This window comes from Onychomys torridus, chromosome 5, assembly GCF_903995425.1.
Source record: "Onychomys torridus chromosome 5, mOncTor1.1, whole genome shotgun sequence".
Lineage (NCBI taxonomy): Eukaryota > Metazoa > Chordata > Mammalia > Rodentia > Cricetidae > Onychomys > Onychomys torridus.
The window spans coordinates 22,973,205-23,223,905 of record NC_050447.1 but is presented as its reverse complement, the minus strand read 5'-3'; the positions used below and the strand labels follow the sequence as shown (position 1 = coordinate 23,223,905).

General features: G+C 45.9%; 4 protein-coding genes, 2 long non-coding RNA genes, 2 other non-coding genes and 2 pseudogenes across 27 annotated transcripts; 4 read left to right on the top strand and 6 right to left on the bottom strand.

Moving 5' to 3' along the window:
• Nucleotides 1-7,268: 7,268 nt before the first annotated feature.
• Nucleotides 7,269-8,380, bottom strand: LOC118584536 (annotated as a pseudogene).
• A 19,758-nt stretch (nucleotides 8,381-28,138) lies between these two features.
• Nucleotides 28,139-109,829, top strand: Cnot1 (CCR4-NOT transcription complex subunit 1). Of its 7 annotated transcripts, none has more exons than XM_036188767.1 (49): nucleotides 28,139-28,500; nucleotides 41,790-42,063; nucleotides 55,111-55,218; nucleotides 55,891-55,989; nucleotides 56,621-56,689; nucleotides 56,774-56,828; nucleotides 57,467-57,670; nucleotides 59,159-59,327; nucleotides 60,382-60,508; nucleotides 60,653-60,763; nucleotides 63,639-63,809; nucleotides 64,157-64,284; nucleotides 65,698-65,938; nucleotides 67,532-67,651; nucleotides 68,397-68,519; nucleotides 68,837-68,988; nucleotides 71,645-71,795; nucleotides 72,855-73,056; nucleotides 74,151-74,279; nucleotides 76,020-76,144; nucleotides 76,392-76,678; nucleotides 77,396-77,474; nucleotides 78,652-78,882; nucleotides 79,343-79,483; nucleotides 80,571-80,750; nucleotides 81,994-82,110; nucleotides 82,444-82,554; nucleotides 82,836-82,913; nucleotides 83,096-83,273; nucleotides 84,310-84,440; nucleotides 85,997-86,293; nucleotides 86,957-87,097; nucleotides 87,192-87,296; nucleotides 88,147-88,266; nucleotides 90,043-90,234; nucleotides 90,743-90,885; nucleotides 92,020-92,128; nucleotides 92,219-92,388; nucleotides 93,051-93,303; nucleotides 96,107-96,355; nucleotides 97,732-97,895; nucleotides 98,257-98,374; nucleotides 99,524-99,625; nucleotides 100,833-101,006; nucleotides 103,267-103,416; nucleotides 104,544-104,724; nucleotides 108,166-108,298; nucleotides 109,185-109,319; nucleotides 109,471-109,829. In XM_036188767.1, exons 2-49 carry the CDS (start codon nucleotides 41,962-41,964, stop codon nucleotides 109,547-109,549), a joined length of 7,134 nt encoding a protein of 2,377 aa, XP_036044660.1. In that variant the 5' UTR covers nucleotides 28,139-28,500; nucleotides 41,790-41,961; the 3' UTR covers nucleotides 109,550-109,829. The 7 variants fall into 7 exon arrangements, with proteins under 7 accessions (XP_036044660.1, XP_036044657.1, XP_036044659.1 ...); XM_036188764.1 differs by having other exon boundaries at nucleotides 74,151-74,294; XM_036188766.1 differs by having other exon boundaries at nucleotides 74,148-74,279.
• Nucleotides 72,050-72,184, top strand: LOC118584934. The gene has a single exon (XR_004945101.1). It is a non-coding gene; the product is annotated as a small nucleolar RNA SNORA50 (small nucleolar RNA).
• On the top strand, nucleotides 81,511-81,646 carry LOC118584933. Its single transcript, XR_004945100.1, has one exon. It is a non-coding gene; the product is annotated as a small nucleolar RNA SNORA46 (small nucleolar RNA).
• A 1,008-nt stretch (nucleotides 109,830-110,837) lies between the features above and the next one.
• On the bottom strand, nucleotides 110,838-113,957 carry Setd6 (SET domain containing 6, protein lysine methyltransferase). 4 transcript variants are annotated; one of them, XM_036188771.1, is made up of 7 exons: nucleotides 113,522-113,957; nucleotides 113,302-113,443; nucleotides 112,989-113,183; nucleotides 112,654-112,858; nucleotides 111,771-111,951; nucleotides 111,549-111,691; nucleotides 110,838-111,401 (listed from the first exon to the last, which is right to left on the bottom strand). In XM_036188771.1, the coding sequence occupies exons 1-7, from the start codon at nucleotides 113,895-113,897 to the stop codon at nucleotides 111,099-111,101; spliced, it is 1,545 nt and encodes a 514-aa protein (XP_036044664.1). In that variant the 5' UTR covers nucleotides 113,898-113,957; the 3' UTR covers nucleotides 110,838-111,098. The 4 variants fall into 4 exon arrangements, with proteins under 4 accessions (XP_036044664.1, XP_036044666.1, XP_036044665.1 ...); XM_036188773.1 differs by having other exon boundaries at nucleotides 112,735-112,858; nucleotides 113,522-113,956; XM_036188772.1 differs by having other exon boundaries at nucleotides 112,654-112,855; nucleotides 113,522-113,956.
• Nucleotides 113,958-115,265: 1,308 nt separating this feature from the next.
• On the bottom strand, nucleotides 115,266-151,237 carry Ndrg4 (NDRG family member 4). 7 transcript variants are annotated; one of them, XM_036186772.1, is made up of 17 exons: nucleotides 151,156-151,237; nucleotides 133,846-133,940; nucleotides 131,101-131,145; nucleotides 124,135-124,240; nucleotides 123,796-123,916; nucleotides 123,651-123,713; nucleotides 123,425-123,485; nucleotides 121,461-121,547; nucleotides 121,322-121,378; nucleotides 120,937-121,040; nucleotides 120,545-120,601; nucleotides 120,413-120,464; nucleotides 119,572-119,619; nucleotides 119,382-119,417; nucleotides 119,174-119,225; nucleotides 117,841-117,879; nucleotides 115,266-117,099 (listed from the first exon to the last, which is right to left on the bottom strand). In XM_036186772.1, exons 2-17 carry the CDS (start codon nucleotides 133,915-133,917, stop codon nucleotides 116,945-116,947), a joined length of 1,155 nt encoding a protein of 384 aa, XP_036042665.1. In that variant the 5' UTR covers nucleotides 133,918-133,940; nucleotides 151,156-151,237; the 3' UTR covers nucleotides 115,266-116,944. The 7 variants fall into 7 exon arrangements, with proteins under 7 accessions (XP_036042665.1, XP_036042660.1, XP_036042661.1 ...); XM_036186767.1 differs by lacking the exon at nucleotides 151,156-151,237 and adding an exon at nucleotides 150,668-150,785; XM_036186768.1 differs by lacking the exons at nucleotides 117,841-117,879; nucleotides 151,156-151,237 and adding an exon at nucleotides 150,668-150,786.
• On the top strand, nucleotides 150,594-154,474 carry LOC118583444 (annotated as a pseudogene).
• A 29,868-nt stretch (nucleotides 154,475-184,342) lies between these two features.
• Gins3 (GINS complex subunit 3) lies at nucleotides 184,343-191,718 on the bottom strand. Of its 2 annotated transcripts, XM_036188324.1 has the most exons (5): nucleotides 191,333-191,718; nucleotides 190,831-190,975; nucleotides 190,623-190,720; nucleotides 189,246-189,479; nucleotides 184,343-185,189 (listed from the first exon to the last, which is right to left on the bottom strand). In XM_036188324.1, the coding sequence occupies exons 1-5, from the start codon at nucleotides 191,516-191,518 to the stop codon at nucleotides 184,959-184,961; spliced, it is 894 nt and encodes a 297-aa protein (XP_036044217.1). In that variant the 5' UTR covers nucleotides 191,519-191,718; the 3' UTR covers nucleotides 184,343-184,958. The 2 variants fall into 2 exon arrangements, with proteins under 2 accessions (XP_036044217.1, XP_036044218.1); XM_036188325.1 differs by lacking the exons at nucleotides 190,623-190,720; nucleotides 190,831-190,975.
• Nucleotides 191,719-208,021: 16,303 nt separating this feature from the next.
• Nucleotides 208,022-210,003, bottom strand: LOC118584230. Its single transcript, XR_004945013.1, has 2 exons — nucleotides 209,495-210,003; nucleotides 208,022-208,614 (listed from the first exon to the last, which is right to left on the bottom strand). It is a non-coding gene; the product is annotated as an uncharacterized LOC118584230 (long non-coding RNA).
• Nucleotides 210,004-210,108: 105 nt separating this feature from the next.
• LOC118584231 lies at nucleotides 210,109-211,886 on the bottom strand. Of its 4 annotated transcripts, none has more exons than XR_004945015.1 (4): nucleotides 211,599-211,886; nucleotides 211,339-211,459; nucleotides 210,922-211,253; nucleotides 210,109-210,136 (listed from the first exon to the last, which is right to left on the bottom strand). It is a non-coding gene; the product is annotated as an uncharacterized LOC118584231 (long non-coding RNA). The 4 variants fall into 4 exon arrangements; XR_004945016.1 differs by lacking the exon at nucleotides 210,109-210,136 and adding an exon at nucleotides 210,165-210,192; XR_004945017.1 differs by lacking the exon at nucleotides 210,109-210,136 and having other exon boundaries at nucleotides 210,605-211,253; nucleotides 211,599-211,686; nucleotides 211,766-211,886.
• Between the last annotated feature and the right edge of the window lie 38,815 nt (nucleotides 211,887-250,701).

The window sequence follows — 250,701 nt, the reverse complement described above, 5'->3', positions numbered from 1 at the left end:
TAGCACTCAGGAGGCTGAGACCCGCCTGGATCTCTGCAAGTTCAAAGCCACCCTGGACTACATGAGATTAATCCAGTTTAAAAGAGAAACAGCCAGGCAGTGGTGGCGCACACCTTTAATTCCAGCACTTGGGAGTCACATGCCTTTAATCCTAGCACTAGGAAGGTTGAAACAGGAAGTAATATGGCTGGGCAGAGAAAGGAATATAAGGCTGATGGAGAAAGGAATTAGACTCTTTTGGCTGAGGACTCGGTGGCATTCAGTCTGATGATTGGTGGAGTTGGCGAAGTGAGAAGTGGTTGTGGCTTGTTTCTCTGATCTTTTGGCATTTTCCCCAATATCTGGCTCCAGGTTTTTATTAAGACCATTTAGGATTCATGCAACATTGGGTAGTTGCTTTTTTTCTCTCTTTTTTATTTTTTTTTTGTTTTTTGTTTTTTGTTTTTTGTTTTTCGAGACAGGGTTTCTCTGTGTAGCTTTGCGCCTTTCCTGGAACTCGCTTGGTAGCCCAGGCTGGCCTCAAACTCACAGAGATCCACCTGCCTCTGCCTCCCAAGTGCTGGGATTAAAGGCATGCGCCACCACCGCCCAGCTCTCTTTTTAAATTTTAAAAGTATTTGTTATTGTGTGCCTGGCACATGTGTGGAGGTCAGAAGACAATTCATGGAAATTCTCTCTTTCCATCCCTTGGGCCCTGGAAATCAAACTCTAGTTGACAGGTTTGGCAGCAGGTTTGACCTGCTGACCTGTCTGACCAAGCCAGCTTTGGTCTCTTTTGAATACTGGAAGTTGCATAAAAATTCACTAGTATAAATAGAATATACATATAGGCCAGAGAACATGAGTTGGACAGGTTTGAATCTGAGCCTTTGGTTTTTTCCGTTTCTGGTCTGTGGGATCTTATGTGACTGGCCTTTCCGAAGCACTCACTACACACTTGGCACACACTTTGATGCCTTATCTCAGCTGACTCCTCGGCTCCAAAGGCACTTCGTGAGCTCCAGGAAAAGCATTTTACATCTCGAATCTGAATTTCTACATCTGCAAAGAGGAAAACATCTGACAGGTTTTCTGGGTAAATTAAGAGAACTCAGCATGGGAAAGCCCTGGGCACTAAGTTTGACCCAGGGCATGTGCACAGCATGAGTGGTTGCCAGAGCACATCACCCTACCTACCTGCTAAAGCAAGGCACTCTGGTGTGTAATCCAGCCTCTTGTCTCATCCTTGCTCTCTCACACACACTCTCCTTCTTGCTAGGGATGGAAGTGAGAGTCTGTACTGTCCATGAGTACTTTACCAACATTTCCTTCTCTGTTTATTTTGTTGTGCTGGAGGTTGGAACCAGGGTATAGCACATGTTAGGCAAACTCTGTACCACGGAACTACATCTCCAGCTACCCCTTTCATTTCCTATTTTCTTTTCTTCCTTCCGTGTATGTGTGTGTGTATTTGTGTGTGCACTTGACATATACATATATATAGCACATAACAATATAACATATATATATATTAAAGACAAGGTATCATTTGGTAGCTCTGACTGGCTTGGAGCTTACTATGGAGACCAGGCTGGCCTCCTACTCACTGAGATCCACCTCTGCCTCCCCACTGCTGGGATCAAAGGCATGTGCCACCATGCCTGGCTCCCTTTTCATTTCAAAAGGAATTGACAGTTTGGCTGAGCCTTACTACTTTGTTGATTCCAGGCATAACTGCTGTGAGACTTCAAGAATTCCATCCACCAGCTGTTAAACGTGTGCAATGACCAGGAACAGGAATTTCTCCAGACCAAGCCTGGAGCCGAGTGAACCTTCCTTCTCTGCACTGCTTGCCTGCCCTTAGAAGAGTGCACACGCTCAGGAAACACCCACCCTGATGTCTAAACACGCATTTGCTCTGCAACCTCACGGGTCTCTTTCCTTCTCAGAGCTGAAAGTGTCCTTCCTCCTCTACAGGGGGAGGGTACAGCAGGTGACCACTCAGCTCTGTGGCTCTCACTGAAGTTCTGCACTAACGTCCTGCAGACACTTTAACTCCCACCCGCCGCCATGTAGCTGAAAGCAGGCAAGACTCCAGCTTTCAAGAACTGTAAGGGGCAGTGTAAGTCCTCAGTGAGAACCCCAGAAAACAAAGCCAGACTCCCCTTCAATGCAGGGAAGGTCCAGTCCCACGCAGCTGACCGTTTCCTGACCTCAAGCCCTTGTTCAAAGGTTAAGATTTTTAAAGCTTTGAGGGAAAGGTAGTTGCTGGTCTCTACTTCCCTTTGAATTTACTCATGATTCAAGTAACTCTTACCATGAAGAGGAAGGGAACCTTTGACCTAATACTTGATTTGTGGTCCCTTAATTAGTGCGGAGAATTGCTAAAGACATACATATGATACAGATAAAATAACAGATTTTTAGAAAATTTCTTTAAAAATTCTTAAAACTTTCTAATATAACTTACAAATCTCTTCAGCTGAAGTAATGTATTTATGAATTGAAGTGAACATGACTGTGTGTGTTGGGGGAAAAAAGAAGTCAATAATGTGGTATATGCCTGTCATCCAAGGCACTCAGGATGCTGAGGCAGGAGAATCACAAATATGAGGCCACTACATATCAGGCTCTCAAAAAAGCTTTTAATTAATTAATTAATTAATTAATCAAAAAGGAATTTAAAGGGCTAAGGAAACAGCTCAGCCATTAAGAGCACTTGCTGCCATTTCAGAGAACCTGAGTTCAATACCCAGCATCCACATCTAGCAGCTCACAGTTGCCTGTAATTCTAGCTTCAGGGTATCTGCACCCTCTTCTCCCCTCCATGGACACACATACACACACACACACACACACACACACACACACACACACACACACACACTAAATAATAATAATAATAATAATAATAATAATAATAATAATAATAAATTTTTAGAAAAAACAGCTCTCACCTCCAGGAGAAAAAGAGATAGTTTATTCTGGATCCAAGTATCAATGGTGATGATCCAAGAACACGGACTCAGGTTATCACAAACACCGTGTTCCAATGTGGCAATAATTTCATGAAAACGATACATCAAGACACTTTTCAAATACATTGATGGGAACATCAGACAGGTAGATTTCAGCAAAGCAGGGAAATCTCTGCGATAGGCCTCAGATGTTATCTGATGACATTGTTGGCCTTTGGGCTGATGGAATCTAGAGGTATGTTTGTACATTCCAAAAGGATTTAAGAATAGTCACGTGGGCATTAAGTCACACACGGAGGTGGGAGATAAACAGGTCAAGACAGCCTGAGGTAATTTTGGCTTCTAGTCTATAACATTCTAGCTCTCCACTATCAGTTAATCAGCTTTATAAAATATTTAACATATGTGTGGCTCCCCTCCCCCACCAACCTTCAGTTCCCTGTTAGCCAAGCATCATATTTTGTGCATGCAGAAGCCAAGTATCATTTCATGTCCACAGTGTCAGAAAGGCTCATTCCTGGGATCTAGTATAGATGAGGCTGAGTAAGTTGCCAAGCTGTCTCCAGGAAAGGGGAACAGTTGGTCAAGCCATACAGGAAGAGATTCTTGGATAACAGTGTCAAACATGCTAGCCATCATGGTCCAGGTTTGATTTCTTTTTCCACTCTCTGAATTTGAGATAACATTTACATATGATAGAAGTATTATATATAAGTTAAAATGAACAAGAACACCGTGTGATCTAAAGAAGTAAATGCAGGCCAAGCATGGTGGTACACACCTTTAATCCCAGCACTTGGGAGGCAGAGGCAGGAAGATGTCTGTGAGTTCAAGGCCAGCCTGGTCTACAGAGAAAGTTCCAGGACAGCCAGGGCTACAAAGAGAAAAGCCCTGTCTCGAAAAACAAAAACAACATCAACAAAAAAGATATGTGTGTCAGAGTTACTGGCAATTGTGAGCCATCTGATATGTGGGTGCTGGGAGTTGAACTCAGGTCCTCTGGAAGAGTAGTCAGTGCTCTTTGCCTCTCAGCCATCCCTTTAGTCCATACTTTATTTATTATTATTGTGTGCATTTGATAGGTGGGGAGAGGGTGTGCACATGTCATATTGTGCACATGGAGGTCAGAGGCCAGCTTTTGCAGAGGATTCTCTCCTTCTAGCTTTACATAGGTCCCAGGGGTCAAACTTAGGCCACCAGGCTTGTACAAGAAGTACTTTCTTGCTGAGTGATCTCACAGCACACCGCTCTCTATCTTTTGATTAAATATTTAAGATGGGGGTTGGGGATTTAGTTCAGTGGTAGAGCTCTTGCCTAGCAAGTGCAAAACCCTGGGTTCGGTCCTCAGCCCTGAAAAAAAAAAATATTTAAGATGTCCTATAGAACAGTTAGCTGGTACTTACAAAATTGAACCACATCCACATTTTGCCAATGAAAGTTAAATATGTAATAAACAAAGAGATTCCTACTGGAGTTCATTTCCCTTTCTGATTATTAAATAAAAAATAGGGCAGGTGAGAGGACTTAGTGGGAAAAGGCACTTGTCACCAAGCCTGACAGTCCTGAGTTCGATCCCCAGGTCCCATCTGGTGGAAGAAGAGAAGAGATTGCCACCAAGTTGTCCTCTGACCTCCACATGTGCATCCCTTCCCCACATACACCAAAGAGATAAATACAAATGGAAGATCGTGAAACTGGAAGATCTAACAAAGATTTAATAAGTGTTTAAAATAGTCAGTCATGGGCTGGAGAGATGGCTTAGTGGTTGACTGCTCTTCCAGAGGTCCTGAGTTCAATTCCCAGCAACCACATGGTGGCTCACAACTACCTGTAATGAGATCTGCTGCCCTCCTCTGGCCTGTAGGGACACATGCAGACAGAGCACTATATACATAATAAATAAATAAATAAATCTTTTTTTTTTAAAAGTTAGTAATTGTTACAAGACCCATAGAGTCTCAAATTCTCACAAATTTGATCTATTTCTATTCTTATTCATATTTGACATATGAAAGATGATAATTTTGTAAAGAGGGAATGAAAGGAACACTATATTGCAGTCAACTTTCTTTTATAATATAATTTTCCATTTACTTCTCCAAACTAAAATCTTGTATAATATCAAAGAATAAAACGGATCAAATTATTATCTATAGATGAGCTATATTAATTCAGACATTAAAAAACAGTCTTTCTGCCAGGTGGTGGTGGCACACACCTTTAATCCCAGCACTTGGGAGGCAGAGGCAGGCAGAGCTCTGTGAGTTTGAGGCCAGCCTGGTCTATATAGCAAGATCTAGGACAGGCACCAAAACTACACAGAGAAACCCTGTCTTGAAACACCCCCTCAAAAGAAAACAATCTTTCCTAAAATTAGAAGTAGCTGTTCTTCATGAAGATATAGCTATAGGATCAAACTATTCAGAAAAAATTTTTTAAATGATTAAAAAATTATTTCAAAACTGGCGAGATGGCTCAGAGGTTAAGAGCATTGACTGCTCTTCCAAAGGTCCTAGGTTGGATTCCCAGCAACCCCATGGTGGCTCACAACCATCTATGCTGAGATCTGATGCCCTCTTCTGGTGTGAAGGCAAACATGCAGACAGAATATTGTATACATAATAAATAAATAAATCTTAAAAAAATTTCAAATCCTCCAGACATAAACTAGAACACTTCTTAGAGCACCAGGCATGCACATGGTGCACAGACATACATGCAGGCAAAACATCCTTACACATTACCCACAGGGTTATATATGTACATTTTCGAAGTGCTTAATGTATGGACATTTGCTTTATTCAGTTTGTTAAACAAAAGTTGGTGAAAGTATTGCTTCTACAAAGAAGTCATAGAAACAAGTCACCTGTTTGAAAGAACAATATCATTAGTTACAAAATTTTTTTTAAAAGATTTATTTATTTATTATGTATACAGTGAGTGTTCTGCCTACAGGCCAGAAGAGGGCACCAGATCTCTCAATGTAGATGGTTGTGAGCTACCATGTGGTTGCTGGGAATTGAACTCAGGACCTCTGGAAGAACGGCCAGTGCTCTTAACCTCTGAGCCATCTCTCCAGCCCTAGTTACAAAATTTAATTACAAGAATCAAGCCGTGGTTATTGGTCAAACCAATCTACTTTGATAGTTTCAAAGTGTACAGATGCTAATTTTCAAATGTAGGTGTCAAATATCAGTTCGGTTTTCCTAACTCTGTCCAGGATCTACATGAACCTGCTTCTGTACATAGACCTGGCAGTGGAGTCACCAAGAACCGATCCAAAGGCGTTATTTGCCAAACAACTTTTAGGGACAAATTCTAACTTTTTAAATGTCTGAAACTACACATAACTCAAAGCAATCTATTTTTCCACCTGAGATAAGAACAGATTTCTCTTTTCCAATCTAAACATAATTCTTGATACTGAGGTAAATCTGAATTCACATGATACAGTTTGTCAAACTTGCCCCCCAAATTTTAACCCCTGCTTAAATTGTTTCACCTATATATTTTCATATTTTCCTTTAAAGACTAGTGACACATTGATGAGGCTAATAGGACTATAATGGGACGGTCAGACTACTCATATATGAAATTAAAAGGTATTTTCCATAGTGTTCCTGAGTGAGCAATATGAAATGGGATCCTGGAATCTAGATACCTGCACAAGTCACTATGCTTTCAGAAGTTAAGTTCACTTTAAGCTGGAGAGATGGCTCAGAGGTTAAGAGCACTGAATGTTCTTCCAGAGGTCCTGAGTTCAATTCCCAGCAACCACATGGTGGCTCACAACCATCTCTAATGAGATCTGGTGCCCTCTTCTGATGTGCAGACATACATACAAACAGAACACTGTATACATAGTAAATAAGTAAATAAATCCCAAGTAGTGGCTGTGCATGTATGTGTGCACATGCGTGCACGCATGAGTGCGTGTGTCTGTGTGTGATGAGTTTTTACTGCTCAACCTGAGCTTCATTTCTTGTTCCTCCCTCTCACTCTTTAACCAAACCAACCACCCCCCCAAAAGCTACTTAAACAACGCCTCTTTCACGGCTGTCTGTGGCAATGTTTCCAAATCTCGAATGCAGAAGAAGCTAAGGGAAGCCGATGAAGAGACTGTGTGTGATGTATGGAAGGCAGCCCAAGAGTGTGAACTGAGAGAGCAAGGGCTGTAACGAAGCCTGAACAGGAACCTGCCCTCGAAGGACAGAAAATAAAAAAGTAGGGAGGAGTCTGGTCCTTCTTTCTCAATATCTCCAATTCCAAGGGTGTGGGGCCAAACTTTCAAACTCTGAACAGGTAATGACTTTAGGAAGAGCTAGAGAACTGAGGAACTGATAAAGAAGGATGGCGGCAGCTTGAGGTGTCAATGAGTTTCTTTGTTCCTGTATTGGCGATGTCAACACCATCTTTATTGGTGTCAGCTTTTTCTGTGATCCTCTGCATTTGCTGGCTGTGAGCATCGGCTTCATTGCCCATATCCACGGCTGCTGCCACCTCCGCCACCACCCCTTCTTTTCCTTTCTTTTCTTTCCTCCTTCTCCCCCTCCTCCTCCTCCTCCTCCTCCTCCTCCTCCTCCTCCTGCTTTGTCTCCTCCTCCTCTAAAACTATCTTTTATGTGTATGTCTTCACACAGAGGCTTCAGGTCCTCTGTGACTGGAGTTACAGATAGTAGTAAGCCTCCATGTAGGTGCTAAGAACTGAACCCCAGCGCCCTGGAAGAGCAGCCAGTGCTCTTAACCACTGGGCCATCTCTCCAGCCCCCCAGGGCCATGTTGTTGAGGTTGCCCCGGATACTGCCCACTTGAGTCAGATTCTTTTCCATCTCATCTTCTCTGGCATCATTAGTTATACACTTAATGTCTCCACCACTGGCTTCTGTGCTTTGCTGAAATTGATCATTGTTACCGGCCTGGTTGCTTAGATACCACATTGCTAGGTGAGTTGTCTCCACCATTTCCCCATGTTGCCTCATAGGTCTTTCCAGACTCAAAATTCTTTGTCCTATTACAAGGACAAACTGACATAGAGGCCACAGCATTTGGTGAGTTGTGTTAGAGTCTTCTCTGCCTATTTATTTATTTAGTTTTTTGAGACAGGGTTTCTCTGTATTCTCTGTAGCCTAGGCTGGCCTCGAACTCACAAAGATCCGCCTGCCTCTGCCTCCCGAGTGCTGGGATTAAAGGCGTGTGCCACCACCACCACCGGGCTTCTTCTCTGCCTTTCTTGTGTCTTTATTTGGTCTGTGCCTTCTGTGTGGTTTAGATGTTCCCCTTGTTCATCCAGCATAGTGATGGTGTTGATTCCTGAACCCTGAGACTCGATGGCTAAACCCTGGCTTCTCCTCACATTTTTCCAGACACTAGTCAGTAACCTGGTGAGCCCTTACCTGAATTTCTTCTGATCATAGATTAGCCATGATAAATCAAAATACTACCAGACACAGAAATGCAAATCTGGATACTCAGGCAGTTCAGAGGGCCACAGCTCAGACATTCCTAGATTGGACCCAGACCTGTGCTTGGACTAAATAAAAAATTTTATAGAGAAAGGAACATGGGTTCTTAAATTATAAAACATAAACACCATGGAGGTTGTTATTGGTTGTTTTTGTTTATCTGTTTGTTTTTATAATTTGAATAAGAAGAGTTAATTATCTTTGGTTATTCCTAAAAAGTGTCAATGGAGTTAAAGTTATTTTAATGTAGCTAGAAATCTGAGTATGCTGCACAGTTATGCGTGTGTGTGTGTGTGTGTGTGTGTGTGTGTGTGTGTGTGTATGCACCTGCATACATTCAAGTGGAAGGCAGAGGTCAATGTTCAACATCTTCCTCTGTCACTCCCCACCTTATCATTTTAGACAGGTTTTTCAATGAACCCAAACCTCACTGGTCAGTTAGACTGGCTGCTTAGTAAACTCCAGGATCCTTGGGGACGTTCCTGTTTCCTTCCTTTCCATGCCCCCAGCACTGAGGTTACAGACCCAAGCCATACCTAGCCTTGACGTGAGTGTAGAGAAGGGTCCAAATTGAGGACCTATACGTGTGCAGCAGACACTCCACCTGTTGGGCCCTCTCCCAACCCCTCATGCGTCTTTTTAGTTGTATCTTAGCAATTTTTAATATTAACAGAAACACGGTAATGCAGTAGGTTGGAGTCGGTTTTAATATTTCCCCTTCCCCCATGTGGGAAGAGAAGGGATGGAGCTCTAGGGAAGTGGGGGGCAGCAATCTCAGCACTATACATCACCTGGGACCTGAGGAAGGGCAACCCAGTGGAGATGTAGCCTCCCCTGAGCCGGGCACTCCCACTGTGCTTCAGTCAAAGGTCTTGGCCTGACAGGAAGGGAGGCTTGCAGGCCTTGCTCCAATGTCAGAGAGAACAGTCACTCTGCTAGGAGAGATAGAATGTCCCCAGCTCCTCCATCTGTCATGGACCTCCTCTCTCCCACCCCCAAACTATGCGTATCTGAACACTAATGACCAGGAATCTGTCTGGAAGCTCATTACAAAAGCGATTCCTGGGTTGACAGTGAAGCTCACTTGGCAGAGTGCTTGCCTATCATGCAGGAAGCCCTGGGCTCTGTCTGTACCCAGCATAGCAGAAACCAGGCATGTCTCTATCAACAGACCCCTATGTTCCTGCACTTGAGGCTGACACAGGAGCATCAAAAACTTAAGGTCATCCTCAGCTATATAGCAAAAATGAGACCAGTCCAGATCATTTGAGATCCTGGCTCAGGAAAGAAAAGAGAGAGAGAGAGAGAGAGAGAGAGAGAGAGAGAGAGAGAGAGAGGTGGGATTCCTGCAAAATTCAGCATTATGTGATTAGTTTTGTTTTGTTTTGTTGGTTTTTGTTGTTGTTGTTATTATGTTTGTTTGTCTGTTTCAAGATAGAGTTTCTCTGTGTAGCCCTGGCTGTCCTGGAACTCACTCTGTAGACCAGGTTGGCCTTGGACTCACAGAGATCCTCCTGCCTCTGCATTCTGGGTGCTAGGGTTAAAGGCATGCACCACTACTGCCCGGCAGCAATTAGGTTCGTTTGTATGTGTGTGTATTTGGTTTGGGCAGGTGTTTTGTTATTGTAGGTATTTTTCATATTTTATTTTATGCATATGGGTGTTTTACTTTATGTATTATTGAACCCATTTTGCAAAACCCCCAGAGACCACCAAAGAGCCAGTTTCAGATGCAAGCACATAAGGGTCCTTTTATTCAGGTTCAACCTGGGCCACTGCCCGGCAGATGGAAGGAAATGTGGCAGTGGCCAGGAGCCCAGGTGTAGAGAGTTTTTATAGGGAAAAACCACTGGGTAGAAGGGATATGGGGCAAGGTGATTTTTTGAAACTTTTGGTCTAGACTTCGGGTGTGAAACCACATTTAAAACCGTTGGATTAGATTTTTGCTTTTTTTGTTTTTTGTTTTTTTCGAGACAGGGTTCCTCTGTAGCTTTGGAGGCTGTCCTGGAACTCGCTTTGTAGACCAGGCTGGCCTCGAACTCACAGAGATCCACCTGCCTCTGCCTCTGGAGTGCTGCGATTACAGGTGTGTGCCACCACTGCCCAGCTGGATTAGATTTTTGGCGGGGAACCACAAGCAGCTGGACAGGATTATCTGAACTGCTCAGCAGGATTATCTAGATATCTTCAAGGGCCATAAACCACAGACAGGACGTCTGCAGGAGGATACTGCTCTGTATCCGTTCAAGTTGTCATGGCACATTCCTGAGGTCCTTCCTGCAACTGAGTACAGCAGGTGGTCTGAGATGATGGCCCTACCCTAAGATGGAGTCTGTAAAGTCAAGTCTAGGCCCTCGCAGTATGTCTCTCCATGACTTTCATGCCTGCTCCCCAAAAAGTGGCCAGAAGAGAGTTGGGATCTTTGAAGACAGTTGTAACCCACCATGTGGGTACTGGGAATGGAACCTGGGACCTCTGGGAAGTGATTGCCACTTTGCTACCTCTCCATCCCCATTGTTATTGTTTGTCTGTTTGTTTCTGCTGTTTTGGGGTATCATGTTTTGGTGTGGTCCTGTAAGAAATATTAAACATTAGTTTTTTCTTTCTTTCTTTCTTTCTTTCTTTCTTTCTTTCTTTCTTTCTCTCTCTCTCTCTCTCTCTCTCTCTCTTTCTTTCTTTCTTTAACGATTTATGTATTTTTATTTTATGTGCCTGTATGTCTGTGTGAGTTTGCCAGATCCCCTGAAATGGGAGCTACGGACAGTTGTAAGCTGCCATGTGGGAGCTGGGAATTGAACCCAGGTCCTCTGGAAGAGCAGCCAGTGCTCTTAACTGCTGAACCATCTCTCCAGCCCTTTTTGTTGTTGTTGTTTTGTTTTGTTTTGTTTTGTTTTGTTTTGTTGAGACAGGGTTTCTCTGTGGTGTTTTAGAACCTGTTCTGGATCTCGCTTTGTAGACCAGGCTGGCCTCGAACTCACAAAGATCTGCCTGCCTCTGCCTCCCGAGTGCTGGGATTAAAGGCATGTGCCACCACCGCCTGCTTTCTTTCTTTTTTTTAAAATGTATTAGATTTATTCATTTTATATATGAGTGTTTTGCCTGAATGTATATGTGTGTACCACATGTGATTGGTGTTCAAGGAGGTCAGAAGAGGGTGTTAGGTGCCCTGGAACTGGAGTTACAGATGGTTGTGAACAACCATGTGGGTGCTGGGGATCAAACCTGGGTCCTCTGGAAGAACAAGTGCTCTTAAGCACTAAGCCACCTCTCCAGCCCACACTAGTCTTTTCTATCACAAACGGGTAAAACTTGTGTTTACAACAAATAATTAAAGTCTTCTTATCTCCCTCACCATACAAGACTGCTATGCAATCCTCTTATTGCACCCCACCAGGCTAAATCGTTGATTCCGCAAAAGCCCTGCTGCGTTTCCCCGAACTTTGGTGAAGTAAGTGGCGGACCGCTTCCCGCTTTCCTTCATTTCCTTTGTGCTGATTTTTAAAAACCTGCCGATCGTGACTGATTGTGTAGTTGAGGGTGGGGGCCGAATTGGCAAAAGACACAGTGACCACCTCCACTAGAATGAAAAGTGATTCCTGCCCCGAGTGCTTGTTCCTCTGCTTTTGTGAGCCGCACACCCTCTTGACGAAGAGTAAAGTTTTGCCTTGTCGAGACACTTTCAGCTGGGTGGTGGCCTCTTTCTTATGATGCTGGACTCAGTTGTAGCAGCGCAGGCTGGCCTCTGCCTTGTCTTAGGCCCTCGAATGTTAGGATTACAGTATGCACCACCATGCTTGGCTCTGAGTCAATTTTTATTCATTTATTTTTTGTTTTTCAAGACAAGATTTCCCTGTGTAAAAGTAAAAAAAAAAAAAAAAAGTAAAAACTTCAGGGTGTTTTTCACAAGGAATAGTGACATCTCAAAGGAGCCGGCCGCACAAACATGCAAGCAAGCAGAACAGCACACACATAAAATAAAAACGGGGGGTGGGGGGGATGGGGAGGTGGGGGGGAGATAGAGTGTAGTTGGAGAGCTTCTCTCCAGCCCCGGCCAAGCCCTATTAGTCCACACTACGGAAACCTTCAATAGAGCCCATTAAAACTCCTTCGTGGAGGGAGAGGGGACTCACGTGACCTCTCCTGAGTGTCTTAGTCACTGTTCTATGGCTGTGAAGGGACACCATGACCAAGGCAACTCTTATAAAGCATTTAACTGGGGCCTCACTTACCGTTTTAGAGGTTTAGTCCATTATTATCGTGGCAGGGAGTGTGGTACTGGAGTAGTAACTCAAGCACAAAATCCTGAGCCATAGGGAGAGGGAGAGAGAGGGAGAGAGGGAGAGAGAGAGAGGGAGGGAGAGACACAAGGAGAGAGAGAGACACACACACACACAGGGAGAGAAAGAGAGGGGGGGGGAGAGAGGGAGAGAGAGGGAGAGGGAGAGAGAGAGAGAGAGGGAGAGAGAGGGGGAGAGAGAGGAGAGAGACGAGAGAGGGGAGAGAGAGAGAGGGAGGGAGAGACACAAGGAGAGAGAGAGACACACACACACACAGGGAGAGAAAGAGAGAGGGGGGGGAGAGAGGGAGAGAGAGGGAGAGGGAGAGAGAGAGAGAGGGAAAGGGAGAGAGAGAGGGGGGAGAGAGAGGGAGAGAGAGAGAGGGGAGAGAGACAGAGGGAGAGAAAGAGAGAGAGGGGGAGAGAGCGCCTGGGGCTGGCTTGGGCTTTTGAAACCTCAAAGCTCACCCTCAGAGACATACTTCCTCCAACAATCCTTCTCATCCTTTCAAATCGTACCACAGTTGCTAAGGGTGAGGAACTAACAGGGCCACACCCTTCCCTGAGGATCCATAGGAGCTAATGGTTGCTGGGGGAGGGAAAGACATTTTCTTCAGTGGTATTATTATATATTGTTTATATTATGTTATGTTATGTATTATATACCTATATATGTATTATATGTATATATTTCAGTGGTATAGGCCTGGTAAGTTGCTCAAGCTTCAGTAGCTATCTTTACCTATGCCCTTCCGAGTAACCCTGATTAAACTCACTGGTTAACCACATCACCAAAAGATACAGGCATATGCAAGGACTTTCTGAAAAAGACTCCAAATCTCACCAAATAAGCCTAAGAATTGTTGAATTGGACTGCATGAAATTAAAAGCTTTTTTTTCGTTTGTTGTTTTTTTTGTTTTTTTTTTTGTTTTTTGTTTTTTTCACAGCACAGGAAACAATCAGCAGAATGAACAGACAGCCTACTGAATGGGAGAGAAAGATTTGCCAACTATGTATCTGACGGGAGATTAATATCTAGAATCTATAAAAAAAAAAAAACCTCCAGGAATTAAATGCCAGAATTAAACTATCCGATCAATAAATGGACCAATGAAGGGACAGTTCTCAAAGGAAGAAATCAGATGGCCAACAAATGTTTGTTTGTTTGAGACAGGGTCTTCCTATATCGTCCTGGCTGTCCTGGGACTCACTCTGTAGACCAGGCTGGCCTCAAACTCACAAAGATCCACCTGCCTTTCTGCCTCTTGAGTGCTGGGGTTAAAGGCTTGTGGTCCCATGCCCAGCCTAAGGATTCCATGTCAGAACACCATGGAGATACTTGCATATGCATGTTTATTACTGCACTCTACACAGTCCCCAAGATAAGCACTCAGCCCAGGTACCCATCAACAGATGAGTGACTACAGGATACGTATACATAGTGGGAGTTTTGTGTGTGTACAAGGGAATTTTATTCAGCTGTAAAGAAGAATAAAATTATGACATCCAGAGGGCAATGGGTGAATCTGGGTGGAGATCAGTTTGTTAAGTGAAATGAGGCAAACTCAGAGAGATATTGCATTCTTTCTCTCATGTGTGAAAACTAGATTCAAAAGTGAGTGAGTGTGTGTAACATGAAAGTAGAAAGGAGACCAAGAAGAGCCGGGGAGATGGCTCAGTTAGTAATGTGTCTGTCACACAAGCATGAAGACCCGAGTTGAGATCTCCAACACCCACAGAAAAGCCATAAAAACCAAGACTCTCGTGTGTGCTGTGGTGTGTGCCTATAACCCTGGTGCTGGAGAATGGATGGAGGAGAGGGTAGAAACAAGCATATCTCAAGAGCTAAGCTGCATCTAGTCTAGCTTCTGTGAGCCCTAAGTTCAGTGAGAGACCCTGTCTTTAAAGAAAAAAAAAAGGAGATCAATAGGGGAAGACATCTGATATCAGTTCTCGTTTCTACCTGTACATACGCACAAACATACACATAATCATATTTTACACACATGCAAATAAAAAAAAAATAGTGCTGTGAGAGGGGCTGAGGAGGTCTAAAGGAACAGGGAGGGTGAGTAAGAAAGAGTAATGGGCTATACTCTCCTGAAAGCTGAAGAACTATGCATGGGGAGAAAAGTCCAGCCAAGCACTCGGGAGGCAGAGGCAGGCAGATCTCTGAGTTAGAGGCCAGCTTGGTCTACATAGAGAGTTCCAGGACAGCCAGGGCTACATGAGACACCCCCCCCCTTTTTTCCCCCCAAGACAGGGTTTCTCACGGAGATCCGCCTGGCTCTGCCTCCTGAGTGCTGGGATTAAAGGCATGCGCCAACACCACCCGGCGAGACCCTTTCTTAAAAAACATACAGACAAGCAGGGCAGTGTTAGCTCACGCCTTTGATCCCAGCACTTGGGAGGCAGAGGCAGGTGTATCTCTGTGAGTTCGAGGCCAGCCTGGTCTCCAGAGCCAGTCCCAGGACAGCCAGGGCTGTTCCACAGAGAAACTCTGTCTCAAAAAACCAAAACCAAAACAAACAGACAAAAACAACCATACAGACAAACAGACAAAGGTAGTATAAGGAGACCTCGGTCTCAAATTGAAACCCTGAAATCACCGGGTCCTGGTTCCTCTGCCTGGAACTCTCTGAGTTCAATGTCTGCAAGCCTCCTTTTTCACTTCACTAGGATTTCTTTAGATCCTTAGCCGAGAGAAATCTCACCAAACAAAAAAAGACCTTTTCTCTTCTTTTTGTAACATCTGGTATTTACTTTTCCTTCATTATTTACTGAGTTTTATTTATTCCAGCCCCCAAATTAGCCACAAGATGCATGAATATAGGAACTCTGCTTTTAGCTGCTGAATCTCCAAGGCCCAGCACATCAGAGGCACTTCAAGGTCTATTTGCTGAATGACAGAATGCACGTCTTCCTGTAGGGCAGGCACTGAGTATTTCTCTTTATTCCACTACCTCCAGAGGAGGTTAGGGAGGCATAGTGAGACAAAGTGAAATGCACACTGTTGTTCCCATTCACAGATGATGGAAATGAAGCTCAGAGAGTGGGGACCTAGTATGAAATAACCAGCATAAAGATAGAATGTGACCTTTGGAGTTCTGATTCCAGAGCCCGGGTTCTAGCAACCCAAGGGTCTTTGCTCTGATTCCCCTGGAAAAAAGTTTGGTACCAGCTATGAACTATATTATCGGAGTGTGTTTGGTTTGTGTTTACACTGCCGGGTGTAAGCATTGCAGCTCAGATGTAAAAGTATCTTAGAAGTCGGGAGCCAAGGAATACCACAAAGTCACCGTAAGGGTAGTAGCTTACAGCTCTGCTGTAGGGGTGATTGTGTGTGCCTTACCCATGAAGCACCATCTCTAATAGGCAGCAGGGTAATTGCTAGGTACCTGCTCACCCCCTGGAGGCATGGCTGAGGGGGTCCCCCTTAAGACCTGGGATGCTTATGTGCTCGATGTGGTCTTGGATGCTGGATGCTGGTGCTACAGATCAAGACAGAGTTCTCCAGAAAACCTGGTTGGACCGCCCCCACCCCTCCTGCATTCCACGATCAACTAACTCCCTCATGCTTATTGTGAGTTAACCCAAAACAAATCCTTTTGATTATCAGACAGACTCTGTGGAATTGACTCATTACTCTGCTCCAGGGAAAGGTTTTTCCATTGTAACAACTCTGCCCTGACAAGGGAGGGTTTCACCAGCAAAGTTGTTACAGCTCTGCTCAGGTCCGGGTGAAGTATTACAGCTCTCCTCCGCTTAAGGGAAAGTTTCCCTAGCATAAGTGTTCCAGCTCTGCTTAGGTCCCCCCACCCCACCCCCCGAGTGTAACAGCCCTGCTCTGCAACGGGAAAATTTCCTCTGTGAAAGTATTACAGTTCCGTTCCTCTCGGCTGCAGCAAAAATGGTTACTTCTCTGCTCCTTTCCACTCTGGGGAGTCATCACCCAAATCTCATTCATGAGATTTAATGGGAGGGAAGAATGCAGGAGAATGGCTGCCTCCAGGGTGAGGTGGCAGCCAACTGAACAGGATGTGGAGCTTATATAGGGTTGTGCGGGAAGCAGAGCTTTCCAGGCTGGTTTGGGATTGGTGGGTTTTTTGTGCTCAGGGATTGGTGAGATTTTAATCCCTCAAGTCAGGGTCAGAGTGCTTTTCCTTGGCCCTTTTCACCCTACACTGGAGGTGAAGCCTGGGGCTTCACCCTCAATAGGTGAGCACTCTGCCTACCATTGACCCACACTCCCAGCTACCTGCTAGGTATTTTCTGTGCCAGGGCAACATAGGCCTGGGAACAGCGAGACCTGAGCCCGAAAAGGGTCAAGATGGTGGGGGGCCTAGTGTGGTGGGCATATGAAAGAGGTAATACTTTTCCCTGGTTCAATCCATGAAGGGCATCTCTTGGGATGAGTGACAGAGAGGAAAGTGGTAGAATGGCTGAACTGGTCTGCTCTCGCTACCTTGGTTTGTGGATTGCTTTCCCTGGGGGCACAGTGTAGACCATGAACACGTGGAATTCAGAAGAGTTCCAGAAGGAAAGGGTTTAGAGACATCATGGCCAATTCTCTCTTACAGGAGGGGACATTGAGTGTTAGAGAGGGGGGAAGAGTCGGTCTTCATGAGAAAGATCACAGATTAGGGACATTCGAAATGGAAAGGGAATGTGAGGTTCAACAGCAGCATCTCTATGGGAGTCCCCAAGTTGGGAATGGGGGCAGGGCATAGAATGTTTACATGTAGGGAAGGAATGCCTGTGGTTTTGAACCTCACAACCTCTTACTGCACTCTCTACCTATAGCCTCCTTTTGGCCCCATCCCTGGGTATTGGTGAAATTATTAAGGCCACTCCATGTAGTTAAAAGGGAGGTTTATTTTGTGGGGTAACTTACAAATGAAGGGACAGGTTGCAGGGTCTGGCAAAGGTATAGCACAGTCTCGTGGTGATCTCTGGAGAACTCTGCTCGGTCTACCTCCAGCATCCAGGGTCTCAGAACCAAGAGAGACCTCTCCTCTCGATCCTGGGTCTTCAGCTTCCTCCCTCAGTCCCGCCTTGTGGGCGTGACCATTACCAAAGCCTCAATGGGTGTTGGAACTTCCAGGCCAAAGCTGGAATGGCTACCCACTACATCTCCCCCTTTTGTCTAAATAAGAAGGTTCTAACCTAATACAAGACTATATTCAAAGAAATGGCTATCAAATATTGTCCAGGAGTAATGAGGGATAATGACTTGCCCGGCTAGCTCAGTCGGTAGAGCATGAGACTCTTAATCTCAGGGTCGTGGGTTCGTGCCCCATGTTGGGTGCCAGATAGTGGTGAAATTATTAAGGCCACTCCACGTAGTTAAAAGGGAGGTTTATTTTGTGGGGTAACTTACAAATGAAGTGATAGGTTGTAGGGTCTGGCAAAGGTATAGCACAGTCTGGCGGTGTTCTCTGGAGAACTCTGCTCAGTCTACCTCTAGCATCCAGGGTCTCAGAACCAAGAGAGACCTCTCCTCTCGATCCTGGGTCTTCAGCTTCCTCCCTCAGCCCCGCCTTGTGGGAGTGACATTACTGAAGCCTCAATGGGTGTTGGAACTTCCAGGCCAAAGCTGGGATGGCTACCCACTACACCTGGGGGTCTTGAATATAGGTTTGTCACTTCCAGGCACATATGGTTCAGCCAAAGGATGAGTGGGCAGGCCCTGTCTCTATCAGAATATCCCTCAGTTCAGGTATGGCAGCCAGGTTGCATCTTTCTACAGGGCCAAGGAACTGCCATGGAAGAGATGAAGGGCAGACACAGCAGGTATTGAGATGCAGAATAAAGCAAGGAAGCTTGCTCCTGGTCATGATACCTGCAACTGAACAGCGCCTGAACACAATAAACACTCAAATGTTAAAAGAAATTGAAAACCAGGTCTGTAGTACAGACCTGTAATCCCACCCACTTCAGCAGCTGGGGCAAGACAGTCCAGGTTTGAAGCCTGAGTTCAAAATGAGCCTGGGCAAACCTGATGAGGTACTGTCTCAAAAGAAAAAGTGTGTGGGAAGGGGGCTCAGTGTGTGAAAATTCTTGCCAAACAAGCAAGGCAACATGAGTTTAATCCTTGGAACTCACAAAAAGCTGGATGAAGTGGCTCACATCTGTAATGAAAGACAACAAAGGTAGGAGAATCACCTGGGAACTCCTGGACCAGGTATATATAGCTTGGAGTATGCAGAGTGGCAGAAACAAGAGAGCTCCTCCCTCAACAAGGTGAAGGAGAGGTCCAACTACAGAAAGTTGTCCTCAGACTTTGACGTGCACACATACACACACACACACACACACACAAACACACACACACACACACACACACCCCAAACAAAATTGTAAAATAACCTACAAAGATGAGCCAGGCATGATCACACAAGGTTACATAGGGAGACCTTGTCTCCTGCAAACAGTTCGAGAAGAGAGAGACGCATGCTCAGTTATAGAGAAGATGGAGGGGAGGGTCTTTGGATCCAGGAGAGGGTTGGGCAAACACCTGTGACCTGGGAGTGGGACAGGCTCAACCAACGGGGCGTTTGGGCTGATTTGAAGGCAGGATTAAGAAAGCGACCCCAGGCCGGGTAGTGGTGGCACACACCTGTAATCCCAGCACTCAGGAGGCAGAGGCAGGCAGATCTCTGTGAGTTCGAGGCCAATCTGGACTATAAAGTGAGTTCCAGGACAGCCTCCAAAGCTACAGAGAAACCCTGTCTCGGAAAAAAAACCAAAACAAAACAAAAAGAAAGCGACCCCAGGATGACCAGTTTCCCTGAGTCCACAGTGGATAATACCATCTTCAGATGTGTCTCCTTGCCTTGCCTTGGGCTGGCAGTCCCAGAGGTCCCTTTTGCCAGGAGCTTCTGCAGCATGATCTCTGAGCTCTTGTTTGCAGGAAGATGCTGACCTGGCTTGCAATTTGTTGGAAGAGACAGAGTTTAGATGACCTCTAACCCCTGAGGAGGGGGAAGGTAAGTTCTGGGGAAGTCTTGCTAGGGTGTGAGGATGTCATAATTCCTGCAACTTCTTTTGCTGTGATAAAATGCTCTGACCAAAAGCAACTTAGGAACGGATGGAGCTGGCTGATACTTCTGGATCACGGCCATTGAGGACAGTTAGGATAAGAATTCAAGCAGAAACTTGCAGGTAGGCCTGCTTGCTATTGCACATAGCATTGCCTTTAACCAAGGAACTCCCAGCCAGAGAATTTCAGCAGGAAGCATGGGGGATACAGCTTGATAGCTGCCTCACAAGCTCATGCTTAAGTCGCTTTCTTCCACAGCCCAGGACCGCCCAGGACCACCCAGCCCCGGCAGGGTGCCATGCAGTAGCATGAACCCTCTGCCAACAACCAAGAAAACCTCCCCCATACATGTCTTCAGGTCAATCTGATGTGGGCAATCCCTCAGTTGAGATGCCCTTCTCAGGTGACTCAGGGCTGTGTCAAGTTGACAGTTGCTAATAGGGTGACATGCCACAGCCTTTCATTCTTACAGTGGTGACCAGCTGGAATTCGGCGTGCTCCCAAAGGATACACTCTCCCAAAGTATTCTACACCAGCGAAGACACGTCAGGAAGAGGAGGAGGGCCCCTGAGATGACCAGACAACCATGAGGAATGCATTGTTCCTCCAGCTATCTAGAGGGGAGCTCCTCCCAGGGCTTACAGATGGGTGAGGGGAACTGAACCCAGGACCTCATACAGATCCCCAATCTACAGATAAGGTCTTTCCAAAAGCGCGCAACAACATTTAAGCACATGCAGGTCTCTCTGGGACTCCCCCTTCCCCGAGCTGTTACTAAGTTTCATGGACTTATGTAGCTCTGGCTGGTGGCCTCTTATACCACAGAAACAGCATTCTCCAAGGTCACTGTGCCAGCCCGAAGACCTTGTCCCTTCCGTCCTTCCTTGACTGCTCACGAAGACCACAACCCTCCAAATGCTTGGCTTCCCGACGTTCTAGCCCTTCCCTAAAGCTGGGCTGCTCCCCTTCCAGCTCTAGCCTAGAGTTCAGGCGGAGCTTTTTCCCAGTTCTGGCTTCAGCTCTTTGCCACCTCCCCTAAGGCAGCAGCTCCCTCAGCCGTCAGTAATGCTGTCCCCAGTTTCCAAAATCTTTTGGTGCTTCAGCTCAATGGGGACCATCGGACATCTTTACCTGAGTGAATCATGGGTACCTTCCACTGACAAATAGAACTTAATATCTCTATTAGGGTTCTCTAGAGGAACAGATCAGATGATATATATGTATTTATATACATATATGTGTGTGTATGTGAGAGAGACTGTGTACATATGAATAAATATGTACACATACATACACACATGTGCTAGAATGCCAAAGAAGTAGGCTTTAATGCCAGTGAAGGAGTAGACTTGCCAGCAAGAGTGAGAGCAAGCAGGCAAAGAGAGAAGCTTCCTTCTTCCATGTCCTTTATATAGGCTGCCAATAGGTGTGGCCCAGATTAAAGATGGATCTTCCCACCTCAAAAGATCCAGATTAAAAGTGGACCTTCTCTCTTCAAAGGATTTAATTAAAAAAAACCCTTCATAGGTGTAGCCAGCTGCTTGGGTTTTCGTTAATTCCAGATATAGTCACACTGACAAGCAAGAACACCCATCACACCACGTCAGCCTGTCCCTAGACTCATTGGTGGAAAGGCATCAGTAAGCGCCGTCACTCAGTGCAGCGTGCCGGCATCTGCTGCAAGCCTAGCTCTCAGGAGTCGAGGCAGGAAGATTGCTCACTCAAGGCCAGCTTGGTCTACACAGTGAGCCCCAGGCCAGGGTGGGCTGCATAGAGAGACTCATGCCTTTTTTCTAATCTTTCACTGTCTCTCCATCAGCGGTTGGATTCTGATGATTCTCTTCACCTGTGACTCCAGCTTGCTCTATGTTCTTCCCACAGTGCCTCTGGTAGAATACCAATCCTCCTCACTCCACATCACAGCAGAGTCCTCTGGTAGAGTACCAATCCTCCTCACTCCACATCACAGCAGAGTCCTCTGGTAGAGTACCAATCCTCCTCACTCCACATCACAGCAGAGTCCTCTGGTAGAGTACCAATCCTCCTCACTCCACATCACAGCAGAGTCCTCTGGTAGAGTACCAATCCTCACTCCACATCACAGCAGAGTCCTCAGGTGAGGTACCAATCCTTACTCCACATCACAGCAGAGTCCTCTGGTAGAGTACCAATCCTCCTCACTCCACATCACAGCAGAGTCCTCTGGTAGAGTACCAATCCTCCTCACTCCACATCACAGCAGAGTCCTCTGGTAGAGTACCAATCCTCACTCCACATCACAGCAGAGTCCTCTGGTAGAGTACCAATCCTTACTCCACATCACAGCAGAGTCCTCAGGTGAGGTACCAATCCTTACTCCACATCACAGCAGAGTCCTCAGGTGAGGTACCAATCCTTACTCCACATCACAGCAGAGTCCTCAGGTGAGGTACCAATCCTTACTCCACATCACAGCAGAGTCCTCAGGTGAGGTACCAATCCTTACTCCACATCACAGCAGAGTCCTCAGGTGAGGTACCAATCCTTATTCCACATCGCAGCAGAGTCTAAGAATTTGGATATGAAGTCACCCAGAAGAAGTGCCGAGTGGAAGTTTGTCTGTCTCTGTCTCTGTCTCTGTCTCTCTGTCTCTGTCTCTCTGTCTCTGTCTCTGTCTCTGTCTCTCTGTCTCTGTCTCTGTCTCTGTCTCTCTGTGTGTGTGTGTGTGTGTGTGTGTGTGTGTGTGTGTGTGTGTGTGTTGAGGGTTAAACTCAAACTTCATAAACTAGACAAACTGAGCAAGTGATCCACATGTGGGTTCACACCCCATCCTTCTCAGTTTTTCTAGTTTGGGAACTATCTGCTCAGTTATAGGCCATGGACCTTTGCACATTACAGTTGGTCCCTCAGAGATTACCCAGTCAGCAAGGCTTCCAAACCGTGATGGATTTGCAGCCCAGTGGCAACATCCTTCTGCAAATCTGCAACAAAGCCAAAGCAAGCCTCACAAAACCTGTGTTCCAACACCAAATACGTGACTTCGGACAATAATTTAACCTCTTTACGTTTTACAGTTTACTGCTGGATGTGGTGGCATGCGCCCGTACCTTAGCATCTGGGAAGAAGAGAAAGGAATATCAAGAGTTCATGGCCAGCCTCAGGTACAGAGTAAGGCCACCCTGGGCTACATGAGACTGTATTAAAACAAAACAAAACAAACAGCCGGGAGGTGGTGGGGCACGCCTTTAATCCCAGCACTCGGAAGGCAGAGCCAGGTGGACCTCTGTGAGTTCGAGGCCAGCCTGGGCTACCAAGTGAGTTCCAGGAAAGGCGCAAAACTACACAGGGAAACCCTGTCTCAAAAAACCAACCAACCAAACAAACAAACAGGACCTGGAGAGATGGCTCAGCAGGTAAGAGCTGCTGTTGGAGAGACTTGGGTTCCCAGCATCCACACAGAGTAACTCCAGATCTGGGTGGTGGTACCTGACACCTTCTCCTCATGCTCATAAGAGCCCTCTTCTGTATCTGTGGGCACCATGCATGCTATGGTACACATCCAAACATGCAGGCACAACACCCACAAACATAAATAAAGTTTAAAAAAATATATTTATTTATTAAAATTTTTTTCATTTTACATACCAACCCCAGTTTCCCCTCCCTCCCCTTAAAGAAGTTTTTTAAACATTATTTAAAGAGGCTGGGGCTTTAGCTCAGAGATAGAGCACATGACTAGCAAGTAAGGCCATGGGTTCCAGTCCTCAGCTCAGAAAAAAAAATGTTTTTTAAAAATCAGCAAACAAAAATCAAGTTTGTTTGCTATAGCTTGCATACCAGGCATGAGCTCTACATCAAGCCTCAGTTTTTGTTTTTTTTTTCAAAGCTGAGGATCAAACCCAGGGCCTTGTGCTTGCTAGGCAAGTGCTCTACCATTGAGCTAAATCCCCAACCTCAAGCCTCAGTTTTATAATTAAGAAAATGTGGTGAATAACTCAGCCCCTACCTCACTGGGACCCAAGGTGTGGATGAGATTGCATTGTACCTTTAGAAGAAGTTGTCCAAATTAAGAACAAAAACAGGGCCGAGATGGGCAGTGGTGGCACACGCCTGTAATCCCAGCACTCAGGAGGCAGAGGCAGGTGGATCTCTGTGAATTCCAGGATAGGCTCTAAAACACCACAGAGAAACCCTGTCTTGAAAAAACCAAAACCAAAACCAAAACCAAAACAAACAAACAAACAAAAAACCAGGGCCGATGGTTGAGTGTGGTGATACAGATCTAGGCAAGCAAGCATACCACCCAAACCCAATGTGGTGCTTTGTGCCTGGATTTCCAGCCCTTGGGAAGCTGAGGCAGAAATAAGATACTGAGTTCATCATTGTTTTCATCCTTCTCCCATTTCTCAGGTATTATTATATTCCTTCTCAGGTCTTTGATGAGGTTGAAGACTAGCAGTTATAGTTACAACTTACTATATATGCATATATAATATCTTAGATAGAATATATTAAGTGTTAGACTCAGGTTCTTTAGGATAGGACACCTTTTGGAATGATCTTTGTAACATGCCACCTACCCACGTTCTAGACTTCCCTGGATTTTAGTATGTGTTTTTTGCTTGATATTGTTCACATTGATTGTAGTTCCATCTTATCTAGGTCATTATCCCTCATTACTCCTGGACAATATTTGGTAACCATCTCTTTGTGTATAGTCTTGTATTAGGTTAGAACCTTCTTATTTAGACAAAAGGGGGAGATGAAGTGGGTAGCCATCCCAGCCTTGGCCTGGAAGTTCCAACCCCCATTGAGGCTTCAGTAATGGTCACGCCCACCAGGTGGGGCTGAGAGAGGAACTGAAGACCCAGGATCCAGAGGAGAGGTCTCTCTCTTGGTTCTGGGACCCTGGACGCTGGAGGTAGACCAAGCAGAGTTCTCCAGAAAACACCGCCAGACTGTGCCATACCTTTGCCAGACCCTACAACCTGTCCCTTCATTTGTAAGTTACCCCACAAAATAAACCTCCCTTTTAACTACGTGGAGTGGCCTTAATAATTTCACCAATAATCCTGGGCAACACAGTACAGCTCTGTATGAAGCCAACAAAACGAAACATGAATTAGATCACTTGACTGGCACGTGTGAGGCTCTGTGTTGAATCCCCTTTGGGGAGAGGAAGTAACTCATCCAGTTTAGCACAGGAAGTTAGTGGTATAGTCCAGGTAGGAAGTGGGTTTCTGAATGTCTCAGAGGGCTTTTTTCAAGAAATGCAATATTGCAATTACTTCTCTGAGAATTTCATACACGTATTTAATGTATTTGGATTACATTCACCCCACTTCCTAGCCTCCCTCCCATCTTTAGAGTCTCACTATGTAGCTCTGACTGTCCTGGAACTCACTACATAGACCTGACTAGCCTTGAACTCACAGGAATCTGCCTGTCTCTGCCTAACCCTGAGTCACTGAGCCCAGTGTGATCTGCCCATGTACTCAAGGATGAGGGCCTTCCATTGGGGCATAGTGGACCTACCAGGGTCACACCCTTCTACATGGATGAGGGCCTTCCATTACAGTATAGTGGACCTACCAGGGGCACACCCTTCTACATGGATGAGGACCTTCCATTAGAACATAGTGAACCTACCAGGGTCATACCCTTCTACATGGATGAGGGCCTTCCATTAGAACATAGTGAACCTACCAGGGGCACACCCTTCCACATGGATGAGGGCTTTCCATTACAGTATAGTGAACTTTTCAGGGGCACACCCTTCTACATGGGTGAGGGCCCTCCACTGGGGCACACCATTAAAGAAAACTCTCTCCTCCTCCAGCAGCCATCAATTGGTAAGAGCTCCCCAAGCAGGGGTAGGAGCTTATGAACCCCTCACCCTCTATGCTCTCAGGGGGATTTTGCAGTGTGTTTCTTGGACATCCTTTGGCCCAGTAAGTCAAAGCTTCAGATAGGAAAGAGTCCAGAGGTGGTCAAAACTGCCAGAACTTAAAGTTACTCAATTATATGAAAAAAAAAATGGGACTGAATATGCCATCATAGAGAAACAAGGCCACTGATTTCTGCTCTGCTTTCTTCAAAGTACCTCCACTTATTGGTTTATTTATTTTTTACAGTTTGCACAGATGTAAAAATTCTTTGTCATAGTGTGTTTTGTTCCCCACCCTTTCAATCCCATAAAACAACAAAAGTTTGCTGACACACGTTTTTCTCTTCAGGATTTTAAAAAATAGTTATTTTGTTTTGTTTTGAGACAGGGTTTCTCTGTGTAGCCATGGTTGTCCTGGAACTAGCTCTGTAGAACAGGCTGGCCTTGAACTCACAGAGCTCTGCCTGCCTCTGCTTCCGGAGTGCTGGAATTAATTTTTCTTTTTGTATTTTACTTTTAACATAAAATTTTTCAGTTGTATTTTACTTTATCTCCAGGATAAAGTTTTGCAAAATTCCTCCATAGCCTGGGGTACATAGCAATTGGAGCAGGAAGGATGGGAAGATGGCTGAGAAGAGGCCAGGTGAGTTCATCTGCTGGTTAAGACATCTTAAATACATTTGAAAGCAAGCATTCGTAATTGCTGGGTTAGAAGGCAACACTTAATAGATCCTTTATGAAGTTCTTCTCGGCTTTCTACTAAAGACAGGCGCTACCCAGCTGAGACACAAGGGATTCTGATCTTCAGGGTATTGTGGAAATCTTGGCTCAGTCTCCATGGCTGTCAGATTTTAAGGGAAGAGACAGGCAGTGGGGCTTAACCATCATCTTGGCAAAGGCAGGCCGAGGCAGGGAAAAGCAATTCAGATTTATTTCAGCTTACCTGAAACTAAAACTGGTTGTAGAATTACCAAGTTGACCTTCGGTAGTTACTTTGTATGGCTTCCCCTCTCCCACACACACTCTTCCCTCCACAACAGTCTTTCACTATGTAATTCAGGATGGCCCGGGGCTCTTGACCTTCAGCCTCCCTGTATACTGCTATGTTCATTATTGTCCCTCTTTTTCTTTAACAACAAAAGAAAACAAAACCCACAAAACAAAACAATCCCCAAACTGTTAAATCACACACATAAAACATGGATAAAGAGTTCAAAATGGGGGCTGGAGAGATGGCTCAGTGTTGGAGCACTTGCTGATTTTGCAGAGGAGCAGAGATGGGTTCCTAGCACTCACAAGACATGTTCCAATCTTACAGCTATAGCCCTCATCCCAGTCCCAGGGGATCCAATGCTTTCCTGGGTACCAGGCACACACCCACATGGGGAACATATACATATATGCAGGCAAAAACTCATTTATTTTAATCTAGGGGCTGGAAAGATGGCTCAGAGATTACAAGCATTGACTGCTCTTTCAGAGGACCCAGGTTTGATTGTCAGCACCCAATCAAACTCACAACTGTCTGTAATTCCACTTCCAGAGGATTCGACACCCTCTCTGACCTCTGAGGACATTCTACACACGTGGTGCACAGATTTACAGGCAGGCAAACACCTATACACACAAAATAAAATAAAGTCTTTAACAAATCTCTTTGAAGTTCAAATAGTCCTGGTGTGGGAGGTCATGCCTATTATCATCTCAGTAATTGGGAAGATTGCAAGGAGTTTAAGGTCAAATTATGCTACATTATGTATTCCAGGCCAGTTTGGACTACAGTTGGGCTAACTGAATGAGACCCTTTCTCAAAACCCAAACCCAAACAAACAACAACAAAAAACCCCTTACAAGGTAGGAGGACACATGGATAACACTCTTTTATCAAAGAAGCAAAGGGCATTATCATCCTTGAGCATATCCAGGCACAGGATGAGAATTTCAGTTTCTATATCTCTGTAAAGCATCCCTGCTTCAACACACGGTACGGGAAAACTTTAATAGAAAAGAGCTAGGGCTAGGTGGGCATCTGGGAGACTACATTCTCCAGCATGCATTGCTCCTCCTGGGCGCAGACAGTGATGGACACAAACACGTTGCTTTTGCGACAGGAATGGGCGGGGCGAGCGACTACAAAACCCAGGCTGCAAAGACCCTCAACTTTGGCCCGTGTCTGGTGCTTTCTCTTGGCTGGTGTTCCTTGCTAAAGAGACCCTAGGGTGGACAATGCTCCCTCTGAGAACCCGCGCAGCCTCTCGGACCGTGGCATTTCGAAAGACGAAGGAAAGTAGATGAAGGCTGCATCACCCTATCTTTAAGTTAGAGTAGTTTGTGCTCAGGGTGGCAGCACGTTGCGGGCTTCCTTCCGTATGTATTGTTTCTCGGATGCAGTGACCAGCCAGTCCCCATAGGTCGAACACCTCGAAGGCAGATGTTTGGAGCCCCAAATCGAAGTTCTCTGTGTCTACTCATTGGCCCGCACTTGGTGCGCAGGCGCTCGGGCTCGGACCCGGTCCCTCAGGGCTAGTGAGCGGCAATTGGCCTAAGCCCGCGAAACAGGAGTCTGGATTGGTAGTTGCTAGCAGGAGCCTGGTTTCTTCCTTGACTTCTGCGAGTGATAGCGTGTGATTGGTTTAAATCCGCGGGTACCTGCCAGCGATTGGGCAGCATTTGCGGACGGCCCGCGGCTATTGGCTGGCGCTAGGGCCATCCCTCCATCGGCGGGCAGCGAATGAAGAAATGGGAACGGGGAGGGGAAAGGCCGCGACGTGAGCGCGCGACCTCGGGCGCCATTTTGTCGAGAAACAAGCGGAGTTAACCGAAGAGGGGGGTCGAGGAGAGCCGGAGTCGAGGACCCAGGAGTTTCCTGTGTCCAGCGCTGCCGGAGCCGCCCGAGGTGAGGCGGGCTGGAGTAGGGAGTGGCGGGGGCTGGCAGTGTCAATCCCGGGACGCGGGTGCGGGTGGGAGCGGTGCCGGGGGTGGACCCGGACCATTGGAAGCCTTTCCCGGAGCGTCGGGACCGAGGGCGCAGCCTGGACGGAGCCGTGGGGCGAGGCGGGAGGGGACGGAGTCGGGGCCGCTCGCGGAGGCTTTGCTCCCCGAGGGGAGCCCGGCGTGGCGCTTCCTGGGAGCGGAGCGCCGGGCGCGGGGGAGCCCCGGAGCGGCTCGGCCCCCGGGGCCTGGAGGAGGCTTCGAGGATGGCGGCGGAGGCGGCAGTTCGGGTCCCAGGCCCTCGCCTCTCCCCGCGCGCAGCCCGCGTCCTCCTCGGAGCGCACGAGCCCCTCAACTGCCCCTTTCTCCCGGGCTCCCGGCCGGGGGCGGTGGGCACGGGCGCCCGCGGCCTAGGTCCCCGGCGGGCGGGGACGGCTTTGGAGTTGTTGCCGACTCCGGCGCTTTCCGGGGACTCGGTCCCCTCCTCCGCCCCCAGCACGTTGTCAAGCCCCCCGCTTGCGGACGCCTGGCGGTGGGAGGGGCGGGCGCGAGCGAGCACTTCCGTGTTACTTCTCGCCACAGGTTTTTTTTTTTTTTTTTTTTTTTTGGTTCCACTCGCGCGCCCCGGCGCTCGCACTTTCTCCCGAGTCGGTCCCCACTTGGTCAGTCACCTCGGTACCTGTGGGGTCGGGTAGTGGCGGTTCTGCCTGTCCTGCCCCCCAACCAACCCCTAGCACCCCCCCCCCCCCCGGCAAGTGCCCACTAGTGAGCCGAACACTTGTAGGGCTTGAAGTTGGTGCAGGTCTTGGAGAGATTTGAAACTTCAGGCTGAACAGATATCTTTTGGCCATGCCACCGGCTCTGAGGCTTCACCCACCTGTGCTCACAGACGTTCCTTGCAGGAGTGTGCTTCGTAGGTTTCAAAAGTGCTTTTGAAAGTGCGTATGTAAAATAAGACTCGATGAGAGGTAAACATCCCTCCCTCCGAAAGTCATCCCAGCAAATGTCACACTCCCTCCTTCCTCGAGCATTTAATAATCCAAGCAAGCCCCGTACTACTGAGCTCTAGCCCCGGATGTCTCTTTGGGACTTGAGTAAAAAACCCTTTTTTTTTTTTTTTCCCCTACAAAACTTGAGCAGCAGTACTTGAGTTTCCCTACATGTTTTGTTGCAGTTCGACCCCCGTGATTACAATGGAGACTTTAAAAAAAAAAAAAAAAGTCAATAATTAAGTGAATAAATGTACCCCTCTTAATAAGAAAAATGCCAAGCATTTCCCTCGTGACCTCCTTTGAAAAGGAGTAGGGATGCATGTGTGAAAATGGCGGAGGTACAAATGGTATCCGTTTAAGTGATGCGAGAAGACACTACCTACAGGTCATTAGCTTGTCTGCAGGAAAGTGGACTGATGATGCTGGACTTCAGAGTGATGCTGGACTTCAGAGTGCCTTCTCGTGAATGATAGTGTGTTAGTAAAGGTTCTTTTTGCAGGGAGAATGACTTACTTGGAAATTTGTTTCATTTTCACCTGGTCCTGGATATTTAGTGGAAGTAAGTCTAGAAGTGAGGAAAAAAAAAAATCCTGACCTTTAGTCGGGTGTGGTGGTACTGGCTGCTTGTAATCCCAATAAATACTACAGAGTCAGGCATGAGGAGCTCAGCGATTTCTTTTGTCAACAGCCAAGGCTACGTATCAAAAACCTTTCTCAAACAACAACGGGGGAGAACCAAAGAGAGCGGGCACCTCTAATGAATACCTGAAAGTTTTTGTTTTTGCTTTTAAGCCCAAGATTTAAAAATTATGTACGTGTGTGGGTTTTTTTTTTTTTTTTTTTTTGTTTTTGAGACAGGGTTTCTCTGTAGCTTTGCGCCTTTCCTGGATCTCGCTCTGTAGCCCAGGCTGGCCTCGTACTCACAAAGATCCACCTGCCTCTGCTTCCAGTGCTGGGATTAAAGGCGTGAGTGATTTTTGAATTCTTGCTTTATTTTTCTGTTGTTGATTTTAAAAGTTATTTCAGATTGACTTTTGCATATGTTTTGTTCATATGTATGTGCACCATGTGTTTCTTGGTGTCAGAAGAGGGCGTTGGGTCCCTTGGAACTGGGTTATGTGTGGTTTGAGCCACCATACCAGGACCTCTGCAAGAGCAGCAAGTGTTCTCTTGATTTTCTGAACCATCTCTCCAGCATCTTGTTTGTTTTGAGTCAGAGATTGCTGTTGTAGTTCAGTTCAGAATCCTCCTACTGTTCAGTTATAGGTAATCATAGATTCATGACCATGTAACCTAGTCATGTTGTTTCTTTAGAAAATTATTTATTGTGAGTGTATATTTGTATGAGTGAGTGCATGCCACAGTACTCATAAAGATTGAGGACAATTTTCAAGAGTTGTCTCTCTTTACTGTTGGAGTCCCAGGGATAGAAGGAGTGCAGGTTGTCAGGCATGGTGGCAGGTGCCTTTGTCAACTGATGCGTTACACTTGCCGCCATTTGACACTTTGAGTTAACAAAAATCGTACTTGCCTTTCTGAAATGCTTTGTTTGGTGTCACTCACTGTGTATGTGGTGTTGGGGCTTGGACATAAGACCTTAACATATGCTAGGCAAATGCTCTACCCCTGAGATAGACGACTTGCCCCTTTGCTTTTTTTGTGACGAGGACTCATTATGGAGCACAGGCTAGTCTTGGACTTGTCAACTTCCTGCCCCAGCTTCCCAGATGCTGAAATTAGAGCTGTATGCCATCACTTCTGTTTGGTATATTTTTAATAAAAGAACAAAACTTTAAAACGTTAAGTTTTACATGTATGTAAATGTGCCTTCTTGTCTGTGTGTACACCTTGTGCGCTGGGTATCTGATGAGGCTAGAAAGGGGGCTTGAATCCCCTGGAACTGGAGTTACTAGGAGCAGTTGTGAGTGGTCCCACACGGGTGCTGGGGATTGAACCTGGGTCTTGTGCAAATGCAGTACATGCGCTTAACCACTAAGCCCCAAGAACAGAACTTTTCGTGTATACAAAGAATTAGCTGAAAAGCTGGGCCTGGTGACTCAGGCCTGTACCTGAGGCTCAGACGGGAGGGTCAGGATTTCAAAGCCAGCTTCAACTCATAGTTAGCCTTGGTACATAAGATCCTGTCTCAAGGGGAAATTAGCTGAAACACTTTTCAAATGACCCTGAATAAATTTTGTGTTTCAAAGTGACATCCAGATGAGGTGGTTTTGTTTTATGGTTCTTGTTGTGTTACTTGGGATCTAGCATATACTGGGCAATCATCTGCTGCCCAACTACACTCTCATTGAATTATTAAGATTTTGTATATAGAAAGTCCAATAGTGCTTTTCTGTTGGCTCACAGTTTTTGTTTACATTTATGTATGTGTATATATATGCAGGTTTGGAAGCCAGAAGACAACTTGTAGGAGTTAGTTGTTCTCACCTGGCGGGTTCTGGGGATTGAACTCAGGTTATCAGGCATGATTGAAAGAACATTTTTCCATTGAGCTGTCTCACTGGCCCATGTTCTTTGGCTCACAGTTTTTTTGTTTTTTGCTTTTTGTTGTTGGTTTTTTTGCCAGACCAGATGACCCAGGAGCTTTTGGGGTTCTCCTATCTCCACCAAGATTATGACAGGCACCACAGCTCCTGGTTTTTAATGGGGGTTCTGGAGATTCAAACTCGTCCTCATGTATAGGTGGGATGTATAGGTGGGCAGCACTTTGAACAATTGAACTATCTCATCCCCTGGCCTACTATGTCCATTTTCTTTTTTGGTTTTTCGAGACAGGGTTTCCCTGTGTAGCTTTGCCTTTCCTGGAACTCACTTGGTAGCCCAGGCTGGCCTCGAACTCACAGAGATCTGCCTGGCTCTGCCTCCCGAGTGCTGGGATTAAAGGTGTGCGCCACCACCGCCCAGCTGTCCATTTTCTTTGTTGAAACAGCCTTTCCTTGTATAGCTCTGGCTAACTTGAAATTTGTGATGTGAACCAAGCTGACTTCAAGGTTGCAGTGATCTTCTTATTTTTTGTTTTAAAGATTATATGTGTAGTGTATATGTATGTGTATGACCCAAAGAAGGGTTTGGAGTAGATGAGCTGCTAGATGTGGGTGGGTGTTGGGAACTAATTCAGAGTCCTCTGTTAGAACTGAGTGTGCTCATAACCTTTATCTCCCTCCAGCCAGTCTCATCTTTCCTTCTTCCCCCTTCTTCTTGTTTGAGATAGTCTTGTTGTGATTTAGCTTCTGCTGGCCTGGGCCTGGGGAACTGGAACCTTACTGGGCATATGGCTGCCTGGGCATGTGGGTGCAAGCCTGCACTACCGTGTTTCCCTCCAGTCTGTTGGAGTGGGGAGTGGTTAGAGACTCATGCATCCCTGGCTGGCTTGGAGTTTAAGTAGACCAGGTAGATACCCACCTGCCTTTGCCTTTTGAGTATATGATTAAAAGCATGTTTCACTGCCTAGTTTGCTTCTAGGGTGTTAAGAACTCTTGAGGGTGGGGGTGGGGGCTCCAGAGGAATACCCTTGGATACTTGTTTCTGTTTTTTTTAAAGGATACACACAGAGAATGTATGTGGGCTTGAGCGTGTGTGTGCTTTGGGGAGTTAGCCATAGTCGTCTCAGAACTTACAGGATTGCTGTTGCTGCTGCTGCTTTTTTTGTTTTGTTTTTTCTTTCTTGTTTTTCAAGAAGGATTTCTTCTCTCTCTGTAGCCCTGGCTGTTCTGGAATTTTGTAGATTAGGCTGGCCTCAAACTCAGAGAACCCTTTTGGGATTAAAGGTGTATGCCACCACACCCAGCTGTAGCTAGAAGTTTTTGTGTCTTGCCTGGTCCTCAGCTGCTCAGACCCAAGTAAACACACACAGGCTTATATTAATTAAAACTGCTTGGTCGGGGTTGGGGATTTAGCTCAGTGGTAGAGCGCTTAAGGTCCTGGTTTTGGTTCTCAGCTCCAGGAAAAAAAAAAGAAAAAAAAGGGAAAAAAAAACCAAAAACCAAAAAACAAGAAACCAATCTGCTTGGTCATTAGCTCATGCTCTCTACTGATTAGCTCTTGAACTTAAACTCAGCCCATTTCTGTTAATCTAAATGTTGCCACGTGTTCCATGGCTTTACCTGTGTGCCATTACCTGCTGCTCCCTGGGTAGATGTATGGTGACTCCTGACTCAGCTTTCCTCTTCCCAGAATTCTCCTTGTCTGCTTATCCTGCCTATACTTCCTTCCTTGCTACTGGCCAATCAGCGTTTTATTAAACCAGTATACAAAAGCATTATTCCACAGCATCAGCTGTATAGAATTGCTTCTATGCCAGCAGCCTTGGTGATCTTGAACAGATTGAACATTCTCTTGCTCAGGGGTCTGCATTCACCCATAGTGATGATACTACCTATCTGCATATTCTTAAACAAAAATCTATGTGATATTTATATTTATGTGTATGAGTGTTTTGCCTACATGTGTGTCTGGTACCTTTGGAGGCCAGAAGAGGGCATCAGATCAGTACTGGAGTTAATCAGTTGAGAGGTGCCATGTTGGTGCTGGGAATAAAACTCAAGGTCCTCTGGAAGAGCAGCCAGTGCTCTTAATCACTGAGCTCTCTCCAGGCCCTTATCTGCATATTCTTGAAGCAAGGAGACAGGTGCACAGACTTGTTCTTGTGGCACTTCTTGAATTGTATTTTCAGATGTAGTTGAGGTAGTCCTGGTGGATGACAGTAGTACTCTGCATCTTCATATTGGTCACTATACCCAATGGGCTCGGCCCTCAGGTGGAGGTGTTACCAGTGAAAGGGTATCTTGAAGCTTAGACCAGTATTTTTGTTGTACTGAGGGAGCCACTTTGTCTCAGCAAGGCCCTCTTGTTTTGAAAGTACATGGGCTGCTTTGGGTAAGCACACTTGTTCTGAGTGTCTGCCATCTTCCCAACAGCCTGAGGAAAGTGTGGCATCCTGGGTCTGGAAGGGAGGGAGGGAGAGACAGAGAGTATCTGTCTGTCTGTCTGTCTGAGTGTGTGCGTGTGTGCATGAGTGCACTTGAAAGTATTGTAGGTCAGGGAAGAAAAGTGGGTGTCAGTCCTTCCTTTCACTTCCCTTTGTTCACTGTTACAATATGCCAGGCTAGCTGGCCTTGGAGCTTCAGGGGATTTTCCTGGTCTTGGCCTCCCATCTTGCTGTAGGACCGACCACTGGCTCTACAGATACCTGCTACTGTATCTAGCTTTATAAAGTGGGTTCTGGGGATTTAAACTCAGGTCCTAATGCTTAAGCAGCAAGTATTTTACCCACATAGTCATTTTGCCAGGTCTGTTTTTTTTTTTTTTATAAAGGTGTGTGTGTGTGTGTGTGTGTGTGTGTGTGTGTGTGTGATGTGTTGTGTGTCTGCCTGTCTGTCGAGGCTAGAGGCATTTGATTCCTAGAGCTGGACTTAGAAGTGGTTGTGAGCCACTTGACATGGGAACTGAATTTGGATCCTTTTTGAGATAAACAAGTGCTATTAGCCACTGAGCTATCTTCCCAGCCCTCCTAAAAAGCATTTCTGACATTGGGCATTTCTAATCCCAAGAATAGAATTTTTAAACAGTCAAAAAAAAATTAAATTTATTTTTTGAGGGGACTCTGTGTGCCCCAATGTCCTTGTGGAGATGAGAGTTAGTATGTGGGAATTGGTTCTCTTCACCATTTGGCTCCAAGGAATCAAATTTAGGTCTGCATGATTGGTGGCAAGTACTTACTGAGCCATCTTACAGGTTCAAGAACATAAAATTAAAGTGTGTATGTGTGTGTGTGTGTGTGTGTGTGTGTGTGTATGTGTATGCCCCCGTGTGTGTGCATTTGCCATGGAATGCATGTCAGAGGACCATTTAAGAATAGAGTTTGTTCTCTCATTGCACAGTGTGAGTCCCAGGGATTGAACTCTGGTGGTCAGACTGGGCGGCAAGTGCTTTTACCTGCTGATGCATCTTATCTGACTAGAATACTTAATTTTGGGAGTCAAATGTGATGATAGATGGCTATAATCTTAGCTACTTGAGAGGCTGAGCTGTGTGTAGATTAATGAGCCTGGGATATGTGAATTCAAGGCCAGTGCTGGATCTACTGTCAGAAAAGGCTAACAGCTTTTGGGGTGCATATGGTTCATGCTTTATCAATTTGTATAATTTTGCTTTTTAGCTGGCATAGCAGAGGTACAGATACGGTGCATGTACCCATTGTTATGGTCTAGATATTTCTGAGAATATGCCTTTTTCCTTTACAAGCAGATATACATCACAGTTACTTGAAAGTATTAAGTACTAAAAAATATTGTAGGTATATGCATATTCATGTGGGTATATACATGTGGGTGCTAGTACCTCTGGGGGCCTAGATGTGGTGTTATGTGTTTGATTGATATCCCTGGGAGACCTTCTCTTTTCTGAGGGGAGGTGAAGTGGGGGTGTGGAGTTGGATGAGGCAGCCCAGTAGGAGGAAAAGGGTCCCACAAGTAGGCAAAAGAGTCAGAGACAGCCCTCCACCCTCACTCTCAGTAGGAATTCCACAAGAACACCAAGCTACTCAGCCATAGCGTATATGCAGAGGACCTAGGTCAGACCCCTACAGGCTTCCTGGTCTATAAACACCCATGAGTCTTGGTCAGTTGATTGTGTGGACCCTGTTCTGGTGGTGTCCCCTGACCCCTCTGGTTCCTTCTTCCTCCCCTTCCTCTGCAGGACTCCTCGATCTCTGCCTAATGTTTGGTTTGTATCACCATCTCTCTCTCTCTTTTTTTGAAAAGATTTATTTATTATGCATACAGTGTTCTGCCTGTATGTATGCCTGGAGGCCAGAAGAGGGCACCAGATCTCATTACAGATGGTTGTGAGCCACCACGTGGGTGCTGGAATTGAACTGAGAACCATTGGAAGAGCAGCCAGTGCTCTTAACCACTGAGCCATCTCTCCAGCCCCTTGTATTATCTCTTAATGGACAGAGAAGACAAAACATTTCTCAAACTTGTGACTACATTGTTTTCCTTCCTTAAGATGTATGTATTATATTTGTATGAATGTTTTACTTGCACATATGTATCTGTACCACATGTGTGCCTGGTGCCTTCAGGTCAGAAGAGGATGTCGGGTCCTCTGGAAGTAGAGTTTATGGATGGTTTTGAGGCATGAGGTGTGTGCACACAACACCCCCCACCCCAATCCCCACCCCCGCAGATGCTTGTAGAGATCAGAGGTGTCAGATTCCCCCTGGGACTAAAATTAGAATTGTGAGCTGTCTGATGAGGGTGCTGGGAATTGAAGTAAGGTTCTCCTGAAGAGTTATGCATGTTCTTTTTGTTTTTCGAGACAGGGTTTCTCTGTGTAGCTTTGCGCCTTTCTTGGAACTCACTCTGTAGATGAGACTGGCCTCGAACTCAGAGAGTTCCGCCTGCCTCTGCCTCCTGTGTGCTGGGATTAAAGGCGTGCGCCACCACCGCCAGCTGCTATGCCTGTTCTTAAGGCTTTTTGGTTCTGTTTATTTTTAAAATACTGATGTGTACATAGCCTGTTTGTGGAAGTTAGGACAACAACCTTCAGGAGTTGGTGTTCTCCTACTCTCTGTTCAAGGGAGTGAACTCAGGTTAGCAGCAGCAGGTGCTTTTACCTGCTGAGCCACTTCACCAGCCCAGGCTCTGGTTTTTAAATAAAATTGTTAAAACATTTCAGTCATCTGTGTAGGTGTATTAGATGCTGGGTATAAAACAGAATGATCCTGTCCTAGCAATTACATGAAGTTACTATAGATAATCATTTCGCAGTCTTGATATTTGTTGTTATTTGATAGGGTTTTGTTTTGTAGCCTAGACAGGCTTTGAAATTTTAATCCTGCCTCAACCTCCTGATAGCTGGGAATCATAGGCATGTACCACTATACTGGGCTAAACATTTAGTAATCTTGAAGTAATTTAGGCAGCTCAGTGGTAGGAACAAGAGAATTCAGTGACAAACAGAGCTATATTGGGAGATTCTGTCTAAAAAATAAAAATAAAAAAATAGCACACACATGAACTCAGACTAACTGGCAGGGACAAGACTTGCATGTTCAAACCAGAGAAAATCTCAGCAGGGAAAGGTGAGTGAACACACAGTCCCACCCCTAAACAAGAAGTTATTTGTAGTTGATAACTGCTTGAAAAGGAAATATGTTTTCTCCAACGGAGTATCACTCTATATCAGTCACTTTCTAGGGCAAGTACTGTGCCTAGGAGTAGTTGGCCAACACAAAACCCACTCTCTATTTTTCTTTATGTACTTTTTTAGTTTTGTATTACTAATTTTCTTTTTTTTTAGTTTTCTTTTTGAGAGACTGAGTGAGTAGGGACATGGGGAGGACATTGAAGGAGATGGGAGGATAAAGAATATGATCAAAATATTATGGGAAAATTTTTTAAAGAAAAATCTGCTGAAAAGGGAAAAAAGAGACTATGGTGGGATGAAAATAAGGAGCTCTAGTCACTCAAATTAAAATTTTTTACAGCAGGGCTGGAGAGATGGTTCAGTGATTAAGATTCCAGAGGGCCTGGGTTCAGTTCCCAGCCCTCACGTGGCAACTCAGCAGCCTCCTGTAACTCCAGTCTAGGGGATCTGATACCTTTTGGCTTCCAAGGGCATTGCATACATGTGCTGCCAAGACATACAAGCAGGCAAAACACTCATGCATAAAACAAAGATAAATTTAAAAAAATTACAACAAAGCAACAAAACACCCCAAAACCTCCAAACCAAACACCTGCAGCCTCAAACAAACAAACAAAAAACCCAACCAACCAAACAAACAGAAAAAAAGCCGAAGAAAATGTTTAGTGGAGAGCTTGTTAGCATTGGTTTTGTAGCTTTGTATTACAGTATTTATAGCAGATACAGTCTATAGTAGATATTGTGACCTAAACTATATATACATTTATGGGAAACTTAATTGGAAGGGTCTTACTTAACACGTTAGTGTATGCTATAGAAACTGGTAAGTTAAAAATTACTGTAATTAAAATTCATGGACCAGTGAGATGGCTGAGTTGCTGAAGGTACCTGATACCAAGTCTTGCAACCTGAGTTTGATCCTGAGATCCACCTTGGACCCTTCTACATGATAGAAAGACAGAACTGACTCCCACAGTCTGGACTTGAGCTCACAGAGATCCTCCTACCTCTGTCTCTGAATTCTGGGATTAGCAGTATGTGCCACCACATTTGGTACAGGGTAACATATATTTTTTCGTAGTTGTGTGTTTTCAAGTTTTTTAGGGCTCAGAGGATGACTTAGTGGGTAAGTGCTGCTGTGTAAGCATGATGATCTGAGTGTGGAATCCAAGGTAGGCGTTTGATCTGCAACCCCAGAGTTGAGTGAAAACAGACCTGGGAGGCTTGCTGGCCAGCAAAGTTAGCCGAACTCAAATTCCAGATTCCATGAAAGATTCCCAATCCCCCAAAAGGGGAAGATAGAGGAAGACGTCTTGTCTTCACCCCTGACTTCCATTTACACCCGCACAAAACCTTTCTCGCTGTGTTGATACTAGACGACAGAGAACAAGAGTAGATGGGGTCTGAGAGGTTGGAGGTCTAGCAGAGTAATTCTGGGAGAGACAAATGGTCTTTAGATTAGCAGATTTAATGATGGTCAGAGGAGCATGGGGTAGGAAGTGGGAGGGAGTTTAAGATCGTGGTATGAGTAATGTAAAAGATAATAGTATCAGTTGAGATTGGGAATACTTTGCAAGCATGTAAATAAAACAGTGAGTGAGCCCGGAGGTGGTGCCGCACGCCTTTAATCCCAGCACTCGGGAGGCAGAGCCAGGTGGATCTCTGTGAGTTCAGGCCAGCCTGGGCTACCAAGTGAGTTCCAGGAAAGGCGCAAAGCTACATAGAGAAACCCTGTCTCGAAAAACCAAAAAAAAAAAAAAAAAAAAAAAAAAGGCAAAACATAGAGTGGGAAGATCAGTTTTTTTTTTGTTTTTTTTTTTTTAATATACTGTGTGTTAGCTATCAGGAAATTATCTGGACTCCATAAGAGAGGCTTGAGCTGGTAGTAGAAGTGGACAGTTAATGCTAATGTTATAGATGGTTTTTATAATCATGGACTGAAATGGATAACTAAGAAAGTGAATATAGAGAAGGAAAGGCTGAGGCACATTCTTGCACTAAAGGAGGGCAGCAGCAGAATCCTGAAGCTGTAATTACAGGCAGTAGTGACCTGCCCATTTGTGGGTCTGGGAGTGAGTGAGAAACACTAGTCCTCTGAGAGAGCCAGCCCTCTTAGTTCCTGAGCCTTCCTTCCAGTCCTTCACTTTATTCATTTAATAGCTATCTTATTTGGCTATAATATATAGCGCGCGCACACACACACACACACACACACACACACACACACACACCCTGAGGATTCAACCTAGAGGCCTTCTGTTGTACATGCTAGGCAAGCATTCTCCCACTAAGCTGATTATTTTCTGTTTTTAAAAACCGTTTCTGCTGATAAAATATATTTACATTTTAAAAAAAATTGGGGGGGGGGCGGGAAATGTGCCTGACAAATAGTCTTTTTGCTTTTTTTGTTTTTCGAGACAGGTTTTCTCTGTGTAGTTTTAGTGCTTGTCCTGTAGACCAGGCTGGCCTCGAACTCACAGAGATCCACCTGGCTCTGCTTCCCAAGTGCTGGAATCAAAGGCGTGCACCACCACCACCTGGTTTCTTCTTGAGGTGTTTTTTTTGAGACAAGGTCTCATGTAGGCCACATTGGCCTTGACCTCATATCATATAGCCAAGGATAGTTTTGAACTGATTTCCCTGCTTTAGGGTTTACAGGCATATGCACCACACTTAGTGGGAGTACAGTCTTTATCAGCTTTCAGGGTTCAGGGTTATTAATGTGATAAACATTTCATTACTGTTAAGGAATTTAAAGACAGAGATTTAATCTTCATGAATTTGGGCTTGGAGAGATGGCCCAGTGGTTAAGAGCACTTGCTGCTCTTGTAGAGGACTGGAGTTTGTTTTCCAATGACTAAAAGACTATTTGAACAGTCCATAACTCCAGCTCTAGGGTTCCAGTGACTTTCTGGCCTCCACAGGCATGTATGTAAATAAATCTTGTAGAAAACAAAACCGCCTTAATTTATGCCTTAAAAGTTACACGTTTTTAATTTGCAGTGGAGAAAAGAGTGACTTGTTTTTGTTTCTGTTAGCTGACTAGAGTGGTTGGGGTACACTAATGAACAACCTGCCATTTTAGCTTTACCACAGTTTGGGATTTTCTAAATTATTTTTATTTTGTTTTACTTAACTTTGGTTTTTTGAGACAGGGTTTCTCTGTGTAGTTTTGTGCCTTCCCTGGAACTTGCTTTGGAGACCAGACTGGCCTCGAACTCACAGAGATCCACCTGGCTCTGCCTCCAGAGTGCTGGGGTTAAAGGCGTGCGGCGCCACCACCCGGCTAATGTGTGGTTTAGGCCAAGCTAATGGCTTTTTTTTTTTTTTTTTTTGGTGGAGCAGAGGATCGAACCCAGGGCCTTGTGCTTGCTAGGCAAGTGCTCTACCACTGAGCTAAATCCCCAACCCCTTACTTAACTTTTTGAGACAGAGTCTCACTCACTATTTAGCCTTTGCTGGCCTGGAACTCAATATATAGACCAAGCTGGCCTTGAACTCACAGATCCTCCTGTTCCTGCCTCCTGAGCATCTAAATTGCTCTTGGGAGCTTTTTCAGCTTTGGCTCCTGGGGTTCTTACTTGGCTTTCATTCAGTTAGCCATTTAAATACCGACAATATATACCCACAAGTACAATTTTAAGATCAAACTATCTGATTCTGAAGCAGTAGTGTGGGAATAAAGTGAAGAAATGGAGTCTTGGGAACTGGTGGGTACTGTGGAGAGGGACTGAAAGTGTAAGAGGGGACTTACACTTGCTGAGACCCTAATTTACACCTGATGTCAGCCGAAAGGCTGAATGAGAAGAGTGTCAAACCCAGACTCTAACCAAGTGTGCTTCTGTTGGTTCTGAAGTTGTTAACTGAAATTAATAAAACGGATATCTCAAAAGTCACAGGTTGTTTTATTAAATTTAAACTCTTAGAAGATGTTGTCTTTTAACTTAAAAGCATGCCAATTTTTTTAAGCCATAGTGGTTGAGACATCATAATTTTTTTCCAAAGTGCCTTTAATAACATTTTAAATAATGAGAGAGATAAAAGTTACTTAACCTTCCCCCCAACTGAATTCTGGAATTTTCTTTTTAAACAGGTGCCATGTTTCAGAACAGAGTAAGACACTTGTTAAAGAAGAACTGAAGACATTTACAGATAACAGAGATAGTCTAATTACAAAGAAGCAGTAACCTGCCTCTGAGGTGACTAAAGGGGAATAATGGTGATTTTGCGCCGGGCTCGGCCGCCTGCTTCCGCCCCAACCAGCAATGAATCTTGACTCGCTCTCGCTGGCCTTGTCTCAAATCAGCTACCTGGTGGACAATTTAACCAAGAAAAACTACCGAGCCAGCCAGCAGGAAATACAGCATGTAAGTATTCTGTTCAGAATATAAATACCATTGAAGCAAAAACAAATAGCCAATTGAGAATAAGTTGGCAATCTATGTGAAGATGTGTGAGAGGTTATAACTTTGCTTCTCTGTGTTATTTTGTTTTAGTACAGCACATAAAAGACCTTATACCAATCTATGAGTATTTTCTTTATTCTTTATTTTTCTGTCTTATAAATGAACATGAAGGCAGGTATAGTGGCATATATGTGGTATATATGCCTTTAATCCTAGCACTTGAGAAGCAGAGAGTGTCAGGTGTATTTCAGTGTTTGAGGCCAGTCTGGTCTACATACCAGGATCTTGGCCAGCCATGGCTACATAAAGAGTCCCTGTCTCAAAAACAAACAACAATGACGAAAAACCTAGTTAAAAAAAAAAGCATGATCTGACATGATTTGGTCTCGTTCTAACCTTTTTTTCCCCTTAGGCATTAAGATGGAATGGCTTAGCAGATAAGGTGCTTACTATGTTTTAAGTATGAGAATGGGCAGTAGACTTCCTTAAGCCCACATAAAAGTTTGGAAAGTATGGCAGCATGCCTGTAATTTCAGCTCTCTGGAGGCAGAGACGGGATCCTGGGGCAGTGAAGACTAGGCAGATGAGCCATAGTTGATGACCTCTATTCAGCCACAGACCTTCCCTCCCTCCATCAGTGGAGAGCGATGAAGGAAGACAACTGATGTCAGCCTTGGGCCTTATAGCACCCTCACGTTCATGTACTTTGTGGTACATGTTCCCACGTGTTAACAAATACATGTGTACAGCACACATACAAAAGGTTGAAATTGCACTGGAAGTATAAGATGCTCAGTGGTGGAGTACTTGCTTAGCGTGAGCGAGGTCCCAAGTTCAGGAGCGGTTATCTTTGGGCTTTTAGCCATCTTCCTGGGGATAAAATAGTTTTGATCCACAAGTAAAGATGCTGAGCATTTGTGTTCCATGTATTGACATTTATATCTTTGGAGAAGTACCTGTTAAATCATCATCATCATCATCATCCCCCTACCCTGCTGGAGAGATGACTTTGCAGTTGGGAACCTGCTGCTGTTCTTTCAGAGGACTGGAATTTGGTTTCTAGCACCCACATTGGGTGACTTACAACTTCCCCAGTTCCAGACGATCCAGTGTCCTTTTTGTGTTCAACACACAAACATAAAAAACCAAATCTTTAAATCCTTGCTTTCTCTAGTGTATATTTAACAGGTGTTAGTATTTCATTCAATCTTTATGAAAAGTAGCTGAGTATGGTGTTTTCTCTCTGTCTTTCCTTCCTTCCCTCCTTTCCTCCCCCTTTCCCCCTTCCTCTCCCCCCTTTTTCTTCCCCCTTCCTCTCCCTCCTCCCTCCCTCCCCCCCCCCCCCCCCCTCAGGGTTTCTCTGTGTAATCATTCTGTAGACAAGGCTGGCCTCGAACTCACAGAGATCTACCTGCCTCTGCCTCCCGAGTGCTGGGATTAAAGGCTGCACCTCACTGTCTGGCAGTTCTCTCCTTTCAATAATAGAAATTGTAGTTGATTCATAGGTAGCTAACATAAGTGAAATATGTACCTGATTATCTTAGCCAAATCTAAGAAAGAATTTATGCAGCACTATTCATATTTGGTCTTTTATTTTTGGTATATGTGCAACAATTGTAGGTTTGCTTAAATTTAAAAAACATGTAAGACATGAACTACTTAGCCTGCCTATTCAGGCAATAGGTATTAAGTTTTTTTCTATTTTAACTACCTTTCCAAAGATAGTATACCTGCATATATAGGTGATGGAGATGGATATTTTAGCCTTTTTAAATATGAATGATGTCCTTTCTCTCTACTCCTCCCTCCCCCTTTTTGGGACAGTTTCACCATATAACTCTAGCTGGCCTGAACTTCTACATAGATCAAGTTGGCCTTGTCTTTCAAATGCTGGCATTAAAGCTCTGCACCACCACACCAAGCAAATTTTATTTATGAATGTTTTGCCTGTAGCATAGATATGTACCCTGTGCTTATCTAATGCCTTTGGAGGCCAGAAAAGAGCATTAGACCACCTAGAACTGTTGTGCTATGGCTGGTTGTGTGCTGGGAACCAACTCTGGGTCCTCTGCAAGAGTGGTAAATGCTCTTAACCACCCAGTTCTCTCTCCAGCTGTGAATAGTCAGATCTTCTAACAACCAATCAGAGAAGACTCAGCCCTTAGCCCTACTCTCCTTGCTTTGGATTACTATGCCCTGAGCATAATGGCACATGGATTTAATCCCAGCTCTTAGGAGGCAGAGGCAAGAGGATCTCTGACCAGGACAGCCAGGGCTAAACGGATCCACTCTGTCTGGAGAACTACCTCCCCATCAAAAAAAGAAAGAGTCCAACCTATTAAGCATCTATTTTGGGCCTCTTAAATGTAGTTCTTCTGTGTCTAAGCTCTTTTTGTCCCTAGCATCTGCTTTGCCATTTCCTTTTTTAGGAGGAGGTGGCACCCCACTCACCTGGGGAGGTCAGAGGACAACTTGAACGAGATAGTTCTGTTCTTCTACCATGTGGGTCTCAGACATTGAACTCAAGTTCAAGCTGTTGGTTGGGCTTGGTCACATGACTTAGCCAGCCCAGTCATCTTGCTGGCCCCAGTGGTTTTAATTTGTTTATTTTGAGACAGGGTGTCACTATGTATTCCTGGCTCTGCTAGAAAAAAGTATATACAGAACAGGTCACAAATCGTCTGCAAATGAGTTTTCATTGAGCATCCAATAACATTCATACAGATCAAGCAAAGAGATTTCAACTGGTTTTCCTCTCCGTTACTGAACACAGCAGCTATGGCTCAGTTCTCCATTTTTAGGTGTGTATTTTGGCTTTATCACAAGACATGTATCTTACTATCTCCATATTGGAAACAACCTAAGAATCCATCAGTGGTATTCTGTAAGCATCAAAACTCTTGTTCTGAACAACATAGTTGACTCTTCGAAGCTTGAATGAGGGGGAAAAAAAAGAAGCTTGAATGAGAAAATGCTAAGCATTCTGGCATTCTGTGTGTATAGTTCAGTTTACCTGTCTTCAGAGCAACATGTTTAAGCATTTGTATTGCTCTAGATACTGCTTTTGATGTGATTTAATGGCAGTTCTCACATTCTTTTAAAAATTTGTTGTTTTTTAATTAAATATTTTCATACAATATATTTTTAGAAATTTATATTTCTTTTGTGTTTATAAGTGTTTTGCTTACATGTTTGTCTGTGTACCACATTATGTGCTTAGTGCCTATGGAGACCAAAAAGCATCAGATCCCCTGGAACTGGAGGTATGGATAGTTGTGAGCCATCATATGGGTTCTGGGAATTGAATCCTGCCTTCTACGAGAACAAGGGCTCTTAACTGCTGAGCCATTTCTTAAATCTCTTCATACAGTATATGTTGATCATGTATTCCCCCGGCCCCAGTTCTTACACTTAGGGCAGTCTTACTAGGGTAGTTAGTATTGTCCCTTTGTTTTTGGTGACAGGGACAGTTAGTTCCTCTCCAGACTGTATAAGCACTAACTACCACTGAGTTCTGTCTTGTTTTATGTTGGAAGTTCAAAGATGTTACTTTGTTCATTGCATTCTGAAAATTGCAGATTATGAGATTTAAATACACACCACCTCTATAGTGAATCACTTTATATTTGTTCATAGGCGACCAGTAAAAAATTAGTCTCAGCATTGCAAGGTATCGTAGTTCCGTGGTTCTCTGTAACAGCCTTGGTTGTCCTGGAACTTGCTTTGTAGACCAGGCTGGCTTTAAACTCACAGATCTGCCTGCCTCTGCCTCCTGAGTGCTGGGATTAAAAATGAGCACCACCATGTCTGGCAACTTTTTAATTTTAAAAAATTTTATGTATATGAGTATTTTTCCTGCTTGTATTTCTGTTGTACTACTGTGCATGCCTGGGCCTATGGAGGCTAGAAGAGAGGTCACAGGAACTCTTAGAACTTGAGTTACAGATGGCTGTTAGCTGCTGTGGGTGCTGGGAATTGAACCTGGATGGATCCTCTGCTAGAATATCCAATGCTCTTAGCTGATGAGCCATCTTTCTAGCCCCACTTGGCTTTCTTGAGATACTCTCATTGTAGTCTCAAACTGGTTATTCATATGCACCCAGGATGCCTACTCTACAACTCTTGTATGGATCACCTTAAACTGGCCTGTGATACAGGTTGAGGTTGTATTCTCTGGAAGCAGGTATGAGAATTTGGAAAAGTAGTACAATAAAACTAATGCGTCAGCTCTGCAGGTTAGGGAGGGATGAAAACAGGATGGGGTAAGACTGGGATCTACAGTTTTGCTGAAGAACTGTGGTTCAGCCCCAATAAAACCTGAGTTAATGCTAGGTACTGGTGGTGCATGCCTTTAATCCCGGCACTCAGGAGGCAGGCAGATCTCTGAGTTCGAGGCCAGCCTAGTCTACAGATTGTGTTCCTTGGACAGTTAAGGCTTCACAAAGAAAGAAACTCTGTCTTGAAAAACCAACCAACCAGCCAAATAAACAAATAGTAGGTTAACATTGTGTGTTAGCTTCTTAAGTCATATATCAAAGGTGTACCACAGTTGGCTCAAAGGGCTAGACCATGTTTATATCCCTACTGGATGAAGGCTGCCCCAGGAGGGTATGTGCTTAGGTGTTTAAATTCTGCAACTGAGGCAAATCCCGGAGAAGCCAATTGTTGGTTACCAGCAATGCCCTACATGATCTGGTTGTACTATAATTGATTTATTCATTTTTCCTTATAAGTTCTTGAGGTCTAAGAATATCTGTGTCTCCTATGCCTGACATTTAGTTATGTGGTCAAATAAATCTGATGAAAGAAGGAATAAATTATTTTTTAGGTTTATTTTTTATGTATATGTGTGTTTGTCTGCATGAGTTTTATGTGCACCATGTGCATGCAGAAGCCCATTGAGGCCAGAAGAGGAGATCAGATGCCCTGGAACTAGAGTTATAAGTGGTTCTGAGCTGTAATGTGGGTGCTGGAATCTGAACCCAAGTTCTGTACAAGAGCAGTAAACACCCTTAACCACTGCTCCATTTCCTCAGCCCTGAATGAATAAATTATTTAATCATTTTTGTTTTATGTTTTTTAGATAAAGTTTTTCTATGTAGTCTAAAATGGCCTTGAACTGGGATTACTGGCATATCACCATGTTTGGTCTAGTAATTAATCTTGAAGATAAAATGTAAAAATGGCTTCATTTGATGGCTGAGGTTTTACAGTGTACACAGGTATTAAGACAAATAAATTCTGTGGCTTCATTAGTGCCTTTGTACCCTTGCATATAATCTCTTTTAACACCTGGAGATTAAGAATTTAGACCTGGGCTGGGTGGTGATGGCACACTCCTTTAATCCCAGCACTCTTGGGAGGTAGAGCTAGGCAGATCTCTGTGAGTTCGAGGCCAGCCTGGTCTACAGAGTGAGATCTAGGACAGGCACCAAAAACTACACAGAGAAACCCTGTCTCGAATAAAAAAACCAAACAACAACAACAAAAAAGAATTTAGACCTGGGATGATAGCATAGATCTGTTTCTTGACACCTTCCTTGCTAATTTCCTTTGGTGAAGAAGGTAAATAAAGCTTCTTGCAAATCCTGAGGCTGGGTAGTGGTGGTGCATGCCTTTAATACCAGCCTTTGGGAGGCAGAGCCAGGCAGATCTCTGTGAGTTCAAGGCCAGCCTGGGCAATAGAGTGAGTACCAGGAAAGGCGCAAAGCTACACAGAGAAACCCTGTCTTGAAATAACAAACAAACAAACAACAGAAAGCAAATCCTGAGACACTTAGTGCCATTTTATGAAACTGCTGCTCTCCCTACTATACAAGGAGGCCAGGTATATTGTTTATTGCTATTTTACTGTCGTTAAGTCAGGCTTCATAACTTGGCTAGGATGTTTTCCTTAATGTGGTTTTACCTACTGACAGATGGAAAGAGGAGATTTTATTGAATTTGTTAGATACATGTATTGATGTCAGCTAACTAGTACTTTCATCTTAGAGATGAAAAAAGAGATTTGCCTCTTAGGTGAGATTTCTGTGACATTATTCAAAGATTAACATTATAATCATTCTTAAAATTATTGTTTAGGCGCCTGGCATGGTGGTTCAGTAGCTAAGAACACTTGTAGACACTTGCAAAGGACTATAACTCCCATTTCCAGGGGATCCCATACTCTATTTGGATATCTGAGGGCATCAGCATACTCTACATATATCCATGCAGGGAAAGCACTTATAAAATTATTTAATTCCAAAAAATTGGGTAGGGAGGCAGTCTGTTGGCTCAGTAGGTAGGTAAAGGTGCTTGTAAAAATGTGGTAATCCCTGGAATTCACTAAGTGTAGGAGGAGAGAGCTAATTCCACAAAGTTGTCCTCTGACCTACACATGTGTCTTTTGCATGCCCACCCCCAATAATACAGGCACAGCACAATAATAATTTTTTTTTAAAAAATGGGTGGGACTAAGGGATATCTCAGTGATACATATTTTTTAGCTAGCTAGCATGGTTTGAGGCCCTGGGTTAGATCCCCTATACCACAGCATGAGTAAAAACAATACTGGTTGTGATTATAACAAAATTATTTAAGACAGAAACTTGAAATAAACTCATTTTTCCTATTGAGCTTTCCCCCCATTCAGTAATTGGGTTTAAATCTAGAGCCTGCAGCATGCTAGACAAACAGCATACTGTCATTGAGTTGTATCCTGTTTACTTTTTTTCTGTTATTCTCTTTTGTTCTCCCTTCCTCTGGGCTTTATCAGCCTCCTGCTGGGATTATAGGTGTTTCCACCATACCTGGCTGGGTTTTTCCTTTTATTTTTCCCCAGGCCACAGCCCAATTTTATTTACACTCTTTGCAAATCATGACTTAGGGTTAAATAATAGGTGTCAGGGAATAGGAGGTTGAAGGTCATGGAGATTGTAGAGGTGGACGACAAGGGTTAGGGGGAGAAGGAAGGAGTGGGGAGGATGGACAAGACCCTCTTCCAGTATTGTGTCGTCCCATCTCCCATCCTCTCCCCTTGGGTCCTCTGAGGCAGAGAACAGGTGAGGCTGCCTTCAGGATTTGGACTTGAGATGAGACTGGCCAGTCCCACTACACCCAGGGCCACACCACCCACAGTGACCGTGTCTACTAGTCCATCTTACTTAATGGCTTTGTCAATGAGACATTCCAGCTCCTTTCTGGTGAGAGGGTTCCTGTAGGTATCATGCAGGGAAGTAAGCCCTAAAGAGATAAGAATGAAACAAACCCCAGTGCACATTGACTTCGGGGAGTCTAAATAACAGGTGGTTTATTCTCAGTGTGTTTAAACCCAGTATAATTTGAAAGTCTTCTGTAATACAATCCCCATTACACAGGAAGCATAATTACATTAACACTTGACTCAGAATACATGTCATTTCCTTCAAGAAAGTGAGTTCTAGAGATAGGCTACGTGTACTACCGTAAGGGCCTAAAGGTCTGTCCTGGTCTCTGTCATACAGATAGCATTAGACATCATTTGGGCTATTGGCCACATCTGGTCCTGGTTGTGGGAGCTTGGGGGAAACCTTTGGTTATTAGGGTCATTTAGATTACTAGCCACCTCAGGTCTTGGTTGTAAGAGATTGTTATGGCCTTGCCCAACAAATAACACACCAGGCTGTTAATCACTTCCAATTCTCAGCTTTCTGAGTGGAAGAACCGGTTTTTCATCTTTCCCTTTGGAAAGACAATTCTGTATGCTTAACATTTGTGGTTTCTCTGGAGACCTATGGGTGCAAGGACCTTTTTGCTGTGTTCCCAACATTTGGGGCACAGTCTGCAGCAGTCCTTGCACACACTTTAGAGCAGTAGTTGTTAACCTTTCTAATGTTGCAACCCTTTGTTACATACAGTTCCTCACATTGTGGTGACTCCCCCCACCATAAAGTCATTTTGTTGCTACTTCATAGCTGTAATTTTGCTAGTTATGAATCATAATGTAAATGTCTGATATACAGAATAGCTGATATGCGACCCCAAGGGAGTCAAGACCCACCATTGAGAACTGCTGCTTTAGAGCCTTTTCATATTCCTTGAGCCAGTAGTTGCCCACAGCCAAGTAGAAGAAAATCCCACGGGTTCCTCTTGGCTCCTTTGAGCAACAGTCCTTCCAGCAGCACGATGCCTCTGTGTATGTCATTGTATTTGCTTCACACCAGGCACCAGGCACACTTAAACTGTGTACTCTTGGGTACTGAGCCAGCTGCTTGCTCAAACTGAAATTTCCTTTCAAAATTCTTCGGATCCTTCACAGACAGCATGGCCTCCACAGCCACCACTCCTGCAAGTCTCACTCACATATAAAGCTCAGTTTCTCTTTTAAAAATGCTGATTTATGATCATACTTTTAAAATGATATTAACACTTTATTTTGATGTGGGGATATTTTATGACCAGGCTGGTCTTGAACTCACAGCACTCCTGTCTCAGCTTCAACTGATTTGAAGGATAGTCAAAGTATAACAAAATAAACCTATACTTACCTATTACCTAACTTTATTTCAAGGCATAATCTGTTTTCACTTAGCCCATTTGCCCTATTTCTTTATAGCAGATTTCATTTATAATTTCATCTGTTTGTGGTAATGTAAACAACCTCAGCACCAGTATTGTGTCTTCTTTTGTTGTTGTTTTCGAGACTGGGTTTCTCTGAGTAGCCTGTCCTGGAACTTACTCTGTAGACCAGGCTGGCCTTGGATCCACCTGGAGGCAGCAGAGGCAGGCCAATCTCTAGAGTTCTAGGACAGCCAGAGCTACATAATGAGGCACTTGTCTCCCAAAAATTTATTTATGACTTTTATATTATTGTTTCTGTGGAGACTGATTTTATGTGCCACAGTATGATTATGGTGGTCAGAGGACAGCTTGTAGGAGTTGGTTTTCTCTTTACACTAGGTGGGTCCAGAGATTGAACTTGGGTTGTCAAGCTTGGTAACAAGCATCTTACCTGCAGACCCATTTTGCCAACCCCAAATAGTAATGATATTTAATCATCATAGTCATTTAACATTCACATTTCTTCTGTTTGCTTTATGTAAAATGTGGGTAATGAGGGGTTTGGGTTAGTTTTTGTCTAGGATAGAATGTAGGAGTTTGTGCTTGCCAGACAAGTGTGCAGCCACTGAGCCATATTCCTAGCCACCTTGACCCTGCTTGTGTGTGTGTGTTTTGAGACAGTGTCTCACTATAGTAGCCCTGGCTGATATGGAACTCAATAGAGATTTGCTCACCTTTGCTTCTCAAGTACTCTGACTTTTTGTTTGAGATCCAGTTCTTACCATATACTTGTTTTCTTGTAGTTCTGTAATTATTGTTACTCATTATTCTTTGTCAATCTGAAATGCCTGTAGCAGGTGCTGGTGGATTAAGTGGTCATTGTGTAACATATAAAGACCTGAGTTAGGAGTCCCGCATCCATGTAAAGAGTCAGGCTTGGTGGTATACAGGTACATGCTTTTATAACCCTGCTGAAGAGCTGGAGACAGGTGGGTGTTGTGAGTTGGGTTCCTAGAATCCTGCATAGTAGGAAGAGAGAACCAACTGGTTCACTCATACCACCTCACCCACCCAGATATAAAAGGATGTGTATCTGCTGTTAAAAATTGCCCAAAGCTTGTCTGCCTATGCTACATTCTAACTGGCTTGTTGAACTTTCTCTTAGCTCTACTCTTAAACTGAAACATTCCTATGGGTTTTATTGTGGAGGTTGTTTTGTTTTGTTTTTTTGAGACTGGATCTCTATTTAGTTCTCAGGAACTCATTATGTAAGCTGGGGTGGCCTTGACTTCACAGAGCTGCCTCCCAAGTTCTGGGATTGAATGTGTGTTCTAGAGGGAGAGACCATAATGGTGGGGAGACATGGCAGCAAGTGGCCTGAGCAGGAAGCTGGGATTGCATTTCCATCCACACATGGGACACAGAAAGTGTGCTCAAAGCCTGTACCCCAGAGAACATTTCCTTCGGCAAGAAGCTGTGCAACCTAAATGTTCTGTAGCCCCCCAAACAACATACCATGGTGCTGGCAAAGTTTGAGGACGGCTCAAGGGGGTCATTTCTCTACTTCCACCATGTGGCTCATGGAAATGAACTCAGATTGGTCGGGTTGGTGTCGAGTGCTTTACCCACTGAGCCATCTCGTTGGCCCAGGGCAGTCTTTCTTTATGTTTACATTTTGAGAATAGGGAAAATGGAAATGGAAGTCAATCAGAACAGTTCACGAACTGTCGTAATCTTTACTATGACACAGGAAAGTAATAGGCTTGGACTATAAATCTAGTTTGTTCTATAGGTGGGCTGTTGAATTTTAATTTCTTGCAGTCTGTTGTTAAGTACCTGCTTTATCCAGGAATGCATTTTGTCAATTTTTGAAGATAACCTAAAGCAGTTCAATATGATATTTAATCCAGAAGTCAATACAATTCCTAACCCAAAGTAGGTAGTTATGTATTTATTTTATTGATCACTTACTTAAATAGTTTGAATCAGAGTTTCCTTTGTAGCCCAGGATGCCTAGAACTTGAAGTCCTCCTGCTTCGGCTTCCCCAGTGCTGTCAGTAGGAGGAGCATATGCGCCATGCCCAGATACTATAATATCTTTCCTGAAATTAATTTTATTATTTTTGACATAATTACATCATTTCCCCTACAAATCCTGCCAAATACCTTCCTTGCTCTCTTTCAAATTCATGGCCTCTTTTTCTCCTTAGTTGTTGTTATATACATATGCGTATATGTGTATACATAACATAATTTCTAAAAATACAACCTGCTCAGTCTGTATAATATTACTTGCATGTATGTTTTCATGACTGACTATTTGATATTGGATAACCAATTGGTGTGCCCTTTGTTGTTTTAGGCAGAATCTTTTTTTTTTTTTTGGATCTGAGGATCAAACCCAGGGCCTTGCGCTTGCTAGGCAAGGGCTCTACCACTGAGCTAAATCCCCAACCCGCAGAATCTTATGTAGTCCTCACTGTCCTTAAGCTTGCTGTGTACCTGAGGATGGTCTTAAATTTTCAGTATTTCTGCATCTGCCTACCTAGTTACTGAGGTTATAGATATATGCCACCATGTTTGACTTAGTTTTAATGTCTGTAATATATACATCATCTATTAAAGGTTATTTACTTGTTGGTGTATGTATAGACTTTTGGAGGCCAGATGAGAATGTCAGATCCCTCAAGCTGGAGTTACAGGCAGTCCTGCACCCACCTGGTGTGGGTGCTGGTAAGAGAACTTGGTCCTCTAAAAGAGCAGTGTATGCTCTTAACTGCTAAGCTGTCTCTCCAGCCCTTAAATAGTATTTTTTTATTCTTTGAGTTTCATTTAAATAATGTATATTGATCATTTCCATCCACCTGTACCTCCCTCCTTAGTCCCTTAGTCCCCCAAGCCAATCTTCCTCCCAGAATCATGGTGGTTTATTTTGTGGTAGTTGTTGTTATTAATAACTTTCAGAGTCCAATCAGTGTGGCCATCTACTGACTAAAAGTTGAGGTGGTCCTCACCCTTTGTGTTGTGACCCTTTTGACACCAATTCTCTGTCTCTAAAAAAGATTATGATTCATAACAGCAAAATTAGTTATGAAGTAGCAATGAAAATAATTTTATGTTGGGGGTCAGGACAACAGGAACTGTAGTAAAGAGTCACAGCATTAGGAAGGTTGAGAACCTGTGCACTGGGACATGAGTGGCCTCTCCTCAATGGAGAGTAACTCTGTCTCTCAGCCACCAACTGCCAGTAATTCCTTCCTGGGGGATATTTGATAACTTACTAGCATTTAATAAATGTAATTATTTACCCACAAAGTTTGCTAGGCTCCTTTCTAAACTGCAGATTTCCTGATCTCCTGCAAATTAAAAGAAATTTTCAGGTAAGAGTAAATGCTGTGGACAAAAGCAAAGCCAAAATAAGGGGCAATTGGGGGTGGGTGGGGTGGGCTGTAGTTAGAAGAGGCTCACTTGAACTTTTCCAGTTAGAGGTGGCAGTTGGGAAGTTTGAGGAACAAGAAGTTGGAAAGTTCAACCGGGCGGCAGTGTGGCACACGCCTTTAATCCCAACATTCGGGAGGCAGAGCCAGGTGGATCTCTGTGAGTTTGAGGCCAGCCAGGTCTACAGAGCGAGATCCAGGACAGGCACCAAGCTACACAGAGAAACCCTGTCTTGAAAAACAAAAACAAAGTTGGAAAGTTCAAAGGTCAGCATTTCAATCACTGAAGTTGAATGTAGCTATCTAGCTGTCTGCAGCTTCATTTAGGTCTAGCCATGCACAGTATTTGTCAAGAGTTGGTTGGTAAAAGCATTTTGAGTTAGGAAGCTGTTCCTGTAAAACTTGAATAGAAAACCCCTATTTGATGACACTTAGTTAAAATGCTATTTTTGGTGTAAATGTTGGCCATCATGCCAAGTTATGTGGGTTAATTGATGGTAGGTTTTATGTTCTTTTAGCCAGTTCATAAAGAATAAATTTAAAAGTAATCATTGCATATAGGTAGTTCTTTTGGTTTTTTCGAGACAGGGTTTCTCTGTAGCTTTGAAGGCTGTCCTGAAACTCGCTTTGTAGACCAGGCTAGCCTCGAACTCACAGAGATCCGCCTGGCTCTGCCTCCCGAGTGCTGGGATTACAGGCATGCGCCACCACCACCCAGCTGCATGTAGGTACTTCTACTTCTGTGATTCATGTAATTTGTTTTTGAGAACAAGGTCTTCTGTTCTGGCTTAAACTTTCTCTGTAGCTTGAGGCTGACCTTGAAATCCTGACCTCTTTGAATCTAGGATTATAGGACTTTGCCACTATACTCAGTAGTAATTCCTGTAACTATTGCTACAAGGTGAATTTTACCCCAGAGGCTTACTTTCCTAGAGCTGTATTTATAAGATCCAAAGTGTCATGCATATTAGACAAGTGCTACCATTGATCTATATCCCTAGTCCTTATTTTTTTCCAAACTCTCCTTTAAACTTATGTTTTTGTGTTTCAGATTGTGAATCGGCACGGTCCTGAGGCAGACAGGCATTTATTACGCTGTCTATTTTCACATGTGGATTTCAGTGGCGATGGTAAAAGCAGTGGCAAAGATTTCCATCAGGTATTTGGGGACTACGGAGTTTGATGTCTATTATCCCCAATCACTTTGTAAGTTTAGGGCGTAATATATGGACACTGTGTACAAGATAACGTCCAGAACATAATCTTACAAGGGTAGTTAAGAGATACTGGGTATAATTTTCTGTACTTCTCTTTTTTTGCCTGACTATATACTGAAGACAGTCTAATTATGGAGCTCTTGTTGGATCTGCCTGATGAAGGGAGCAGGAATCGGGGAGGACCTGCTTGACAAGGCAGATAGATAGGCTATCTCATGTTCTGAATGATACCTCTTTGGCTTGATTTTCAATCTTGTCAGAGTTAATTATGATTGTGACTTACTAATGAACTTTAATGGACATTTTGGTTTAACACTAGTTACTGATAAAGTGGAAGTTTTAAAGAGTTGATTTTTGTTTTGTTTTCTTCAAGACAGAGTTTCTCTATATAACAGCCCTGGCTGACCTCAAACTCAGAGATCTGCCTGCCTCTGCCTCCTGAGTGCTGGGATTAAAGGTGTATGCCACCAATGCTCAGCACTAAAGAGCTGGTTTTGATAGTAAAACTATACAGCATCTAATGTTCATAGATAGGTTCTCTTTTCCTTTATCTCTGTCAGGTGATGGTTAATGTTAATGGAAGTTTGTTTTTTATTTTTATCTTTTTTTTGAAGACACAGTTTCTGATTCAGGAGTGTGCCTCGCTGATTACAAAGCCAAATTTTATCTCGACGTTGTCATATGCCATTGATAACCCATTGCACTACCAGAAGGTTAGTACAATTTTATCTCTAGTAAGATTATGATGATAGCTATCTCTCCCTTTCATTTTTGAGACAGAGTCTTTTTGTGTAATCCAGGCTATTCTTCTGTCTCAGTCTTCTCGGTGCTGGGCTATTGTAGACATGAGTCACCACACTCAATTTGAATATGCTCTAATACTTAGTTATTTAAAGTGACTCCGAACATTTACTTCTGGGGTTTTGGTGTTTGTGTGTTTTGCTTTGCCCTTTAAAGACTTGGTCTCCATGTAGCCTTAGCTGTCCTGAAAGTCATGGTGTAGACCAGGTTGCTTTGAACTCACAGAGAGCCATCTGACTGTGGCTCATGAGTGTTGGACTTAAAGGCATGTGCTACCACACCAGAATTGACTTTCATTTGTAACTTTCTGAGAGAATCAGGGTAGTTGCTTGGTAGTAAATGGAAGCTTAAAAAGACCAGATTAGGTCAAGGTTTGTTAGTCTATAGTTCTAGAATATAGTGTATTGCTTATAGTAGTAACTCAGAATTATGCTATGTGTATATTGTGCTATAATTGGATGAACTAATACTTTAAAACTTGGTTAAAGAATTATATCATTAAAAAAAACCAAAAGTTAAATCTTAAAAAATTTTATGTTTCAGAGTTTAAAGCCTGCACCCCATTTGTTTGCCCAGCTGAGTAAAGTTCTCAAGTTAAGTAAAGTACAAGAGGTGAGTGAGTGTCTTGAGAGAGAGGGGGCAGAAGTGAAAGTCAGAGCGGTTTGACTCAGTTCATCTAACCCCTTCTTGTTCCAGGTCATCTTTGGTCTGGCCCTTTTGAATTCTTCTAGCTCAGATCTCAGGGGGTTTGGTAAGTTATTTTATACTGAGTACAAGATTCTTTCTTGGTTGCTTCTTTAATTCATGTTTGTGTGGTATTAGGGATCAAATCCAGGGCTTTGGAATGTTAGACAAAATCTCTACCTCTGAGCTACGTCCCTGGGTTCTTAATAGTTTTTGTTGTTTTAAAATTATATTTATGCCTGTATGGGTGTTTTTCGTATCTGTAAGTGCATCATGTGTATACCTGGTGCTTGAGGAGACTAGAAAAAAGGGTCAGGTTCTCTGGAACTTGTGAGATGCCACATGCACGGTGGGAACTGAACCTGGGTCCTCTGCAAGACTAACAAGTGCTTTTAACTGCTTTCTCTCTAGCTCTTGTTCTTGTTTTTAAGACAAAGTTGTGCTTGTATAGCCCAGGCTGGCCTCAGACTCACTAGTTTCCCTTAAGTGCTGAGATTGCAGCCATGTACTATGATGCTTGTAGCTCTGGCTGTCTGTAACTCACTCTGTAGACCAGATTGGTCTCAAACTTACAGAAATCCACCTGCCTCTGCCTCTCAAGTGCTGGGATTAAAGGCATGCGCCACCACTGCTTGGCTAAGGGGTGATCATTTGAATATTTTTTAACCTATTGTATAAAAGTAACTTGGTCTATTTGACTTTTAGCTGCCCAGTTTATCAAACAGAAGCTTCCAGATCTTCTGCGTTCTTACATAGACGCAGACGTCGGTGGAAATCAAGAAGGTGGCTTCCAAGATATAGCAATAGAGGTCCTACATCTCCTACTCTCCCATCTCCTCTTTGGGCAGAAGGGAGCCTTTGGAGTTGGACAGGAACAGATAGACGCTTTCCTCAAGACACTGCGCAGAGGTAAGGCATAGCCTATCACAGGTGATCACAAACCATGATAAAAAAGCATGGTGGGATGTAAGTGAAGATGGTGATTTCCTGTTTCTTTTTAGTCTTATAAACAAAAGATGATAATACCATTTTAAATATAAAAGTTATAAAAGATCTTTGTTAAAGAATAAGTATAAAGTGAACCTAATTTCATCTGTGATGTTTTTGTTATATAAGTACAATCACAGGTAAGACTAGGGATATTTCTCTCTTCTCTTTTCTCCACTTTAGCAGGGAGACTACAATATTGTGACATGCTGCTTTTAATTTAAATGGTTGCCCACTTTTTTTGGTTTTTTTGCTCCCCCCTCTTTTTTAAAAGATTTACTTATTATGTATATGGTGTTCTTCTCGTATGTATCCTTGCAGGCCAGAAGAGGGCACCAGATCTCATTACAGATGGTTGTGAGCACCATGTGGGTGCTGGAAATTGAACTCAGGGGACCTCTGGAAGAGCAGCCAGTGCTCTTAACCGCTGAACCATCTCTCCAGCCCTGTTTTTTGTTTTTCAAGACAAGGTTTCTTCTATGTAGCCCTGGCTATCCTGAAACTCACTTTATAGACCAGCCTGGCCTGGAACTCAGAGAGATCTGCCTCCCGAGTGCTGGGATTAAAGGCTTTGTGCCACCACGTCTAACTAGGTTGACCATTTTGATAATGTATTATTTCCTCAGCAGTTTGCTTTGTAATTCAAGCTCAATAAATCCCCATCCTTTTATCCTCAAAAAGAGAGAAATATGACTTCTTTACGTCCTGTTGTTGTTTTTGTAGTTTAAACTGCATCAGATTTTTCAATCACAAGAAACATTTATATTCTGTTCCCCTGTAATGAATTCTGCCCTTCATATGGGAATTTTAGTATAAAAGTTTAATATATAGCATGAACTGACAAACAGCTGCTGGAATCTACACAGGAAAAGTTAAAAAGTATACAGGAAAAGTTAAAAAGTATACATGTGAGCAGTTGTTTTGAGATACCCAAATTCAAATTCTAGGGTTGGATTGAGGTCCACACTGTGGGCTAGGTTGGGTGAATTTTTATTTTATTTATTTTTATTTATTTATTCATTCATTCATTCATTTATTTATTTTGAGAAAGGGTCATTTTATGTAGATCTGGCTGAATTTTTATTTCATTTTATTCATTCATTCATTCATTCATTTATTTATTTATTTATTTATAGAAAGGGTCATTTTATGTAGTCCTGGCTGTCTTACCAACATGCCTCTGCTTTCTGAGTGCTGGGATTAAAGGTGTGCATGACCACACTCAGCCATAAATAAACTGCTTGAATTTGATTATGAACTTGCAGAAGAATTGTGTTTGAAGGGATTTTAGAGCAGCAGCATAAAGAGAGATGTTGCTGGGCCTTGAATCCAGGACCTCAGGCATGCTACACAGAGCATCTAGATTGTCATCTTTAGTTGATAACAGTCGTATTCCCTTTCTTTCTTCAGATTTTCCGCAAGAGCGTTGTCCTGTGGTGCTTGCACCACTTTTATACCCTGAAAAACGGGACATTCTAATGGACAGGATCTTGCCTGATTCTGGAGGGGTAGCTAAAACCATGATGGAGAGCTCTCTGGCTGATTTCATGCAAGAAGTAGGCTATGGCTTTTGTGCAAGGTTGGTAGTAAGACATAACAAAATTTTAGCTGTTCTTAAGCATAATTATTGAAAACATTTATACAAAATTGTTTAGTTGGGGTTGGGGATTTAGCTTAGTGGTGGAGGGCTTGCCTAACAAGCACAAGGCCCGAGGTTCGGTCCTCAGCTTCGGCAAAAAAAAAAAAAAAAAAAAATTGTTTAGTTATTGTGTGCATCAGGATGGTTGCTTCTGAATTTTAATTTTCCACACACTGTCTAGTGTTGGTGTCAGCTATAAATATGCTAGGGCTTGAACTTGTGACTTCTCATGCCTACCATTTTCTAAAATTTAGGAACCAAGTTCTTAATCACCAGGATAGTCATATTTTAGCATATGTACTCACTTTGCTGTTTTGAATTAAACTTCTAGAAGCAACATGAAAGGGATAGGATACATTTTCAAGGTTTTCTAAATATTTGAGTAATCAGATTGACCTTTGAGTGTGTGATTAGCCCAATTTTTGTGCTGGTGAGAGAGCTCAGCTGGTAAGGTGTTGATGAGCTTGATGACTTGGGTTCAATCTCTGGGACCCTTTTGATGGAAGGAAAGGACATATTCCACCCAGGTTGTCCTCTGGTGTCTGAACAAATGGCACACATGCGTGCATATGCACACATGTACAGTTTGACTTAAAAAAGGAAGTTCAGTCATACTAAAGATGAAAGATACTAGTTTTAGTTTTAGTTTTTAGTTTTTTTGTTTTTGTTTTTTTTTCCAGACAGAGTTTCCTTTCTAGCTCTGACTGTCCTGGAACTCACTCTGTAGACCGGGCCAGCCTTGAACTCAGAGATCTGCTTGCCTCTGCCTCTTGAGTGCTGGGATTAAAGACGTGTTCCACTACTGCCCAGCTGGAAATAACTGTTTTTTAAGCTAGTGATTTTTATGTTTCTAGTTGGATAAAAATAACATAAAACATTAATTTTACTATGTTAAAGATTTCACACCACAGTTCATTTATTAGTAGCCCTTTTTATTAGTCTTGGTGTATGAGGTGGAAGTAAGCATATTTTTAAAGTTATATTTTTGTTTCAGTATTGAAGAATGTCGCAATATAATCATGCAGTTTGGTGTTCGGGAGGTCACAGCTGCCCAGGTTGCCAGGGTTTTGGGAATGATGGCTCGAACTCATTCAGGATTAACAGATGGTATTCCGTTACAGGTTTGTTACTTCAACTGTTACTAAAAAGACTTAAAATTCTGTCCTCTCCTGCTTATTAAATTGAAGTATGATTGTTTGATCTAAAGATGAGAGGAAAACATTTATTAGTTGGATTTCCTTAATTGTAGTTTTTTACTTTTACAGAGCATCTCTGCTCCTGGCAGTGGGATCTGGAGTGATGGAAAAGATAAAAGTGAAGGCGCACAGGCACACACCTGGAATGTAGAGGTTTTGATTGATGTTCTTAAAGAACTGGTGAGTACATGTGGCCAGGGCTTTGGGTTCATTATGTCCCCCGAGGATTTTTGTCATTTGTTTTGTAAGTTCTGTGGCCAGCTGAATACGAGCCTTGGGTGTCTTCTCCTGTCAGTTTTCCTCTTAGTTCTGAAACAATCTCACTTACTCTAGTGTCAGTGGTTCAGCTTTGTTGTCTGGCCAGTGACTGCCACAGGTCCATCTGTTGTGCTGTCCCAATGCCACCTTCCCAGCTTTTGTTTTGGACGAGCTGGGTATTGGACTCAGTGTTCTTGAGACTGGCACAAGTGAGCCCTTTCTGTAGTTCCGATTTTACAGGTCACTAAAATGGCGAATTGGATTTTGGGCTTTTTTCAAGACAGGGTTTCTCTGTGTAACAGTTCTGGCTGTTCTGGACTTGATTTGTAGACTATGCTGGCCTGCTGGCCTCAAACTCACAAAGATCCCTGTCTGCCTCTGTCCCCAAATGCTGGGATTAAAGGTGTGCACACCATTTCCCCCCGAGACAGGGTTTCTCTGTGTAGCTTTGCGCCTTTCCTGGATCTTGCTCTATAGACCAGGCTGGACTCGAACTCACAAAGATCCGCCTGGCTCTGCCTCCTGAGTGCTGGGATTAAAGGTGTGCGCCACCACCGCCTGGCATAAAATGATGAATTGTTAAGTGTAGTCTTTGGTCAAGTTCTGGGATGGGCTGACTGGCTGCAAAGTAATCACTGAGGAATTATTGAGAAGGTGAGCCTGAATGGGGTGTGTGTGTGTGTGTGTGTGTGTGTGTGTGTGTGTGTGTGTGTACGTGTACATATTGGTCCTCATTTTTTGATTATTCAGAAACTAATTGGCCCTCCATATAAAGAAAATACCTAGATGAAATATGGAAGTACTTAAATAAAACATAAATGACAAATTGGATATTAAGAGAGATTGATGAAATGTATGCAGCAGGAGAATAGAAAATTCAGATGTAATTTCTTGATAAAATATCAAAGAACAAAATACAAGAGTTATAGGGCTGGCGAGAAGGCTCAGCAGTTTTGAGCACTGGCTGCTGTTCTAGAGGATCCAGGTTCAATTCCCAGCACCCACATGGCAGCTCACAACTGTCTTGACTCCAGTTTCAGGATAATCGATACCCTCACACAGACATACATTCAGGTAAAAGACCAGTGCACATAAAATAAAAGTAATTAAAAAGTTACTTAACACAGGTTGGAGTGGTGATGCATGCCTGTGAGACTACCCTAAAAAACCAACAGATAGTACTAGTCTTTAGAGTTATATCAATGAAACTGGAAATAGGGACCAGTGGTCGAGTGCTTGCTCAGCATGCTGAAAGCTATGTTTGGTCTTAGCACAGCAGAAAAGCAAACCAAAGTCTTCTGTCCTGGAGCCTAGGCAGCACAGCGTGGCCTTGAATTTGATTGAACTCACATCCTCTACCTTCAGAATGCTGTGACCACAGACATGTACCACCAACCCTGGCAAGATCTGAATAGACTTTTTGGTGGGTGATTGAAATAGAATCTAAGACCTCAGGCTGGAGAGATGGCTCAGAGGTTAAGAGCACTGACTGTTCTTCCAGAGGTCCAGAGTTCAATTCCCAGCACCCACATGGTGTCTCACAACCATCTGTAGTGAGATCTGGTGCCCTCTTCTGGCTTGCAGGAATACGTGCAGGCAGAACACTGTAAACTTAATAAATAAATAAATCTTTAAAAAAAAAAAAAAAGAATCTAAGACCTCCATACATGTTAGAAATTCTGCCTGAGCTGTTATAACTAGCTCATAACTCCTAGCAAACAGCGAGGTATTTATCCTAGTTCTCATTTTTAGTTTCCATGTTTACAACTTACTACCTAGACCTAGTTGCACAGAACCCATGTGATCTCTCATACCTTCACTATTAACAGAATTAGTGGGTTGTACTCTGTTTTCTAATAATAGCTTCAAGGATCAGAGCCCATGCCTTGAGTTTTGTGTGTTGATAGGCACGTGTGAGTCTTTTTGGTTGTCAGGGTTGATGTTTGTCGTCATCTTCCTAAGTCACTCTCCACCTTCGTGTGCGTCACTTGGCACAAAAAAGCCAGAGACAACCTTATTTGTTGCTTTCCATCTTGACTGAGACAGGGTCTCATATTTGTCTTACTTTGCGGCTGCCTAGTCCAGTCTGGTTAGCTCAGTCTTGTAAGGGATTCTTCTACCTGTGCTTCTCATTTTGCTGGAGCACCCACATTGTAACATCATTGGTTCTGGGGCTTTAAACTCCAGTCAATAACACAGCCAAGTGCCTTATCTCCTGAGCCATTTTCTTAGTCTTTTACCATATTTTTTTAGACAGTCTCTAGTCTGCCTGGAGCTCATCAATTTGGCTAGATTACCTGGTTAGTGATCTCTAGGGACTGTTTTCTCAGCACTGAGATTACAGATGTGTGATGGTTTGTGTTTGTTTGAGACGGGGTCCACCTGCCTCTGCCTCTAAAGTGCTGGGATTAAAGTTATGTCGTCGAGCTTTGTTGCTTTTTTTTGGGGGGGGGGGTTCGAGACAGGGTTTCTCTGTGTAGCTTTGCACCTTTCCTGGAACTCGCTCTGTAGACCAGGCTGGCCTTGAACTCACAGAGATCTGCCTACCTCTGCCTCCCGAGTGCTGGGATTAAAGGCGTGTGCCACCACTGGCCAGTGCTTTGTTGCTTTTTCAAACATGGATTCTAGGAAATGAAAAAAACTTTATATGAAACTTATTGAAGCTGCTAAAAATCTTTTATATTGGTAGATATGTTAAATAGAATATTTTGAATTTCAGATTTATTTTGACTTGACCAAAGCATCAATATTTGCCCATATTTGTTCCTTTAACTTTGAAATGTTTTCATCTTTTTAGAACCCGAGTTTGAATTTCAAGGAAGTAACTTATGAACTGGACCATCCTGGATTTCAAATTCGTGACAGCAAAGGACTTCACAATGTGGTTTATGGTATTCAGAGGGGCCTGGGCATGGAAGTGTTTCCAGTGGATTTTATATATCGGCCTTGGAAACATGCAGAAGGCCAGGTAAGAGTTATGCTTAGGTATAGAACGAAGAAATAGTAATCACTTCTTTGATTAGGCCAGTTTATCCATTGATTACAATGTTATCATTAACTTAGTTTGCACAGCTCAAGAAATTGTGGTTTGCCATCAATTTGGAGCACCAAAGCTCTTCCAATTTGATATGTTTATCTCTAACACTATCTTGTTGTCACTTTCCATCTTCTGAATTGTCTGGTTTCCAAAGGGCTAATAATTTTTTAAGGACAGTTATCTAAACCACCCTCAAGGTTAGCCCCATGAAAGTGGTTCATGTTTTTGCAGCATTCCTAGTTGTTTGTGGCAGTAAGGACTGTGTCTTCTTGTTGCAGCTCTCCTTCATCCAGCATTCCCTGATAAATCCCGAGGTCTTCTGCTTTGCTGACTACCCGTGTCATACTGTTGCCACTGACATTTTGAAAGCACCGCCAGAGGATGACAATCGAGAAATTGCCACATGGTAAACACTCCTGCACCCTAGAAATGCAAAGCTCATATTGAGCAATAACACTGTTAATACATTTAAAGGAAACTATTTATCATGTATATTGTGTTCTGCCTACATGTCAGAGGAGGGCACGAGATCTTACTGTAGATGGTTGTGTTGCCATGTGGGATGTGGGTACTGGGAACTGAACTCAGGACCTCTGGAAAATTAGTCAGTACTCATTTTTTTTTTTTTTTTGGTTTTTTGAGACAGGGTTTCTCTGTAGCTTTGGAACCTGTCCTGGACTCACTGTGTAGACCAGGCTGGCTTTGTACTCACAGAGATCGCCTGCCTCTGCCTCCCGAGTGCTGGGATTACAGGCGTGTGCCACCACCGCCTGGCCCAGTCAGTGCTCTTAAACTCTGAGCCATCTCTCCAGCCCAGAAATTTTATTTTTAATGAGGTTGACTTAATAAAGGTTTTTATAAAGGATGTTGATGAAAAAAAATTCATTTTTACTTATTATTGTCCTTAGTTAAATCTTTGATTTTGTGAGGTCTGATATTTAGGTATATTCTACATTTAAGTCTAATTGGCTTAAAAAGTCTCAAGTCTGTCTCTGTCCCTCTGTCTCTGTCCCTCTGTCTCTGTCTCTGTCTCTGTCTCTCTTTAAATAGCATTTCTGGGTCAGACTGCAGCCACAGGCCAAACAATTCAGTTGTATAAGTTCTCTCAACTCTTTTCTTTGCCATTGATACATCATTTCATGTTACGGCTTTATCCTTTTCCTCAAAGACTAAATGTAGAGTTAGATTTTTAGATATAATTAAAGTCAAACAGGTTCTAACTAATTAGTGTTATGCACTTGCAGCACATCAGAAGACAGCTTCATAAATTTTGCATGTCCTAGTAAGTGTTAAGGCTGTATATTTGTTAGAAATTTTATCATATAAATTAATGTGTATATTTTGGATTTTTTAAATTATTATTTGATTCTCATCCCAGTCATAAAAACCTTGGTAATGAGGATCTATGATTATGCAAAAGAGTATTGATTCTTAATTTTAATTTCCTTTTAAATCTATAGACATAGCAGCAGATGTCCCTCCCTCCAACACAAAATATTCATGATGAAGGGCTTTACACGTTCTGGGCAAGTGCTTTCCTGCCTTGCTGTAACCTCAGCAGCATGTGTGTAGATTTTGGAATTCATAGCAGCCACTTAGGAATAATCTCTAATTCCAGGATATGGTAGGAATGTGATTTATGTAGTTTTATTCTGTAGCTGATTTCACTTAATTTGGAGTGAATTTGAAGGCTAGCGATATAGCTCATAGGTAAAGTGCTTATAAGGACATGGTTTCAGTGCCTAGTGACTGAAGGAAAGCAGCATATATAGTTAATATTTTCAATGATCGAGCATTTTTCTTCATTTATTCTTGTTAGGAAAAGCTTGGATTTGATTGAATCTCTGCTGAGGCTTGCAGAGGTTGGGCAGTATGAACAAGTGAAACAGCTCTTCAGCTTCCCTATCAAACACTGTCCAGACATGTTGGTATTGGCCTTACTTCAAATCAACACCTCCTGGCACACCTTACGCCACGAACTCATCTCTACTTTGATGCCAATTTTCCTTGGAAACCATCCTAACTCTGCCATTATTTTGCACTATGCATGGCATGGTCAGGTAAGACAAAACTAATTTGCTTATCAGTTCTCTGTTGCATTAATTGACATCCTTTAAAACCTCAGTGTTTCGAGGCTGGAGTGGTGGTTCAGCAGTTAAAGAGTACTTGCTCCTCTTGGAGAGGACCTGGGTTCAACGTCCCAGCATCCCACATGGCTACTCACAGCCATCCGTGACTCCCGTTCTAGGGGAGCCAAAACTCCTCTGACCCCTGATGTTACCAGGCATGCACATGGTACACAAGATGTGCCTGCAGGCAAACCATTTATACATTAATAAATAAATGTAAACATCACATAAGACAAATTTTTTAAAAATCTTTGTGTTCCAATAGACAAATTTATTGTCATCAGTCTTTATCTTTTAGAATCCTGTTGTCAAATCCATAAAAATACCAGAGAGCTAGGATATTAGATATTAAAATTCTACATCCTTAAAACTTGCTACTTGTCATGACACATTTTGACATTGATGAAGAGCTTACATATTTACTATGAAAGCAAGAGATCCTGATGTTGTTTTCAAAAATAAGTTAGGAAAGTCACACATGAGTCTTTGTTTTGATTTGGAGTCAAGAGTTACATGTATCCCAGACTGGACTGGAATTTACTATGTAGCCAAATAATAATTTTGAATTTAGGATCCCCTGGTTCTTTGGTGCTGGGGATTTAACCCAAGGCTATGAGTGTGCTAAGGAAGTACTCTAACAGGTTAGCTGTGTCCTATCTCCCAAAGATAGCTTTAAATGGTATTTTTTTTATCTTTTCTGAAGTAGAACATATGTTGTTGTTGTTATTATTATTATTATTATTATTATTATTATTATTATTCGTTTTTTTGAGACATAGTCTCATGTTTTTGGTGTGATTTTGGGGTGTGTGTGTGTGTGTGTGTGTGTGTGTGTTATTGTACATGCATTCAGAAGGTTAGGCTGTCCTACCCTGCTTTGTTTTTCTCTTCCTTCAACCTAGAGCTATGCTGGCAGCCAGCAAGCCCAGCAGACTTCCTATTTCCACTTTCACATTGCAGTTATAGTCATGCAAATGCTGGGATCTGAACTTAATGTCCTCATGCTTACAAAGCAAGCACTTATACCTCTTTCCCTGGGCCTTCACCTATGATTTTATAGACTCTATTTGACAATAAATCTCTCCATATACCCTTATACCCTGGGTGTGCCCCCCCCCCCCCAATAAAAAATAAAACGCGGCTGCCTGGCTTGGAACTCTTGAGTGCTAGGGTTCCAAGAGTCTGCCTTAATGTTTTGTTTTTAGTTTTTTGATAACAGAGTATCTTGATGCATCAAATACAAACACTAAGCTCAGTCATCACAACTCTTGACTTAACATGCTTCATGCTGAGATTATAGGCACACACCAGTGTAGTTGACTTATTATGTCTTATATAATTTAGATTTGGGAAGATGTAAAGAATGTTACCATAATTACATAGTGCTTGATCCTGAGCTTAGTCTCTGTAGGGACTTCTTTTTCATAAGTAGAACATGGAATGTTAGCTGGGCATTTGTAATAAATAGTACTTAGTCAATGGCTGGCAGGGTTGTCATTCATCCTTCCCTTCTCTTTTTCTTAGGGACAGTCTCCATCAATTCGCCAACTTATAATGCATGCAATGGCAGAATGGTACATGAGAGGGGAACAGTATGATCAGGCCAAATTGTCTCGAATACTTGACGTGGCCCAGGACTTGAAGGTGACTTCAGAGGAATACAGCAACAGCGGTTTACTAATGATTAATGCATTTTAATGTAATATACATGTGTTAAGAATATTTTCCATATATCTAGCTCATTTTAATTAAAATTTAGAATTTTGCTTTGTACATTGAAAGGCAACAGAATAGTTTGAGAGGTAAACACAACATTTACTTTTGGTTGGTCTGACTCAGATAAAGGTTGGTTTGATTTAATTTTTTTTTTTTTAAATGTGGCATTCAGAATGGAATGGGAGTTAGACATGGTAGGCAGACTACCACAAAGCTGTGAAACCAGTCTTGCAGGACTATTTTAAAGCAAGTGATGACTGAGCCTCAGTCATGAGTAATCTATGAGATAGAATTTTGTAGAAAGTAGGTTAATTTAACTCTAGCAAGTTTGTTCGAATCTTCTGCTAGTTGACTATCATTTATCACTGTGTTAAGATAAGTTATAATAATTGGTGTTTAGGTTATAGTAAGCTTGCATGTAGATACTAAATAATGGGAAAGGGTCATTATATTCTTACTGTGCTCTTGATATTGTTAATTGAAAAAGAAACAAGTAGTTAAATTATGAAGGTGGTCATGACTTGACCTTTTAAACGGGGCCTTAATTCTAAATAGAGTACTTAAAAAAAATGATGAAGGAAATAGATGTAATAGACTTGTCTATTAAAAACAGGAAGTAGAAAATAGTACAAAGAAATGGTTATTACTTGACTTTGTAAATGTTCTGCCTTAGGCGTTGTCAATGCTGCTAAATGGCACTCCATTTGCCTTTGTTATTGACCTTGCTGCACTTGCTTCACGGCGTGAATACCTCAAACTTGACAAGTGGCTAACAGATAAAATAAGAGAACATGGGGTAAGCAGTAAGCAGGAATTGCTCATTCTTAAAAATTTGGTTGCTAAAATGTCTAAAGACACATTTAAAAAAAACAAAAAATAAGGAAAGATGTTGAACCCAGGACCTGGCACATGCTAGGCCATTGCTTTACCTCTGAGCCACATCCCTATCCCAAAAAGCCCCTTTTTAAGATGATATATAAAATCTTATTTAACTGTTGTTTGTTGTAGATGGTAGTTACATTATTTAGTTCATCAGTTTGAAAGCATTTGAGATAAATGTAAAATACACTGAAGCATTTTCTTTTTCTTTTTTTCTTTTCTTTTTTTTTAAAGGAGCCTTTTATACAAGCTTGCATGACTTTTTTAAAGAGAAGGTGCCCTTCTATTTTGGGTGGACTTGCCCCAGAGAAAGATCAGCCCAAAAGTGCTCAACTTCCTGCTGAAACTCTAGCAACAATGTTGGCTTGTCTACAGGCTTGTGCAGGGTAAGAAGAATATACTTGGAAATGACTGCATTGGGCCAGGCTTGGGGTGGCATATGCCCACAACTCAGGTGGTAGGTGGTGGGTCATTATGAGTTTGAGGCCAGCTTCATGTCTTCATGATTGAATTCCTGACCTGCCAGGGCTTTTTGGAAAGACCCTGTATATAAGCCAGTGCAACCAATCAAAAAACTGTGTCTAATGACTGTTGAGTTGGAGAAAGTGAGGTTTGAAGGAATGACACGGGGAGCGGAGGGCAGGTGGGAGAATAGTGAGACCTAGTCTGGAAAGAAGTGGGGTGGGGAGGAAGGAGTAAAGGAAGAGGAAATTGTGGGTTTTTAGTACCACGTTACTACAACATTAACAGTGTGTCTTAGTACTACTGCTGAATGAAAATATCATTTTTTTGGCTTGTCTTCTCGTGGTGTATATTTTTATTTATTTATGTTTTTGTTTTGTTTTGTTTCAAGACAGGTTTTCTCTGTGTAGTTTTAGTGCCTGTCCTGGATCTCGCTCTATCGATCAGGCTGGCTGTGAACTCACAGAGATCCTCCTGGCTCTGCCTCCCGAGTGCTGGGATTAAAAGGCACGTGCCACCACCGCGTGGCTATTTATAGTTTCTTAATTCTGTCTTGAAATACATGTAGGACTTATGGCTATGTCATACTGTCTTAATTAAACCATCCTTTTAGTAAATGTTGAAATTGAGAGTAGTAGTAATAAAGAACCTTCCAGTTTTCTTTTTGAAGTTCATGAATTTCTGTATGACTTTCAAAGGCCACTTGTTACATTTCTGCTGATTGCAAAGCAGCTCTGGGGTCACAATCCTTTTTTTTTTTTTTTTTTTTGAGCTGAGGATCGAACCCAGGGCCTTGCGCTTGCTAGGCAAGCGCTCTACCACTGAGCGAAATCCCCAACCCATGTGTTTTATCTTTAGCTCATAATTAGGTCTTGCAGGCCTGTTTTAAAACAAATGATTGAGATTTGACCAGCAGTAATGTATGAGATAAGATTTTATACAAAGTAGGTTCATTGATAAATTTCTATCCTAATAAAGTCAAGACTTCCAGTCCATGAACTGGTATGTCTTTGTATTTTAGTTCTTTGAATATTTTGTTCTATGGTATTTTTAGTATACCAAACTTGTCTGTCTTTGCTGATGAAAACGATTCTATTAAAAATTTACCTTGTGCGCACACATCTCGTTTGTGTGAGTGCACTTGTGTGCAAAGGGGTGGAGGTCAGAGGACAACTTTATAGAGTCAGTTCTTTCCTTCTACCATGTAGGTTACAGGGATCACACTCGGATATCGGCTTGGCTGGGCAGCAGGTGCCATGTCACTGGCCCCCTTGTTACATTTATTGCTGGATATTTTATGAAAGATAACATCTATAAATGGAGACAACTTTCTGATTATCTTTTCTTTTTTTTGTGACAAGGTTTCTCTATATAGCCCTGGCTGTCCTGGAACTCACTATACAGACCAGGCTGGCCTCGAACTCGCAGAGATCCGCCTGCCTCTGCCTCCTACCACCACCAACTGGCTGACGTTTTGGTTTTCTAATCTGGGTGTTTTTTATTTCTTGTTCTTGTCTTACATGATGGAATGAAGCATTGTTTTGTTCCTGATTTTGGGCAAAGTGTAAAGTGCTTTGCAATGTTGAGTCCTATGGGTTTTCATAGGCTTCCCTTTTTCAAGTTGAATTCCCTCTGCCTTTTTGATTTTTCATCTTTGTTTTTTGTTTTGTTGTTGTTTTTGTTTTGTTTTGTTTGAGCTGAGGATCGAACCCAGTTCCTTGTGCTTGCTAGGCGAGCACTCTACCACTGAGCTAAATCCCCAACATACCTCCCCCCCTTTTTTTGGTCATTTTTCGATAAGTCTCACTTTGTTGCACAGGCTGGCCGTTAACCACTAAAGCGACCTTCTTGACTCAGCCTCCCCAATCTGGGGTTGCAGTGGTTAGCCCAGCTTCTAGTTCTAGCTTGAGTGGGTGGTTATTATGAAAGGGTTTTGCCAAAGTCCTTTGTGCTGTTTGTACAATTATCATTTGCATTTTGTTTTTTATTACCTTGGTATGTGATCTTGTATGCTAGTAAGATTTTGGAGATTAGACTTTGTATCTTATTAAATCTCACATGGTAATTGTGTATATATATTTAGTATGCTATTGAGTTATATTTCCTAGTATTTAATTGAGGGATTTTATATTGATTTCTTTTTTTGTGGTTTCTGCTGTGTTTGTCTAGTACTCTTGACTTCATAGAGTTGATCAGTGCTTTTCTAAGTTTTCTGAGTATTGGTGTTTATTACTGTAAACAAGGTCTTACTCTGTCAGCTGGGCTAGTCCTGAACTCCCAGATTTAAGCATTATTTCTGTTTGAGACTCCTGACTGCCGAGATTATAGGCATGCCCCCCTTTGTGTACTGTCCCCCATTTCCTAATGCCACCAGTAAGATATGTCTTTGTTCAAATGCAATTTTTACCAAAGTTTTGAAGATAACCCAGAGTTCAGAAAATCCCAATGGTAAATGGCAGGTGGCAAGGGATGAGATACAGTTGTAGCCATGTGCTCTAGAACATCTAATTAGATACCAGATGGATATCTAGGTATTCTGGGAAATAACAGGCATGTATTTGATTTTCCTTCTCCTTGTAGGAGTGTTTCTCAGGAGTTATCAGAGACCATCCTTACCATGGTAGCCAACTGCAGTAACGTAATGACTAAGGCCAGGCAGCCACCACCTGGAGTGATGCCCAAAGGTCGTCCTCCTAGTGCTAGCAGTCTGGACGCCATTTCTCCTGTTCAGGTAAGGGATGGGACAGTTCCTGTCTGCATTGTTCACAGGTTCAGAATAGACCAAGCTTCTGCATCCCACTAACCCATTGAGATACCTGCATGTGTGTGTGGCGTATTTTAAAGGAGATCCTTCCATAGGCATTATAACTGAGAATAGACTTTAATAATCAAAGAGCTCATGACTGAGAGGAAAGATACAAAACCACTTTCTTAGGTAAATGAAGAAGGTTTCTTTTGAAAATTAGAGTTACACTCTTGGAAAATAAGCACTGCCTTTGAATCTGATGTGTCTTGTTTGTAGCTGCACGGGCCAAGCAACAGTTCTAGAGCATAACGACTTGTTATAACTGGGCTCTTCAGCTCTCAACTGAACTGCTCTTTTAAAAACAAGGTACATTTAAGTCACTCCCTGACATCGCCCACCCCATTCTCTTTGGGAGCAACATACTCCACTTCTGTTTCAGATGCACTGAATGGCAGGCTGGGGTTAGGGAAGAAAAGGCACCTAGTAACTCTTCAGTGTCTACTTTAGAAAAGATACTGCTTGTCATTTCCCACACTCCTGGAGTGGGAAGTAGTGCTACAACTCAGATAGTAGTTAACTAGGTTTTTCAATCTCTGTAAATAGCAGCACATCTTGTTTTTGTTGCTTCTTTTCAGAATCAGGTGATCTATTTTGACCTTAAAAATTACAAAATCTGACAATGTGTTTTAACTGAAAGATAATTTCTAATAAATACTCTTACTGTGTTGTAAGTAAAACAACAGGGTGAAATTAGTTTTGATTTAATAATGTAATACCTGCCCAATGTTATTACTAAAAGTTTAGCAGTCGAGCAATAGGGCAATTATGTTATAATTTAGTCTCTTCCTATGGCTCTGATACTTTATGGCAGGGCTTAACTATTTAAACCTATTACTTAAGTAGTACGAAAAATGACTAGCAGATTTGATTCTGTTATTATAATTTGTGGGTGTTAAAGTATAAAGATTACTGAGAATTACTACATTTGTACCATATCTACCTTTCGTCAAAACATATATAATACATTGTTGTGTTTTTCTTTAGATTGACCCTCTTGCTGGAATGGCATCTCTTAGTATAGGTGGTTCAGCTGCCCCTCACACCCAGAGTATGCAGGGTTTTCCTCCAAATTTGGGTTCTGCATTCAGTACCCCTCAGTCACCCGCAAAAGCATTTCCACCTCTCTCAACCCCAAATCAAACGACGGCGTTCAGTGGTATTGGAGGACTTTCATCACAACTTCCAGGTAAGGGGAAGTTGGGGGTGGTGGGATTCGTTGTAAATTTTAGTATGCCCTACCTAGTTAGTGTATGCTAAAGGGTTTGGAGTGGCTGGGGAAAGAAAAGTACTCAATCAAGATGTCAGCATCCCAAGTTAGGGAGAAGGAAACGTACTGTTTAATTTAGTTCCTCTTAATGGAAATAAATAATTCGGATTTTATGACAGTAAATTCAGTATGAGAAGAATTTTATATTACCAAATCATAGTGTGTGTAGCATGGTGCTCATTTAGTTATTTGTTACATTTTATGTTACTTTTTGCTGCTGGGGATTTACTACTGGACCAATCACATGGTGATGGTGTGAATTCAGTTTTATAAATTACAGGCAGAAAAGACTGAACATACCAATTCAAGCTTTTCTTCTGCCTGACTTGTACTATATCCACATAGAAAATACTGGTCTATTTTTAATTCCTTCTCTGTATTACTGTTTGTAATTTGACAATAAAGTAAAGTTTATATCTTTCTCCTTATACATACTTCTCTTGTGCAGGCTGTAAGGTAGGACACCCAAAGTCAAGGGATGAAGTGTCATGAAGAAATGACCTAATTACTGCTGCTATATGTTCTAGACCTGATGATTAATTTACTTCAACTGAGACCACTGGGCTTGTTAAAGCCTTCCTAGCAAAGATGGAACTGTTGGACTTTGTGCTTCTTGTTGTTCTTTGCTTAGTTTTGGGGTTAGAGTTGAGGAATAAGTAGAGAAAATCTGGCTCGTGATAGCTTTGAAATGGTTACATGAAATTCTTTAATCATTGTAATCTTGAATAAGTTGGTATATAGTCTTTGAGAGAGTATACTTTAAAATTACATATTTAATACTGTAAATGATGGGGCCAATGAAATGGCTCAGTGGAAAAGGCTCTTGGATCCTCTGAGCCCATGTAAAGGTGAAGGAGAAAAGCAATTCCAGTTTGTCCGCTTGCCATCACACTTGTGCTTTGGCACACCTGTCTTTGTATATACATCCTGTGCACACAGGAAGTCAATTCTTCTTTGAAGTCAAGAACATGAGTACTGACTGAACTTGTGGCTGCCTTCATTCTCTTTAGTAGGTGGTCTTGGCACAGGAAGCCTGACTGGTATAGGAACTGGGGCTCTTGGACTTCCTGCAGTGAACAACGACCCTTTTGTACAGAGGAAACTGGGCACCTCTGGACTCAACCAGCCTACATTCCAGCAGAGTAAGATGAAACCTTGTAAGTGGTGGTGTTGTCTGTGATTGTGAAGTGTGACTGATACACGTAAAAAAGTTTTGTATGTTGTCCTTAGTATTAGGTAGACAAAAACATTTATTTACATGTTGATAATAGTCATCATTGGAAGATGTATGTCTAAAGATCTGTAGGAATATACACATTTGAATTAATAAAATAAAACTAGAGCTATCACTATTTGTACTGTGGATTGCCAGAACAAAATGATAGTTAATAAGAGGTGGTGCCCGTAGGGTATTGTTAGCATAATAGTAAGAGTTGGTATCGGGAAAGGAAAGACTTGGAGTTTTCCAGTTTTGTACAAATCTTACATGTCACATACAGAATTATTAGTGTGGCTTTCAAGAAGTCAGAAGCCCCAGGAATGGTGTAACATGTCTTTAATTCCCAGCATTTGAGGAAGGTGGATCTCTGAGTTGGAGGCCAGACTGGTCTTCATAGTGAATTCCAGGCCATCTAGAGCTATATAGAGAAACCCTTTCTCAAGTTGGGGAAAGAAGTCAGGAACAGAATGAATGGAGGAACGGCCAAGAAAATTTCAGATTTTGTTTCAGTTAGTCAAGGTTATGAAGTAAACTACATATTAAACTTCCTAGTATATGTAATTTTACTTTCCTCATAGATATCACTGTGTAATATATATGGTCAAATTTAAGACCCATTTTTAAGGCTCACTTTCTTGGTAATATTACCTTAAAGGAAAAAACACATTTTTTTTATGCACCCATCAGGATTGATGATTGACTTCTATGCCCGTCTTATTACCGGGACTAAATAATAATGATAGAAGAATTTAAAGAGTAGCATGGTGGTATACACATGTGATTCCGGCACCTGAGCAGCATAAGCAAGTTTTAGCTAGCCTGGACTAACTTACTGTGTACACACTAGTTCTATTTTTTTTCCCCCCTCAAAAAACAAAGGTGGTTAAGAGCCCTGGGTTCTCTTAGAGGACCTAGGTTCAATTCACAGCACCCATGTGGCAGCTCACAACTGTCTGTAACTCTAGTTCCAGGGAATCTGACATACTCTTCTGGTCTCTGGGGCATTTACATGGTACATAGACATACTTGCAGGCAAAACACCCATACACATGAAATAATTTTTCAGAAAAAGCAGGCCAGGTGTTAGTGGTGCAATCCATTAATTCTAGCAGAGGCAAATGGATCTCTGTGAGTTCAAGGCCAGCCAGAGAGAGATACATAGTTGAGACCTTGTCTCCCAGTAACATCATCATCATAGATAGTAATAGTAATAATAATCATAAAGTATGAACTGTCTTAAAATAAAAATGTTAGTGTGAAAGGTTTGTCTGAATGTTAATGTTTTGTAGCTTGCTTTGTGTTTATGTGTCATGCTCTATGTTGAATCATGTTTTTATTACAAAGCAAAGATTTACTAATCATGAGTGGGCTGTGTTAATGGTAAATGTGTTAGGAGTTGTAGCCTAGTGAACTTTTTACTGCAGTATGACTTAGAAAATCCTGTAATAAGAGTAAGTAAAGCAATTTGTCTACAAGTATTTCTTGTCTGCCTGGACAACTCTAGTAGTAAAATTGATTATTAGATACTTGAACCTTCAGTTTCTCCCCAACCCTACCCCACCTGCCCCCCCAAAAGTTAGAACCATATCAGTCTGTAATTCTCTGGGGGAGTTGAAGAAAGACTTAGATATGTTTACTGATAGCCTTCCCCCCCTCCAAACAGCCGACTTGTCTCAGGTGTGGCCAGAGGCCAATCAACACTTCAGTAAAGAGATAGATGATGAAGCAAACAGCTATTTCCAGCGAATATATAATCATCCACCACATCCAACCATGTCTGTTGATGAGGTGAGTGTCTAGGATTCCTAATTATTTGTGTTTTCATAAACTGGAAATAAATGTGCCCTCTCAAGGTTTTTAGAAATTCTCTTAAATGTTGTAATATTTCTGTGTATCTTTTGAAATCTTAATGTTTGTCTTAAGCTCTGCTTTTTTATTGGTAAATACTTTCCTTAGCAAGTCTGCTCTTAAGGTGCATGAAGAAGACTCTTGGTAAAGTTAGTGTGTTTGTGTTATATTTATCTTACTTTCCTAGGTACTAGAAATGCTACAGAGATTTAAAGACTCTACTATAAAAAGAGAGCGAGAAGTATTTAACTGTATGCTGAGGAACTTGTTTGAAGAATATCGGTTTTTCCCCCAGTATCCTGATAAAGAATTACATATAACAGCCTGCCTGTTTGGTGGCATAATTGAAAAAGGACTGGTCACTTACATGGCATTGGGTCTGGCCCTGAGATATGTTCTTGAAGCCTTACGGAAGCCTTTTGGATCAAAAATGTATTATTTTGGTATTGCTGCACTAGATAGATTTAAAAATAGGTAAGTAGATAGACTGGCATACTTCTTTCTCCCTTCTTCCCCAACCCTCATCTTAAACTTGGTATCTTCCGTTCTCAACCTTTTTAGTTCTGGAAAGTATCTTCACTGTGTGGAAAGTATCTTCACTGTGTGGGTGGAGCATTGCATACACACATGTACATACTTCCACATTAAGTGTATACTGAGCTGTACCCTCAGTTCATTGTTTGTGGGTGGGGGATGGTAAAATGTGATCTGCAGAGGAAATGGCTTTATTTATGTTACTTAATTTTAAATCACTTTTTAAAAGTTTTATTTGGATCTGTTTTATATTCTGGCTTATTCTGGCCTTGAAATTACAATTCTCTTCCCTCACTGACCCAAGTGCTGGGATTATAGGCCTGTGTGACCATACTGGGCAGTGTTTTATTTTCTAATGTGGAGTGATGTTCATGACTGCTGCCTTCCTCCTCCCCACATTTTGATGTTGATGTCTTTGTAATGAATAGGTTTGTTTGTTTGTTCCCTTTTTCAGACACAGCTAGCTTGGCTTGAGTGGGTGCTCCTACTGTTAGTTCTGGGTTGTGTGCATGCACTATTCCTGGCTGGTGGTCTGCCCTTTGAAATTCTTCTCAAAATAACAGTGGGGAAATTATTTTCTCTGGGGAAAAAAGCATTTTCTTTTCTGTTCTCACATAATATGATGAATGAACAAATAAGTCTGGTTTGTTTTGGCAGATTGAAGGACTATCCTCAGTATTGTCAGCATTTGGCTTCTATTAGTCACTTTATGCAGTTTCCACATCATTTGCAGGAGGTAAGTGCCCTGATCTGTAACGCTTGTTTGGTGGGCAGAGGCTTTATCTCCTTTGATCTGTTTGGAGATTTGTGAGGAATACTACTGAGATGAAATTTTATAATTTTTTTATTATTGCATGTATGTGTGTAAAAACATGCACTTTTCATGGCCTGTATGGAGGTCAGAGTACTACTTCTGTGTCATTTTCCTCTTTCATGTTTATACATGTTCTTGGGATTCAGTTGCAGTTCCTTGGGCTTCCTAGGCAAGTATTGTTACTGCAATACAACACACACTGTGGTATGTTTGAAGCTAGTGTTCAATAAAAAGCTTAACATAAAGTTTGAATTTTTAAGGGTTTAAGGAATTTTATTTGTAGATATCTGGGACTACTTTTTAATCATTTTTATTATTATTTGTTATGTGCATTGGTGTTTTGCCTGCTTGTATGTCTGTGAGGGTGTTGGATCCTCTGGAACTGGAGTTACAGACAGGTGTGAGCTGCCATGTGGGTGCTGGGAATTGAACCTGGGTACTCTGGAAGAACAGTCGGTGCTCTTAACTGCTGAGCCATCTCTCCAGCCCCCTGAAACTACTTTTTCTTTTTTCTTTTCTTTTTTTCCCCCCCTCAAGACAGGGTTTCTTTGTGTAGTTTTTGGTACCTGTCCTGCATCTCTTTAGATCAGGCTGGCCTTGAACTCACAGAGATCCATCTGGCTCTGCCTCCTGAGTGTTGGGCTTAAGGCGTTTGTCACTGCCGCTCAGCCCGAGACTACTTTTTAAAGTTGTTTTGCCAGTCTAGTTTAAAGCACTTTAACAAACTTAATATTTTATCTTAGGGAGTTCATGGTGTCCACTTACATATTGGTGCCAATGTGGGGCAAGGATTAAGTGAGATGGACTAAAAGAAAACTTTGAAATTATTTTTATCCTTTCATAAGTGAAGGACTTATAAGACAAAAGTTTTTCATTTCAGTTGGGCAGTGGTGGCACATGCCTTTAATCCCAGCACTTGGGAGGAAGAGGCAGGTGGATCTCTGAGTTTCAGGCCAGCCTGGTCTACAGAGTGAGCTCTAGGACAAGCCAGGGCTGTTACACAGAGAAACCCCCCCCTCCAAATGCAAAAAGAAAAGAAAACAATTTCCCCCCGTTTCTATTAAGAATCCTCAATATGTTTCCTTCTGTCCCCATGTAGTACATTGAATATGGACAACAGTCTCGAGACCCTCCTGTGAAAATGCAGGGCTCTATCACGACCCCTGGGAGTATTGCACTGGCTCAGGCTCAGGCTCAGGCCCAGGTTCCAGCCAAAGCTCCTCTTGCGGGTCAGGTTAACACAATGGTAACCACCTCAACAACCACCACTGTTGCTAAAACGGTTACAGTCACCAAGCCAACGGGAGTTAGCTTTAAGAAAGATGTGCCAGTAAGTAGGCCTTTTTGCTTTTCCAAGTTTTGATGGTATAAATATGTAGTAGAGAATTTGTACATTATTTTATTGTAAGCATAAAGATCAGCATTTCTCCCCGTATTCCCCAGCGACCCTTATGTAATATTTTAATAATGGGTTTAAGTATCTTACCAATGTAGTTATAATACTATGTATGTTTTCATGCTAATGGAATCTCTATAATCTTTTTAAAAATGTTTCATTACCTTTATATTTTGTTACTTATTTTGTGTGTTTGTGATATGTATGTGGAGGTCAGAGGACTTAGAATATGTTTTCTCCTGGCATGTGAGTCCCAGGCATTAAACTCAGGCCTTCAGGCTTGGGGGCAAGTGCTTTTATCCTCTTAGCTGCTGTCTTGCCAGCACTTCTATTGTCTCTGATTTTCCAGTGAAACAGCTCAATTATTTTAACCAATGTATTTTATTACTTCTAGCCTTCTATAAATACAACAAATATAGATACATTGCTTGTGGCCACAGATCAAACTGAGAGGATTGTGGAGCCCCCAGAAAATATCCAAGAGAAAATTGCTTTTATCTTCAACAATCTCTCCCAGTCAAATATGACCCAGAAGGTAAGCATGATAGAATAGCTTATGAAATGCCCTCTCTTTTTCCTTGATGGATAGAGGGTTTTTTTTTTTTTTTAAAAACCGTTTTTAGTTCAGTAAGTCAGGTACATGGTGAGTCAGCAGTCTGAGCTGCTGAGGAGGCCAAAGTGGGACAATTACTTAAACACAAGGAATTTAAGACCAGCTTTTTTTTTTTTTTTAAGCATGTAGTGATAGAGAGCCTGTCTAAAAACAAAAGTGAACAAACTCAATTTCAAAGGTATGATTTTAGCTGGTGGCACATGTCTTTAAAAAACAGAAAAGTATTTTTGTAGGAATTAAGCAGTATTCATTTTAGATGTATTGTTTTGCAGTTGTAGCCTATTTGAAATAATGTTATGTTCTCTTGAGAAGAGAAGTGTTATTTTTGATGGCAGGTTTTTGTTTGAGACTGGGTCTAATTAAGTAGCCTTGACCAGCCTGGAGCTTGCTATGTTAACCACGATGGCCTCTAAATTCTATCTGCCACCCAAGTGCTAGGCTTAAAGGTCTGCGCTACCATGCCCAATCTTGATGGAAGGTTTTTTTGTTTTTTGTTTTTTTAATCTTTCAGAAACTTTTAAAAGTGTTTCTTAGACCCAAAATAAGTACTGTGAGTTAGAGCTTCAACAAACATAAGGAACGGTGTTTGCCTTCTGAGAGCAAAGATTAAGGTAGCACTTTGAGATGACGGTCTTGAAGATTATCGTAAGAAGTAGGTTTCAGGCTGAGTGTGATGGCACATGGTGAATTAGTGGTAGAGGACATCTGAATTTGAAGCCAGCTTGGTCTACATTGTGAGTTCCAAGCAACAGAGAGACTCTACCTCAAAAAAAAAGTTTATTATGCTGGCCCTTGGGGTATAAGCTTGAAATACCAGCACTTGGGGATCTTTTAAAACCTGAGGAGTAGTTGTCAGAATATCACGGAAAGAACCAGCTTAGAAGTTCAGTAGCATGCTAAAGTTTATGGAGCTGGGTGCTGTGTGGTGTGATTTATAGAACCCAGGCTTCATTTCATCTTTTTCTGTTTGTACTAATTCTTTATTGCCTGTGTCATATTGATTGGCTAGGTCGAGGAGCTTAAAGAAACTGTGAAGGAAGAATTTATGCCTTGGGTTTCTCAGTATCTAGTTATGAAAAGAGTCAGTATTGAGCCCAACTTTCATAGCCTGTATTCAAACTTTCTTGACACATTGAAAAACCCAGAATTTAACAAGATGGTTCTGAATGAGACCTACAGAAACATTAAGGTGAGCGTTCTTATATGTCTTTTAGTAATTGCTTAAGTTTATTTTAACAGATAGAACTTAGGATCATTTGTTCTTCTCTGTGTTATCTATGTAAGATACCCATGGAAAGTGCTATAGGTTTTATGATGTTTAACTACTATGTTCTATAAACTAATTTTAAATTACTCATGCACATGTGTGTGCTGGGAGGGGGCAGCTTTCAGGAAGTGGTTCTCTATAATGTGGGTCTCCGGCTCAAACTCAGAGTATCTGGTTTGGTGCCCAACACTTAAACTTTCTGAGTCCTCTAGCTGACCCAAGAATTTAATTTTTTAACCTTGTGTATTGCTTAAATGTAATCCCCCTTTAAAATTTGTTTTCATCTTTCCATGTATGGTGGCTTCTGAAGTTTGCTTTCTGTTACATGTATTTGTGGTATATTATCTTGTTGACCTGGTCACACACATCCACTTCTCCCTTATCTCTTTAGAGGTTGTGTGGAACATGTTCTCAGTTCTCTATTTTGGTTTTTAAGAACTAGGAATAGCCTTACAGAAAACCATTCTGCTGGTCAGGTGTTGGCTCTCTAGATTCCAGACCTATTTGTGAAATAGCCTTGGTTCTGGGATTCTTTGCGGAATAAGGTCAAACTCTTATTATATACTTGTTCCATAAAGTTGACTGTTGCATTTTTAAAGTCATTTATATTTGAATACGAAACTTTTCTAAGAAACAGTGAAACCAGATAGAGCTGAGATCATCCATTGTTGGGTCTGGAAGTAGCACTATATTTAAACCTATGGATGGGAATTTCCCCCATTCTTGGTTACGCTGTAGTGCAAAAAGAATTCCTGGCTCCTTGTTGCACAGCTGACTTGTGCCATTTGGCTGTTGCTTTATGGAGTTACGGAACATAATGTTCAGCTTTTATTATCTTATAGTAAGGATTATTATAATCTTTGGAAGTTCCCATGTATTCTATGGCAAATTTCAATAATAACCATTTGTCTGTCTACTTATTCTGTCGTGCTGGGATTCCAACCCAGGGTCTTGCGTGCGATAGATATATTCCACCTGTTGAGCTCCTTAAAACAAAACGTTTGCGAAAGAACATAGTGAGATAATATCAATGTGATACATGGAATTGATCTTCTTTGGGTACAGCTTACTTTTTTTAGAATGGGTAATGGAATTCTCAAATATGAAATTGAGAATTTCTTTCATAAGCTTTATTCTTATATTTATAAATCCTTAACTATTGTAGGTGCTGCTGACCTCTGATAAAGCTGCGGCCAATTTCTCAGATCGTTCTCTGCTAAAGAACTTGGGACATTGGCTGGGAATGATCACATTAGCTAAAAATAAGCCCATCTTGCACACGGTGAGTTTTCAGATGGATATATACATGTATAAAAGTTGGCTGGAAGGAATGTTTTAATTATCACTGGGCTTTTGCAAGACTTTGACCATGTTAGGATTCTTAATTCTATGTCCAGTGGGCTCTTTTAGGATAGAGAAACGCCAGTGAGGTATGCTTGCTTGCACCCCCTTTTTCCTAGGCAAGGGTCAGATAATGTATTGATTGGATTTTGAGAGATGAGCTTAGTAAGTGAGATAATTTTCCTGAATTTTTTTGTTTTTATTTTCTATTTCTTTCCCTGAGGGTTCTGGAATAGATTCTCAGCTTCTCAAAAGTTTTGTTTTAAAATTCTAGGACTTGGATGTGAAATCTTTGCTGCTAGAGGCTTACGTTAAAGGACAACAAGAGTTGCTTTACGTAGTCCCCTTTGTTGCCAAAGTTCTAGAGTCCAGCATTCGTAGTCTGGTGAGTAAATGTTATTCATGGTGAGTTGTGAGAGACTTAACACAATTCCCAAGAGAGTCTAGCTTTGTTGTTGTGTGCATAGAGCTATTTCAATAGGTTTTCCTTAGTTGATTTTAGATATTTGTAGAGTTAGGTGAAATTATAAGACAGACTGTATCAGCTTTGGTGTTGTTCTGGAATGTATTGTAGGCGTTTTGTCAGGGTCCCATCAATTTAAGTGTTGAAATAATACTAAATAATGGTTTGATTAAGAGCTAGCTTAATACCATACTTTTCTTTAGGTTTTTAGACCACCAAATCCCTGGACAATGGCAATTATGAATGTATTGGCTGAGCTGCACCAGGAACATGACTTAAAGGTAAAATTGTTGCTTCACCCTGGGGAGAGTTTTCTGCCTTAAGATGATTAAACTTTGTATTAAAGACAGACTATTGAACAGGGCAGTGGGCAATTGTACCATTGGGTTGAGGGGTAGTATATATTGTGAAGAAGGCTCAAATTTTCTCTTCAAAATTCTAATCAAATACTGGAATTATTCAGTTAAACTTGAAGTTTGAGATTGAGGTGCTCTGTAAGAACCTTGCATTAGACATCAATGAGCTCAAACCTGGAAACCTGCTGAAAGATAAAGATCGCCTGAAGAACTTGGACGAGCAACTCTCTGCCCCAAAGAAAGACGTCACACAGCCCGAAGAGCTGCCTGCCATGACGACGACAAGTGAGTGCAGAAGCCTGGCCTTGGCCGGACCTTAGACAAGCCACTCAGTGCCCACGTGTGTAAAAGTGAGCGTGACACCTCAGTAACACCCTACCAGATTGTCTGCATCTCTTAACATGATCTTAAGCAAATACGAGACAGTTAATTGTCCTTGCATCATAACCAGGCTAGTTTATCTCTTACAGTATTTGAAGTGTCGAAAGTACTTGAATGGCCCAATAGCCTGCATTATTTCTTAAAATCTAGGGTTTGTCAGATTAGGCACATCTGCTAGGAGAACATTATGTCAAGACGCTCAGGACTGGGTTTAGGGGTGCACATCTGTAATCCCAGCACTTGAAAAGCTAAAGCCAGGAGGACTGTGAGTTTGAGGCCAACTTAAGCTAGATATTTCGTTCTCACCCAGCCTGGGACCCCGACAAGTAAACGTGTGTGTGTGTGTGTGTGTGTGTGTGTGTGTGAGTGTGTGATGTAGTTATGTTAAACCATGAGGTATTGGTAGACTATACCAGCCACCACCCTAAGCCATTTTCTCCCCTTCTCTTGGCATCTGATAAATTCCAACTGAACCTGGTAACGGCTAGGTTAAAGATCAGTGAAGATAGGTACCCATGGCTAGTGTAGATTTACCCTTAAAATGTTTCTGTGTGGCCAGGTGTGGTGGTGCACGCCTTTAATGCCCACCACTTGGGAGAAAGAGGAGGGTGGATCTCTGTGTGTTCGAGGCCAGCCTGTTCTACAGAATGAGTTTTAGGACAGTTGTAACTGTTATATGGAGAAAACTGTCTCAAAAAAAACCGTTTGAACAAACAAAAAGTGTTTCTATGCTATGGAACACTGCCACTGATGGACATTTATATACTTGGCTCATAGTTCATGTAGTAGCAAAATTTCTTTTTCAGGATGGGAAAGATGTGACCTCAGCTGCTCCCTTTTCAAGAGTCTAACCAGTTAGTTGAAGTAGATAAAATCCACTTAATGGCCAACTAATTTTTCCATATATTCAACAAATGTGCTCTTATCTCTTCACACCTAGCAACTTCAACAACACCAGCTACCAGTACTACGTGTACAGCCACAGTTCCACCACAGCCTCAGTACAGCTACCACGACATCAATGTCTATTCTCTTGCAGGCCTGGCACCACACATTACTCTAAACCCTACAGTAAGTAAAACTAATCTTTCCTTTTTTCTTTCTTTGTTGAAAAGATTGATTTATCATGTGTGTGATTGCTTTACCTGTATGTATATATGTGTACCACATGCATGTCATGTGCATCAGCTTTCCTAGAACTGGAGTTGCAGATGATTGTGAGCTACCAAATTGGTTCTGTGAATCAAACCCTGGTCCTCCCTCCCCAAGACCAGCAAGTGCCTAACCACTGGGCCTTTGTTTGCTGTTTACCATCTTTCCCCTGTGAGGTGTTTTTTGTTTGTTTGGTTTTTGCCCCCCTTCCCTTCCCTTCCCTTCTCTTCCCTTCCCTTCCCTTCTCTTCTCTTTCTCCTCTCTTTCCCCTGCCTTCCCCTCCCCTCCTCCTTCAAATGTCTTTAATCCCAGCACTCAGGAGGCACAGGCAGGCTGACCTCTGGGAGTTGGCCAGCTTGGTTTACACAGTGAGTTCTAAGACAGCTTGGTCCACACAAATCCTATATGTGTGTTTTGAGAGATCTATAGTGCATATAGTACAAGTAGGATCCCCTTGCTTGTAAAAATAGTTTTTCAGTGGTTGGAATTCCTATTTGTTGTTCTTACCCTACTCCCCAGTGATTTAATTATACCAGCAATAAAATCATGATTTTGATAATCCATACATAGGTCAAAAGATTGTTCTTAATGTATGCTGTAGTAGCTTTTCTTTGTTTGATTATCATGTTACTTTGGCCTGGTATTAAACCATTTCTTTTGGCAGACTGCAGTTTGTATATTAGAATTTCTAAGCCAGAGTCTTTCACATTTATTTTTATTTGATGTGTAAGTGTTTTGTCTGCATATGTTCTGTGCACGTCACATGTGCCTGAGCCCCAGAAAGTGACACCAGATCCCCTGGAATTGGAATTACAGGCCATTCTAAAGCTGCCACGGGGGTGATGGTGACCAAATTCTGGGGCCTATGCAAGAGAAGCAAGTGCTTTTGACCAATGAGCCGTCTTCTAGTCCCTGAGAAATATTGGTTTTTTGTTTGTTTGGTTTTTGGTTGGAGACAGTTTTTCTCTGAATAGCCCTGGCTGGAATTTGCTTTGTAGACCAGGCTGGCCTCAGACTCACAGAGATTTGCCTGCCTCTGCCTCCTGAGTGCTGGGATTGAAGACATGAGCCACCAACAGTTGGCAGGGAATTGTCTTTTTAACAATTAATCTAGCCATAATTTTAAATTAGAAAGTCAGCTGGGCGTTGGTGGCTCACGCCTGTACAGAGAAACCCTGTCTCGAAAAACAACAACAACAACAACTAAAAAAAAGAAAGTCTTGTGTCTATAAGTAATAGGTGTTTAAAGAACAGCTTGCCTGTTAATTGAAGGGAATTTAAAAGAAAAAGAAAAAAAAAAAAAACAACGAATTACAGGTTATACTGACACACATACAATCCTTTTCCTGAGGTTTTGTGAACTCTATAGTTTGTATAGTATAGCGTTGAGAGAATACGAGTCACTATCTGGGTGTCTTATTTTCTTATTTCTATAATAAGCTGATGGCATGGTTTGTGCCTCTCTCTCCTTTCAGATCCCTTTGTTTCAGGCTCACCCACAGTTGAAGCAGTGTGTGAGGCAAGCAATTGAACGGGCTGTCCAGGAGCTGGTCCATCCTGTGGTAGATCGGTCAATTAAGATTGCCATGACTACTTGTGAACAGATAGTCCGAAAGGACTTTGCCCTGGATTCTGAAGAATCTAGAATGCGAATAGCAGCTCATCACATGATGCGGAACTTGACAGCTGGCATGGCTATGATTACTTGCAGGGAGCCTTTACTGATGAGCATATCTACCAACCTAAAAAACAGTTTTGCCTCAGCCCTTCGTGTAAGTTGATTATTTTGTGCACTATAAAATTCATTACTTGTCTGCCAGAGTTTGTTTTTGCCTGTGGCATTGACTGTTACTATTTTATCCTAAAATAACCAATTTTTTCCTTTTTAAATGTCTTCCTCTTCCCCTCTTGGTAGGATCCATAGCTTTTTCATGTTAGGCATGCTTTAGCACTGAAGTACACTTCAGTTCCTGGTCTTTAGATTACAAGCTGTGTTAAGCCAGGGATCACATTTGCCTTTTTTTGTACATAGTTGTGTGCTCAGCAGTGTTTAGCCGCTATCAGTATCAAGTATTTTATTAAAGAAAGGAAGATTCTTTGGACAAGGTCATGATCACATACAGCCTTGACTGTCATGAAGTTTATATATAGAGAGACCAGCCTTGACTTTAAAGTTACTTTGTATATGTAGTCACCATACAGTGTCTCTTCAAGTTACTCTTTCAAGTCTCAGGTATCAGATTTGGAATTTTTATTTATTGTTACAATATTGTTTAGTGTGTTAACCACAAATTGATAAAATGCTTGAAAATATTTTTATCTCACAAGTGAATGAATTACCTATATTTGTAGGTATTGTCTGATATATAAGTAGTACCAGAACTTGCAGTACATTTTAAGATTACTTTTTTTCTTTTGTTTTGTGTTCTCAATAGACTGCATCTCCACAACAAAGGGAAATGATGGATCAGGCTGCTGCTCAGTTAGCTCAGGACAATTGTGAATTAGCTTGTTGTTTTATTCAGAAGACTGCAGTGGAGAAAGCTGGCCCGGAGATGGACAAGAGATTGGCAACTGTAAGTGTTTAGCATCTATCTTTAAAGTTGTGGTTTCTTTCAATTTGAGGATGTGTCTCATAACAAGAACCTCAGTGACTTTTTTTATTTGTAGGAATTTGAGCTGAGAAAGCATGCTCGGCAAGAGGGACGAAGATACTGTGATCCTGTTGTATTAACATACCAAGCGGAACGGATGCCAGAGCAGATCAGGCTGAAAGTGAGAATTGAGGCTCTTGTTTCCTTGTTTCACTTTTGCTTCTTCCTCTGTGTCTCTGTTGCATGAATGCCTCACCAGGACTAGGGGGTGTGTCTAAATACTGCTTCTGAAGAAAGCATCTCTAGTAGCATTTCACTTTAAAATTTCCTGGTGCGGGGATGGAACTTCTTCCCATCCCCAGAGTTGCTCAGTGTTGGTATAAAAAGTTCATGTACGTCTTAGCTTTTGTTTCCCAACATGAGCTTGGTTTTTCACATTTTCTGGTATTAATCCTTTTATTGATAGTTCCTTTTTGGTCCCAACATGATGATGAGGGTCTGATATAGCATCAAGGGAAAATTGCATGGCACAGTCCCACCTGAGGGATTTCTTAGTGATTATTGTTGAGATGGGGCTTCCATCTACAGCCCAGACCGTTTCAAAATTGTAGCATCTGATCTCTTCTTCCCAAGTACTGGGATTGCTGGCGTGCCAACACGTGTTGCTCTGTGAAAAAATTGCTGATGACTTTAAGTGACGATGACTCTACCAGGAAAGTGGGGAAACGGCTTCTGTGGCCTATGGGCATGTGTGCTGGCATATGTTATAGTAATGGTTCTCTCAAACTCCTGATGCAAACTTCCTACTTTCAAAAACTAACTTTCAGCTGGGCTTGGTGGCACATGCCTTTAATCCTAGCAGAGGTAGGAGGAGCTCTTGGTTGGAGGCCAGCCTGCCTGGTCTACATAGTGAATTCTAGTACTATAGAGAGAGACCTGTCTCAACTTTCTCCAATACAAAATAAAAAGTAAAAATAAGTGTCTTTTGATTGTGGAGTGGATTCTACCAAAAAAGGCTTTCTTCTCCTAAGGTTGGTGGTGTGGACCCAAAGCAGCTAGCCGTTTATGAAGAGTTTGCACGAAATGTGCCTGGCTTCTTACCTACAAATGACTTAAGTCAGCCTACAGGATTTTTAGCTCAGCCCATGAAGGTAAATACTTCACTTGGATTAAATTAAGTGTTTATAGTATGAAACATAATTTTAAAATGCATCATTTTCTGCTTGGGAGCTTGTTACTGGGTATAGGGGGATGGAAGCAATTGAGTTGTAGATGATCTTTGTTAAGTCAGCATGGCATATAGGCATTAGCTTAACTGTTACTATTTAGCTCAGAATATCTTAACTCTTGATTTCCTTTGTAATTTTTTTGTCTGTTTTATACTTAATTACATTTGAAGGGAGAGTTTCTAAAATTGTGCAAGAGATTTAACAGAAGTTGAAAATACCAGGAAAATATTTTCCCCCTTGAGCAGTTGTGACCTTTGCCTTCTTTGTTTCTGTTAGTTTTCTTTTCTCTTTTAGAAAGAATGATATAAAGTGCCTGTACTGAGTATGTTTTCTGAACGTTCTCTTTTTTAAAATAATTGAAAATGTACTCATTATTTATTTCATGTATGTGAATAATTGGAGCATATTCACCTCTATTGTGCCCCCATTTATCTTCCTCTGTTTCCTCTGGAGCTGAATTTCCTCCCAGTCTCCCCACTTTTCATACCTCTTTTCTATTTATTTATTTTAAATAACCTGCTGATGGCTCAGTGGTGTAATAAGGCATTTGCCAACAAACTTGAAAACCTGCATTTTCCTCAGGAAGGAGAAAGCAGATTCCCATGAATTAGTTTCTGACCTCCACATACATCCACACTCTGACAAAAAACAGTAAATGACCCACTTAATTTAAGAAGGGAGGCTTGTATATTTGCATGGGTATGGGGTAGGGTTTTTACTGGATCAGGCAATATCAACTACACCCTATTTAAGAACAACTGTTCCCTCTCCCCAGAGCCATTAAGTAGGGGAGGGGCCTCATGTACTTCTCTCCCATTTGTGGTGCAGTAATGTTGATGAGCTCCGTCTTGTGCCTGTGACCTGAGCCTCTGTGACTTCCTTATCATACCCAAAAGACTTTTGTAGCACACTTGTTAAAAATCTGCCTCTTAAACTCTTGTACCCATTTAAATCTTCCCTGAGCCTTGGAGGAAGTGTGCTTCCATGACCACTCCTGCTTTCCCTCCCTTAACAGAACCCCGGGATTACAGACATATGCTACTGCACCCATCATTACAGGCTTCTAGAGGTTTGAACTCAGGTCTTCATGGTTGCATGGCAGGCTCTGATCCACTAAGCTATCTTTTCCAGGCCAGTAGTATGTTTTTAATAGGAAAAGCACATAGCTGGGCATGGTGGTGCGTGCATGCCTTTAATCTCAGTGCTCTTGAGGCAGAGGTAGGCCAATCTCTGAGTTAGAGCCTGTCTGGTATATAAAGTGAGTTCAGGACAGCCAGGGTCACACAGGAAAACCCTGTTTGAAAGATGAAAAAAAGAAAAAAAAACAGTGATGCTGTATTTTTACTCTGTCCAGTCATGCTTTATAACTCGGAAGACTTTGAAGTTGCAAAACGCTTGCTGGATGACACACATGCTGTGATCAGTCCTTTGCATTATTGATATTGTATCCTCTGGTCACTTAATTATGTTGATGCTATCTATGCTTTGCACTGTGAAACACCTCTGCTCCAGCCTTCCTTGCGTTACGCCACTTAGCATACAAAGACTGAATAGATCAGGAAGGGGCTTGTATACTTGAATGAAAAACATAAGCTGGAGAAATATGCCAAGGACTGACTTGTATTTCATTGGTAAATTGTGTCAGTGAACAGCCTTAAAATGTTTGCTTATCTCTGGTTATTTCTTTTTCTAAAACAGCAAGCTTGGGCAACAGATGATGTAGCTCAGATTTATGATAAGTGTATTACAGAGCTGGAGCAGCACCTACATGCCATTCCACCAACTTTGGCCATGAACCCTCAAGCCCAAGCTCTACGAAGTCTTTTGGAGGTTGTAGTGTTGTCTCGGAATTCTCGAGACGCGATAGCTGCTCTTGGATTGCTGCAGAAGGTTTGTGTTAAGCTATTGCTTGTAGAAGGAAGTAGGTTTATAGAGTTTGATCTGTACCTAAATCTAAATTCTTGGAATTGAGTTAAAATATATATATATAAACCAAGTTTGTTGACACTCCTCAGCGCTGTAGGATGTAGTTATGGCAGTTAGAAGTGACTAGGTGAGACCTCTTTGCCATATGGTAATATTTTCTTGGAAGTATGATGAATGGAAAAACTATAAGAAGACATACCTTTTGATTTTAAGTAAATTGATAGAAGTGTTTGGGGAATGGGCATGTTAGATTAGGAAGACTATAAATAATTAGGAAGACAAACTTTTGACTGCCTAGAGACTTAAGACAGCAAATAATAATGATTAAGTTTAAACTAGGTGGAAGTTCAGAGTGGAGATAAGAATTTTGAAGCTTTAGAAATTATGTAATTGTTTGTGTTTGATTTCCAGGTTGCATAGTTAATCAAGTCCTGTATTTTCCATGGTTGTGAATACTTTCTTCTGTTCATAGGCTGTAGAGGGTTTATTAGATGCCACAAGTGGTGCTGATGCTGACCTATTGCTGCGATACAGGGAATGCCACCTCTTGGTACTAAAAGCTTTGCAGGATGGCAGGGCATACGGATCACCATGGTGCAACAAACAGATCACAAGGTGGGTAACCTTAGAAAACTAATCATTACTGGGCTAATTTTATCATTATTTTAGGTTTTTAATTTTATGTACATCAGTGTTTTGCTTGCATGCATTATGCATAGCTTGCTTGCATGTATACTACTATGTGTGTGCCTGGTGCCTGCAGAGGACACCAGAGCCCCTGAAATTGGCATGAAGGATGATTTGTGAGCCACCGTGTGGGTGTTGGAAAATTGAACCTGGGTCTTTTGCAAGAACAAAAAGTATTCTAAACAACTGAGCCATCTCTAAGCCCCATGGACTGGCTTTTGATATACATTGCCTATTTATTTCTAGATGTTTTTCTTTTGCCTACAAGATAAATGGGGCTTTCAATCTCTTGATTCTAAGGGGTAAGAATTGTTGAGTAGTTCCAGTACGTGCCTTTGAGGAATGCATTTTAGGTCATCTGTTTTCATTTCACAGTTAGTATCATTCATGGTAAATATTTTAGTGCCTTGATTGAAATCCCTCCTACTTCCCAAAATTTGAAAGTAAAGCCTGGGCTGTCTTTTTGTTTGTTGTTTTTCGAGTCAGGGTTTCTCTGTGTAGTTTTGGTGCCTGCCTTGGATCTCACTCTGTGGACCAGTCTGGCCTCTAACTCACAGAGATTCAACTGGCTCTGCCTCCTGAATGCTGGGATAAGAGCCTGTGCCACCGCTGCCTGGCTTGCTTTGGCTGTCTTAACATTAAGACTTAATTGCATTGCTGGAGCTGTTTGCTGAGTACCTCATAAGTGCTAAGCCTAGGTTGTACTTCAATATCTCTAGCCTGCTTATTCTTTTAGTTGGTTAGTTGGTTAGTTGATTGTTGGGTGTTTGTTTGTTTTTTTGGTTTTTCGAGATAGCGTTTCTCTGTGTAGCTTTGTGCCTTTCCTGGATCTTGCTCAGTAGCCCAGGCTGGCCTTGAACTCACAAAGATCTGCCTGTCTCTGCCTCTCGAGTGCTGGGATTTAAGGCATGCGCCACCATCGCCCAGCGGTGTTGTTCTGTGTGTGTGTGTGTGTGTGTGTGTGTGTGTGTGTGTGTGTGTGTTGCACTTGTCGCTTAAGACATCTTTGTGTAGAACACATTGCCAGTATAGTTAGTATGGGTAAATACTGTCTTTTTCTAGGTGCCTAATTGAATGTCGAGATGAATATAAATATAATGTAGAAGCCGTGGAGTTGTTAATTCGAAATCATTTGGTTAACATGCAGCAGTATGATCTTCATCTTGCTCAGGTATGGAAGAAATTTAATTTGAGTGGACTAAAGGATTTAGGGAGTGTTTTTATTTTAATTGTTATCTCTCTCAAACTTCTGTGTTGCCAGTCAATGGAGAATGGCTTAAACTACATGGCCGTGGCATTTGCTATGCAATTGGTAAAAATTCTGCTGGTGGATGAAAGGAGTGTTGCCCATATTACTGAGGCAGATCTATTCCATACCATTGAAACCCTCATGAGGATTAATGCTCATTCCAGAGGCAATGCTCCAGAAGGGTAAGAATGAAATGCTTTGCTTTCCTCGTGCACTCAGCAGTCTCTAAGAGCTTTAGAAATTAGTGTACACACTAACATTATTTTGTGACTGTTTCACCTAAAACATAATTTTAATTAGGCCTAATATTAGGCTTAATCACCTCTGCCTTCTTGATAACAGAGCTATGTATACAGTGACTGATTAGTGGGCACATGGAGATCAATTTCAGTCAGTGAAATGCTTGCAGGAAGATCTAAGTCCCATCCCTAGCAAACTCCCACCCTTAAAGCAAAGTGTATTGATATACACTTGGAATGCTGGGCTAGACATACAGGTGGTATAGTCTGATCAGCAAGTCCAGGTCCCAGTGAGAAACTTTCTCAAAAAACAGCATGGACAAATCCTTCAGCAATAATAACCGAAGGTTATCCCCCAGCCTCCACAGGATGTGCACATGCATTCACGTGTACATGCAGGATTGTACACGACACCAAGCAGAGTGTAGCTGTGCACGCTGGTACGGTCAGCACTGGGGAGGCAGAGACAGGCAGGTCTTAGGACTCATTGACCAGCCAGTGTAGCATACCTGAGTTTCACAAGTTCTGATAAATGGTCCAGTTGTGTATCTATAAAATAAGGAACAGTGGGTTAACTGATTTTCAATCTGAATTTATCATACTAGATTACCCCAGCTGATGGAAGTAGTGCGATCCAACTATGAAGCAATGATTGATCGTGCTCATGGAGGCCCTAACTTTATGATGCATTCTGGGATCTCTCAAGCCTCAGAATATGACGACCCTCCAGGCCTGAGGGAGAAGGCAGAGTATCTTCTGAGGGAATGGGTGAATCTATACCATTCAGCAGCAGCTGGCCGTGACAGTACCAAAGCTTTCTCTGCGTTTGTTGGACAGGTAGAGCTTTTGGAAAGAAAGGTGCTTTTTATTCAACATAAGTAGGGTGTGATAACTCCAATATTAAGTTCAGTATTGTATACCTGTGGTCAGAATTATCTTCATACCCATGCAAACAAAAATATCACCTTCGTGCTCTGTTAAATTAATATGGCCTATGTGTATTTCCTCACTATTGGTAATAGCTACTGTAAATACAGTATTCCTACTCTTTAGTCCTATTTATCCTATTTGAGTTGTCATAGCTACAATGTGTAGTGGGTTGGAAAATGAATAATGAGCCACAAAATATTATTTTACTAATAGTCACCAGTAATGGATTTTGAGCCAATACATTAAAATTTTAGAGTATCGTGTGTCTGTGTCTCTGTGTGTGTGTGTGTGTGTGTGTGTGTGTGTGTGTGTGTGTGTGTGTGTGTGTGTGTCTCTCTCTCTCTCTCTCTCTCTCTCTCTCTCTCTCTCTCTCTGGGTGTGGGTGTGGTTTTATGAGACAAGAGTTTCTGTGTGTAACCTTGGCTGTCCTGGAACTCACTCTGTAGAGCAGGATAGCTTTGAACTCACAGAGATCCCCCTGCTTCTGCCTCCCAAGTGCTGGGATTAAAGGCCTGTGCCACCACACCCAGCTAGCACATTTTAAAAACAAGATACAACAAATCGCTATTTAGTGGTAGAATATTTTTATTGTGTTTTTTCTAGTGTATCTATTTATTGAATCTGATGCAGATTGAAGTTTGAAAGTGGAAATTGAGCTGCTTTCTAAAAATCAGGCTTACCAAGTATCTTAATAAGAGACCGACACCATGACTAAAGCAACTCTTAGAAAAGAAAGCACTGAATTGGGAGCTTGCTTACAGTTTTCAGAGGTTGAAGTATGGTGACATGCATGGCACTGGTGGGGCAGTAGCTGAGAAGGACATCCTGGGCCTGGCATAGACTTTTGAAACTGGAGCAGCAGTGCCATCCTGCAATACTGCCCCCCCCCCCAAAAAAAAAAAAAGAAAGAAAAAAGAGCCCACCCCTAGTGATATACCTCCTCCAACAAGGCCACACCTACTCCAAGGCCAAACCTCTAATCCTTCTCAAATACTACCACTCCTTGGTGACTAAGCACCCATATGTATGAGTCCATGGCAAATTAAGTGGTTTCGGTGGGCTGGAGAGATGACTGGGCAGTTCAGAGCACATAGTTTGTACTGTTCTTGCAGAGGACTGAAGTTTAGTTCCCTGTGCAGCTAAGTCCAGCTCCAGGGACACTTCACATCTCTGGTCTTGGCAGACATCTGCACTCATGTGCGCACATCTGCACCGTTGAACACAAGTGCGCACTAACAAGCATGCGTGAGCACTCAACACATAATAAAAGTAAATATTAAGAAAAATAAACAGTTTACAGAATAAACTGGAAAAAATAGTCAGGGTGCATTTTGTATCCTGTTTTTGTTCATTACTGACTGTTCTCAGTGATGTGGGAACAAAGAGGAGGAATTAGTGTCCTAGAACTTGTCAGGAACAGTCCTTTCTTGAACTGGCCTTAGAATTTCTTTAATAAAACCATACAATATTGTTCAGTAAACTATATACTTGACTATTTTTTTCGTTTCCTCAAATTGAAACCAAAAGTTGGTTGTTTTGCCAAAGAAAGATTAATTCTGTTTTTAAATACCTGACAATTAAATGAACTTGTTGAGAATTGAATTCACTTTTCAGCATGAATGATACTAGTAAACTATGTCACGTAAATTTCTTCGCTAAAAGAATCCAGGAAATTATAAAACATAGGTCCATTGAAAAGCTATCATCTTATATTTATAGTTTGATTTCTCATTCCATTGGAAGAAATTCAAATGTGTGGGAGTTTGTGGATTGTTGTGTCGTGGTTATGGATGTGGTTCCTGTCTAGCTTCTCGTTTGCTTTCACCTGTTCTCTTGGGGAGATGCTGCGGGAGACCTTCCGGGAAATTTCTTTTTACTTGTTGTGTTTGTCCTGCGCATGTTCTTTGTTCCACTGCAAAGTTTTCACATTTCAGTGTGGAATAAGATCCTTGTGCTGGCCTTCTGTCTTGGCTTGGGGCATTGTTTTCATAATTCAGCCTGTTTAGCTGTTCTGTTGTTTATCAAGATACTTGAACAGTTTTAAGAGTTCCAAGAAGAGCTTATGGGACACTCCTGGTCCCCATTGTGTCTTAGAATGTTAATCTTAGATTAAGTGCTCACCCAATAGTTCTGCTGCTTTTAATGTTACTTCCCCTGTTGCTTTTTCTTTTTTAAATTTTATTTTTTTATTTATTTCATAATTTTTTGAGACAGTGTTGGTATTTAGCCCTGCTTGACCTGGAACTCGCCTTTTCCAGTAATTATAACAGTATAAAAGATTATTTCATTTAAAAAACAAAATTTTGAGTATTTATTCAATAAATGATTTCTCTGCAAATGGCTGGAGTTTCAAAAGCTTTGCCACTGGTTAAAAAAGAGGAGTGTATCTGAGAAGTGTTAATTATGTGAAGTTAAATGTACAAGCAACTGAGGCTCCCTGGGAGAACAATATATTAGCACCTTGAGAGTCTCTAAAAGTTTTCCAGATTATTTGTAGATACCCTCCTTTTCAAACTTAATGGTACTCTTTGTTCAGTCTTCTCCATGAATTAAAACTGGGAGGAACTCTGCCATGGCTCCTTATTAGTAGGGAGTCATTTTTCTGATGGCATCCTTTCACAGAGTGAGAATCAGAAATGGAAATAAGCTAGAGTGTGGCTGTTTGAGAGCTGACGTGTAAAGTTGATTTTGAGTGTGGACTCACCATGATGGTTGGTTGTTCCCACTGCAGATGCACCAACAAGGAATACTTAAGACTGATGACCTCATAACAAGGTTTTTTCGTCTTTGCACTGAAATGTGTGTTGAAATCAGTTACCGTGCTCAAGCGGAGCAGCAGCACAATCCTGCTGCCAATCCCACCATGATCCGAGCCAAGTGCTATCACAACCTTGATGCCTTTGTCCGCCTCATTGCACTGTTGGTGAAGCACTCTGGGGAGGCCACCAACACTGTCACAAAGATCAATCTGCTGAATAAGGTCTGGAGTCCTTTCTTGACCCTTAGATTTTTGTGTTCGTTTTTTCTGCTCCATTGCATTGTGTGTCCTGTCCCGTCCCCCCCCCACACACAAATACCACACACACTTTGTTGTTTGAGACAGGGTCTCACTGTGTAGCCCTGGCTGGCTGTCATTATGTAGACAAGGCTGGCCTCAAACCTCAGTCTGCCTGCTTCTGCCTTTCAAGTGTTGTGATTAAGGGGCATGCATCATCACACCCAGCCCCCAAAACCTTTTATAGTAGCTTTTTTTCCATCCAAAAATGCAATATGAAATAGTATCCACCATAGTTAAGAGAAAATAGTGTTTAACAAAATTAAAAAAGAGAATCATAATAGATTTTGGTGTGTTAGTGTTTTGATGATGGTGATCCCGTCAGGAGCTAGCAGGTAGGTGGTGTCTTTCTACCCCCAATTGTGTCTGGATGGCTAGACCAGTGCCAGGAGTGACATTTATTACTGACCTGATTTGTACAGTGGGATTCTTGAAAAGTTGAATATTAAGCTAGTGCAAGAATGTGTAAACCTTGACCGTAGATGTTGCTCTTGGAGAAATACAAGTAGGTCCTTACTACCCCCCACTGATCAGTGTGCAGGCTGAGTGGAATGCAGACCTACTTCATTTTCCCCTTGTTGACATCAAGTCACATTAGAAGATTTAACATTGTTGGATTTCAATATGATGAAATGGGAGAGACATCCAGGTTTCTATAGCTTTAGAAAAATCAGTGGCATTTGTGGAGAATATAGAAGTTTGGTTCAATGATAATCAAATTCAAAGAAAATAGAGTCAAACAAATGTCCCTTTGAGTGCCAGCATAGAAATGTGTGTTCAAGTGGCATGTGTCTTTTCCTTCATTGTTGATACAGTGCAGGGTAATCCTATTTTTTGGTGCAGTCTTACAGGTATTTGGAAGATTGAATGAGGCAGGAACATCATAGAATGAGGCTTGCAAGTTCAAAGCCTGCTTTTGGGCATCTTAGTGAGACCTTGTTGCAAAAGTAAAGAAAAGCCTGAAGACAGCACTCAAGCGGTAGAGTACTTACCTAGTGTTTGTGAGGGCCTAAGTTCAATTAAAGAATACAAGGTAAAAGAATCATGGTTTAGCTGGGTGGTGGTGGCGGCACCCACCTTTAATCCTATCACTTGGGAGGCAGAGGCAGGCAGATTTTTGTGAGTTTGAGGGCAGCTTGGTCTACACAGTGAATTCCAAGACAGCCAGGAACACCCACACACAGAAACCCTGTCTTGAAAAACCAACCTAAATAAGTAAGTAAAATTAAAAATCACAAATTGAAAGCACCAGGTGCTTTATCTGTGTGACTGATGAGCTGTAATCTGTGTATTCTGTCTAGGTTCTCGGTATAGTAGTGGGAGTTCTCCTACAGGATCATGATGTGCGGCAGAGTGAATTTCAGCAGCTTCCCTACCATAGGATTTTTATTATGCTGCTGTTGGAGCTCAATGCACCTGAGCATGTGTTGGAAACCATTAATTTCCAGACTCTTACAGCTTTCTGGTGAGTGGTGGCTTAGTAGAGATTTCCACTTATTGTTGTTTGACACAGGGTCTTAGAGCTCAGATTGACCTCCACAGTTCCTATGCTGCTCAGGCTGGAATTACAGGCATGTGCCCCCACACTCAACTTGAGTGTTGGTCTTTGTTTTTGATGGTGGTTCTCACTAGGTACCACAGGCTGTGTGCCCTGTGCCTTGCTAAGATTTAAGGACTATTGGTTTAGTTTAGTGAAAATCAGGGAGAACATTGGTATGTTTGGGAACAAGTTAGTTGGTTTTTTTTTGTAAATTAACTTGCATGTTGTCTACATTCATGTGTTGTTTACTATTTTTAAGTTTGAGCTTCTGAAATTTTTCTTTCAGCAATACATTCCACATCTTAAGGCCTACCAAAGCTCCTGGCTTTGTATATGCTTGGCTTGAATTGATCTCCCATCGGATCTTTATTGCAAGAATGTTGGCACATACTCCACAGCAGAAGGTGTGGCTGCAGTTTATCTCCTACAGATGAAGCCTGTAACTACCTGGGGCATACTAGCACTGTTGATGTCGATTTCTATTAGTTACTTAATAGTAGTTTGATATTTTTCCAAGTGTGTTACTTGGCAATTATTAAATGTCCAGTCACAGCACATAAAGAGGCATATCAAGTACTTGACTACGTCTAAAGGCTTTCTTGGGTGACCAGATATCGCTTCTCTAGCTTTGTTACGGACCGTCTCTTTCGGTCTCTTACTGCTTTGCTTTGTTAACAATACTTAATATGAGAAGTTTCTCATTTTGCAATTAAATGGCAAAAGAGTACTACGTATAGTACCTTCATTTGGCCCTATATATATTCTGGCCCTGAGACCAGAAGGAAATGTAACTGCTGTGTGTTTTAGTAAACTGGGCAAAAAAGTGAAATAATCACTTAATGAACTTAGTTTTGTCCTGTGATTTCTATATGCAAACCATGGCACACAGATACATGCACGGTGTGCACATAAGAAGATGAAATATAATTGGTATGGTTGGGACATATATAGTAAGCAGGCCACTTTTGGCTGAAAGTATAGAATTTATGCAAGTTATTTACTAGGAGTTGGGAATAAGAAAAGAAATAGTTGAGATCCAGAACTTGAAAGAAGGAATTATGGAAACCAGCCTGCAGTTGATTTTGTTTTTGTTTTGTTTTGTTTTGTTTTGTTTCTTGAGACAGGGTTTCTCTGTGTAGTTTTGGTGCCTGTCCTGGGTCTCGCTCTATAGACCAGGCTGACATTGAACTCATAGAGATCCGCCTGGCTCTGCCTCCCCCAGTGCTGGGATTAAAGGCGTGCGCCACCACTGCCCGACACTCTTTAGTTTTCTTACAGACACAAAATAAATATGTCCCACAATCTCTGGGATTCTCTTATTCCAGAAAACATCATCCACTACCTTAATACTTAGTCTTTTTATTTTGTTGAATGTTTGTGTTCCTGTGTACTAGAGTTACAGACATGCGTAACTCACCACACTGAGCTAAACTACAAGAGGTCCTGACATGTCAGTATTCTCCAGTTAACACAGTGTAGTGACTTGGGCAACTTTTTGGTAGCTGAACAACTTCTACATGTCACTACAACTCATATACATTTCTTTCTTTTAGGGGTGGCCTATGTATGCACAGCTGTTGATTGATTTATTCAAGTATTTAGCGCCTTTCCTTAGAAACGTGGAACTCACTAAACCTATGCAAATCCTCTACAAGGTAATTTTTATTCACAAATAACTGAATTTCTTTTTATGTATGGTTGTTATTAAGCTTTTACAGTAACACAGGATGCTCAGAGGCCCTATGTAAAGATACTCCAGTGTTAGAAGTGCCTCTCCCATTTTAGGGTTTTGGTGGAAAGTTGGTTTTCCCCCCCATCCTTTATATAAATCTTCTCTGTTGTTGCCACCCCCCCCCCCCGCCCCCCCCCCCATTTTAGCAATTGATAACAATCTCACTGGGAATTTAACTTTTATTTCCTTAATGTTTTTTTTTTTAACATTTTGTGTATGACTTTTGCATACATGCATGTATATGCAGCATGTGTGTTCCTGGGGGTCAAGGAATGCAGAAGAGGATGTTGGAGCCCCTGGACTGGTACACCAGATGGTTGTGAGCCACCATGTGGTTGCTGGGAATCAAACCCTGGTTCTCTGCAAGAGCAGCAGATGTTCTTAACTGCTGAGCCATCTCTCTAGAGATGCTTATTTCTTGAGGCAGAGCCTCACTATTTAGACCTAGTTTGCCTAAAACTCAGAGATCCTCCTGACTGTCTCTCTTGCTGGAATTAAAGGCATGTACCACCTGATGACTTTAATGATTTCTTAATGAGATTTTCGTGTATAAATGTACCCTTTCTGTGATGTTCCTTCCAGTAGTTTACCTGTGTTCCCCTGGGATTGTTTGCATTTTGGAGTTTTAATTGTTTTTCTATGGCACTGGGGGATCAGACCTAGGGCCTTCTTACACATAGTAGGCTGTCTCAGGTTGCTAAGGGGTTCTTGCCACCTATGTATCAGAATTGTTGAATTTCCTAAACTTCTCAAGAACTAGCAACAGCTAGCTTGAATCTCACCCCTATTTTCAGTTGATGTATGTCCCGTCTCCCTTTAAACTTTGCTAGATTTTGTTATCTTTCTTGCTTCTGATGATAGATGCTGCATCATTGTATTGTTTTTGTTCAGAATATATTGTTGCACTTTATTTAAGGCTCCACCTCCCAAAGCTAATTTTTCATAGTTTCAGTTTGTACTTGTAATTATTTTTATAATCTTAACTGTATTTGTTAATGAAAGCCTATAGATTTTTTTGTTTGTTTTTGTTACTAACATATACTTTTGGCATTTTTGACCTGAGTTAAAATTCATGACAGAGGAAAAAAATACTACTTTCTTAGTGTGGAACATTTTTCCTTTTTATGTAGGGTACTCTAAGAGTGCTGCTAGTTCTTTTGCATGATTTCCCAGAGTTCCTTTGTGATTACCATTATGGGTTCTGTGATGTGATCCCTCCTAATTGTATCCAGTTAAGAAATTTGATCCTGAGTGCCTTCCCAAGAAATATGAGGCTCCCAGACCCATTCACTCCTAATCTGAAGGTAAAGTTTTAACATGTTTTGCTTTTTTTTCTTCTCAATGTAGTTCTAATCTATGTATGCGTGTATATGAGTTTATGTGTACCGTGTGCATGTGGAGTCTTTAGAGGCCAGAATAAGGTAGTAGTGGACCCCTTGAATTAGAATCAAAGATTATGAGCTGCCATGTAGGTGATGGGAACTGAAATTAGGTCCTCTGCAAGCAAAGCAGTGCTCTTAACCACTGGGCTATCTTTGTAGCTCCTAAAGGAAGGTTTTCTTTATTTTAATATTGGAGCCCTTTCTCTGATAAGCAGCCTATTTAAAATCACTGTATTTAATGCCTCCCTCTCTAACACATGTGTGCTTTAGGTAATGGTTCTGTTAGGGTAGCTAATTCTGTTATTAGTGTTGATAGGTATGATATTATGCCTGAATATTGGTTCATACTATTTTTCTGCTTTTACTGTCTCTCATAATTTTGACATTAAATTATTGGACCCCGGACTAAATGTTGGGCAATTGCTGCTGGTCCCTTGCTGCATAATTGAAGAACAAACTAGTCTTTGCAGTGTCTATAGTTTACAAGTTTCAATGTGCATGTGTTTAAGTTGTTTTAAAGAAAGAGACCACTTAAAAATCATACCAGCTGGGTGGTGGTGGTGGTGGCGGCGCAAGCCTGTAATCCCAGCACTCGGGAGGCAGAGGCAGGTGGATCTCTGTGATTTCGAGGCCAGCCTGGTCTACAGAGATAGTTCCAGGAAAGGCACAAAGCTACACAGAGAAACCCTGTGTGTGTGTGTGGGGGGTGGGGGGGGATGATAAATCATACCACCATTAACATAAATACTAGCTTTTCTTTTCTTCTTCCTTTTTTTTCCCAATTGTAACTGTTTTTAAGTTCATAATTCAGTGGCATGAATTATTCAAGATTTTAATTACACTCATGATATTCACTAATTACATTTGTGGTATTCAGTGATTACATCTGCAGTATTCATGCAATAACTATATTTCTGATATTAATTACATTAATTGTATTGACTTATTACATTCATGATATTATATCCTGATACTACTGTCTGTTTGTGGGGCTTTTCCATCACATAAAACAGAAATTCTGTACTTAAGAAATCATTGCTTTTTATATTCCTTTCTTTCCCATCTTGAGATAACATCTAATCTTTCTGTCTCTATGAATTTGTATATTCTGTATATTTCATGTAATACAGTTCTATGGTATTTGTCCTTTTTTAACATGTAAAAACATTTTATGTATAACTGAAGGAGAAATAATACACAGATGGCTTGAACATAAAAACAGGTTATAATTCGGGTTGGAGATTTAGCTCAGTGGTAGAGCACTTGACTAGCAAGCATAAGGCCCTGGGTTCGGTCCTCAGCTCTGGGGGGGAAAACAGGTTATAATTCGAGAGTCCAGGGTTATTTGCAACTGGAAAATATTTTCTCTGTAGAGAATAGTAAAAATGATAACATTTCCCAGTAAGCCTTTTTAAGTCAAATAATAACTGAATTATACATATAAATATTGATTAGATTCTAGAATACAGAAGAAACCTATCTTCATCTGCTCAGAGAGCTGTGTTTTACTTAAGTTGTGTGAGATTCCTATTCATCTTTTCACTGTTTGATTTATGGGCAGACATTTTTCTATAGACTAATTCACAATCTAAAAAGATTTGAGCCTCCCCTCCTGAAAGTACAGCCAGCATATTCTTTCATCAGCTTGATACAGTACAAATTCTTATCCTAATAGTGAAATGTTTCACTAAAGCTTGCTCAGTGATTGGGCAAAACCAAAACTTATTGTAAGCCACAGTCATCTAGGTTCCCCCCTGCTAGGTAGCCTCCCTGGATCTGTGGGTTACAATTTGATTGTCCTTTGCTTTATATCTAGAAATATTAGCCTTTTGAATTTGCTCTCTGCTCTTTTTTAAGCCTCTTTCAAGTGCATCTTAAAAAGCATAAAACAATTCTCTTATTTGGCTGGTGCTTCTTTTGGTGGCTAGAATTCTTAGTGGTGACTTGTGGAGTCTCCGTCTGTACTGATTTGAAATCTTAGTTTGGAAGAAATTGATTAATAGTGCAAATTAGACCTTCACAGAAATACTCTTTAATTTCTTTCCTAATAATGAGAAATGTCTAACACAGAATTGTCACAGTCTACATGTGTGTGTGTATGGTTTTAGAAAACTGTCCTAACACTGTCTTCAGTATGTTTTTTTAACTTCTGTGCTTGATTCTGCTTCTTGATATTTAACAGGTGGACATGTTGAGTGAAATTAACATTGCACCTCGGATCCTCACCAATTTCACTGGAGTGATGCCACCTCAGTTCAAAAAAGATTTGGATTCTTACCTTAAAACTCGATCTCCTGTCACTTTCCTGTCGGATCTCCGCAGTAACCTACAGGTTAACTGGTTTGACTTAAGTTCTTCTCTGCTGAGTCTTCTGTACAGGGGGGCACTTTGTGTGTGCTGTCTGTTGTATGTCTCATTTTCAGAGTTAGTATTTCCAGCCTGAATGATAATTTAGAAACATGGTTGAATTTGGATGTGGAATACACACCTGTTTCTTTGGTACTGAGGTAACTGAGGCAGATCACAAGTTAGTGGCCAGCCTGAACTACAACGGCAAGACTTCATCCCCAAAAATACACCCACCCCCCATATACACACCAAAACATTGTCATACCTCTTTGTTGGGTGAGCTTAACTGGGTCATATACTTTGCTAATTTTTTATCATTGACCCAGTTATAGATGAGACTACTAGGGAAAAGACTTACTAAATAAAGGGATTGCAGTTAAATTTGCTTTTATAGAGTGACTTGAAGTGGAATTGGCTTTCCAGTGTTAGCACACTATGCAACAATTTCTTTTTCCAAATTTATATAATTGAGGTTATTCTTGTTTTGAATGGATAAACCTTGCTTTAGGGCGGTGGTGGTGCACACCTTTAATCCCAGCACTCCAGAGGCAGAGCCAGGTGGGTCTCTGTGAGTTCGAGGCCAGCCTGGGCTACAGAGTGAGTTCCAGGAAAAAGGCGCAAAGCTACACAGAGAAACCCTGTCTTGGGGGGAAAAAAACAACAAACCTTATTTTATAGCTATATCATGTGAAAAGTGATAGTATTTGGTTTCCCAAAGGAACTCACATTTGTTGGTTGAATCACTCTTAGGGCAGCTGTACATTTGTATAGCTCACAATGCTGAGCAGATTTCTTTTATTTAAATCATAAAAATATCAAGAATGTATCCCTTCTAGAGAGCCTTAAGAAGGATTAAGAAATAATATTGCGGGTTGGGGATTTAGCTCAGTGGTAGAGCGCTTGCCTAGCAAGCACCAAGGCCCTGGGTTTGATCCTCAGCTCACATACCAAAAAAAAAAGTAATATTGCATGCCTTTAATCTCAGCACTGGGAGGCAGAAACCGGTGGATTTTAGTTCAAACCCAGCTAGAGCTACATTATGAGATCCTGTCTCTGGAAAAAAGAAAAATAGTCAGTTCTCTGGTAAAGTTTCCTCTTTTGTCCATTTAGGTATCTAACGAGCCTGGCAATCGTTACAACCTCCAACTTATCAATGCACTGGTGCTCTATGTAGGGACTCAGGCCATCGCACACATCCACAACAAGGGCAGCACGCCATCAATGAGCACCATCACCCACTCAGCACACATGGACATCTTCCAGAATCTGGCTGTGGACTTAGACACTGAGGGTGAGTGAAGTTGGCCAATCTACATTGTCAGGTTCTCTGTACTTTGCCACAGATAAAAATCACAAGAATCCAGAACATTTCTTTAAGCCACACTAAAGAATGCTCTTTTTAGGCCAGGCAGTGGTGGTGCACGCCTTTAATCCCAGCACTTCGGGAGGCAGAGCCAGGCGGATCTCTGAGAGTTCAAGGCTAGCTTGGACTACAGAGTGAGTTCCAGGAAAGGCACAAAGCTATACAGAGAAACCCTGTCTCGAAAATTTAAAAAAAAAAAAAAAAAAAATGCTCTTTTCATAGAATGTGAAGGAAATTGCCCCAAATCTCCTATGTCAGTAATTATGTTGGTATGTCTGATTGCAGTAAAATGTGTAAAAATAAGTGTGTTTTTAGTAGCCTACGGCAGAGGCTCATACTACATTGTTTATTTATTAGCCTGTCTTTTCTGTCTTTTATTATGTCTACTTGCCAGGGAGCAGAACGTGTATTAAATGTATGAGAAAGTTAAGAACTAGAACTTCCTGTTACTGTAGGAGTGTACGATATAAATCACAGTGGTCTGTCTCTTGGTTGAGCTTGGTTTCTTTTGGTGGTCAGTGTTCAGTATCCCCAGCTTAGGTGCTTACTAAGGTCTGCTCATTTTGTTTTCTTTCACATTCATGACCTCTTTGTTATTGTTAGTGCATTCATGTATGTATATATGTATATATATTCCCCCACCCCTTTTTTTGGAGAGTGAACCATGTCAATTTATTGGCAAAGTCAGTTTATCAACAAGATAGGTAGTTTTGTCCCCAGGAGGTGAGTTTGATAGTTTGCTATCAGTCTGCTATAACATGTCTTCGTCTTGAGGACTTAGCAGTTCATGCTTCAGTCAGGGTTGACTAGTACTCCTTCACTTTCACGGTTTTATGCTGCTGCTTTTGTACAGGTTTTTTATGCTCACTGCTTTTGCACAGACCCAGGAGAACTGGATGTAGCGGAGTCCAGCCTTTGCCAGTGTGGTGTCATGAATGGAGTGGTTCAGGCAGAGCAGCACTGGGCACTTCAGACTACATAGATATTCTTAAATATTTGTCACCTGCCAAGACTGTATCATGTTACCTTGTGTGTGTTTTCAGGGCTGACCATTTGGTTTTGGAGAAACGGCTCTTCCCTGGGGAAGACATTTCTCCCACTCTCAGCCTTCCTTAGTTGGCTCTCACAGTCTGTCGTCCTTGTTCAGTGCCTCCCAAGCCCTAGGTGTGGGGGTACTCGGTAGATGCAGCCATTGCATCTGAGCTTCACCACTCGGCATTTTGACTGGTTGTGGTTGCCTCTGTTGCAGTTTCCTTGATGAAGGGTTAGAATTAGACTCACTGTGGGTATGTGGACAACTATTTCAAATACTTAGAGTGTGATTAGGGATGGTGCTGGTTTAGTGCAGTAGGGCTGTAACTTCTCCAATTCCATGACTTTACTAGCCCCGGGTACTTGGCTAGGTTTCCAGTACCGGGCATGATTGTCCTAAGTCCAACTACTGTACCTTTAGGGATACCGTGTCATTCTGGTCACTGCTGTGGTTCATAGGCATCCTAGCTGGGTAGGACTGCTGGTTTCCTCCCTCTGAAAGTTTGCATGATGCCTCCTGGTACCTTGAAAGCTAGTCCTCAGGGAAGAGGCATTCAGGTCAGTTCCAGGCTCAGAGACCTCAGGGCCCTGTGTCTGAAGTGCATGCATGGTATGTATCTTCAGTAGAAGGGGAAGAACTTACCTTTGATCTCTGGGGGCCAACCAACCAAAGGCAATATAGCAACAGCCTATGTTTTGGAAGTCTCTTGGATAACACTGACCATCAACTCAAGGGCGTTTCATGCCTGGTGTTGAGGTTTTGTTTTGTTTTGAAAGATTATTTATTATGTATACAGTGTTCTGACTGTAGACCAGAAGAGGGCACCAGATCTCATTACAGTGGTTGTGAGCCACCATGTGGGTGCTGGGAATTGAACTCAGGGCCTTTGGAAGAGCGGTGAGTGCTCTTAATCCCTGAGCCATCTCTCCAGCCCCTAGGTTTTTTTGATTAGGTGGTTTTTGTGTTAGAAGCATTGTCAACCCAGATGAGAAAATTTCATTAAACTATATTAAACATAGATTTATATGTATTATAGTTTTGTTTTTAAGAAATAGTTAATAGTATGATTCCTTATGACTTTCTCAGGCATCCTTTACTTGCACTCTTTCCCCAATTCTCCAGGATGTGTACTCACATCTGAAGATTTGGAGCCAAGAGCCTGCAGCGAGAGAAAGAGAACACGAGATATTTGTCATTGCTCAGTTCAGATCATTTCTGCTCGATCAGTTCACCTGCAGAGATCACGGTTCTTTCTTTGGCTCTGGGGAGCATTGTCAGCCTGAATAAGCAGTCGATAGTGTAACTGTTTCCAGTTCTAAGTTGTTAGGAATAGAGCGGCAGTGAGCACGGCTGAGCAAGTGCTGTGGGATAGGATGGTGTGTGTTTTGGGCATATTGCCAAGGAGTGGTAGAGTTGGGCCACATGATCGATTTATTTTTAGTTTTTTGAGAATTCTCTGCACTTACCACTCGATACTCATTTTTACAGTGTACTTTAGGACTGTTACTTTTAACTTTGCTACATATCCTGAAAGGATAACAATATTTGATATATAGATTGGTATTGTACTTACCTATTTTCAGAAGATATTTGAGCATAAAAGCAAAGTTTAACAATTGAATTTTGTTACATCTTTTAGTGTTTAAGGGTCCTTGTGATAGCTGTACAAACAAGATAATCAAATCCGGATAAGAGATCTATTACCATCTGTATGTACATGATGGAAGATCCTGGATTTGATACTCCCTTCCCCCATTATTCTACCAATATACCATTGCTTTTCAAAGTATAAGGATCTTTAGGGGCAAGACTCTGAAGATAAAGGTGGGTTTTTTTAAATGATTTATTTGCTTGCGTTTATGTTTGCCTACACGTGTATCTGAAGTATTGGATCCCCTGGAATTACAGACAGTTGTGAGCTGCAGTTTGGGTGCTGGGAATTGAACCCAGGTCCTCTGGGAGGGCAGCCATCTCTCTGGCCCCTTAAGATTTTCAGTAAAATATTTTTATTAACATGTAGGTCAAACACAATCTTTTTTTTAAAAAAAACCAAATATATAAGAATTTTGCTAATTTATAACATGGGAAGTATTTCAAATAAAACCTATAGAAGCAAAAAAAACAGTGGGATCCAGAAAAATACTAGTAAATCACAAAATTAGAATAACCTTCACAGATTTTCATGTCATCCTTGCACAAGGGCCATTGCTAATTCTCTTTCTGTGCTGTTAAAAGTGAGCTCCCTTATGTATCAGCCCCCCTCAGAAACAAGCATTTGTCTCCCATATTGGCTTTCAGAGTGCACCCTAAATCTATCTAGTTTCTCTAATTTGTAGGCCGGTATCTCTTCTTAAATGCAATTGCAAACCAGCTGCGGTACCCAAACAGCCACACTCACTACTTCAGCTGCACCATGCTGTACCTTTTTGCTGAGGCAAACACCGAGGCAATCCAGGAACAGATCACAAGGTGAGAGAGAGATTTATTGTCAAGATGCCTTAAAAGGGCCCTTCTCCCCTGTACTCGGAATGGAGTTCTGTGCATTCCCAGGTGGGCTATCTGCTACTGACCATGTCTGTGGAGTTACAGAACAAGTTGATATTGACAGTAGTTTGTTTTGCAATGCTGGGGAATAGTTTACAGTAAGAGCAACATACTCGTTTCTTGGTGGTGGCAGTGGCAACAGCATTTGTATCCAGAATCTTGAATAACAGACTTCCTTTGTGTGTACCCTGTTTTCTGTTGTTTAAATATGTATAGGATTGGAAATTGGTACATAGTACTTCACTAAGTACACATACCTTAAAGACTTTAATTTACACCAGGTGTGGTGGCGCACGCCTTTAATCCCAGCACTGAGGAGGCAGAGGCAGGTGGATTGCTGAGTTCAAGGACAGCCTGGTCTACAGAGTGAGTTCCAGGACAGCCAGGGCTACACAGAGAAACCCTCTTGGGAGGGGAGAGAAAAAAAAAAAAAAAACAACAACTATTAATTTACCTATTCACCTAACTAAATACTAGTGCTCATGGTTCTCATAAACATCTGAACTGTGTTTACTGCATGCTTGGATGACAATGTACCATTTTGCTTGCAATTATTTCTAAATCTGCAGCAAAGGCTTCATTCCTAAATCTTTGCCCCCAGGAAACAAAGTGAGAACAAAGCATTGCAACTAGCAGGTCACAGTAGATGAGTGTTTAAGCCAGCGCTTGCAGCCACATAGGAAGTATTCCACCCGTTTACATATGCTGTAGTATTGTTAAAAATTCCAAGTGGATTAATAAAGAGGCAGTGGAGGTATAGTTGTGAATTTTGTTAATCTCTGTGTATTAACTAACCCTTCTCCCTTTTTAGGGTTCTCTTGGAACGGTTGATTGTAAATAGGCCGCATCCTTGGGGTCTTCTTATCACCTTCATTGAGCTGATCAAAAATCCAGCATTTAAGTTCTGGAACCATGAGTTTGTACACTGTGCCCCAGAGATTGAAAAGTGAGTTGAAAAGGATTTAAGTACCTAGTGGGTGACAGAAAAGAACGCTTCTAATTTGGGTCTGTGAGTTAAAGGGCAGTTACAGCTGATGGACATTAAGTATCTTAGGCCTACATTGTGAAGTAAATTTGTCCTTGTCTTTGCTTTCCAGGTTGTTCCAATCTGTTGCACAGTGCTGCATGGGACAGAAGCAGGCTCAGCAAGTAATGGAAGGGACTGGTGCCAGTTAGATGAACTGTATAGCCCTTACCGGAAGCATCAGCCTTGGTCCCACTGAACCAAGTTGATAAACTGAAGAGTCCTTTCAGCTCCTCCTGACTTTCCCAGCCCTTTGGTTCTTGGGTGTCTGCCCCATCAATTGCTGGGGTTGGCCTCCTGTCTATATGGGCAAGTTCCAAAGTTTAAATGCATTTTTTTTTTTTGACTCTTGGCCAAAATTTAGAAGATGCTGTGAATATCATTTTGAACTTGTGTAAATATATGAAAGAGAAAACTTTTTGTCTGAACTTGTTGGGTTTGTGCGGAGTGTGTCTAAGGAAAATACATAAACTAGTACCTTGCAGTAGAGGCTGTGATGGCATGCTCTTGTCTCGAGCATAACTTATGTCCTCTTGACATTTGTGGCATTCCACAAATTCATGCAACAGTTTAAAAGTTACTAAAAATGTAAGCATGCTAGACTCTAATAGCCTGAGAACACAGGAAGGTCCACAGTTGAGATCCATGAGGTTTGCTTGCCTTTTCTTCCCCCAAAGCTGGCTGCAAGGGAAAACTGAACCTGCTTCTTGGTCCTGAGGGATTACATTCCCTGAAAAGGAAACCATTTCTGGCCAGGGGTGCCCATCACCATGCTTAGGCTGTAGCCTCAGTAAATATAACAAGAGTCCAAAGGACCAATACAGTTGTAAGGATCTTAAATGTTCCAAGAGCAGCCAGGTCCATGTTACATTTTGTAGCCTTTGTAGTTCCTGGGCCCTAACTCTGCTTTCTTGTGTGTGAAGACAGTGAACATTAAAGTCATAACATGCATAGGAGTCTACTGTGCCTTTCTCAGGAGCAGTAACAGTGCTGGTGAGGAAGGAAAGTGGATAGCCTCCTGGGAAACAATCCCTTCTTACTGAATGACTGAGTTTTCCCAAACTATGTAGACCAAATTATCCATCTCTGGCCTCTGCTTCCTGGAAGCTGGGATTACTGGTATACTACAACCATGCTAAGCAAGGATATTTCTGCTTCAACAGGAGGAAACTGTTTAGAGCAAGAAAATTTCTGTGGTTAAACTAAATTCAAAAAATTCTTTAGGTGTTTTTGTTTTTGGTATGAATAGGTAGTATTTGAAACAATTCCACATTTTAATTGACCTTGCCAAATGAAGCTGGGATGCTCTTCGTGTCCTTGAAAGGTGACCTGAGAACCAACTTTAGACTACTGATGAGATGCAAAGAGCAGCAGCAGAGCTGCCCATTAGGCTAAGTTCTCTACAGGAAATAGACTTCACAAAGGTTGGACTTCTCAAAGTCTAGCTCGGTCCACATTTATTAAATTCTACTAAAAATCTGAAGACATTAATAAAAATAGAATGTTCTTAATAGTTGGCAGATTCCCAACTGCTAATCTCAATCTTAAAATGTCAACAACTCTTGCCTTAGATTAAACCCTTGCTTGCCTTGGACTACTTTTCTTTTGATACTGCCTAATAGCAAAAGTCCCAAATTTCCCTCCTTTTCAAGCAAAACATGAGCTTAAAAGATTCTCACTGCTGGTCATTCAGGGCACCTGCTAACTTGTGAGTTCCAACAGCCGATGTAAGATCATCTTCTGGCCATAGCGGACTTGTAAGGCTTGCTGTTCCCGCCAGCTGAGCTTGTCATAGACTTCCTTATTACTAAGTAAATCTTGCTCAGTTTGTAAGTCCGTGGCATAGGTCTCTAGGGTCAACAGAACACTGTCTCGAAGAAGGTGTCTCCATGATACTTGGAGCTTGGGGATATTTGTGATTGTCAGACTGTCCTCTTCCCTTTCTTCTCCCTGTCCAGCCTGGTTTTTATATTCTCTGAATTCCTCAGCAGGCATGCACAGTACCTAGAAGGAACATGGGGTCCTTTAGTTAGGATGTACCACTGTCCGTGAGCTTCATGACAGATTACCATTGTAGGAAAATTGAGTCCCCTTGTCTTTAGTTTGGGTTTATTCCAAATACCAGCATCCAATACCCTGTCAGCCCTGTACCTTAAGTGTGGTGGCTAGCTCCTCTTCAGTCAACACCTCTTCACGACCAATCACAAAGGCTCCTTCTTCCCCTACCATCTCCAGTTTGCACAGGAAATCCCAGCGTTCACACAAGAGCAGCCTTTCAGCTTCATCTTTTGTTCCTGTAAGGTAATGGATGAAAGTGAGTGGACATAACTCCACAAGCAAAAGTATTGTGGAACCTGGGCTGGGCAGACGCACCCTGGAGTGCAGCATCTCGGAGAGTCACCATCTGAATATCGGCTGTATCATCTGTGTTGTCAGGATAGGGCTCAGCAAAACCATACATATGAATCAGCTGCCAATTAGCCATGTGCCCATAGGTGTTGAAAATCTCATGACCTTTAGGAATGGGCTGAATAGCTACCATCCGGAGATAATCCTGGGATAAAAGGGAAAAGCTGGGACCACACCTTACACCCTACCAGCCTATGATTATTTCCCTCTTAGAAGAGCTATTTGACCCTGGGCTGAGACCATGTACCACTCTCTACTGTTAAACCCCGTATTATAGAAGGGGCTGAAATCAACTTTACAGGTCAGTGCATCAGGTGCATCTATGCATAGTTATCTGTGCTTAAGTCACTACCTTTTAAAAAAAAGTTAAGGTCAGGCCTGGTGATGCACACCCAGTGCTCACGAGGTCCAGGATAGCCAGGGCTACATAGTTTTTAAAAAAAAAAAAAAAAAAAAAAAAGGAATAAGTGAGTCACATCTAGGGACAAAGTCTTAATGTATAAACTAAAACTGGCTGGAAGTTAGTGTGCCTAGAACCTTCAATCCTGCCTCAGCCTCATCAGATTACAGGTGTAAACCACCAGGCCCAGATCATTTGCTAATTTTTGATTATATGCACTTGTGTCTTCTCAATTTCCCCATAAAGAATCGAGACTAAAGTGGAGTCTTAGTATTTACTCTGGCCCAGGAACACTCCACCAGTACTGAACTATTGCTGTTCCACGATGCTGTCCACGGCCTGAGGTGGCATGGCAGAGCAGGCAGTTTTGTTTTTGGTAGCTTTAAGGTGTGTCCACACCATCTTATTGTAACTTGATACCAAAAGTACACGGGAGAGTAATCTCACCTCATTTTCACGGTAAGTAGGAAAATGGAGCCCAATGATTTGACTCCTAATGCAAATAACTAGGCATGGGGGTTCACTCACTGCGGAGTACTCTAGATTGGCATTGTGATTGGCTGTGTGGTTTAGTATGTCTGCAGCAGGCACCATCAAGGGGGAATTCGGTTCATTTTCATCATCCCCTTCCTCCAGTGGTTCTTGAAAGCTGCTACGGAGAAAACTCAATTAAGGCCCGGTCTTGGGTTGAGGGGCCTACCAGGAGTTCACTGTTCTGCCCCATCCTCCCCTCAATAATGTTCTAAAGATGAGGTCTGCTCCTCCAGGCTGTAATCACTGACCTATAAGCCATTACAATGGCCACGAGCTGGCGATAGAGTTCCAGAGAGCGAACAGTGGGGCTGAAGAGGCCGGAGTGAGCCTCCATGAAGGGCAGGACTATGGAATAGTATTCGCTGCGGATGTTCACCAAATCCTTCTCCACGGCCTCCGGGACACCTGTACCCTTGAGGAGGCGCAGCCGCTCCTCCTCTGGCCTGCAAGGACAACCCACCCAGATCCCTTCACAACCTGCCGCTCTGATGCAGCAGACACCCAGTCCCCTGAGCAAAATGGTTGAAACAGGTTCTCCCCAGCCCTCCCCCTGGCTCTCACCAAAACATGGGATGCTCCAAACACCCCAGCTCTGGCCAAAGCGCGAAGTAGGGGCTCCAGGATGAGGCTGGGGCCTGCAGCTCGTGGAGCAGCGCCAGCAGCAGCGGCACCCACCCCGACAGGCTCTGCAGCGCGCCTCGCTCTAAGGAAGACACGGGTGAAGTCGCCCAGGCGCGACTCGGCAGCCAGCCTCGGAGCCAGCCCTCTGCCCCTTACCCACCTCGCTCCAGCAGGCCGCTGATGGAGCAGGTGTCGGGGGACAGAAGCGCCGAGCGCGGCACTGCGAACAGCAGCTCTCCCGGCTGCACGCTCTCCCGCGCTACCATGCCATAGCCGGCCACCGTGCCCTGCCGGCTCACCGCCACCTTGGGACTTAGCTCCAGCCCCACTCCCGCGCACCAGCGCAGGAAGCCGGCCACCGCGTCGCCGTCGGGCTCGCCACCGCTGGGCCCCGCCGCCTGCGGGGAGAAGCAAGTGGCGTGGCCGCGCCCGGGATCCGGGAGCGTCAAGGGCGCGCGGGCGACTCTCGGGACCCGGCAGGGCGCGGGAAGGGGCGCCCCGTCGCTCGTCCGCGCGCGCTTGGCCGGAGCCGCCATGCCGGGAGGGAGGCGCCGCGTCCGCCCTGCGCTTCCGGCGTCGCAGAACGCGAGCGGACGGGGCGGAGCTCGGGTCCCGCACGCACGCGGCGCCTCCCCCTCCCTCCCCCTCCCTCCCTCTCCCTCCCCTCCCTCCCCTTCCCTCCCCCTCCCTCCCCCCTCCCTCCCCCTCCCTCCCCCTTCCTCCCCCTCCCCTCCCCTCCCCTCCCCCTCCCCCTCCCCCCTCCCCCCTCCCTCCCCCTCCCCCCCTCTCTCCCCCTCCCCTCCTCTCTCCCCCTCCCCCCTCCTTCCCCTCCCTCCCCCTCCCTCCCGCTCCCCCCCCCTCCTTCCCCCTCCCTCTCCCTCCCCCCCTCCCCTCCCCCCTCTCCCCCTCCCTCCCCCTCCCTCCCCCTCCCTCCCCCTCCCTCCCCCTCCCTCCCTCCGCACAGCGGCTCTGGCGTGGCCTCCAGAGGGTTTAGAAACCGCGGGAGCACACTGGCGAGTTCTGTGCGGCCTCCACCCTAGTTCTGGGCGCGTGCCCGAGAGCAGGGTGCAGGAACAAAATCCGGTTTCTTCCTGGGGTCTTAGCTGCTGAGCGGTAGGGACCGACCACTTGTTAGCGACAGGCGTCTCTTTCACTGACTTTGGTTCGATTAGACAGTTTGCACGTGGGTTTGAAGAGGCCTGAAGGTTCTCTACATCTGATAGACACACACACCTATCCTCAGCTGCCAACTTACTCTTGGTTTTCATCTTCTGCATAGATATGATAGCTATTTTAAAGCCTGATGCATTGGAAGGAGTCGGTATCAGGTGAAGGAATGATGGAACAAATGATTGAACGTGGAGAAGTTAGCAGTATAATTCTAGTACTTGGGAGGCTGAGACTGGAGGATTACTGAGAGTTCCTGTCCAGCCTAGGCTAGAGTGAGAACCTGTCTCAAAGCAACAAAACCCAAGCAAAACGTGGTGTGCCCTTGCTTCGAAGAGGTCTGCCTGGCTAAGCGATTTGCTCAGCTATGACGCTGAGAAGTAGCGTCAGGATCGGTAAAAACCATGTCTCAATCAGGGTAATATAGCCTCATGGCAGAACCTTGCCCATCATGTGTGACCACCCTGGTTCAATCCCCATCACTCCTAAAGGAAAAACAAAAAAGCTAGGCCGGGTGGCCTACATAATCCCAACACCCAGGAAGCTGAAGCAGCATTTCTGAGTGTTCAAGACCAACCTGGGCCACAGAATGAGACCCTGCAACCCTCACTTCCCCTCGAATGTATGTAATAGGCACTGAAGGTATAGAGATACACAGAAACAATTACTGTCCTCCACCCAGGCCGCCCAGGACAGCCTGAACAGTCCCCATGTGATAGGAGACACCACACTCACTCTTTAGTCTTTAGTTCTTTATTAGTTTTTCTGCACAGTTAACTTTCCACATCAAGGGTTTTTGTTTTACATTTTGTCTCTTATCGGCCACTGGAATACACAAAATTAGGCTCTTAATTTTGTACAGAGAGGAAAGTAGTGAACTCCACTGAAAGTTCCCCTTGATCAAGAGGAGACAACCACCAATTGGGAAACCACACACAGGAGGACCTGATATACATATATATATATATATAATTATAGGTATTTATAGATATCTTAACACAGCAAAAAGATGTCCAATACTTGAAGTGCTATCTACAGTGAGGGATTAATTCTACCAGCTTTAAACAGTCACATTCAGTGTTCACGGAAGCACGTGAGTGAACAGAACTGTGGACAGAATACACTCCACTGGACTGAGCAGTCTAGAAATGGCTTACAGTTACAGAGGGGGTGGCACAGATACAGGGGTGTAGGTGTCCTCAGGGCAGAACACCCACACCGTAACACCCTCCCCCCCACACACACAGCTCTTCTCTTTGTTTTAGTGCTTTATTCCCCGTTTGGGGGTGACAATGTGTGAAACCAGTGACCAGGCTGAAACAGTAGCTCTGGTTTCTGGGCTGCGAGTCTACCTGGTGAGATGGAGGGCGGGAAGACCCCTTAGCTGTGTGCTCCAGAGGGCTAGGGTGCATCAAGAGCCTTTGGCCACTACACCTTTGTTCACTAAGGACCTGCCCATCTCCCACCCCAGGACCAAGCAAGCTCCAGCCCCTCCAGCAGGCAGAAGTTGTGCATGGTTGTCTGTCTTGGACCAGACCTCTCTAACAAGCTCACTTCTCCAGTGATGTCTGTGTCACACTGGCCCAAGCTGACCAGGGCACTGTCACAAACATGCGTGGTGGAATCGGGGGCAACAGGACTCAAGTACCTTCAAGTGCCAAAGGGATCATGAAGTTCTCAGGGGCTACACACAGCACACAAAGCAATCTTAACCTTTTCCCTCTGCCACCAGGGGCAGGAGACCAAGTGACCTTTGCCTCAGGGTGGGACCTGGGCCTGGGGTGGTGGAGTACGGGGTTCCTGCCCTCAGGGCTCTCCATATGCTGCCTCCGTCGCTCTGCCTGGCTAACCTTTACCTGTCCTGCCCAGAGAGCCCCAGGAAAATGGCTGGCTGTTAGAGCGCCCTCTCGTGGCTTTCATCCTTACGACTGTGGCCTCTACTATCAGAATAGGTGTGCTAGGTGCAAGGGTTCAAAGGAAGGGGACCCTCTGAGGTGCAGGGCTCCCCACTGGTCTGACTCCCTCTCACGTCGGAGCCTAAGCACAGCACCCACCATCTTGAAACCCCACGCCGTCTTCACATCTGCCAGCCCCAGGGGGCGGGCCATATTCTTTCTTCAATCCTGTGTCCTCTATTCTGGCCCCACCCCAGGGCCACGGTGAGCATATGAGAGGGGCCATATCGACTAGTGAACACGTTGAGTGAAATGCGAGTGGATGAGGCGGGCCCCTCACACCATCCAAGACTGTTCTGCTGTACTAAGGTGGACCCCTTCAATCTTTAAAGAAAAGAGAAGTAACCCTGTTGCCTCCACTTCACTCTCAAAAAAATAAACAAAACGGAAGATGAGCCGGTGCGGAGATGGCAGTGGGACCTGGGGGCAGGTAAGCAGGCGTCTTGGGCAGGACGAGGGCTTCAGCAGGATACCTCCATGGTGTGGTTGACCTGGCCCATCCCCTCACTGCTCTCTGAGTGGGTGCAGGGCTGCGGGCGGCTGCCATCCACAGAGCTGGCGCTGGTGAGGGATGCCGTGCGTGAGCGCGCAAGGCGGGTCATGCTGGCTGAGGGCACTGTGGACAAAAACAAAGGGTCCTGAGGGCAGGCAAGGTGGGTGCCGGCAGGCAGGAAGAGGGCAGTGCAAGCAAAGCGGCCAGTGAGACCCAGCCTTGCCACAACACAGAGGCCCATCCCAAGCCAGGGTGCTGGTACTGGTTCCGTCAGGCCGAGGCATGCAGTGCCAGCAACAGTGAGCAGGGCCAAGTGGGCTGCAGCCAACAGGGTCCTAGGTCCCAACAGCTACCCAGAGCTATGTATGGCCAGGGTAGGGCAGGCGTTTATTAGGCACTCTGAGCCAGGATAGGAAGACACTGTGTGGTCAACTAGACCTTTATCGAGAGAGTGACGGGGTAGAAGGCAGGATTGCTTCTGGGAAGGACACAAACAGCCACAAACTACCCCGAATCTTGCTTCTACTACTGGAGGCTGGGCCAGGGACAGACATGATGCCTGCAAAGGCCAATCTAGTGCTTCTAACTCCCAAAGTTTTGGAAGCCCCACCGCCCACGGCAACCTAGAAACAAGACAAGTGCTCTGAGACCAGCCAGCGTCAGGTTCCCACATGGGACAGAGCCCGCAGGAGACAGGGTCTGCAGAGGCGCAGGGATCCACTAGAGCTCTGAGCTGAGCAGGACAGAAGAAGATTCCAAACCACGGCAAGACACAGTGTGGCTGCAGCTCTGCGGTGGAGCAGGGGTGGGGGGTGGGGAACTAGGCAGGGTGTCCATGCATCAGGAGAGGGGCCATGGGGCTACCTGCTCCACCACTCAGCCTTCGGTCCTTCAAGTGTGCAACTAAGAGAGAAGACAGCCAGAGAGGGCAAAGGGTAGGGGAGACACAGAACATGGTGAAGATTGGGCCAGGCCAAGGGCATCGAGGTGGGCCAAGATGAGACAAACCGGCAAAAGAGTGAGGACCGCGGCCGGGCTGAGGTTCTGAAAGCCTGCAGCTGCAGCCCCGTCCAAATGATAGCTCGTGGAAGCCACACACCAGTCTCGGGGTTCTCACCTCTCCCTCTTCTCCACCCCAGGCTGTGGCTTCAGGCCCACGGAGGAGGCCACATCCTAGACCCAGTGTCCTCACGGCTCTCCCAGACCTCAGTCTTGCACACAAAGGGGAGGAGGCTGTACAATCTTCCCAAGCCCCTCTGACTCCTAGGACACCTGGTGTATTCCTCTTGAAGCCCAGGGACACACTCTAGTGCCTACGGGTGTGGCTCCTTCTTTGCCTCACATGTCTGCCATGCTCCCAGAGTGCATGGGGCCCCCGCTTGGAGTTCTGGCTAGTCCTCCCTGCCTGTGTCTTTCTCTGCCATTTCCCCACGAGGCTGGCAGGGTGGCAGGATATCCTATTTCTGTCCCAAGGATGTACAAGCCCCAGAGGCTGGAGTCTTTGGTGGTGGGCGCCAAACTGAAGGGGAGCAGTTGTCTCCTGGCAGTTTGTATTAAGAGGGGACCAGAGATCCAGGAGGCACACAGGAGCCGCCAGCATCATAATCCTGTGTGTGTGTGTGTGTGTGTGTGTGTGTGTGTGTAGTGTTGGGTGCTCATGGATGTAGGCTGAGTCTCATCACTGTTACATGAGGGGATGTTTCAGGAAGGATGAGGACCAGAAAGCTGGTTTAGAACCTCTGTTCTCAGCGGATCCTCAGGCTTACTTTCCACAGGTTTGGACATGCTAATACCCAGATGGTCCCACTTCCCTTCTTGACTCCAAGGGCCTGGGTGCTAACCCTGTACTGTGACAAAGAGCCTTTTGGAGGTACCCTAATCCCAATAGGGTATGAGTGACTTATCTGAAACAGGCTTCCCCAACAGCACCCAGCCGAGGCCCTGGACTCTCAAGGGCTGGAAGAAGAGTCCTCTCCCAAACAGGCCTGACTTTAGGCTCAGAATAATGCCTCAGGCTCTACCCAAGCACAGAAGCTGTCTGGAACTGGGATGCACACCTTACAATGTATTCAGAGTCTACAGAGAGTAGCCCAGCCTTTGGGGTCCAGGTGATACACAGCACACTCACCCACAGACTCCCCAGCACATGGGCACTGTGTCCCGGTCCCTTGCCCAGGGTGGGTGGAGGTGTACTTACTGTAGCCCATGCCTTGTAGGAAGTATTTGAAGGCCTCAGTCAGCTTCCCTGGCTGCAATAAGATGGACAGGAACATGCTCTGATTGGCTACCTGGGGCTATGGGGAGGATGCCATCACCGCGGCCCCCCCACCCCCTACCCCCTACCCCCCCACCCCCGCCACCGCAACAAGCTGGGTGATACAGAGACAGCAGGGCTAGGGTCTTACCTGTGTCACCTGAGGAAGGCCACCAGAATCTGCCATCTGAGAGAAATAGAGTGGAGCAGACTGAGGAGCCTCTCCCAATACCTGGACAGACTGTGCTATTCCAAAGCACTGTCTTGCTCCCGTGCTGTCCAGTAGACCCCTCCCTGCAGCTGAGCCAGGGGGCTGGTGGGGTGGGGGTGGGGTGCCTCACCTTCAGGAAGGTTGTGGTGGTTGGGTCCAGTTTGGAGTTGCACTCAACCTGGGAACAAGGAGCCAGCTGCAGCCATACCCACGCTCCACTGCCTAGGCAGGGTCTGTGCCCAGAGCAGGGAGGGAGGGAGGGAAGGAGGGAGGGAGGGAGGGAGGGAGGGGAGCGAAGGAAGGAGGGAGGTACAAGCCCAAAGGTTCTCTTCCCAGGCTCTCTCCTCCTCAGGCTTCCTAAGTCCCTGGAGGCCTGAAATTCCACTCACAAATGTGAGTGGGGCAGGGATGGGACAAGGCTGGGACCAGAAGGTTACTGGTCCAGATGGACCAGAGGATCTGGGCAGGTAAGGGGCAGCAGGGGACACTGGGGCCCTGCCTAGGTCAAGATGGCCGGTGCAGCCCACACTCTGCCCTGGCAACCTTCTTCAGGAGCCCTTGAAAGCTTGGTATCGTCTGAACACGCCTGGGCTGATAGGCACCCACCCTGAGACTGCTGGCTGCTAGAACTCTAATGTGAATGGGAACAGGCACCGGTACTTGGGTGACTCCGGGGTGAGTACTGATGTCTACACTTCTGGGCCCAATTTTGGAAGAAGTGGACCTTGGGCTCTAAACTGAAAGTGTATGGAGGCTGAGGTGGGGCACACCATAGGGGAGACAGGAGGGACCACCAGGCAGCATGGTCCTAGTCTTAGCTCCCATCCACGAACCAGGCCCCTTCACCCGCACAGTGGGGGTGGTCAGGCCCCGATGTGTGACCAGATGGCAAGAGAGTATGTGGGAAACTCCTCATTCAGGGTCTGCCCCAGACTCTAACCTCCCACCCTGCTCAGGAGAGCCACACTCACCACCCCGTCCTCAGCAGGTGCATTATCTCCGACTACCAGCATCACGGGGCAACTATGAAACAGAAGATAAGGTCATCCGGCCTGGGTTTAGGGGCAAAGACAGGGACAGGCTGGAGGGCAGGAGTCACTCACCGGAGCGTCTTGGCATTGGGCACGGTCCCAGGCCGGTTAATGTCAAGGTCTCTGCGGCTGTGGGGGAGGGGCAAAAGCAAAGGGGGCATCCCAGGGGTGGATCCCAACACTGCCAACTGGTAAACCTGGGAGTCACAGACTTGCTCTAGGTACATGGGACCCTTTGGGCTATCCTTATCACGACTCCTTTCCAGAACCCCCAGGCTGTGCCAGGAATGTGCTGCGCTGTCTGTGACGTTTCTGTCTTGCAAACTGCTGCTCCAGGACCACACATACAACCCTTACTGGGCAAGAAGCCGCCCTCTCCCAGATTCAACAGCAGCCCCTCTACAAGCTGGGGATGGTGCTGCCTGTTCTGCCCCCTCCCACGGGGGATGTGCCCCCCCCCCCACCTGTTGTACATGTTCCAGAAGAGCTGCAGGTTGGCCTGGTTCACCACGTTCGAGATCTGTTGCCGGTAGCTCTGCACCAGTTCTGTATTGCTCACCAGCTCCTCCTGGGTGTGGGCGGATGGGAGGGGGTACACACAGGCAGGGACTCAGGGCTCTGGGAGGGCACACAGGAGTCACCTACAGAAGAGCCCTGGCCCCACTCCCAGCAGGAGTGGTCTGGAAGGCAGAAGAGGGGCCTCGGGAGCAGAAGGCCACCTCAGACACTGGCACCATGACCCACGGCTCTATGGCTCTATGGCTCCACCTGCAGCAGCTGCCCCTGCTGGCTGAGCCTGTAACCCCTGCTCCTGAGGATGCCCCATATGTCATCCGATCTGGCCCTTACCTGGCTGAAGAGATGGGAGAGTACCGTATCTGGTAAAGTGCTGGTCAAGCCAGAGAGCTGCAGGAGTGGGGGAAAGCCAGAGTGAGGCCTGTCTCGGGTTGCTGCTCTCACAGCCGGGCCCTGTGGGCTTCATGCTCACCTTGGTGGCGGCCCAGTCGATCCAGCCTTTGCCGTTGGGGTCAATGTTCATCAACACCAGCCCCTCCACCAAGTCAGGGAAAATGAGCTGAGGGGTGAGGGAAAATAGGCCATGAAACTCTTGCTTGGGGCCGTCTTCAAGATACCACAGATGGGCCAACTGTGTACTTGGGTCCGTACAGGGTTCCCATGCCAGGGGCCTCCCTGCTCCTCCTCTCTGCCCTAAAAGTTCTTTGCCTTTGGTAGAATCCATTATAGCATCTTTTTATCCTTTTTAGTACATGTATATGTATTTGCTTATGTATGTGTGGTTCTGGGGATAGGACCCAGAGCCCCACCGTAACATGTGCCAGGCAAATGCTCTATCATGAAGCCATACTTCCAATGCTTTTAGTATGTTTTTAAAGGTGTTGTAAAACTGAATATTAAACATTTTTTTTTTTTTTGAGCTGAGGATCAAACCCGGGCCTTGCGCTTGCTAGGCAAATGCTCTACCACTGAGCTAAATCCCCAACCTCAATAAGACTTATATGCTTTTTTTTTTTTTAAAGATTTATTTATTTATGTATACAGCATGTATGACTGCAGGCCAGAAGAGGGCATCAGATCTCATTACAGATGGTTGTGAACCACCATGTGGTTGCTGGGAATTGAACTCAGGACCTCTGGAAGGGCAGTCAGTGCTCTTATCCTCTGAGCCACCTCTCCAGCCCTAAACATCTTTTAATCTTGTAAATTTTTTTACATTTCTTCATTCGTGTGTGTGTGTGTGTGTGTGTGTGTGTGTGTGTGTGTGTATGCTTCATATGAAGCAAGACCCTAGTGGGAGTTGGTTCTCTCCTTCTACCATGTGGGTCTAAGGGATCAAATTCAGGTTGTCAGGCTTGGTGGCAAGCCCCTCTACCTGCTGAGCCAGCTTGCTGGCCCCATCTTAAAATCTTAAAACAGGCTGTTTCCTTCCTTGCTTTTTATGGCTGAAGACCCTGGGGTAGAAGTCAGGACACGGACCTCTTCAAAGCCAGCCTTGTGGTAACTGTGACAGAGGGTTTTCTGTTCAGCCGTTGGCTTGAACGGAGGGAGAGCAGATGACAGACACATACAGAGCCCTGCGGTCTGTCTGCAGGGTCTGGGGTAGACTGCAGCCAACAAAATGGCTCAGTGTGGGAACAGAAACTGGAGGTGAGAATTCTATTTCTCCTTTTTAAATAAATGTCTGAATCCTAAAACAGTCCCTGGCTTAAAGACGAAGGCTTTCCTGCCTAGGCTGCGATTTCTGAAATGAGGTTCTCTTTGGAGTGTAAGTGCAGCAAGGGACAACCCTTGCTGGTGGGCAGAGGGACAAGTTAGTTTGTCACCAACAGGAAAGGAATTCGGCTTTGGAGAAGGGTAAGCAAGTAGCAGCTAATGGTTTTCTGAAGCAACGCACAGGGAAGGAACTCCCTTTTCTGATTTATGCTAATTACTCAATTATGATTAGTGTGTGTGTGTGATGTCATAACTCTGCGGAGACCCTCTTCTTCTTCCTCCTTTATGTGGGCTCCAGGGATCAAACTCAGGTCTCCAGGCTGGTGTGGCAAGTGCTTTACTTGCTAAACTATCTCACCAGGCCATCCATTTTATCTTTGTGTGATGCTAGGGATGGCACCCAGAGCCCCAGACGTGCAAGATGAACACTGTCATGGAGCCACACCCCAGCACCTCTTCCCTCCCTTCCTCCCTCCCTCCCTCCCTCCCTCCTTGCTTTCTTCCTTTCCCCTTCCTTCCTTCCTTCCTTCCTTCCTTCCTTCCTTCCTTTCTTCCTTCCTTCCTTCCTTCCATTAATTTCCTTGGAGGGAAAATGGAGAAAGAGCTTTTCTGAGCAAAAGGGAAGGAAGAAGAGGCAGAAGAACAGGGAAAGCCCTTTGTGGCCCTGGGATCACCCTCTTGGCCTAGATTGGGGTTCTCTGGGAGGGTGGGGAAACTCACCGCAAACTTGGCCAGCACATAGGCTCCAGCTCCCACTCCAATGCCAATCACGTACTTGAACCTGTTGTAGAGCAGGTCACTCTATGGCTGGGGTGTCATCTTCCACAAACCTCAGCTAGAGCAGGCCTCACCCTCCACCCTCAGCCCTTAGCTGAAGCCAAGCTCCCAAGTGTGGGCAACTCCTATCTATCCCCCAGCCCAGAGTCAGGAGCTGGCAGGGACTCACCCAAAATGCTGTACCACACTTGGGAGCATGGCAGCCAGCTGCTCCATGGAAGGGAACTGGTACCTGTAGGCAGAGTGGAAGTTCAGGACCTGGGTATGGTGAGGGCACAGGGCTGGAGTGAGTGAGGAGACTCTGGGGTACCTACCCCTGAGGGAACTGTGACGCCCCCACCTGCTGCCCAGGGGCATCCACATGGCACACCACAAAGTGTTTGGTGATCTCCTGCATGTCCTCAAAGTTGAAGAAGGTGTTGAAGCACAGCTTGTCTGCAAAGACACAGCTCTTAGTGGGCAATAATAAAGGACAGGTATCAAGGATGTCAGGGGCCGAGGACTTCAGAGTCCAGTGGGGAATCCCAGGCCAGAGGCTAAGCCACAGAGGGGAGGGGATGGAGATCTGCAGGACCATGCATGGAGGGGAGGAGTCCTCGCTTGTATGGCAGTTGAAGGCCAGGCAGCGTGGATCAGGGCATAGCTGCACTTACGGTTGAGGCCCACATCATGGTAGGTGAGGATGGCTGGGCGGTTCCCTTTAGGAGAGCCCCGGATTACCACATGCAGAAGGCCATAAGGCGTCTCGATGTCATGTTCCTGGAGGGGACAGATGGCATTGGAAACTCTGGTTCTTTTTGTTGTTGTTGTTGTTTTTGAGACAGGGTTTCTCTGTGTAGTTTTTGGTGCCTGTCCTGGATCTCACTCTGTAGACCAGGCTATCCTCGAACTCACAGCGATCCCCCTGGCTCTGCCTCCAGAGTGCTGTGATTAAAGGCATGCGCCGCTGCCACCACCCCCACCCGGCTGGAACTCTGGTTCTTAAGGAATGAGGTGATAGAGCCCCTAGCCAAGGTGTCTATCCCCTTAAGTCACCCCACGGGGACAGGTGAAGTCTCTTCCTCAGAGATGCTCAGCACAGGAACATCCTGATTCCCTCTACAAACTAGCCTGCACTGCCCTGCCCCTGCTCTACATCCAGCCTGACACAGGGTCCTGGGAGGTCAGCTTTCTCCATTTCCCACAGCCCTCCCAAGAGGGCTCTGCCACCCCAGCCCAAGCTCCTCCTCCATTACCAACCAAGGTGTTCCCTCTTCCAGCAGAACGGCCTCTGCCACCCCACCTAGAATCCACAGCAAATGTTTCCACATCAGCTACATATTGCTCCCGATCTACACATCCGTCCTCATTTCTGCTCCCTCAAATACCCTGCTCTGTGGTACACATCTCCACAGCCTTCTTCAGGCAGGACCGGGCTAGCCATGCTCGCCCTAAGGTCTTCTGCAGTCCCTGTCCCCAGGTCCCAAGCCTTGGTCCCTTGGCTTTGCTGCTCAGGCCTTCAGGGGGACCTGGTTCTATGTGACTCCGAGCAGGGCAGACAACTTCTCAAATCATCCACAGAGGCTTTGTGGGAGCTACAGCATGTAGACATGGCTTAGAGAAGGGAGCTATTGCAGCTGGCACCCCAAACCTTGAGGGGATACCCTGTTGATTGGCCTCTTTGCAAACAGTCATTCCTGGTCAGAGTTGAACATACCCTGCCCTCTACCACAGGGGTTCTGATATCACTGCCAGTAGCCCAGAGATGGAGCTGGTGTTCATGGTCCCCAACAGGAGAGAAACAGCAAGTGACTGAGCACTGACTGTGTATCAAGCTTCCTATCTGGCACTCAAGACAGAGGGCATCTAGCCAGGGACACTGGTTTCCCAAAAGGGAGATGTTTCCCACAGACTGGCTTTTTGGGGTGTGGTGTCAGAGGTCTACTGTTCAGACTGGTCTTCAGAAGGAACTGTGGTGATAATCCCATGACCATAGGCTGTACTCTGGATTCACACTCTGCTGGGAGGCCCGAGTCTCGTCATGTGGTCCTCAGGCCTAAGCCCAGGTCTATCCTCCCTCGGGACCCATTTGACCGAGAAAAGCTTCCTGCTCACTGTTGCTTGACATGTGACACCTCATTTATTCCTCACTGGACCCCAGCCCTCTACAGCTTGCTCTGTAGGAAGACACAGGCCACGAAAGGATAACTGACTTGCCCGAGGTCGAGCCCAGCGATGACAAGATGCCAGCTCAGGGCTGTGGCTTGGCACCAAGAGAAAGCATTTTCTGAGGGCGAGACTGAAGCCTACTCAAGGGGCCTATCTCGTAAGCAGGCTGCCCCCACCCCAGCCAGCGGCTTTTCTCCTCTGGGGTCCCTGCTACGGTCACTCCACTGTTCTCTCAGCTCTAGAGGAAGGGATGGAGCGTGAGGTGCACAGGGTCAAAACACCACACAAGCAGCAAAGGGGCAGTTCTCTGCGGCAGTGGCTCCGATCTTGCTCTGCAAGGACACAGGGACCTAGGAATTCTCCAAAATCCGACCCTCTGGGTGTGCGAGGGGTATCTGCCCTCTGCTACCAAGGTAGTCTGCACAGCCCTTCCCAACCCTGACGTGGCTGCCCAAGTCCTTATCTCCAGGCAGATACCATCAGTCACAGCATTGGCCTTGCTAAGGAAGGTTCAGTTCCCAGGTGGGGAAGCGCTGGCTTTGATCAGATCATGGGGCTCTAAGGGAGGAATGCTAACCAAATTTCTTGTCCTGAGGTACAGTGACCTTGACTGAATGAATGCTCCTAACAACTTCTTTACTACCTCATCTTCCTCAACCCTGGGCCAAGAACTCAGACCCAGGTTGTCTGACAGAAGCTGAGCCTCCCCACCCCTCAGGGTGCTGACTAGAGTGAAGGAAACCGGCCTCAGGGGGAGCAGCCCAGCAGACTGTCAGCCCCTCAATTCCCAGGGTAGAGTGTTCCCATTGGCTCTCAGTGACGTCAGAGCCCAGCCCCCCACCTGCAGGTGGGCGCTAGAGGGATGCATTGCGGCAGGCGGCAAGGGAGGGGGCTTTGAGGTCCCCTCTCCGTCAGGTCTGTCTCCCCTCACCAGTGACCTTGAGGGCTGGGGAGAAGAGGGACAGAACAGGGCTGTGACACACCACGACAGTGGATGTGGTGGGATTTGTTTTCAGCGGCTTCCTGGGTAATTCGGGAGACAAGCTCTGCACGGGAGGGCGGAGGCTGATTAGGACCAGGCAGGAAAGGAGAATGAGTGACGGGGCATGGAAGGCGTGCGTGCGGGGTAAACCTGCCCTTGCATCTCCCTCCTTGAAGAAGAGCACAGGGCTTGGGTAGCTGTTGCTCCTCCCCCATGGCAAGAGGAAATGTCCTGAGGCTCCACGCCCTGCCAGCTCAGGGCTCCTGGCTTGTCTCCCCCACCCTGTAAAATAAAGCAGAGTAGCCTCTCCTTGACCCTTCTGCAATACTCCTGCCCCAAGACCCAGGATCCCACTCTTCTGCCCGGCACTGCAGTGCGCTGGGGATACACAGTCATGGGGACATGACGCTCTGCTGCAGCTATCCGGCATCAAGACAATCCCCCACAGGCCAGACCCTGCAGGTACGACCCTACCAGACGCTAGGAACAGGCCAGAGGCTCACAGGACACACACCAAGCTGAAGTGACCCCAAGAGTTCACATGCAAGCCAGCAAACAGAGGTCAGTGCGCCCACCGCATTTCCCAGGCATCATCCTTCTTACCCCGCCCTCCATCCAGGGCCCGAATAGACCAGGAAGACAGGCATCCGGGCAGAGCTGTCACCAGTCAGGGCAGGAGGACACCTTGTCCTCTGTAGGTCACAAGGATGCCCCATCCTCCCTGCCCATCCCGCAGACCCCCAGGACCCTCACTCACCCCATCCCAGCACTCCGGCATCTTGCCGAGGAAGGGAATTCGCTGAACCGCAAAGGGCAGACAAAAACCTGAGTCACTCGGTCTGGAGGGAGGGGGCAGCCTAGGGGGAAGACTTCGGCTCTGTGATGGGGCACAGCTCCCAGAGATTTTATACACAGATCCCGGCCCTGCCCAGGCTGGTCCCTCCTCCCTGAAGGGGTTCTGAGCAGCTACTGGTTCACTCCGAGTCCTCGCTCCCACATTGGCTGTTAGGAGACAAGCTTGGCTTCCTATTGGCTTCTGAGAGCCAAGCTCACTCTGCCTCGCTTCAGCCCCTCCCGCCCTAGCGACCTAACACCCGCGACGGTCCTCAGCCCTTGCAGCTCAAGGGTGCTTAGCACCCAGGCACCTTCCCCTCAGGTACAGCTGTATGTGGCTTCTGGGAAGCAGCCGCCAGGGCCTCACAGGTGCCCCTGCATCAAGCACACAGAGGCGTCTCACGGACGTGCATGCCAATGCAGGGTGGCCTGAAAAGCTGCACTTGTAGACCTGCCTCAGCACTTGGACCCGTCCCCTGGGATCACAGAGGTCCTGAGAGACCCGGTATCCGGATGGTTTGACTCCCAGGCCCAGCCATCCCAGCAGGATGACAGCCTAGGCCACATCACCTTGACGACAGCTACTGGTTGAGGAGGACATCACTGATTTGGGGAGCACTGAGGTTTACCCATTGCTTCAGGGTCTGCCACTCCTCTACCCACTGGGTGTCTCTCCCCTTGGGTATCTCCCACCGACGTGCGCAGACACCCAGGACTGACCCACAGCCCTGAGAGTGTGGAGTTTAGGGGTCTGGTTTGGGGGTGCTGGGCAGGAGCGGAGGAACAATAGAACAGGCCTGGTCCTCCCTGACCTCACATTCCTGCAAGAGGATAGAGCACCTGGAGGAAGAGGAGGAGCGGCGTGAGGGGTGGGGGGCAGGCCGGCATGCTTGCATCCCACACAAGCCCTGCCCTCTGAAGCCAGTCAGTATGAAGTCCAGGGTCTCTGGAGGACACACATCAGCTGCCTGCCTTACCCATCAGTGCAGTGAGACTCAGGGTGAGAAGCTGGTCCTCGACCCTATGGGCCTGTCCTACCACAGACGCACACAGATGGGGTACAGAGAAGAGCCAAGGAAAGCAGGGGAGATGAAGTAGGCCAGGGAGGTGACAGAGAAGGAGCCCCAGGGCTGAGAGAAGAAAAGTAACGGTGGGGGCTGGGTTCCTGTGCCCCGATTCTGTCTCCTTGGAAGAGGAAAGCACCGCTGGTCCCTATCTGTGCTGAGAGCCCTGCACCCTGGTGGGTCCCAGGGGAAAGTGGCCAGCTCCCCACCCAGGTGCCTGGTGGCCTGCTTTGCAACAGTTACGTGCACCGTTCCTAGTAACAGCCTCTGTCTTGGGTACCGACACCTTTCCCTGTGCCACTTCCGACCAGGCTACCCCCAAACAGAGACATGGAACAGTACCCCAGCCCTCCTGTCCTGCTCTGCCCCTAAAGTCTTCTCCTGGGTCTCTCCAGGAAGCAGAAAGGTCCTGCTGCCGATCCCCACTCCTTGTGGTCCCTGACCAACCCATGCCCACTCTCTGACTACCTACGGAGGGGTTTCCCCTCTCCCTGGCTCCCAAGAGCGATGCTGACCCAATACCGACCTCTTCCAAGCTACCGGTTTCTGCTCAGCTCGCTGGCTACAAACCCAGAGACCAAGGCCAGGTCTGCTCGACCAGCTCTCTGCGGAGTCCTGGGACACAGAAGTCTGAGAGAAAGCCTAGGAGCCCGAGGCCCAGGAGTCAGGTTGTTTTCTCACTCGGGGAAGAGCCGGGGGGACTTTCCTGCTGCTCAGCATCCTAGGCCCGAGGTATGCCCATCGGGGAGAGCAGACACTTAGATTAGAATGCCCCCGCATGCCAGACCCTAAGTGCTTTACACATTCTCTCACTTAGTACCCACTTTTCAGAAGTGTGGTAAGCTGCCCCACCCCACACAGCTAGAAGCCAGGCGGTCTGTTGTGCCTGTGTGCTGTGGTTAGCTCGTCACGGTCACAGGGGCGGGTGGAGGAAGATGTCCGAACACTGGGCCCCAGGACACCATCCCCTCACAAGCACTGACGCTTCACCACTTGCTTTGCTATATAGAATGAGCAGGCTGGGAACAGTGGGGGGTGGGGCTGGGGCTGGAGCAGGCTGAGAGTGGTGTGTGTGTGTATGTGTGTGTGTGGACATAGAGGGACCTAGACTAGAACAGGTTGAGAGCAGCATGGGGGTGGTGGACACGGATGGACCTAGATGGGATCTCTGGTACTTCCTGGTTTCTCTGTCTTGTTTCTTTCTCCTGCAGCTGACCCTGCAAAGCCAGACAGCCAGCCACTGTGGAGCTGGGGATGAAGGCGGCTCCCCAGCTGTGGCCCAAATACCAGCCATCTTTGTGGGTGTTTTTCTTTAAAAAAGAAAACCCAAACCAAACCGGCCTCTACGTAGTATTCCCAGGGCGACAGGAAGGCGATGCCCTTCACCAAGCAAAGGGTCTTGAGAACCAGGGTCCCACCATGCACAGCGGCCCTAGGTTTGTCTACTCACACCCCCCCCCCGCCCCCTACACACACACACACACACACACACACACACACACACACACACACACACACGAAGAACAGAGATTTCCATGCCAGGGCCTGTCATGCTGGGATTTCTGGCTGTCCCTTCTGAACAGGCTGGTCCACCTTGCAGCCACATCCCTCCCATTCCTTCTCAGGGACTCTGATTGGCCCCAACTGCCGAGTCCTGTGCTTTCCTTTCAGCTGAGGCCCGCGTGACCTCAGGGGCTATGGACATGGACACATGGTCTGCTTATAGCCTCCCTTCATGTCCTTGAAGAGGCACATGACCAAGGGGCCAACGCAGGCCCAGCTCCTCATTCTCATTGGCTAGCTGCTTCAGGAAAAGGAGCCATCAGGGAGCCCCACCTCCTGTCTCCAGACTATAAGACTGTTCGGTGCAGACTGACCCAAAGAGAGGTCAGGTGGAGAAAAGAGAGTGGCCTGAGGGTGACTTCCATCCAGCAGTGGGGGTTGGAGGGCCTGAATTGATTTGTCATATTTGAATGGCCAGTGGAGTCTGGGAACCCTATAAACCTATTTTCCTCTCCATCCTGTGTTGCTGTTAGACATATACCTGGAAATAAACAGTTTCAAGGGGACTTAGAGGGCAGAAACAGCTGGCCAAGTGAGCAAAAATCATCATGTGAAGGTATATAACAAAGAGCAAGTTCCGTTTTCATGGTACCTTCGGCATCTAACTAAAGAGGACATGGTTGTCCAGGCAACAGCTGCTATGGAAACGGAGTTATTTCACAGCCAGCCTTGCTTCCACTGGAGGGAAATGCTGATTCAGGTGACAGCATCTCTCACTCCCTTCTGCACCCTCACTGCCTGAGGCCTTGCTTCTTCCCCAACTGTCCTGTTCACAGAGGGTCCAGCCCCCTACCCCACCCCCACACTGGCCAGGGGGAGCAGCTACAGCAGGAAGCAGGTGGAGGTGCTGTGAGCAGAGGGGGCTGTGAGCAGTGGGGGTGGTCATCGGACCATGGGGTGGCCTGACCTCGCCACCAGGGACCGGGACATGTAGACAGGCTGGGACTCTCCTCTAAGATGCAGCCCAGTAGGAATGAGGTCCACACAGATACAGGTCCCACATTTGGAGAGGCGGAGCCTTCACCTACCTTCCAGTCTGTGTCCACAACTGAGAGGAAGGTGTCAGGGTTGTCCTAAGAAAAGCAAACAAAGGGGACACGTTAGCCCAGCTCCCAGGGCTCTGCCCGGGGGAGACTGGTCTTCTGACTCCCAGTCATGTTCACGCTAACACAAGCGGCTCACGGGCTGACCCAGTCCTGGGGGTCAGGTATGAACACAGCAAGGATTTCTATCTTGTAGGGTGTCTGGGAGACCGAGGACTGCTGCACAGGCAGAATGCCCTGGGATCTCTGCCTGAGTGCCGGCTTTGGATCACTGCACACAAGGGCAGAGGATGATGAAGGAGCAAAGAGGCACCATGATTGTCACCCCCAGGGCAGGGAGGGTAGCTGAGGCCTGTTCAGTGTCCTGACCTATGCACATTAGATATTATCAAGGCCCATCTGACTCTCTCAAACTTCTTGGGTCTATGTGGAACTGGCAGTAGCATCTTCCAATAGTGCCTGTCCTGCCTCTGGACTCCAGATGCCATGATAGGGACCCCATGTGGCCATGTAGAGCCTGGACTAGAGTGGGCTCCCAGACACAGGCTAATTTGGACGAACAGTCTGACATCACAAATGATGGGCATGTGGCTCAGAAGAAACCCATAGCTGAGCATGGTACCAAGTGCCAGTAGCTCAGCACTCAGGAGGTCGGGAGTTCAAGGCCAGCCTCAGCTATGTAGTGAGACCTACTGATTCTTCCAAGACCTAAGGGAGCTAAGGAGGGAGAGTGGCCACTTCTGGAATCCCTTAGGAAGGGGGCTGCTGGCAGAAGCAGGTAAGGCTGGTCACTGAGGGAGCCTTTCACCAAAGCGCCTTCAGTGAGAGGGCTGAAAAGCAAGTGTGGGAAGGTAATTACCTCAGGGAAGGAGGGAGGCAGTGCTGTTAAAAAACAGAATCTGACAGAAAGGATGAGGCAGATAAAGGGAGGGTGTGCTATACGCTCTCGGTAAGTTAGGGGCCCAGGAAATAGGCGCGTGGGAGAGGTGGGACCCACAAGCCAAGATACAGCAGAAAAATGAGCCAACACGAATCCCTGGGAACCACAGGAGGTGTCTGAGGTCAGAGCAAAGGACAGGAGAAGGTCTGGACGAACGGAGAAGCCCAGGAGGGGCAGGAAGACCTGGGAGGTGCAGAGAGGGGGCAGCCAGTGTCCCATAGAACCTGGGACTCCCCAGGCCCTGCAGTCTTTAGGAAAAGCCAGTCTAAAGTGGCTTATAGAGGTGGAAAGACACAGAGAATATAGTCATCCCCCTGCCTCTGCAGTGGTTCCAGAACCTTCTGTAGGTACCAAATGGACACCATGGATACGGAGGGCCTTCTGTATCCTCTCTGGATACAAAAGTGTGTACCTGGCAAACTACAGCCACTCAGAAAGTGAAGCGGTCAGGCAGGCACTGCCCTCAGGATGCTGAGAACTTGCCAGCATCATGGCCCAAGAAAGGGCAGCTACTGAAGACAAAGGCGCAGCTCGCCAACACCTCAAGGACTTTGCTGGGAGTCACGAGGAGGCTACCCTGGGCTTTTTTTTTTTTTTTTTTTAAATTTTTTTTTAATGCCCCTTCGGAAAAAGCAGAGGTGACCGGGTATCCAGCAAGGGCTTCTTGCTGACTCAGGACCGAGGCCTCTGTGTGAGTCACAGATCCCAAACACTGGAGTGGCAAACTGTGGCCCTGGTGGCCACTGGCGTGAAATGAGAGACCAGGCACAGCAGGAGGAGGCAGTAGGCTGCCAGGGGCAGGAAGGAAAGAACCATGAGTCAGGACAAAGGGGCAGCTAGGTGTTGCAGGAGGCTGGAGAGGCCTGGGCACCAGACAGACCCGTGCTTCAGGGCGAGGGTCTGATGACACAGGCTGGGAGTTAAAAGAGTGTGGAGAGGTGCCAGTCACAAGCTGGTGGTCAGCAAAGCCTTCCTGGGAGCACTTGAGCAGAGGCCAGAATAAAACAGAGAGTCTGCCCTGTCATCTTGGGCTAATGTCTTCCAGTAGAGGAAGCAGCTGGGGAAATGCCAGAAACACTGGAGGAGGCTGGGAAGGAGGGAGGCAGGGGAAAGAGGAGGCAACACCCCTAGCCTCAAGAACGACCATGGCCGTCTGCGGGAGATGGCAGCCACTGGGAAGTTCATGCAGAGGACTATCGTGTGCATTTTTAAAGACTTGTCTTGTACAAAGAAAAATGAGGACATAAGGAGGAGACTCCTGCAGGTAACCTCACAGGGGGATCGGCTGTGGACCAGGAGCAATGGACCCGAGGATGAAGAGCTTACCAAATATGCAGCTCACCTCTGGCCTTACAGAGTGCCCTCAAAAAACCCACGAGTGGGCACTTTGCTCAAGGTTATGTGTTGAATGACCATCCACGTCTGTTCAGGGGCAGGGCTGTGGCCTCAGGCGGTTGGACTCCCCAGAGCCCTGGCTAAGCCACCTGATCCCAATCCTTGTTGCTCTTCTGCCACGAGGCTTGGAAGGTAGGTGGAAATAAAACACAGAGCTGAAGCTGGGAAGTGCTGGGCTCCTGCCTATCCCAGCTGCAAAACAAGGTGGGCGGGGTGCATACCCAGCCACACTGGATGGACACTCAGGCTGACCCTGCAACTTTCTCAAGAAATGAACCAGTCAGTTCTGGGTGGCTCTGAGCCCATCACCAGGGGCAAGACTGCGGGAAAACGTGCGATTCCTCTCTTCACCACAAGGTGGCGCACAGCCCCAGGACCTGGAAGGGGCGACTCACCAGCTCTGTCACATCCTGGCCCCGAAGCAGGGGCTTCTCCTCAGGGAATCGCAGCTCCTGCAGCCCGGCCATGGTCACGTCGTGGAGCAGAAGCCCTGGAAAGAAGGGAACATGAGGTTGGACCTTGTTCTGAAGCTGCCCAGTGAGGGTATCACAGGCCAGGGCTACTGCCCCCAGGTGACCACAACTGATCTCTCTCCAAGACCTGCTCATGTCAAGGAATATTATATTGTATTCGCTCTTTTCAAACAAAATCGTGCTTTGCAAAACTAAGCAACACAAGAGGATCCCTGAAAGTTTCAAACAAAACTCTGCATTTATTGGGAGGCAGAAGGGTAAGCTCAAAGTGACTGAAGCTGGTGGGGATGGGAGGTGAGGGCTCTTTCCTTGAACACAGCTTGGGTCAGGACAGAAGATCATGTGATCTCAGCCTACAGACATCAGAAGGTCCCACACCCTGATTTCTGGGTGACTCAGGCAGAGGCAGAAACTTTTTCTTTCTTCCTTCCTTTCTTTCTCTCTCTCTCTCTCTCTCTCTCTCTCTCTCTCTCTCTCTCTCTTTCTTTCTTTCAAGATTTATTTATTATGCATAGGCACCAGATCTCATTATAGATGGTCGTTAGCCACCATGTGGGTGAGCTGGGAATTGAACTCAGGACTTCTGGATGAGCAACCAGTGTTCTTAACCTCTGAGCCATCTCTCCAGCCCCAAGGTAGAAACGTTTGACCTCTGGAGGAAGAGTCACACTTATAGTGTGTACACATTTGCCTCTGTGCGTTTGTGTGGGGGTGCAGCAGCAAACATCAGACAGAGGACAGCCCAGGAGGGGGTGCTTGCACGAGAGGCGGTACCATCGCTCACCTGGGTGTAACAGCAGAGGCCAGAGTACACCCAAGAGGGAAAGGAGTCAAGGATCGTCACTAGACACTCATTAAGACACAGAGAGATACTAAAAGAAATTCAGATTAAAATAAGATAATTCAGCCAGCATGGTGGCAGAAGCAGGTGGATCTCTGCGAGTTTGAGGCCAGCCTGGTCTGCACAGGATAACTTTATACTGAGACCCTGTCTCAAACAAATGGATAAATAATAAGACACCCATTTCCCCCTTTATGTGGAAAACCAGGCAGTGCTAGCTCAGAAGCACAGAGAGCAGCACTTTCTAGACCTTGGTGGCACTGGGGATGGCACCTAGGGCCCCACACATCACAGGAGCATGCTACCACTGCTACATGTCCAGCCCCAGACTGGCACTTTCTGAATTTGAATGCCACAAAACCACTGACACGTTTTCTCCCCTGGAGGTCAGTTTTGCAAAAATGAATGAAAATTCCTCAAAAGGCTCAAGCCATGGGCTAGGGGTACAGTTGGAATATAGCCAATATGGATTACCAAAAAGAAAAAATTGTATCTCCTAAAGAGTCACACTGTCAGATTCAGCAAGTCTCCTCACTGTGGGAGACTTCTGAAGAAAGCCAGGGAGGTGACTAATGGCTTAGCCTTAGGAATGCTCACAGTGTCACCATCAACAAAGAAGCTGGAAGAAGCCAAAGCCCATCAATGGACCACTAGAGTCCACATCGCTTTGGTAATCTGACTACGATTATTTTAAATCATGGGGCAATGCTGTGTAACAATTAACAAAATGCAGCGCACGGGGATGGTAAGACAGGGCTGGTGAGATGGCTCAGCAGGTAAAGTCATTTGCGCCAGACCTGACAACTGGGTTCAATTCCCAGAACCCACACAGTGAAAGCACAGAACCGAGTCCCACAAGTGTCCTCCAACCTCTGCATGCATGTCGTCACACATGTATAACAAAGGTAATGACTGTTTTAAAAAGCATTCGGTATCATACCATGTATGAGAGATTCAAATGGCCCCACAAGAAGAGCCTGAAGTTCCCAGGAGGGAGCATGATGGAGGGTAAGCTACAGCAGCGGGGTGGGGTGGGGTGGGGTGGGGTGGGGTGGGGTGCGAGTTCTGAGATACCCAGTAAAACCCTGACTTAATATTCATAATAAACAACTAGTTTCAGGCTTGCTCCTGGAGGGATTTGTGAGGATTGAAAATAGGGTGTCCACCATGAGAACACAGCCCACAGAATCAACCGACCAGGACTCACGGGTGTTTGCAGAGACCAGGGAGCCTGTAGGGGTCTGATCTAGGTCCTCTGCATATATAGTATGGCTGAGTAGCTTGGTGTTCTTGTGGAATTCCTAGTGGGGTGTGGGGGACTCTTTTGCCTATTTTGGGGACCCTTTTCCTCCTACTGGGCTGCCTCCTTCAGTCTTGACGTGAGGGTTTGTGCCTGGTCTTATTGTACCTTGTAGTGCAGTGTTTGGCTGATGTCCCTGGGAGGCCTGCTCCTTTCTGAGGGGAGGCTGGAGGGGGAGTGTGGATCTGGGGGAGAAGGGAGATAAAGGGGAGACTTGGGGAGAGGGGATGGAGCGGAAACTGCAGTCAGGATGTAATTTATGAGAGAAAAAGAAAATACGAGGTCCACTCTGAAGTGTAGGGGGAGACATTTTTAAAAAGAATGCAATTAATTTTTGAGACAGAGTCTCACACTGTGTGTTAATCTGTGGGTTAATCTGTAACAGTAGTTACAGGTCCACCATGAAGACCAGGCTGGCTTAGTTTTTTCTGAGACAGGGTTTCTCTGTGTAACAGTCCCGGCTGTCCTGAAACTTACTGTGTAGACCAGGCTGGCCTAGAACTCACAGAGCTCTGCCTGCCTCTACCTCCTGAGTGCTGAGTTTAAAAGGCGTGCGCCACCACCGTCCAGCACAATTCCTCCTCCTTATAATGTTTGTGAAGTTTTTCTTGCGCTATCTCACTTCACCCTGACCGAAAGTCAGGTGAGGAGACTGAGGCTAAATGAGCCGTGCCCTCCCCCCCCCCCCCCCCCATCCCAACTCGGACTGGATGCCTAGTGCTCAGTGCTCACACTCTAATGCCGGGTCACCTAAAGGATGAAGGGATGAATCTGTCTCTAGCCTCCCCCTCCTCCCCTGCAGTGGGTCCCCAGCAGCTGGCCGGTCAGAAGCCACCCTGTCCTGTTTGCCCCTCCTACAGAACGATGTCAAAGGTCCGAGGCCTGGATGGAGCCCAGGTCTGGCCTTCGTCCTAACCCTCAGCCCAGGAGGCAGGAGGACATGCCGCCCTAAGTCCTCGGTCCCCACAGGATCACACCCTGCCACCCTGCTGAGCTTTTTTGTTCCCAGAGGTTTCCCAGGAAACTAGCTCACAGGACGACAACGCAGATGGGCTGTATTTTTAGAATGGCGTCCTCTCTTCTCCCTCTGCCCTTTCCTCCCTTCTTTTCTGCTGTGTGCACACTCATCCATCCACCCCAGTGGGAGCTCAGCAAGGCGCCCACCTCGAGAAACCTCCTTCATTAGGACTTTCCTAGCCACCTGCCTCCCTGACACCCACCTCATCTCAAGGCACTGGGATGTCCCGCCCTCCCCCACCCGCTGTGAAGCCACCTGGAGGCCCGTCTCTCTAGGGACAGTGCTATTAAAAGGGCTGAGGGTGGGCAGTGCAAGGACAGATGGTCTGTGATGAGGGAGTGGCAGGAAGGGGTAGGGAGAGGAGAAGAGAACCCAGACTGCCTCCACCCTAGGGAAATGGTCAGCCCAGCCTGCTGGGGGCGGGTGTGTGTGTGTGTGGGGGGGGGCTGTCCAGCAGAGGCTAGAGTGACATCTCCCTGAGAACAGCAAAGGACATTCTTCCTCAGGAAGTTCCATTGCTTCCCCGCACAGCAGCTGGGTGGTGGAGGAGGTATGTCTTCCCGGTGGAGCCTGGATGAGATCTGAGTGGAGCAGGTAGAGATGACAGGCAGCCCTGGGGCCTGAGAATGCCACCAGAGTCTCTCCCCTCTGCTCTTTTTCCTCTAGACCACTCACTCCCTAGAGGCTTGTGGAGCCTTCATTGGAAACAGGGCTGAGGTGACCCCAACCCCCGCAGCACTTACAGTGGTCAGGCCACGGCCATGGTCCCCACAGTGCTGGGCAATGTCCGCCATCACTCACTGGCCGGCTTTGTGTGCACAGATCACAAGGAGGCCGCTGGAAGTCATGGAGAGGAGCTCTGGCCTCCAATGCCTGCCTTGGAAAGCTTAGGGGGTGGGGTAGGGCTGCAGAGCCAGCGGCTGCATAAGGCCATGCTGGGCTGGGCTGTAGCTCCCTGGTCCAGTGCCCATCCCGAGGGGATCTCTACTTCCTGTCTCAAGCACCACACGGAAGAAAGAAAAACTGTAACGGAAGACTTTTGTCTCCTGCTCGAGTACTGACCAGGCCCCACCCTGCTATTTCTAGGTGGACCTGTCAGTCAGCGGTAGGACAGGCAGGGAGGGATGCTGGAGATAAATATGGGGATTTTTTTAAAAGATTTATTTATTATGTATACAGCACTTTGCCTGCATTTGTTCCTGCAGGCCAGAAGAAGGCACCAGATCTCATTACAGATGGTTGTGAGCCACCATGTGGTTGCTGGGAATTGAACTCAGGACCTCTGGAAGAACAGCCAGTGCTCTTAACCTCTGAGCTATCTCTCCAGTCTGGGGATTTTTTTTTTTTTAAGATTTATTTTATTTATAATGTATACAGTGTTCTGTCTGCTTGTATGCTTGCAGGCCAGAAGAAGGCACCAAATCTCTTTATAGATGGTTGTGAGCCACCATGTGGTGCTGGGAATTGAACTCAGGACCTCTGGAAGAACAGTCAATGCTCTTAACCTCTGAGCCATCTCTCCAGCCCCGCTATGGAGATTTTAGAGTATCTCCCCTGTGGGACTCCTCCCAACATTCAGTATTCTGGAGTGCTCCTTGCCCCCCAAATGCCCATCAACTGCCCACCCAGAAACACTAGAAGGGAGTCACAAGACCTGAGCAACATCAAGGCCACAAATGCAGAAACGTCCAGGTGTGCCAGGGCCGCCAAGGCGGAAGAGAGGACCGAGGAAGGCGTCTGTTTTCCACCTATGAGGGCACCTGGCCAGTCAAGACCAAGGCCAGTCCCTGCTGCCCAGCTGTGCTGCATTCCCGACAGTTACAAGGTCCATCATCGCAAGAGTAGCCAAATGAACAAACACTGGAAGGCCCACAGCGCTAGGAGGAGGGGTCCCCACCACAGGGGCGGAGGTCACAAGGAGAGCCACCAAACCTGCACATCCCAACACCCTTCCAGATATGGCTGGCCTAGGGTCCCCCACTGCTCCACCCACACCTGACCCTGAACCTCAAGACTCCTAAAATTAGGGGGTGGAGTTATCTCCCCGGATGCTGCCCCTTTTCCCTATCCTGACCACAGAGGGTGGGGACCCTTTTCAACGTCTCCATCTCACTAATGAGAAGACAGCATGGAAGGAGAGGCGCACTCCAGGGAAGGTGCTGTGAACCCAGGGAGGGTCTGGGAACGTCCCCATGCAGCAGGGGTTCCACCTCCCTGGGGAGACGCAGGCTGGACCTGAGGACATAGGATGTTTCTTCTCTGGCTGGCTTCCCATCTTCCCCTCTAACTGCTGCCCCTTGGTTTGTTCTAGACCTGAAAGAGACCTGCTCTCCTGCTTTCTCACTGGGTTCCTACAAATGTCTGCTCCCCGACCCCAGCCATCATCATGTTCTTCACGGCTACAAACTGGAAGACGAAGCTAGTTCCTGCAGTGAGGCCTCCGGGGCGGGGCGGGGACATAGTCACAATGCAGCTGGCTGGGCTGCTGGGGGCAACTTATTTGGGGAGCAACTTGGTAGCTTGTCAACGCTGTAACTCTGTGTCTGGGTACGAAGCCCAGAGGAAATGCCATAGGTGTGCTGAGAGACGTTTCTGAGGACCCCCAAACTCTGCTGGAGGAGTGAAATCACTCAAGCAGTTCACATGAACAGAAGACCACTTACATACAGAGCATCTACGCTTAGGATGTCATGCAACCGTAAAAAAAGACGGCGTCACTCTGAAACACACAGTTAGGGACAAAGGATGTGCTGCGCAGTAAGTATAAAAAAATCCCATTTATGTAAGAGATATGCACCAAGCGGGTGCCTGTGTCAGCAAATTCAAAATGAAATCCTCACGTGACTTCAGGTAAAGTAACAATTCACCTGTCAGGAAGGGTGCTGGTTTGGAGGTGATCAAACAGATTTCTATTCCATATATCAAATTTCATCTCCTCGAAGACACCACTGGATCACAGGCAACACATTTTACACATCGATGAGGACAAAAACCGCTTGCAATAAACCATTGTGTTTCCCCCACTTTATCTTACAGATAAACTATAACACACACACACACACACACACACACACACACACACACACACACACTACAGAACTCCCCCCCCCCCCACACACACACCTCTGGCCCAGCTTCCCACAAGATCTCATGCTATGGAGGCACAAATATAGTTGGAAGAGAGGAAAGACAGCATGGGTGCCTCACTGTCAGCATGCTGGCCTGATGCTGAGGTGTGGGGGTTCAGGACCTAGTAGCTTTCGGCTGTCACGGCTCCTCATTCTCCAGCTGGCACAGGCCCCCAGCCCTTGGTTTTTCCTAACTGTGACACTCTGGAAGAAAGTCTGGTCAGTGAACTTGAACAATGCCCCCAGTCTGTGCCTGATCTTGATTAGAGTCAAGGTTAGGCATTTGGGGCAAGGACAGAGGAAAAACTGTGTGCGGGCTCAGAACTGCCTGGTACAATGGGCTCGTGGTGCCACCGCAGGGGCTGGTGACCTTGATCGTGGCTGGGAGGTGGCACCTGCTGGGCTTCTCTGCTGCTGGAACTATCTCTCTTTGTAACTGGTTATCACACAGGAAGGTACTCCACCAACACCCCGTTTCTTCTCATACTTTCCCAGGCTAATTTTAGCAGCCCTTGGTGACTCTTGTCCACAATTCTTACCATGGTGTTTGTCAAATGATAATTTTCTATTTCCAGCCTTCTGTCCAGTTGCGAGTTGGGAGTCTGTGAGAAAGGACTACCCTTTCTCCTCCATGTAGCTATCCATCCCATCATTTCACCGAATCACAACAGACTCATGGAGATTGATTCCACAGGGTAAATTCTGTTGTGGCTTTTCTCTCCTTCAAAGTGGGCAGTCTTTAGCTACCTCCCATCCCTTCTCAGTTGGCACTTTGTCCTTTCAGCATGAACCCATCACTTTCTGAGTAGCCACTAACTGTCCGGCTACATTTGGCATGGCACATACTTCTCAAGGGTGCTCTGCATGCCCCACGGCACCTTCTTCTCCAGGGTCCCTGGCTGCTGTTACAGAGGATGTGGTTTAGGAAGCAAGATGTGGGAACAAGTGTCACTGCTCCAGGTCCTGTCTGCCCAGGAGGATGTATGGTACTAACATGAACGTTTGCTCTACAGCCATCCTACTGTGACCATCCAAGGAGCCTGGAACTAGACTTCTAACTCCTTTAAGTACAGTTGGACACCACCACAGACTTAGCTTAGCTTCTTTCCTTTATCAAATAGTGAGAAATCTGGCTTATATTATCCTTTTCTTTGTCAGTGCTGAAGATCAAACTTGGGGCCTGTGCATGCTGGGGGATCCACCATGTTTTATTTCATCAGGTACAAAAAGATTTAGAATTGTTGCCTACAAGATGAGGGACACACGCGCGCGTGTGTGCGTGCGTGCGTGCGTGCGTGTGTGTGTGTGTGTGTGTGTGTGTGTGTGTGTGTGTAGGACCAAGGTGACACCAGGTGTTCTCTTTGATGGTGCTCCACCTCGTACATCAAGGTAGGGTCTCCCCTAAACTGAGTTCCCATCTCAGTCATGCCGTTTACTCTGCAAATCTTTTTGCCTCCCTTGGATTACAGGTGGCAGATTTCCACGGGTTCTGGGGGGCTGAACTCTGGTCCTCACTGTGGGGTGTCTCCCAGTCCACTGTGGGTTCTCACCACTCATGGTTTGTCTTTGAAATCACAGTGGACTGTTTGGAACTTTAAGACTGACTTTCAGTAACAGCTGCCTCAGCTGGGCGTGGTGCCTGCCTTTAATCCCAGCACTCAGAAGCAGGGGCAGGAGGATTCTGCAAATTGGAGACCAACCGGGTCTACATAGTGAACTCCAGGACAGCTAGAGCTACATAGAGAGACCCTGTCTCAAAAACCAAACCAAACCAAACAAACAGTCCAGCTCCCTCATAGGACTCTGGAGAAAACGGGGAAATAAATGGCTTCAGCTTCCTTGCCTTCCAATCCCTGCCTCGGGCCCTCTCACTGCTGCTGGTCCCCGAATGCCAACCTGGTCTCTGCAGCATTTCTCCAGAGCACACTGTGCCGCTGACACCCGCTCTACTATCTCCAGGCTCCCGAGACAGCAAGGTCAGTAGAGCTGTGCTGCCAACTTGCCATGAACTGTGGGGTGCTCCTAGCCTCCGAGGTGGCCAGATTTCAAGCATGCGCTCAAGATGGCCAGTGGCTCTCTCTGAAGCTGGAAGTGGAGGCACAGCACCACTGTGTGAGCTCCCTTCCTCTAGACAACACAGCTCCAGGCAGGAAGCTTCCAATCCCCAGACCCAGGGCAGAGGGAGCAGAAATCCTAACCACATCCACTGGCAGCAACTGTGTGGAGCCCAAGCAGGGTCCCGCTTCAGCAGAGATGATGCCAACCCAATACCTGTTGTCCCCCTTTCCTCACTGAGAGATCCCAGAATTTTAGATGAGCAGGCTGGTGATGGGGCTGATACTCATGACCGTGAGCTGTAACATCTGATTGTGTAGCATGTGACTTTGGCGTAGCATTCTTTAAGGATGAGGTATATCATTGTTTTGTTTTGTGTGTGCATGGATGGATGTGCACGTGCTATATCCTGCTTGTGAAGGTCAGAGGACAATTTGTGGGAGTCAGTTCCCTTCCACCACCTGGGTTTCTGTGGCTGGAACTCAGATTATCAGGCTCCGCTACAAATGCCTTTCTCCAGTGAACCATTTCACTGGCCCAAGATAAACTGTGCTTTGGCTCTTTCTGCCAGTTGGCTAGAAGGCAGATACGATGGCAGGAGCCTGAGCAGCTACTCTGGATGTAGAGGAAGGATGCTATGAATAACAGGGCAATAGAACAGCACCTGAGCAACAGAGGTAACTAGGAATCCAGGCCCGGCGTGGAGAGGGGAGCAGTCTGCTTAATCGGTGACTGTCATCAACAAATTTCTGTCACATACAGTTGACACTAATGCATGTTTGAGACAATTTTCTTGGCGAAGAGACCCACCCTACATGCACAAAGAGGTCACCGGGAGGGCACGGGCGGGCTTTTTCCCACATGCAAACAGGAAGTGCCCATGCTCCTGGTCCTGCAGTCGGCCCCCATCGCAGTCTCCCATCCCCCTACCCCCCAGCAACAACAGTCCCTTGCTGACATTCTCTCTGGGGGTCTTAAGTTCCCATCTCTGTCCCCCAGCTCACAGGACTGCACTGGTTGGCACCCGCACGGGTAACCGTGACCTACACAAGTTCAAAGCTTCGTTTGGCACTTCCGTCACAAATTCTCAAAGTTCCTCAGCACAGGCATCCCACTCAACTCAGCTGTGTCTGCCCGACCTGGCGAATTTCCCAGAAACAAAGACACACTGGTCCCGATCCTGGTGTTAAGATTCAAAAAGGTAATAAGCCGAGTGTTCAGATTCTGTAACACACTCTCAGGACAGAGGCTGACACACACCTTCCTAAGGGCATTTTCCTCACCAAAGCACCTGTTTAATTAGCACTTTAAAAATCAATGTCCCACGGAACAGGACCGCACGGCACCAACCACCTGCCAGCCCGGTTTGTAGGAGGATGCCACCTGCTGTCATCTCCTCATGCGGCAGCATCCATGCCTCCCTTGGAGGGTCTGAAATCCTTAATCTACATGCTTTAGGTAGGGATGATGGTGGCCCAGTGGTGAGCAGGTGACCCAAGCCATTCACTGGCCAGATATCATCTGGGCACAGGTCACTGGTGGACCTCACTAATGTGAAGGCCTGCAATGCTCTGATATATGACCTTGACCTCTCCATCCTGCCTTGGCTGCCCAGGGATGGTCACATGTGTGTGCCACCTCGTCCAGTTAAACTTGGAAACTTTGGAGGGCATCATTTGAGGTCTGAAGCTTTCTGAACATTGGCATGTTTTGTTTTTGTTTTTAAGTTTTGTGGTTTTTTTTTGTTTTGTTTTTTCCGAGACAGGTTTCTCTGTGTAACTCTGGCTGGCCTTGAACTCACAGAGATCTGCTTGCTTCTGCCTCCTGAGCACTAGTGTGATACATACACACACACACACACACACACACACACACACACTCACTCACCTCACCCCACATTCAAAGTTTTAATCTGAGCATTTCAGACCCTGGGTTCTGTGGATGCTCCATGAGAACAGTCAAATATCCCCCATTCTAAGAACTCTGAAATCTGAACCACTTTTGGTCTCGGCCATGTAAGAGATACGAGACCTGGAGGCTTCAGGCCCTGTCTCAGGAACTAGGAGGGAAACACTGACAACAGATTCCAACCTGTGTGGGGCTGGAGCAGAGCAAACAACTAACAGACCTGTGTGCTTTTGCGGATGGAGGCCATGGAAGGGACAGAGTGCGGACTGGGGTTGCCATTTAAATCAGGGTGTTTAGAGGTGTCACCTTGCTGAAGGCTTGAGGAAGGTAAGGAGGAGGCCTGGGAGTCTGGGAAGAGCATCCAAGATGGAGAAATAACCAAGGTCAAAGGTGAGTGCTTGCCTGCTCTGTGGGTTCAAGGAAAGGGAACAGGCAGTTGGAGCAGAGCCCTGGGGGAGAGGAAGGGACGTGAGCAGAAAAGGTGGAGTGGAGCCGGTCAAATCAGCCCTGAAAGCTGATAGGGAAACTGAGGCAGGGCCCTGAGGTGGCTCCTATAATCCCAGCACTTGGGAGGTAGAGGCCGACATTCAGAAGTTCAAGATCATCCTCAGCTACGCAGAAAGTATGAGGCCAGATGGGATGAAAGAAGCCCTCCGAGCCGGGCGCTTTAAGCAGAAACAGTAGGGCCTTCCGATGTGAAAGTAGGCAGAGGGCAGGGTGGCCTGACGCTTGTCCTGGGTCACTGGGAAAACCTTGGGGAGAAGAGGCCAGGGGAGGGGAAGGTGTCTGCTTTCAGACCTGAGCCAGGTTGGGGAGAGACGGTGGAAGGAAGAAGAGCCTAGTGTGTACCCAGGTCTTCGGGAGGCTGGCGCTTCCAAGGTGACCCCGGAGACCAGAGTCCACAGGTGAGTATGAGGACCAAGAGTGATGTTCTATGGAAGCCAAGTGGATGGGCACACGGCCACGTCTTAGAGAGGGCTCAGGGTGAGGCAGTACCTCCACTCAGAGCAGGCTTTTGTTGGAATCCTCAGGGAAGAGCTCTTTGCTGGCGTATCAGAGGATGACCTGTCATGAGGAAGGGCCTAAGGAATCTGCCAGTCCAAACAACCAAATGAACAAGAGTGGAGCCCAACACTGCCCCTTCCAAGTCCCCCCTGCCCTGGGCTCAAAGGGCCAAGTGAAGCTCAGCATCTGTCCCTATGGAAATCACACACACACACACACACACACACACACACACACACACACACACACGGTCATGCCATGGGGTGGGCTCAGAGGGTCTTTCTGGCCTGGAGAGAGGCTGTTCTCCCCACATTCCAATGGGCACACCACCATCCACTTTAGGACAGTACAGGTCTCTTCAAATACAGGAATCTCCAAAGGTGCCTCCTGAGCTGTGGTGGTGAACCCCCAAGCCAACTTAGAGTCCTCCCCCATTGCCATGTGTCAGGGAGTACCCCACAGCTAGGAAGGCTTTGGCATCAACAGCCCAGCACTCTGCCATGTGGGTGAGGAGCAGGCTTGGGCATTAGCTACAAGGATCACCTCACCACGGGAAGGGTCCACCCTGCCCCAGATCCTACTCCTACCCTAGGCTCCACCCCAGCCTACCAGGCACATCCACCACAGTGTATCAAGGGGTTAACACTGCTAAAGCCATTTCTGGTATCCAAGGTCTGGCTATTAGAGCTATGGGAAAATTTTTTTGAATACAGAGTATGGCCTGAGGTTACAAACCCTAGACTCAGTTATGGGACTATGCCCTTACTCTGGAGAAAGATACCCAGTACTTCCTCTGTGTCCTCCAAAATGACTGAGATCCCTGTATCTTCCCACCTGCCTTAGATGGGGCACACCAATATAGTACCCACCCTGCTACCTGCCTGAAGTGGGCTGAAGAAGCTGGTATGTCCCAAAGATGTGTGTTCCATCAGTCACTCTGCAGCAGACATTTCATCTAAAGATTGGACTCCAAAGGCTTACAAGCCAGGAAGGGTATGGGTCTCTCTCTGTGTCTTTCTCTGTTTCTTTCTCTCTGTTTCTCTCTCTCTATTCCCCCCCCCACCTCTATGTTTGTGTGTGTGTACCTGAGGGGACTACGGTGTGGCAGACAGGGTGGACGCACACAGCCAATTCAGGCTTCTATGGAGCTTTATAAGCTGAGCCTAGGGTCACACTGGGGTACAGCCAAGCTCAGCTCCAGGTCATATAGCCAGGGTTGATGGAAAACAGCCCTGCAGAGCCCAACCCTGAGGGGCCTACCAGGTCTGATAAATCTTCATTATCTTGGTGGCATCATCATAATGAATCTTCATTACCTGGACTTGACTCCCTTACAGTTCTGGAGGGCTGAAGCCCTGCAGTCAGCACTGCTGGGTGAAGTCAAGGGGTCTGTGAGGCAGACTTGCTCCCTTCCTCCCCGCTCACATCTTTGGCTCGGTGGCTTGGTACACAAAGGGCCCACCTGCTAATCCAGGAACTTTCTCCAAATGTCTCCAGAAATCTTCAATCTCATCAGCATGGTCTCTTTAGTACATATGCTAACCTTCCTAGGTTCTAAGGACTAAGGTCAAAATACCCGCTTGGGGCCATTCTTCCGACTAGTACACCCTGAATACATAAAAGGGAAACTGAGGTATGTATTTATGCTGAGGCAGAAAGTAGGATCATGATACTGTGCTCCTGTAGCTCTACCTCTGCCGGGATGCTCACTTGGCTGCAGTATCTTTTTCCCCTCGGTCCTGGAAGGCCAGCTCCCACATGCCCTCAGACCGACTGCATCCCAGGATCTCCCCCTCGGCAAGACAGATCTAGCACTCTCTCTGAGCTCACAGGACGAGCTTCCTTGGAATCACAGTCCTCACAGTTCTCTCCTGAATCTGCCGTTTTCAGTTTTATTTATCTGTGTTTTTATTTTTACTGAGGCTGTCTCCATTTGTAACCCATGCTAGCCCAAACCTACCATCTTCCCTCAGCCTCCTAAGTGCGAGGATCACGGGTGTGAACGGTCATGCCTGGCTAGTTCTCAGTCTGCAGGAGCAGAACTTAAGTGCTGGGGATGCTGCTCGGTTGGTACAGGGATGCTGCTCGGTTAGTACAGGGCTTGCCTAGTGTGACTTTAAGTCACGGGTTCAATCCCCAGCACCATACAAACTGGACATGGTGGCACATTCTCATAACTCCAGCACTTGGGAAGTGGAGGCAGGAGGATCAGAGTATCAAGGTCATCTTCAGTTTATACTGAGTTCAAGACCAACCTGAGCTGCAAAAGAGTCTGTCTTTAAAAAAAAAAAAAGTAAACTTGATGTTCATGTAACATGCATTCACCAAGAAAAAGGAGGAAAGAAAAAGTGAAAGCTGTATGTGTCCTGGGAGAGGGAGGAAAGGGCTGTGATTTCTGCCATCTACCCAGCAGGGCTTTTTCAACGCCCATAACCACCCTGAAAAAGCTTTGGGGGGGGGGCTAAAGAGCTCTAGCCTTGAAAATGTCACTTTTTAATGCAGGAAATGGGGTTCTAAGGAAACGTCTCAGACTCTAGAGTAGCTCTCCCGGCTGGAAGTCCAGCCAGTCCCCTGACATCTACGTCACCTCTGGCAAGTGATCTTCCTGTTTTGTGCCTCAGTTTCCTTAAAAAGGGAAGACCACTGCTCATATGACAGCGAGATAACATATAGAAGGCGCCTCAGACTGCGCCCCAACACGTGGAGAGTGCCACATACCTGCAAGCTGCCACACCACCGTCACTACACAGTTTGCAGGGGACGTCTGGGTGCTGGGTAAACGACCTTTGGCAGTGAAATTAGCAGCGGCCTGTGCATGTGTCCTCGGCTGCTTCAAACTGGCTCTGGCCACTTTCTCCGGTGAATAATGACAGGTGTCCTCAGTGGACACCCCTGCACTCACCCTTATTTGTTCCTAAAACTTCAATTGCAGGGGCACATTGTTCCGACCTGACACACCACGACCAATTTTGCTCTTCACAAGGGTGATACCAGCTTCTTCTCTTCCACACAGTGGGACAGAGTGTCCATCTCCCCACATCTGAGGACCTGGAAACCCCACTTCCTGACCCCACTCCTCCCAGCTGGGGACCAAGTTTTCAAGTATATGAAAGTATAGTCATGGAGTGCCTCCCACAGTTCCAGGATACATTTAAATAGTGCCTGATTGCTGGTGGGTCTGCTGAGGCCCAGAACCTCCTTTGGGGACTGGAATTAGGACCCTGAGTCCTCCCTCTCCAGCTCGAATGTACACACCACTGCTTCACTGGGGGTGCTGGGCTGTAGCCAGGGAGTGGGGTTTCCTGGTCCTCAGAGGTCTACTGTACAGAGAGCCCAGTGAGGGGATTGGGAGACCCTGGAGGGGCCTGGATACTGTGGAGAAGAGGGGACAGGAGACCTCAGGGCACTGAGGAGCGAGCTCAGAGATCAAGGTAGATCACTGGCCAGATGCTGCTCTGTCTCAGAAGACCTCATGACGTCTCTCAGGTGTCTTTATGAGACAATAAGCTGGAGGGAGCCAGGTGGTGGTGCACACCTTTGATCCCAGCACTCGAGAGGCAGAGGCAGGCGGATCTCTGTGAGTTTGAGGCCAGCCTGGGCTACAGAGCGAGATCCAGGACAGGCACCAAAGCTACACAGAGAAACCCTGTCTCGAAAAAAAGCTAGAGGTTAAACAGCCTGTTTAAGATCATTACTAGCTGTGGCTAGAGTTTGAATCCAAACCTATGAGACATGAAGAAGACAAAAGGGAGTAGGGGAAGGCAGCGAGTGAGGGAGGGTGCGTGAGGGAGATAACAGGATGAAGAACTCATGATACAGCCCAGGCTGGCCCTAAACGTACCATCCTCATGCTTCAGCCTCCGGGTGACAAGTCTACAGGTGTGCCACCACGCCTGGCCACAGTCGGGCCGAGCACCCTGGGGGCTTACGACAGTAAGAGTCCTGTGGAAACCTGGCCAGGGGTTCAGAAAGGCTGCCCCAGCTCAACTTGGGTCTGAGAGCACGCTGCACACAGAACCAATGTCCAGACCCTCACTGTGGGGCCATCACTATATCATCCCCCTCTGAGGGCCAGATGGGGAAGAGAGGACCTGGTCCTGCCCTGAAGCAGGACTCTAAGCCCCTGGCTGCACAGTCCCCTCCTCCCAGTCTGAGTGTTTTGGGGAAGTTAATGTGGCTACAGCTCTCTTCAAGGTGAGTGGCCAGGTCTGTCTCAGGTGAGTGCCATAAGGAAAAGCTGGAAGGAGGTGGTGAGTGCCAAAAACACCCAGCCAGGGTTTCCAAGGCCCCAGGAAATCTCCACCTGCCCTTCTCTGTGAGCCCAGCACGGCCCACTGTGGTTTAGCATACAGCCCAAACCCTCATCTGGCCTACTTTCCTCTTCTAACACCCCACCACACACACACACACACACACACACACACACACACACACACACACACACACAGAGGCTCTCCAGTGCTATACCAGATCAAGTCACTCACACCCTGGGGTACACACAGACCACCACCCCTTGACTCTTCAGCTTGAAATGTGACCACCCTTTCCATGAACAGAAAGTTCTACTTGCAATTCTTTCTAATGCAGCCGCCTGCTCTAATCTGCTCCCTGCCCCAGATCCCAAGTACACACGCAGGGCGGCGGCCCCTTCCTCACCTTACAGCAAGGGTCCTGTGTTCTACCAGGACCCCAAGTGCCGGAAGGCATCTCTTGGAATATGTTTATCGGGTACACATGGGTGGAGCACCTGAAAACTGCCCAGCTGGGTCCAGTGGGGTCTGGAGGGGCTGTCACCTCCAGCCCAGGTGTCCACCTCCACACTGGGAACACAGACGCCTCCAGTGCTACTGGCTTCGTGTGTGAGGAGCATCTACCGTTCAGACACCTGGCCCTTGTCCTTCTTCCCTTCCCCATCTCCTCTAGGCATCTATCTTCTCCAAGACATTCCAGCCACTGGCCCCAGGATGCCCTCAGCAGGAGGACATCTGGTTTCTTCTCCACGGTGGCCCCAAGGTGATTGGCCCCAGCCATCACGATTCAACCTAGCTTCCACCTTCCCAGGCCACTTGACTCTACTTCCACCAATTAACTTCTCCCCAGAGAGAAAGGTGGTTCTAACCATCAGAGGGGAGCAGGAAGAGGCCCTTCACAGGTTCTCCCCGCTCCCCCAGGAGGCTCAGGGCTGCTTTCTCAGGGGACAAGCCAGAGTTGACTGGAAGACAGACTCCGGAGCTCCTTTGGGGATGCCGCTGGGAGCTCCGCTGGCGGGACACCTCGGGGGGCCTCTCCCGCGGACTGCCATCAGGCGCAGGCTCTCCACCCTCCCAGACGCCGGCGGCGCCGGGGACTCGGTAGAGCCCGGTGTGCCTCAGGTTTCGTTCCACTGGGAACGCGCAGCCGGGAGTGTCCCTTCCAACCCGGGCCACCGCGCCTCGAGCCCGCTCCAAGTCGGAAAGCGGCAGCGGCGGTCGATCGGCGGGCTGCGGTACCTGTCAGCAGTTGGAGCCTGTGTCCCAGCACCTTCATCTCGGCGTCCGAGGAGCGCGCTGGGCCGCCCGGGGCGAGGCGCGCGGCAGCCGCAGAGAGGAGCGGCGGGAGAGCCGGAGCGGCGGGAGCAGCAGCCGGGAGAGCGGAGCGCTCACCGCCCCCTCCAGCAGGGTTTAAAAAAATCCACCAATGGCACAGCCGCGCACCCCAAAAGGCTCCCGCCGCCACCTGGCCGGGGCGAGCGCCGAAAGGGGGGAGTGTGGCACCGCGGGAGGGGCCCCGCGCGAATAAAGACGCCTGCCGCCCCCGGCAGGACAAGTGCCCTCGGTCTCCGGGGGTCCGGGGGTCCCAGCCAAGCGGGCGAGGGATGGCTGGCTGGGAGACAGGGCGTCGCCCTCGCGTGGGCGGGAGGTGGCCGCGGAAGAAGGTGCGGGGCTGCAGTGTGGCTGCACCGAGAGGGGCTGACAGGGGTGAGGGCGCGGCGACTCACCCAGGCTGCCGAGCGACACGGTCGCGCAGGCGGGAGCCGGGCCTGGACGCCGCCGCCCACGAGCGGTGCAGGTTCCCGGCACAAGCAAGCCCCGGAGCTGGGGGCGGGGCGCCGCGCCGCGGGGGCGTGCCCATGTGGGTGGGTGGGCGTGGGCCGAACCGCGAGTCCGGTTGGTGGCTGGACCGGGGCTGTCACCGGCTGTGGGAGTGGGCGGGAGCCCTGGCGGGACGACCGACAGCCTGGCCCAGACCCAGGCAGTCAGTCTGCAGCATCCCGGCCACGGCTCACCTCGGGCGGGCTCCGAGAGAGGGTCCCGGGTCTGCACAGCGCTCCGCGTGGACTACTGAGACGCTGGCCTTGGCTCCAGGTGGCCAGCACCTAAAGTGTCAGTCAATTAACTCCACTGCCCGCTGGAGAAGCTGCTGAGATTTTGATGGCTGCAGGTGGGGCACATATTCCCTGTTTACAGCTTGTGGTGCTTTGGCTAAGCATTGAGACCAATGCAGCAAGCTTGGTTTCTGCAGGTTTGGGAAACCCCTCCCTCTAAGTGTCTTCCTTTGTTAAAGAGCTGGGGTGGGGCAGTCTGGTGACAGAATGAACCATCTCTGAAATGTCCTTCTTTCCTTGGGCTATGGTTCTGTGGGTAGAAGTAGGGGTCCGCACTTTGAAGCACTGTATGCTTGTTTATTTAGTTATTTTCACCCCTATGACTTCTGGCTTATATTACTCTCTTCCAGCCTCTTCATACTCGGAAACAGGGGTGGAGCTGACCTCAGAAGACTCCAGTAAGAATTAAATGATGGGGCAGGGGCTACAGAGGACATGGCTCAGCATAAAGCGCTTGCCCTGCAAACGGAATTAAGGTCCCCAGAATCCACATACAGCCTGGCAGGCATGGTGGCTGACAGGGAAGGTAGTGGCTTAAGACCCCCAAGACCAAATTCTCGGCACAAAGGAGACTTATTTGCCCCAGAGGGACAGAGGGCAGGAATAACAGACAAAGACAGGAGACAGAGGACGAGGGAGAAGGGGAAGGGAGCGAGGGAGAGGGAGCAGGGGACTTTGTCCCAGAGGAACAAAGAACTGTCTCTAGATAGAGAGGAGACAGACATGGCGCACAGGAAAACAGCAGTTTATAAAGGTACAAGGGGAACCCCGTGTTAGGATGAGGTGTTTACTTTTGATAGGGCATGTTAATTAGGGTAGTCAAAATGGGGGGCTTTTGATGGCTGGACCTCAATACTTTGATAGCTGGACCTTGGTGGTCAGCTTCAGGAGGAGGAAGTGGAAAAATAAGGGAATAGACCTTGGGGCTAGCTTTAGGAATGTGCTCCAACGGTTTTTAGCACGGCAGAGGGAGTCAGGGAGAAGGACAAGGGCTGCTGGAACCATGCTTGCTCTGTTCCAGCTGGCCAGAGTCCCTTCCGTGGCCATCTGTAATCCCAGCATTCAGGAGGCAAAGGCTGAATCTGTGGAGGCCTGCTTGCTAGGCTGGCTGGATGATGAGCTACAGGTTCACTGAGAGAGACTGCTTCAGTCAGTAAATAAAACGGAGACACTCAGTGTCCACTTGAGGCAAGCAGGGGCATGTACACACGGGCAGCCCCACAAGTGCAAATATGCATACACTTGTACCACATACATACATACCACCCCAAATGATAGACTATGAAGAACATGTTTAGTGTCTTGCCAGATACGTGTTTTTAGTGTTCGTAAGTATTTGCTATTATTGATGATGATGATGATGATGATGATGATGATGATAAAGTTATCATTACTGCCTCATAGAGTCAGACTTTCCAACTTCTACTCTTTTCAATAATTTCAGAACGAGCCACAGGATAAAATACCCATGGCCTGACATTCCGCTGCCTGACAATTGTAAGCTTTGTGCCCACAAATGCCTGCTTGGATTTTCCAATCAGAGGTAGCAATAATGGCATCAAGATGGAGAGCCACCAAATGCTGGTATTCTCATCCAGTATATGCACAAGACTGGCAACATTATTATCATGCAGTAGCTTGGATGCACAGCCACCAGACGCCTGCAAAATCTAGGACTCCTGTTTCATTTTCCCATGGTTCTTGCCTCAAGCAGTTCTTCCCTGGAGCCCTCGTGCTTATGAAGCTGGGGTGTCTTTCAGTCTTCCAAGCCCAGTACGTGGCCTGGCAGGAGTCACCCTACATGTCTTTAGATTTTGAAAGCTCTGGGCAGCCTCTCTATGACAGCAGTGAGACCCAGGCATCCACTAGAGAAGATGGAGCACTGTGTGAAGAGGAAGTGCAGGAGGCAGAGTCAAATGACCTGAGCAATCTGGAAATCACCGATGAGCTGCACCAGTACTTTTCAGAGACCAAGAAGCATAGAGAAGAGCAAAGGGAACAGCAAAATCTGGGTGTGGAGTGCCTGGGTGGCCCTGTGAACGCCGACTGTGACCTGTACCACAGTTACCACCTGTCAGTGAAACCCCCATCAGAGAAGCCTGGTGCACATCGCCAGGCTGGGATGAGTGCTCCCAAGATCCTGGCCATCGAGGCTTCCATACAGTTGAGTTTTGACAAGAAATATGACAGGAAGCAGCCCGAGTACTGGCCTGTCATCCCCATGAAGTTCTGAGCCCTGGCATGGGGATCCTAAGGAATACCTCCTGAGCACAGCCCTTAGCATCCACCTCCTTTGTTTTGGATGCATTCTCTTCTGGGCATTTCTCAGAGAAAGAAGTCCACAGACTGATAGAAACATGTTCAGCAAGTCCCAGTGGGCCCTTGACATGGTGATGGCCATCAAGCAGCCACATAGAGTTCAGTCAGCGGGAGGTATAACTGTTGATAGCGTGAGAAAGATCCCCCTGACCTAGATCGACAATTGTGTGTGTTGCATTGGCACTTGAATTGCTAGTCATACCCGGTGTGTCCAAGTTCTTGCCTAGAGAGGGAGGAAAACAGGACCTAGAGGTTGTAAAAGGCTTCCTGGCAAGAGTTCCGGTCTGTCTGTCTGTCTGTCTGTAATGGCCTTAAACTGATACATACAATCTGCTTGGCTCCCATGACCTGTTAACATCGAGTGAGCATTCTGTTGGGTCAGGATTTGCATTTCACCCCCAGAGTGTGGCAAGTTGCCACAGGATGAAAAAAAGGTGACTGTAGAAGGCCCCAGGAGACTGTTGAGTCAAGCATGGGTGCTGTGGGAGCAGATGCTCTGGACAAGACACTGTCAGGATGTTAGTGCTGGGCCAGGAGAGAAGAACCTATGGTCAGTCCCTGTGCTGAGGGGCGTCCTTCCTCTTCAGTTCCCCGTGGAGGCAGCCTGCCGCTTGAAGGCTGCTTGATAGCAGGGTTTTAACAGAGGGGAGCAGAACACAGCAGAGGGCCAAGCCTGTGCAGGGACAGGGTGCCCCTAAGAAGTGTCCTTGGCCTTCTTCCTAGTTCCTTGGAAGATGCCTCAACAGTCACTGCTCTGCAGAATAAGCAAAAGACTGGCTGTGCCATGCCCAGGCTGGAGAAGAAAGCTCCCGTTTTTCTCTTGTGAAAGCAGACTGAAAATGTCAGGCAGGGTGTTTGCTGCAGGAAGCAATCTATTCTGGTTAACTGGGGCACAAGGGGACTTAGGTAAAAGATCTGGCCACTCAGGATGGCAGGAGCCAGGCTTGATCAGCAGGCAGCCTTGATCTGGTGCTAACACTGCCAGGGCTGTCTCCAGGTCTGGGGAGTTCAACTAGAAGTACCTGTGGACACAGACACTGGATACTGCCATCTGGACCACAGCTGCCTTGGAAGCAGAGTGATTGCTGCTGCCATCCTCACCGGGGGGAGGGATGCCGTGTTTCAGTTTCTGATTCACAGCCCAGAGCACATCTGGTTGGTAGAGCCCAGATCAGGCTCTCTGATAAAGCTGCAAGGGAAGCCAGGAAGAGGGAACTGGGCTCTGCCATTTAACTTGGATCCTGGTGCTGAGTTACATGTTGTCCCTGGTCCCCGAGACTTGCTCTGTGCAGTGAGCCCCAAGTGTCCACCAGTGTGCTCTCATGTTTTCTCATCTTGATTCTTGTTTCCAGCAGGTGAAAGACAAAAGGACCTTCAAAGCAGTGTGGCTTGCTGCCCTTCCAGATGCAGAAGCCACCGTGCCTGCTGCCAGGAGGACAGGTGACTGGGTTTTTCCATTGTGGTGATGAATTGGGCTGAGTCACCATCCGTCTCTGGTCCCCTCGTGACCATGACTGGGAGCAAGTGGAAGAACTTAAGCAGTGGGGTTGGGCAGGGGCACAGATGAGCCTGGGGCCAAAGCAACGTCATCTTTTAGCAGGGAGCAGGGAAGCAGGGGCTCCCCTCCCCTCCCTATTCAGTGGCCAGGCACCTCTTGTGACATCGGCTTCTTACCCCTCAGTGCCACGCCCTGTGCTACAGAGTCCACCGGAAACAAGAGTTGACCCAACACTGACCTTTCCTTTCAACTTCATGAACTTATGGAAGAAGCCAGCAGACAGCTCACAGTCTGGGGACCAGGAAGACACAGTCAAGATGTATAATTGAAGTTTCCGTGGAGTGCATGGAAGGTCTTCCTGGAGGAGAGACAGCTGAACCTGCAGATAAATGGAAGGTCAGCAGATGGAGGTGATTGAGAAGAGTTCTGTCCACTCCTCTGTCTGTCTATCTACACACATACTCTCTCTCTCTCTCTCTCTCTCTCTCTCTCTCTCTCTCTCTCTCTCCACACCTAGATAGTGAGACCTTGTCTAAAAATTTTTGAATAAGCCAGCATTAACATTTCAGGGCATAACCATTACCATTTTATGTTTATCTTGATATAAATTATTCTTTTGAGAAGCCAAGAAAGAAGTTCAAGGCCAGCCTGGACTATATAGTGGTTTCCAGGCCAGCCTGGACTGACAAGTGAGAGCCTATCTCAATAACAGAAATTCTCCTCTAATATAATTATAACAGCTGGCACTGTCTCTTTTTCTTGGGGTGCACCTGATTTTCTTAGCCAGCCCCCTGTTACTGGAACAGTAGGATGTGTTCGTTTCTCATACTGAGCAATATTGTCAGTAGCTCCCACCACCCAAGCACACATGTCTGGCGAGCCTCTGGGCAGCCTCCCTCGTCTGGTTCTGTGTTCTCTGACCACCTGTCAATGCCAGCTCATCCCCATCTGGAAGCCAGTGTGTGCTCAAAGCATGAGTCTCCACACCTGTGTGGGTTCTGGGGCGAATCCAAGGAAAAGAGCCTGGTGTAAAAGCCCAGGGCTTTGATTGTGTTCTATGGTTATGTAAAGTACTACATTGGAAGAAATGGAATGAGGGGTAAGACCACCAGGCTTCTCTTCTATTATTGCAACTTGTTGTTAATCACTTCAAATAAATATTAAAAACAGCACCAGCGCAGACTTGGGGATGACCCGTTTAGCTGAGTCAAATCAGATGATGTTTTTGGGTTTGTACTTTGTCACAGGGGGCAGAGCATAGGTGTCCTTGCCTTAGCTTCCTTTGGAAGGCAGGACAGGGTCAAAGAAAGGCACTCCTCATTGTTGGTGGCTTCCCTGCACCTTTGCACCTTTGTGCCCACTGGCTGGAGCATAAACTTGCAGGACTGACCGGAAGCACAGCTCTGATCCCCCCCCCCCCCCCCCCCCCGTGAGTCTAGGAAGGCACCCGTGCCCTACAGGTGAGAATCTGGCAGAAGGAAGATGAAGTTGTGATCCATGGAGAAGAGCAACGCTATTCTCCTTCCCGATGAGAAAACACACCCAGAATCTCTGTTTTGAGGCACTAGGAGCTGGAGCCCCTTCCCAGCTCTGAGCTTAGGTCAAGTCCACTTCTCTGACTTGGGATCCATTCAATCCTATGGCTGGATGAGCCAAGGACACCTATTCTCAGGGCTGCAGTGATCCCCAATGTTCTCAGCACGTGGCAGAGCAGATGTGGGTGGAGCCAGAGATCTCTGCTGAGTCCCCTTCTTTGGGAGAGTATGATGGGAAATCTTTTAAGTGTTGAGAAAGAGTGTGTGTTCGGTAAACATTGAGCTTTGGAGTTTGTGTATTCCTAGGCAGGCCGTAGGCAGTTGGAGGCTCACCTGAGGTGCTGGCAGCAGCTCCAAGTCAGGTTCATGATCTCCCGGGAAACAGAGATGCATTGCAGTGAGCAGCATTGCTGTTTTCAGGGGATTCTTGAGCCAGTGATCTTCAGCTCTCCAGTCTCTAGGGGATGAGGCCCCACTGTAAGTTCAGGAAGCCTCTTCTAAACCAGTGTCCTTTTTTTTTTCTTGGGCCCTGCCATTGTGCAGTCTGTTTAACTGGTGCACTGGCGCTGGCATAAGCCTTGCCCTGAGCCTTGGGTCCCCTAACCTGACTCCGGGTAGACCAGCTGTTCTCTTCAGGTCCCTTTCAGTTTTCCTCATTGCCCAGCCTGCTGCATCCAAGCGGCCAAGCCATCAACAGCCGGTTCAGGCTTCATGGCTTGGGGCTTCACAGTAAGCAAAGGAAAGTCCTGCCCCCAGGGAGACTTCCACCACTGTTTGTTTAATAAATCGAAGAATGAATAAGGCAGTAAAGAGGCGTGCAGGCTTGCCACCACTGCAGTGAACAAAACACCTGTGTGAGGCACCACTCTCAGAATCCTATGCCTGACCCCTGGCATTGTGGCTGTGTGTTAGTTGGCACCAGGGGATGAAGGTTCTGGAAGAAACCATGCCAACCATGGTTTATTTATTTTTGAATCAGGGTCTCTTGTACTCTAGGCTGCCCTTAACTTGCTGTGTAACTGAGGATGACTGAATTTCTGATCCTCCTGCGTCTACCTCCTCCCAAGTGCCGGGATTACAGGAGTGTGCCGCCATATCTGGTTTATATGGTGCTGGGAAATTGAATGCAGGACTTCTTTCATGCCTATATTCCCAGCTCAGCTGGCTTTCAAACAGGGAGCCTGGGAGCCGGAGAGATGGATGACTCAGCACACAGGCACCTGTCACCAAATCTGACAACCTGAGTCCAGTCCCCAGGACACACGTGGTGGAAGGGGATAGCATACGCCGACAAGCTGTCCTCGGACTTCCACACACGCACAGTGGCACACGCCTCCCCCCAACATAAATGAACAAATTAGAATGTAAACTATGGAGATGATCCTGGGTTCTCGGGGTGGCCCGTGTAATCACAGGGGTCCTTGAAAGCAGAGGAGGGAGGTGAGAGTGGGACAGGAGGGAAGCTGGGGTGGGGGCTTTGGTTTGACAAAGTTGCTGGCTTTGGAGGTGGAGGAGAGGGCCGTGAGCCCAAGCAGGTGGGCAGACTGGAAGCTGAAAGGGCTGAAGTGTGGGCGCTTTCCTGGCGTTTCAAAGGGAAGTGATGAGGGGCACTATGCTTTCAGCCTGAAGAAACACATTTCAGACCTAGGACCCCCGAAACGATCTTTAGAAATGTGTGCTCGGGGACTGGAGAGATGGCTCAGCAGTTCAGAGCACTGGTGGCTTTTACAGGGGTTCCATGTTCAAGTCCCAGCACCCACATGGCAGCTCACAGTTGTCCCTAACTCCAGTCCCAGTGGACTGGGTGTCCTTTCTGGTCTTATCCAGCACTGTGTGCTTATGGTACACAGACATACATGCAGACAAAATACTGATACACATAAAAAATTTTAAATAATCTATTTTTATTTTATGTACATTGGTTGTTTTGTCTGCATGTATGTCTGTGTGAGGGTGTTGGATCCCCTGGAACAGGAATTATAGACCATTGTGAGCTGCCATGTGGGTGCTGGGAATTGAACCCAGGTCCTTTGGAAAAGCAGCCAGTCCTCTAAACTGCTGAGCCATCTCTCCAGCCCCCACATAAAAAATTCTGATGTGTGCTGTTTTAAGCTTCTTAAATGGTAATTTCTTTTACAACCATGATAAAAACAATTAAGATAGTGTCCCATCTCTTATGCCAAGGACCATAACTCTCATCCCTTAATGGCCACTTATTAAATAACGGTTGACTTGAAGTGGGTTACTGCTAGCGAGAAAGACACATAAGAAAAAGTGGTTATCTCTGCCCACATTTTTTTTTTTTTTTTTTTTTTTTAAATATCAAGGGCCTACTGAGAGGTTTCAAGGAGGGCCATAGTTTTGTCTTGATGCAAACCCATTTGTCTAGTGGGTTGGGTTAGGTGGATCACAGAGAAGGACACAGGGTCAGAAACTTTCAAGGGAAGGGAATTGCAAGCTGGTAAGTGAAAAAGTAAGGCCCAGCAGGTGGGTGCCAGCAGGTTGTCACTACCTGGGCTCCGGTCTGTATGCCATCTCTGGGTGTCACACCTCCTGTCTTCACAGTCATAGCCAGCATGCACTGAGTCTCTATTTCTTCCAGTCAGGCCCATCGTGCAAGAGTCATGACAATGTCAATCTGCCAGTGGCACCACAGTAACAGCAAAATATGCCACCTCCGCACATGTGCTTTGGCATATCGATTAGTTTGAGCTGATGATTGCAAAGAACCAAATGCATAGAAAGCTTTCTGGTTCCTCCTATTTGCCTAAAGCAGGACATACATTTGTGGCCTTTCTGTCTGTCTGTCTGTCTGTCTGTCTGTCTGTGTCTGTCTGTCTTTATTCTTTCAGGGTCCGGGTATGTAGAGGCAGACTGGCCTGGAACTTGACATCTTATTGCTTCAGTCTAGGAGTGCCGGGATCAGAGGGGTGTAGCACCACAGCCAGTAAGGACCTGCATTTGTGAAAGTTCCCATCAGGGTGTCAGCAGAGCACAGTGGGGCCACCAAGGCATCACGGTGAATCTAAGTGGCCCGATCTTCCCTTGATGCTTCCTTCCATACACCTACCTGCCTTCCCACTGTGTCTCCCAGAATCCTGTCCCTTTGTCTCATCACTCCCCTAAAAACATCTCAGATGCTCTGTGAGCCTGAATCTACCCACCTGAAATTGCAAGTCCTCCCATGGTGCACTCTAATCTGGCTTCTGTATTTGGTAAGCATCATCTGCAGGACCCCAGCCAGGGAACTTGGGGCAAGGGGCAGAGGAAAAGTAATTTTCTTTCTCCTCTGCAATACCACCTCACTTTGAGCGAAGGCTTCCTGTTGACAAGAACTCTCTGAGTCTGGCCATCCTCACAGTGACTGGTCACTAGGATGAATGGTCCAGTTGTCTTGGGGAAATGGCTCCTGAGAGGAGGCGCCATGCCTCCAAGGCCAAAGTGGGAATTCCCTCAGGGGTCTCCTGCATCAGAGCCTAAGCTGCAGCTTGCTCCACCAGCCAGCCCTGCTTACCCCATACATTATTTATGGCCAATTATTCGCCTCCTGCTGGGACCAGATGCTGCCTGCCAAAGCTGTGACTTCTCTGTGTCCTCTGGAGAGGATCAGGGGCAGCTCCTTCCCTGCCATCCTCCCCTGCCCTCCATGACCCCTCCTCTGCTGGTGTATGGTACAACCTGCCCCTCTTCCTACACACAAGATACACCATGTAAGCACAGTTCCTCCTTTGTCAAGCCAGCTGGCAGCGGGCAAGCTCCCACTTCCCTTCAAAGCCATGGCCATAGGGAAGGCCTCTCATTCCAGTGTGCAGAGGGTAGGGCATATGCAGGTGTGTGTGTGTGTGTGTGTGTGTGTGTGTGTGTGTGTGTGTGTGTATTTGTGTGTACTCAGAAGGAGTGTGCATGCCATATGTGTGGAGATGAGTTTGAACATTCAAGGTTGAATGTGTTGCCTCTTTGGGTCTTGCAGCTGAGAGTGTAATGGGGATCATTTTCTCCTCCCAGGTGAGAGGGAAATCGTGCTCAGATCTGGTTCCTTCAGGAGCAGCTGTGACTGTGAGGCACTTGAGGCCAGCTAGCGTGTCTGCTTTGTCTCTTTCTTTGTCTTGTTGTGAGGTCCCGATCACTTCAGTGATGTTGGCGGTGCTAAAATCAAGCTGTGCTACCACAAACACACACCCACTCATCTTACACCCCACTCTTGAATATTTTTATTACACTTATTAATTTATTTAGTGTATGTGTGTGTGTGTGGACATGTGTGTGCCACGGTCTGCGTGTGGATGGAGGACAGCTTGCAGGAGTTAGTTCTCCTTCCACCGTGTGGATCCCTGAATCAAACTCCGGCACCTTTTCCCGGCTGAGCCATCTTGTCAGCCCCTCCCAACCACAATAATCACGACAAACTCACTTGGGCGATAATCAGCTCAAGTGTTTTATGTGCTTGTTGCCACAATCCTATGAAGCAGTTATTTAGCTTGTCCCCACTTTAATCTGTAATAATCGTGCCCCAGATAAACCCCCAATGGCTATGGGACTGTTAGTGCTCCTGTGCAAAGCTGTTATCACCATTTTATAGATGAGAAACCCAAGGTGTAGAGGAGTTGAGAAAGTTATGGAGAGGTCTGTGACGGAGCAAAGACAGGCTGGATGCCTAAGTCTAACTAGCCCTGGAGAGGTGCCTGACTTCATGGGGCAACCTTCCACATCTTCTGCAAGTGCATCTTCCTCCTCTTCCTTTTTTCTTTTTGTATTGGAAATCAGTTATAGGGCCTTGTACATGCTTGAGTAAGTGTTCTGCCACTGACCTACTCCCCCAGCTTTTTTTTTTTTTTTTGGAGGGAGGGGGAGCAGGCGGAGATATACGCCTTTGCTGTGTAGTCCAGGTTGGCTTTGGATTCATGACTCTACCTCTGCCTCCTATATGCTGGGATTACAGGTACAAGCCACCATGTCTGGCTTCCCAGCGCCTTTTCTGCACAGCCTAGGGCCACCTCAAGTTTGCAGCCCTGTACCACTTCCTGTTGATAGTGAATGTCCTGGACTCTGCTGTCTGAGTTAATTATTTCAAAAAGCCATTTGGAACTCACTCTGCTGGGTCTGATGTGTTCCTTTTGGCTAATTTAATAGCTCTTTTTTCAAAAATGGGTGTGCTTTGAAAACTTGCTTGCTGGACTGATTGCTGTGTGTAGTTTTCCATCTTTGTTTTCTTCTTTGAACCAACGCTCATACAAGCCCGTGGATTTCAGAGCTGGAGTGGCGGAACAGGGGAGTGGTATTAGCTCAACAGATGCAAGGCCTTGGCTGACCGTGTGCCTGGGCGCAGCAGCCAGGTGGGGCATCGTGGAGGCCAGTCTTGAATCCTGGGAAACGATATCAGACGCTTGCCAGAAGAGGCAGCATGGGCAGCTGGAGAGCTCAGTGGTTAACAGAACTTGCTGCTGTTCCAGAGGACTCAAGTTCAGTTCCCAGTACCACGTCGGGCAACAGTCTGTAACTCCAGTTCTGGGGGATCTGACACCCTCTTCTGGCCTCTGCACTCATATGCATTTGGTTAATGTGCATGGACACACACACACACACACACACACACACACACACACACACAAATAAAAAAATAAACCTTAAAAAATGAAGAGGCATGAACATGGCCCATGGAATTAACTAAGCAGGGCTCATAGGGGCTCACAGAGACGGAAGCGGCAGTCACAGACGTGCATGGGTCTGTACTACAGACCTCTGCATATATCTTATGGTTGGGTAGCTTGGGGGTTTTGTGGGAGTGGGGGCGTTTCTGACTCTTTTGCCTGATCTCAGGACCTTTGCCCTCCTACTGGGTCGCCTCATCCAGCTTTGATATAAGGGCTTATGCCTAATCTTATTGCGTCTTGCCATGTCGTGTTCAGCTGATATCACTGGGAGGCCTGCTCTTTTCTGAAGGGAAACAGAGGAGAAGTGAATCTGGGGAGAGGGGAGGTGGAGAGGGGTGACTGGCAGAAGGAGGGACGGGAGGCTGGGGTTGGGCTGTGTTGCATGAGAAAATAATAAATAGATTAAAAAAACAAAACAAAACAAAAAACATTGAGGACGCAGCTGGCTTCAGCTGGGGGAATGTGTCCCCAGAGGCTGACAGCAGCTCCACCCAGGTGCTAGACTTGAAAGATGTTTAGTTTCTTCCTTGTATTTCTCTTACTGTTCATTTTCCAGTGTTTTAAATTTATAACAAGGTATAAAGGGCTGGGGATGCAGCTCAGTGGGGCATCACTTGTCTAGTGTATACAAGGCCCTGGCTCTAGGGGTGCATGATTTTAATAGTAAGACTAAAGTTCCTGTAATTTGTAATTAAAAAGACAGATAATTCATAAAGAGAAATCTAGTGCTTTAGGCAAAGCCTCAGGCAAGCCTTGTTTTATGAACCTGTTATAAATTTAACATCACGCCCAAAAGGCTCTCCTGAAAATAAAACAGAACTCAATGGTAAGAGAGAACAAAATTTGGGCTAACAGCTGTAATAAAGTAGTGATATAGCATGGCAGTGCAGAGGCAGACATGGTGCTGGAGAAGGGGCTGAGAGCCCTACCTACATCTTGATCCACAGGCAGCAGGAAACTGTGAGCCACACTGGGTGTAGCCTGAGTGTGTGAGACCTCAAATCCCACCCCCACAGTGACACACTTCCTCCAACAAGGCCACACCTCCTCCAACAAGGCCACACCTCCTAATCGTGCCACTTCCTATGGGCCAAATATTCAAACATAGGAAGGCCGTACCTCCTATTCAAACCACACACACACACACACACACACACACACACACACACACACACACACAGAGAGGAATGGAGAGAGAGCATTTTTGAAAACTGTGGACTTTATGGCTTGTTGGTATTTCCCAAGTGGACTGCAGGGCAGAGAGGGTTTGTGTACTCTCCACGCAGCAGATGTGGACCACGTTCTGGGCAATGCCGAGTTGAGCTCTAAGTCCATGGGAGGCAGGAAGGAAGGCAGATGGAGCCTCAGACTGGAGCCCCACTTAGACCAGCGAGGTAGGCTGTGCAGAGTTACACGAGCCAACAGATGGCGCTCTATAGGACGGCAGTGGTCCTGTCGAACGGAGACCACCATGTGAACTAGAGTGTGGTGAGTTTGGGGCTTGGCGAGGCTTCTACACATGCTAGCAGAGGAATGCAGACCTGTACGGGGTCAAAAGCTCGAAGGCAGATATGACTGACCCCTGCTCTGCCACGTGTTCTCAACCTTATTCTTTTCGGGGTGCTGAGGAATCACTGGCCCTGGAGAGTTTGTTCTCAGTGTGCTGGGCAGGGCCCGAGGAGACTGGCAGAGGCATCAGTCCAAAGGCTGTGGGCTCAGAAAACACCACTGCTTTCAACCCAGGTTGACTCTTCAGTGGCTTGATCATCCCAGCACCCATGACAAAGGAAAATCCCATCATGAATCCTGTCCTTGAGCTGAGCCAGCTCTCCTGTGCAGAGGTCACTAAAAGTGCCCCAGTCACTCCTTAAAGCCCTGACGTCAAGCCATTTCTGACTCAAAGGCTTTCACTTTCTGCATTATTTATGACGCTGTCTCTATCAGCCTCTTTCCTGACAGATGTAAGATCTGAAAACTACCCTCTTGGTCCATCTTCAAGAGTGCGGAGGCGAACCGGTGACAGAGCCCGGCTGGGGCTTGTAGAGGTCCCAGCCTCTCACACCTACAGATAGGTGAGGTGCAGGAGGGACCAAAGTCAAGTCCAGCCACAATAGCGGGCATGGGCCAATGGCGTGAGGCCAGAGTGGAGATGTAGGTGTTCTGTTTGTTTCTGGCTGAGTGAGCGCAGATTACTCTGAGGTCCCCAGACTTAACAGAATGCTGCTTCTGCCCTGATCACCAAGGGCTGGTGGGGCAGGGCAGGGTGGGACTCACGTTGAGATGGTTGTGGGCCCATAGAGACTGTCTGGAGGGAGGTGACCAGAGTGGACACAGCATGTAGGACTCAGCTATGGAGAAACAAGTTTCCCTGGAGTCAGTACTGTGGCCTGTGGCCTCTGCCCTGCCCCACTCACGCTGAAACCTACTCACCTCATGATCGGGATTAACACCCCTGTGAGAGATCTATTTGTTCCTTTCATTTATGCTGTGACCCACATCTGACAAGAGGTAACTTAAGGGCGGGGTTTATTTGGGCTTACAGTTCAAAAGGCTCCATCTCAGCTGGTGGGGAATGCATGTCAGCAGGAAATGAGGAGGATGTCACACAGCCAGCAGTCAGGAAGCAGCAGACAGGAAGTGGGGCTGAAGGCCTGAGGACCCGCCCCCAGTGACTTACTTCCCTAGCGAGACTCCACCTTCTAAAAGTTCCACACTATTCCAAAACAGCACTACTAGCTAGGGACCTCGTGTTCAAACACATGAGCCCGCGGGGGCGTTTCATACCCACTGTGTGAGGAGGGATGAATGAGGAAATGGGCCCTCTCCAGACACCAAATCAGTCAGCACCTTGGCCTTGGCCTTCTCAGGCTTCAGAACAGACTGAAGTAAATTTCTGGGGTTTATAATATTTAGTTTTGTTTTTTGTTTGTTCTGTTTTTTTTTTTGTTGTTGTTGTTTTGTTTTGTTTTGAGAGAGTCTCAATTTATAACCCTAGATGTCCTGGAACTCACTCTGTAGACCAGGCTGGCCTTGAATCACAGATCTGCCTGCCTCTGCCTCCTGAGTGCTGGGATTAAAGGTGTGCACCACCATGCCCAGTGGTTTATAATTTTTAAACTACATTTAATTGATCCATTTCCGTGGTTAGGTGTGCCACACACATGTGTGGAGGTCAGAGGTGACCTGTGGCAGTTCTCTTTTCCCACTGTGTGGGGCCTGGGGACTGAACTGAAGTTGTTGGACTTGGCACCAAGCACTTTGGCCCACCTAACCATCTTGCTGGCCGAACTGTGTGTATAAGCTACCAGTCTGTAATATTTGCTACTGCAGCCTGAATGAACTAAGAAAATCCCCAATTTCACACCGCCCCCATTTCCTGTGTTCACTTCTTGTTGGGTCTGTAAGTAGTAACCACAAATTAAGTGGATTAAAAGAACAGTGCTACAGCCCTGGAGGTTAGAAGTCCCAAAGAGTGAAGAGGCTGGAGGCTGTGGGCCCTTAGCCAGGCTCCTGGGAGGCAGAGTGTTCCTCCTTCTCCACAGGAACTGGCAGCCCCTCTTGGTAGCTTCTGTATACTGTGTGCCCTCTGTTGGGGCACCCACACCCACACACAGTGGGTGACCAATTACATATCACCAACGGAAGCCACAAATAGGAGTCCTGGGCAAGATGCAGATGAACTTCGTCATGCTAGAGCTGGGCTTTGACCCCTGTGTCAACAGGTACACCCCCCTGCCTCAACTCTTTCCCCTCATTTTAGCCATTTGAGTTCTATGACCCTAGCTTATTCAAGGCACAGGCGCTACATTTGGAGCGCTTAGTGGAGATTCCAGGCTGCTTATATCGGCCATGATGGTGCTCAAGCACACTTGCTTGCCGCTGCCGGCCTGCACTGTGGCCCCTGAGCTGCCTCTCCAACTCACACACCTGGGGGTTGAAGGCCCAGGGAGAAGAGCCATGTTCAGGGGCCCTTCCTCATCGGGATGCTGTCATCTCAGACCCAAATGCTTGAGAGTTACTGTCGCATGCTGTCTGGGAACACAGCCCGGGACTAACAAACGAGCTCATTTTACCCTCTTACTGTCCTAAGAAAGAAAGAAAGGGAGGAGAATCTGAAGTCTCGCTTTGCTGAGAAAACAGGGAACGTCAGATTTTCCTGAGGACAGTGACAGTTGCTCCTTCCTCTTAAACAGATTAACCACAGAAGGCACACATTCAGGCTGTCCCGTGTCCTGCGTGCCTGCCACCTCTTTCCTAGAGCTAAAGTCAGGAAACTCCGGACAGCGCCCACAGCAGCTGGATTCAGTCATCCTGTCCTCTCACTGACGCCCCCACACCCCCCAGGCCAGCGTTGCCCCAGACCCTTTGCACATGTCCTTTCATGACTGCAACCACCACCTTCTCCCAGCCACCCCACCTAACCATGCTTCTGTTTTCCCTCCAACGCTGGCCACCTCACGGGTCACTTGCTTTGCTTACTGTCTCCCCTTCCCACTGACGGTTCTGAGGGGCTGAGGCCAGGGCTTCATGGTAGCACTTGGCCAGCACTGCATGCAAGGCTGGCTTCCATCCTTAGCACTGGGAAAATGAAAATATGGCTGAGACTCTATAAGGGCGAGCTTTCCCGACTTAGTTACCACTGTGAACCCTGGGATATTACTGTATCTGAATCTTCAGGGAGAAATTTTATAATATATGTTCAAAATCTTATAAGTATGCTAACAATTTAACATTGCTATTTCCGCCTCTAGGAATTTATCCCTCAGAAGTAATCAGATGAGAGTTAGAGATGTTACAAAGGCAAAATGCTGGAAATAATAAGAGCTGACGTTTAATTATCACTTACCCTATGCCAGCCTCGCTCCCAAACACTTTATGCATATGAACACATTGAACTTCACAGCAACCCTGAAACCTCTTATTAGTGTCTGTGTTTTTCAAATGTAGAAACAGGCAGCGGGACTGAAGCCAGAACCCAGCCAGGACTCCAGTCGTGGGACTGAGTCAAGAGGAGAGGCTTGCCCGGCATGGCAGCTCATACCTGTAATCCCAGCGCTAGTGGACTGCTGAGTCTGGAGTCAGCATGAACTGCATAGAAAGGCTCTGTCTCAAAACAAAACAAACAAAACCCCCGACCCCGCACACGTTCCAAAGTTCTACGGGTCATACCTGCTGTGTGTCATCCCCGTGGAGGCCCTCAGCAAAACCGTTTGAAGTGATGGTATAGACAAGAGATTATGACCGAAACATCTTGTGTGTATTCTGAAATTACACCCCCAGTTACATTTAGTATGTTGATAGGTATTGCTGGGAAGATATCAGCTTTATCAAACTCCAAAGATGCCCAGGATTGCAGAATACTCTACAGATGAAAGTACATGGATTTTCAGTGCTCTCTGTTGGTTTTGACAATCCAAGAAGTGCTTATCTTCTGTAAAGCACTTTAAAATTATTTAAAAGCTATCTGTAAGCACTTTATTTAATGTGTGTGTTATCTGCGTGTATGTTTGTGCACCATGGATGTTTTGTGCCTGGTGCTCTCATAGGCCAGAAGTCAGCAGATCCCCTGGAATTGGAGTTAGAGACAGTTAAGCCTCCGTGTGGGTGCTGGGAATAGAGCCTAGATCATTTGGAAGAGCAACCAGTGTGCTGAACCTTGGAACCATCTCTCTAGTCCCTTTGAAAATGATCTACAAAGCTTCCTTCTTACATAAGCTTCTCTCTTTGTCCCAAATTATGTTGGAAGCCGAAACTGTCAAGATGGAAGAGTTGTCAATGACTTGGGAAATCTTTGTGATACATATTAACTGCAAAATATTAGTTACTAAAAAGAATTACATTATAGTAAGGCTACATTTAAAGGCTCAATAGACTACATGTTGGCAGTTATCATTGCTAGGTGATGAAGTCACACATGGTTGCTGGCCTCAAACTGGTCTTCTAGCTGAAGATGACCTCGTGAACTCCTGATCCTCTTGCCTCTACCTTGACGTTATCGGTGGTACCACCACATCTGCCTTGCAATTACAGATGTCTTAAAACCTCTGGCCTTTGTGTTCCTTGCATATTTTTAAGAAGATGGATTACTTTTGTAGTTAAAGGAACTTGTTTTAGTAGAAGCAGCTGGCCTTTGAGAAGGTCATTTGGTAGTAGCCATCCAAATGTTATGCATACTTCCTTTGAGCATCAGTCAGTTCTGTTTCCAAACGTGTGTTCTGCAGAGAGCCTTGCATGTGACTCTGCTGTGAGTCTAGCCACAGTCACTGTGGCGTTGTGAAATTTTATGCAGAATCCAAACCCTTCATAGAAGGTGAGAGGACAGTAAGGTGGCCTTACCACGACAAACCCTGGAGCTGTTTTAATGAAATCCAAAACAAGGTAGTGAGATCTCTGAGTGTCCTATCCATTACAGGACAGGCTCCCACACAGGCAACAGGCTTGTGCGTGCAAGTGCAAAGGCATTGGAAGGGATTGGAAGGGAGTAGCATTCACCCCAAGAGAGGGACCAAGAAGAGGGTGCGGGGTGTAGGAGGTGGTGGCCAAGGGGCCTCTATTTCACTCTGTATTTTTGAGATGTCTTGTAAATCTGTAGAAGAAGAAACAAGTATTATTTATGTAATCAATTGGAAGTATGTAGTATAAGTATGATAGGGTTTTAAAATAAGAGAGCCACCCTCAGGGCTGGGGTGCAGCTCAGGAAGAGAGCTCTTGCTTAGCATGATTCCCAACATTCTAAAACCAGCCCCCAAACTCCAAAATGTCCCCTCATTGGCCTGCAAACGGGCTGCCTTTATCTGGGTCACTGGCAGAACTAGACACAGGCTCGGTCCCTCGTGAGAGGACATGTGGTATGTAAACACTGGTGCAACCTTATGGCACACTGCATTAATGTGTCCCAAACAACAGTCACTGTGAGAGCCTGGAACAGCAAGAATGGTAAGTGATAGAAATCAGGACAGGCTGGTGTGGGGAGACATGCCCACACTCCTAGCACCCGGGGGGAAACTGAGGTACAACTGTGAGTTCCAGGTCTGCCTGAACCACAAAGTAAGACCCTACCTCAATCAATCAATAAATAGAAAAACAGATCAGGGGGAAACCAATTACTTCTAGGCTTCCTGCCAGACAAGCACAGGCCCGGGATGAAGGAGGCAGGTGGAGGGGGCTGGAAGTGACCTTGCCAGCCAAGCAGATGTCTGACTCTGGCCCAGACTGGTTTCACCCCGGGGCTTTATCATTCATTCTGAAGTTGCAGGTCTCCTCAGAGCATTAAAAAAAAAAAAAAAAGGTGCAGCTATGCTCTCCATTTTACAGGTGTGGAAAATGAGGAGCAGTGGCTCACCCCCAACCTTACACTTCCAAAATGGCAAATCTAGGATTTGAACCTGGATGCTCTCAGGCCAGACGCCGGTCTCCTGCTTGGGAAATGATCCGTCTGAAACTGTCTGCAGTGACTCGGGGCACCCGGCTGGCAGCATCGCCTGGTGGGTCTGGGACAGGCCTCGCTGCAGACAGTCACCTTTCCTGTGTTTTATTGACACTCTCCTTACTGAATCCTTAACCACATTCCCACAGGTAACTCTCAACTATGCCACACTGGAGATGAATCTCTAGCCAGTACTTCTGGCTGCAAAAATCAGAGGACTCGAAGCCTATTTGAGTTCTATTTTTACTAAAACCCCATTAACGGGTTTCTATTAGAACAATTAAAGTGTCAAAGCCTGTTGTTCTGCAGGCTGTGAAGGAGGGCTGCATTGTTAGCTACTGAAGGCACAGAACTGTTTTCAAAGGACTACACACACACACACACACACACACACACACACACACACACACACACACACACACACACAAGGGGGGGTTAGTCTAAGCCCCAGGGCAGGTTTTCTTAGCACATAATTTGATAACACTCTCTGCAGTCAGTCTGTGGTTGAAAATAACCTCGCCCTCCTTCTTCTTTGCCTGATTTGCTCAAAATTGGTTGGAAGCCTTCAACCTGCTTCAGGGTATTTCTCTCACACCTTGCCAGGCACACAGAAGCCAAGTGTGACATTTTGCCGGAGCTGGGGAGACACAGTCACGTCTCTATACCTTGAGGTCAGCTCAACCCATGTGAGCTGGATCCTGCCCTCGTTCTGTGGTGACTGCCCTGCCAGCTGAATCTGCATCTTGACTGCAAGGCACATTTGGAGTGATGCATCTTTGCAATTCCGATGTCCTGGAGCATCTCTCTGTCTGGTAAGAGGCTATGTGCTCTGGGCAGCCAGCAGGTCTAGGCCAGAGCACTAGGCTTTATAGTTCCAGTACATTCACAGGTAGCATGGAGCTAGGGACACTTTGAGAACCGTGGCTGTGGCTTCTGCTTAAATGTTTTACCCCCATGTCCTAGCCTTGGTTTGGAAGGGTGCCCTAGCCATGGGTTCTCAAGACCCATGATATGGCTGCTGCTGGGCTCATGCTTTTGATAATGGAACACCCCCATCTTCCCAAATGACAGCTAATGGTGCAGGGTCCTACCTCACCTGTCACTACCATCCACACCCTACCACTCAGGCATGCTTTTGCCCCTTCCCAAGAACAGGCCACACCACAGACTCTTGTTTTCTTGTTCCAGAACAGACACTGACTACTCTTTCTGCTTGGACTGTCTTCCACTGGAAGCCAGACCTGCATCTTTCCTGGAGGACTGCTCCCTTGATCCATCATTGAAAGAATATCTCCAGCTGTTTGCCTTCACACATATTTAATTCATTTCATATCCCTCACTGCAATCTGGTTTATCATCTTTCTCAACCCACAGAATGTAAGCTGCACAAGGGCAGGAGTGTGTGGTCTATTGTGTACTCTAATAAACTTGTCTGGGGACCAGAGGACAGAGCGGGCAACCAAATTAGACATAGAGGTCAGGCAGTGGTGGCACATACCCTTAATCCTATCACTCGGGAGGCAGTGATTGGTCTGGATCTCTGTGAGTTCAAGGCCACACTGGAAACAGAGCCAGGCGTGGTGACACATGCCTTTATTCCCAGCACTTGAGATCTCTTGTCTTTGCTTGGGACCGACACAGGCCTTTAACCCCAGGAAGTAATATGGCGGGACACAGAAAGGTATATAAGGCATGAGCAAACAGGAACTCACACTCTTGAGGCTGAGGATTTTGTAGAGGTAAGAACATGGCTGGCTTGTTCTGTTTCTCTGATCTTTCAGCTTTTACCCCAATATCTGGCTCTGGTTTTTTTTTTTTAATTTTTATTTTTTTTAATGTTTGGTTTGAGGTGTGTTTGTTTGTTTGTTTGTTTGTTTATTTATTATGTACACAGAAGGGGGCACCAGATCTCATTACAGATGGCTGTGAGCCACCATGTGGTTGCTGGGAATTGAACTCAGGACCTCTGGAAGAGCAGTCAGTGCTCTTATCCTCTGAGCCATCTCTCCAGACCCTGGTTTTTTTTTTTTTTTATTAATAAGACTTTTTTAAAAAAAGATTTATTTATTTATTATGTATATATACAGTGTTTTGTCTGCACATATCCCTGCAGGCCAGAAGAGGGCACCAGATCTCATTACAGATGGTTGTGAGCCACCATGTGGTTGCTGGGAATTGAACTCAGGACCTTTGGAAGAGCAAGCAGTACTCTTACCCTCTGAGCCATCTCTCCAGCCCCTTAATAAGACCTTTTAAGGTTCATGTTACACAGGAGGGATGGCCAGCCACCCATTCCCCACTTCACCCCCAGCTGTGGCCCCTACACCTACCACTGGCACAAGGCAGAGAAAGCCCCTGCCTGGGGGCATGGATAGATGGATGAGTGACTGAATAGGACTTGCTATTCTATTCCCAGTAGAATCCATACAAGAAATCAGTCAGCCCTCTGTCCGAAGGGGGCTAGCCGAGCCTGGGCCCTGTCTGTCCGAAGGGGGCTAGCCGAGCCTGGGCCCTGTCTGTCCGAAGGGGGCTAGCCGAGCCTGGGCTCAGCTTCCTCTGTACCACATTCCTCACAATAGTGAGCCTTCCCTCACTGGGACTAGGGAGTGAGCATGGAGGCAGAGGTAGGCAGGGGAGTTCTGGTAACAGCCAGGACTGCAGATTAGACATACAATCAAATCCAGAGGCTCCTCAGTGTTCTGCCAATTGAGATAGCAGATTAAGTAAGCCAGAGACCTCAGAGGTAAAATGCCACGCAGAATAACATTTCCAAAATAGCAACGTGCAATCTCAGGAATGAGCCTGAATTGTCAATAGCATGAGCAGTGTTTTGAAACAGAAATGGAGCCCTATTTATACTGCAGATAATGGTTATGTGATGGAGGTAGCTTGGACCAGGATTTCCTTATTTTGTTTTTTGTTTTGTGAGACAGGTTTTCTCTGTGTAGCCTTGGCTGTTCTGGAACTCACTCTGTAGCCCAGGCTGGCCTCGAACTCACAGAGATCCGCCTGCCTCTGCCTCCCGAGTGCTGGGATTAAAGGCGTGCACCACCGCCCAGCGAGAGTTCCACTAAGAATGAGTGTGGTCCCTGTAGAAGCTGTGTGGGGGAGCCCTGCAGGAGATGTTGGTGGTGTCAGGAGAAACGGCTGCCCTGGCCTGGAGCTACTGCAAATGCCCAGGACACCGGCCAGTCTAGCTGCCAGCCAGGGCTAGCCTCAGTTGCTGAGAGATCTCTGGCAGTCACTTAACCTCCTGGTTTACACAGTACCTTACAACATCTTGGGGGTGCTGCAAAGAGAAAACATTTATAGCAGATGAGCAATGCCAGGCACAGAATAAGCTCTCCATAAACACTCGCCATTATCAGTAACCCTGATATTTAGGGGTTCCCCTAAACTCTGTGCCTCCCCTCTCCTTCTCTTCCTTCTCTTCCTTCTCTTCCCGAAAGTTGTTCTTTAAGACACTTGTCTATTCATCGAAAGATATGACAAAGAAAAGGAAAAGACAGGCTACAAGCCAGGCCTGCAGGCACAGGTCTGCACTCTCAGCAACATGGGAGGCCGAAGCAGGAAGATCCCAGTTCAAGGCCGGACTGAGCACCACAAGTGAGACCCTGTCTCAAAAAAGACAAAACCAAAGCGACGCTAATTTGTCTTTAGCGTTTTGGTGGTTGTTGAGTTTCTGGTCCCATGCCTTCCGAGTTCTGGATTACAGGGGTTCACCACCATGCCTGGCTTTATGCGGTGCCGGGACTCAAACCCGGGGCTTAGTGCATGTCAAGCAAGAGCTCTGCAATGGGGTTAGTACCTTTCCATGTTTTAAGTGAGCAAAGCGTTCTGGCTGGGAGCTGCTGGGGCCCCAGTGTCTCTCTGTGCAGACCTGATGGACTGACGGACCTGACAGACCTGGGCTTGTGTCTGCTGCTCTGGAGGGAACTGTCAGCTGAAACGGACTCCGGACTCCACCATCGTCACTGTCACCGTCACCACCACCACCGTCACCACACCACCGTCACCACACCACCACCATCATCACCATCACCACACCACCGTCACCACCGCCACCGTCACCACACCACCGTCACCACACCACCACCATCATCACCATCACCACACCACCGTCACCACCGTCACCCCTGCTGCTCCAGCCTCAGCTGCTCCTCCGGCCCCTGCCGAAGCTCTGGAAGGCTCTGCCCCAGGTGCACTAACCTCGAGGAGCTCCAGATGACTCTGTTTCCCCTGCGGTGGGGACACGAGGGGCCCTCCCAGTGACTCAGCCTTTGATTGGTGAAATGCAGGGCTCGTGACTGGTCCTGGTGTGAACCGAGTGACGAGGGGACTGAAAACATCCATGAGCAAGGATATGACTGGCAGAGCTCCAGTCTGAGCACTAGTGTGACAGCTTCTGACCACATGGACAGGTGTGCACTAGTGTGACAGCTTCTGACCACACGGACAGGTGTGCACTAGTGTGACACAGCTTCTGACCACATGGACAGGTGTGCACTAGTGTGACAGCTTCTGACCACACGGACAGGTGTGCACTAGTGTGACACAGCTTCTGACCACATGGACAGGTGTGCACTAGTGTGACACAGCTTCTGACCACATGGACAGGTGTGCACTAGTGTGACAGCTTCTGACCACATGGGCAGGTGTGCACTAGTGTGACAGCTTCTGACCACATGGACAGGTGTGCACTAGTGTGACACAGCTTCTGACCACATGGACAGGTGTGCACTAGTGTGACAGCTTCTGACCACATGGGCAGGTGTGCACTAGTGTGACACAGCTTCTGACCACACGGACAGGTGTGCACTAGTGTGACAGCTTCTGACCACATGGGCAGGTGTGCACTAGTGTGACACAGCTTCTGACCACACGGACAGGTGTGCACTAGTGTGACAGCTTCTGACCACATGGGCAGGTGTGCACTAGTGTGACACAGCTTCTGACCACATGGACAGGTGTGCACTAGTGTGACAGCTTCTGACCACATGGGCAGGTGTGCACTAGTGTGACAGCTTCTGACCACATGGACAGGTGTGCACTAGTTGTGACAGCTTCTGACCACATGGACAGGTGTGCACTAGTGTGACAGCTTCTCCTCACCACCCAACCCGTGCTTCTGCCCTCTGCCTTTGCAACCCACCCCTAAAACAAACCCAAACCACCACCAACAAAAACAAATCAAAATACGTCTCAGCATGGACGCTGTGGTGTGGCCCAGCGAGTCACACAGTTCACCCGTTAGTCCGTGAATCTTTGTTTTGTCCCCCCCCCCCCCCCAGACAGGGTTTCCCTGTGTAGCTTTGCGCCTTTCCTGGATCTCACTCTGTAGCCCAGGCTGGCCTCGAACTCACAGAGACCCTCCTGCCTCTGCCCCCCTCCCCCCCCCCAGTGCTCCACCACCGCCGGGCCAGTCCGTGCATCTTTACTTGCAAGTGCTCATCGCAGGGAGTCGTGGTCTGGTTCGAGGCCTCTGGCTTCTGCTGCACTGTCACTGCTGGGCCCTCACGGGGATGTTTTATCACCTTGCGTCCTGGAGATCCCGCAGCTTTGGGGCTGCGATCCGGCCCCTTCACGTGCTCCAGCAGTTCATGGAGGAGGTGGATGTTGGGCTGGGCTACCTTGTAGTCCTGGTTCTGGACATGGGTGGTACATGGGTTGGTCAGCGCCTGCCAGCTCTCCCTCAGGGTCACCATCTGGGCGAGCTCTCCAGTTCTCCCGCTCCCACGCCCTCGGGTCCAGCTCACTCACACTCACACCACCAGGGTCAGCTCTACTGTTTTGCCCAGGAGAGGTGCAGAGCCTGCTTTCCTGATGGCCGCAGCTGGTGACGGGCAGGGCCAGCTCTTCTGTTCTTGTGCTCTCCTTCTCAGGCTCTCCCGCCTCTCTCAGAGGTGGCAAGGGGGTGAGAGTCTATTTCCCCTGCCCTTGCCACCCTAGGGCCTGCCAGGGAGGGGGCGGGGCAGCTATCCCGCCTACAGGCCAGGCTCACCTGAGTCCCCACCAGCAAGGTCAGGCAGTGCCATGCCTGCTCTCCTGTGTGCTGCAGCTGGTGGGGGCCGGGCCGGTTTTCCCCGCCAAGGCCCCGGGGCCAGCTCCCTCACCTGCTGCAGGTGGCAGGGGGAGAGGAGGGAGGACACTGTTTTTCCTCCCCCACGGCACCACATGGCAGATGGAGGGGGCAGAATCAGTCCTCCTGCTTTCATGTCCCCTAGGCACCGCCCCACCCCCACCCCTGCCAACGGGGGCAGCTCTAGAACGCTGCCCAGGCGTATATGCAGGGCCTGCTCTCCCTAGTGCTGCTGTGGGCGGGGGACAGGGCCCATCCCCCCACTCTCATGACTTCAGGGACAGCTAGCTCTCCCACCCGCCGTAGGCGGTGATCTCCCACGCACATCTGCATCCGTGGTGCCAGATCATCCGCGCCTCCATCAGTGGGGTCAGCTCTATTACGCCGCCCAGGCTGGTTGCAGGGCCCACTGTCCTAAATGCTGCAGCTGGTGAGGGGCAGGATCAGGTCTCTCACTCTCGTGACCCCAGGACCAGTTTTTCCGGCCCGCACTAGGTAGCAAAGAACGAGGAACAAGGGGTGTGTCTCTCCCTCGCCCATGCCACCGCGTGCCAGACCGTGGGGCTAGCTCTCCCACTCTCGCATATTCAAGGCCAGCTCACCCACACCCCTACCAGCAGGGACAACTCTACTGTGCTAGCCTGGGGAGGTGCAGAGCCCGCTCTCCAGAGTGGAGCGACTGGTGAGCAACAGAGCCAACTCTGTGCAGTCCTATCCTCACTGCTTGCGGCAGTAACAGGTCCCGGACTCAGGCATGGCCCCCGGCAGCAGCCCAGGCCTGGACCACACCATGGTCCCGGGTGGCAGCGCAGGTCACTTAGATGGGTATGGACCCTACAGCAGTGTGGCCTTGAACCCCGACATGGCCCTACGAAGATGCGTGGAGCCTCTGCTGCTCACTCTCACTGCCAAGAATTCCACATGTCCTCTTTACCATGATGAAACTAACTGTGAGCCTGAGTAAGTCCTTCCTGTAACTTGTTTCTGTCAGGCCTGGAGAGATGGCGCTGCCGTTCAAAGTACTTGTTGCCTAGCAGAAGACCTGGGTTCATTTCCAAAGCACCCAAACCAGCGACTCCCAACCATCTGTAACTCCAGTTCCAGGGAATCTGATGGTGTCTTCTGACCAGGAGGCATGCATGCGGTGCACAGACACACAAAACACTCATACACATAAAAGGAAATTTAGCCGGGCAGTGGTGGTGCACGCCTTTAATCCCAGCACTCGGGAGGCAGAGCCAGGCGGATCTCTGTGAGTTCGAGGCCAGCCTGGTCTACAAAGCGAGTTCCAGGAAAGGTGCAAAGCTACACAGAGAAACCCTGTCTCAAAAACAAACAAACAAACAAACAAAGAACCAGAGGTGGGGCAGGGACTACTAGGAGGGCAGCAGGTCCTGTGGGGAACAGAGAGAGCTGCCACCGTTTGAAGAGCATGCTCCCAACACACAAATGCCTCTGAGCTGGAACTCCAGCCTCCGGACATTGACACTCTAAGTGCAAAGCAATAAGCCTCTGTCTTGAGCTCCTGGAGCGATACACTTCCAGCTTCCAAATCTGACGATATAAGCCATGAGCCTACGTCTGTGAAGACCCCAGCCTGAGCCTCTGGAACTTGGCTAGTAGAGCAGAGAGAGCTGCCCCTTAGCAAAAGAGCCCCCAGCCCACCATCTGTGACACATCTGGGAGTATATTATCTTCACAGACTTTAAAAACAAGCCCAAACACTATATTCATCAGATAGAAAAATCAAGGAGAAACATATAACCCAGAAGAACAGTTCCTCTGGAGAATAATGTAATGGTGGGCAATGGCAGAAGGAACACGATTGTATTAGAAATGAATGGAAACTTCTGGGTGTCCACTGTATTATAACATGTCATAGCATAAAAATAAGTCACATTTATTCTTTTGCACACATCAAACACAAACAAAAACTACTATTTTCTTCTTTGAGACAGGGTAGCCCAAATTGGCCTCGAATTTACAAACCTCCATCCAGCCTCAGCTTCCCGAATGCTGGGGTTACAGACATGCATCATCCCACCCAGCCAACAAGAAGTGTTTTCACCAGTCTGGATCAGTTCCTCCCAGTGGCCCTTCAGCTCTCGGTTTGGGAAGGGTTAAGCCCTCCACAGCCTCCACACATTTGTTCTTTTTCTTGATGTCCTAAAGACAGAACATCTCTCCCAGGAGACTGACATGGCAGTGTGGGACCACGAGGGACCTTACCATACCCATTTGGATGACAAGGAGGAGGTGGGTATGTGTTAGCTGTAATTCCACAGTGATACATTCTTCCCCATTTAGCTCAGCGGAACACTCTGTTCTCTCTACAGATGCACACACAATAACCCAAGGCAAATGGTTTTTATGTGGTTTGTTTTATTTGCAGTTGTTAGAAAAGCTTTTAAAATCACAATGGTCTATGGAAACAACAGCATCTCAATGAAATAAGGTTTTTAATTTTTATTGGCTTTAAAAAAAAAAAACCTTTAAAAATCAAAGGACTTGATAGTCATGGCTGGCCATACAGCAACATATTTTATCGTTGGCTCTTTTGCCCACTAAAAATACTTGGAATGATTTGAGAAATTCAGCCAGTAGGACCCTCTGAAAAATCAATCGAAGCCTAGCTTCAGCTAATATTTTCCTGGACTGGCCCATTACTTGAAAAGAAGCATATTACTAAAACCTGGTATCTTGAATTGAAAAGTATGAATGGAGGATCTGGGGTTACCTTCTTAGCAAGAATGACCATGAAGAGCTGAGGAAATGACTGTTCTTTGAAAGTTTAAAAACTGCTCTGCTCTTGAAGAGAGAGAGAGGCGTCTCCAGGACTCAAAACGAACCCCATTTCCCTTCAATGCACCTTTGCTGCACTTGGACCTGCTTCTTAGCGACTCAGTTACTCTTTTGTGTCCAAAGAGTGTCCCCAGGCTAGCTTTAGTTCGTCATGCAAATTGTGTGGTAGCTTTTTTCCTCAAGGATGATAGTGGGGCTGAAGTTGTCATGTGGGTTTGGAACTTTTTTTTTTTTTTTTTTTTTGTAATTAGCCGCGGGTGGGAGTTAGCAGGAGCTGGCTCTCTGTTCTGAGTTCTGAAACAAGTGACTCCCAGGCACTATTTTCAGAGCTGTGCCGACACTGTTAATAATGTTGGTATATAAAATCGTGCTCATTCTAAACTCATTTAGACACATGAAAATTATCGAGGAGCCAGCAGAGAAAGGGAGAGACAATTAAGTTACTGACTGTCGGAGGCAGCATGCTAGAAATTTTAAGTAGGATCAGCTGTCCTTTTCTGTCAGATGTAAGCATTAGGAATAAAAGTGCAGAGTATTTTTCGTCTTCACGGTGAGTTCACTGGGTCCCAGAAGCTAATAAATAGGCTTAGCTGGCCTGGACACCCTCCCTTCTCCGCCTTATGCAATGAGACTACTCCAGTAAGCTGAACTTCCAAATACAGACATAATGTTGATGCTATTTTACCTTTTAAAATGATGGATCCCTAAGTGTAACATAGGATTTTGGATCAGATTCTGAAATAGGAAAGGACATTAGTGGAATATTTGGTGAAGTCTGCATTAAGCCTGGGGTTTAACAAATGTTGTACCAATGTTAATGTCTTTGTTTGAAAATGTGCCATGATTAAAGACATTCTGAAAAGAATACAGGAAAACTCTTCCTTCTGTGTTTATGATTATTCTATAAATTCAACATTATTTCTAAGTAGTTTAATGAAATGATGACCTTTAGTTGTTCCGACTCTGGTCTTGGAAAAGCAGGCAGGAAGAGACTTTCTGGGGACAGTAAAGACCACGCACCTTCCCCGGACGAGAAGGGAGGCAAGAGGAGAGTGAGCAGGACTGTCAGCAGTAGACGGCTGCCGGACCTGGAGTTTCCTCCAAGAGACCACCATCCAAATGATGCTGCATTCTTGACCACGCACAGGAAAGAACTTCAGGATGAGTCGCAGGGAAGCAGAGTCAGTGAGTTTATTAAGTAGAGATAAGGAACAACGTGCGTGCTTAAATCTAAGTGAGGACATTTGAGAGCGTGACACCTGAGAAAATTACATCCGTATGTATTCTAGACACAGAGCAGACTCCTGAAGACAAAGAGGGGCAGTACACACCCAATACATGGGTAATCTCCTAAGAAAGCCACATTCAGGTGTCTGTAGTTCTGTGCTTTGGAAGTTACATTGCTCAAATAATTTAAACAAGATTTGAAAATTAAGCAATTTCTTAAAAACAAGTACAAACATACAAGCTGGTTTATTTTTCTTTAAGCATTTCCTCTTTGTAAAAGAAGTTGTAAGGCAGTTTTGAGGTGTGTTGCTTAGGTTAAAAAAACAAAACAAAACTAAAGTCATAAATACTCTAACCCCAACTAACCTTTTTTTAATTGCCGTTTTTAACGTCCTTGTCTGAGGTTCTATCTTAGGAAAGGGAATCTCATCTCTGCAGGCAATCTTCAAAGCAAACTTGTTGGTTGTACCTTAGTTCTTGACTCAGTGGATAAAGGACTTCAACCCAACTCCAGGATCAGGGGGCTCCTTTCTCTTCTTGCATTCCCTGAAGTTTCCTTGGCTTCTTCTCCTGTCTTCGGGGCCGGATGGAGGATGCTGCCACTTGCCAAGCAAACCATTTGGTTTACACTGTCTGCTGGATTCACTAGGCAGACAAGCAGCAGGCCAGAAAAACCCATGAAATGCTCAAACCTGTAAAGCAGGCCCGGCCCACCTGCTCTGTCTGTCACTTGCTTCTAGTAGAATGGTGTTGCTCCAGTGTGACCTGACCCATGTCTTTGGACTCTTGGTCCCCATTTGGTGGTGCTGTTTTGGGGCATATGAAACCTTCAGGAGGTGAGGACTCACAGGAGGAAGCAGGTCACTGAGGGTCCCCATTTGGTGGTGCTGTTTTGGGGCATATGAAACCTTCAGGAGGTGAGGACTCACAGGAGGAAGCAGGTCACTGAGGGCTGGCAAGGGTTTAATGTTAGGCTCTGCTTCCGGCTTTGGTCCTGCTCTGCTGATATGAAGAGGTGAGTTCCAGCTGCATGTCCCCGTGGCCAGAAGCTGCTTGCTGCCATGTCCACACCCAGTCCCCTTAAACCCAGTCAAAATCGACCCTGCATAGCAAGCAGTAACCGGTACAGTGGCTCTGCTGACTGGCCCTCCGTTCACTGCACATTTTATCCACTACTGTTTATAAAGGAGGGCATACCAATAGTTAGTAATAGAATTCCAACTTTTAGAGACCTTTCTTTAGGTCTAGAGAATTTCACTATTTTTCTATGTATACATACAGGTACATGTGCACGTGTGTACATAAGCATGAAAACCAGAGGACAACATCGGGTGTCACTCCTCAGATAGTGTACATTTTTGTTTTTTAGACTGTCTCTCACTGGCCGATAGCTTGCTAAGTAGGCGAGGCTGCCTGGTAGGTAAACCCTAAGGATCTGCCTATCTTTGCACCCCCAATGCCAGGATTACAATTGTGTAACCACTATGCCTGGTATTTGCACATGGCTTCTGGGGATCAAACTCAGGCCCAAATGTTTGCAAGGCAAACACTTCACTACCTGAGCTGTCTCCCCAGTCCCACATAACCACCGTGAAGAGAACTGTTCGTGTAGTCCATGTTAAAAGGTTTACCTTTCTAGACAACCAGTGTTGAAACTATGATGCATACAGTAATTTTTTATTAAAAAATTTAGAATGGCCAGGCAGTGGTGGCACACGCCTTTAATCCCAGCACTCGGGAGGCAGAGGCAGGAGGATCTCTGTGAGTTCGAGGCCAGCCTGGGCTACCAAGTGAGTTCCAAGAAAGGCACAAAGCTACACAGAAAAACCCTGTCTCAAAAAAACCAAAAAAAAAAAAAAAAAAAAAATTTTTTTTTAAAATGTATTTTGTGTGCATGTACACACATGGGCTTTGGTGCATATGTGGAGTCTAAGGGAATGAGTTCTCTGCTTCAACCATGTGGACCCTGGGGACTGGACTCAAGTTGTCAGGCTGGGCAGCAAGCACTTTTATCCAGAGTCATTTCATAATCATATAGTCCACATTTTGTTCTATGAAATCCTTGAAGTACATATTTTCCTCTTCAAACCAATAATACTTCTGGAAACACTCCTAAGTTCCCAGTTTTCTTTGCAAAGGACAATCTTGGCCTCAAACACCATCGTTTCAAGAATACAGATAAAAAGCCCTCTTGAGGTTCCCTGAAGATTGGTGATGGAACAAGATATACCATGGAGGATTTAATAGTGCTGAGGACTGGGCCCAGGGCTCCTGACTGCTAGGTACGAGCTACATTCCTGCAGCTCTGAAACCATCTCTTCAACAAGCTTTTGGAGATCTTACTATTTCCCATTCCTAGTGACGACTCCTGACACAGCAGGCCACTGGTTCCAGGATGCCGACGTGAAATGAATAGCTCTGCAAGAGCATCAGCATTCTTAGGGAGAAAGTGGAATCTTTATATGAAATAAGAAACAGACTACTCCTGTCACAGAAGCAGTAAGAAAGGTGACTATTGGTCAGTGGGCTAAAGGCAGAGGTTTTAACAAATACTGCTAGGATGATGAGGTGGCCATTTCCACTCAGATGGGAAGACGCTGATTGGATCTGATGTGTGTGCCAGACCATCTGGGAGCAGGTAGGTGAGGTAGGAAAGATGGCCAGTCACTTAAAGGTAGGCCTAAAGAGATGGAGAACGGTAGGAAGGGCTGGCCTAGAATTTTCTTTTTGTCCTGAGCAAAAGGACAAGGAAAGACAGGCTGTCACCGACAGATGAAAAAGGCCACAGGGGTGGACTGGGCTAAGACTGGGCACTCAGTCTTGACCATGATTCCATCTGTCAGATGCCGGTGAACACCACACAGGTGGCTGGGTACAAGTTGAGGATTAGAGGGTGCGAGCTGAACCAGAGCTCTGAACTTGGGAGTCATCGGCAGGTAGATGCACAGCCTAAGCCTGGAGCTGTCAGGGACAGCAGAAAGAACTCAGAGACAGCCTTGCCTCACTCCTCTCACGGCCCAGTGTGTCCCTGGGAACCCTGTGGAGTGAACAAAGGCTTCTGTCCATAATACGGTCAGTTACCTGAGGAGAGCCCTTAAGGAGAAAAGGCACATATTCACTCTCAGAATTTAAGAAGCGCTTTAATATTGAGACAATTCATTCTTTTTGAGAAAAAAAGAATCAATTCTTTGAATGAATTAAACAATTACCTAGAAACCAGAACTGGGGAAGGGTGGTTTCTGGGATGAGGAAGAGTCTGACAGACTTGAAGGACACTGTGTAACTGAATATGGGTTTGAAAACTGTATATGATATAATCTGTTCAAAAATTTAAAACAAGTTCTGAATATGTGGCCTGAGGAAACTTGTTTTATGCTTTTTAAAAAGAAAGATACATCAGCAGTCTCAGTATTCTCTTTAAAAACAAAGCTACCTACAAAAGCAGAGCTGCCAAAAGCTAGGCTAATACACTCTTTGCCCCCTGGTTCCTGCGCCCTGAATGTGCATAAAAGCTGTGGTTGGAATGAAGTGTCATTTTGCAGGGCAGAGCACACTCCCTGAAAATGTTCCTGATATCTATGCATATTGTACAAACAGAAGTGCAGTTGTGGAAACAGATTGAGCACTACAGTCAAATAAGATCAAAGAACACATCCTTAGACCATTTGCTGATTCCCGGCAGCCTGGCAGCTAGACAACACACGTACAAAATGCAAAGCCCATCATTTAATGAAAATGAAGTCAAATGATGAAAACAATTTCGTGCTAAGACAAGCATTTACACACATCTCTGTCATTTTAAGTATCCATTACAATATTTGAGATCTGGGCACCCAAACCTCTCCGTAATTACAATGAAGATATTTTCCAGTAGCTATAGGACGCCAGGGGTGGCCAGTGGTACGGAGAAACTGCCCACTAGACAATCCAAACGGCCCTAGGAAATGAGGTTTTTGACAGTGATAGCCTAGGGTCTGGAGAACTCAAGCTTCTGGTGCAGTTTTAAACAGATCCCCAGGAAGTGGTCAGGGGTCCTCTTTGCATTAACGTTGCAGTAGTTAACCCTGGAGGAAAAATGTGGAGGAGTCTTCCCTATTCACACTTACTAGGCTGTTTTCCAGCGAGGCTCTTCACATGTAAGCCCCTGATGTAGCTGTTACAAAGGCTGGTAAGCACCCTCTAATAACTACTTTTCGACGCCTAACACCGCCCTGACAGCTTCTCTAGACGGGGAACGGAACGAGTGTGTCAGTGATCTCTAGAACACTGACACACACACCCTGGCACCTCTGGGTGGATTGAAGGGATGTGACTCTAGTTCAAAAGCCCTGATTATAGGGCACAAGAGCTCAACGTCTTCTCCTTTCTGCTCTGCCATTCATCAGACTTTCCCTTTTCCTCCCAATTTCGTTTTGGATTTGGGGTAAGTCCCAGCAGGCGGGCAGCATGGTAGGGATGATGTCCTCTGTCCAACCATGAGGAAGGTAAGGCAGAGAAGCTTAAGAGAAATTTGCGAACAGGCAGAGATGACCCACTTTGTACTTGTCCTTTGCAGCCAACAAGACCAGACACCTGAGGAATCCCAGTTCCAACTTGACTATGTATATGTCCAAGACCCTTATTTAAGATGGACCCTAGCTCCTCCTCAGCGGCATTCTTGGGTCAAAAGGGCTTGCTGTGGAACAGCAGGTAACTAAAGTCCAGGAAGACCAACAGGATCAAGGGCATGCTCATCTGCCCCCAACCAGGTAGCTCCAAGCCTGGAGCCTGCTGAAGGTAAAAAGCTCTGAAGCAGTACACGGTTGGGTCGCCCATGAAGTTAACTAGGTCTTACCAGGGACACAGAGATAAATCCACAAGTTGCAGTTCTGTTCCGTGTTCAGTCTTCCATATTAGTGAATTTTCTCTTCTTATAATTCTGAACGAGGTTGGACGCTGTGATCTGAGAAGCCTGACCCTTTTCCCAGCTCTGAAAGTCATTCAGCCCTTTCTGCCCTATTTGAAACAAGCCTCTCTCCATCTCATCTAGCCTGGCTACCAGTGCTGAAGTATCTTCATTGTAAGAATTCTGGGAGGAGTCCATGATGCGGCGGAACCGTCCAATGAAAGTCTGAAGAAGAGTTAAGAGGATCAGGGGCAATATCACATCCCATAAAGCCAGACACGTTGAAAACCTTCCGTTAACTTATTTTTAGGGGGAGACAGGGCACACATGCAATACCTTGTATGTGTGTAGAGGTTAGAGGACAACTTTGGGAGACAGTCCTTCCACCAGCCTAACACAGGTCATCAGGTTCAGCTGCAAGTGCCTTTACCCTGCTAAGCCACCTTGCTGGCCCTCAGATGTATTGTTTTTACTGAAGCAGTTAGAGGTTTATTTACCTGTTTATTGGGCAGGGTCTCACTATGTATCCTCAGCTGTCCCGGCACTCAGAGATCTACCTGTTCCTGCCTCCCACGTGCTAGAATTAAAAGTGCGCACCACCATATATGGCATTATTATTTTTTCAATTATGTGGATATGTGTATATCGACATGATTGCACATGCCCTCATGTTGCTGGAGTTGCAGGCAGCTGTGAGCCACCTGAAGTGGGTGCTGGGAATTGAACTCGGGTCCTCTGCAAGAGCAATGTGTGCGGAGCCTTCTATCCTGCCCCTATACTGGAACATTTAGATGGCTTCAAAGAATCTGGTCTCAGGACTCACCAGGAGGTTTGGGTGTCCTCTACTACTTAAGAAAGTCTTTGTTTCTTTTACAGTAAAAAAGGTGGCTATGGAAATCCAATGGACTGTTACTAAGCCAGTGAAGCAATATCTGTAAAGCAGACAGCAGGAGGCTGGCGCACCGCGGCCTCGGGGAAGCCTTGCCTGTCGCTACTGGTAACAATGACTGCCGAAAGGAAACGAGCAGCTTTCAACCAGATGGGATTTGGATGGACTGGGTTCAGCTTCTGTTTTTCTCAGTCAAGAGCAGGATGGAGATGTGTGAGATCAAGGAGCTCTGAGGAAAAACCACAAGCCCCAATCCAGTTTTTCTAACTGCCTCACAGCAAAAATCATCTAATATAGAAGCAACTCTAAACACTTGAAAGCAGTGATGGAAAAAGAAAACACACAACTCATTTTTAAAAGACAACTTTGTTCAAGAACAAGTCCTGGGAGTTGGGCCTATTGGCACAGAGTGTCATCCCAGACATTAGGAGGCCGAGGATCCTAAGTACAGGCCAGTCTAGAATGCTGCAAGTTAGAGGCCACCGAGTAACTCAGTGAGACACCCTGTTTCAGACAACCAGCAACAAAAAGTCCAAGTCTTGGTCAAACAAGCATGCTTTCCATTCTACAGTTTTTTAATTCAACCTCTGGGCTACAGTATGTGTATGAACTGCTTTTACTGAATGGATAGCAATGTTTTCTTTCTTTCTTTTAATTTTGTGATATCAGACAGCCACAGAATAAGTAAGACTTAAAATTTTTTCCTTTTATATTTATTTTAGGTGTATGAGTGTATTGCCTGCATATATGTCTGTGTACCACATAAGTGCAGTACCTGTGGGGGCCACAAAAGGGTGTTGGATCCCCCTGGAACTGGAATTACAGAAGGCTGTGAGCCACCATATGGTGCTGGGAATCAAACCTAGGTCCTAGGAAGTAAATGCAAAAAGGAAGAGGCAGGTCATACATTTTTTAAATGTATCAGATAAGAACAAGAAGTTCTGGAGTGCTACCACACAATAAAGTGGCTACACATGGCTATAATGAACTGTGCATTTCAAAACGCTAAAGAAGAACTGATGAAGGGGCTGGGGAGGAGGGTCACTGGGGAAAGCACCTGACATGCAAACATGAGGACCCATGTCTGAATTCCCAGAACCCAGGTAAAGCCGAGCACAGCACCGCACGTCTGTAATTTCTCTGCTTTGGTGGTGAGATGGAAGTGGGGACGAGACTCCGGGAAGCTCACTGACTAGTCAGACTGGCGTAGTCGGCAGCAAAAGAGACCTTGGAAGGTAAGGACTGACACCCTAAGCTGTCTTCTGACCACTCCATGTGTGCGGGGGCAAGAATGCACCTGCACTCACACATGTAACATGAGCACACACGTAAACACACCAGACACACACAAAAGAATGAATACTGAAGAGCCAGATGTTTAACTGACATAAACATTATATAATAGATACATGTATTAAAACATTATATAGGACCCTATAATTGTGTAAAACACTTATGTTTTAGAGCCGGAGACAATTTTATTAAAGTCTGAGAAAAACAAGAAGACAAGCTGTAGATCCCGGCAACCGCCTAAGGAAGCAGGATGGAGAGGAGGAAGAGAGGATGCCACGCTCTCTGTGACAGGATGGAGAAGAGGAAGGGAGAAAGCCACGCCCTCTGCGACGGAAGCTGGCAGGCAGCTGCATGGCAGAAGTAGGGAGGACTCCAGATGAGTCAGAGACCCCAGGGCGCAGAAGAAAACACGCTGCTGCTTTTTGGCAGGCATCCCAAAGGCAGAGATCTAGGACAGGAAGACCCTCTGGGAACGGTATGACTATACTAACTTATTAAGGAGCAATCACCCTTGCCTTTTCCTCAGCACGGCCTCAGGTGAACAAGCTTCCCTCTGGGGTGGACTCCTGGTCAGGTGACTGACAGCAGTCAGATTAACGGTTTTTCTTTTTTAAATATCTTTTATTTATTTTTGATAATTTTATACATGTATCTTGATTATATCCATCCCTAAGTGCCCTTCTCACTCCTCCTGGATAGATCATGTAAAGCCTTTATAGGTTTTATTTCACATTATAAGAGGCAGGCACTGGACCACTGGTTTACATCCGTGGATCAATTAAAAAAAAACTGGCAGACACAATGGAAGTGAAGGCCACCCTAGAACACAGACACACCAGGTTTATGGATCACACATCTCCCCAAGTGTGATGGCTACTCTTAGTTGTCAACTTGACTGCATCGGGAGTCAACTGAGCTGCAAGCTGCTAGGGACTCCTATGAGGGATTGTCTTCATCTTCGATGGGAAGACCCACCATAAATGTAAACAGCACCTTCTGAGGGCAGCTCAAATGAAATGACATGAAGAAGGAAAACACGTTCTGTCTGCTCGCCCTCACTCTTGCAAGTTCACCTACCCTGTTGGGGTGGCATTCCTTAGCTGATATTAGAACCAGCAGTGCTCCGAGAATCCCCAGGTCTTTAGCACCAGACAGGGACTGCTAAGACATCCAGTCTTGTGGACTGAGCAACTACTGATTCTTTTTATTTTTTTTTTAAATATTTATTTATTTATTATGCATACAGTGTTCTGCCTGCATGTATACCTGCAGGCCAGAAGAGGGTGCCAGATCTCATTACAGATGGTTGTGAGCCATCATGTGGTTGCTGGGAATTGAACTCAGGACCTCTGGAAGAGCAACCAGTGCTCTTAACCTCTGAGCCATCTCTCCACCCCCTACTGATTCTTAATTCTGTTTGGTGTGACATGGCCATTGTTAGACTACTGAAACCATATCATGTAAGCCAATCTAATAAATCCCCTTAAAAGCTGTTTTTTCCTTCTCCAGTTAAAAGCTTTCTATTGATCTGAGAGCCCACAGGTACTCTTTCAATATATTTTTTAATTTTTTTAAACAGTTAGCCCTGAAATATACATACAAGAAACACTATACGGACTTAGCAGGCTATATTTAGGAATGTATATGTATATACAGATACATATATGCATGCGATAACAGTGGGAAAAAAAGACCAAGAATTTAGAGGAGAATGGGAGGAACAGATGGGCGGAAGTGGAAGGAGGAAAGGGAAGGGAGAGATGTTGTAACTAGATTGTAATCTTAAAAATTTGTTTTAATGCCTCAGCACTTAGATTTATTTTTATGTATGTGTGTATATGTCTGTGTACATGGTGTGTATGGAGACCAGACAAAGGTGTCAGATACCCTGGAGCGGGAGCTACAGGCAGTTATGAGTTGCCTGATATGGGTACTAGGAACTGAACTTGGGTCCTTTGAAAGAGCAGTATGTCCTCATGTCTGTCTGTCTGTCTCTCCTTTAGAGAACCCTGACTAATACAGGGTGTAAAAAACGATGTCTGGTAGCTGCCATCCCTGACTGCTAAGATATACACAGCCCAATACTTCACACTACTTACCTGCAGCAGAGACTGGGAGATATCTGCATTCTCTGGACTGTCAAAATGCAGAAGTTGGGAGCCAAATCCATAGAAATGGGGCCCCATTTTGTGGAGGTCCACAACATTAGCATCTGCACTGAACACAGTCCTCCATCCCTCTTGATACATCTTGGGAAGTTCCACAGAAAGGATGCGTCGCTTGGTGTCGAAGAGTCCTTTAGCCAGCCACAAGGGAAGCTCAAGCTTTGTGCCCTGCATCAGGCAAGAACACAGAATTGAGAAACAAGGTATAGTCAGTACATGTGGGGAAAAATGAAAATTCCTGTTTTCTGGGAAATACTGCCTCTTCTACTGGTGACTGTGAAGTGATCTGAAGAAGTGAACCACAGACTTACATTGTTATTTACTTTTTTTAGCCGTGTGTGTGTGTGTGTGTGTGTGTGTGTGTGTGTGTCTGTGTGTCTGTGTTGGGGTGGGGGTGGGGCAGGGTCCCACACTGTCTACCTGGTGCACATGGCATGTGTGGAGGGTGTGTGTGTGTCTGTGTCAGGGTGGGCAGGGACGCACACTGTCTACCTGGTACATGTGACATGTGTGGAGGCCAGAGACTGCTGTCACAATGTTTTCCTTGCTCACTTCTCCATCTTAACTTTGAGACAGTTCGTTCTCTTGCTGACCCAACACTACCTATTTCAAACTAGCTGGTCAGTGGGCTCTGGGGATACAGCAGTCAACCTCAGCCCCTCCTACCCTGCCACTGCCCGAGTTAGAGACACAGCCATGCCTAGCTTTTTATGTGGGTCCTGTGGCTCTAGACTTAGGTTCTCATGCCAATGCAGCAAGAACCTTACTCACTCGGCCACACCTCTAGCCCTTACTTACATATTCTTAACTGGTACGTTTATGGGGTACTAGATGCTGCTGCAATACACTTTCATATTGTATAATCTCTAAATTAAGTTAACCACTCACCTCAAACTGCATTTCTTTAGAGTGGAGCACATTCAAAATCCTTTCTCCAGTTGTTCAAAAGGGCAAGTGCCTCACCGTAATCTACAGTCACTCTCCTGCTCAGCAGCACACAGGGGGTAAGGGGTGGGGGGTAGGGGTTGGGGGTGAAGTGGGGGTGGGACTTAATCAGCACCAAAGTGACACCTGCTAATCAAGTCCCCGCCCCCACTTTCCCAGCCTTGCTATTGTTCTGCTACCTTCAATTTCTGTGAGATCAGCTTAGGCTGAGGTTTCATGTTATGAGGCAATAAAGACAGAAAATAGATTATAACAAAACCACGACAAAGAATAAAAACAGAACAGAGTGGAAGTCTTCCAGAGTAAAGGAATATACTTTTTTATTTTCTTTGAACATTCGCCATCTATGGTAGTATATATAAATACCAATCTGGATGCTGATAGAAGAGAACAAAGTGAAATCAATCTGAGGTCAGGTGGCTTCAGAGATGGCAGAAAGGGCCAATGTCTACGGTTTTCAAAGCCTTAAAAGAACCAGAAAACATGACAAGATGAGATGACCGGCCAGAAATCAAAAGAAACCTCCTACTTGAAGCCATAGAGCCCGAGGTTCGAATTCCAGTTGACCACTTACTGGAGGACCCTGGCCTTGTTACCCGGTCTTTGTTAGGCAAAGGGGCTAATGGCACGGAGCTGCCACTCACTCCGAACAGCGAGCAACCCTTCACCGAGGACTTCGGTGGGACCCCGGCCAGGCTCCTCAATCTTTGTGAAGTTGCCTAAGTGAGAGGATGTGACTTAGCACACAGCTAAGTTACACCCACCTCCACCCCACCGTCCCCCGCTTCCGCCCACTCCGGATAATCGGCGCTTGGGAACAGGCGGCTGACACCGCCATCAGTTTGCAGACTGCGCAAGGCCATTTGCAGTTCCCAGACTTAACAAACCTCAAATACGTTTTAGGGGAAACACGAAGCGAACCAAGACCCCGAGATGCTCAGCTGGAGCCAATCCTCCAGCGTTCGGAAAGCCAAGACCTTCGGAGGGTTTTAACAACAAATCCAGGGGCGGCGGGAGACCAGCCCGAGCGCGGCGCAGCTTTCCGGGGTCCCCGCGGCCTCCCCGGGTCGCCTCACCTGCGGCAGCGCGTGGTCCGACTCGGCGTCCGCGCCCCGCTCCAGGAAGAAGGCGCCCAGGCGCGGCATGGACGTCTCGACGCGCACCGGCAGCTTCTCCTGGGACATCAGGATGTCGTCCAAGGACAGGAAGTTCTCCTCGGGCCCCAGGGCGCCGGACTCCACCGGTAGATACGCCTCCCACATGGCTGCTCGCTGCAGCGTCCAGGGATGGGGAAGCCGCGCCGCCGCCGCACCGAACTCACCGGCTTCAAACTCGGCTTTCCCGCGCCTGACTCGCCAGACCCGAGCAGTCGATCCCTGCGGGCCTGCGGCTGCTCAGGCAGAAGCAATCGATGAAGTCACAGCTCTGGTCCCGAGTCACCGCCCTGAGCGGAAACCCCGGGTGAGTCGGCCGGAAGTTCTCCCGCAACTGGTAGCCTAGGCTGGGAAAGGAGCTTAGCAGCTTGGACTTCGTTGAAGGGACCGCGTGCGTTTGTGCTAACTGGACTGTATCCATGCAACCCTTTAAATAAATACATAAAAATTAAAAATATCTTTGGGGGGCTTCAACTAAAACCATTATATACTATCCACTCCTGTCCTCATTAAATCCGCTTTATTGCAACCTTTTCATTGATAGGTTAATTTTTGTCTTTGAAAACAACCCAAAGAAAAGAAAACCCAAGCACTAGCCCAAATGTCTAACTGTGTGTAGTATTTTGGTAGGGTATGGGTTCAAGTAGGGTGGGAACTTGGATGGAGTGGTAGATTGACACATGGGTGGCAAAGTCTTTTCCAGGACCTTCCAGCTTGCTTTGCTGTCAACTGACAAATTCCTCTTGTGGCTCTTAGTTTCAGTTCCTAAAAGAGGAAATTAGACTAGTCCCGTTAGTCTTTTGACAGCCACCCTACTCTCGAGAGTTCCAGTACCAAGTGTTATCATGGGTCCAGAACAAGAAAAGATCATGGTTGCTTGGTGCTAGCATTTGTGGCACTACTCACACAAATGCACGTTGAGGGGGATGGTTGAGGTGTGCTGCAGAACTTACCGACTGTGGAAGGGAACTCCTGGGGTAGTGGAGTTTGTGAGCAATGTGTACACAGGAAGGGGTGTGTGTGCATGATTTTCATCTTTTGCATCCTTTTTTAGTTTTTGAATGAAACAATTTGTTAATGTATTCACATAATTCACTATATTTAAGCAATAGCCTTCTAAATACGGACTAGAACTTTACATTTGCTAAGCAACAGTCGCTTGTTTTTTCTTGCCAAAACAGTTGAGTTAAATGAGTGTTTAAAATATTTACACCACTTTCTTTGCTTCTTTCCTCTTCTTTGAGCAACCATTGCTAGTCAGTTTAAAATAATTTATTCTAGGCGTTAATTTAAAAGATCCCAGTGGTGTCAAGCATGGTGGCACATGCCTAGAATCTCATCAATGGGGAAGCTGAGGCAGGAGGATCTCAGGCTTGAGGCCAGACTGAGTTACATGGCAAGACCTTATCTCTAAAAGCAATTATGAATAATGTGCTTGTTGACATGACAGGATGAGATAGGCATGTGCTGACACTGTTGGCAATTTCCTGCATGTATCCAGATTTTATATACAGCTGCCTTCCCAATTCACAATGGTCCTGCTAACAACTTTTTGCTTTACAATGGTACAAAAACGTATTCATATAACCATTCTGTTTTTATTTTCAATACAGTATTTGACAAACAACATGAGATATTCAGTGTTTTGTTTTAAAATAGGTTTTGTGTTAGATGATTTTGCCCAGCTGTGTCCTGAGGACATTTGAGGCAGACTGAGTTAAACATGATATCTTGTAGGGTAAGGGATAAAATGTATTTTCACTTAATGTTTTCAATTTATGATAAGTTTATTGAGAAGTCACCCTGCTGTAGATGGAAGAAATCTGCATTTAATGAAAAGTGTATTAGAGAGGGAAGCAATAAAATTGTTTTCATCAGTCCTATAAATGAACCATTTTAACCTCAAATAATACTTGCCTTCCCTTCACTTATAATATCCGACCATATTTTTGAAACAACATCTTGTAAGCAGCTTAGGCTGACACTAAACTCAGGAGTCTTCTGCCTCAGGCTTCCAGGTACTACTAGGGTTATCAGTATTGTGCCCACCATATTTAAAATTCTTATTGGCAGTGGTAATAAGAAACCAGGGAAATTTACATTCATCTCCCCCTTTTTTTCAGTGCTGGTCTCCATAAACATCCTATGAATGGAATCATCATCCTTAGCTTCTCTCCATGCTTCTCTTACACAACAGAGTCACACTGACTTCCTGCATTAGCAGTCACACAGTCCAACCATTGCCAACTCTGCTGCTACCACCTTGTCAGTATTTTATGATCTCTTAACCCTTGAGCACATGGGGAGGAATTACCTCTCTAGAGTTAGCTAATTCCTAGAGATGGCAAACAAGGTACCTGTGAACATGCCTTTAGTTTATAAATCAGCCATTCCAAGTCTGTGTCCCAAACCAGTTTATCTAACACATACACAAAGCCAATGTTTCCTGTACACTTGCCTCAGCATGGTGTTGGGAGCACAGAGGTCCTGGTACTCACAGAGAAGCACTAAGTGAATCCTTAACGTTAATCACGAAGGGGTGTCTCTTCAATAGAGGAGAGATATCAAATGCCTGCATTCCATCTAGAAAGCTGAGAGTGGATTTGGTTAACGACCTGGTGACCTTTCTGTTCTCTGAAAGGACAGTCCTCACCCAAATTCCTCAGACTGATCATCCCAGACTCTTCCCTCCCTAGACTGTAGCCCATCTTTAGGGGAGATGTCACATGTACTTTATGGCTTCTGACCTTTGTGCTATTGGTTAGAGGCCACACTGGATTCTAGGCCTTTCAGCTATAGAACCAACCCTCATGGTCACATGCACTCTGCAAAAGAGTCTCTATGTAGTCACACCGTAGGCTTTATTGTGCACCTGGAATTGGACTGATTGTGGCCTGGAAACTTTCCCCAAATTGTACTATGTTTTAAATATGCTGACAATGAATCACCTGGTATTAGACTTCCCAAAGTCAATCTGCACCATGTTTCCATTCTTATTTTGCAGTTCGATTCCCTATATGACACATGCAGGGCCCCCCTCTGCATGGGACACATATGCACACACACATGCACACTTGCACACACACATGCTGCACACATAAATGAATACAATTGTAAAATTAAGTAAATATAATCCATAGTGATAATGTATACTTTTCTGCTGAGATGGAGATATGGCAGCAGATATAGTTTGGGATAGAAATATGAACTTGTTTATTTGAAAGCAATATAGGTCATTTACTGCTGAGGACTGTAAGCTACTTTTACATAGAAATAATAATAATAAAAAAAAACTCAATGAGTTAACCACATCACAAGAGTATCACTTTTGTGCAGAGACCAGAATATTGACTTTAAATGCAAACACCATGCTAATACTGAAAGGATCAAGATGAAATCAGATGGTCTTGTTTTTCTCATTTAATGTCTTGGCTTCTGATGAAACTACCCACTGCTGTGTACTGCTACTCCGTTTAATCTCTCTTCTCCTTAAGGAGTAAACACGTGAAGAAACCAGAACAGGTGAAAAGAGTGAAGGTTTCAGTTCGTGATGCTAAAAACAGCCAATCCTTCGATGGAGTGGCACATGGTTTATTGAATACGAATCTGTCTATGGTTTATGTCCTAAGAGCCAAGAAAGCTCTTAAGCCAACTAATCAATAGACCAGTAGTGTACTGAGAAGACTTTGGATCTATATAAACTCCGTGTTGTGTTCACTGTGTTAGTGACGCACTGGATTGCAGTCCTGCATTCTGACAGTGTCTGCTGGATCCCCGAGAATAGAGCAGCCAGCCATTTGAGAACTGCAGACTCTTGGAGCAGCAGTGCTTTAGAGCACAGTGAACGTGATAGGAGCTGCATTAGCGGTCATGGCCTAACCTCAGAAGTCAGAGCCTTTAGATTTGCAAAACCACAAGCAGTTTTCACGTGTTTATATCCTCCTGGTGAGTGTGTATGTATGTGTGTGTGCATGCAAGTGTGTGTGTGTCCCATGCTGAGGATTGAACTCAGGAACTCATGCATGCTAGGCAAGCACCCTATCACTGAACCACATTCCCTGACTCTAAACCTGCTTTTTGTCTGTGTTTTGTTTCTGCTTTAATTTTTTTTTCTGAGACAGGTTTCTTTTTATGTATCTGAGGCTGATGAATTCATGATCCTCCTGCCTCGTCTCTGGAGTGCTAGGATTAGAGATCTCATTACTAGACTCAGCTAAGTCGGCTCTTTTGAATGCCAGAGCGGTCTAAATTTCTCTCATTGAGTGGGGGAAATTATACTGCAAGTGACAAAAAATCCAAATCCAAGGGGTATGGAGGACCCATGGGGCAGGAAGAAAGAGAAATGCACGGGGCTCCATCTGTAGAGTTTGGCAGGGTTTCCTGATCCCTTCCTAACTCTTTTTTTTTTAAAAAAAATATTTCTTTTAGATTTATTTATTTATTATAATTCTGTATATATTATATATATACAGAAGAGGGCATCAGATCTCATTACAGGTGGATGTGAACCACCATGTGGTTGCTGGGAATTGAACTCAGGACCTCTGGAAGAACAGTCGGCGCTCTTAACCACTGAGCCATCTCTCCAGCCCCACTTCCTAATTCTTATTCCAGGCACTGGCCCATCCACAGAACTCACCTTTGCCGTCACAGAAGGTCTAGTAGCTGGTCATTTCTCATCACTCTGGCAGGTGTGTCCAACTTTTGACGCCGCAAAAACTCATCGTCAGCTTCCATAGTTACACCCAGGAACCTCACACTTTGAGTCACAAAGGCAGTGGCCAAAACCTCATAAAGTTTTATGTAAGTTTATGATGTTGTGTTGGGCCACATTTGTAGCTATAGTGGTTGCATGTGGGCCTCAGCTTGCAGGTTGAACACACTTGCAAACCTAGTCCAAGCATTAGCTGTCTGTCTCATCTTGCTTCTGTCCATAACCTCCGTTTTGTTATTTAGAGACTGAAGACATTCACTCCTCAGGGCTTTGCAGTTGTCTGTTTCACCGTCTGGATTGTCTTTCTCTTGCGTTGCCACAAGATTGGTCTCTTCTCGGGTTTTTCTTCAAACTCCACTGCCTCAATGAAGCCTTCCCTAGCTACAGTTCTAATTATTGTTTTGCTCATATTTGATATTTACCCGCTATGTTTTTTGTTTGTTTGTTTTGGTTTTGGTTTTTCGAGACAGGGTTTCTCTGTAGCTTTTGGAGGCTGTCCTGGAACTCACTTTGTAGACTAGGCTGGCCTCGAACTCAGAGATCCACCTGCCTCTGCCTCCCTTGTGCTGGGATTACAGGCGTGCGCCACCACCGCCTGGCTACCTGCTATGTTTTAAATGTGCCCTCAGAACACATAGATTGGAACTTAATCCCAATGCAACACTGTTGGGAGGTGTGTAGGTCACAAGGGCCCTGTCCGCATGAATGGATTCATGAGTGAATAAAAAGGATTATGGGCATGACTTCTTTCTCCTCTGCCTTCTTCCATATGAGGAAATAGCAAGGAGGCTCTCATCAGACCCTGGGGCCTCGAACTGGACCCTACAGGATCCAGAACTGTGAAAGGATACATTTCTGTTCCTTACAAATTACCCAGTATGTGGTATTCTGCTGCAGCTCTGCAAAATGTACTAAAAGCCCTCTTTTCTCCCCCCGCCCCCCTACCCCATCACTCTCAATACACTATGTTTTCTCTATCTTAGTACTTCAATCGGTTACCCTTCTCTGAATGTTAGCTCCATAGCGGTAGGGGCGGGAAGGTTTTCAGTCTCTCCCCATCCCAGTATCCCTACTGCCAAGTGTATTTTAGGCATTTACTATTAGTGACTCCTACAGCAAGAAATAATGCAGAAATCAGGGGTTAAAAAATATTCTGCCAAGGTACAGGCTAAGTCCCAAGTGTTTCTCTAGACCCACAAGCCATGCGACAGTCCACTGACTGAGCTCCATTAATTTCTCTAGTTGAAGCTGAGATACGGCCATGCTGAATGTCGGCTTTACAGCAACTGTGAGGACGGAGTCCTTCAGCCGACAGTGACCACATGTGAAAATGGCTCTTTCCCTCTGGTGAGACATTCCATCTCCACCAAATTGCTGTGTGGCCTCCGAACTCATCAGTACCAGCTGGTGTCTAACCTCAACCACTTGAGACACCTTTGTGACTGCCAGGAAGCAGCTTCCGTCCGTGTCTGTAAGATGGGGTTAATGAGGCAGAAATGAGCCTGTTTGCACAGAACTCTGCTCCCAGGTCAAAGCCCACAGGAAGTCCTCAAAAACTGACATCATCAACTGTGTCTGTTCACGCCTGTATCCTCAGTGCCACAAATGACGTCTGGCATACAGCAAGCACTCACTGAATGCTTGTTAAATAGCCGCCATCATCTGTGACTCTGGACTGGGCTACTCCTCTTGGCTTCCTCTCCAACTCAAGTTTCTCAGTGCATTTAAAGGTGAGAAGTTACTGCTCAACTTGTTCCCCCTGCAAATGATCAGGTAGAGTTTATCACCTATTAGAACAAATTACTGTAGTAAGGTAATTTTTTTTGTATCATGAAATTAGAGTGCTATGTTTGAAATCTTATTATGTAAGGTTAATAGATTAAAATCAGCGGGGCTCATTTTTACATAATGTGAATGTTCTTTTGGCTGAGCTATTTCTTAAGCCCTGCTCCAAAACGCCTTCCACAAGATCAAAATAAATTGATGGGCATGATGCGACCTTCTATGTGGGTAGTGCTGATTTTAGATTCTTCCCACAGTCTTCAGCAGTACTAATGAAACTGTAAACCCATCTTATTTATTCAGAGAGACTTGTGTGTCGCCCTCCTCACTTGGCAAAGAAGCAGCTATTGCTCCCACTATAATAGAGGCCCTTGGTAATCCAACTTTCCCTTTTCTCTGTTTACAGTTTCACCAAAATACCTCTTACCATTCCTATAGTTATATGTGGTTATCTATGTTATAGCTTAATCTATGGCCGGACTTTCTTAAACAGGAAGGGTGGTAAGCAGATTTATTTCTCTGAGAAGAAAATGGGGGAGACTGCCTTCACTCATCCGGATGTTCAGTTGCTTGTTACATGCCCTGAGGCTGCAAACGTGGGCACAAGGATGGGTGTGACAGTTCTGGACTGTGAAGGAATCTGTCAGTACACAAGGGGAGCATGACAATAAGAGTCACGTCCAAAATGATGTGGAAGCTCAGAAGGCCACGTGAATTCTACCCTAGATGGGCAAGTGCTTATGAAAGCTTTAAGGAAGAACCGTCGGCATGGGTGAGATGGCTCAGTAGGTCAGGGCACCTGTCACCACAGCTCATGATTGAGTTCAGCCCTGGGATCCCACGTGGTAGAAGGAGAGAACCAACTCCTACAAGTTGTCCTCCGACCTGCCTGTGTGTGTGTGTGTGTGTGTGTGTGTGTGTGTGTGTGTGGTGTGTGTGTATACCCATGCACACAGTAATGAGTCTTTTTCTGTCCCACTAGCCAGCTCCCACATAATGACATGGAGACTTCCTATTAATTATGAAAACTTGGTCTATAGCTTAGGCTTGCTTTTCTAGCTAGCTTTTATAACTTAAATTAACCCATTAATACACATCTACATTCTATTATGTGGCGTTACCTCTCTTCTATCTTACACCTCCTGTTTCCTTTTCTTGTGTCTTGGCATCTCCTGCATATCTAGATTCCTCCTCCTCTTCCTTTCTCTCCTGGGAACTTCCACCTATACTTCCTGCTTAGCTATTGGCCATTCAGCTTTTTATTATACTAGCTTCTCAGCTCAACCACAATGCTCCTGAGACTCCTAAGGATGTGCTCCTATAGCAACTTTACAGAGGACCCTGTGAGGAAAGGACCATCCCAAAGCTTGAGCTTGATGTTGCCAAGGAATGAGATTTTACAGGACTTATGAACCAGTCAGCTTCCCATTACCATTTTTTAAATGCCAGAGATAATCGACTTCCAAAGAAAGGAGGTTTATTTTGGCTTACAGTTTAGAGACTTCAGTCCACGGCAAGTTGGCCTTGTTCCTTTGAGCAGTGGTGGCAGTATATCATGACAGCAGTCCATAGTGAGACAAGCTGCTGTCTTCATGGCCAAGACATAGACAAGAGGGAGAAAAGGGGCTGGGCTCTCACTATCTCCTTAAGACATCATCAAGGAATTCATCATAAATTGTTATTTGTGTTGGATATACCCCACTCATCTAAGATGCCTTGGCAGACCCTACCTCTTACAGGCTGCAGCACCTCTCACAAGTACCACAGGCAGGGACCAAACATTCAACACACGGGCCTTTGCTGGTCACTTATCCTCATGAAAGAAGCTGTGGATTTTTAAAGATTCATGTTTATATTTTGTGTGTATGAATGTTTTGCCTGCATGTTTTGTATGTGTGCCGTATGCATGCCTGGTCCCTGAGGTCAGAAGAAGGTGTCAGATTCCCTGGAACCAGAGCCACCATATGGGTACTGGATACAAAACCTGGGTCCTCTATAAGGGCAGCAAATGCTCCTAACTGCTAAGCCGTCTCTCCAGTCAAGAGGACGTGGATTTTGCACGAGTGAAAGACAGGTCATTTATGGAAGTTCAATCAAGCTGCCACTCATCTGTATTAGGGAGAGCTTGCTGCTGCCTTTGAACATGGAGAGCGATGGGGGTGATGAGGATTATAAGGCAAGGTAAGTATAAGACGTAATGCATCTTCTGTCATGTCCCAGACAGGCTCTTCCCCGAAGCTGTGAGTTGTCACCTAAGATGCCACATGCTAGAGAGGTCGAAAAGACATATTCCATTGAGCAGATTCAGCTGGTCCCATGCTTCCTGCCATCACAACTCAGGTGCCAGACATGAGGGAAGCTGTTTTGCACCTCCATACCCAGTCGTCTGACAACTGATTCTCATGATGTCTTGGAAAAAGAACAATGGCTTGCCTGGACCCTGCCAAGATTTTTGATCCACAAAGTATGAGATAAAACATCACTATTTTAAGCCACCAAAGTTCTAGAACATATATGTTTTAAAATTCCTAAACCAGTCTTAGTGATAGAGCACTTGGGACTTTAAGGCAGGTGGATTGCAAGTTTCCATTTGAGGATAATCTGAATATAGCATAAGACATTGTCTCAAAATAAAAATCTGTTTATAGACAACTGGGGTAGAGTTTGGCCCTTAAGAAAGTCAACGTTATGGGTGGTGGTGGTGTCTGTTTAAAGATATGTGTGTGGGGGAGGGTGTGTGTGTGTGTGTGTGTGTATGTGTGTGTGTGTGTGTGTGTGTGTGTGTGTGTGCGGTGTGTAACAAATACAACGAACCAACCCTCTTTGCTTCAAGAAAAAAAAAGATTATCAATAGTTTTCATACTTTGGGAGATTTGAACATGGACTAGCACATGACATTTTAAGGAATTTATTGTTAATAGTGTTCGATGCACTCATGATTTTGTAGTTATGGAGAACAGGGCCTCTTTCTAGGAGAACTTCCCAGGACAGTGATGAATCAAGTGTCGTCATGACAGAAACTTACTTAACAGTGGTCAACAGAATGATCAAGATTGAGGGAGAGGGAAGAGGGAGAGAATATTACAAAAGGTTGTCAACTATTGGGATCTGGTTCTGGGCAGATGGAGGCTCACTCTCTAATCCTTTCAACATTTGGTATGTGAAATTGTTCACAGTAAAGAGCGTAGAATAAAGCCAGGGAAAATAAACCTATAAAAACATCTTCAGCATCATTAGTCACCAAGGAAATGCAAGTGAAGTAAAAATCCTAGGCTGGGGACATAGGCAGGGATACGGCACTTGCCTTGTCCGTGTGGGGACTGGGTTTGAGACCACCACTGAAAAGAGGGAAGGGGAGGCAGCTCCACCCACAGGATAGTTAAAGGATTAAGGTGGGGCGGCCAGAAAAGCTGGCACAGCTGTGAAGCAAGCGGAACTCCTCCACAGCACTCATGGGAGCATAGGGTGGTCAACCACTGTGGAAAACTGTCAGCAGTATCTCCCAAAGGCACCACCCACCCTAGGACTCAGCAGTTCGCCTTCCCAAAGTGTCTATGTCCTCATCCACTATTGAAAATGGCTTTAAATTGACAATTACCCAAGCATCAGTGAACAGGACAATGTTTCTTGTGAATGTTTCTCACAAGATGGATAAATTGTATCAGTGTTAGCACCCTGCTTATGATGTCATATGAAACTCTGTAAGCTGTTATAATGTGCCTGCTGATGCAGGCCTGTAATCCTAACTACTCAGGAGGCCCGGGCAGGAGGATTTCAAGTTTAAGGTCTATCTGGGTAACTTAGTGAGACTGATCTTAAAATAAAGTTGAAAAGGAATATGTTTCAGAAGTAGAGCAAAATCGGTGCTATTTCTTATATGTAAACAAAAATGTTTTTTAAAATATTAATTAAAAAGTAAAGGTACAAAACAACAAAAATGGCAGTTGTATATATAAATGTGCCTGTATTTGCATGTTGTACTTCTGGAAAGATATTAGCAAAAATGGAAGCCATAGTTTCCTCTAGAGAGGACGGGCAAAGGGAAAGAGGACTTCATCTTAACCATAAATATCTTTGCAAGGTTCGAATTTTTAATTTGTGCCTCCACTTTTTTTATACTTTTAAAATCCTACGAAACTTAAAAATAAAGCAAATGTAAAATTTGAAGGGTTTTGGGGGGGCGGAGTTGTATCAGCTAAAAGGGGAATATATAAACCACCAGTTTATTCATGTACCAAAAAGAGCACACTCTTCCCATTCAGGAAAATCGGGCCTTTGACTCTGGGGAAGGGAAAGGATCCTGGGCAGGTGCCAGTCTTGTGCATGACCCTCAAAAGGTCACCTGAGTAATAGGCATGGTGATGTGCTTCTGTAACCCTAGACTGAGGCAGGAGGAATTAAAGGACAGACTGAGCTACATAACAAGACCCCTCAAAAGAAGAAAAAGGGGGCTGCCTGAGTCTCTTAGTGTATAACTTCCCTGTGTATTTTGGCTTTACCAGACCCTTTACCCACCTTCTGATGCTGATAAATAGCCTCATGACTCCACTTCACACTACCCAGGCTTTGCAGCCCTAGGGATCCTTTATCTTTTAAAGTATCGTCACATATAACTTGACTGTTTAAGTTACTCCCCAGCCTCAGCCATGCTGGTGTTCTTGTGCATTAACACACTGAGCTAGAGGGAAGGCCAATCCATGCTTCCAGAAGGGACCCAGGAACACCTGTTTGACCAACCCAAGCCTCGAAGCAAAGCTACCAAGAGCTGCTGCATCTTTGGAAATGTGGACCTCACTGGTGTTTATGGCAGTCAGTATTGAGCCATCATCACCATGTTCTGGCTTTTTACACCTCCCCTGCTCACCTGATAGTTCTTGGTGATACCTCTGTAGAAGATAAACATTTTTTTTTTAATCTAATGGAAACAAACAAAAACATTAACTGAAAAGTCTATTAAAAAATAATACTTGAAACCGACACTGCCAGAAAACCAAAGACAGTGTGTCAAAGTTGATATTTAAAACCCGGGACTGGAGGCACGGCTCAGTGGTTAAGGGCACTTGTTTATTCAGAGGACCCAGGTTCGATTCCCAGCACCCACATGGTGGTTTGCAACCATCTGTAACTCCAGTTCTGTGGGATCTGACGCCCTCTTCTGACCTCTGTGGGCACTAACCCCGCACATGACGCCCTCTTCTGACCTCTGTGGGCACTAACCCCCCACACGTGGTGCACATACACACATACATGTGGTGATATTTTAATTGTCCTGAAATGTGATTTTATTTGTATGTTAAATAAAGTTTGCCTGGAGATCAGAGGTCATTAGCAAACCAGGAATAGAAGTCAGGTGGTGGTAGCCCATGCCCTTAATCTGATCACATGGCAGGCAGAGTCTCTGTGTGGTTAAGGACACAGCCAAGCGTGGTGACTCTTTAGTTTTTAATCCCAGGACCAACCATAGAGACCAGGAGGTCTGTATAGATAGGCAGTGACGAGGAAGTCATGTGGCTGGGCTTAGAGCCAATGAGAAGACAGAATAGGAAAGCAAAAAACCTCAAGACACACAGGAAGAAGGTCTCTCTCAGGGGAAGGACGGCAGCAAGTGGTAAGATAAGGTGGTCTTGGCTCTTTACTACTGCTCAGATCTCTTGGGCTTTTAACTCTGTATTTGGCCCTGTGTTTCTTATTTAACAAGACCGTTGAGAATTTCATCTACATACACAGGTAAAACACTCACACACAAAATAACACAAACAAATATAATGACAAAATTTTTTAAAGAATTTTCAACTCCAAGGCTAAAGAAGTGGTATAAAAATTCCGTAATAAACAGATCAAGTGCGTTAAAAATACTCCCCTTTCCTCCAACCATTTCTGGTGCCACAAATGATCTAAAAAATGTCCAAATCTGCCAGCACTGGCAGTTGAGAAACCAATGCAAATAGAACATTACACCTCCCCGAAACCTACCAACCCTGATCTGCCGCACAACCACAGACTGGAAAACAAGCCCGGCCTGGCAGACTCTGGTGAAACCAAAATCCCTACACTGAAGGCCAGAATCTGAGCATTCTGTTTACTTCCAAATGATCTGGTGTAAACAAACAACAACAAAACTATGTTAAAAATATAGAACCTTTAGCAGCAAGTGTGTTTAAGAAACAATGCACAAGAGTTTGGGAGAAGAAACAGATTTCATATTTCCTGAATATGCAGGACTTTTTAATAAAGTTGCCTATACTGGAAAACCCTTCTTTTTTGTAGGGATTTGATCTCTGACATACCTTGGTATTTATGAGTAAGGCTAGGTTTGAGCAAAATGAATGTTATCGAGGAGTCTCAGTCTCCCTCTCTGTCTGTCTCTGTCTCTGTCTTTCTCTCTCTCTCTCTCTCTCTCTCTCTCTCTCTCTCTCTCTCTCTGTGTGTGTGTGTGTGTGTGTGTGTGTGTGTGTGTGTGTGTTGAGAGGGCAGGCTTATCTTTGGTACTCCATTTGGACTGCAGATGCTATCATTCTGTCACTGAGAGTTGGATGGCCCCTTGGAGACCTCTGACAGCTTCCTCTCTCCAACCTGCTCTGTCCTCGGGGTTCTACAGAAACAGCCACCTTTCCTGGAACAGCACAATCATGTTCTGCGCAGGTGGACTGGCCTGCTGGGCATCTTTGCCCTCTTGCACTGATTTCTAGCTTTCTCCTGGTTTGATAGCTGGGTCCATGTCTAGGGTGGCCAACTGTCCCAGTCTGTCCAGGACTTAGGAGTTCCTTGGGGCACAGAATTTTAGCATTATAAAATGACCCAGTTCAATCCATAATAGCCAAAATGTAGAAATCACTCAAGTTTTCATAGACAAACAAATGGTTAAACAAAATATGGACTGTTCCTGCACTTTCCAGAAGAATATTCTGGCACGTGCTACATGGCTGACTTTGAGGGACCTGCATTGGGTGAAATATGAAGTTGAAAGAAATAAATACCTCTAATGAGCACTTGGGAGATGGAGGCAGGAGCATTTGAGGCCAACCTGGACTACCTGGTGAGCTCAAGGGCAGAATGAGACCATAGATTTAAACAAACAAGTCAAATAGCTTAAGATCCCGATTATATGAGGAATTCAGAGCAGTGGGGTTCATGGAGACAGGAAAAAAAAAAAAAATGGTTTCAGGCCTGGGGCAAGAAGGGAGGGTGGGCTGCTGATCGGTGGGTGGTACCCTTCTGTGTGGAAAGCCAAAACAGTACTGGAGGTGGAGGGTGGCGAAGATTATACAACAAAGTCACGGAGCTGTCTGCATAAAAATGGCAGAAATGGTAAATTTTTCCAGTCTAAGGATTTAAAATTCCTAGGACTGGTGTTTAGGCCAGTGGTAGGGTGCTTGTACTGCACACAGTACAAAGTTTGAGTTCAAATTTCAGCACCATAAAAATCAACATAAAAAACATAAAATCTAAAACTAAACAAAAACCTTAATAATAGCAAACCCAGTGGAGCCTAATGGGACAATTGCCACTCACGACTCACACCTGTGTGCCTCTCTCTCTCCGCCGCTCCATCACACAGGTGTACTTGGGGATGGCTCAGATCACGCCTCTCAGAGTGGGGTCCCATGCATTTGAGTACCCCTTTGCTTCTCCTGTGTTTCTGAAGCAAGGGACCTCACTCCCATGTTAGCCCTGGATACAGCTGATTGGATGGTCCATCCTTTCTCCAAAGCAAAACATGATTCATATCAAGCACAGATGCAGCTGGCCCTGGACACAGGTATGGAGAAATAGAAACAGATCGTGTTGAGGCCAGCTGAGGGGCACCCTGTCTCAGGCCCTGCCAATTAAAAAATGTCTGGGTAGTGAGAGACTGTGTTGTGGGAACATTCTCCTTTGACTAGTGTTACTTTGCAGATATTCCCCTGCCTCGACTTCCCAAAGACATTTGAAAAACCTTCTGTGGCCAGAATTGCTTGGTAAAACTGGTAAGACCAGGATTGGTTGGCTATATTGTGAGTTCAAGGCCAGCCTGGGCTAGCAGAGACCTTGTCTCAAAAACAAAGCAAAATCAAAAAGAAAAAAAAGAAATGAAACAGACTTGCCAACTAACCAAACAAAACCTAGGAAATCACCCACCCTAGCAAGTGGTTCTCAACAGGGGGCAACTTTGTTCCCTGAGGAGGGGCTTGCTGAAATTCGATTGTCAAAACAGGAGGAAGTGGGTCGAAGTCACTTGTGGGCAGAGGTGAAGGATGATGCTGAAGATGGATGGCGTCAGCCCTAAGGAGGAATTCCCGTCTCAGAATGACCTTACTGTATCTGCATTTGTATCCACTATGCTCGGGGCTGCTTTCCCGTTTATGATAAAGTGACCCACCCGAGATTCCCCAGCTCCTAAGAGGTCAGCAGAGGATCTAAAATTCAAGCTGTTCTGTTTCAGTGTCTCTGCCCCCAACCCCACTTTGGGAAGCAAACCAGGGACTTATGCAAACTGGGCAAATGCCCTACCACCAAGGTACATTCCCATTGGCTCGCTCTTTGTAAAAACAACATTTTTATTATTATTATTAGTGTGTGTGTGTGTGTGTGTGTGTGTGTGTGTGTGTGTGTGAGTGAGAGAGAGAGAGAGAGAGAGAGAGAGAGAGAGAGAGAGAGAGAGAGAGAACACCATTGCACATGTGTAGAGGCCAGAAGACAACTTTGGAGATTCTGTTGTCTTTCCACCATGTAGATGCTAGGGATGGAGCTTGGGTCATCAAGCTTGCATGGAAGTACTTTCACCCACAGAGCCATGTTGATAGTCCCATTGTCTCTACTCTGGCCACTATGCATAATGCCAATTTTTAAAATCAATTTCATGAGTTAAAGAATTTGTGTAATTAAACCAATATTGTCCCCCCCCCCATATTGGTTTCAATACAAAGGAAGGAATATATAAATCTGCTAGTTCACATTCACAGTCTCAATGCATTTTAAGATGCAGGTTTGTACGGCTGTGCGGTGGTGGCGCACGCCTTTAATCCCAGCACTCGGGAGGCAGAGGCAGGCGGATCTCTGTGAGTTCAAGGCCAGCCTGCACTACCAAGTGAGTTCCAGGAAAGGCGCAAAAGTTACACAGAGAAACCCTCTCTCGAAAAACCAAACAACCAAACAAACAAAAAAGATGCAGGTTTGCAAAGTTCCATGAAGGGAAATGTTACTTCCATAATTCCAGCTGATCTGCCAGCTGTGCACCCACAAGTGATCTCTTAGGCACTGTTTGACAATGCATAGGTGCTGATATGCGGCTACACGTGGCTCTTCGTCAGTGTTTCTGAGTCATGGCCCAGTACTTAAGAGCCAAATAACATATGCTCTCAAGAATCTGACTCATTTGTGGAAGCTCCATTAACTTGACAGGTTTCATGTTATAAAATTGAAGAGGATGCTCTGAACTTTGATTTTTTTTTTTCCTGTCTCTCTGTTTAGCAGCAAGTTCAGAATTATCCCTGTGACCCCATCTGGCCTTAACCATCGCTTTCCCTCGCCCTTCACCTTGAGTGAAGTACTCAGATGTGGAGCCTTCCCCGGCCATGCCCACCTCCTGCTTCACACTGGCATGTCTGCATGTTGCAGTGTGCTCTCTGGCCTCAGTCCCTCTGTCACGATGTCACCTATGATCTCACCGGCCTTCCCAGATACAGCCAGGCCTGGCTTCTCTGTGGCCTTTGATGCTGTTTGCCGGCCTGTTTTTCTTGATATTCCTCTTGCTGAGTCAGGGGAGAGCATTCTCCCTGTGTCCTTCCTCACCTTTTCCACTGCCTTCCACTCTTGTTGAGCCGGGTTTTGTTCCTTCTCTTTCTGGGGAGGTAAAGGTTACCCTTGACACCCCCCCTTTCTAGTTCATGTATCATCCCTGGTGGCCCTGCCTACCACCAGGGTCTCCACCAGGGTCTCCACCAGGGTCTACGAGCTGTGACCCCCACCCCACCCCAGCTTGATGCCTGTTGCATTTATACTCAAATTCCAATAATGCAGGAGAATGTAAATTATGGTTTATACTCTGAAGAGATAACTATGGAATTATGAGGAGACACCACAGAACCTTAAACACATATAACCAAGTAAAAAACAGCCAAGTCAGGGCGAAATCACCAGAGTTTGCAGTTGCAATTGATATTTGGGGTAGGAGAGGCAGAACTGAAAACAGGATACAAATCAGTAGTGTTTCTGTGGGGTGGAGGAGTCTGAGACTAAGCACAACAGAGCACACCTTTAAGGTGCTTGAGAGGAGAAATGCGGGACCCTTGAGGTTTGGGATCTATTCCCTCCCTGTTGCAAAAGTACGTTGTGGTTTTGGTGCGGTGGTGGATCTCCGGTGTCATCTCTCCGTGGGACGGCCCACTGTAGGGAGCGTCTCCACCCACAGGCAAATGCATCTGGATGCTGGACCGGAGAGTCGGGGGTGAAGACGCCATGGCGGCCTTTTAAGTTTAACCTTTCCTCCTCCGCTGTCCGACCATCCTCCAGCTGCCTGCTGGCCCGGGCTGCCTCAGCCTCACCGTCCTCTCCAGCGGTTCCTCACCTGTCTCACCTCAGCCTCCTGCTCCCCACTTTTCTCATTAGCGTCCTCATCGGCAGGGGCGTCCCTTCCACTCTCTGCCTCCACGACGACGACGTCTTCTCCTTCAAGTCCTTGGTGGTGATCTTGAAGCTGGTGTCCACGCCTTATCTGACCCAGCAGTGGCTGAAAAGGAGTCCAGGGCTCTGGTGAGAACGCCGCCCAGTTGGGGACAGGGCGGGGAAGACAGCTGGAGTTAATGGGAAGCCAGACCCGGGAACAATGCAAAGATGGCTTTTGGGAACAACCGTGGTGGGAGGGGCTTAAACCTATAAACTGTCTTTATACCTTCCTGGTCATTGTCCACTACCCCCCACCCACACGGACTGACAGGGGTTCTCCTCCCAGTCTGCCTTCTCTGCCGTGATTCTTTCGATCTTTACCAGTAAGCTGCAGGCCTGTAAAGCCCACCACCACAGTTGCTGGGATATGGCTCCACGTGGTCCTGGTTACACTAGAATGGCTCTCCTTTAAAACCCCCTAGTGTCCGCGAGGAGACACTTTCAAGGTCCTCTGTAACCTTGCTCTGCCCCATCTACTACTTTAAGCAAAAGATTTATTTTTATGTGAATACATAAGGCTGTGCACCACAGGCAAGCCATCTAAGGCTTTCTTTAGTCTGTGGCCCATCCTGCAAGCCCTTCAGATCATCTTTCCACCCCCGCGTTCATTGTGTAGAATAATAATGTGTTTCCCTAGTGCACAGTGTGCTCGGGGAGGCAGGGACTTACTCTTTCTCATCTGGGTCCCTGAAGTGCCCAACACAGTGGCTATAACACAGCACAGGAAAGTCTTAGGGCTAAGAACTTTTTCCTGGGTTCCAGCAACCTTCCCACCTCCACATCTGCTGATCCCTCCAGAAAGCAGCTCTGCCATGGGTGGACCCGTTCTGCACCATGAGATCCCACCCCCTGGACTGCTGGTGCCTAAACTGTGTGGAGGAGCTGACTGGAGATCAGACCACCCACAGAGCATCAGAAGCCTGGGAGGAACCACAGAAAGGCACCTTTTAGCAGGGTCCAGTGGCAGGCCCCACCAGATTCGCTTCCGGGAATGCAGCAGGAAAGTTCAAGGGCAGCTCAAAAGCAAAAGCAGAAGCTGAACGATTATATGGCAAGAAGCTACCAGGCACTGACAGCTGCAAGTGAACAACAGAGAGAGGTAGAAAAAAGACACATGCCGGAAAACAGGCCAGTGGGGAAGATGGGGTGGGAGGTGACCCCAGCAAACCAGAGACAGAGAGGAGCCAGTAATGCTGAGGAAGAAGGAACATCCACCACAGAGGATCTCATTTCAGAGACCGGTTGCATTCTTTCTTCATCATGCTCAGCTGTGGCTGTTTCTGGGACATCTGGCAGTTGGGGCTGCTTGGCTGAGTCCCATTGCCCTGCTGGAGAAGCCTTCATGAGGAGGAGGGGGAAGATGATGATAATGATGGCAGGGTGTAGGTGGTAGTCAGGACAGGGAGGTAGCTCAGTCAGTAGAGTACTTGCCTTGCAAGAGTGAAGACCTGAGTTCAATCCCCGGCGCTCATGTAAAAAGCCAAGTGTAAAAGGCTGGAGAGATGGCTCAATGGTTAAGAGCACCATCGGCTCTTCCAAAGGTCCTGAGTTCAATTCTCATCAACCACCTGGTGGCTCACAACCATCTGTAATGAGATCTGGTGGTTTCTTCTGGTTGGCAGGGATACATGCAGACAGAATACTGTACACATAATAAATAAATAAATCTTAAAAAAAAAAAAAAGAGTACAAAAAGCCAAGTGTAGTGACCTGTGCTTGTAATCCCAGTGCCAGGGAGGTAGAGACACATGGATCCTCCCTGGCTAGTCAGCCTAGCCACATTGGCAAGTTCCAGGCCAAGTGAGACCCAGTGTTAAAAAACAAACAAACAAACAAACAAACAAAACACCAAGGTGGATAGTTCCAGAAGAATGATACTTAGGGGTGACCTGTGGCTCCATATGAATGCACACACACACACACACACACACACACGTGCACACACACTCAGAAGGTCATTGTTTCTTTGGTGCACTCCTACAAACCCAGCATTCAGGAGGCTGAGGCAGGAGAATCACGAGTTTAAGGCCAGCCTAGACTACATACTGAGACTCTGTCTCAAAAAGTGAGAGGAGAGAGGGAGAGAGGGATGGAGGGGAGAGATCAGTCACTGTGTCTGCTCCTCTACCAGAGACACAGATTCTGAACTTGGCGTCTGCATTTATTTTCACAAGGCACTGGAGACACCCACAGGTGGGATGACCCCGCAAAATGGAGCTGTGCTATGAACTCAGTCTCGCTCATCAGTTGCAAAGACCATGGGGGTGTGATTTTGCCCGTGGTGTCCTAATGTCTAATGCCATTATAGGGTGATGAGCAAAGCCAACTGTGCCAGCCCCAGCCCTTACCCACTCACGAAGTGCAGGCTTACCTAGGACACACTTTGCTTTTCTAAATCACAGGTTTGCCTTTGCAGAAGCCCGAGCTAGTCAGCAAACTTCACAATGACTGTGAGCATGGCTTGCTAAGCCCTGGGTGGATGTAGCCAATTCCATTCCAGTTTGTGACAGTGACAACAGGGGACAATGAAGGCAAAGTGCTGCATCATTCATTGGTGACGATGGTTGTTGGGCCACCACTGCTGTTCTGTCTGCCAGACCCTCGCGCCTCTCCATCTCCTCCATTTTTCAGGATGATGCTTCTCTGTCCACACCTGCCATGTGATTTACATGAGAGCGGGCATCACAGGCTCCATACTCCTGGCTAGAGTAATCAGATCAGATGTGTGAATCTGCCCTTTCCTGCTCTCTACAGCCTCTGAAAGTCATGGCCCCTCCCCCCTGCTCACCTCTGACTACTCCGGGTAGAGATGGATCTAAAGCCAGGCCAATCAGAGCCCTTCTCTGGGGTTAAATGTCTGGAGACTGTGCGCTCCTCCCACTACCAACGGGGTGAACGCAATATGCTGTCTTTAGAAAATACATGTGCCATGAAACTCAGCATGTTAGTCATTTTAACTGTACAGTTCAGGAGTGTTCTGCACATTCTAGTGATGTGTGAACAACCCGACACACCCTTCCCATATCACAAAACAGAAACACTACTCACTACATCACTACTGCATTTTCTGTCTTTGGTTGCTGGCACCACCATCCCACTTTCTGTCTGCAGCAATCTGACTTTTTACGTGGAGTTCCTGTAAGAGGTCACATGACAGTTGTCGTTTATACTGCCGTATGGTTTAAAGGAAGCCTTGCTTCATTGGCAATGCTTACAAAGCTCTGGATCGGCTGCTGTGGCGTTCTTTAGGCCACTGAAGAATGATTAGCTCCCAGATCAGCTTTTGAAATTCCCCAATTGAGCCATGGTAGATGCTTATTCACTGATCTCTGTAACATCTGTTTCGGATACTGCCCCAGATTCTGCTTCATGTAACCAGCTGTTTTGAATGGTGCCAGTCCCGCTTCAGTAGCTGAACACGCACACCCCTGCTTCTCCATCAGGTGAAGTGTCCCTAACAGGAGCCATGTGCAAATATGTGGAGACATTTCTGGCTGTCACAGCTAGGAAGCTGGTGCCCCTGGCACCTAGGGGGAAGGGGGCATGGGGCATGGGTGCTGGGAAACTTTCCACTACAAAGAACACAACACAGAATCACTTGGACCCAGTTGTCCCCTGCCTCAGATTTGAAAACTTCTCATTTGCACAGGCTTAACCTTTCTTTCCCTGGTCTTCAGTAACCACAGTTTTCTAATCAAGAAATGAACCTTTTGTAACACATTGGGGTTGACGAGCACTTTATCCCCTGAAGAGAGACTGAGTGTTCTAACTGCTTTCATTCACCACCACCAAAACCATTTCCGAACCATCCCTTCCTGCTTGGTGACTCTCAAACCTGCCCTTCCGTGGTGCTTCTAGAACCTTCTCCCTCTTATGACTCGACAGCCCCAAGCACAGATCACAGTCTCCTGCTTCCTGTCATAACTCCTTCCAGTTAGGGAAGAGCACCTTCAGCTTCCTGGCTCCTGGGTGGTCTAGAAGTGGATGAAATCCACGGATTTATCTATTTTTCTTGCACCAACTATCTCTATATTAAGGCTACCATGTAGCAGTTAGTCAGAACTCCGTGTGTCAGGATAATTCTGTCCACTTGAAAGCTAATATTCTACAAACATTCAAAATTCCTGGTTCCTGACCACTGATTTTGGGTGGTTGGGGGATTTCTGAGACAGGGTCTCACTCTGAAGCCCAGGTTGGCCCTGAGCTTGCTGGGTGACTGAACGTGAGTCCATGTCCTTTCTCCTTTGGTCTTTTAAGTATTGATGGTAAGGACCACCCTCAGACGACTTACCAGTTTCTGGCTTTACAATTATATGAGTGTTATGCATGAGTGGGAACTGTGTTTTGAATTTAGGAAGTTTTCCTGGGCCAATGGCATTCTCTTGCAATGCTAAGAGTTGGCAGTGAGTGACAGCTCCCAGTCAACTGACATGCTATACCACATCACTAAACTGGGGTGTCCAGTGGGGTTGGTACATTAAATGCATTTTCAACTCATGATAGGTTTACAGGACACAACCCCATTATCAGGTCAGGGCATCTATAATGTCATTATCCTGGCTTTCTAGATGAGGGGGTAAAGCAGGACTTTTAGACATTATTTAAAATTTCTAACTTGGAAGGAATCCAGAACAACTCCTGAATCTATGAGCTAGTCAGTGAGCAGATGAATCCCGGAGTTTGAGTTAGATGCTTAGTGATGCAGCCGACTTCCCAGTGGGATGCTGTGTACCAGGATACTGATGGGCTCCTCCAGTTACCCTCTGGTTATCGAAAGACAAATGTGCCCTGGGTACAGAACATTATGTAAGGGTCCTTTTAAAATTGTCTTCCTTATTTTCTCTTTTCTGCTCTCTTTCTTCCTTTATCTGACTAAATTTCTGTATCAGACAGTTAAAAAACACATCACCCAGTTGCCTGAAAGTTCATGGTCCTTGTAGGGCAACCAGGGCACTGTGGTCATCACAATGCACCTCACTTTGGGATAACGACAAGTAATACCTGTGGCTTTTTTGGATTGTCTGTGAAAACAGGCGCCCCAGGAAAGCACAGAAAACACACACATCTTTAGAGATGAAGTCATCTCGCTGTGAACTTTCAGTGAGCTGTCACTCAGGGGCGGCCCCTTTGGAGAGATATAGTCCTGCACTCAGCGGGCAGCAAGCATTGGAAAGGGAGGTATCGCCGAACGAGAGACCCATCGGTAGCTCACTGCATGCTTTTTGAGAGTTAACATTGCTCTGGAAGGTGCTGGGTGAACTGAACCTTTGTGAGTTGTTTGGGGTGCTCTGAAAATTCGCCTCTGTTCCTAATTTTAGAGCCAGCAGCTGTCACGGCTTTGTTCTAACAAGTCAGTAATTTTCCATCCCCCTGGCTTGTTCCTATTCCCTTGCTCTACCCTGGGGCTCGCTCTGCAGAAACATCGAACTTGTCCTTATTCTTTTATGTGCCTCTCTGCAGCCATTTTTCACCCTTCCACTTCCAACTTAGCAACCACTTGAGGAAATTCAAGTAACACACTTCCTATTAACTGCGTACACTCTGTCGGTATAAATCTCCAACTGCGTGCGATAGACGGTCGAGTGTTATCAAGCAAGCTTATAGAGTTTGATGCTTTTCCTCTTTGTAGCAGGACAATTGCGTTTTGTTGGTTTCTTATTTGTCCTTTTATGTGTCAGAGTCCCGTGGATGCCACTGGAATTTTTTTAGGCACTTGTAAAGTGATGTCATGACTTCTTCTGTTTTAATTTCATAGTAGTTTGAGATTTGCTTCAAAATAACCTAGATGAATGGAAGGGGAAGTAAGCTAAGGAAACAGCCTGCTTAGGGTAGCAAAGGTTTAAGTGGCCATTGGAGACAGTGGGGCCCCTTGTGACACTCCCTACCTTCGTGTGTAGTTGACTTATTAAATAATAAAACCTTTTATAATTTTGCAAATGATTTCTGAAAATCTTTTAATGATGATGCAGAGTGTTAAAGTACCGCCACCTATAGGTAGGAATTATATTACACTTATTTTCTTGATAAACTGTTAACATAAAAGACAGGAGAGGCCAAGGAGAAATTGGAACCCCGTGGCTGACATGAGGTTAGAAAAGGCTCAGCTCTGTGGAGGGCAGTATGGTTGGCAGCCACAAAAATATAAATGGTAAACACAGGCATGGTGGAGGCCGAGGTAGGAGAACCCAGGACCAACATGGGCTACTTAACAAGGCTCTGTCTCCAACAATTAAAATAAAGATAAAAATATTGGTTGTCAGGGACTAGGGGACATAAAGAATAGGGAGGCTTTTTTTTTTTTTTTTTTTTTTTTTTTTGGTGTGCCTTTCGGGTTTTCTTGGTTTGACTGTGGCATGGGCTCATGCAGCCCAGGTGGCCTCAAACTCTGCCTGTAGCCGATTATATCATTTTGAATGCCTAATCTTCCCGCTCCACCTCCAAAAATGCTGTGGTGTGAGACACTATGCCCAGTTGCCTTCATTTTTGTGAGAAGAAAAGAGTTCTGAAGGTGGAGGGTGTGAACAGTCACACAGCATGGTTTGAATCTGGGATGCCTCCCACCCCCACCCCCAGACCTTCGTTTTCAGTGCTTGGCCCTCAGTCTTGAGGCTATTTTGAAAGCTGTGACCCTTGAGGAGGTGGAGCCTAACTTAGGAAGTAGGACATGAGGGGCAGACCTTTGAAAATTCCCAGCCCTGCGCCTCTTTCTGGCCATTCTTTGCTTCCAGACCCACTTCACACTCATGCCACCATGGATGTTCCCACCATTTGCCTTCCCTGCCTTGATAAACTGAAACACACCCGAAGCCGTGAGCCAAAACGAACCTTACTTACTTACGTTGTTCCTGTTAAGCATTTTGGTCACAAACAGAAGATACTGATACATTCTCCTTTTTTTTTTTTTTTTTTTTTTTTTTTTTTGTTTCTGAGACAGGGTTTCTCTGTAGCTTTGGAGCCTGTCCTGGATCTCGCTGTATAGACCAGGCTGGCCTCGAACTCACAGAGATCCGCCTGGCTCTGCCTCCCGAGTGCTGGGATTAAAGGCGTGTGCCACCAATGCCCGGCCATTGATACATTCTTAATGACACTGAATCATACATATAAAATTATCCAGTTGATAACTTTTATGCTATGTATCTAAGGGCCAACTGTTCAAAAACATAAGTCTGGAGTGCTGCGGATTGTAAATATAACAAAAACACGTGTGCTCTGCTCCATTACCACCATCCATACATGTTTATTACAATTAAAAATAAAATTTACAAATTAAAAAAGTTCACGGGTGGTGGTGGCAGTGGCGGTGGCGGTGGCGGCAGTGGCGCACGCCTTTAATCCCAGTACTCGGGAGGCAGAGGCAGGTGGATCTCTGTGAGTTTGAGGCCAGCCTGGTCTACAGAGCTAGTCCAGGACAGGCTCCAAAGCTACAGAGAAACCCTGTCTTGAAAAACAAAAACAAAAAACAAAAAACAAAACAAAACAAAAAAAGTTCAGATGGCCAAACAGGATGAGTTTTAAAACAGCTTCAAAAATTAAAAAGCATTGTGTGAATTCCTCCCACGCCTGAGGCTGTTCTCAGCAGTGTGTGGAGTGTCTCCCCATGGCTCACTGTTTGAGAGAAGGCCAGGCACTGTAGGGGCACGGCAGGTAAGTCTCACCTAGACAGCCATGCTTGGAAGGTTGGACAGGAGTGAAACCAGTAAGCAATGGGAACAGGCTACAGGAGCCTGGACTTCAAAGGGATGCCACAGAGAACTCTAAGAGAGGAGTTTCAAGTTGGCGGGTGGTGAGGGTGGGGCTGGAAAGGCGAGGCTTAACTCTGCCCTGAATTTACCAACCCAGCCTTCGATTCATTCCAAGTTTAATCAAGGAACAAATACTCACCAAATGCCAACTCCCCATAAGGAAAAGCTTCCAGAACTAAAAAGTTATTTAAAAAAAAAAAAAAAAAAAAAAAGCATTCCCCTCCCTCAGAGTGCTTCTAATTTAATAAAGCAAGGCGTGCATGCAAGGGATGAGACAGTGAAGCATGTTAAGAATAATCAAGAAAGAATCAAACAGATACATGCTGGCACTTGACTGAACGTGGAAATCTTGGGTGTGGAATGTAGAGAACCTGAAGGTGATTTTTCTTTTTCCCAAATGTACACGACAATTGGTTTTTAGATTAAAATTGGTATTTCAGATCAGTCGGGGAAAGAAATGTAGTTTTTTAATTATTTTGTTTGAGACAAGGTCTCACTTTGTAGCTCTGGCTGGCCTAGAATTCATAAAAATCTCCCAGCCTCTGTCTCCCAAGTGCTGGAATTAAAAGTGTGTACTACTATGCCCGGGAAATGCTGTATTAAAAATCAAGCCAGGGGAGGGGAGGGGGGGGATTTAGCTCAGTGGTAGCACACTTGCCTAGCAAGTGCAAGGCCCTGGGTTCTGTCCTCAGCTCTGGCAAAAAGAAAAAAAAAATCAAGCCGGGCAGTGGTGGCACACACCTTTTATCTCAGTACTCGGGAGGCAGAGCCAGGCAGATCTCTGTGAGTTTGAGGCCAGCCTGGGCTACAGAGTGAGTTCCAGGACAGGCACCAAAACTACACAGAGAAACCCTGTCTCAAACAAACAAACCAAACAAACAAACAAATAAATAAAGTGCTGTATTAAAAAGTAAATATTTTATTTTACAAGGAAGACTTAAAAATATTTTTATTTTAAAATTATTGTGGGATGAAGGTACGTGCATGTGTGAGTATGTGAGTGTTTGTGGGGGCAGGGGTCGTATGTGCACATGAGTCCAGATGCCCATGGAAACCTGAACCATCAGATCTCCCTGAAGCCAGAGCTACATGATGTTGTGCACCACCAGAAGTGGGTGCTGGGAATCTAAGTTAGATCCTCTGCAGGACCAGTAAGGCATTCTTAACCACTGAGCCATCTCTCTAGCCCCAGAATTTAATAAATATGGAGGAATTATTATGTTGAATTCCAATTTTATTCATTTATTTTATTTTTTAGATAGGGACTCAGTCTATTAGCTCAAGATGGCATTGAAGAATCTTCCTGCCTCACCTCTGTGCCAGGGCTACTGTGAAATGCCACCACACCTGACTTATTTCTCTTTCCCCCCAGAGTAAACATAAAGAAAAATAAGAACTCCAGAGTGTGGGAGGGCCCCTAAAGGAGAAATATCTTGAATGTCCTAGAATTTCATTAAGAATACACACTTACGTTTGGGAGGCATCTAGTCTGTGGGACCGGGATCTGTCCTTAGTGCATGAGCTGGCTGTTTGGAACCTTGGGCTTACACAGGGACACTTTGCTCAGCCTGGAAGGAGGGGACTGGACCTGCCTGTACTGAATCCACCAGGTTTAAATGAGTCCCCAGGGGAGTCTTGATCCTGGAGGACATGGGAGGGGGGAGGACAGGGGAACCCATGGCTGATGTGTAAAATTAAAACACTAAAATAATAATAATAATAATAATAATAATAATAATAATAGTAAAGAATACACGCTTACAAACATTAACTTTGGAGAATCAAATTAACAGAGCCAGGCTTAAATGCCATGTCTGCCAAGGGTTTTCTTTGCCAACTTAACTTATTTCCCTAGAGACGTGGCATAATCTTCTGCTGCCTTTCTGGGCCACCGGGGTGTCTGATTTTTAGAGGGTTTGTACCAACAGAGAATTCCCACTAAATGAACTCTTGACCTTTGAGCCCAATACACAAGTAGACGCACTGACATAGGGTCTGCTCGATGCGCAGGGGCTCACTTGGGACTACGAGAGGCTGCGAGGGAAGCCACACACGGGTGGAAGTGCCACCCCCTACCCAGGCCACGAGAAATCACGTTCTAGGCTCTGCCATCTAGGGATGGTCATGGCCACAGCAGACGCTTTCCCCCTGTGTCAGTCACTGGGGAGGAGGCAAATGGAAAACCGCTTGACACGAAGAAAGCGGGGGGGGGGGGGGGGTGGCAGAGAAGTCAGTAAGCTCCCCTCCCGTCTCTTTTTCATGGTTCCTCCAAAAAACGGAAGCTAGTGCACATTTGTTTTTGAGCACGTTCTCTCCATCCAGGCTGCCCCTTGGAGAAAGCTTGAGTGTGGAATGTTGTGGGCAACATCCCCTCCTACCGTCCAAAATGATCATTGCGGCAAGCGCCAGCCGACTGGGTGAGCAGATGAATGAAGTTCATCTGTCTCCAACAGTTTCTGCTCGCCCAGCCCTTTGGTAACAACTTGAGTAGGATTTGGGTGTGAGGAGGACTCTTGGCTTGCAGCATCTTTTCTGCTCTGCCGGTGCAGATGGATAGTCTTTCCAGCCTCTTAATCCAGCTTCACACTGGGAACTCGGAACGCTGGAGACACCCACAGAACATGGAAGCCAGATGTCCAATCTCACACCCAACATTGAATGCCCTGATGATTTTAATGTGCGGGTCATAAAGCACAGCCCTTGAGCTTGGGGCTCTGTCTTGGGTTTGTTGTTACTGTTTGTTGTTCGTTTGGAGTCAGAATTTCACTATGTAGCTATGGCTGTCCTGGAACTCTCTCCATAAGTGAGGCTGGCCTCAAACTCACTGAAATACACCTGTCTCTGACTCCCCAGTGCTGGGATTAAAGGCCTGTGCTACCATGCTCAGATGGGTGCTATATTCTTGAGTCTGATTTTCCATATCTGCTCACTTGGGAATACCATGTTTAGAACAGCTATGTCAGACATGGCCAATAATCTGCTTTATGTTCTGGGTGCCATCGCCTACAGCTTCTGCCAGGCCCTGGAGGAGATTGTGTTATAACCTGTGCATTGGCGAAAGGCAGGAGATTCAGCGGCCCTGGAAGCTATTCCTGCTTTGCTATGCTATGTAGCCTAGTGCCCCTGAAATGAGGCACTTTAGGGACTTTGAAATGCTGAGTATTCATTCCTCTTCTTCCCTAGTTTGTGAGTAAGTAAAAGAGGGAGATAGGCTAGCCTCATAACTTGACATTTCATGCCTCACCGAGACACCCAGATACGTTTATTAAAATCTAAAAGACACCCATATTTATAGCCAAAATGTCAGATGTTTTCATTGTAGTAAACAGGTCACCTACAAAGGGATTGTAGGCAGGGCGTTCCTAGAAACAATGTTGTTTTTTTTTCCCCCCCAAGTTATAATACAAACTGACAGCCTCTGCCTTCTGGAGTATGCAGACTAAGGTGTGGCAAAGGCCAACATTGGGTCAACAAATGCAGATCAACAAGGGACAGACAAGGTAACCAATCCTTTGCTATTGGGAAACACCTTGGGGGGGCCTCTTGTAGCCCCCCATGTCAAATTTGGCTTAATCATTCCCTGTCACCATGGGGGAAACTCCTCCCCAGAGCAATTAAAGGATGTAATGCCTATTGTAAAAACCATACTGTTCTGTATGATAGAACAGCTTTAGATGATAAAACAAAAATTTCAGGAGAAACCATAAAGCAAATATTTTGGCGAACTTCTATAAATGATCAAAGACCAAAACTAAAAATTGGAATAAATGCCATTGTACAGGAGAAGAAAAGCTATAGATACAATCGAAATTGATAAAGATTAGATTCAAACAAGAGAGGCCTCTTGATTAGAAGAGGTGATAGAGCCAGGCGGTGGTGGTACATGCCTTTAATCCCAGCACTTGAGAGGCAGAGCCAGGCGGATCTCTGTGAGTTTGAGGCTAGTCTGGTCTACAGAGCAAGATCCAAGACAGGCACCAAAACTACACAGAGAAACCCTGTCTCGGAAAAAAAAAAAAAAAAAAAAAAAAGAAGAGGTGATAGTTCGTTCATCTAAGAGTGTGACCATTCAATCTTAACTAACTTATAAAACTAACAAATGCTTTTCATTTGATCAGATATAACCTGCCAAAAGGGAACTACCCAAAGATAGGGTTTGGGCAGGGGTTTGTTTTTGTCTTTCTAGGAGAAATGAAGGCATCCATCTAAGGAATCTGAAGATCACTGGATAAATGAGACATCTGAAGAAAAAGGATGAATCATTTGAGAAAATGTTCCCAAAAAAAAGAGTAAATTGGCCTATAAGTATATCACACATCCAGCAGGATAAAATTTCATATATCTTCCCAAATATTTGTTTCTGCTGTTCTCTACAGACATATAAGGCTAATGGTATTTTTGTAGTCCCAGTTCAATTAAAAATTAAAGCTGGTTTTGGAGTTGGGGTGTGGCTCTCTTCTTCTCTAAACCCAAGCATGCTTGTTAAAAGGAAAATCCAAAATCTGTCTCATGTCCAAAGAGCTATCTGATATGGGACAGAAGAAAAACCAAAATTAAAGGACTATTCTATTGCTACTAATTTCATAATCCTTTGTATTTATTTTGGTCTTTAAAACTTTTCTTAAGGTATAAATATCTCAACATTTATAAGATTAATATACATATATATTTTAAACTTTTTGTCATGATATTAATGATATATAGAGTACTAACTATCTTTAGAAAAAAGGCTTCATCTAGCTTCCTGTACACAATTTCAGGTTTGAGTCTCTATCAGGTAACTAGGAATTAAGTTGTGTACTATGGATATACCTAACAAATTATGGTCCTTTAACCTCTTCGAGATCTGCTGCATATGGCATGTAAAATGTTTACATTTTCTGCAGTGAACCGTGACCATGCCTAACAGAGACCATGCCTAACAGGGCCCCACAACGATGATTCCACTGGGACTACGGTAACACCACTAAGCTGACAAACACCACTCAAAGATTGGCTTTGAACTACAGTTTCAAGGTGGCTAGCTGAGATAGTCCAGCCTCACAGACTGCTCTAGCCAGTACCTGAGATAAACCCTGCATTTTCCCATTAAACAGAGACTGTAATGGGAAATACAAATAACACACCCAGCTCCCCCAGGACTTGACCATTACCCCAATGTTTTTTCAGGGTCCCCTAAAGATGCTGTTGCCTCTAGACAACAGAAAGTAATTTTAAGAACACAATGCCCACATTCCCAAGAAGTGGGGTGGGATGGTTTCAGTGGATTATGAATATTTGTCATTGTTTAAGGGGGTTGATTACAAGTTGCTATTGGTAATGGTCAGGAAAAAAGCTGAACAAAGGTGATTAGATTCAAGGATCTTGATCTGAAAAGATAAAGTGGGGGCTCGTATAGAAATGATAGGATGAAAGGTAGATTGAAATCTACTTTTAGACCAAAAAAGCAACTACTAGTTTTAAATATTTTACAATTGGCTTGGATTTTTGTATACTGATACAAATTTGAGGATATTTTTGTTATTATTTTGTTTATTATATGTTTCTACTCTTAATATATTGTGCCTATACAGCTCATTTAACAATGTAATGTAAATTTATAGTTCTTGAAAGTTATTACTACAAACCACTTAGGATAATATAGAAATGCAGGTCAATAGTTTCACCTATTACAATCAAACTTGTAGTCATGTTAGGTATGTTTTCAAGGTCAAATAGAGATATATTTTAGATAGACAGGAGGTCTTCAAACACTTCGGAAATCTACAGAATATGGCATTTAAGATATTTTAATAACATAAGGCTTTTCACAACAGTGAGACATGTCTGCTCCTGGCAGCACCAGTCTACCTCACAAAAGGATGATGGGCAATGAAGAACCTCCATATGGAGGTTGCTTTCATTGTGGCAAAGTTAGCCACTGGGAAAGAAAGTGCCCTTTCCTCAATTGCTGACAGTATGCTGTCCAAACTAGACAAGCAGAACACGAAAGGAAGTGACAGCTGAACTTTGCCAAGACAAGGTAGGACAGTCCTTCAAAATTCCTGCTTCACAGAAAAGTCTGTCAGATATTCTAAGCCTGTAGGCTGAAGATGGATGCCCCAATATTGCAGAGGAACCTTGAGGTGACCGTCCAGGCAGCCAAATGTCTCTGTCATTTCTTAGTTTAGGAAGTTGCTTGCTCTGCACTTCCTGTTTAACCAGGTAATATTGTATCCTTTTTGGGTCTCTGATGGAGTTGAAGACTAAATAGTTATAGTTTTCCTTGTTACCAGATTCAGAAAAGAAAACTCACAAAAGATATATAAAGTCTATAAGGTTGAGAGACATAAAAAGATAGTTTTGGGTTGGTAATGCAAGTTAGGGTAGGAAGTGAATTAGGTACAACACTTTGGACTCACCATGATAGGATAGTTAATGGAGTATTTTCTCAGAATTTGTGAAATGCTAATGGACTAAACATTGTTAATATATTTATTACCTGTATATTTGCATATAGTTATTGTACTTATTGTATAACATAGTTTTACTATGTTAGCTAAAACCTTCACTTTTTATTTAGACAAAAAGGGGGAAATGTTGTGTGATATTTTGATTGTGTTCTGACAAATAAAGCTTGCTTGGAGTCAGAGGGCAGAGCTAGCCACTAGCTGACCATAGGGGTCTGGAGGACTGTAGAGAGAGGAGACAGGAAGTGGTAAGGCAGAGCTGAAAGAGAATCTCGTTCCCTTTTGGATGAGGAATGGAAGAGGTAGGAAGCGACCATGGCTGCTCCCCTGCTTCTCTGATCTTTCAGGTTTTTACCCGATATCTGACTTCTAATGTTTTATTGATAAGATTAATTAGATTAAAGCTTCAGGCTTGTATGTCTATGCACCATGTACAATGCTTGGTGCCCTTGGAGACCAGAAGAGGATGTCAGATTCCCTGGAACTGGAGTTATAGAAGGTTGTGAGCTGCCATGTGGGTGTTGGAAATTGAATCTGGGTGCTTAGCAAGAGCAACCAGTGCTCTTAACCACTGAGCCATCTCTCCAGCACCCCCTTTTGCCTTATTTTAAATGATTTGTTTGGTTTATTTATCTTTTTAGTGTTGTTTTGTTTTTGGAGACAGGATCTCATTCTTCAGCTCAGGCTGGCCTTCAATTAGGTACTCATCCTGCCTCTGCCTCCTGAATGCTTCAAACATAGGTGTGGACCACTATACCAGCCTGGAGTGTCTTGTTTTACAGAGTGACTTCCAGATTCATCCATGTTGTAGTATATGGTCAGATTTCTTTCTTTCAAAAAAGTTGAATAATGGTTTGTTGTAGGCATACTCATTGATCCACTAATGGACACTTAGAACTTTTTCTATTCATACTTGAAAATAAGCCCATCTTTTCCAGAAGACAGTTCAGGGCACAGAGTATGTAGTAGTTATATTCTCCTTTCCTTCCTTCCTTTCTCTTCTCTTTTCTTTCTTTCTTTCTTTCTTTCTTTCTTCCTTCCTTCCTTCCTTCCTTCCTTTCTTTCTTTCTTTCTTTCTTTCTCTTTCCATTCTTTCTGTCTTTCTCTCTCTTTCTTTCTTTTTCTTTTTTCCTTCTCCTTATTTGTTTTGTTTTTTTGAAACAAGGTCTCACTATGTAGCTCTGACTGTCCTGGAACTGGACATGTAGGCTGGGCTGGCCTCAAATTCACAGAGAGCCTCCTGCCACTGCCTCCTGAGTGTGGGATAAAGTCATGCACCACGACACCACTCCCGGTCTGTTCTTATATTTAATAGCCTTATTCCTTTTTTCTATCTGGTCCAAAAAAGACTGAAATAAGTGGATGAAAGCTGCCCACCACTGTTGCATTGCCATGGCCTTCTCTTAGTTACTAGACTCCTGTGGCATCGTCTCTTGGTCTGTCTTGGGGGTCTTATCTGAGATGAAGAGACATTTGCTCACATCTCTGCAGGAGAAGCCAGCCATGCAGCAGAGAAAGCAAACAGTGGCTGATTTGGGGGCTGGGATGTAGCTCAGAGGTTGAGCATGTGCTTAGCAGGCCCAGAACCCTGGGTTAGCATTACATGCAGTTAAAGTGTAAAAATAACTTATAGTGGATTCTCATTTTTAAAAGATGTAGTTTTGAAGAATAATGACAGGGAATAAAGTCCAGAGCAGATGATTAAGAAAGAATATATATATACTTAAGTTGAATGTTAAAATATATATATACAGCAAAGAACCCAGCTAGGATGATTCCAGGTACTTCTTGATATTTGTCTGAATTTCAGAAATTTTTTTGCATATGTGTATTCATGCAGGTGCATGCTTGTACTGTGAGTGTGTATGCAGGTGCATGCCTGTATTGTGAGTGTGTATGCAGGCGTGTGTGCACACATGGAGGCCAGAGGACAGCCTCAGGCATCATCCTCTGGAGCACAATTCACTTTCTGAGATAGGGTTGTTCATTGGCTGGAGCTCACCAATTAGGCTAGACCGAAAGGCCAGCAAGCCTCTGGGATCCTCCTGTCTCCATGTCCCTAGCCTACAAGCCCAGGGCACCATGCCTAGCATTTTCATTTGGGTTATGAAGATCCAACTAAAACCCTCATCTTGTAAAGCAAGTACTTTACCTGAGCTGAGCCATTCCCCTCCCTGCCCTGCATTTTAGAAAAGTTCTAATTGAAACAAAACAAAACATTACTTTTGAAAATACTTCATTAAAAATAAATATATATAATTATGGGCTGAGGAAATGGCTCAGCAGGTAAAAATGTGGCACAAGTCCAATGCCCTTAGTTTGGTCCCCAGAGCCCAAGCAAAATGCCAAATGTGGGGCTAGAGAGATGATTTCGCTGGTAAAGGCACCTGCTGCCAAACATGAGGACCTGAATTCCATCCCTGGGACCCACACGGTAAGAGAGAACTACAAGGTGACCTCTGACTTCCTCATGAATGCAACACCCAAGCACGTGCAACACACACACACACACACACACACACACACACACACACACGCCCAAAAGTGAAGCAATAAATTAAAAACAGGATTCCAAAGCCAATTCCATCATTTCACGTCTTTGCTGTAGTTTACAAACAGCACGTGAACGGAAAGCAGTTGGGGTGGAGAGAACCACCCTCCTCTGGGGACCACTCCCTTAGCAGACAGGCTTGATTGACAGCAGCTTTGACTGGGTTGTGTTCCTTGTAAAGGGTCAGACACGTGGTTTGCTGCTTGGTTCTCAAGTACACTTATAGCTGTTGCTGGGACGAGAGCAGTGGTTCCTGACTCATGTTTAATCATGGCTCAGGATGTCTGTTGCCATAGACACGGGATGAGGCTGATGTGACTGTTGCCCTTTGCTGCATGGGCTAGTTACAAGTGACCTTTTGTTGTTTTGTTTATTTCCAGACAGGGTTTCTCTGTGTAGCCCTGGCTGTCCCGGAACTCTTTGTAGCCCAGGATGGGCTTGAACTCAGGGATCCGCCTGTCTGCCTCCTGAGTACTGGGATTAAAGGCGTGCACCACCAGATCCTGCTAAAAGTGACCTTTTAAAAACAGAGGCTTCATTATCTTTCCTGCCAAAACAAGGCCCCAGGGTTCATGCCGAATGAACTCACGTTTTGACAATCATCTTTAAAACTTATTTTCTGGAACTGCCCTGCAATGTGTACTGGGCCTCTCCAAATTGTAGTTTCCAAACCCATACAAGGTTAAAAGAAACAAAAAACAAAACAAGCAAACAACAACAACAACAAAAACCTTCTTTGCACCCCACCTTCACCTCAGGAAGGAGGAGGATATCTTCTCAGCACCCCTCCTTCACTGGCCTCCTCAAAAGGGGGGCCCAGGAAGAAAGTGGCCCAGGGTCTTCTCTGTGATCCCCTCCCCTAGTATCTCTCCCTCGGTGGATAGCCCAACAGAGACAAAGGGGGGCGGTGAAGACTGAAGTGATCGTGGGCACACTACACCTTCACCTCCCTTACCACAGCAGTGACTGCGCCCCTTCACCTCCTTCACTGTAGCGGCGTCTTATTTCACTTGTCCTCTGCAGAGTGGTTTCCAGTTTTGTTTGTGAGACAGTGGCTCACGACACAGCCCAGGCTGACCTTGATCCTCCTGCCTCAACCTCCCAAGTTCTGGGATTACAGACACACAGCTGGAAAATGGACTCCGTAATGAAACTTGTTTGATTTAAAATGCAAATTCCGGGACTGGAGAGATGGCTCAGAGGTGAAACGCACTGGCTGTACTTCCAGAGGTCCTGAGTTCAATTCCCAGCACCCGTGTGGTGGCTCACAGCCATCTGTAATGTGATCTGGTGCCCTCTTCCGCTTCGCAGTGCAGGCAGAACACTGTGTACATAATAAATCTTGGAAAATAAAAATAAATTGCAAGCACCTCTGTAAGTCACATCGTCTGGTCATGTCTCCCCTTTCTGCAGTGACATTATTTATTTAAGAGTCTTCTACAGTTCTGGTGAGGTGGTCACAAGTCCAACAGTGCTTGTCTTAAAATGTCCTGACTTCCGATTGCTTTTTGGGATATAGCAATCTTGGCTGGCAGTTATTTGCTTTCAATGACTGAAAAAATACCATTCCATGCTTTCTTGGCCTGAAGGAACGCTGATGTGAGATCTGTTACTTCTGCTGTTTTTGCCTTCATGAGTTGGGGTTTTCTCCTTCACAGCTTTTCTTTTTATTCTTTTGAGATTATAACCTAATTACAACATTTCTCTCTTCCCTTTCTTCTCTCTAAATCCTTCCTTATACCCCTCCCCACTCTCCTTCAAATTCATGGCCAATTTTTTCACTAATTGTTGCATGTGTATTTGTACATGTATATACATATTCCTAAATATAATACGCTCAGTCTGTATAATGTTACTTGTATGTGTGTTTTCAAGGTTGACCATTTGGTGCTGGACAACCAATTGGTGTGCTCTTCTTGGGGGAGACTGCATCTCCTGCTCCCAGCTTTTCTCAATTACCTGTAGTTTGTGTAGAGTTGAGGCTTATGGGGTCCCCCCCCCAGTTTAACATGTTCATTGGTGTCCTTGTTCTGCTCATATTTGGGCAGTCACACTGGTGAGACTCCATGGGTGTAGCTTCTGATGTTACCAGAAGACAACAATCTCACAGCACACTCCCCCGTCCTCAGACTCCTACAGTCTTTCTGCCCCCTCTTCCACACTGTTCGCTGAGCCTTGGGTGCAGGAGTGTTTTGTACATGTGTCCACTGGGACTGGGCTCCACAGCTCTGTGTTCTGATTGGTTGTGGTATTCTGTAGTGGTCTCCATTTGTTGTAAAGAGAAATTTCCTTGATTGGGGGGGGGGTGTGAAGACTACACTTATCTGTGGATACAAGGATAAATTTTTATAGGTTTTTGTTAGGGATTATGATGGTTTAGTAAACTAATGTTGTAGGTTCTCTTCCAATAACCATTTCAGCTAGCACTGAGTAGTTAGCTAGGTTTTCAGTACTAGGGCATGCTTTCCCTCTTGCTGAGCAGGTCTTAAATCCAGTTAGAGAGCTGTTGGTTACTGCCAAGCTATACATGCCACTGCTGCAGCCTTAGGGCTATCATGCCATGCCACTTGTTAATATGATTCATAGGTGTCACATCTGGATATGACATCTGGTTGTCCTTCCTTTGGAAGCTTGCATGACATCTTCTGACAAAACATGTCAGACTCAGAAAGAAAGACACCACATGGTTTCACCGGCTCATGTGTGTGTTTATATATGAGTGTTTGTCAGTTAGAAAGCTAGAAAAGAGACCGTGAGTGGAGAGGAAGAGGTCTTAAGGAAGGTGGGGACAAGGAGGGAAATGGACAATACCCAGTAGGGGAGCAGAAGCAGGGACTAACTGGGAAAGGAATGGAGGTGGGGGAAGGGGGTGAAAGAGGAGGGGAATGAATGAGAAGAAAGGATGACACCTATGAACAAGCCATGCTGGAACTGTTACTTTGTATGCTAACCTAAAAAATTAAAAAGAATTTCAATGGCATCATCCAAGACCTTATTAAGTGAAACACACACACACACACACACACACACACACACACACACACACACGAGTGTGCTGTGATGAAGAACCAGGCCAGGAGCCAGGATGTAGCTAGACTCATGATCCAGTTACTATCTAGGATGTAGTTAGAGCGATTCATTATCTAATGTGTACAAAGCCCTGGGTTTGTCCCCAGCACTTCACAACCCAGGCATCATAGCACACACCTGTAATCTCAGCACTTGGGAAACAGAGGCAGACCAACCAAAGTCCAAGGTCAGCCTCAGGTAAGCACCAGGAGGCCAGGTGTCACAGGGTAAGACAAAAGAAAACAGAATCAGGACAGCTCTGACTTTGGAATTCTTGGGTCCTTTCTCTTCTGCTTTTCTTTTAAATATGTTTCACATTTCAATAAATCCCACTCTGGCCTCTGAAGTCAGCCGCTGCCATCACCTAGATTACTCCAGAGATTAAGTCATCGATTTGGGACTGTTCACACAGACTCTCCCCCTGCCCACCGCAATCTAAAATAGCATGTATGCAGCCCATCCTTGGTTGGGCTTTGTTTTTCTTCCAAGCACTTATTTATCATGGGCATTGGAGTGTATGTGTGTGGGGTCTTGTTTTTGCCACACTGAGTATTGAGCCTAGGGCCTGTACTTAGCAGGTAGGTGCTCTGTCACTGAGCTCTGTCATCAACCTCCTATTTACTTTGTATTTACGCAAATGCATGGAACCAAACGGGTCCTCTAGAAAAGCAGCAAGCACTCTTAACCACGGAGCCTTCTCTCTAGCACCTCCTCTTTTAACTTTTAAAACCAGTTTTCATTATTTTTCCAAGTTGTGTTATGTCTATGGGTGTTTGGGCTACATGTGTCTGTACTACATACATGCAGTTCCCACAGAGAGTACTGGATCCTCTGGAGTTGGAATTGCAGACCATTGTTAGTTGCCTGATATGAGTGCTGGAAACCAAACCCAGGTCCTCTGCAAGAGCAACACGTGCTCTTATTCACTGAGCTCTCTCCAGCCTTCAAATGTTTTTTATGTGCATTCATGTGTCTGCTTGAGTTTACATGCACCATAGGTGTACAGAGCCCTCAGAAAAGGCTTTCCAGTCCCCTGGAACTGAACCTACAGGCAGTTGTGAGCCACCGTATCGGTGCTGGGAACCAAACCCAGGTCCTCTGCAAGAGTTACAGGTGCTCTTAACCACTGAGCCAGGGGTCCAGCCCCAGCTTCCATAGTGACTGGAATTACAGCATGTCCCCAGGCACAGCATGCATATTTTAAATTTATCTTGACTATTAGAAGTTCCCAGGTGGAAACTATTTGATTTGTTCATCTGGAGCTAGGTCAACATGCTGCAGCCCCTCAATTAACATGTGTTGGAGGAAAGAAAACGTGGATGCTTGGGGGTGTCAGTGCCCAACCCAACCCCTGAAATCATTCCCAGGAGACTTCTCTGGCTCCTTTTCTGTCCTTTCCTTGTGCTCTTGGCCACATGCATGGCCCTTTCCTCAGGACTGTCCTATTTCAACATGAGAGACTCGTGCACAGTTCTGACGCTGTTCACTGTCTGCACCTAGACTTAAGTGATGAGACCTGGATCCCAATCCCAGATCTCAACCTTCCTGTGCCTCAGTTTCCTCATTAATAAAATGGCAGTAATAGTACCTATGCCTCTCAGGTTTGCTGTGAAAACTGAATGAAAAAGACATTTTTGCATATTGATTATCAGGGGCAGCTATTTTTAGATGGTGGTGATGGAATTTGATTTTTAAAGACTTGACTTTAAGAAATATACAGAATTACCAGAGAGTAGGGGACAGAGGTAGGAAACCAGAGAGTAGGGGACAGAAGGGAAGGAATGTGAGGCCATGTCGGATACTTCTGACTTGGTGATGTGTGGCAAGATGGGTGACTGAGGAGGGGAGCCATCGGGGTGATACTGGGCAGGCTAGCAGTTGCCGATGGCAGGGGACATGGTGACCCTACTGAGCTGCTTCTTGCCTGTGGATGAGGAGGGAGGTTGTAGACCATGATGCCCATGGCAGGTGCCTGGCAGCAGGGAGGAAGGTGACTGGAGGAGACGGAACACTACAGAGGCAGGGCATGGTGAGCAGGTAGGACCTGCAGAAAGTCTTGAGTGTCCTGGGGCAGAGGGAGGATGACAGGCAAGGAGGCAGAGGAAGGGGTCTGCCGTGCCTGACTGAGAGTAGCTGAATTCTAACACTCCTCACGCCTTTCCTCATTTCTTGGGACTGTTGGGTGAGGTATAGACATCCCTGATTTCCTGTCATCCCTGTTGGTCTCAGTAAGGTGAGGTAGGTGGTCCAAGAAGGCTGTCTTCAGCAAGGCAAAGCGTCTCAACAGCTAGACTGGCAGCTGCTCTGAATGTTTTCTATATGGCTTTATTCTACAAGGGACCCACAAAGGGACCTGTGGCATCCTGACATCACTCTTGCCTTCCCTAAAGTATCTTCTCTCTCTTTTCTTGGACTATTTTTATTTTCAATTGTATGTAGGCGTGTGTCTGTGTGTGGGTGTGTGCATATGAGCACAGGTACCCACGGAGGCCTGAAGTGTCAGGTCCTCTGGAGCTGGAGTTCCCAGGGTTGGGAGCTGCCTGATGTGGGGGGTGCGGGGAACTGAACCCAGGTCCTTGCAAGATCAGTATGCACTCTTAACTGCTGAGCCATCTCTCCAGCCCCTGACTCTTTTATTCATAAATGTTTATTGACTGACCAATGCTAAAGACAGCATGGACTTTCTGAATCATAAACTAATCTTTGTTACTAATTATTTATACTAGAATGTTCTTAAAATTATCTAGGCTGCTTTGGACACTACAGAGAGGCTGGCAGGATGACAGCTTGTGTCCTGTAAACGTCCCTTGCTATAAAAAAGCAACACAAGCTTATTAAAGGAAAAGTACAAAATTGAATAAAACCAAAAATAAAAGAGCCCTTTCTCCTTTCCTCCACCCCCACATCCTTCACTCGCTGCCATGGGAGGTGCGGCTATGTATAGCCCGTCAGACATTTTCTAAAGTGATCTTTTCAAAATGTGTTTAGGGGGAAAAAAAAAAAAAGCTCTACTTCCTGTCCTTAGCTTGTCTCCATAGTGATGGCCTTTTGGAGGCCCAGGCGTTGAACTGCACCCTGGTCTAAGGCTGCAGATTCCCTCTCTATGCAGCACTGTGCAAGGCTCCTCCAGGGAGTATGGTCTTTGGCCCTACTACCTTAATATGAGAAACTTAGCCACAAAGCCATCAACTTAATTTCAAAGGGAAATTTCCTTGTGGGGCGGGGGTTGGCCGGGAGGGCGGGTATCAGTTTGTGTCCTTTGTGAAGCACCAGCTGGTGGCCAGGTGCCATGTGCCTCTCCTCTAAGGGAACTCTAAACCTCCTCTGGGAACAACGAGGTCCCAAATGGAAGTGGACGACGGCTAGTCCCAGGGACCTGGACCAGCAGAGGTGCAGCTAGGTCAGAGTCTTGCTGTAGGGCAGCCCACAGCCCCAGCAGAGCATGGTGAGGCATGCTCCCCATTTTCTTCAGGCCTTTGTTTGGTAGCACTGAGAAACAGACACAAGCTGGTGTGTCTGGGAAGAGCTCCACCTAGGAAGACAGACTGACGATAGTGTCTCTCTAGGAAGACAATGCCATCACATAGGAACATGGAGGTCCCACCAAGACCTGTGGGATCATATGTGCTGCGGGATTATTTGTTAGGTTTTTTTTTGTTTGTTTGTTTTTTGTTTTGTTTTTTTTTTTGATTAGCAACAATTCAGATGTCCATGGACAAGTGTTTTTGCTTGAGTGTGAAACACTCTGCAGAAGCTCATGCATTTGAACCCTTAGATCTCTGTTGGTGGTGCTGTCAGGGAAGGTTGTGGACCCTTTAGCAGGCTGAGCCTCTCTGAAGGAAGTGGATGGCTGGGGAAGGAAGTTCTGGGGGATAACCTGGGCCTGCTTCCATCCCAAGCCCTGCTTCCTCACTGCCTGTGTGACAGAGCATGTGCCACATGCTCCCGCTGCCCAGCCGTGAGCCATTCCTACCTCACACTGTGATGTACTGTACCCTCTTGACCCACAAACCAGACTCCTTCCGCCCTCTAGAAGTGTTTTTCGGGTCCTTTATCACAGCGCTGAGAAGTAACCAATGCGGCAAGAGGATGAGCAGAGGCTCTCTTACAGGGTGGGCCACGTGGTAGCACTGGAAAGGAGCAGGTGGAACTTAAACCACGGTCGACAGAAGAACAGAATGATACGTGTGGTGAGGGACCACACAAGGACATACAAAGTGTTAGATCCACGGAACTGGTAGCAAAATCGCCAGAATTCTATTACTGATGACTTCAGAGCAATAAGAAGGGGAAGGACTTCCTCATTGGGCCATATTGGGAACGTCACCTTCATCTGTGAACTCTTTTTTCTTCCTTCTTCCCTTCCTTATCTCCTTCCTTTCTTTAGCTCAGAGCCATCCCTTTTTCCTCTTCTGTTTTGTTTTTCACTCAGCTTGAAGGTGACAAAATTGCATATGTATGTCTCTACACACACACACACACACACACACACACACACACACACTGGGTGAATATATAGTGGACAAGTTGTTTCTTTTTTAATCTGTGTCTTAAGTTACTCTTCTGTTGCTGTGAAGAGACACTATGACCAATGAAACTTACAAAATATAGTGTTTAATTGGCAGCTTGCTTACTGTTTCAGAGGGTGAGTCCATTATTGTCATGGCAGGAAGTATGGCAATAGGCAGGCAGGCACAGTGCTGGAGCAGTAGCTGAGAGCTCACACCTGGTACCTGATCCACAAGTTGCAGGGAGAGAATGAGGGGGGTGTGGGGGCTTTTGAAACCTCAAAGCTCACCTGCAGTGACACACCTCCTCCAACAAGGCCACACCTTCTAATCCTTCCCAAACAGTTCCACTAACTGGGGGCCAAGCACTGAAACAGATGAGCTTATGTGGGCCATTCTTATTCAAACCACCACCGTGTGTGTGTGTGTGTGTGTGTGTGTGTGTGTGTGTGTGTGTGTGTGTGTATGTGCGCATGTGTGCAGTGTGCTCACCTGTGCGTGCGTCTATGGAGGCCAGAGCTCCACACTAGGTGTCTTCTTCTATTGCTCTCAAACTTACTTTTTGAGACAGCATCTGTCATGGAACTTGGAGATCACTGCTTAACCTAGGTTGGCCGGCCAGTGAGCCCCTGGGCTCCCCCGTTTCTCTCCTTCGGTATTGGGTTTACAGACACACACTGCTGTGCCCAGCTGTTACATGGGTACTACAGTCTGACTTAGGTCCTCAAGCTTGCCCAGCAAGCACTTCCCCACTGAGCCAGCTCAACATGATATTTTATTATACACATCTGCTATAAAGGATTGTCACAAGCTAGTTACCATGTTCCTAACTTTGCATCATGATCCTTTATTTCACTGCTAAAGTGCTGACGATCTGTTCTCACAGCAGCCTTCAATAACAGGACTCACTGCAGTCGGTGACAGCCACCACGTTGTGGATCCCAGAACTCACTCACCCTGCCCAGCTGAAGCTTTGATCCCCCTGTGCCGCATTTCCCTATCCTTTCTCCCCAGGACCTGGCATCCACCCCCAGCCCCTGGCATCCACCATTGTGTTCCTTGCTTCTGTGGGTTTTTCCAATCCCATACATAAATGTTAGGACATAACTGTCTTTCCGTGCCTGGTTTATTTCTCTGAGAGTGTGGCCTACAGATTCATCCACAGTCACAAATGGCAGGATTTCCTTCTTTAAGGCTGAGTAATAGTTCAGGGTGGGTGAATACCATGTTCCCATTGCCCACTCATCTGTAAATGGGTACAGGTTGATTCCGCATTGTAGCTATTGTGGATAACACCACAAGAAGAGGGAGATGCACTTACCTCTTGATAGTCAGATTTCATCCTCTTTGGCACAGTTCTATTTTTATGTCTTTCTTGAGGGACCTACATACTGTTCTCCAAAATAGCAACATCATTTTAAACCCTTCCATCTCTGCACAGGGGTGTCTGTCTCTTCATCCTCACCAATGCCTGTCTTCTGTTTTTTTGAAATCAGCTGTCCTAGCAGATGGTCGGTGCTGGGTGTGGTTTCTGTATACTCGCCAGCCACTTGGGTGTCTTCTTTTGAGAAATATCTACCCAGTTCCTTTGACCATTTCAAAAATGTTAAGATTGCATTATCCCTTTTAAAGACAGGGTCTTTCAATGTAGTCCAGGCTGAGGTCAAGCTTGCAATCAGCCTCCTGCGTGCTTTGTGGGATTACGGGCACACACCATGGCCCCAGCTCTTAGTCCATTTGTTTTGTAGAATATGAATTTTTTTCTGGCTATTGAGTTGACTTTCTTAGGTGTCCTGGATGTTAGCTCCTTGCCAGATGCACACCTGCAAACACACTCTCCCACTCCCGGAGCCTGTTCTTCATTGGCTTTTTCCTTTGCAAGTGTTCTTAGCCCCCCTTGCTTTCTCCACAGGATGGCAAAAACTGTACAAAACTCATGGCCCGTCGATCTAGTTTTGCTTTTGTTGTTACACTTTGGAGCTGTGTCATAAAAGTCCTAAAATGCCAGCTGTCCCCTATGTTTTCCTCTATAAACTACGGTCTCTGGTTTCAGGTCTTATGTTTAAGGTTTAATCTATTTTGAGTTACCTTTGAATACAGTGGGAGAAAAAGGTCTGATTTGATTCTTCTGCATGTGGATATCCAGTTTTGCCCACACTGTGTACTGAAGGGATCCTTTCCTCTCTGCATTCTCTCGCAGCTTTGTTGAAGATCGACTGTCCACAAAGGCATGTGGACTCTATTCTAGTCTACTGGCCTAAATACTTGCTCTTATGCCAGCGCCACACTGTTTTGATTACTATAGCTTTGTGGTATACTTTGAAACCAAATAGTGAAAGCCTCTAGCTTTGTTATTTTGGGACAAAAAAAATGCTTTATGTAGGATTTTCTGTGGTTCTATTTGAATATTAGGATTTTTTTTCTATTTCTATGAGAAATGACACTGATTTTTTTTTCTCATTCTAAAGAAAAGGCCAGTCTCAAACACAGAGGTCCATCTGCCTCTGCCTCACAAGTGTTGGGATTAAAGGTACGTGTTGCCATACCTGCTGCCTTTAAATTTTTTTATAAGAGTGCATACAATCTAATCTGTATATTGAGACTTATGGATATTTTAGTGACATTAATTCTTTTAACCCCCAGACAGAGACTCTCTCTCCAGTTATTTGTGTCTTTTTTCATTAGTGTTTCATGACTTTTAGTCGACAAATGTTTGCCTTCTTGATTAAAAGTATCCCTGAGTATTTCTGTGCTGCCTTATGGGATTGCTTTCTTGATTCTCTTGTTCAGTTGTTTGCTGCTACTGTATACAAATGCTGCTAGTTTTCTCTTTGTGTGTGTACTCATGTGTGTCAGAATGTGTGTGTAGACACATGCATGCATGTCTATGTGCACATGTGGAGGCCAGAGGTTGGCGTCAGGTGTATTCCTCAAATGATCCCCACCTTAATTTGGGGGACAAGATCCCCCATTGAACCTAGAGCTTACTGAATTGGCTAGAGTGACCGAGCAGCAAGCCCTGGGATCTTCTTATCTCTGTCTCCCCAATGCTGGGATGACAGGCCTGCACCAGCATGCCCAGGTCTTATGAGGGCGCTGGGGACCCAAGCTCAGGCACCCACGCTCGCACAGGAAACACTCTAGCTGCCAAGCCATATCTACAGCCATACATTTTGTATGTTAGATTTATGGTCTTGCAACTTTACTGAATTGGCTTATCAGCTTTTGAATCTTTTTTTTTTAAAAAAAAAGATTTATTTTATTATTTCTTTATGTATATATGCTGTGTATATCAGTGTATATGTCTGTGAATGTGCCAGAGGGCTGGGGATGTAGCTCTGTTGGTAGGGTTCCTGCCTAGTGAACACCAAGTCCTGGGTTCAATCCCTAGCACTGCATAAATGTGTCAAGGGTCAGGAAGCAATAGGATCAGGAGTTCGAGGCCATCTGCTGCTACATAGAAAGCTTAAGGTCATCCTGGAATTATGAGACTCTCCCTCCAAAGCAAGTTGGCAAATAAGGTGTAACTGGGTACATGTCTAACAAAATTAAAATCCAGAATTTGGAGAGAAAGCTATACACCAGAGTCATAGCAGCATTACTCACAATAGGCAAAGGATGGAAACATCCCATAATGCACCCAGTAATGAATGGATAAGATGTGGTGTTTAGAAATGAATGAAGCACCTAGGTTGACGGCTCAGTGGATAAAGTGCAAACTTGAGGTCCAAACCCCACATAATGCCTGGTGGCTGTGGTGACCACATTTGATTCCAAGGCTCAGGAGGTAGGAGAGGCAATCACTGGAGCAAGCTGACTGTGGGCACTAGCCTGATGGGTACTCTCTGGATTTGACTGAGAGACTCTGCCTCATGAATACTGTGGAGAATGACTGAGGAAGACCCCAGACGTTAACCTCAACTGCCCTCCACACACACGTAAAGAATGAAATTCTGGGGCTGGACAGATGGCTCAGCGGTTAAGAGCACTGGCTTCTCTGCCAGAGGACCCGGGTTCAATTCCCAGTACCCACATGGCAGCTCACAACTGTCTGTAACTCAAGTTCTAGGGGATCTAGCTCCCTCACATAGATGTACATGGAGGCAAAACATCAATGCACAGGAAATAAATCCTTAAAAAGAGAATGAAATTCTGATACACGGCACAACCCCAGTGAACAGTAAAGACAGTGTGTTAACTGGAATATCAGACACAAAGGGACAAACACTGTGTGGATCTACATATATGTGGGATCACAAGTAACCAGATTCTTAGAAACAGAAAACAGAACGACGCCTGCTGACAGAGGGGCTGGGGGTTACAGTTTGATAGGTGAAATTCCATTTTAAAAGAGGAAGAACCTCTGGAACCAGGTAGGATGGTGCACACCTGTAATTTTGGCATATAAGGGACAGAGGCAGGAGGATTACCACGAGTCTGAGGCCAGCCTGGTCTACGTAAGCTCCAGGCCAGCCCTCTGGGACTACCACATAGGGTACATACATATACCCTGCTTCAGAAAAAGGATGTTCTGGAGAAGAACAGTGGTGATGGCTGCCCAACACTAATACTTTAACACCGCGGAATTGCCACTTAAAACGTTTAGCTGATGGGGGGGTTCTGTGTATATTTATCACAATATAAATAAATGAGTGAATAAAGCAAAATAGCAAAAATGCAGTGTAAGGAACTTTAAAAGTCTGTCCACACATAGAATAAATTTTAAAAAAATTTAAGGATCACAGAATAAATTTTAAAAAAAAATTTTTTTAAAGTCTGTTCTTAAATAAAAACCAGTGGGAAAATCTAGTAAAAATCATTAGGATTAAGTTTTCAGAACTCTGGAAACCAAGGTCTTAAAGGAACCAGAAGAATGCCTAGAAGGAAAACCAGCCAGCTCTGTGGTGTCTTAGTTGATCTGAGTCCGGCCCCTACATTCAAATAACTATGCGCCATATCATACAAAGAGCCAAGAAAGGACAGTCTGCATGCAGGGGAGGGGGCCTACACTCGGTGCTAGAGATGAACCCAGGCCCAACCAATGAGCTACCGTCCCCAGACCAACTAGCTATTTTCAGAATAGTCAAAGAACTAAATATAGAAAAGGAAATTATGGGAACAGTGAATGAACAGATAGATAATATTAATAAATAGCTAGAACATAAAAAAAAGGCCCACATAGGAATTTGGAGCAGAAAATCATAACCACCACCCCCAAAATTCCATAGAGCATTTTGGTAGCAGATCAGAATATTGAAGGAAAAGATTGGCTAACCTACATCAATCAAGATTGTCAGGGCTGAGAAACAAAGATACATGAATTGGAATGCCAAAGCACATCAGCAAATGTGTAATGCAAAGAGAGAGATAAAGGGGCAGAGATAGTCATGGTAACAATGGCTGGAAAAGCTCAGATATGATGAAAACGTGACTCCATAGAGACAAGAGGCCCAACAAATTTAAGTCACATAAATATGAATAGTCTCCTTATTCACAATAGCCCCAAAGTAGAAACAGTTCTCTCATAAGAGGAGAATGAATATGGGTAATAGTGCATGTATGTTCATACATGTATGTTCATACATGTATGTTCATACATGTAATATTAGCCAGTCTTATAAAGGAATGGAGCACTGATACACACAGGAACACAGATAGCCTTGAAATCATCATGCCACATACAAGATATCAGACATGGAAGTACATGATGTAGCATAGATGAGCGTCCAACATAAGGAAATGCATAGGGATGCAAGGCAGACTGGAGGTTGCCAGGCCAGAGAAACAGGGGGGGGGGGGTTATAAATAGTCTAGAAAATCTTGAAATATTTCAGCAAAAAATTCCAAGCTGTTTAATTCCAAAGTCAAACTAACAAACTTGATATTTGTTCAAGTATCAGTGTGTTATCTACTTTAACTAAGCCATAAATCATAACCATAATTTCTTCCTTTTTTTTTACAAATAATTTACAATGTTTAGTTTGGAAATTGAGAGTTTGAGTTAGTTGAACTAGTATGCTGTATATTCTCATTTTAAGTGCTGGAAGCTGCTGAATAAATCTGTCTTTTCTTTGAAGGAGAAAGTGAGTCTTTGATTTTATTCTGTGACCTAAGATGGCAAATGGATTTTTCTTGTGAAATGACTGATTGATTGGTAATGACTGCCTATTCTGAGCAGTATTCTAAGGAGGGAGTTTAGGCTCAGGGGAAGGGTGCAGGGTTAGATTAGTGATGTCTGCTTTGAGCGTGGCACTGGAGAGCTGATTATATGCAAGGTCAGTCAATTAATATTTTCTTTTATTGGCTATCCTGGAGAGTGAAGGAAATAACAAATTTCCCAAACACCTCATCTTTGGGGGTAGTAAGCAGTCTCTTGGTTTCATAAACATAATCAAAGAGGAATCAATGAGATTTCCTTCAAAAGTATTGGACTTTTCAAAAAGAAAAGTACCATTTTTATTAAAAGTTCATGGTTTTACAAGTAACTCCTCAACTATACTCCTGTAAGTGACCCCAATAAATCACTGGTTCACCAGGCTAGACTGGGATGAAATCATTTCTTCTGTCTGTTGCTGTGCTCTCTATCTGAGGTGAATAGAAACAGACTCCTCAAGAGAAGGTCACTTAGCAGTCCCCTCCCCCTCGGGAGCAGCTATAGCTTTGTCATAGGTCCTAGCTCTGCTCCTGCCCCTGATAAAGGCAGTCATGGCTGGGCAGGGAAACTCACGGAGACGGCTCACCACCTCCGGGCTGGAGGCATCTGGGTTCGCCCTTCCCCTGCCAATCCCCAGGTGGGTGACTCTCGGGAAGTGACCAATCTGGGCCATTGTGTCCTTATCTGGGAAACATTTCCTTTGTTCTTCCAGGGAGGCTATAGGTTGAGAATAAGAAAATGCACAGGAAAGATCGTGGGGACTTTCAACACCAAACAATGGACAGATTGGTTCTCACTGCCCAAACCCACTCCCTAGAGGACATCAGGGGCCACCACTTTCTTAGGATCCACATTCCATTTCCCCAAACTGCCTCTCTCTGGTCACCATTATCCACCAAGTGAATCTCTTCCGCGAGCCCTCTGCATTTCTATGGAGTTATATCTTACCATGATGTTGTCAGCGCTCAATAAGACTAGCAGTTTTATGAAACCAAGGCTGCTCTCGGCAACTGGATAGAAGATCCCGCCTGGCCACATGGTTTGGACCCACAAGCTGAGAGCATGGGGGAAGAAAAGTGGGCTCAGTCTCCAGGAAACCATCCTGGCAGTATGAGGGACTGGAGACACCTCACTCTGTCCGGCAGCTTGTATCAGTGGAGGCAGGAGCTAAGCAGAAGGTAGCTTGTGGCTACAACCAAGGACCTTGTCATCTTGCAAAGGGACAGTCTTCTTAGCTATACCCAGAAGGCATCTCCCAGAATAACCTCCTCAAGGCCAGGTAATAACGCACATTTCATGCTGTTTCTCTGAAGTCTAAATGTTTGCTGAGAGATGCCGTGGTAACCATGACGCCATAATGGAACATTCTTCCCAAGGCGTAGAAGAAACTCCGCCGTAGAGCTCTGCTGCATAAGGCCACAGTGAGTTCATTTCTCCTTTAGTGGGAACAGTTCACGGAAGAACTCGCAGCACCATCCTGAGGACAAAAGAAACATCTCATGTCATGAGGGGAACATGGTGACTTAGAACTGTGTGCAGTTTCCTTAGGCCATGGAACACAGTTTGAGGCCAGGATGTGAGGCAAAGCCCCCACGGGCTTAGGGGTTCAGATAGTTTTGAGCTCACATTCCAGGTTCAGTGCTTAGTTGTGTGACCTTGAGCCTGTTACTCGGTGTCTCTGAGTGTCCGTTTCTGAGTCTGTAAAATGGGGATTACAAGAGCGCCTGTGTCTAGGGTGGCTATATGAATGGACTGAGCTAAATGCTGAGACTGTTGCTAGTGAAGACATCCCAGCAAGACTTGATGTGAGTTTTAATGGGAGGGTGAGAGCACAGTAAGATACTAATCCCTGGGGAAGCTCCCACCGAAACCCTGTCTTTTTTTTTTTTTTTTTCCAGCAGTGTTTTATGGCTATACAGTTAAAGCAAGGGTTGAATTCCACAAATCAAAAGCCAACCCTTTTTAGAGAACCAACTCTCTAGCACACCCAGGGCCCCAGGCTGCTCTGAGAAGAAAACTGGAGAAAGCAGACTACCCTCTCTCCTTGGGCCAGCTCACAAACTGCTAGCCTAGCATTGGAGCCAGACAGCCACTTCCCGCCTATGTCTGCACAGAACCCAGAGCTGGGGATGTGACAGGTCAGTTTATCCCATCCGGGAACTTTGGATGGTAAAAAGGAAACGGGCTTTTACAAGGGGAATCACCCGCTTCGGGTGTGGGACGGTGATGGAGTCTTCTGTCTTCCCAGCTGCCCATGGTGCTCGCTGCGTTTCTCTCTGGGGATGGCAGAGATAAGAGGGGTGCTGCTGGTCCTGCTGTACATGTCCCACTCGTCATCTGCCAGTGAGTGTGACAGCTGGAGCCTGGGGTGGGATGGAGGGAGGGTCATCCAGGAAAACGCAGTGGCCTCTAATGCCCAGGGAGGGACTCACCTGGCAAGGAAGCCAATCCCCAGGATTTTGTCCTGGGTGGCATGTGTGAGTGGCAGGGGCTAGGTAACAGAGTGTCAGGGCATGGGTGTGGGGCAAATTCTAAGGGTGGGGGACAGTTAGGAGAATCAGCTTTAGGGCACAGAATGGCCTATGGGGCAGAGAGGTCCGTATGAGAACTGCCTCTCACACTCAGCTCAACCCTGCCCACCTGGAGTACGTTGAGCTCTGCCATCTGTGATCCTGATCAGGACTAGCTGGTCCCCACCACAGCAGAGGTCTCTCGGGTAGCAGAACTGACTGACTCCTCCCTGACCTGTAGGCTGCTCAGGACTAACAAGTCCAGCTTAGGAAAAGGCAGGTGAAGAGAGGACAGATGACTCAAACAAGCTCTGTCCACCTTTGCTGCCATTGGCTAGTTAGGTGACCACACACACACACACACACACACACACACACACACACACACACTATGCAAAGACCCCACACCTTCCTCAGACATGGCATTTCTCCCACTAAGCCATAGCTGAGACCCAGAACAGACATTTGGTCTGGACCAAATTTTCTCATCATGGCATTAGAGATGGAATCCGACACAAGGCAGGGACTCTGCACAAGTACTCTACTACTGAGCTTCTTCCCCAGCACTCAAATAGCATTTTGGGAAAAGGAATGTCGTCACATACATGGAGGTTCTTGGCTCGGGGAGGATTGGCTAATCCCTGTATTACAGATCATCTGTGTCTCCAGAGACAAATCAGAGCATAGACAAGGAATGTCATTGTCGGTATTTCTGAAGGAGCCTTGGTGTTTGTTGTCCCAGCAAAGTCTGTGTAAGGGTCTATGATTGGAAATTTGGTCCCAGGATACCCCATAATGAAGAGGTCCTTTTTTTGTTGTTTGTTTTGTTGCTGAGACCGAGTCTTACTTTGTAGCATTGGCTAGCCTGATGCTCAGTAGGTAGATCAGGCTGGCCTTGATCCACCTGTGTCTGCCTCCTGGGTGCTGGGATTAAAGTCATATGTTTCCATACCCAGCCCTCTCTGAGTTCTTGACAGTCCTGTGGATGACATGTTGGAAATGTCTTTGCTGCCAACATCCGAGGTAACCACCAGAAGAAGCCCTTCCACTCTGTTTTCTCTTCTGAATACTCGGCACATCCTTGGGGTCACATCACCCTGTATAGACACAGTCCATCGAGTGTCACTGTCACAGACTCCCCAAGTCCATCCCTGCAAGCTTAGTTCCCAACCCAGTGCCTGGCAGGGTTCTCTGCAGGTGGCTGGGTGACTGAAAAGGCATTCGCTGGGAGTCCACAGCACAGGATCTGCTACAAGTGCCTGTTACATGGTACAGAACCCAAGGCCACCAACACAGAAGTGAGAATTGAGCATTTGCAGTTTGGGATTTGAGAGCAAGCAGGAAGATTGTTTGCATTTTGGAAAAGCGTATTGCCAGTTTTGCTCCAAGGCTCAGCACTGTCATTTACAGAAATAGAGTTTGCATTTTCCCATAATCTCTTCCTGCGGTCTTGCAACAAAACCCAAGTGGTGTCCAGGCCCATGACTACACCCTTCAGAAGAGGAAACAGCACCAGACAGAGTAGTGGCTTGCCCAAGATCTCACAGCATACTGAGACCAACTTGACTTGGAAGTCTGCTTCTAGGCTCTTCCCAAATACATATCAAGGTCTATCCTGGGGAACTTTAAGCAAATGTAGTGTCCAGAGAGTCCGGTAGATGCCAGGTGGAGAATCTCTCTACCCTGGCTCCACCAGGGGCTGAGAAGGAGTCCTGTGGGTACTCGAGTTCAACAGAACAAGGTATATCAACCACTGAGGGAGGACCCAGGGCAATGGAGGGAGTCAGCAGTTTGGGGGAGCAACAGAGTTCATAGAGTTGCCAACTTCTTATGAACGATGCCCGGAAAGTTGGGGCTCAGTTCACCACCCCCAGCACTGTAAGGAAGTCAGTTCCTGGCCCTGCCTTGTCCTGCCTTCTCCAGCCTCCATGATCTTTCCTGTTCTAGTAGTCTCTATGCTTGTATGAACATAGGACTTTAAGAACAATACAGGTCCATCCCATCTCAGGTTGGCAGAAGAGGCATATCATTTAAACAACAGTGTATTTGTTCCTCTCCCTGGAAACAAAATCCAGCTTTCCCTGTCTGGAAGGCAGAAGATGAGCAGGATTGGGAAGGGGAACTGAGACAACCTCCACATGCTAGGACTTTTATCTCCTTCGTGACAGGAGGTCAGGGAGTAGATCACAGAGTCCTTTTACTCATACCAGACAACTTATTCAACACCAACTAGAATAGCTCCTAGGCACACACTGACCCAGCAAAACAGACCCAGTGGGAGGAGTCATGCCTGCCAGCAGCTTGCAGGGGATGCAGGGAGAGGCAACCATGAATCCGAGGTTCAGGGTGTGTCTGGAACACAGATGAAGGATGACAAGTTGGGTGTTGGAGTTTAGACTCCTCAGCATTGGCTCCATATGCTTCCACCATCTGTGGTATGGAGACGGGTGCTCCCTTCCCTAAAGCTGGAGTTCCCAGCCACTTTAGCATGCCCAGCTCCACGGTTAAGGAAGACTTGTCCCAAGTAGTGAATGCTGGCCATGCTCAAGACCCTTTCACATTCTTGAGTTCTTGGGACCCCTAAACCATTTTTGCTTTGGGGGACATTGTCCTAGTTTAAATTCTGCTGCTGTGGCTAAATGAAACACCCCCACCTGAGGAGCTCAATCAGCTGGTCCATCAAACCCACAGTCGAGCAGGGAGAAATGAATGCGCACACGAGGCCTGCTTGTTTGCTTAGCTAGCTTTTCTTTGCTTCTGGTTGTTGTTTTGGACAGGGTCTCATTATGTGGCATTGAGTGTCCAGAACTCTATGTAGACCAGGCTGGCCTCGAACTCACAGAGATCCCCTACTTCTGCCTCCTGAGTGCTAGAATTAAAGGCAGATGCCACCACCCCTGGGGCTTCTTCACCCTGACACGGTTAAGGATCCCTGTTGGTGCTATCCAAAGCAGGCTGGTTCTTCTTCTATCTATCAGCAATTAAGACAGTCCTCAACAGACATGCTCTCAATCCAACCTTATCTAGGTAAGTCTTCATTAAGGCTGTCTTCCCCTGGATTGGAGAGATGGCTCAGTGGTTAAGAATACTGGCTGTTCTTCCGAAGAACCTGGGTTCAATTCCCAGCACCTACACGGCAGCTCACAATTGTCTGTATCTTCAATTCCAGGGGATCTGACACCCTCACACAGACATACATGCAAGCAAAACACCAGTGTACATAAAGCAAAAACAAATAAATCATTAAAAAAACAAACAACCACTCTTCCCAAGTGATTTTAGGTTGCATCAAGTTGATAATTAAAGCCAGCCATCACAGGCTTTATCTTTCAGATCTACCACAGTAGAAATTAAACCAGAAAAGCTTAAAGCACAACACAAATTCATGCATACATTTGGCTGGAAAACTGCACCACGCACTTGTGAGTGGAGAGTTGGGGAAGCAAGCAACAGCTTTTCCCCGAAGAAAGGGCCTAGACAAGGAAGTCTATAGGTCCCATTTCCACCCACTCCGTCTGCTTCTGTCCGGGGGCGGGGGCGGGGGCGGGGGGGGGGGGGGGTGGGGGGGGGGGGGGGGGGGGGATGCCAGACAAGGCCTAGCAAGTGGTGCTGCGCTCGGCAGAAAGAGTGCCCAGTAGCAGGGGCTAGAACGACTTTTAAAGGATTCAGAGGTGCTAGCAAACATCTTTTACATGGAAGATCTCCTGGGATGAACAAAGCACCAGGGTAGTAGAGTCAGCCCCGAGCAAAACCGAGTCCGCAGACCAGGAGTCCCGAGGGCTGGGGAACAGTGGTGCCCACGTGGGGCCGGCTCCTGGCCATATAGTGAGGCTTACGCTCCCTTTGCAGTTTGCGGCACCCAGAAAGCCAACATCGCGGACGAGCCCAAGGAGAACCTCGTGGGCAGCAACGAGTTCCCCTGGGTGGTGTCCTTACAGGACCCAGAGTACACCCACCTGGCATTCGGCTGCATTCTCAGCAAGTTCTGGATCCTCAGCACCGCCTCAGCTCTCCAGCACAGGCTAGTGCTTCCCAGCGGGAGGGCTGGGGGGGGTGCCCTGCAAGTTTGGGGATTGGCGGGGCCTGCTGGGTAGACTCCGGGTCTAGTTGTCTGAGCCAAGGTCCTGAGGTCACCAGTGCCTCTTGGGACTTTGCTACGAGGGCCAAGGGTGGCAGCAATGAAAAGATGCCATTTGTTGCGTCTAGGAAGGCCACTTGTGATTTCGCAACCACAGAGATGTGGATTCTTTAATTCTATCCACCAGATGTCCTTCCGGGATAAGTTAAGGAAATCAGCAGGACACCTTGGGTCCCACAAATGTCTGCCACAGACAGAAGGGCACAGAGAAAAGCCGAAGGAAATCGGAGCTGCTCTCAGAATGCTTCAGAATGCTTTCTCTGGGTGCTCAGAACACTCTGATTCCTAGACTCCAATTGCGTTTGTTCGTGTTCCCCAAATGATATACCATAAACTCAAATTCTTACAGATTAAAAAAATCATAAATATGATTAAAGGAAATATTTGGCAAATTGTAGAACACTTCATTCAGTCCAGTGACTTCAGAATCGGCAGTAAAGAGATAATTTTAACCTCTGGGAAAGAAATATTTCCAGCAGAAAGTTGTTCACTGGGTGGCTAATTACACAGAAAATGCCAGAAAGAACGTAAACATCCAAGGGGGCTTGTGGCGCAGGCCTGTGATCCCCGCACTCGGAGGGTGGAGGCAGGAGCATCAAGAGTTCAAGTTCTTCATCCTTAGCTGTATGTTGAGTATGAATAGTCTGAGACCCCGCCGCAAAAACGAACACACACAAACCAAAAAACCACCAAATAAAAGCGAACGTCCAGTTATCACAGATAAGCAGATTAGTATAATTTCTTGCGCGCTGTGTGTGAGAGAATAGCGTGCATTACACAGAGGGAGGAAGTCCAGCAAGTAGCAGCTTGGTGACGTCATTACGCGGGGCTTTGTAAGTCGTGCATTAACCTTGTCTAGTTTTACTGTGGTAGCTGTGAAAGATTAAGCCTGTGAAGGTTCTGCGTGTGCATGTGTAATGTGCGTTGCGTGTGATGCGTGTCCGCGCGTGTGTGGGTATCTTCCTCGGTTGCTCTCCGTTTTGCTGAAGCAGGGTCTCTCACAGAACCTGAAGCTCACTAATGTGGCTGGTTTTGCCCAGAGTTCCCTATCTCTGCCTCTTGCGAGCTAGAATTGCAGGCAGGCCACTTAGCTTTTATGTGGATGCTAGGAATCCAAACTCTGGTTCTCAAGCTTGAGAGAGCCATCTCCCCAGCCTGAGAGAATAATCAGTTTAATTAAGTAAAGAAATTGTAAACACCTGATAGAATAATCTGTAGCTGCTGAAGTTTTAATACTTTATTTTTTTTTTTTTAATTTATTTTTTCAAGACAGGGTTTCTCTGTAGCTTTGGAGCCTGTCCTGGAACTTACTTTGTATGCCAGGCTGGCCTCGAACTCACAGAGATCTGCCTGCCTCTGCCTCCCGAGTGCTGGGATTAAAGGTGCGCATCACCACCACCTGGTACTTTAGGTATTTTTAAATTTATTATTCTTTCAGTGTGCATATAAAATAATAGGCTTCATGTGGCATTTTCTTTTTTGTTTATTTTTTAAATTAAATATTTTTCATAAAATATATTTTAAGCCGGGCGATGGTGGTGCACACCTGTAATCCCAGCACTCGGGAGGCAGAGGCAGGTGGATCTCTGTGAGTTCGAGGCCAACCTGGTCTACAAAGCGAGTTCCAGGAAAGGCACAAAGCTACAGAGAAACCCCATCTCGAAAAACCAAATATATATATATATATATAATCATGTTTCCCCAACTCCTCTCCATCTCTCTACTTACTCAACTTTGTTCTTTCTCTCTTTCAAAAACAGAAATCAAAACAAGCAAAAGCGCCATAAGAGAAAAAGATGCCAAACAAAACAAAATGAAACCAAAAGTCCACACAAATGTCCCAGAGTTGGTTTTGTGTTGGCCAGCTACTCCTGGGCATGGGGCCTTCCCCGGAGTGTGGCTGAAGTACTGGTTTCCCTTTGGCAGCAGGTATCAATTGCAGATAGCCTCTTGGTTAGGGCTGCTGCCTCTAAGTCTGGAAGGAAGCAAGCCTGCTGATAGTCTAACCTTGGGTTTTCTGTGTCCACTCCCCAATCAGTGCCAGGACCCCATATGGCTGGAACCTGTGTAAGTCCTGTGTGTGCTGCCAGTCTCTGTGACTTCATGTCTGGAAGACATTGGTTCCTTGGGGTCCTCCATCGCCTCTGGCTCTTATAATCTTTCTGCTGCCTCTTCCTCAGATCCCTGAGCTTTGAGAAGAGTTTAATGAGCACATCCCATTTAGGACTGAGTGTTCCTAAGTCTCTCCCTCTCTGCACATTGTCCAGTTGTGGGTCTCTGTCTTAGTTCCCACCTACCTCAAGAAAAAGCTTCTCTGATGTGTGTTGACCAAGGTACTGATCTATGAGTGTGTTATCAGGAGTCATTTTACTGCGGTGTTCCTTTAGGTTTCCCCTAGGCCCATGACCTGTCTAGTCTCAGGTTCTTAGCCACTCTGTACCAGGTATGGGTTCTAGCTCATGGAGTGGGCCTTAAATCCAGCCCCTCCGCCCCCCCCACCCCTGCCCCGAAGTGGTTGTTTACCCCCATAATATTTGTGCCACTATTACACCAGTGTATTCTGCAGGCAAGTTACTATTGTAGGTCAGGGTTTATAGCTGGGTGATATTGATGATTACCCTTTTCCTCTGGTAGTGTGCAGAGTACCTCCAGTACCATGAACACTAGCCAGTAGGAGTGAAGCTTCCAGTTAGACACCAGCTCAACTTCTCTGTGTTCAATGACATAAGTGATGTCTTCAGCAACAGGGCCTTACTTACCATCAAGTTGTGGAGAGTAACCAACGGCCTTGGCAAATAGTCTGTGATGTCTGGGGGATTCCATGGGACTGCTCTGGCCAGTGACTCAATAAGATGTAACCCATTCCTGATACTGGAAGTTTACTTGGTGCCCTAGATGTCTACTTCATGATTGTGTTTTCAAGCATGTGTATCATTGTATTTTACTCGGTCTGTGGTGATATTGTGTTCCCCAAAATATTGTGCACCCCAATAAACTTATCTAGGGGTCAGAGAACAGAACAGCCATAATATTCAATGTTAGGCAGTGGTAGCACATGCCTTTAATTCTAGCATTCCAGAGGTAGAGATCTGTCTGGATCTCTGTGAGTTCAAAGCCACACTGGAAACAGCTAGGCCTGGTGACACATGCCTTTAATCCCAGGAAGTGATGACAGGAAGCAGAAAGGTATTTAAGGCATAAGGACAAGGAACTAGAGTCTGGTTAAGCTTTTAGGCTTTTGAGCAGCAGTTCAGCTGAGATTCATTTGGATAAGGACTCAGAAGCTTCCAGTCTGAGGAAACAAGATCAGCTGAGGAATTGGCAAGGTGAGGTGGCTGTGGATTGTTCTGCTTCTCTGATGTTCCAGCATTCACCCCAGGCTTCAGGTTTGTTTTTATTAATAAGACCTTTTAAGATTCATGCTATATTGGTCTACTCTCATTACCTTCTGTTGTTCATGGTTCACCCTTGACCCTCACACAGGTCAGAATTTATATATATATGTGTGTGTGTGTGTGTGTGTGTATGAAGCCTTACCTTTTATTAGAAAAAAGGCTCCATACTTATTTCACTTTCTGACTCTGTACCTGTACCTTCAACATTCTCACAACAATTTTCTGCTCCTCAACAAGGGAGCATGCCTGGTCTTCCCATGGACATACCCAGCATACACAGAGCCACCGCAGGCCCTGCTGACGTGAAGTACTTGCTTTAGACAATCTCCTAGGGACTTCAGGTCGTATAGCACAGCACCCCCCCCCCCCCCCCCCCCCCCGCTCCAAGTCTGACTGAGATTCTGGTACTTTCCCAACCTTCTTGGTATAAAAGTAAAACAATCCTATGGTCAGCGGCCCCAGACAGCCTTGTGAGAGACCGCACTGCAGGAAAACCTGCAGTGATGTGTCAGACATGGACCTTTCTGAGTGTGTCTCAGCACTGTCTCTAGAGGAGCCAGAGTGCATGTTTGTGAGTGGAAATCCGTGTCGACAGTTGAATATCCACAAAGCAGCAGAGGTTTGCAGGGGGTCAACCCCCACTCGCTAGCTTCTCTCTCTTGCACCATCTTCTGCCATCACGTTCTCGGATGTTTTCCTTAAATGCCTAATGTGTTCATGGGTATCTATAGAGCTCTCTACATCGGTTCTTCTGTCTATTAACACAGAGTTCTCTCTCCCCAGACAGCTTTGGTTTCCTTAACAAAATATCATAAACTGGGTGGTTTAGCCCAGAAAGTCCAGGTTAGAGTGTCAGAGGCTTGCTTCCTTCTGGACTTATAGGAAGAGGCCTTCTAGGTGTGTCTTCACATGATTCTTTTCCTCTGTGGGAGAGTAAGACAGAAGACAGACTGTGGGAGTTTCCTGACATCAACAACCCCAAGTGCACACACACACACATCATCACATCACATACACTCACCACACACACACACACATACACACACATATACCACATACATACCACACACACACACACACACCACACAAACACATACACACCACACACACACATATACCACATACACACCACATACACACATACACCAAACACACCACACCACACCACACACACACACACATACACCACATATACTCACCACACACACAGACACACATACACACACCACACACACACATATACCACATACATACCACATACACACACCACATATACACCACACACATACACACACCACACAAACACATACATACCACACACACACATATACCACATACACACCACATACACACATACACCAAATACACCACACACCACACCACACACACACACACACACATACACCACATATACTCACCACACACACACACACACACACATACACCACATATACTCACCACACACACAGACACACATACACACACACATATACCACATACATACCACACACACACACCACATACCACACACATACACACACACATATTCCACATACATACCACACACACACACACCACATACACTCACCACACACACAGACACACATACACACACACCACAACACACATATACCA

Bases quoted from the DNA above. Each gene is read 5' to 3' on its own strand.
- Cnot1 (XM_036188763.1), top strand. From the start codon at position 41,962: ATGAATCTTGACTCGCTCTCGCTGGCCTTGTCTCAAATCAGCTACCTG. The intron at 92,389-93,050 runs GTAAGAATGAAA...TTATCATACTAG, and splicing joins AGAGGCAATGCTCCAGAAGG to ATTACCCCAGCTGATGGAAG. The intron at 98,375-99,523 runs GTGTGGCTGCAG...TCTTTCTTTTAG, and splicing joins CACATACTCCACAGCAGAAG to GGGTGGCCTATGTATGCACA.
- Ndrg4 (XM_036186767.1), bottom strand. From the start codon at position 150,704: ATGAAGGTGCTGGGACACAGGCTCCAACTGCTGACAG. The intron at 133,941-150,667 runs GTACCGCAGCCC...CCTTCTTTCCAG, and splicing joins CAGGCTCCAACTGCTGACAG to GGCTTCTGCTCCACGACGTG. The intron at 117,100-117,840 runs GTAGCCCCATGG...TTTTGTCCACAG, and splicing joins AAGGCTGAGTGGTGGAGCAG to TGCCCTCAGCCAGCATGACC.
- Setd6 (XM_036188771.1), bottom strand. From the start codon at position 113,897: ATGGCGGCTCCGGCCAAGCGCGCGCGGACGAGCGACGGGGCGCCCCTT. The intron at 113,184-113,301 runs GTGAGAGCCAGG...TTGTCCTTGCAG, and splicing joins TTGGAGCATCCCATGTTTTG to GCCAGAGGAGGAGCGGCTGC. The intron at 111,692-111,770 runs GTGCGTCTGCCC...ATTACCTTACAG, and splicing joins CCGAGATGCTGCACTCCAGG to GAACAAAAGATGAAGCTGAA.
- Gins3 (XM_036188324.1), bottom strand. From the start codon at position 191,518: ATGTGGGAGGCGTATCTACCGGTGGAGTCCGGCGCCCTGGGGCCCGAG. The intron at 190,976-191,332 runs GTGAGGCGACCC...CCTCTCACTTAG, and splicing joins CGGACCACGCGCTGCCGCAG to GCAACTTCACAAAGATTGAG. The intron at 189,480-190,622 runs GTATTTATATAT...TGCCTGATGCAG, and splicing joins TTCTATCAGCATCCAGATTG to GGCACAAAGCTTGAGCTTCC.